This window comes from Pipistrellus kuhlii, unplaced genomic scaffold, assembly GCF_014108245.1.
Source record: "Pipistrellus kuhlii isolate mPipKuh1 unplaced genomic scaffold, mPipKuh1.p scaffold_m20_p_2, whole genome shotgun sequence".
NCBI lineage: Eukaryota > Metazoa > Chordata > Mammalia > Chiroptera > Vespertilionidae > Pipistrellus > Pipistrellus kuhlii.
The window spans coordinates 143,942,019-144,230,376 of NW_023425515.1; the positions used below are offsets into that span (position 1 = coordinate 143,942,019).

The window sequence follows — 288,358 nt, forward strand, 5'->3', positions numbered from 1 at the left end:
GACCTTAAAAGTTAAGTAGGATTTCAATAGGCAGACATAAAAACAGATATCCCAAACCATAGATGCAGGTAATAAAGAATGGATTCTAGAAAGAAATAGAAATAACAAATAGTATGTGTGGCTAGAATGGCAAGTATTATGGGAGCCATATGGTGGAATATCAGAAAAGTAGTGTATTCAGAGCAGGCCACACAGATTAAGGAGTTTTCCCTTCTCTTTGTAGGGACAGTCACTGAAGATTTTGAGGCAGTGAGTACATAGGATCCATTTGTGTTTCAGGAAGATGACTATTGGCAGTAAAAGTTCAGTCCAACAAATATGTATGGAGTGCTTGGGCAGGAGGATATTAAGATGACAAAGACATCTTACTCTTAGAGAGCTTGATCTAGTGTAATGAAAAAATGGATTGCAAAAGGATGGGATTGGCTGCAGAGAGACCAATTAATAGGCTTCTGTAATGGTCTCATTGAGAGATTGTAAAAATTTACAAAAATTTACAATAGGACAGAAGCAAGGGAAATGGAAAATATGGGGCAGAATCAAGAGACATTTCAGAGAAGTATAAACAGGTGAGTGGAAGTTTGCAGGTAAAGGAGATGTCTCAAAAAACTCTCCAAAGTTTCTTTGTTACCAGAAGGAAAGGCAGGCTTAGGGATGGGAGGGAGGGCAGACAGTTCTTGTTTGGATCTACTCAGTTTGAAGTACCAGTGTGATATCAATGAAGAGAGATACAAAAGGAATTTAGAAAGGCAAGTCTGAGAGATAGAAAGAATTAGAACTAGAATTATTGTTTGAAAGATGTTTTCAGGGAAGGTAGCTGAAATTGTCAGTGGTTGAGATCTCTTGTTGGAAAACTACAGAAGAGTATAGAGTTAAAAGAAAAGAGAGAAAAATGTGTCACAAATGAGTTTGGGGAGGATGATGATATAAGTAAGAGGAGTCTTAGGATATTGAAAGAAAACTTGAGAAAGAGAGTGTTAATAATGAGGGTTCGTTACCAATGTCGAATGCTCTTGTAGAGGTCAGGTAGAATGAACGTTAAGGAAAACTCATAGATTTTTTAAATTAGAAAGCTATCAGCCCCCCCTGGAGACCAGTTTTAGTAGAGGAGGGGGCTCAGTAGTTTCATTAGATTGAAGTGGAATGAGGAGTTAACTGTGAGATGAAGCAACAGGGAAATAGATTTCTTTTCACCTATTTAATCCATAAATATTTATTGAGCATTTGCCTCTCATTTGTGAAGTGAGGACGAGAGGAGAGATGGGATAGTTATTTAAAAGGAAATCAGGTTTTTAATGGGAAGGCCTCTAGCTAAGGGAAAAGAGACAGCGCAGAGGGAGAAACCAAGACTAAAGGATGGGAAGAAATAATAAAGCCAAGATACCAACAGGTAGGTGGAGATGAGATGAGCTCATAAGCACAGGTGGAGAGATTTATTTTGGCCTAGGTTAGGGTGTTCAGGTGGGTGGGGAAAAGGATGAGGTTAACCAGAAGCTCCAAGTTCAGAGCTCTCGATTTCAATCTGTAGTAGCAATTGCTTTCTTTGTGGCCTGTTATTGTTTGCAATAATGTTTGTGAAATGGCATATAATAGTATTATTCTTTGGGGGTGGATCAGCACATTTTCCAGGTGAATGGAGCTTTCCAGACACGAGTTGAAATATTACTGGGGGTGCAGTGTTGTTAGGACTCCACCTGGTCATTTAACTGTCTCACAAACTGCAGCTGGGTATAATTTCCAGCTGCTCAATCACACAGCGACTGGGTCGCCCAATCAATCATTTGCTGGCTGTGTAGATCATAACGGTGGTTCTCTGGAAATGAAAAATATGGGGCAGAATCAAGAGACATTTCAGAGAAGTATCAACAGAACGTTGGAGCCCATTGGTGATCAGGTGAAATAACAGCAGTGTGAGCTTCTGAACCTGTAATGATATAAATAACGTCAACATCTTTGAGAGCTTAAGGAATGATTTCTTTTTATTCATAAACAAGTGAGATGTTTGGAGCATAACATGGTCTTGCAGAGGAGGAGCTTCCCGTTGCTCATACTTGGAGCAAGGGAGACTATTTCTCCCAGTATGGCTGTAGACAGGTTTGCAGGGGATTTGCTGAGAGCGGGATAAAAGAAGCTGGGTTTATTGTGAAGTATATTTGATTCAGTTTGCCTTGAAACTGCTTTTGCTGCTAAGGTGTTGTTTAATAAATAATCATTTAGGGAGTGTCACCAAGCAGCATGACAAATGAGCTCCTGAGTGAGTTTAGAGCAATTGAAGAGAGAGAATTGACAAGAAAACGTAACTTCGATTTAATATATTACAAAAATTGCTCACTAAATTGAATGGTCAAGGAATTCTGCTTTCATTATTGACAAGGGGATTAACATTCACATTACCTAAATGACAACTCTCTATACATAGGCAAGGATCAGATAAAAGCAGACATGCTCTAGAAATTCTACATTGTAAAATAATTTCCCCAAAAAAGAAATGGAATTTGAAAGGGTCATTCCTTTTTTACTATTAAGAAATAAACAAGCTAAGCTTTTGAGCATTTACTTGAAATATAGGTTTTCATCTGAAGTGCTGACCCATTTATCGCCTGCCCTTCATATGGCCATTTTTATTGTTTAGTTTTTGCTACATCATCAAAAATTTTATGTACTTCTCATTGGATATGAATTAATAATGCTTTACCTGCAACACAAAAAACTATTACAGTGATAAAAAGACAATGAGTGTATTTCAATTCTCCAATAAAAACAAAAATCCACTCTTACACCTCCCCATTAAACTATTAAATGCTGAAAAATCCACACCTTTCTGCAGAGGATCTATTAAATAAGTTAATTAAACCTTGACATTCTAAAGCAATTCTGAAAAGTTCTAATTAATTTTTAAACATTATTGAAATAATGACTTGGTACCTCACATTCTTTTAAAATATTGTAACCCAATCAATCCCACAACACAGTATGCCACAGTAGGCTGTCTGCTTTTCTGATGGGTAGAAACACAGTTCATTGATCTGGATAGTAATCACCATAGCTTGGGGGCAAAAAAAGGAAAAAACAAAAAACAAACCATTGAGGTTTTATAGAAATGGTCAGAATTTTTAATAGCTTTATTGATTTTCCAAATGTTTGCTTTGTTTCTTCCTTGATAGTATGTTAAGGCACAGAAATCTATGTATTCAATTGCAATATTATTTAAGTCAATGTTTACCTAAGGTTGTTGGATCGACTCTTTTCACTGGAGATATTTTCCAATTCAATAAAATAGGTTTGAATTTTCCCCATGGAATTCTTCAATTATGCCCCCACCCTCCCTTGTCTTGACTGTATAGTGTAGACCAAACCACTTCTTAATTATGGGTAAGGATTCTTTTAATTTCTATGTTGTTGTTTCTGGTGTTGGCATAAGTTCTAGGTGTTTGAATGGAGTTCTGTGCTTGAATAAGAGTTACAAGAGAAGTGGTGGGGAATAGTAGAAAGGGAGCTGAATCTGGCTGCAGCTTGGAGACCTGAACTCAAGACCAGGGAACTTCCTAAAATGTGTAGCTGCCCTTGAAACATCTTGCTTCCTTACCACCTGTTTGAGATTTCCTAGTGTGCATGTTATAAAAGCAGATCCAAGGGCTTCATTCCAACCAACTGAATCAAATTCTCTAGGGATGGTGTCCGCAAATTTGTATTTTCAACAAGATTAGGACTTGATATTTAAAAATTTGGGAACCTGACCTATGAGATAAAGTTTAAGTTTCTTGGCACACACAGCAAAGATAACCTTCCCTAAAGTGTTGTCTCTCATCTCTTGCCATTCTCAGACACTAGCAGTTATCAGTAGGGAAATGCATGCATTTCTCTCCACATCATGCTATTTCAGGATCCTCTGTCTTTGTAGGTGACTTTCTCCAGAATTGCTCATCTGAAAGTTTTTATGAATTCCTTATATTAGGGAGTTCTGTAAAAACAGTAAGCTCCATGAGAGCTGTAACATGTGTAATTTTACCCTTGTATCCTTAGTGATTAGCACAGTGCCAGCACACAGGAGGTGCCCAGTAAATACATAGAATGCTTAGACATCACAATCCTCCTTTGCCTAAGAAAGATGTAATCATCTTCTGCTGTTTCTTTTGACATGGTTTTAACATGAAGTTAGCTCATGACAGTCAGCATCCTCTAATGAGAACCATGTCCTAAAATAAAACAAAACATTCTTGGTATTTTTTAGAAGTGATTATTTTTGAAATATTAGAAAAGGTTATTGCCTGGCCAGTGTGTCTCAGTGGTTGAGCGTTGACCTAGGAAACAGAAGGTTGCAATTCGATTCCCAGTGGGGAACATGCATGGATTCCAAGCTCGACCCCAGTGGAAGGCATGTGGGAGATGGCAAATTGATGATTCTCTCTCATCATTGACGTTTCTGTTTCTCTCTCCTTCTTCTTCTGAGATCTATCTATCTATCTAACTATCTATCTATCTATCTATCATCTATATATCTATAATAATAGAAGAATATGCAAATTGGTCAGGACGCCCTCACACAACAACCAAATAGCAGACTGCATGGGGCAACCAGGTCAGAAAGGGGGGCAGTGAGAGGCAACCAAATGAATAGCAGGCTGCATGGGGCGACCAGGCTGGCGGGGGGGGGGGGGGGGGGGAGTTGAGGGCAACCAGGCAGTTGGGGGGGAAGTTGGAGATGACTAGGCCAGTGGATGGGACAGTGAGGGGTGACCAGGCCAGCAGTGGAAGCAGTTGGGGGTGACCAGGCTGGCAGGCAGAGGGTTGATAAAGCTGGCGGGGGGGGGGGGGGGGGGGGCAGTTAGGAGCCAGTGGTCCCAGATTGTGAGAGGGATGTCCGACTGCCAGTTTAGGCCTGATCTCCAAGGGGTCCCAGATTGGAGAGGCTGCAGGCTGGGGTGAGGGGACTCCCCCCATGCATGTGTGTGTGTGTGTGTGTGTGTGTGTATATATATATATATATATATATATATATATATATATATATTTTTTTTTTTTTTTTTTTTTTTTTTTTTTTTTTTTTTTTTTTTCAAAAAGAAATGGTTATTGCTGAAATTGGCAGTGAATATAATAGTCATCAAACCCCGGGTTTACTATCAATATCTCTAAGGATGGGGCCCAGATGGCATCTTCTTCCAAAGCGATGGAGACGATTCTGTAACCAGGGTTGGACTACTACTTATTCTGCATGTAAAATAATGTCTTTAGTAACCATCTACTAAATATGTGTTCTGTAAACTATTTGGTATTGTGAGGAGACCAGGAAAACTAAGTCTTACCTCTGGTACTAACAAAATTTGTGCTCGAGGCCAATTATTTATTACTCCTGGACCTTAATTTTGTTATCTTTAAAAAGTGAAATGTTGGATAGATAACCTCTCAGATTCTTGACAGTTTGCATACTCTTATTATTGTAAACCAAAGTGAAATTAGATGCTGGAATGGCAGAGTTGCCTATGGAACTCGTGTCAGCTGTCATTATTTTTTCCTAAATAAATCATTCAAATTGGTGCTTGCACTGGGAACGCCTGTCAGGTTTAGTTTATTATGCTAAATAGTACCTTCTTAGATAAGCTAATTTAACTACCAAAGTCACATGGATTAGCAGCTTCCACAAAAAGAACATCTGACCAGAGCACATTTTACACTCTAAAGCTTAATTTGGGTTAGCAAACATTTCCTGAGTTCCAACTGGTATATCATGCATTTTGCTAAAGTCTGGGATATAGAGATAAATTCGATACAGTTCCTGTCCTTGAGTTGCTAACAAAGATAATGCAGAAATAGGGAGGATATAAACATGGTGATTGCCCATAATGGAAAGTGATGACTTTAATTTTATTATTTTTACTGGAGGTCACTACATTTCCAGGTTTTTCCTCCAGCTTTAGCCAGATCTTATTGTATGTAATTCAGGCTTAAGAATCTGAAGGATAGAGACTACACAGGTCAGTTTGAGTTTCAACAAAGATTAGACATTGAGAAAATGGCTGTGACTTAATAAAAAAGAATAGAAAAGAAAGGTTTGGTAAAACATTTATTTCATTGCATCCTGCAGTTGGAAGTCACAGGGATATAGGACATCTATCAGTGTCAGTGAGCAGGATGCAAGATTGGAAGTAATAGCTTTCTAATTATGCATTGACATGGTTTATGCAGGAAGGAAAATAATCTGGGTTTTCTAGATTCACTGAAAACATGCTAAGATACTCCTCTGCACTAGGTCCAGCTCAAGTCCAATCTTCAAATTTCAGAGAAGAGTATGAGCTTAACTAGTTGGAAAATTTAAAAATCTAGCCACTGTTTAGGTGAGCCACTGATCTGAACACCTTGGCATTCCAACAGAGTTATAGGAAGTGTGGAGACTTGCTCTCCTTAACTTGGAAAATCTTTCATGGCTAATTTTTACACACTTCCAGACACAATGCAACCAGTGCTTTTGGGGTGGGTGTCGGGGCAAAAAGACCGAATTTGAGATGCAAATGAGATGACACAAATAATAATAGCAGTTAACATTTGTCGTGTGCATGCTGTATGGGAGACACTGAGCTAAGCACTTGGCATTCATCGTTTTATTGAATTGTGACAGTAATTGCTATTATAATTTGACAGAGAAGAAACCCAAGGTGCAAAGATGGCCAATAAATTGCCCAATTTCAAATAGCTAGTAAGTGGTGAGTTTAGGAATCAATCATATAAGATAGGACCCTCTTATAAACCTAAGCTTGCTTAAACAAAAGAAAGGATATAGGGCTCTCTGATGTAATCCATCGAGAAGAATGAGATTGAACCTTTGGAAGGGATTCACTGTCCCTGTCTCTGGTCCTTATTTCTTCTTTCTGTATGTCTGCTTTGTTCACTTCTGTTCTTCAACTATTCTTGGGCCCTTGCCTTAGAACCAACAGCATAACAGCAGGGTAGTGGTTAAACTCCTGAATGGGAGTCAGACATGACCTTTGCAATAACTTAGCAAATGGCCTTGAACAGGTCACTGAGTCTGTGCTTCACAGTAAGTAGTTCCTGTAGTTGACTGTGTCTGTCTTAATGTAAAGCAAGCATGAATCTCAGATAATTGCTTCCATAATTAAACAGCATTCATTATTTCCTCCCACACATACAGTTATTTTCTAAATTACATGTCAGGACGACCTTCCAAGTTTATCTTCCAGCCAATCTATGCTGCCCTGATTCTTCCTGGAAATGGATTGAATAAATACATTCACCTGAATGTGTAAAGATTTGATGATTTATGCATTGCTTATCTCAGTTTCCCCCCCCCCCCCCCTTATCTAAAGAGACAAATTGAGAGTTATTCCCCAAATATCTTCAGGATGAAATTTCAGACCCCGAAGGAAAGACTGAGACAAGACAGATATTTGAAGACATTATTGACCCCAGTGTTCTTCAAAGTATTCTTTACTGGAATTATCCCACTCTAGGTCATCCTGAGGATGTCTTTCACTTGGATAGAGAAGACTGTATTTATTTGAAATATCCAGATAATTGCCTGGCTTCCTGCATTACTCAGGATAGTCAAGATTATCTGTATAGCAGTCATGCCCCAAAATGCAGGTAGCTTGAAATAACAAAGGCTTATCTTTTGCCCATTAAACATATTCATCTTGGCAGCAGACAGGCTCTGCTCACTAATTACTCTAGACCTCCAGGCTCCACCACACCCAGCATTCCTATTTGCCATAATCTAGAGAATCTCTTACTGCCATTCACAGTCTCTACTTCATGCAACTCCATCAGTGGCCAGAGATAGAAACATGGTCCCATCCAACCACACAGGATGGAGGGAATAAATGCCACAAGCTAGAAGGAATGAGGATTTTTTAAAAATACTTTAAAAATGTGTTTTTACTGATTTTTTTTGAGAAAGAGAGAGAGAGAGAGAGAGTGAGAGAGAGATAGGTTGCCTCCCATATGTACCCCAGTTGGGGACTCAGCCTGCAACCTGAGCATGTGCACTGATCAGGAATCAAACTGGTGACCTTTTGGTGCAAGGGATGATGTTCAATCAACTGAACCACATGGGCAGGGTAAGAATTTTGTTTAATTACTAGTACAAATGACTATTCTGCATTCTAACAGCTTTCCTGTATAGGCAGAATTCCAGAATATAATAAAAAGCAGACATTTCAATGATATTTACTACAAGTCAGGTACCATTTTAATAATTTTATGTCCATCTCAGTTAATCCTTACAACCCCTTTGTTATTCCCGTTTGGAGGATGAGAAAACTGAGGCATAAGGAACTTGAGCATAATGTGTCCCACTGCAGCATAGGATTTGACCTTGTTCATGCTCTTGACCATAAAACCATGTCCTATATCTGGATTATTTATAAGTAATGTGGTTTCTTTGAGACATGGTTAATTAATAACACATTTGCTATGGAAATTCTGAGCTTAAAGACATATCGGAGGTGTAAAATCTAAGTTGCTGGTATTTTGTTAAGTCTACATTGCAGTCCTGAGAACACTTATTATAGGAGACATATTTGGTATGCTTTAGAGTTTCAGTGTGTGACTGGTATCCTGACGGCAAGCTCTCGTTTAGACAGATTTGTTTAGGAGAAGTAAATGATAGCTTATTTATAGAGATCAACATGCAATCTTACTTGAAAATACATTTGCCTAAAAATTAATGAAGGTAACATGTAGGGCCATTAACTTTTAATGACAAGACTAAAGAGGATGAAACATAGCTGAGGGAATCGAGCTGTGTGCAGAAGGGCCCACCAACAACCTCGCAAGCCTGGTGCGTCTGTCCAGCCTGAGGGGTGACAAGCCTGAGGACCTGGCACTGGTTGACTTAAGCAGGAAATGGATTTAAGTGGAATCGGTGTAGCTGGCAGAGCAGGCGGGGATGCTGGAGAACCGGCCTTGGGAAAGAGGCAGAATGAAGTGGAGCTGGGCTCCTGGAAACACAGCCAGTATCACAGCCCAGTCCTGTGAGGGCAGTGCTGCCTCAGTGCCGACTGCTGAGGGCTGCATCTTGTCCTGCTGGATAAGTGCCCCTGCTCTACCTGGAAACTGCATCCCTCTCTCATCAGAGCCACCGTAACGGGTTCTCCTCCATCCCTGCCACATTGTGCCAACAGCTCCACATTCAAAGTCCCAAGTGGTGTTGGCTGTTGGGCCAGGCCTAGGCCAGGTGCTTTGCTCTAGTTGCCAGAGTTTGCTTTGAAGTTGTGTAGTGGGTGGTCCTCTTCCTTCTTCAAATGTGGGGCATTCTCCAAACATAGAAAGGGAGCTCAGATGCTAGGCAGCCAGCTGGAAAAAAAGAAGGAAAAAATTTAAAAAAAATGTCCACTATAACTGTTTGGGATTGACTTTTATTTTTCTTTTCTTTCTTTTTAATTTGTATTTGTCATAACCTTTTAAAGCAGAATGTGATGAGAGCACTGCACTTCTATTCACAAAACTTGCTCTGAGTTACTTTCAAACGGCTTTACAACATGCCTAGGTAGCTTACATTTCTGCTATGCTACGCAATCTTTTTTTTTCTTTTCTTTTTTTTTGAGACAAACCCTATGGACAGTTACTACCATCGTGTTGGTCAACTTAGCATACTAACTTCTAGAGACTATACATGCATTTGATAATTACAGGGGTTGTTAGGCTTAAAAAGTAGATCTTAGGGGATGAAGGTTGTTTTAACCACGCATCTCAGAACACTTTAGCAACAAAGATTTGTTTTACTTAGGAATCTGCTTGAGAGATAAACACTTCAGACCACAAAGCTAACAAACATAGGCTACAGGTATCTTACAACAAAGGTAACCCCATTCTGTTAAAACAGGCCAACATGGAACGAGGAAAGAAAAACGAGCCTGGCTTCAGTGCCTGAAGTATCACAGTCTCATACATGTAGAGGGGGAAAGGAACCCGATCTTTCCTTTAAGTAGTTGCCATGCCATACATATTTTTAAATTGTTAACAAAAATTAAGGAAAAAGGCCTTGAAAATATATTATCCAATGAGTTTGATTATTTGCAGTAACTTTTAATATGATTAATCAGGATCATTTATCTTTGTTCCCTCGTCCATTTTGTTTTCTTTCTTAGAGATTTGCATGTAGAAGACTTTTAAGTTGTTCATTTTTTCATTTAATTAAAAAATAATTTCTGATTTCTTGTAACATGTGAAGCCTTTTCTAGGCACTGAGTTATGAAAACACAGACTGAGACCTTGCCTCACTATTGCTCAGGCTGAATTGGGGAGGGGAAAGGAAGTGGTGTGCAAAGTAAGGATGGAGAGAGATTTCTTGGCTGCAAGAGGAAGAAAGGCTGCAAAAGAAAAGGGCATGGGAGCTGAAAATTAGACATGCAGAGTTGGACAGAAATTTCATATGGGGAGAAGGAAGAAAAGAAAAGAGATTGTTTGATTGATTGCCATAGAGATAATATAAGAATGATAAATCAGTCCTAGATCATGGATGCCTTTAAATTATTGACTGAAGTTTGAGTTTTAGTTTATCGGTACTAGGGAGCTATTGAGGGTTTTTGAGCAGAGTGAGTGACAAAAATTCAACTGCAACTTAAAAGTCAATTTAGTAATCCTATCTAATAAAGAGGGAATATGCAAATATGTTGTGATCACAAATATGGTGGCACCCACAGCCAATAAGGAGGGAATATGCTAATTGACTGCCATGCCCTCAAAGATGGCAGCACCCACAGCCATAAGATGGTGGCACTCAGTCCCCTTAGCCCCGCTGGGGCGGCAAGCACATGGTATAGCTGGACCCACACCCAGGTGGGTCTGGCCATTCCCTGTGCCTGCCTTTGGAGTCCCCCAGTCCCTTCAGCCCCCTAGCTGCCCAGGGCTGGCCAGAGGTACAGACAAGCTTCAGATGGCAGTTTTCCAGCCACCCAGGGCTGGCCTGAGGTGCAGGCAAACCTTGGATGTCAGCTTCCCAGCTGCCCAGGGCCAGCTCAAGGCACAGGCAAGCCTCGTATGTCAGCTACATAGCTGCCCAAGGCCGGCCCGAGGCTCAGGTAACCAGGGCCAGCCAAGGCTTGTGCTGCTGGCAGTGGCAAAAGCAGAGATGTGATGGGGATGTTGCCTTCCCCTGAGGGCTCCTGGACTGTGAGGGGGGCAGGCCAGGCTGAGGGACCCTTCCTCCAGTGCATGAATTTTCATGCACCAGGCCTCTAGTAATACATAAAATGGATAGATACAAAAGGAAATCAGAATCAGATAAAATATTTGAGAAATCATATAACCCAGGACTGCCAGTGGTCTTGTTCCAGCATCTAGAAGGGTTCAGAAATCTGGAGAAGGTGCTGTGCATAAATTAAATAAGAGTCCAGAGACAAAACATAATTTTAAAAGGCATCATGGGGAGTCAGAGAAAACTTAGCTAAAGGAACTAAGTTCTCCTTATCTCAGGACACCTTGCTTTTTATTGACACAATTTTTCCTAAGGTAAGGTGGAGATATACACATCAAAGAGTAGGGTTTTATACACAATCCCTTGTCAGATTGGAAGAATTGTCTTTGGCTGTTCAGGTGTTTGGCCAATAGGAGGCAATAACTTGTAGATTAAGATGCCCTTAGCTGTCTGGCAGCAAGCAATCTTTTAATGTATCCTTTCCAGGTTTGAGGAAATGTCCTCAGCCATATCCAGATGATTCAGCCCTGCTGACAGTCTGGAATTGGCAGCTGGCACAGGACAAAGACAGTAAGGCCCTAAAAGAAATTAGTAACATTGAGAATAGAAAAAACAATGGGTATGAAAAATATTAAATCTATTGTCTTTAAGGAAGTGATTTTTTTGTGATCCAAAATGAAAGAGTTTCCTAATAAGAGCCCAATATAGGTAGATTTTGAGAGAACCTAGCAAGCTGGACCAGCCCTTTTCTGAACAACACTTTAGGACATTCTTACCACCTTTCTGGACCTTGCTATCCTGGTCCAGATGACCTTGCAAGGATCTTTTTCATTAGTTCTTCTGAAGTAAGATTGTTTTGTTTTTTTCTTCCCCCCTTCAAAACATTATTATAACAGATAGTAATAAATGCTACCATATTTGAATGCCTATCATGCACCAAACATTTTTTATGTCTATTTCCAGTTTTCACCACAAACTTGACAGGCAAGGATCGATATTACTTCAAGTATGAAGAACCTGGGGATTAGAGAAATAGTAGGCAAACTAACATTCAAACTTATCTTTTCACCAGTAGCCAAAGATATTTACCCTGTTCTTTAAGCTGCTTTACAATGAACTTCAACAAGATCAACAAAAAATAAGTAAAATAAAAAATTAAGTAAATATATGAGAAAATCATAAGGTAAAAATATAAGGGAAATGAAAGCAAAGTTGGTCCACACATGGATGACTTTCACAGTCATCTAAATTAACTAAATCCTGATATCGTTCAGCTTACATCCTAAAGCTTATCAGAAAAAACCCACCTTGTTCCTCAACTCCTAAATGTAAGTGTGTCCACGCCACCTGAACCTCTCACTTCTGTATTGTTCTATCCCTGAGCATTTCTTCTTTCTGCTGAGGTGTGTCAGTAGGAAGTTAAATGTATCCCTGGCCAATAAAACCAGTAAAATCCCTCAGACACCATCCCTGCCTGCTAACGGTCATAGGCCATTTCTCAGACTAATAAAACTCACCTCAGGGAAACAGAAAAACACTGTGAGGGAAGGCTGGCTGGTCTCATAGTCCTGCCCTGAGCCCTGTCCCAGAGTGCTTTCCTCTGCTAGTTTTATCCGAGCAGCTGCTGATGTTCCTCCACATTGTAGAACAATAAAGAATTGAGGTCTGAGACTGAGAAGGGCCAGATGCGGGGCCTGTTCAGATCATTCAGAATATAGCACTGCTTTTGCTGGTGGAATCCATGGTCTTTCCTCTCCAGGAGAATGGTTAGGACACACTTATGTAATACCTTAATCATTAAAGAAAGAAAAAAAAATAAAAATAAATAAAACAAGTTTATTTTTTAAAATTAAATCTTTATTGTTAAAAGTATTATTCCCCTTCCTTCCCCATTAACTCCTTCTAGCCTGCCCTCCTCCCACTCCACCCTGTTGTCTGTGCCCAAAGAACATATATGCATACAAGTTCTTTCATTGCTCTCTTCTACCCATCTGCCCACCCCTGCCTTCTCTCTAAAATTTTTCATTAAGTTGGCCTTAACGGTGGACAGCCTTTGGGTTCCCGAGAAGGTAATAATCTGTGCAGCCTGTCTCTCCCCTAGGCCTCAGCCCCTTGATTGCTAACGGTGTTCCTTCTGTGATACTTCTGCCAAGCTCACATACTTCAGGTCTCCACCGCTCTATGCCATCTGCCACTTTCACACAACTAGCTGTGCCCCTGTTTTCTGATTTTAATTGTTCCAGTTTACAAAGTTCTTGACTATGTATGTCTTTTACTTATTCAATCAACCAACCACCAAATGCTTTAACCATGCTCCTCACAAGGTGTCTAGCACAGTGCTGGGCACATGCAGGGAAACTCCACAGAGCACAGCAGCTTCTTCCCTCCCACCAAACTTTAAATTCCGTTTTTCAATTACAGCTTATGTCCAGTATTACTTTGTATCATTTCAGGTGTATAACAATTGGGGTTAGATATTTATATAATTTACAAAGTGACTCCTATGATATTTCCAGTACCCACCTGGCCTCATATGTAATTATTACAGTACTAGAGGCCCAGTACACTGATTCATGCACCGGTGGGGTCCCTTGACCTGGCCTGGAGGGATCGGGCCAAAACTGGCCGTTTGATATCCCCCAAGGGGTCCTGGAGTGCAAGAGGGCACTCTGTAAAGTTGCTATCGCTCGCCAGCTCCTGCATTGAACATCTGCCCCCTGTGGTCAGTGTACATCATAGCTACCAGCCGGTTGGCCAGTCTACTGGTTGCTTAGCCTTTTATATATATATAGATTACTGACTAGATTTCCTATGCTCTTCTGTATGTCTCCAGGACTACCGTATTTTCTGGCGTATAAGACGACCCCCTAATTTTTACAGTTAAAACATAGGTTTAGGCCTATATTCGCTGTATAAGACTACCCCCCACTTCAAAGAAAAGACTTACTTTGCTGTCAAGATCTGCAGGTAATTTTTGTGCAATTTTGGTCTTTTGCCCCTGATTTTCGGTTGACTTTTTTCGTTTCAAAAGTCATCTTATATGCCGGAAAATACAGTATTTTGCATCCCCCCCCCCCCCCCCCGTGGCTTTCCTCTTACTTTCTATCTGGTTAGTACATTTAGTTTTACTATTCTTGTTTGACCTTTTGGACAAGTAGTGCTTAAAGAGCTACAATGTAATAAAGACAAAAGTTTTAACCTGGGAAGGAAGCTGGAAAAAGAAAAAATAATGACCAGCATTAGTATTTGTAATGTCTTCTACCGCCCAACATTTCCTATTGTTGAGAATTGTACTTAGTATTTTGGGGTTGCTTATATTATAAAATGAATCACTTGTGTTTCATTATGTTTTTGTTGTTTGCTGAGTTGAGGGTTCCTAAATTCTTCACTTTGCATCTCTTTTCCAAGAAAGAAACTATATTGAGATACTACAGCTTAAAAATCACATTCCCTACAGTTTGATACAGAGAATGAAATGAAACAAAAATCATTTTTTTGGCTTCTTAATATTTCTTCCTTCATCTTAGGTGTACAAAACCAAAGCAAACTCCACAAAACCAGAAACCTTTTTTTCTACTGACTTGCCATTTTCACTATCAATAGAACTCCGATTCTTATTATTGCAAAGGACTTTGCTATTAAAGAGTATGATAATGTATCAAATATTTAAAACCACATTAGTGGAAAACTTCAAATACACAGAAGAAGGACTCTGTTAATCTATTCATGTAGAGCTGTAGATAGAGAGTTGTCAGTGCTATACAGTCAGTGTTATATAATAATGGTTAGAAGCAAAACAAGCCTCTGCACAGCAAAATAGGCAGCAAACTAAATTACCCAGAGCTTTAAGCAATGAGATGTGTTAAAAAGCCCGTCTGTATCCTGAGAGGTGGTCCTTGATATTTGGAATGCCTAATTACTTCCAGAAATAGGAAGAGAGTGGCTCATACCAAAGGCAAGTTCCACAGTCTCTAAGGACATATGGGCATCCCACAAAGCAACACCTTTTCTCACCACTTGATTGTGTCTTTGCTGCTTATACCCTGAGAAACAAACCCTGGGAAACTAATGGTGTTTTAAATGGAAAACAGAAGTACATTAGAATTGGTTAATGGGATCTTGGCCAAAGTTCAACTTAGCATGCATGCAAGTGTATCTGTGTGTGCTCAGCAAGCCCTCTCCCCAGCTTTCTAATGGTGTCACTCAGTACTATAAATTTACTTTGACAGCTTGTAAACAGATAAGTGTGTCCTGGGAGTAGGGAGTGGGGAGCCAAGCCAGTAGCAGTTTCCAAAATTGGCAGGGCAAATAGAGCCAGGCACATATCAACAGCAAACATTGAACTTGCCTGCTTCTCCATCCTTTAAGGGAATGTTAGCAACATAGCAAAACGTGATGCAAATGTGTCATTCTTAAATTCTTAACTCATAGACTCTAGTTAGGATTTAGGATTAGAAAGAATTTATTAAAAATACACATTTTAAGAGAAATGACCAAGGGCTAAGCAAAAGTTTAAAGATATAAGCTTCCTGCCCTCGTCTGATTGGCTCAGTGGATAGAGTCAGTCCATGGACTGAAGAGTCCCCAGTTGGATTCTAAGTCAAGGGCATGTACCTTCGTTGCAGGCTAGATTCCTGGCCCCTACAGAGTTGGGTTGTATGTGGGAGGCAACCTAATGATGTGTCTCCCTCATATCATTGTTTCTCTCTGTGTGTCTCTCTGCCTAACTTCTACTCTCTCTCTCTCTCTCAAAAAAAGAAAAAAAAAAAAAAAAAAAAAAAAAAAGAAAGGAAAAAAAAATGTCCTTGGGTGAAGATTAACAAAAAGAATATATATATTAACTTCCTTGGTCTGTGTTAGGTCAGTATTTCTGTTGCCAACAGCTGAGTTGGTAGAAGATTCATATAACAAGCAGACAACCACCTAAGTTAATTCTACAAGCCATAGGAAATTGCAGTAGAAGATGCTTGCATTTCATTGCTTGCTGAAAGAGTGTGACCTGACTAAGCAGTTTACTAAGCATTGTATATATGAAATTGCTGTGTGCATGAGAAACTGTGTAGGTATATTCATTCCACAGAGAGTACTGTGGTTTTCTGCTTTCATTTAGGCTGCCAGAATAATATAGCCTACCCCAGAGAATGCTTTTTTCCAGCCCTTTCCAAAAGATGCATTTGGGGAAAGAATCAGGCTTTAATGTCAATGAAACAAGTAGCTGGAACCTTGAGAGTTTTTGGAATAGAGAAAATGGAATGGAAGTTTTACTTAAAAAAAATTAGTCCATAACGTAGCAGAAATGTAAGAGGGCCAGTTTCTGTTAAGTTCCAGTTTATAGCAGAAAGCAGCTGAGGGAATGGTAAGAGCACTAGACCCAGAGTCAAAATGTAGGACCAAGATCGAGTTTGTCCATTAATCATTGAGCTTTGTGAAGAGATTCAAATAACACTTGCCAGCAAATAGATTAAGTAAGTCTTCCCTTATCCGTGCAAGATGTTATACAATTGCCAAGGATTCTCATAGCTTAGCATATAAAACTTGTTCCACACTCGATAGCCCTATTTTCAACTTTCCTATTTCTGTGACATCCACATTTCTGTTGTGTGTGGTATCCATTGCTTTGGTATGCTCATGGTTTGCCTGAACTAAATAAATTAGAATTTACTTTCTAAGTTTTTATCTGCACAAATGTTTTTGAGGTGAAACAAAGTGGCCTCGTTTTTCCTAAAGGCCTACTCTGCGCTGTGCACAGCCGGCGGAGCACATGGAGGGACTCTCCGGCCCTCAGGGAGCTGAGCCTAGCCAAGGGTTCAGATGCACCATAACTAACCCTGATACGCAGAATAGTTCTCAGAGGAACACCCAAACTTGGAAGCATCATCTCAGAGTAGTTTCTCTCCAGAAAGGGCATTCACCTTTCCACGCATGCTATTCAAGTTTCATATCAGATCACTTTGGGAGAGAATCCTGGTCCCTTTTTTATTAGAAAAAATAAAAAAATATGTATACACATACACACATACATATATATGTATATACACACACTATATATACATACATATACATATATATATGTATATATATATATATGTGTGTGTGTGTGTGTGTGTGTGTGTGTATATATATATATATATATATATATATATATATATATATATATAAATAAATAATTTCAGGGAGGAAGGGAGAGGGAGAGAGAGAGAGAGAGATAGAACCATCAATGATAAGAGAGAATCATTGATCGGGTGCCTCATGCACCCCACCAGGTAACCTGGTGGTAACCTGGGCATGTGCCCTGACCAAAATGGAACCTCAACCTCCTGGTTCATAGATTCTTGCTCAATCCCTGAGCCACATCAACAAGGCCCTGGTTCTTTCTTAAAGCACACACATACACACACACACACACACACACACACACACACACACCCCACACCAAATTCTCTTTCACCAAATATTTCTTGTGTTTAGTAATTTTGTTGAATGCTTAAGGGGGTCACAGAGTATGACCACATTGTACAATCACAGTTTTCTCTTCAAATTCCTCTCCTTATCACATGGGTAGCAGTTTTATGGCAATGCTTGATATATCCTCCATACTGCCTGTGGCTCACAAAAGAGCTTTTTCTGCTACTCATAGATACACAAATCTGGGTTTGACTGATTTTTCAATACAGGTTCCTGAATTTCTTAGGCTCTGAGTGGAGTCAGTAGGTTTTCAGATTATTGTGGTGACACAATTCTCCTCACCTAATCAAAGGAAATACTTCTTAGTTTATATCGATACATCAAACATTTTTTTCTCAACAGTTATACCCTGATAATTGTTTAAACTAGTTTATGAAGGAATGTGCAAAATACAAGCATACTCAAGGCTAACTTTCTATTCTCACGCTTTGTTTTCATCTATCACTATCAAGTGGAAGATTTTGTAGCCAATGGGTAATTACTCCCAAAATACCAAGGTCTTAGAATTTGACTTTTGCCTGTAATGAATCATAGTTGATAAGCACTATAGAACAAATTTATGCATTCCACAAAAGTGAAAATAGCAAACATTTTATCATCCAAGAAATGGTCTTGTTAGAATTTAATATAGCTTTTCCATTTCAGAGGGAGCATTGTATTATTATATTACTCACAGGACTATATTCAGATATAGTAGGTTTCACTCCAAATTTTTGCTCTTTCAAAACACAATTATTTACCATAAAATCACATAAAAAATGGGAACTATATGCTGTTAGTATAAAAATAGGCATATTACAAAATATATAGGTATATTACAAAATCATTTTCTGTCATTTAAATTAGCATAGCCAGAATGTGATAAGAACAGTGACCCCTCTGGTACTTAAAGCAGCCACTGTCATCTTTAAGGCGCCCTATTTGGCCAAAGGACTACAAACTTGAGGAGGAAGTAAAGAGGTTGCTTCTTTATAGAGATGGATACAGACTGGTCAGAGACGTCAATGTAGGCCATTAGCTACATTGCAAACAAGGAATGGATGACAGACTAGTTGATCTTCTTATTTTAATTTTTCTTTCATCAGGAAGGGATTGCCCAGGGTGCACTGCGCTGCAGCATGCTGTGGTTTATTTTGCTGACTGCACGAAGAAAAGGTTTCAGAACTGTACTCGATGGTGCCCTCGTGGTCTGAGATATTTACTGAGGCTTTCTTCTTCTTTTATTAAGATCACAAGTTTGCACATAGCTCTTAAAGGGCCACTTAATGGTGATTCATTTTGTATATGTCATCAGCTCATTATTACATTGCTAAGGGGGATGAAAACATAATTAGATAAAGGGAATTGTAGGTGGAAAAAAGCTTTTGTTATGTAAATTTTGTCTATAACTCATAAAATCTTATAGAAGTAGAAAAGCATTTGGTAAAATAAAAACTCTCAGCAAAGTGGGAATAGAGGGATTATACCTCAACATAATAAAGGCCATATATAACAAACCCACAGTCAATATCATAATGGACAAAAACATTTTCCTTAAGATTGGGACAAAACAGAGATGCAACATTCACCAATCTTATTCAACACTAGAGGCCAGAGGCACAAAATTCATGCAAGAGTAGGCCTTCCTTCCCCTGGCTGCCAGCACCAGCTTCCCTCTGGCACCCAGGACCCGGGCTTCCCTCCGATTGCTGGCAGGCACCTGGGACCTGGGCTTCCCTCACAGCCCTGGCTTCATCCAGAAGATTATCTGGATGGATGTCCGGAAGAATGTCCAATCTAATTAGCACATTATGCTTTTATTATTATAGATAATTCTAGAAGACCTAGTCACAGCAATCAGACAACAAAAAGAAATAAAATACATCCAAATTGGAAAGGAAGAAGTAACACTGTCATTATTTGCAGAGGATAAGGACATGATACTGTAAATAGAGCATCCTAAAGATTCCACTAAAAATACTAGAATTGATAAATGAATTCAGTGAAGTATTAAGATGCAAAATAAATATCCAGAAATCAGTTGCAGTTTTTACACCAATAATGAACAATTCCAAAGGGAAACTAAGAAAAATGGTTTTATTTAAAATTGCATCAAAAATAAAATACCTAGTAATAAATTTAACCAAGGATCTAAAAGACATGTACTTGGACAATTCTATTTGTCTTCATTCCTTTGTGCATATTCAACATTTTATCTGGTATCACTTTCCTTGTGTCTAAAGACCTTCCTTTAACATACAAATTTTTTGTAATGATTTGGGGGAAAAATGTATTTTCACTTTTGAAAGATTTTTTTTCTGGATATAGAATTTATTCTAACAGTACTTTCTCTTTACTTCAGCACTTAAAGCTGTCATTCATTGTCAGATCTCTGATAAAAAGTCTACTGTCATTCTTTCTTATCTTTCTTCCTTTGCACATATATTGTCTTTCTCTGGTTGCTTTTAAGTATTATTTTCTATTTTGCTATTTTTCATGTATTTCATTATAATGATCTCTGGTGTGATTTTTAAAAAATGTTTATTTCACTCATAGTTCATTGATAATCTTGGCTCTGTGGGTTTGTAGTTTTCATTAAATATAGGGAAATTTCACCCATTATTTCAAGTGTTTTTCAAATCCTTCTCCCCCTTTGGAACTCTACATGTGTATCAGACCACTTGATGTTAAGATATCCTTTGGTAGTCTGTCCATAAAATGTAGGTATCTCTGCTCTTTCAAACTCTGATCTCTTATTTCTGATACCCAGTGGACTCTGTTTAGGTTTCCTTCTCTGAGCTGTGGCCTGGACAGTACTTTCATATGGTCACTGGGAACAATTGGAGGGCTCACCTGGTTTGTCTCTCTTCCTACAAAGATCACAATCTTATGCTCTGAAAACTGTTATATATTTGTTAGCTATGATAAATAAATTTCCATAGCAGTTAATCCTTCATGGGCAGAAGCAGAAGTCTTCCCTCCCCCAATTTTATTTTTAATTTTAAAAGTACTATTAAAATAAATTCTATATCCAGAATTTTAATTCATAAAATTCTTTTAAATAACTGATCTTTATGAAATATAAATTAGAATATATCCTTTCCCTGGCTTTGAGGTCCTGCATGATCAGGACCTTTTCCTCCCCCTGTTCTCTACACACAACCAGACTCCTCTTTGAAGAACACACATTTTCTCCTGCCTGGAACTCTTCAGTGGCTCCCCACTGATGTTATAGTAGATAAAGTCCTAACTTACAAGGCCCCACAAAAGCCTTCTACCTATTATTCCTGCCTTCTCTCTTACCACTTTTTCTTTTGCTCATTTTCTTCTTTCCAATTATGCTAGACTTTTTCCAGGTCTGAAAGTGTACATTCTCTCTTCTTCCTGGTAGGCTTTATATGAGTGTTCCCTCTGATTTGAATACTCATCCTCCTCAGCTTTAACCTATTTAATTCCTGCCTGTCTTTCATCACAACACACGCTTTCCTTGACTCTTGAGGAGAGTCCGGTTTCCTTGTTTTATACTTTTATAGCACCTAATACCTCTTCTTTATGGCACCTCAACACAATTGTAACTTAATAATTTATTGTAAATTAGTTGGTCATCTCATTCTCTTACTAGAATGTAAGTTTTGTGAGAGCAAGGCTGTGTCTATCTCATTCCTTGTTAGTGCTGATGCTAGGACAGTTTTCTGAATAAAGTGGGTACTTAGTAAATGTTTTTGGAATGAAATATTTTTGAAAGGATTACTGGTGCAGTCTTGCTTTCACAGAGAGGAATAGGCAATACAAAACAAAACATGGAAGTTGGTATAACTAAATTCAAACTGGATCTTGAACAAGGCAGAAGTAATTGAGAGTGTGATTTAGAAATGATAATAGTGGGGATCAAGAACAGTTAGGTGAAGTTTGACATTTTGAGCACAGGATGTTTTTGACAGCTCTGTAAGTTTTGGTTAAAAGCCAGGAGGTTGAGGGAGTAATGAGTCAAGATGTAGCCATGTAAGAAAAGAAGCTGATAGAATCAGGGTTTCCTTCTGATTGCTGGGCTCCACTATCCATATTTAAAAGTGGTAGCTTGACCTTGACACAAAAGAGATGCTAATATAACAGATAGGGGAAGAAAAGTAAGACTGGTCACACATGGTAGAAAGCTAAAGGAAATATAATTTTCAGTTCATGTAGGGTACCTGGTGCTCTGTTTTCCCCTACATATATGGATTCTTGGCATGGGAACAGAGTATTCTCAAAATCAACATGCTTCCTTGCTAGTAGAAATAGGATTTCTAAAAAAAAATTTTGCCTAAACTACTTCATGGCCCCTATTTGGTTCATTGCACTTGGGACCTTCTTCCTGTTCAACTCTCTAAAGATGCTTAAAGTAATGAAATAGAATGAGTTTGGAATGTTGAGTACCATTTCTTTAATGAACCAAATTCTTAATCTTCATGGACTTGGGTAAAACTCTGGTATTGACTATGTTTCTGACATTAAAAAATGGGCTACACCATTATGCCAATGCTTCAATTTGAATCAAATTGAATCCCCTGAATTGCTAACTTCCATACTATGTATTTCAAACATCTCACTTACTGATGTCTTATAATGGTGGCAACCCTATGTACTGGTATTGCCTGAAAAGATAAGGTAAAATTCTTATTATTACTGGACTACAAACTGTTCAAGGACAGAACAGGGTCTTGCTATTTCACTGTGGCTCTAATGCTTCACTATTAGTAAGAGCAAGTGCCCAAGAAATATTTTTTGAATAAATAAAAACAATACAAATAAATTTTAATTTAAAATAGTACATAAATGTAACAGGCACCATTTCTGCCATCTCTCTCCTCTGGAACACTATGCAGGAATTTGCAAAATCAATGGTGTCAGTTTTGCACCAACTATTGAGGATATTTTTTAAGTCTGTGATTCTATATGCAGCTGTTAGATTCTGTCTTCTATTTGATTTTCACATTTTCTTCTCTCACCTACCCCACCACTCATCGTTATGAGGCTGCACCTTCCCTCATTCAAAGGACTGTGCTGATCTGGACAAAGGAGATGAATCCTAGGGGCATTAGACTTATGTAGGATGACATTGCTTGAGATAATATCACATAGGTCTTCTTCATTCAATGAACCCTTGATCTTTTCGGAGGGGCACAGAGAGTGGCTTTTTTTTGTTCTGTCTCCTCTTGTTTACCATCCATCACCTGGATACAACAATTTATGCAAAAAAATTGTGCTTTATATTTCTCTCCTTTGAGACATCTTTTAAAATGTAGTTAATACAAATATGGATTTATTACACAATTTCATTCTAAAATGTATAGTATATTATAGTAATTCACACTACAGCATTAAAGACATCTGTTAAGAGAGGATTTAAAGTGGGACACATTGTATCTGTCTGAATATGTGGAACAAGGATGAGATGATTGAGGAAAGCATAGAAAGGGAGAAACAGGTAAAAAACAGGGAGTTTGCCGAAACCGGTTTGGCTCAGTGGATAGAGTGTCAGCCTGAGGTCCGAAAGGTCCCAGGTTCGATTCTGGTCAAGGGCATGTACCTTGGTTGTGGGCACATCCCCAGTAGGAGGTGTGCAAGAGGCAGCTGATTGATGATTCTCTCTCATTGATATTTCTAACTCTCTATCCGTCTCTCTTCCTCTCTGTAAAAAATCAATAAAATATATTTAAAACAAAACAAAAAACAAACAGGGAGTTCAAGAATTCTGGGTTAGAAGAGGATAGAGGGAATATAAATGGTGATAAAAGAAGACTGGGTTGGTGAACACATAATACAATATACAGATGATGTATTACAGACTTGTACACCTGAAAGCTATATAATATTATTAGCCAGTGTCAGCCCAATAAATGTAATGAAATAAATAAATGCATTAAATTTTTTTTTAAAAAGAATTATGGAAAAAGTATATAAAATATGTATGCATATATTTATGTGGAGGAGGATGTTCATCATAATGGCAAAAGCATTTAGACAATCAACTGGGTAAACATTGAATCATCCTTGAGCCAAAGCTGCTTAAAGGAGTGTTGGGAGATTCCTGCTACAAATAAATATCAATGATCATCTATTGTGGTTTTGGAAGGATACCATTGAGTATATTTTGAGGTGTACACATTTCTTTATAATTACAGCTATTTCATGAAATGTCAGTATCAATGATTTAAAAAACAATCTCTGCTTTATCAATCACTTCTTATTTTCATTCACCTATTTTCTTTTTTTTCTTGTGGCAGTATCTTTTGGCGCTCCTGTGTTTTCTAAGGAAGGGCATTAGCATTCACTGAGTATCTGTCATATGACAGACACTGTGGTGAGCATTCCAGTACCTTTGGTTTACTCTGTACAGCAGCCTGTGACAGAGCTCCCTCCCACGTAACAGTTGATGAAACAGACGCAGTGTACTTTCCTGGGTCACAGAGGGATGAGGGGCAGTGCCTGGCCATGTCTCTCTGACTCCATCATGGCTGTATAGGAAGCAGAATTTTATTTAATCTGTCTGAAATGTATTTTTTTTTTCAGGCCATGAGTATTTAAGCCTATATTTACTAAAAGTATTTTCTAATTATTAAAATATAGTGTTCAACTTTCTCTTCCTTGTAGCCTTTGATTTCATAGACTTTGGTCATCTTTACCATCATCTTTTTTCTCTGAGTGAAGTGTTTTAGGTGTGGACCACATTTTCTGGTCCTTTCTCTGGGCCTTCTCTAATTCTGCCATCTGCTTTTTCTTAAAATTTTGTCTTCTAGAACTGCTGAGAGAGAGAAAGAGAGATGATATAGATAGAGATAGAGATAGAGATAGAGATAGAGATAGAGATAGAGATAGAGAGATAGAGAGATAGAGAGATAGAGAGATAGAGAGATATAGAGATATATCCAGTGGCCAGAACAACTGGTGTCTGGTATATATATATATATATATATATATATATATATATATATATATATATATATATATATAGAGAGAGAGAGAGAGAGAGAGAGAGAGAGAGAGAGAGAGAGAGAGAGAGAGATATTAGAGGCCCGGTGCATGAAAATCATGCATGGGGAGGGGGGTCCCTCAGCCTGGCCTGCACCCTCTCCAATTCAGAATCTCTCTCACAATCCAGAACTACTGGCTCCTAACCGCTCATCTGCCTGCCTGCCTGATGCCCCTAACTGCTCCCCTGCTAGCCTGATCCCCCTAACTGCTCCCTCCTGCTGGCATGATCCCCCTAATTGCTCTCCCCTCCTTGCCTGATTGCCCTCCCTGCCTATTTGCTTTCCCTTCCTGGCCTGATTCCCCTAACTTCCTCTATGGCATCCCTTCCTCTCCATGCCCTTCAGACTCCTCAGCACAGGCGTGCTGAGAGCTCTCCACCATGGCCCTGTCCCCCGTCTTGATTGGCTGTTACATGATGGTGACCTAGCCAATTTGCATATTCATCTATTATTAGTACAGATAATATTTAGTCTGGGAAACAGAAAACTATACCTAGACCCTGCTTTATTTATTTTAAAAGATATATATTTCATTGATTTTTTACAGAGAGAAAGGGATAGGGAGAGATCGTTAGAAACATAAATGAGAGAGAAACATTGATCAGCTGCCTCCTGCACACTCCCCCACTGGGTATGTGCTTGCAACCAAGGTATATGCCCTTGACCAGGATCAAACCTGGGACCCTCCAGTCTGCAGGTCGATACTTTATCCACTGAGCCAAACTGGCTAGGGCCTTCTTTATTTCTTTGCTTTGTTTTGTTAAACAATAAAAATATAAAATCTTGGTGAAATACTTTCACCACACTGGGTTTCCATATTCCCATCTGTAAAATGCTGATAGTGACACTTTCAGTGTGTAGTGGTTGTGAGGACTGAACTATGTCTGTGAAGCAACTGTATTACAATGAGTATCCAATTCTCTTCTCTTTCATTTACTAGGTCTAGGATCACTGATCTGCATCCTATTGCGTCTGAGGGAGTTGGGCTTACAGGTGGAGTTTATTACTATATATAACTGGGGGAGCAGGGACTGGGGAAGGCCAGACTAGGGCGCTTTAGATGTACTGACACACTCTTATTGTACGAGCTAGCATTTGATTAGAGTGGCGCACTGGTGAGCTTTTTGTAAAACCACTATGACATATGATTGAAAAAAAAAAAAAATATATATATATATATATATATATATATATATATATATATATATATATATATATATTATTGATTTTTGACAGAGAGGAAGGAAGAGGGATAGAGAGCCAAACCGGTTTCGGCTCATCTCTGATGTTTCTTTCTCATTTCCTGTCTGCAATCAATAAAAAATTTTTAAAAAGAAGAGAATGGATTATTGTGACTATGGTAAAAGCTGTTGTGCATATTAAATGAGGTAGTATAATTGAAACATGGCACTTACTACATAATAAGTATTCAAAAATTATTTGCTATTTTAACGATGATGGTTATTTCCCTCGAGTGAACAGTTTACAAATGTTCACTTTCCCTAGAATCTCTATCCTAGCTCTGACTCGGTGATCTACTGTTGTTGGATGGATAAGAAGCATTGATGCTGATACCAGTGTTTTAATTTCTGCCCATCAGGTTGATAGTTGGATTTTTTTATTTTCAACAGCTTTTATTAACAGGTGGACAAGTCTGATAAAGTATGCTCATAGAAAGTATTAATATCTTTGTTTCACATATGTATGGAGTTATTTGAACCTTAAATCCTTAGGGTGCTAGCATTATGGATCTTGCTGCCCTTCCCCCCCCCAAAAAAAAATAACCATAAAAATAATATCTTACAAACTTAATAGGCTATTTTGATAACTGTCTTGTGGGGGCTTCTGTTCAAGCAGAACACATGTAATGTGGTTAAAGCGTGGCTGCTGAATTCGAATTACATCTCTTTTCTGTAATCTACACTTGCTATTCTACATGTAATTAAAGGTATTTAATACATATAAAGTTTTTGATGACTAATGTGCCTTGTGAAGTTTGTAAAGCAACATAAGCTGAAAGTAAGCAAAGTGCTTCATTTCTTGTTGCTGAACATCTCGTGTCTTTTGCATATTGTCTGAGTTGTACAGGACCTGGAACAGTTACGGCTTTATTCCCCCAGACCCAAACCTCTTATTCCAGCACCTTCATGTAGTTCTTTTAAATTCTTTCAAGTAAATGCTCAGTATCAGTGACTTTGGGTGTTAAGAATCAGTTCAGCCAGTCCAACTGACCTTACGTTGTTCTGTGGTAAAGCCCAAGGACTAGGATTTCTAGGATGGGGAGAGTCACCAACTCCTGCAAATAAAGATGTTTGCTTTGTGCTTTTTCCTAGAAGAAACATCAGACTCTCACTTAAGGACCAAGAAAACTGGTAAGTCATAGTCTGAGTGTTAAGTGCTATAAGCTGTCTAAGAAACTTCATGACAGTCTATTAAAATTACATGATAACACAATAAACAGATGCTATTTTATAGAATTGCACACCTGAAACCTATATATTTTTACTAACCAATGTCACTCTAATAAATTCAATTTTAGAAGTCTAGGAACACCTCAATATTTGGTTAGTAAAGACTAATTGCTGTTGAAGACTTTGGGTCCTTCTTTTAAGTGTGAAATTTTCCATCTGCTCTCAAGTGGCTTAATTTTTCCTCTCTTAAGAGTCCTCTAGGAGAAATACCACATAGCTACTGATGCCTTATTACCTCAGTTCACTCCAAACATCTTGTTTTCTTCCCATCCTTTTCTCTCAGCTTGTGAATTTGACACATGTTTCCTCCTCTTCTGCACCATCTTCAACAGTTCAAGTCTGAATGTTGAATTGCCCCCAGGATGTATTTTCTCTTTCTCTACTCTTCTTGGTAATTTCATCTGGTTCCATAGTTTTAAACACTATAAACATGCTTGTTAACTCCTAAGTTTATGTCTCTGGCCCTGATTGCTTTAGACTTCTTTATTTAATTCACTTCCCACCAAATCTGCTCTTGTCTTCCTATCATCCTTCTCATTTCTAATAAAAGCTCTATTCTCACCATCTCTAGTTCATCACTATTCAAGCCACTCTTCTTTCTCATTTAGATAACCTACAGTAGCCACCTCACTGGCTTTTGTGCTTTAGCTATTGCCCTAAACATGATAAGCTTTCTTTAATGTAAGTCCATTCTCTACAGAAGAGTCTGTTTATAACAATTTCTATCCCAAAATCAAGTAATGAGCAAAACAAACAAACATACAAACCACTATTTAAATGTTCAAAGCACAAATACTGACAATTTAATGGTATGTTTTTTCTATAATCACACTTTATTTAATGTACTAATTTAATCAGGTTTAGTTAATTTAGTACATAAATGTTAGATCCATCACAAAAGCAAATATATTAACCTAATGGCCAGAGTGTTATTTTTGGATGTTGACTGTGTTAATCTTACTCTTTTGACCCCCACATTTTGATTCTTTCACTTTGACCCAATTTAAACCTGAGGATATTATGATAGTTTCTAAACACCAATATTTAAATTGGATTTGTACTAACATCAATATATTTGAGTCAGCATAGTGTTCTTTTGGGGGAGGGGATAGTAAATTCTACTAACTTGATTCTTTAATTTTTGTATAAAAGTGTTAAACTATTTATAGTTTTATCTTTTTTATCCTATTAAATTTATTTTACTCAGACTATAACATTTTCTGTGTCAATTTTAAAATAAAGATTTGATTCATTGATTATGTTTTGTCTACAACAAGGGTCATCAACTTCATTGAATATTTTTGTGGTCATTATTTCTCTCCAACTCAGTGTTTCCATGTAAATTTTTGCTAGACAATATAATTGTTTTACCAAGTTTTGGTCAATAAATTTTTACCATGAGAATTTTTAGCTAGTGTCGATTCTGGTTTCTGTTAATTATTTCTCTGAAAGCTTAATTTCTTCCAAGGTTAATTTTTGCAGTTTTCAGGGTTACTAACAATATGTGACTCTTCAGCCTTTTTTTTTATTATTGAAAAATAAAACAAAACTTCATATCTATCATTGTTAGTTTTATTTTATCATAATAATTTCTATCCAATATAATTTTACTTTGGGTCAAATTGTATTTTGTTCCAAAATAAAATTAGAAATGTCCTCAGTGTCAAACTTCCAGAGTTAAAATATTCTGCTCTAGTTTTAATTGCTCCTCTTATTTTTTTCTTTGTCGTGACTTATTTTTTTCTTTGTTGTGATGTCATTGTTAGCTAGAGCTGTAACAGTGGAAATTTATTGCTAAAACAAGTTTGACTCCAAACAGAAATTCCTGAAACTCTAGAAACATCTTTAGGCAGAAAAAATGTAAATTTAAAGGGTAAAAAGCAATTTTTTTCTTCTTCAGGCAAAACATTCTATATAGTATAATACACAAATCGACCAAACAGCAGAATGACCATTGCTGTGATGCACACTGACACCATGGGGCAGACGCTCAATGCAGGAGTCACCTCCTGGTGGTCAGTACTCTTCCACAGGGAAAGTGCCACTCAGCCAGAAGCCCTAAGCTGGGCTCATGGCTGGTGAATGCAGCGGCAGTGGTGGCAGCCTCTCCCACCTCTGTGGCAGCACTAAGGATTTCCAGCTGCTGGGAGTGGGCCTAAGCTATCAGTTGGATATCCCCTGAGGGCTCCTGGGCTGCAGGAGGACATAGGCTGGGCTGAGGGACACACGCCAAGTGCATGAATTTTGTGCACCGGGCCTCTAGAGTTCTGATTCCCTAGGAAAGATCTCTTCCTTTACCTTGGAGCTTTTCAACTTTTACCTTGCCAACTTCCCTGACAATCCAAGTTGGCTTCCTCTCTCTTTCAAGCATTGACTACAATCAGCTATTCCACAGTGCTAATTAAGACACCCTTATTTTGTTTTTTGATAGCCTGGTTTAAGTGACCAACATGTGTATATCTTTCAGTATTGATTCTTGAAGTGGTTTGGACTTTGTCTGCCTACTCTTTAAAATTATTCAAAAACAGGTAAAGTTGGCTCTTCTGAAATGGAGTTCTTTTTATTTCCCATTTAATTTTATTTATTTTTATTTTTGAGAAACAATAAGGCTAAATGTTATGTACTATAAAAAGGTTCCTAGGTCTTTAGATGTGTTGCTATGACAACTACAACAACAATAACAAATAGTTATTTATATAACACCTACTATGTGTTGCTAATTGCTTTATATATGCTAATTCATTTAACCTACCCAACAACTCTTTTAAGTTTATTCTATTTTCCCATGTTATAAATGAGGAAACTGACGCATAAAGTAGTTAACTAATTTGTACAGGTATAATAAAGATGTGACATAAATTGCATAATGTTTCCTTTTTTTACATATATTTTTATTGATTTCAGAGAGGATGAGAGATGAGAAAGAGTGGGGAGAGAGAGAGAGAGAGAGAGAGAGAGAGAGAGAGAGAGAGAGAGAGAGAGAGAGAGAGAGAAACATCCATGAGGAGAGAGAATCATTGATCAGCTGCTGGGGATCAAGCCAGCAACTCAGGTATGCACCCTTGACTGGAATCAAACCTGGGACCCTTCAGTCCGTAGGCCAACACTCATATCTACTAAGCCACGCTGGCTAGGGCATGTTTTCTATTTTTAAAAATACTTTATATTTTGTTTTTAATTAAAAGCAAACATTTGATTCCCCACCTTAGGAAATGGGGTGAACCTATAATTTCTCATTACATAGCTTTGCTACCTGTAGAGAATGAAGTTTGCTTGATGGCTACCAAATCCAATAAGAAAACTGAAGTGATTTTTCCATATCAGAGTGAGACCACATCCCCAGTCACTTTTCTTTCCTAATAGACTTCTTAGTTTAGGTCTTCCCTTTGCCACCTGAAAGCTCTTCACATAACCAATAAAACTGATCATATTATTGTTTGTTGGGACAACTTGCATTCAGTTGAGAGTTATTAAATGCTACGTTTTCTATTACTACTTAAACAGGAAAATTACATTTTCTCTCCCATTCTCACTTTTCTCTATCTTTGAAGCATTGATTCCTCTCACAGTGGGCCTACTTCATTCCCACTCTGATTCCACATCCAAGTTTCTCTCTTGGGTGGCACTCAGCTTCTTGTTTAATCCCTGCAGGAAACCCAGAGACACCTTTGAATTTTGGTTGACTGTTCTGAGTACAACCTGTATATAATAATCTTGCTAGGGTTGCTCTGGTTTCTGCTTCAGATATTGTTACTTCCATCCCATGTCTATCTGAGACCTACTCAGAAGTTCCCTGGTGGTTCTCCTCTCTCTCTACTTTGGATCAGAGATGCATCCTGTAGTCTCTGTCCCTCAATCTTTGGCAGTTATAGGTATTTTTATTCAACAAGCGTTTATGCAGGACCTATCATATGCTAGCTGTTTAGAGCCTGAAGGAACCATGGGAGTTGTCTTCAATTACTTCATTTTATACTTTAAGCTCCAGAGGGTTAAAGGATTTTCCCACATCACTCTGTTAGTGCTAGGCCAGGATTAGACCTAGATCTTAGAATCTGTGTTCCACTGACATCATGTTTTTTTTGAACTTTTAATATGAGGCTTTTGGTTGTACCTAGACATTCATAATATTCTTAAATTTCCCTTAAGAGCTTTCAAATGTTAACCCCTAGCTTTTGTAACCAGAGAATAAGGATGCCTTGTGCAAAATGGACCCAGTTCCCTGCCTTACTAGTATGTTTCCAATCAGAGATTCATGGTATGTGTTTGCATGTTAACCAGTCCCCATTCACTTGTTTCTTCATACTTCTGTGGCTATATATTTACATTTTATCTCAGTTTGGTTTGCTTGTAGGGTAAGTGAGAGCAGGAACACTTAGTCTATTTAAATTGCGTGAAAGAGGTCATCTGTAGGCAAATATTCTCTCACACACCCTTAGCCCTTTTCACATTAGGAAACCATGCTTATGAATATTCTGATCAATATGCTACCTGGGCCCCGAGTCAGTTCCAGCAGCAGGAGAGATAAAAGTGAGTTAGAACTGAGTGACTTTGTTTTAAGTAAAATAAACTTCAATAAACAAATCTTTAAAGTGATATTTTTTTTCTAAAACAGTTATTTCAGATGTGGATATGTTATGTTTTGGCCGATGAATACCGAAATTCTTTCTTCCTAGAACTAACGGAAAACCTATAATGTTAATTTTTGGAGTTTGAATTCTTTGCTAGGTTACCAGGCCTGGCCTTAAGACAGAGTGTGAATCATTGAGAGACATAATTTTTCTATTCTTTGAAGAAAACTCTTCATGTGGTTAGAATCACCCTTAGTAGAAAAAAGCTAAACTATTCAATTTTATTTTTAAACATAGGTAAATAGTATCTTAGTAGCTCAGAGCCCACTGAGGATAGAGGACTGTTTACATGGGATAGTGACTGGATCATGAGGATATGAACTGGAAGCAGTAACATGGCCAAGCAATACAAAAAATTCAACAAAAAAAATCTGGTAATTAGTTAACCTGGTTCACCTTTATTATTTATTCTCCTGGTGAAGTTTTACTTTACTTTTTTAAACAAACTGAGCTAAGTTCTTTAGTTATCAAAAAGGAAAGCTATTTGTTTTGTTTTTTATATTGATAAAACCACAGAACTACATTTAATTGCAAATGTGAAAAAAATAATGAATAAATTCTGATTTTTATTTTAAATAATAATTTAATTATGTGCCAAAATTATTAGTATGAAATTAAAAATAAAACTCTACTCTGACACTGATTTAAATTGTTTTAAAAAATGAGATAATATACCTTCAGAATGGAAAGTTCTGTTATGGAAGATTCTTTCTATGAATCACTGTGATCATCACAGTTTTCTTTTTAAATTTAAATTCTTTATTGTTTAAATTATTAACTAAGTCTTCTTTTCCCCCCACCGACCTCTTCCTGGCCACCCCCAGTCATCACAGTTTTAACCACTGCATTCAAAAGAACTATTCCACATTTGTTTTTTTCCTTCTATCTCAGGAACTCCTAAAAGTTGTAATTGTCCTTAAAACCAAAAATACAAATATTCTTTTAGAATATTTCTTATATAATACTTAGCAGATTATTTGTTTTATATCAAAGTAATCAGAAGGAATGAATGAATCATTTTTGCTTTCTTTGGGTATCTTCTATAAAAACATAAGAATAAGAGATATAAGCCTGCAAGGAAAATTTTTATTGGACTATAGTTTAATATTATTGACAAATTTTAATGTGTATTTTTAACTGCTTAGTGTGTTTATGTTTTCTGTGTTTTAGGAGAACTTGTGGTAGAGTGTGTAAACATGCAGAATATTCTCATAGTTGTATACGTCTCAGGAAGCAGAATTTCCTTTGACAATAAGAGACACTCGAATACGTCTTCAGGAGACCATTGTTTTATTTTAAGCATTCAAAATACCAATTTGTTCTGAATTTGTGGTTCTATGTGTGTGTGTGTGTGTGTGTGTGTGTGTATGTATGCACATGTATGTGCAGAGGGATAACCAAAATCGATTTTATTGTTATAATATCAGGGTACCCACTTAAAGTAGTCTTTGCAAACACATCTTTCAGAAAACCTGAGTTGATGCCCACCTAAGTCAGAACCCATTAGGATCTATAGAACAAATAATTACCCAAGTCAGCGATTGTGAAAGGACCTTGTCCTAATTGGTCAGGTAGTCTTATTAACTGTGATACTTAGCAGGGGTTATTTGTTTCTTGATTGATTACTCTGTCAAATAATTCTGGTCTAAGCAAAATTTCTTTATAATATTGGTGTTTTACTTCAATTCTTGCCTTAGAGTTGTGATACCAGTCTCAGTAAATATTGACCCCCAAAATTGTTAGTTATTTGTTAAACTTTTATAAACTTAGCTAAATGCTCTCTTGCAAAAAATACAAACCAATGTATTCATTAAGCATAGGAAACATAATGTAGAAACGCAATACCAAAGCTTGGCTTTTCATATAATATTTAAACTGAGTCTTCAGTATATGTAAATATGCTAAGTTGGTAAATTTCAGTCTATAGTTATTTTAATAATATCCTCCTCTCTGGGTTCTTACTTTCATTTAGATTTTAATCTGATATTTCTTCACCAGTTTGTAAGATTTTTAGTGCTTTTAAGAAGATTTTAGTTTAGTTGTTTTTGAGAGAGAGAGAGAGAAAGAGAGAGAGAGAGAGAGAGAGAGAGAGAGAGAGAGAGAGAGAGAGAGAGAGAGGAGAGAGTTGAATTTCTCATACTTTTAGAATTGGTACTAACCAGTAGACTTTTACTTACAGATTTATCTTCACAGTTTCATATTATTACCATTATGGGAGATTATGAGTCAAATCCTTTACTTGAGTGCTAGATTTCCCTTCCCTAGTCTTTCATTCACTCCTTTATACCTATGCAGAATGTATAAGAAACAAGTCCAAAGTTTCCCTTTGACAATGAACTTATAGTATGTTCAGTCTCTTTGTGAAATATCCATTTTGAGAGGAGAAAAATGTTATGAGCATTTCTCTCTCACATATGCTAGCTTCATAAAATTTACGAGCTGTTTTGTCCTTTGCTTGGTCCAAGGAGACAGGACTGGAAAGGCATCCTTTCCAAGTGATTATCTTGTTCTATAACAAGAGCCCGCTCATTCCCTACCTCCCACCCTGGCCCTAAGAAAGAGGAAAGATTCAATTTCTCTCTTGTTTTCTCTCTCTGTGAGTTGAGATCACAGGTGGTGGAGGTTGTATGCATCACTGCTGTCTGTTATTCCCGTTTCCCATTTTAAGCATCGAGTCTGAACTGTTGGTGAAAGACACTACATGTAATACAGATTCTAATAGCATATTCCTCTTGTAGCCTTTATTTATTGGATCATGATGCCTTGATAGAAATTATGCACTAAAAATGTTTTCTTTCTTACCCTTCAGACCCAGGAATAGGAATTTTATTTCTGTTATTATTATCCTTCATCTTCTTGTGTTGTGGCAAAAGTCAGAGTTGATAAGCAGTTTAATTTTTTCTCATCAATAACCTGAGGGCAACACTAGGAAGTTAGAAGAGATATTATCACCAGCTACCAAACTGCTTTATGGACTTGTGATAAATTGACAAAGTCTTGGTATTTTTCTTAAGTTCAATGGAAAGCCTTTTATTCATCTATAACTTTAAAGATAATTTGCTCCTTATTTATAAAAGTCAATTTTTTAAATTTATATAATAACTTTCTAATCTATTCCCCCCAACATTTAAACATTTATTTTACTATTGCCTGAAGATTGCAGATGGAAAAGCAAGATGAAGTCACTTATTTTTATATCTGGGGTGTGGAGGTGGAATGCTCTTCATTTCCTATCTCTGGCTGTAAAGTTGTACTTACATTTTTTAGGAGGTGAGGAAATGAAATGCACAACCTATGAGACTGGAAGAAAATAAGGAGTCTCTTCAATGTAATTAGAATATGCCATGGGTCTTTAGAAAGAAGTATTAGAAAACCCACACTGATAACTTTCAAACGCAATTCGCGTTCTTGTTTGCTTCCAGAATCGCTTTTTAAACCAATATTGATTCAGAATTTAATTTATTCTGAGTAGATGTGTGATTATCTAATAATTCATGGCTTTTCTATAGCACAAATTCACTGCTTTGTCGCAGTCGTCAAGAAAAATCATTTTTTAAGAAGTGCATTTCCAATGCCCCCTAAACATGCATCTTTCAACACTGCCTATAAAATCAGTCTATTAAGAAGCACCCTGAGTGCTTTATGTATGTTTTCTTTTGCCTGCTCAGTGGAAGTGAAGGTTGCTTCTTCTGGGCTATTACTTCTAAGGTTGACATTCTAACTAAATGTTAATGATTTGTGTTCCTATAGGGTGAATCGTTTCAAATAATGATGTAAACTATTTAGAAACCAACCCTGTGATTAGAAAAATCATTCTTAAAGCAGGAGATTTGACATCCTTGATGTAGCACAGAGTGATTTATTGTCCCATTCGACTAAGAAGTTGCTGAAACTGGGAGAAAAACATCCATCCTAAGGTCGTGATGCGCCTGTATTGTTTGGTCGAATCAGTGCTGAAGGAGTCTCATTTGCATTTTCATTAATCTTGTCATGTCTGATGTGGGGTCATGTTTCTGCCGGAGATGACTTTCTGGAACGCACATCATTTTCTGCATGAGGGATTGCTGTCATTAGTGATGAAGCTGGGTCCATGCCCTTTCCTTCACCCACACGGAATGGATTCCTCTGCAATGCTTCTGGAATTGCCTCATCCTCTCTACAGCCTCAGCCAGGCTCCAACCTTCTGTGTCTGAAATAAGACAGCAATCTTCCTGTTGGTTCCTTGACTTTAACTCTTCTATTTCCTCTGCATCAAGCAGAAACAGACTCATGGCAATTGTGGCACTTCCTTACAGTGAGAGGCTACAAGCCAGGACAGATAGTTAAATAGCCAAACAGTTTACAGCCATCTGGTAAATTGCAAAATCCTATCATCTGTAACCAGGGAGACTTAAGAGTAAATTGTTTACACTTCTCTTCAACCAGAGGGTGAATAGCTTAAGTCTCCTTACTCAGAGACAGATAGTAGAAATCTAATTAATACCATTTGCAAACTACACCCAATGACAGATGAAGTTAAGGGAATAAATCTTATTTTGGCACATTAGCATAAAGCTGTGAATATTTTATTGAGCTTCTCCCCTAAGACCTCCTTAAACACCCAGCCTTTAAAACCCCTCTAGAGGAAGTTCTCAGGGCCAGCTCTCCCCCCAGGGAACACACCTGCACTTTTCCCTTTCCCTGCTTTCCCCACAGGTATCTCCAAAATTCTGAGGGACCCCATGAGACTAGCAACCAGGCAGAAATAGGCAGCAGCTGCTTGTCCTGGGCTAACCCTCTAGACTAGGGGTGTCGAACTCAATCAGAGAAGGGGCCAAAATCTAAAATCCAGCCTAAATTGCGGGCCGAATGGTTTACTGAACAGTCATAAACTGTCATTGTGATGGAAACGCAGCGGAGTGCAGTGATGACAGCGCGATGCGGGCCACATTGCAAGGCCTGGTGGGACGGATTTGGCCCGTGGGCCTTGTGTTTGACACATGTGCTCTAGACCTGTAAAAGCCCTCTTTTCTCTTACTTTTTAGTGAGCCAAAGCAGCCCAGCCTCAGCTCATTTCCCCACCTGGTGCCTCTCCTCTTTCTTCTTCTATCCTAGGCCCTTCCTTGTTTCATTGTCCACAGCTTTAATAAACATCTTCTAAAAATCACCTGGACTTGTGTTGTGAAATCTTTCCTGCACAAAGTCAAGAGCCCACACGCCACCAGCCTGCCCTAGGCAGACCCACTCAGGGCCAGAGTCCCCTTTCCAATAACAGGAAGACTTGAGGGGCTTTGTGAATCCTCTTCTCCCTCCCAGTGATGTTCTTCATCCCACCAACTGTTCTCGGGTGTCCTCCCCTAGCTTTTTTGCTGTGGTTGAGCATGTGCTTGTGTCCAACTTCCTAGGTGACACATTCTTTCCTTTAAGCATCTTCAAAATTCCTCTCCTTCAGAAGTTATTCCATAAATGTCACACCCAGCTTAGTCATTGAAACCTTCTAGAATTATTGCTGTCACTTATATCCTATGTAGTATTTCAACTAAAGTTGGGTTGCAATGATTCTACACTGATCTACTTTATTTATGAGCATAATTTACATATACTTTATTTCCCATGGTCATTCTGAAGGCAGTAATTAAGTTCTTTCTTTTTTCATTTTTATTTTTTGCTACTAAGGGGGAGGAAGAAATGTTCTTCTACCCTTTTAGTTATTTTAGCTGGTCCAATAGTTAAATCTACCTGAGACAGATTAACAGAAAAAACACACACAAATTTAATTACATATTTACATATGCATGTAGGAGAGAGACCAAGACTTCACATACATGAAAAGTTTAGGGGCAGAAAGTTAAAATGAGGTATATATGTCATTCTGAGCTAAGAAGGAGGTAAGGCCCTTTGGAGCTTCAGAGGGGAGGAAAATCTTTGGAGAATAATAAGAAGATCGGGGAAACAGGGTAGTTTGCCCTGCCACAGTGATAGCTCAAAAAGTTGATCTCTGATAATCTATTATGTGTAAGGCCTCTTATTTAGATTCTTCTAGGTATTTGGGGAGGGCTGAACATGTTTTTCTTGAGCCCAAAGGGTCTCTGTTGATTTGAGCTCAAAATAATCCACACATATTTTGGGGTGATTTATTCTGAATCCCTACGTTAGTATCTATCATTTTGTAGGTGATAAAATGGAATTTCAGAGAGATAAAAAGTAATTTCCCCTAGGTCAGTGTTTCCCAAAGTGTTGTATGCATACTCCCAGGGGTACAGGAAGAGTTTGGTGGGGGTACACGTTTCACCGGAGTTTGGTGGGGATATGTACTGCACCATGCTTAGCTGTGCCTAATTCTGCATTCCCATGAGTACGAGGGGTACTCAGCGTTACGAAAATTATAGAAGGGATACACATATATCAAAAGTTTGGGAAACACTGCCCTAGGTCATAGAGCCTTTAGGTGGCAGGACTGACATTTGTTACAGTGTAATTTAATACCCAATTTTAATTTACCAGTGTGGGTTTCTGTCTCCCGTACTTTCTTTGTTCATTCTTACTGATCTGGACACTACAAATAGATGCTGAATGTTGGTGGTAGGAAGAGTAATTTTTAATGTCATTGCAATTCTAGTAGTTTATTCATTTGCCTTGAATCCCAGTTGAAATGTACCTAAAATTATTGACTGTTAATTGTCAAATAGATCTTCTATTTGTATTTTTATAGCCTAAATTTAAAAAAAAATAGGAATTCAAAATTATATTGACATTCTTTTTAAATTTACTCTATAAACATTTATTGAGTACCTGTTATGTATATACCAGGCACCAAAGTAGGTAATGACAATTGAATAACCAAGATCTAGTTTCTGCCCTAAAGGAGCTATTAATTCAGTAGAAGAGATAGTCATGTGTATAAGCTTCCTCTTACTGCTATAATGAATTACCACAAATATAGTGACTGAAAATCACAAACATTTATTATCTTATGATTTTGGAGGTCAGAAGTTCAAAAATATGTCTCAGTGGGCTAAAATCCAGAATCAGTGGTGCTGCGTTCTTTTGATGAATGAAGCTCTAGGGGAGGAGAATTCATTTTCTTACTTTTCCAGCCTTTAGGGGGAGCCACAACTTCTTGGCTCATGACCCACTTCCATCTTCAAAGCCCAGCATTGGCCAGAAGAGTTTTTCTCACATTGTGCTATTCTAACCTTGTTTCCATGGTCACAGCTTCTTCTTTGACTATTCTGTCTTTCTCTTCTCCATTTAAGGACTCTTGTGATTACATGGGGCTCACCCAGATAATCCAGGGTAATCTCCTCATCTCATGGCTCTCAATTTAATTATATCTGCAAAGTCTCTTTTGCAATGTAAAGAAAACTCTTCACAAATTTGGGGAACTAGCATGTGGATATCTTCCTACCACAGCAGGTAGTGCAGTATTCTAAGTGCAACAGGGCAATAATAGAAGTAGCTACCGTATGTCTCTGAGATCAATGGAATTAGCTACTTTGGGATGGATTACATGAAAGTTCTCAACATTGGTCTCTAGTCAAGTGGGCTCCATCTGCTGGCCAGTAGAATATCTTGGTCCTTATTCCTTCCTCAAGGATGGGTGAGGAATATCTAAGAACTGTAGGCTTCCTTTAGCCATTGCCAAAGGATGGGAAAATCATATTATTCAAAGGCCACTATGAAAAACACCTGATTTTGGAGGGAAAACCGCAGTACAGAACTGTTAGAAGTGAGGGATGGCAGGAGATGAGGCTGGTGACATAGCATGAAAGGCCATGGGTTCTGGGTTGAGAAGAAACATTACCCTGTAAGAAATGGCAGAGAGCATGGCTTTTTATCCCTGCTACAAGTAAGTGGTCACTTAAACCCTTTCCTTGGATAAAGTGGCAGGTCCATTTTATGTCCATTTCTAGACATAAAATCATAAACACATTTGAAAAATAAAGTAAAACACGTATTTAATTATTCACAATTCTCCAGTGACTGTTGTTGAACATTAAAGCAAGGCTTAGTTCTATGTCTCATCAAATTTCCATGCTTGTTGGAAAGTTACCAGACTTGCTAGCTCTAAGTCCTAAAATAATTGTCTGCCTCACCTCAATTCTCCTTTTGCTCTCCAAGTCACATTAGATTCTCTAAAGGAGAATATATTAAAAGAATAAAATGAAATGTTTCAGATTTCTGCTTTTTATGATAAAAAATCAATGGTAGTTATATTGTCATTTTCTTTGAGAAGCAGATTACTTTCAAAGAAAAGTGTCTTTCAGGCTCGACTGGCTGCTTTATCTTGACATTTGCATTCAGCAGTCAGGTGAAATCTGTAGCCATGAGTTGAATTAATTACCTAGACTATTTTCCTTAGTCTTTATAAATTATTTCTAGTAAGAATAATTACACTATATGAGTTCAATACAAAATGTCACTTACAATAACAAATGTGTAACTGTCTATCATGAATGATTTTAGTGATTCTATTGTCATAATTTTGGTGATCAAGAGTCATGTGATATAAGAGGGAAGGGGGGATAAAAGGTGGTGGTGGGGGGAAAGAGATCAACCAAAGAACTTGTATGCATTTATGCATAATCCATGGACACAGATAAGAAGTTGGTGGGTAACAAGGGTGGTTTGAAGAGATAAATGGGGGTGGGGAAGGGGACATATATAATACTTTCAACAATAAAGATATTTTTTTAAGTAAAAGAAAAATGGAGCTAAGAAGAGAAAAAAAAAATAAGTCACATGAACATAAGAAGCTTTACTATGATTACCTAATTTTAATTATCTTTCTTTTTCTTCAAATAAGAAATATGAATTATATTCAGCTAGCTGTGCTATATGACAGTGAAGCATTGTGGCTTTTTTCATTTAGCTGGCCCCTCAGTCTATTTATTCTAGAGAAGCAATTAGAGCCCATGGGGGCGTCTGAAAAAGCAATGCCCTGTATTGATTTGGGGGAAATAAAATTTGCATAACAATACAAATTCTACTAGCACATGGGGCAGGCTGAAGTCATCACATCCCAGCTGTCATTACTATATGGAGTCAGCTGGATCTTACCACTGCATTGTGGTTTTAGTTTATTTTCAACTGAACTATAAAGGCAGCAGGGGATTTACAGTCAGAAGGTGTCAGCTGTCAGACAGATTTGACAATAGCGCTTCACTTACAATGCAATCTGCTTTTTCACTTGGTGAGCTGCAAATCACACCAAAATTGAAAGCCACCCCAGATACTTTTAAACCAGTGTAGTTTATCTTTAATGGGAAAAGCGAATAAATCACAGGACCAGTAAAAGTTTCTGATCCCTTTCAACCTACCTCCGCTCCCCACTCATCTGTGGAATTTCTCTAAGATCACTACTAGGAAAGAGGAATTTACTGCCCAGTGGCTCAACAAAGGCTTTGGGGTCAGATCGCCTGCCTTCCAATTCCACATCACCTCTGCTTAACTGAGTGGGCTAGGGCAAATTTCCTGACCCTTCTGTGCCTCAACTTCCTCATCTATAAACTGGAATGATAATAATTATACACATCACAGAATTATTGGGAGCATTACATGCCATAATAAATAAGTATATATCACTGCTATTGTTTGCATAATCCAAGTGGGGGTAGTGGTGGTGGTGAAATTCACCTTTTTCCATGTGGAATTGTGCAAAAGGGCATATCTGTGTAGAAAGCACTTACTGCTACAAGAATGCATTCACTTAATAATCATTTTTTGGGGGGGAGGCCGACATTTAATCTTCCTTGTTTCTTGAAAATTTTTGGCTTTTTTGAATGTCACTTTTCTCTTTCTCTTTCTATAACTGTTTCATTTTACCTCTTGCCCTTAATTGTGCTATTTCCTAAAGCTCATACACATCATGAAAACCTGCTTTCCTCTCATTTCATCAGGTTTGCTCTGTTATGTACAGCCAGAATTAAGGACTATGTATGAACTAAGATAGAGGTTAAAAATGAAATTCAGAATAAATCAAGTAGCCTAGTGCTCTCTAAGTCTGTGCATGAGAATTATCTGATGGAACTTTAAAAAAATACACATTTACAGATGCACCTCAGACCTACAGAAGTGTAGTATTTGGTATGGAGGTGGTGGAAACTTGCATTCCCCACCCCCTCAAATAAGTTCTGAGATATTTTAGTGTTCAGCTGGTTTGGGGAACTGACACCTGGGCCAGCAAGAATACCCGCACTATGTTCCACACAGAGTGAAGAGCACCCGGCCAGAAGGGTGGTAAAAGTGAAGCCCGAGCTCAGTGTCAGCCAGGAGCTGAGACATGACACCTATCAGTTATGAGCCCCTCTGTGCCCCATGGCACCCTCTGTGCCCCATGGCACCCTCTACCTATCTCTATCATGGCAGCCACATAGTGCTGAAAGTATAGTCTAGTCTCTAGTGTATATATGTTAGTCAATTACGAGCTTTGTGAAAGCAGACTTAGGCTCAAGAATTCTCCTTGAATCCCCACCACCTGTTTATTGCAAGAATATAATAAATGTTGTTCAAATGAATTGTTGAAACCTAAATTGAGCTAGGGTGAGTATATTTGTAGGACTCTTCAGCTGCCCGTAACTGATGTGAACTATATAGCAAAATAAGTAAGTAAATAAATAAACAAATAAATAAATAGGACTTCAGTGAAAGGATATAATTGTCTCATGAAACTGAAGCCTGGGCCTCAGATAGGCACTGCAACAGGAAGCTAAGGTCCACCAGGACTTCCATCTCTGCATCTGTTTGCTTCAGTGATTTCTGAAAGCCAGATTTTTCTGCTTTTCTGACCTTCAAGCTTTATGTTTTGCAGTTCCAATCTCCCGCTGACTAACTCACTGTCTGTTCTAATTCTAAATTCCTGGGATAAAGGGATACAGTGGCCAGGAATGTGTGGCCTCGCTTGAGTCTCCTGTCCAAACCGGACCCAGTCACAGACTGCCAGGGCACAGGCAAGTGGGAGGAACTTGGCTGCTGGTTTAGAGAGGAGGCCAGTTCCCAGAGAAAGGGGGATTAGACACCCTGAAACGTATTTGTTGCTTGGAGGCAGAGTCTGGCAAGCAGTCAGAAAAAAAGAGAAGCTGATAATGTGTCAGAGAACTTGACACTGAAGTACATATGGACTGTCTCAAACAGGAAACATTTGACACACTTCCCCCTGGAGTAGGAACCAATGTTGGCTTCATAGGGTGCGACAACAGCACCTGTTGTGTTGCAGTGAGATTGGCTGGTGTGGGTCCCAGATGGATCATTTATTAACTGTGTTGCTGTGGACATGTTTCTTAACCTCGTCATGCCTTGTTTTCGCATATGCAACAACAGGCTAATAGTTTCCAATATACCTATCTAATATTATTGTGTCAAGTGAACAAAATAATGCATAAAAGCATTTAGCACCATGTTTAGCAGTTAATGCTAAAAACATGTTAAACATTATTGTTATTATAACATTACTCTACATACCTGACCTTCTTTATAGAGATCATCACTTTTTCATGATATAAACTCATCGACTTTCAAATATTTACCTCAAGACTTGACCCAAGGGTTCAGTTTCTTAACTGCAGTTGAATGCTGGACTTTTCAATTGGATGTCACTTCAAATTTAAAAAGAGAAAAATCTTGTTCCTACTTCTAAGAATCTGGAAACAACAATCAGAAAGAATATATGTACCCATATCTTCATAGCAGCGCTATTTACAATAGCTAAGATCTGGAAATAGCTCAAATACCCACCAGTAGATGAGTGGATAAAAAAGCTGTGGTACATTTACACCATGGAATACTATGCAGCTGTAGAGAAAGAAGAATATCTTACCTTTTGAGACAGCATGGAGGGACCTGGGGATTATCATACTGAGTGAAATAAGTCATTCAGAGAAAGAGAAGCATCACATGATTGCACTCCTATGTGGAATCAAATAAACTGATGAACAAAACAGAAACAGAGACATAGAAGCATGGATCAGATTGATAAATCTCAGAGGAAAGGTGGTGGATGAGGTGTGGGAAGATATTAACTGAATAACTTATATGCATATATGCATAATCCATGGACACTGACACTAGAATGGTGAAGTCCTGGGGTTGAGGGAGGAGGTGGGCGCAGCAGGCAGGGGTGGGGAGTCAATGGGGAAAATAGGGAGAACATCTATAATATTTTCAATGAGAAAGATAAATTAAATTTTTTTTAATTTAAATAGAAAAATCAAGATATGCTCTTTTTCTTATAACAACCTTATAATTTCTTCCACCCATTATTGTTCCCAATTTTTGTAATAGAATCAACCTTTCCTTAAACCAAGGAAATGGACCAGAAGTGGTTGAGAATCACAATTTCTAGGTCTTTGGTCCCTTCATTTGGAGCAATCTTTAACTCTGTCTTTTATTTTATTAAGTTAAATTGAGGTGACACTGATTAAGATGGTCATATAGGTTTCAGGTGTAGTTTAAACCTCACATCTTAACATTCATCATGTTCTGTTTATCTTTTCATGTAATTATATGATTAATAATGAACATTGGGGGGTTAAGTACCAGTCATTGTTTTAAGCACTTTTACAGTTATTAATTCATTTAATCTTCCTAACATCTTTATGACATAGGTACTGTTGTAAACCCTATTTACAAATACAGAAACTTAAATTCAGAAGTGTAAGGACCTGCCTGGGTCACTCTGACAGTACATGACAGAACAGCCTGACTCCTGTGCCATTATTCCTGATCTCTAAGCCACTTGGCCACTCTGTGATGAACCTTGAATCTCGCATTCTATTACTTCCACCACCACTGTGCAGTGGCTCACCTTACTTGTCCTCTGTTATTGCAGTAGACTCCTTGTTGGTCTCCTTGACTTTGCACTTTATAATACAACTTGCATGCTGCTGCTTGATTGCTCTTCCTTAAGCACTGCTTTACCATGCCATTCCCCTGTTCAAATCCTACTATGGCTCCTCTGGCCTAAGATGTATAAAGCAATTTCCATCCATGGTTTTAGGCTTTCTGTCTGACCCCACACTATCTATTCAGCATTACCTTCCTCTCTTCCCATGTCCCCTCCCCCACACAATTCTATTATTTGGTGTTCCATTCAGGCTGATCATTCCACCATCCCCAGGAACGTGATATTCATTCCTAACTCTGGGACTTCCTTCATCTCTCCGGGGCTTTACCTGTCTCAAAATATTGTGGCTCTAGCAGCCCTTTCTGCCTAACCTGAACTGAATGTGACCTTCCTTTCATAGAACTCTCTTAACACATTTTATATACCCCTCTTATCATATCTTACTTGTATTAGAGTGATTTGTGGACTTTTCCTCTATCTCTGCTCAACAGTTTGTTAGCTTGCAGAAACTATGTCTCACCAAACCTTATATCTCCTGCAGTGCCTCCTTTATTGCAGAGCGCATAACAGGTGATCAATAAATAGTTACTGAATTTAACAGAGGTCTGGTTTCACCCTCCCAGAATGTTTCTCCTTTCCCTTTTGTTTCATTCCAGTCACACACACACACACACACACACACACACACACACACACTCACACTCACACACACGCACTCATTTCCAGAATGAAACCCTCTTCACACCTTAAGTCCTTGCTGAAACTTACTTTCTTAGAATTCTTATAACACTTAAGGTCAATACCACATAATTTAGTATTTTATTAATTATTTTATATGGTATAGTCATGTTCATGTATTATATAACATAGAACCTAATATATAAATGTTCTAAAAAAATATCCGTTGACTGAATCATTATGTGAATCTTGCTCCACCAGTTGTGAGGTCTCCAAGATAAGGGCCATGCCTAAAGTTCAGTGTGCCCTCAGAGTTCTCAGAGTACACTAAGTGCTTTATGAATATTTGCTGAATGCAATTGGATTGGATATCTCTTATTCTTTCCCTCCTGTTGTTTGACCATCAGCCTGTGATTACATTGAAGAGGCCTCTGAGTCCTCAGCCTAATTTCCCCATAAAGTATAGGCAAAGTTTGGGCGGGGGTTTGAAGTCTTTCTTCAGTCCCATTTTGAAATTCTATCCTTAATTCAATACCAGGCTTTCACACAGGGACAAAGTCTTAGAGGAGGGGGTGGTAGTGCTTAGGTTGGGGTACCGGTTGCAAATTGTGCACCTTTGGCCAAAAATTATAGAAGTTATTACTGGGTCTGCCCACACAGTCCATGGGGAGGGGAAAAAAGCCATTCTCTGTGTTCCTTGTAGTATTTAAGGATGATTAAGTCATGATGCAACAATGAATGGCTAGAGCATAGTCCCAGATGGCATGAAATCTAGTAGCAGATATATATATATATAAAACAATGAAAATGGCTTCTTATGTATTATAATAATATTTGTATTTGCCATACAGCCAACCTGGCAGGGAAAACAGTGACTAATATTCCAGTTTCTTGAAGCAAAGCCTAATCTACCGAAAGGACTGGGATAGGCAGACACCTTAAAAGTACTCAGCAATACTTGGCCATGGCAGGTGGTAAGACAATTCTTCAGACTGGAAGGGCTTCAGAACTACTTGGAATGTACTCTATAATGTTGCTATTCAGAAAAGTGAGAGAGTGTGTGTACCGAATATATTATAGTCCTTAGCAACTCTTTTTTAGACTTGCTCCTAGCTGGGAAGAAAAGATTGACAGTTGTAACCAAGGCATAACTCAAATCTCATTAGACAGAATGAATTCAATACCACACTGAGCAGTAGACTAGCCAAGATATAGATTTTTAAATCATATTTTATATGTATATATTTCCCATTTCATTGGCTTATATGCTTAAAAGGTATTTGTTTTAAATGCAGGTGATACAAGAACATTTGATCCAGATTTCAAGGGACCTATTGCAAAGAGGTAAGCAATTCTTTTCCTAGAAGTACTTAAAAAATTTTTTTTTTAACAAACACAGAAAAGCTTGTTTTTTAGTGGTATTTTTCAGTCAGTGGAGAATTATTTCTACTCTAAGGGGAAATTTTAGGCTACAGGTCATCTTATTTATCCAGGATAAATCTTTCCATGAGTCATGAATATCCTCTCTTGTGTGGCAGATGAGCCGCCTTAAGTTATTAGAGTGAAGAGTTTGTAATTCTCAAAAAGAGAAGTAAAAAATGCTTTATAAGATTTAACCACTTTGTGGAGAAGCAAGCACACTCGGGTAGTTGTTTTATGCACTTGTTTACTCTGTGATTCACAACTGCAGTGCAGAGTTGCTATGCCAACTTCTTGCATGCCAGGTATGTGTGCTTCTCAGTTTCCAAAAGCAGAGAGCTTTCTTAGAGACAGCCATTCACCAATGCAGCATGCATGCTTTAGGATATTTTAAAATCCTCTGGGGAAATATATACTTGTCTCAACTGGTGATTCTCCCCTAAGGTTGTGTGGCATTTAAAAATTATCTAATAACTCACAGGCCTCATATTTTTATTTGTTATCCTCTATTCTCAGGCTTCTTGCTAATCAAATAGGGGGGAGGGGTCGCAGGGTAGAATAGCTAAAAATAAGGGGAATTATGCTGTTGGTAGCTGGTTCGTGCTTGGCTTTGACATTGATTTCTGGCAGTTGTATGCCATAATAAACCGTGATGAGGAATAATGATCAGCTGCTTATTTGCACTTGCCAACCATCACCATGTACATAGCATTTACTGTTATGTCACTGTACTATCTCAGCTTTAAACAAATGGTTACTCAATGTATTCTAATGCTCTAAAAACCCAGCTCATTTGTTTTGAGTCATTCATTTAAAGGTGCTCCTCTGCCTTCTTTTGAATAAGTATGTTCACATTCCTCTCACATTCTCATCACGGTAACACCATGAGTACATCTTGTTGTCTGGTGTACAAATAGCCTCATTCAATAAGGAAGCTACTATTTGGTACTTGCATTCATTTTACAATAACTGATTAGTGAGAATTTTATCTAGTGTATTGGTCTCAAGGGGCTTCTAGGGATAACCCAGATTCTTCAACAGTAATAATGACAGCAATAATAATACTAGGAGGATGAGGAGAGAGAAGGAGAAGAAATGAGCTGCCACATTTGGGCAGATGGCATACAGATCACAGGTGCCTTTTCGAGCTGTCGAGAAGGAAGCAGAGCTAGGCCTGGCTGGCTTCATGTGTGGGCAAGGAGGTGAGAGCTCTCTGTATTTCGTTATTTAGAATTTAATGAGGGAACCAGGTAGTCCAGGCACAGTCACAGCAACTGTGATAATCACTGTGAGGAAAGTAATTTATTTTTACCTACGGCTTTTAGTGCTGCTAGGTGAAATGGTCAGCATGTGGCTATACCTCCCTTACTCTTCAATCCACGAACAGGAAAGTATTGCTTAACTACAGGAAGTCACAGTGACCTTTGAGGCTGCAGGGTTCTATAGTGCCCTTTCTGAGAAAATAATTGGGAGTGTTTAAGAAGCAAATGAGAAACTCCAGTTTCTTCATAGTGGCAAGGCCAGCTTTAATAACACCTTCTGTTTGCATAATGTCACTTTCCTTCCAAGAGAGCTAAGTCTTATCGGATATTCTGGCAGACCCTGACAGCGCTCCCTGCCTGCCATCACCATGTTCTATACACCTCTCTCAGTTCACAAAGACATTGTTTTGTGCGTTATGACCACCCATCTGCAGTTGTTTCCAAATAGGTGAAAGAATGATGGTTGTGCCACCAGAGAGATGAACTAATTTTCTCATTTTCCCTCATACACTAAAAAGTGGGAACATGGAAGCTATTGCCCCAAGATGTTGACCCAAAAGAGTGATTTTGACAGTTGACCGTGTTTTCCCTGCCCCTTTTGGAAAGCTGTTACCCAGAGCCCATGCTTTATCTCCTATTCTCAGCAGGTTGGTTGATGTTGGATTGAGGTAGTGAGGTTTGTGATTGTTTAAGGGAGTATTCAGCAGTACTACCAGTATTCTTGGCAGTACATTAGAGGGCAAAATGAATGCACCTGGAAACCAAGATGTAAATCGCTTTTATAAGATGCTATATGAGAAGTTCCTGCTGTTACTTGAAAGTCAGAAAAAATTCCATTTAGTGGAGAATTAGTATCCCTTCTTCTATCAGATAAGAACTTTGTAATCCCTTTTATTTCTGCATTTATATAGACTTGTAGAATACCCATGAATACATTTAATTTCAATGCCAGCAACTGCATTCGCCTTTGAGTCAAGAATTTCTTCTCAGGATTTTAGATTTCTATTTCTTTTTTAATAATTCTATTGTATCCAGGTGTTTCAAGTCATTTCATTTAAGATCCTTCCTGGAAAGAGGCAGCATGTGGGTAGAAAGGTAAAGAGAACTGAGAGCCTTTCAATGTTCCATAATTGCCTCCCCCGCTTCCTTATATACAACATAGACTGAGGTCATATGATCATACTAATCAAATTGGTAGGTTTCATAAGGCTTAAAGTATCTATTATTATAGAAGGTGGGAAACCTGTCTAAAATGTAATAAGATGCATTAATTTTTACCTGGAGCTTTGGGGGAGGTGGTAAATTCACTACCATGAAGAGGTTTAAGGAGAGAGTGAAGAGGCATTCATTGGGGATGTTGTAGAGGAGATACATTCCTACGAGGAGTTGGACTAAATGACCACTGAGTCCTTTTCCATCTTGAATTTCTATCATTCTGTGAACATACATACTATTAATCCAGAATATATACATTTTGCATTTCCTGTATACAGAACATTATTCTAGTTTTAGAGAGTCTTAAGGGAAACTAAAAATTGGCCAATGTTCTGATGGAGCATAATGATTTTTAGACAACTGTTAGATACCTAAATTAATGGAACCAGAGTATTTTGAGGTAACTGGAATTGGGTGGTAATACCCAGGGTATTTCACATAATAGGAGGGTCTTCAACAATTTTTAGAAGTAGGATCATGTTGTCAAAGGAGGCATTTTTTATGTGATGGCTTAAAGACAGGACAACCATATACCAAGCAAAGCAAGTTTGCTTAACTAGATTTGAAAACAGAGGTTAGATATAACATCTATTTCAAAGTAGAGGGGTCTGGGCATGTGTATGAAATATTGGAGATGAGATATTGGCAGGATTTTGTTTCAGTTATAATAGAGAAGGGACAAAGTAGAGGAGTAGGCAGATTCTATATCATGTTTATTCATTCATTCATAACTCTTATCTGTTAGGGACTTGGACATACAGAAATGAGTAAAATACAGACTGTGTTCTCAATAAACTTAAGATTTAAACCGCAGACTTGACTGAAAAAAAAGAAAATAAAAGAATGACTTTCTAAATAGAGCTGCAACCATAATTTAGGACAGTAAAATGAATCATTATTCCTCATTGGAAGGATCAAGAAATATTTCTTGAAGGTGTTATTTGAGCTGGACCTTGGAGGAGGAGAGTGATTTTGACAGAGAATGAGAAAGGGAATCACACTTTCTGAGGCATGTGTTCCAGATCAGGTGCTCCAGAGGCTGAGATGGAGTTTGGGGTGCACGCTCTTTATGAGGAATCAACATCTGTGAGAAGGGGAAGGAAGTGGGATTCCACAGAGGAAGATGTCAGTCTGTCACCAGACCCCATAAAGCCTCAGCCCATGCTGCAGGCAGCCCTGGGGTGCTTACTGCCTCGCCCAGGGGTCTGGAGTAACTGCAGGGGCCACACCTTTAGGAACCCCAGCTCAATCCATCCAGCCCTGGGGCCTGGAGGTGGAGTCTGCGGTGGGTGGCTGGAGGCTGTCTGTGGCCACACTCCACAGCAGGCAGAAGGCCTTCCTCAGAGGGGAACCTGATGTGCATCTGTGTGTGAATCACAGCATGTGAGTGCCTGGCGTGCCTTCCTGCCTCGGAGGGGCTGGAGCAGAGACCTTTGGGAGTGAAGCTGAGCAGATCATTTGAGATTCTGGTTTGACAGGCATGATAAGCATGTGGGACTTATTTTCCCCCCTGTGGTGATTTGTTAAGGGAATTAAGTGAGGCTAATGATCATTTGCTTCAGGAGAGAACTCCAGGCAGTGAACCTGGGGCACAGAGCCTCTTAGCAGTACTAGTTGCCTAATGGTGGGGTAGGGGGAGGGAAGAAGCTGGACTATATTGTGTCCTATTTTGTTTGGATCTCTAATTCTTGGCTAAAGGCGTCCTTGACAGTTCATTCAGCACAGATATCTGACCCTTCACCTTTGCTGTGATTCCAGCTACAGTGTTTCTAAGGGACCCATATCTTCTCTTTTTGGAGAAGCTAATCCTTATCCTCATTACCCTATGCCTGTATCAGAAAGACAGCTGTGCCAGAGGAATATACATATTACCATATGCTCTTCAAATACTGCTGTGCTCTGGCAGTTTTGCTACTTAAAGGGTTTATTGTTTAATTGCTCTCAGTCAATACTTAGGTATAGTTTAAATGTGAATTTTTTTTCGGTGGGGGAATGGGAAGAGAGATTCCCCCCCCCCCCCTCTTCCCATTCCCCAGAAATAGTTTGTGTCCAGGTAGAATAGAAGACCAGTGAGCGGGCACAGCTGGGAGGCCAGCAGGAGGGAGGCCTCCCCAGGCCCCGCCTGGCCTGGCTGACATGCGCCATGAGCTTGCAGGGACTCACCTGTGAAGTGCAACTACTGGCTTCCTGCTGCCCCTTCCCAAGCCTGGCTACCTGTGCTTGGGGGCGTGGCTTCAGCCTCCTTGGCCAATCACACGACGTCAGCTCTGGCTTCCAGCTTCTGGCTTCCTGCCCACCCCTTGGTATACTACCTGTGCTTGGGGATGTGACTTCGGGTCCCCTCCCCCCCCTCCCCCCTCACAATATCGCCAAAGCACAGCCAGAGAGTGGCAGGACACAGCCACCAGCACTGGCTGGGCATTGATTTGGCCGTGTGACTGACATCCATGTGCAGTTACACTGCATGTGTACAAATGTAGGGAAGCAGGGCAGCCTGCTCCTGCCTCCTGCTTTACCTTCTAGGCTAACAGAGGCCTGCTGATCTCCATGTACCTCCTCCCTTCTGGAATCAGAATCTCTTGGGGATGAATGATTCCAGCGATGACCCCAACACACCCTTGGTGTCACTGTCACAGACATTCCCAGTCATTATAGCCCGTTCCTCAGCCCGCAGTGCCCTGCTCCAACCACAGCCACTCCTCATCTGCCACCCCTGAGGACCATCTTATGTTATCCTATCTCAAATGTGAGATCTCAAATAGCTTATCAATAGCTCCCTTGCCCTACCTTTCTTCCTCTAAAAACTTTGCATTTTAAAAATATATATTTGGTTGGTTTTAGAGAAGGAAATAGAGATAGAAACATCAATGATGATAGAGAATCATTGATTGGCTGCCTCCTGTGCATTCCAAACTGGGGATCGAAACCTTCCCTGGCCCCTTCCCATATCCCTCCCCCTTCCAGCAGACCCCCAGTGACAGTGCATCACTGAGGGGAGGAAGGGGGCAGGGAACCATGGGGTGGCAGGGCACCAAGAGCAGCATCTGCCTCTGGCATCTGTTTCTTCTGCATCTGGCCCAGCCACCATCACCTCCTCTTCCGACCTCACCAGGGCCTTTGGACTCTGATCAGCCTGCCCTGATTGGCCCTGATTACCTGCCAGGCCTAGGGACCCCACTTGTGCACGAATTTTGTGCAGCGAGCCTCTAGTCTATATAATAAAATCCCAGTGGTTGTAACATTGTAACAACTGGTCACCAGGAGGAGAATTGATGGGTCCTGTGGTGCCAGTGGGACTTGACACCGGGTCCTGCAGCATGCTGGGTCTGGGTCTTGTGTGATTTCCCACGCTAGGCCTCTAGTATTGAATAACTGCCTTGCTATTGAGTAGAAATAGTTTTGGCCTTCTTAATGAGGAACCTGGTGTTTATTCTCAATATGTCTAATTAACTTTTGTTGCCCGATATGTCAAACTGTGAGAAGTCCTTTGGCCACAGTCTAATGGTGTGAGACTTAAGTTTTAATTTTCCTGAAAATCAGAAGCCAGTATGACACATGTTGAATGGTTTTTGCACCCCTGGGAATGTTTAGAGAGAAATAAAATTATGTTGTTTCCTAGTTGGAACATATATAGTAAGGGTTTTGTTTGAAGGAATCTATTCATTTATTTGATTCAGTAGTACATTAGGTAAATGGTAAAAAAAAAGTTTGGAAAAGGCATAGAGTCCCTAATACTACAGAATCCTGCCTCCAAGATAGCATGCATTATCAATGCCTTATGTATCTTTTTAAGTAAATATATGCACTTAAAAGTATATAGTTACATTATGGAATTTTAAACTTGAGACCTTTGTAGTTAAAAAAGTCTATATATTATACTTCTGTATATATATATTCATATACTTATACTAGAGGCCCAGTGCTCAAATTTGTGCACGGGTGGGCTCCAGTTGGTCTGCCCCGATGGAAGTTCATTGGGCCGGGCTGGTGGGAGTGGGAGGCCATGGGTGGTTGGCCAGGGGGCCCTGCCCTTGATCAGGGTGTTGGAGGCCTATTGGGGGTGGGGCTGGCCAGAGGGAAGGGCTGATCAGGGACCAGATCATGCTAGTTGGCTACTACAGTGAGTGTCATAGCCACCAGTCGTTCTGGTCATTCTAGTCATTCCACCTTTCTCGTAGCTGGGCTTTTTCGATATCTGTATACCATTTCTTTATATAAATAAAACCATACAATCATAATATTCTACACTTTTAAAAATCTAACAGTGTTCCTAGGAAATTAATTTATTATTTTATAGAGAGCAATCATAAGAGTTTGAAGAGTGGCCTTGAAGAAATTATATTAGACTTGTAAAATTTTATTATTATTTATACAATTTGGAGAAATCATGTCCTCAGAATGCTTCTTTGTCTTCTACTCACATATAAAGGTCAAGTCAACATGTCCATTTTCTTTTAGCTGTAGCTACCCTTTGGCAGAATCAATTGCTCTCTCATCTGTGTTTTCTACCTTATACATACCCCATTTATAATCCTTATCATATTGAGGATTTTTTGCTTTTTTGTTTATTTCTTTTCATCCATGAACAGTTTGTGAGCTCCTTAAAACTTTTATTCTCTGGATTCTTATTCCCTAAAACAGAATTTGATATATAATAGGTGCTCATTACACATTTGCCTGCTTTTTTTTTTTTTTTTTTTTTTTTTTTAAAGTGTGAGTTCTTTAACCTTCACTGTTTATAGAATCCATATTTTTTCCTTGTGGTTGTTATCCCTTGGTATTTGACTTGAAATACTTATCTCTCTAATGATAACTTCTTTTAACCATGCAGAAAGAAAATAATTATGGGTGAAAAATAAAACAAATAAGCCACCTGGAAATATTTATACAGTGCAATTTTTATAAACTGTTATGATAAAAAGAAATGATCCTTTCCATTCTGTTACAAATTGCTGAGGAAAGGCTGGTATGGTGAGAAAGTCCACACCTCCAACTTGGAACAACTGCCTGAGATGCATTTGCATGTACACTTCTTGAATCTACTCCATGATGTATGTGTGCATTTGTGCAATGCTCACAAAGATTCTTCATCTCATTACTTAGAAAATCTTCATGTTTGTCTTAGTCAAGCAAAGCCTGCTTTAATAGCATCCTGGATTTTGTTGCTGTGCTATAAAACTATAATGCTATATTTTCATTTATCTGTGTTCTGCTCCTTTATATCATCCTCTTTTGCATGCAATATTTAATAGAACTTTTTTAGTGTAAATGCAAATAGTTGAAAGAATTATTTTTATTTGTTCACATTATGGAGCTCGCATGTATGCTTTAACCATTCTTTTCCAGAGCATGAGCATTTTTCTTCACTTTGCTTTGAAGACCATTTAAGACTCATCTTTAAATTGCCTCATTATGTCTTTCAGAAATACAGTTCTCATATAACAACTAATCAGGAAATTCAAAGTATTTGAAGTATGTTAGGGAAAACAGATGTTTGCTATTTAAAGCAATGCAGATTGTTATTTCTTTTTCTAGTCACAAGATGTACGTATCCACTGAATAAATGTATTGTCTTTAAGTGTGCATCCTTCTGTGTCACAGTGGTGGGAAGTCTTCACTGCTTCAGTTAGAATGAAACTGTTCTGCTAATGTTCTGCTTCACTATTTCACACAGTAGGAAAGCTTGGCTTAGGAAAACATAAGTAAATTTCACTCTTCTTAGCCTCATGTGAAAAATAGACAATGGAAATAGCAGTTTTCAGCTGTTATTTCTTTTGAAATATTAGCATGCTGAATGAAGTCAATAGCCTTTTTTATTAACCCAAAATAAGCTTAGCATATTTTGTAGAAAGACTAAACTTTATTAAAATATTAAGGAACTGATCCCTGACTGGCATGGCTCAGCGGTTAGAGTGTAGGCCTGTGCACCGAAGGATCATGGATTTGATTTCTGGTCAAGGGCACATACATGGGTTACAGGTTTATTTCCTGACCCTAGGTCAGGGCGCATGCAGGAGGCAACTAGTCAATGTCTCTCTCTCATATCATATTTCTCTCTCTCTCTCTCTCTGTCTCTCTCTGAATCTCCCTCTTTTCCACTTTCTCTAAAAAAGCAATGGAAAAAGTATCCTCAGGTGAAGATTAACTTAAATAAATAAATAAATAAATAAATAAATAAATAAAGCAAGCAACCAAACTGTGAGCCAAATCTTAGGGAGTAGGAATAATTATCTAGGCATATCTAATTACCCCTTGAATTTAACCACAGAATTGAAAATATCTAGTATCATGTAGAGTTTTTATTGAAACAGAATCATCATAATTATCCATTTGCTTTGAAAAGAACATTAGAGTTTATTTGGTTCAGCGTTCTCTTCTGGGGCAGGAAACAGAGGCCTGGAGAAGTGGGAATGGCTTCAGCAAGATTACCTGATGATTTTGTGACAAAGATGGGGTTTGAATCCAGGTCTCTAGTTATGAGTCTAGTGCTCTTTCTTCTGTATTCCTCTGGAAACATTTTTTCACTAAATCTGTAAATAGCAGCATTTTGGTTGTTTTTCTTTTTGGTGAGTGGGTAAGCAAGCTGATGGTGAGAGGAAAGCCATGTCTAAGCAATGGATGGAGGAAGAGGAAAAGGAGTTGAGGCTGGCTGGCAATGTGGAGGAACTTTTGGAGAAGAATGTTCATTGGGGGAAATCTTCTTGTGTTTCTTGCATAAGTTGTATAGTGTGTGTCCACTTCTCTGCCTCCCCGCAAACATCTATTCATCAGCACTATTGTTGATTCAGATCCATTTTGATGGATGTGACTAAAATGCTAGGATAATCTCTGGGTAGATGGGGTCAAGAGCCCAGACTGTCACTTGAAGGACTGTCACACATATCTATACTTATAACAGAGTAATAGGCAAATTGGTCAGGATGCCATCACAGTAATGACTGATCAGCATGCTGCATGTGCAGCAGGCGCAGGTGGGTGGGGACTTTCAGGGTCGGGGTCGGGAGTGGGGCCGCAGCAGAGAGGCCTCTCCACACAGGGGCATGAGGGGGTCTGCAGGTGCACGGAGAGGCGGCCGCCTGAGGGGCGGCTCCTGGGCGAGCACCACAGCTTAGGTGAAGTGGCTGGTCAGGAGGCGAGTGGCCCAAGGAGCACAGAGTGGCACCAAGGCAGGGTGCACTGGAGGGGGCTCGGGCTGGAACAGCCGGCCAGTGAGTGAAGATCTGCCTCACTCACAGAGAGTGAGGTTCTGTAGTGGCCCCAAGACGCAGGTTGGCCTGGCAGGGAACGAGGGGCGATGACTGCTGGTGTGGAAGGACACCCGGGCTGAGGGGTGTGGACCCGCAGCCTCCAGGTGTGGGTTGAAGGGTGGCACTACCTCAGTGGAGGGGCACCGCACCGCTGGTACCTGACTGTGGTGGTTCGGCGAAGCTCCCAGTGCTCACCAGGCCTCACCCTGGCAGCCCTTGCCCCCCGTGGGTGGCAAAGGCCACTTTCCGCTCCACGGTGAGACCAGTAACCAGCCAGGCACCTGCGCACTTGAGAGGCAGTGACTCCTGCTCCCGCCTCAGCCCCAAAGCAAGCCCGACCTGCCCAGCCCTCAGTTCCCGCCCCGCCCCGCCCCACGGGTGGCCTGTGACTGAGCAGTGCATGGGAAGCCTACCACCTGCTCCTGAAAATGGGGGGCAGTGAAGAATGGGGGTGGGGTGGGGGAGAGGAAAGGATGTGGAGTGTTCACAATGAAGAGGTGCTTGAGAAAGAGGCTGGGAAGCCTGATGGGGAGGTTTGTTCTGTTTGCCCCGAGGCTGCCCCTGAGGAAGGGTGGAGAGCTCAGCTGTGAGGGCTCCCTGTGCGCTGAGTCAAGTTCCCCAGCCAACTGGAATTAGCCTCAGTGTCCTGGTCTGCAAAATGGATTAAATTTGTCCCAGTTCCTTCACTGAGCTTTGATGGCCAATTGAGATATTATAATATAAAACCTGAAACCAATACAAAATAATATTGAATGTAAATAAATGAAAATAGGAGTGAAATTTTTATAAGTTTCAAAGTTTAAATAAAGACTGTAAAAGGAAGGAAGGGAGAGAATAAAATTAGTATTTTTCATTTTTACCACTTTCGTTTTACTGGTAGCCGGACATCCCTCGAGGGGTCCCAGATTGGAGAGGGTGCAGACCTGGTGGAGGGACACCTCCCTCCCTCCCTCCCCCATGCACGAATTTCATGCACCAGGCCACTAATTTATTTATATTATTAGAGGCCTGGTGCATGAAATTCCAGCAGTTGGACATTTCTCTCACAATCTGGGTCCACTGGCTCCTAACTACCCTGTTTCCCCGAAAATAAGACAGTGTCTTATATTAATTTTTTCTACCAAAGTTGCGCTAGGTCTTATTTTCAGGGGATGTCTTATCTTTCCATGTGCTAGGTCTTATTTTCAGAGGATGTCTTATTTTCGGGGAAACACGGTATTCACCTGCCTGCCTGCCTGATCACCCCTAACTGTCCCCCCTGATCACCACCAACTGCCTCTGCCTACTGGTCTCATCGCCCCTAACCTCCCCTCCTGCTGGTCTGATCACCTACAGCTGCCCCCCCTTCTGGCCTGGTCACCTCCAATTGACCCCCTTCATCAGCCTGGTCACCTCTAACTGTCCCACCCCACAAGCTTGGTTGCCTTTACTGCTGCCCCTGCTGGCCTGATAGTCCCAACTGTCTCCCCCCGCCTCACTCCCCACCCGCCCTGCTGACCTGGTCACCGCTAACTGCCCCCACCCCTGCTGGCCTGGTTGCCCCCAACTACCCACCCCCCCGCCACCGACCTGGTTGCTCCCAACTGCCCCCCCCCCTTATTGGCCTGGTTGCCCCTCACTGCTCCCCCTACCCCTCAACTGTCCCCCCCTGCCGGCCTTGTTGCCTCCAACTCTCTCCACCTGCCTGGTCACCCCTCACTGTTCCCCCTTGCTAGCCTGGTCGCCCCACATGGCCTGCTGTTCAGTCATTTGTCCCTCACTATCCCCTCTGCTGGCCTGGTCACCCCACAAAGCCTGCTGTTCAGTCATTTGGTTGTCCCTCACTAACCCTCCTGCTGGCCTTGTCACCCCTACAGCCTGCTGTTCGGTTGTTATTGTGAGGGCATCCTGACCAATTTGCCTATTACCCTGTTATTAGTAATGGTTTGACTAAGGCACATGTGTCAAAACACAAGGCCCGCGGGCCAAATCCGTCCCGCCAGGCCTTGCAATGTGGCCCGCACCGCGCTGTCATCACTGCACTCCGCTGCATTTCCATCACAATGACAGTTTATGACTGTTCAGTAAACCATTTGGCCCTTGATTTAGGCTGGATTTTAGATTTTGGCCCCTTCTCTGATTGAGTTCGACACCCCTAGACTAAGGTCTTCTTTCTATACTATGAGCTTTACCAGAGTGAGCCATGGGTCCGTTTTGTTCACCATTGTATCTTTAATGCCAAGTGCATTGTCTGGCACATTAAGTTTGTTGAAATCTGTTAGGATTCAAATATAAGGTGACTATGTCTTTGCAAAGGGTATGTACAGACACTTGATCCTTAGGACAGTTTAATCTCAGAACAACTCTACAAAATGTTTATTTCTAACTATCATTTACAGATTTGGAGCTTAGACTTGATGACAGAAAGTCACTATCAAAGGTCACACCACTCATTAATGGCAAAGGTGGTATTATGAAAGGGTGGCAGGGCTCTGATTCAAAATCAGAGCCTCTCTGAATATCCTTGGTCTTCAAAGCCTCATAGATAAGGCCCTGATTAAAACAGGATATGCAGTCTTCTTCATTGGGAGTTAAAAATTACTGTTGGTCTTCCAAGAGACTGAAAAAAACTGAAACTCGATCTAACAGAGTTTCTCCGTTATCCAGTTGGGAGAATCTTTCCTCAGCCACAGCTACAATTCACTTTAGAGGGACTCTCATGGCCTCAACATATTATGTATGTTGAAGCAATTAATCAGACTAAGAAGATGGCTCTAAAACCATATTTACTGCAAAATACCCCAAATTTCTATTTATCCCTGGTGCTGAATACTTCTGGAGGACCATGAATTTCTCCTAGTTACTGAGTGCTGTCTCAATTACTAGTACTTTACTTAGAAAAATTAAATACTATTTGGGGAAGATTCACCAGCAAGTAACAGTTAATTAGGATTGTTCTAGAGACTAGACAAGACGTGATTCAACAAGAGAAGGGTCAAGTGATACAGATTTGTTACTCTTGGCTGTATGAGATATTGGATATTATTATAAGCAACTTTTAAGTTTGTTTTTTAAAGTGTTACAGCAAGCAGTTATGCTGTGGAGATAACAAATGGGAAACCTGGACTAAATTTCCTTTGGAAGCATCAATGGACTCAAAAAGTGAATCTCAGACAACTTAAAAGTAAAAGTGATGTCTGTACAACCAGACTAAGTAACTAAGAAACACAGTGATAACAAAGACATGGATATTCAAAGATAAAACATTTTTTGTAACAGTTAAAAGGGAAATGTCATTAATACCAAGTTAATATATCATTTATATGTATATAATGTATGGTTTTACAAATATATGTGTAAATAAACCTGTAAGTCAAATAGTAAAAGTGGATCTTTGATTATTTTATATTATTTTATCCACTTTATTATATTTTGATTGACCCCAACTTCCCTTTTTTAATCTTATTGGGAAGATACAAAATTGTTTTACATTTGGAACTGTTAGGCATAGAGTATTGCTTATAGTGTGTTCCACTTAAGATAATCCAATTATCAAGTTAGAATCTGTAGGAAGATAGGATTTGTTAGTTCTCAAAAAGATGAAATGGAAAAAAGTAAGCTTGTTAAGAATAGAGCATCTATTGACTAGAGACAAAATGCCAATAAATAAAAGCAAATGATCTTTCTCCATTAAAATTGAGATACCTGTAATTTTTTAGAGAGTTCTGAGAAATAAGTGCCTTCTCTGATGTCATAAAGTTAAAAATAATCATTTTATTATTATAATGTAATACTAAATTCTAATTTGCATTTTATTCTACATATTTATGATAAATATACATATATGTTGCCTTACTATAGCAATTGAACAAAGATAAATAAGCATACCTGCTTCAAATCCTGGCCTGATTTTCTGAAACCAGTTCATTCATCACTAGCTTATTTGTGCTGCCCCAACCTTATACCAGCAGGCTCTTAAGGGATTTGGGAATTGAATCTTTGAGTGCCTTTGAAAAGCTTGCCTAGTAATTGGACAGAAAGAGACCCTTAAGCACAAGGTCACCTAACCAAAACCATTAATAGGTCATATACTTCTCTAATGTTAAAGCAGTGAGGAAGATACACAAATAATTATCCATAGTATTGATGAGTATTAATACCTCATTCAAAATACTGCACCCATTAGGGAATGGTGGCCACTATTAATATTCAGCCCTTTGGGCTACAGCTTAAAGGTAAACTTAAATCCATAGGCTTCTAGAATGGATTAGACATCCCTCGATTTACCAGGGGACAAAAAAGTGTATATCTTCCTCCTCCCCTCCCCTCCCCCCATTTAGTCTTCTGGAGCACAAAATGTAGGGGTTTTTTTTTCCATACAAATTAATGTTATGTTGTATTATCTCTAAAGACTTATCACATAATATTGATATTTGCTACAGGGCAAATGAATTACAAAATAATGCTTTTAAAATATAATTTCTAGGTTTTGCATGGAGAATTCCCTTGTCTCTTATTGTTATTTTTCTTTCTATGAATTCCTTCGATTGCTCTTATAGATTTTTTTCCTAGTCACATATAGCTTGGTAGCATTCTCAATTACGTTTTTAAAGATCTATTTCTCTTTGCTGCTGGTGGTAGGAAGGTTTTACTGAATGTAAGTATAAACTTTTATATACACTCTATTCTGCTTGAGACTTAGATGCCATACATTTTTTAGTTTCTGCATATTTGAATGACAAATAATTAATTTCCTTTTTCTGTTTATAAGTATGTATACCTCTTCTTTAGGCTAGAAGAGTCTAAAACCTTTGCGAAGGATCAGAGAAAAAATGGTGCAGAGGAGAGGCCTGGGGAAGCAGAGGATATTAGGTTTTCCAACTCAGATGCAAAAGCCTCACCTTTAATAAATTTACTAGGAATATGACATGAGAGAGTTTTAAAATATTTTCTTTGCATTTGAGTAATTAATTTTATCATTTGTCTCATTTTTTTATATATATTTTATTGATTTTTTACAGAGAGGAAGGGAGAGATATAGAGAGCTAGAAATGTTGATGAGAGAGAAACATCGACCAGCTGCCTCTTGCACATCCCCCACTGGGGATGTGCCCACAGCCCAGGTACATGCCCTTGACCGGAATCAAACCTGGGACCTTTCAGTCTGCAGACCTACGCTCTACCACTGAGCCAAACTGGTTTCGGCCATTTGTCTCATTTTTTAAAGTCATTTTTTTCTTCTTCTAGGATACATTATTTTACCTGTTATATTTTAGAAGCCTTCTATTATATGTAATCTTTTTACCTTCTATTCCCTGTAATCCATGCTAATGTGAAAAAACTAGGATTTGCATAATCCAAGGCAGGCTGAACTGAACTCATTGTCAGAGTTAAGCACACACACTTTCCTTTGTCTCTCCTAGCCTGAAGGAGGAGAGCAGGGAGGTAGGAATACACTTGTACCGTGTTTCGCCGAAAATAAGACATCCTCCAAAAATAAGACCTACTTACACGTTTCCTTCTGAGTGAAATATAAGGCATCCCCCGAAAATAAGGCCCCACTAGGCTAAACATGAGAGATTTGGTCCACTAATTCTGAAAGAAATGGAGTCACAAGAAATTCACCAGGAAATTCAGGAATTGGATTGTTATGATGATGTTCCAGAAGATGATGACATGATTGTCATTGAATAAATGAGTAAATTCTTGATACTGTAGGATTGACAGTTTGCTGGTTTGTGTTGACAACTACCGTATTACCGTACCATATACAGGTAATAAATTTCCTTTATTTTCATTTAACAATAAATGTGTACCATATTCTTCTTCATGGAAAAATAAGACATCCCTGAAAATAAGACCTAGCGCATCTTTGGGAGCAAAAATTAATATAAGACACTGTCTTATTTTCGAGGAAACAGGGTAGGTTTATCTACAGAATAAAATTCAGGGAAGGAAGTGTAGATCCTGGGTCTTGGGCCTAAGATCCTTTTCTTAACTGTTTTAGAGGAATTGGTAATGATTTAAATATATCTCTAATAAAAATATTTTAATAAAGCTGAGAATTTTCTTCACATTATTGTATTACCTATGAGAAGGAGTTGATTGAGAGGTATTATTGAGACCCACACCACAAATAAAATCAAACAGAAAGCTTCATGACAGTTTCCCGTAATCTAGCAGTCTGAGGTTATGTATATACATTTTTCTATCATCTGAGTTGATATGGCATCATATAGGAAAAAATGCTATTTCCTGTCTGTAATTCATATTCAGAGAGTATCTATTTGCCCAGGGGTTAGGGGTAGGAAGGGAAAGGAAAAATTACATTTCTCTTTTATACAAATATTAACATATCCCAAGGCAGACAGAAGTCTCTACAGAATCATAATGGGGCTAAATAAAAATCAACACAATGTACTGTTTACCAGCCTAGCACCTAAATGTCAGCTTGGCTAGATTTTTGTGGCAGCCTTCTTATTCGATAGTCTTAGTGTTTCTTTTGTCAACTAAGCACACATTCTCTAAGGATTTGCAGATTTGCATATCCAGAAAGGCCTTAAAATATGATATGGGAAGATGTGAGTCGGGGAGTGAGATTTGGACTGGATATTTGGAATGAAGAATGCTAGATTAAGTTTGAATACTGGCACTGAAGAATAGAAAGCAGGTTTTTGCCCTTCACTTTACTGTAGTGCTTGCCTCTCCATAAGACAGCTGCCAAGAATACCAAGGAGACAATGCACCAGGGGAGCCACACACTGATGCTGTCCAAAGGCTTTGGACCAAAAATGAAGCGTAGAGCAGAGTATTCAAGACCTAGCCAAGGGAAAGCCAGAGGACGGTGTGAGTTAACCTGGCATTGTTTTGTCTCTTCCAAGGTTTCATTAATCCTGATATTCAAGGACATGAAGCCTCATGTCACCATATAAAACCCATATATGCATGTCATAGAACTCCATTTAAAAAAATATATATATATATATATATATATATTTTATTGATTTTTTTACAGAAAGGAAGAGAGAGGGGACAGAGAGTTAGAAACATTGATGAGAGAGAATCATTGATCAGCTGCCTCTTGAACACCCCCTACTGGGGATGTGCCAGCAACCAAGGTACATGCCCTTGACTAGAATCAAACCTGGGACCTTTCAGTCGGCAGGCCGACACTGTATCCTCTGAGCCAAACCAGTTTCGGCAGAACTCCATTTTAATATGACATATTTACTTATGCTTTAGATAAAATCAGTCAGATTATCTTGCTTACAATGAAATGTATACTTACAAAATTAAAAGCTTAAACATGTATTTTTACTTGTAAACTATATGGCAGGTCTAAGTGGCCTCTTTCAATTGCATTTTTATTTTTTGAGCTTTTGTTTATTTATTTATTTTTAATTGTTTAAAGTATTGCATATAGTAGTCACATTCAATTGTAATTTTAGAAAGAGGTTTTAATACATGCAGAAAAGACAGCATATCCAAATTGGAATAGGCTCTATTCTGGTACCACATTTTGAGAAATGCTATGTACCTGATGTTGTGAACTGAATGTCTGTGTCCCTCAAAATGAGTATGTGAAGCCCTCCCCGCCCCCCGCAGTGGTATTTGGAGTTGGGCCCTTTCAGGTAATTAGGTTCTGAGGAGGTCATGAGGGCAGGGTTCTCATGAGGGGATGAGTGCCCTTATAAAAAGAGACCAGTGAGCTGGCTCTCTCTCCTCTCATTATTTTGGATACAGCGAGAAGGCAGCTATCTGCTTGTCAGAAGAGAGCTTTCCCCAGAACCAGACAATGCTGGCACCAGGATCTCAGACTCCCGAGCCCCCAGTACCGTGAGAAATGAAGATCGATTGTGTCAGCCACCCCATCTGTGGCATTTTGTTGTAACAGCCGAGTTGATTAAGACACTTGAGAGCTCACTCTACCCACCAGAATAGTGTTTTTCAACGATGTGTATATCCCCCTTGTTTAAAAACCCTGTTTTGAATTGTGTGTGAAGGGGATCTTATGACAGCCAGAAAAACATGAATTGGGAATAAGCAACTAAACTCAACTAGGGAATTTGCTATGTACAAATTTTCATCTAATCTGATCAATTTTAGCAACCAATTATGTATAGGCACCAGAGCACTAAGTTTCTGGTATTAATGCCCACTTATTTTTCACTAATATGTGAGAAAGCTGACTGGGAAGGGTCTCAGTTCTCCTTCTGGATTAAGTCCTTTCTAAGGCTAAATCTTGCTGTGGTCCTGGTCTTTCCTGGGTGGGCCATGGATCTGCTTTTGTCCTATGCATCCTGTCTGCACCGGCATCGGTTCAAGCTGAGTAGCCTCCTTCTTATCAGAGATAATTGGAAAAAATTGGAGCATCACAGTCTCTCAGTCTAAAAATCATATTTTAAAATGTAACATTCTAAGTTCTGAGAATACCTAATATTCTAGACATATGAAAAGTCCAGACTTAATCTCTCTATTCCTATTGCTCTTGCTATTTTCTTTGCTGAATCACTAATTCTTCAACTTTGTAAAATGCTGGAGGTGCCACTTCTTTCAACATAAGTAAGCTCTGCAAAAAATGTCTGCTATACATTGTCTCCTGTACATTCTGCAATGCCTGTGACTGTCCTCCATGCATTTTTAAGGAGGGGTTTTATTGGTGGGTAGAAAACAATTTTGGTTTTAGTGTTAGCAGAAACAATTTTAAGATTTACCTTATGTCTGTTGCCCATGTCTGCTTGTCGCCTCCTGGGGTTTTTCTGGTTGAACCTTATACAACTACTTTGATAAGTGTTATATACACCTAACAGGGTTATAGACACATAACAGGGCTCACTGTGCTGATGTACTCTGGTAGTGTATACTCATTTACTTCATAGCCACATTAAAGCTATCTGGTAAGAATAAATACATTATCCAGTAAGAAGCAGAAACAGGAAGCTGATATAAAAAGAGGAAAGAGGCATTCTATAATATATTAAATCAGAATATTTCTCCTCCCATTTTTAACAACAACAACAGCAAAAAGACTAGCTCCTTTGTTTTTAAAGTTCAGAAGGAAGTCCTCTCATTCACTCATTCATTCATTCAACAAATATTAATTAATTATTAAGTAGACATTATACTAGAAGTAAAGATTTAAAGATAATTAAGTCCCAGGTCCTTCCTTCAGGTTTCTCATATTCTGTGGCAGAGACAGGTTGGTACAAATGATGAAAACACAGTGCTGTGGCAGGGGTATGATTAAGCAGTAAGGGTACAGAGGAGGGACCTATTTTTTAGTCTCCTGAGGCCAATGCCTGCCTCATGGAGGAGGTCACATTTCAGCTGGTATTGATATTCTGACTGATAGCAAGGGTGAAAAAGCACTCAAGGTGGACAGAAAAGCATTATTAGTTGAGCCATATGATATTGCCATTTCTTAATGTCAGAAAAGGTTAAATATGACAATTTTTTATGGTTTGACCGAATGCAAAGCCATCAAGATTTGAGAGAGCATAGGTTATTTGTAAGAGTGGATAGAAGATAGAAAGTAATTTCGAGCAGCTTAGTAAGGGCCAGACTAAGAGGTTTGGATTCTATTTTGTAAGTAATTGAGAATCGTAAGAGTTTTAACCAATAGACTTATATGTCGAATTACGTATTTTATAAAGTGCGGACAATGTGTCAAAGAGAGCAAGCGGCTGCTTAGAGGCCGTGGGATCAGTCCAGATAAGAGATTGATGAGGCGTCAAGCTAGTCAATGGCAGTGAGGTTGGTGAGAAAGGAAGAGAACATTGTAGGATGGAGAATTAGTAAGAGTGTCAATCAACTAGACACAAGGATGAGTGAGAGTTAGGAATGACAGCATTTTTAGGTTGGGTAAGAGAGTGGGTGATATATATACACACACACACAAGGAAAAGAGGGTAAAAAAATTTTTGGACTTCCGGGAGCAATTGATAGTGAGTTGAATTTTGGACATTTGAATTTAAAAATAAGGGGCACTCTAGCTGATTTTGCTCAGTGGATAGTATCGGCCTGTGGACTGAAGGGTCCCAGGTTTGATTCCGGCCAAGGGCACATGCCTGGGTTATGGGCACCATCCCCAGTGGCGGGTGTGCAAGAAGCAGCCAATCAATGATTCTCTCTCATCATCGATGTTTCTATCTCTCTGTCCCTTTCCCTTCCTCTCTAAAATAAAAAATATATATATTAAAAAAAATAAAAATCAGGGGCTGGCATTCAAGAGAAATGTTAGGGCTGTTCATGGCTACAGTTGTGAAAAACCATGATAGAGATGTGATTACCTTGGATTAGCAGGTAGAGTTGGAAATAAGGTGAGTCAGGAGAGAACCCTGAGATTATGCCAACATTAAGATGCAGACAGATAACAGTCCATAGAAAAGACTGAGAAGGAGCAGAAGAAATGAAAGGAGTGGACATATGACTGAATTGTTCTGGAAGAATAAATAAAAACTTCAAGGATGGAGTGGTCAGTAATTATGGTTTCCTGGGAAATTCATGTTTGAGGGTGTATTGAAAGTATTTTTTTTAATGTTCTGTCTAGTAAAATGAAAACCGATATTAAATTTATCACTGTGAGGTTTCAGACCTCAGATGTGAGAAGTACGATTTTTTAAACTACAAACTCTTTCCAGCCCTAATGTTTTCTTAGTTAAGCTTTTGTATGTGGAAGTATATTTAATAGTGGTAAAAATATATATATAATTCAGGCTATACCAAAGTTCCAGTTTTCTGCCTCTCCTTGTGCTTTTCTAAACACACATTCAGAGACACACACTTCTGACTCACCCTTTAGGTTGAGGAGTTGCCTGTGCTTCACAGATGTTGCCCAATTCATCTTTTACCCCACAACTCCGAGTTTGGGATAGAAACAATAACTTTGTGTTATAAACTAAAGGCGAAGAGGTGTTAAGAAATTTACCAGATATTAACTGTGGGTAGAACCTAAATCCCCAGACTATCAATATGATTCTCAAGGCAATCTTTAATCCCAAGGAAAAATCTCGGATTGAGAAGAGACTACATTTTGAGTATCTTCACCTCTGTTTGCAGCGTGATGAGGCAGATAAGAATGAGTAAAAGCTGAAATTTAACTAGTTAAAATTAAAGCGATTCTTCGGAAAAAACTCTTAGTAAACACAAACTGAGATGAAGCAATCATATTCATTTTCTATCTAAAGTTAAGATCAAATTTAATGGATCAAAATTCTGAAAAGCCACTGTTGAGCTCAACAGAAATGATAATCAAGAGTCCGGATGCTTCTTAGTTATTTGAAGGCTGGGAAGAGAGTCCTAGAAGTCCCAGTTGCCTTTCCAAATACTTGTTTTAATTAAATTAAAGTAAATTCAAGTCCTTTGGGGCCCAGCACATTTCATTTTGACCCTTCTTAAGCCTTTAAGCAGTATCTCAGCTATCGTCATTGCTGCTGTTGCAACCCCAAAGTCAAGTAAATCCAAAGACAAGCTGCTGTCCCCCACATTTTGGCACATTTACCCAATAACTAAAGAGGAAGTAAAGGTCAAAATATGCAAACCTTCCAGCTTGTAAGTAATAAACTGCTCCTGCACTCACACAGGTTTTGCACCAGAGTATGAGAGATGATACTGGCATGCTTCCTCTTACCCAGCATTAGTTAGTATAAGACTGCAGGTAATCCTAATTGGGACCCTTTGGCAACAGACTAGCGGACATGAAGTTTCGGTAGATTCTTCCAGTATATTATTAATAGGAGACACAGACAGAAAGAGACACATGCTTCTGGTGAGTGGCTTTTTGGTAGCTGACAAATAATAGTTTTATTAGAAAGAAATTAAATGTTTTAAGGGAGGAAACAGTAAAGACAAAGATCGGATGTCCTTGGACTTTGCTCTAGTGTACAGCCTTTATTATTTGACTGTTAGAATCATTTAAACTATAAACGAGAAATAGAGAAATTAAGTTAATTTAATAACCATTATGCACCTTATTATCTCCTTTCACAAACTTATGAAATACTCCTTTCATCATTGAGTGTGTGTATTTGCTTTTAGATTTTCTTCAAACCCCAACCGATTTCAATAAGCATTCTTATAGATGGTCTATATTTATTTTCTTTTCCTTATAACTATTAATAGTTGCTTCCTGATGATTTTTCTCAATCTTGTTTCTCCGATTTCTTCTCTTTTGCTGTTTTCCTTCTCAACCTCACCATAATACTTCTGATCTTCATCAGGAGCCCTATTTTTCCCTCTCAGGTTTTCCTCCCTTAAATCTCTTCTCAGCTTATTTCTCTCTCAGTTTTGTCTTGCTTTCCTTTGTCACTTTTCTCTTCCCCTCTGTGTCCTTTACCCTGTCTTTGCCCACTTTTATGCAGCTGACAAGAGCTAGAAACAACACAATTCAATAACTTGTCACACATATGGTTAATAGTGGACAGTCTGCATCTGGGAAGGTTCAAGGCGAGCTCTCTTTTGATATGCCTCTTGAGGATTAATAACAACAGTGGAGCAACCCTTCATGTCTATTACAGAAAAGACAGATGTCAGCTAACCACACACATAGCAGAAAACTGGAAAATAAGATCTTTGATCTCCAAATGCTCCTAGAAAATATATTTGTTGTCAAGTTGATGTAATAAAAAGAAAGTGGAACAGAGTGCTTTGAAGACTGTAGGAGAGAGAAATCTAAGATTTGGTGCTCAGATTATATGAGTGTCCCCTTTCCTGTCTCTTTAAAACCATTAAGGAGAAATTCATTCACATCCATTCCAGCCCACGATGTATCTTAGTAGGTTGTATAATACGTTCTCCGTGCTGTGACATTTGTCTTCCCAATATCCTGGCCATCCAGGGAAATGCTGGTGACGATGCTGGAGCAGAACTGGCCCTGGTTTCATTCTCTTCTGTTTGCCACCATTCTGGTTCAGCCCTCATTTCCCTCATTCTCATCCCTCTGCGCTCACCACACACTTTATTCCAATTTGTTCTCCATCCTTATGCCAAATAAATTTAGCTAAAGTGCTGCTTTTGATATATGACTCCTCTATTCAAGAATTTTTTCATGGAAAATGAGCTGACATCGTAGTCAGGAGGTACCTAATTTGTAAAAATGATGTTTTGGTAATAGCTTTTGTATCAACTTTACAGAGTTGTTGTAATGATCCAAATAAGATGATAATATATGTTAACATGAGTTATAAGCTATCCAGCCCTTAAAGTATAAAATCCTATAACTGTGGATCCCCTGATAGGCAAGTCCAAACTGAGAACTGCTCAGTCATTCCATTATACCAGGTCTGCTGTCTCCCTTTCACCTCTATCTTTTGATCACACTGACTATCTGTCAGTTCCCAGGTCAATCCTGGTCTCGTCTGCTCCTGAACCTTTGCATTTGTTGGGTTTTGTGTTGTTGTTTTACCTGCAACTGAACTTTCTCCATTTCTCTATTTTTTCTTTCTCCTGCTTTATCAAGGCATAATTGGCACATAACATTATAGATGTTTAAGGAGAACATGTTAATTTGATACATACACATATATTGTAGTATTAGTTAATCATTTAGCTGCCATTTCTTATTGGTGGTGGGAACATTTAAGATCTAGTCTCTTAGCAACTTTGAAGTATATAGTACAGTATTGTTGATGATAATCACTATGCTGTGTATTAGAACTCTAGCACCTATTCACATTCTAACTGAAAATTTGTACTCTTGGGCCAATATCTCTCCATTATTCCCCCCACCCCCTTGGGAAATCATCATTCTATTCCATTTCCACAAATTTGGCTTTTTAGATTCCACATGTAAATGACATCATATAGTATTTGTCTTTCTCTATCTGACTTATTTTTCTTAGCACAATGTTCTCAAGGTCTAATCATGTTATTGTAAATGGCAGGATTTCCTTCTTTCTGATGGCTGAATTATATTCATACACATATATACATATATGCACATATATACACACATATATACATATATATTCCATCTTTTTCAATTTATTCATTGACAGATCCTTAGGTTGTTTTCATATCTTGGCTATTGTGAATAATGCTGCAAAGAACATGGGATGCAGATCCTGTTTCATTTTATATATATATATATATATATATATATACCCAAAAGTTGGATATATATACCCCAAAGTAGGTTTGCTGAGTCATATGGTAGTTCTATTTTTAATATGATGCATTTGAATCAAAACAGTAGGATACTTTCCACCTCTTTAGAGAGCCCTTCTCTATGTACACTGTCCTTATGATTCTCTTTCATAGTATTATATCTGTTTCCTTCCTAGAACTTGAAACATAATCTGTCATTGTTACATTTGTTGATCATTACTTATTTATTTTCTATTTGCCACACTAAATTGTAACCTCCATGAGAGTAGGCATATTATCTATGTGGTTCACCATTGTATTTATAGATTGTATCACAGGCAGAAAATGGGTACAATTAATAAAAGAGTAATATGCGAATTGACCAAATGGTGGAATGACCAGAAAGAACAACCGCTTGATCGGTTGCTGTGAGGCACACTGACCACCTCCTGGTCCCTCCCCGTGGCCGGCAGGCTCTGATGCCCTGATGGCGAACAGGGAACTGGGAGTGAGTAGTGAAAGGGGGAGGTGCTGGCTGCCAGCAGCTGGGAAAGATGGCCCTGATCGCAGGCCAGGCCTAGGGACCATACCCGTGCATGAATTTCATGTGCTGGGCCTCTCGTTATGTAAATAAAATAATTTCTTCTCTTTTGTTGAATTTATGGGGGTGACACTGCTTAACAAAATTATATAGGTGCACAATTCTACAGCATATCACCTATATACTGTAGTGTGTGTTCACTACCCCAAATCAAGTCTCCTTTCATCTCTCTTTATCCCTCCTCCCACCCCCATACCATTCTCTACCTTCTCCCAGTCTGCCCCCATGCCCGGAAATCACCACACTGTTAAAAAAAAAAAAAAAAAAAAAAAAAAAAGAATTAGTTGGGTTTTCTTTTGGTTCCAACAATGCTAATTTGACTGCTTTATAATTTTTGCCCAGTAAAGAATTTTAGCCAACTTCTTCCCCATTAACTATATTTAATTTTTCCCCTTTGCTTTTGTACTTCCTTTTGCTTAGAATGGAACTCTCTTCTCTGCCAATCTTCCTCATAATTCAAAACTTTAACAATCTCTTATAATTAAAGTCTCACTACTCTAACTCATACTGAGCTTTTTCCACTCTATCTAAACACCTATTTTTACCTCTACATTTTAAATTGTTATTATTTTAATATTAACCTTTTAGGTGCATTTTTCTTTTTTAATTATAAAATTAGAATATTTGAGGGTTAGAATTATATTCTTTTTCTGCTTTATGTTCCTTCCCCCAACAGAAATTGCTACAGAGGTTTTGTGAAATCATTAGGAGGAGAAATTTATATCTGGATAAGCCTTGGAAAATATGGGTTCTTCATGAACTTACACCTCAGAATGGCAGCAAAGGGCATAGTGGTGAGAACTGAGACTCATTATGCATATTGCATTGTAGTGCTTGGTTATAAAAATAAAAAACTGAGGCCATTCTTGGATAAAATTAAGTATAAGATTGCCTAATGACTCCCAGACTTACTATTAAGATGCTATTTTGAGTATCATATGTTGAAATGAAAGAGACATACTGGCACAGTTTGTGATACTGTTTATGTCTAATGATTTTTAAAAAAATTATATTAACTTAAGAAAGATTTGTATTACAATATTCCACTTAGGACAACTGCAATTGTATATATTTACAAATACTAGATTTAAATTTTAAACTCCATTTTTACTGAATAAGAATGTCAAGAATTACTTAGTTGATTGACTATGAATATAAAATTATTCCCGTATAAGGTTTAACAACTTGCTTCTTTACTGTTGTTGATATTAGCTCTGGGATATGTTTCTCTGGGAAATTAATCTCCTTTGCTTTGAATTCTCTGAGAAGATACAATATTCTGTTTTCCTATTTCAATCTTATAAAATGTTTAATATTTAATAGTAATAGTTGAAGAAGAAACACTTATTCTTTGCCATAATCCATTTGGGTTGACTAGAAATTACTAGAATAGGAAAATCTTATTATTTCTCATGATAGCTTAAATAAATCTTACTAATAGCTGCAGTGTATTCCATAATTTGTCTCCCTGAACATATATTTCAAGCCATCTTCTCTATTGTCTGCTCTATTGTACAAGCTCAAAAGCCACACCCTCAATTTTCCTAATCCCCTCCAGGCAGGGTGGTCATGAGTCAGGAAGGACCTAGTACTTTTCTAACTAAAAAGACAAAGCTTTATTAAGAAATTTAGGCCTTGACTACAGCAGTCAACTGGTGACATGAGGTGCAAGCATGAGGATGAATATCTACGAGCTGAGGATGAGAGAGAGGGGCAGGAAGATGAAATGAATCCCTAAAAGCACCACTGATTAACGCACCACATTAGCTCAGGACCACCAGCAGCCAGGCTTCCTGTTGTATGAAACAAGTAAATTCCTTGAAATTTAAGCCACTGTATCTGGTATAAATTTTATAGTATTTTCAGCTCAACACATTCTTTACTGATACAATTAAGTTCAAATTTAAACTGGATTATGCAGAGACTGTACTTAATAAGTTCTAGTCAATAAACATTTCAGTGAACAATTTAAGAACAGTGGACAGCATTTTCATACATTTTTGAAAATGTATACAATTTATTATTGTCTAATGTTCAGGTAACACTTTCACTCATTCAATTGATGTGTTGAATGTTTATGCTTCTTTGCTATGGGCAAGTCATGAAAACTCAGCACCTTACTATACCATTCTTATTAATTTTCTTTCTAAAGTTGACAAACACCTCTCACTTCATAGTAAAAATTTACCAATAGCGTACCAATAGATATGATACTGCATAAGCCAAATATACCAATATGCATTTATTTTTTCTCTGAAAATTGAAATAATTGCAAAACAAATAAGTGAAAAAATGTTTATGATGGCAAAACCTTATTTCTACACATATGATTTTAATCATTAATGAACAGCATTCAATCTTTTAATTTAGATATGGATCTATAATCTCAATAAGGGATTTTACTTGGAATATATCCTTAATGACTTTATATTCATCTAGTCTGTAGCTTAATTTCTATTAAATTAAGTTTATTTCTTTCCCTACTGTATATATTTTAATGGTTAATAGTTGACATTATTTCTCAAGTTATTTCAAAGAGATGCCAAATCCATACTCAAATGACTTTCTGTAAAATTAATTATTGTTGTCTAGGTAATACATGAGTTTGGTATACAATTGAAAAGTTACAAAAGGATAGTGAAAAGTAGGTCTCTCTTCTCCAAACACACAGCTCCCCTTCTTGAGGGAACTACTATATCCAGTTCCTACTATTCCCAGTTCTTATCCCAAAACATTTTAAATATACTGTTTCCTCTATTGGACACTTAAATAATTATAAGTGTGAACATATTTTACAATTGGGGTGCTAAACTAACTTCCAAAACTAATTTTTTCTCTCATGTTCTGAAAGCACAAGGATGATTATCAGGCATCCTGTTAAATATTAGTATGGAGACAATGCATATTCTAAGCAAAATCTAAGTTCTAAGATCAAAAGTGAATAAATATTATTTTAAGGAAAATAACAGGTGCTTTTACTATTCAAATTTGATAAATATACACAAATGAAATAAAAGAGACCTAACATCAAATCATAGATACTAGATTAATAAAAGTTTAAAGCCATCTCTGTTTTCATTTTATGCAATGCTCAAACAAGAATTAAGGATCTTTGTCTTACTAAATTGGTGAGATTATATTTATTATTGGTAGATGAAGATGAGCTTTGTAAGGTGTTTTAATATAGCATTTATTAATAGATGTTTTTGATCCCTCTTCCACTAAAGAGTGTTTGAGTAGTAAGGAAGAGTAATCAGAAAACAATCTCTTACACCCTTACATACTTTTAGTAACTTTTTGTTTAAAGATTACCAAAAAATATGTTTATAATTTTAATCAATTATGATTTTTTAAAAATAAAAAAGCAGAGCATAAACTCTTTTTAAAGATATATTTTCTTTTTAAATGATAGTTGACATACAATATTATATTGGTTTCAGCTGTAAAACATAGTGACTAGACATTTACATTGGTTACAAAGTGATTATCTTAATAAGCCTATTACTCATCTGACACCAGACATAGTTATTACAATACTAGAGGCCCAGAGCATGAAATTCATACATGGGTAGGGTCCTAGGCCTGGCCTATGACAAATTGTAATTTTATCATTTTATTATGCATGCATTTGATTACTAAAGACATTAATCCTTTATTATATGATTATTAGGAGACATGAGTATTTTTAATAGCTAAATCTCAATAGCCATCTCAGGTATAACATCCTATCTAATAAAGAGGGAATATGCTAATCGACCCTCACATTGTCGCAAAAGATGGTGACACCAACAGCCACAAGATGGCAGTGCCCAGTCTTCTCAAGCCCTGCTGGGGCAGCAGGCACACACCTGCCTTCAGAGTCTGCCAGTCTCCTCAGCCCCCCAGCCGACCAGGGCCAGCCAGAGGCACAGCAAGCCTTGGATGGTAGCTACCTATCTGCCCAGGGCTGCCTGAGGCTCAGGTAACAGGGCTGGCCAAGGCTTGTGCTGCAGGCAGTGGCAACAGCAGAGGTGTGATGGGGGTATCACCTTCCCCTGATGGTCAGGTTTCCTCCCACCCCTGAGGGCTCTCCAACTGGGAGAGGGGGCAGGCTGGGCTGAAGGACCCCCTCCTCCAGTGCATGACTTTTCATGTACCAGGCCTCAAGTTTTTTAGAATTTAATTATTTCAACAAATATTTTCCTCTTTAATGAATAAATGAATTTTATTTTTTCCATCACCATTTATATCCCCTCTATTCTTTTCCACCTCTACCCACCCCTCTCCACCCACTAAAACCACCACACTGTTGCTTACTCTGTTTTCTTTATATATATAAATATAAAGAAAACAGAGTAAGCAACAACAGAGTAAGCAACAGTGTGGTGGTTTTAGTGGGTGGAGAGGGGTGGGTAGAGGTAAAAAAATATATATATTTTGATTTCAGAGAGGAAAGGAAAGGGAGAGAGAGAGGAAGATCAATGATAAGAGAATCAATGATTGGCTGCCTCTGGCACACTCCACCAGGGATCCAGCCCACAATCCAGGCATGTGCCCTGACCAGGAATGGAACCCTCACCTCCTGGTATGCTCAACTGCTGAGTCTCACCCGTTGGGCTCTACTCTGTGTTTTTATTTAGAAGGAATTCTAATTTATTCTTAGAAGGTCATAGAGCATTCTAAGTTGATATAGTTAATAACTTTGGACTGATGTCCCAATGCTGTTCTGAGCTGGCTGTCCTAGCACCGCTCCTGTGGCCCATGATGCCAGGTGTAATTTGCATAATAACTATGATTCAGCTCTCACTTCACTAGCAATATGCAGAGCAGTTTCCACCCACTGAGAGATTCTTGAATATATGCAAGTTTTACAAAGATGATGAATAACATAGTATGACCAGGTTGTTTGACCTGTTCCCACTTTAAACAAAAGAGACATTTATATGTGCATTACATAAACTTCCCTGTCTTACACACACAAAAAAAGGCTTTGTTTCCCCTTTACAAATACAAAATATAAATCACAACTACAACATTCTCACAGCAATGGAAACTCAAATGAAAACAGGTTAGAAGAAAGGATAAGCCATAGAGGATAGAGTAGCTTTTAAAATCCCACTATTTAGAAACACTTAATAAAGCAGATGCAATATTCAAATATCATTGCACATGATCTAATCAATTTGAATAACATTATCAATATACCATTATTTTTTAGGGAATGGAGTTATTTGGTATATTGTATTTTTCAGCAACAGTTTAAAATATGCTACAAGTTAATAATTGAACAAAACTAAACATTTGTCTCAGTGATTGAATACCAGAATTATCTTCTAAGGTAGATATAACCTTGAAGTCATCCTTAAAAAAATTTTAAGAGACTTGAAAAACTTGGATTTAGATTGAACACTGGGAAATACAAGGTCTTGTAATAAAGCCCTCATTTGTTCTTTCCTATTAAATTTCTGATTCTGGTTACAATTAAATTCTTCAAGATAATCTTTAGCCTCTTATTAAACTTGTAGAAATGGCCAGTGCAACTTGCTTACTTCTAAAACCTCAGCTCTCACAGACACAAAAGTGATACATGGCATAATGTAAACCTGTGGGAACAGAACAACAATATGTCTGAGAAGAGGAAGAGAAGCTGGAATCAACAGCAAAGGAAACAGTTAGCCCTTCTAATGCTAGCTCTTAGAGAATGCTCCTCTCACAAAATTGCCAGATTCTCTGCTCACAGTGAAGCATGGAGGAATAGTACTATAACATTTTTAACTTATATAGAAATTTACCCTCAAATAGCCCAAATGCTTGGAGTCTGCTGATTAATTAGCATCAACTCAAATGATTTATCTAACTCAAGGCATACTCTGTAGTTTGCCAAGCATGTTTTGGTGAAGATTGGAAGATGGCCCCACAGTGCACTGTCCTCTAAGAAAGCCTTTGGGAAGTGAAGCAGTCATTCCATTCGCTGGAACAAAACTTTTAAAAAAATATTTCTTAATTGATTTTGGAGAGGAAGAGTGAGGGAGAGGGAGATAGAAATATCAGTGATGATAGAGAATCATTGATTGGCTGCCTCCTGAGAAAGGGAGAGGGAGAGAGAAATATCAATGAGGAGAGAGAATCGTTGATGGGCTGCCTCCTGCACAACCCACACTGGAGATTGAGCTCAAAACCTGGGCATGTGCCCTGACCAGGAATCGAACTGTGACCTCCTGGTTCACAGGTCAATGTTCAAGCACTGAGCCACGCCAGCCTGGGTGCTGGAACAGACTTTTGCCATAAGAATCTGAGAGGTAAGAGGTGAATAAATGGCATTGTGCAGGTGCCAGCAGAACCACAGAGGAGCCTAGTTTCTAGACTGGATTACACATGCAGCTGTATTGTGGACCCAGGTGACACCAAGAACCTTCCAATAAAAGGACATCATTTGACTGGAATCACTAGCAGTGGACAGTATCTAATCGGACTATTAGGCAAGAATGGATGATCTGTCAGAGGATAATGACTTCCATTCTCGCTCTAATGCTCGGTATTAATGACCTTTCAGGGTGGTTGATACCATTGGAATTTCATCTGCCAAAAAGAAAGAAAGCTGGTAGTAAATGGATCCATTTCTGAATGAAGGCAAAAAGGTGTCCCTGAAAAGGACAAAGAAGTACAGTTATTGGAGAATAAGAACTAATGTGGAACTGAAACTTGCACTTCACAGATAAAACTCTTTCATTATCTCTGAATGGAGTCTAATGCTCCCTCCCTCTCTTCCTTCCTACTTCCCTTCCTCCCTCTCTCTCTCTCTTTCTCTCTCTCTCTCTCTCTCTCTCTCTCTCTCTCTCTCTCTCTCTCTCTCTCTCTCTCTCTCTCGATTTTACTCAAGACAGTAATGTCCAGATGGCATGCTTACGCTTCACCAAAAAATTACACTCATAGACAAAACATTCATCATATAGGTCCCATGTCCCCCCAAAATCTGAAATTTGAAACACAGCACTGAATTTTAGCAGAGTCTGTTTATGATACATTAGCCGAACAGTTGGAGGTGTGTCTTCCTAATCATTCATGGGACATAGATTGCTCATGTCTGCAGCATGTGCTGAATGCAGCCATAGAGGACTACGTGGTCTAGGTTAGAGGTCAGCAAACTTTTTCTATAAAGCCCAGGTAATAAACATTTTAGGCTTTGTGACCATATGGTTTGTATTGCAACTTTTCAAAACAGCTGTTGTAGCACAAAAGAAGTAGCCACACACAATATATACATGAATGAGTGTGGCTATTTTCCAAAAAATCTTATTTATGGACACTGAAATTTGAATTTTATATAATTAAAATATATTCTTCTTTTGTTTTCTTAAAATGTAAAATTCATTTTTAGCTCTCAAGCTGTACAAAAGCAGGCAGCAGGCCAGATAGGCTGGAGTGTGCCACCCACTGGTCCAGGGTATAATAGATTAAAGATAATTGCCTTAAATATGTACAAGTACAATTTCTATAAGTTTGCATAGATGAGAGAGATCTCTTTTAGTTGGAAACTTCATGAGGGAGTTGTCATTACAATTAGTTTGAAGGGTGGAATCATAAATTTTTCATTTTAAAATTTGTCTTACATTTACATTCACTTATTTGATATTCACACTAAGCTTATTCTTTGCAAAATTTAAATTCTTGTGACATATAACATTGAATAGATTATTATATTTTGCATGCTGTGTGTATTTTTTGTTATTATATTATATTATATTATATTATATTATATTACAATTATTATATTACCATGCTGTGGTAAGAAATACTTAACATGAGACCTACCCTCTTAACAAAATTTTAAGCACTCAATACAGTATTTTTATAGACATAATGTTGTATTGCAGATATCTAGAACTTACTGGTCTGGCTTGTATAATTGAAACTTATACACATTGAATAGTAGCTCCCATTTGCTCCTCTCTACCATATGGAGAATGGGATTTTAGTAGATAGGGTAAACACCCACACCGGGACACTTTTGAGAGTCAAAGGGCTCATTATTAATGGTTACATCAGGACAATAGTGTAAACCCTGGATGTTCCATAGAAACTTAGACATATGGTTATTCCAGAGTAAGAGTCTAAAGGGGCCATGAATAGAGAACCCTGAGTGTGATCAGGGAAAATTCATGAATAAAAAATCCAAGTAGGTTGAAATACATTCAGAAGAATAGAGATGAAGCAAGGAAGATAGTCTGGGACTTGCGGTAGGATTTAATTTCTAGGTTCTTAAACATAAAGCTAAGACACTTGTTAATTTTTCAATAGTGGCAGAGAGGCACTGTAGTTTTTAAACAATTAAGTGATATCATCATAAATCAGTGCTATCCGTAATGTGCAGAATGCTATGTTTTAGGCAGAGATTCCATGCTAGAGCCCAATTAGGAGATCATGGCAATAGTCTGAAGAGAAGATAAGAAGATCTGGACTGAGCCCACATAGTAAGAATAGAAAGAAAGACACATCAGAGAGAAGGAGCCAGGAGTACTTGTCAATTGAATATGAAAGAGAACCTAATAAAAAGGGAAAGTCAAAGGAAGCTACCAAGATTTTATGTTGAGGTGACTGTTGGCATTCTATATTTGTGAGTTAGAGTGAGGTGAGGAAGGGAGGTGTGCAAATCTATATATATAAAAGCCAAACGATTGAAAGGCGGAATGACCGGAATGACTCGTGGCTATAATGTGCACCACGGCAGCCAACCAGTCTGATCAGTGGTAGGGCTGGCCAGCCAACCACCCATGGCCCCTACCCCTTGAAAATCCCTCCCCTGATTATCCCTACACACACCCCCAACCCCAATCACTGAAGTGTGACCTTTAGAGATTCTAAGTAAACTCTCTCCAGACTTCATAGACCAGGAACCTGAATGACAAATGATCAGGAGGAAAGCTGCTCACGGTCTAGACTAGGGGTGTCGAACTCAATCAGAGAAGGGGCCAAAATCTAAAATCCAGCCTAAATCGCGGGCCGAATGGTTTACTGAACAGTCATAAACTGTCATTGTGATGGAAACGCAGCGGAGTGCAGTGATGACAGCGCAGTGCGGGCCACATTGCAAGGCCTGGCGGGACGGATTTGGCCCGCGGGCCTTTTGTTTGACTCTAGACCATCAGTCAGGTGTCCAGGAGAGGTGCCCAGCACAACCACAATCTTCCTGCATTCTCTCTCCACTGCTTTACTACTAAAGAGGGCAGCCATACCACACCACAGCCTCTCTTTAGAGGGTTTGTCAGCAGGGAACTAAACCGCACTACCTGTCTAGGGAGAGGCTTAGAAACAGAAGCTGTAAGTGTCCCTGACCCTAAAGCTCCTTTGAAGCTTCAACTCATCCAAAAGCCAACAGCAAACGTGTATACACCCGCAAAGATCTTTGACACTAATAACTCCCCCAGGCCTGCCCCACCCACCTCCAGTCATCCCCCCTTCCCAATTGTGGGCAGGCCGGCTGGACCCCATCCATGCATGAATTCGTGCCCTGGGGCTCTAGTGAATATATAATTGGGGTCCTATTCTTTTTTTTTTTTTTTTTTTTTAACTTTTGGAACCTGATCACTTATCACTACTCTTTTTTTTTTTTTTTTTAATATATTTTATTGTACAGAGAGGAAGAGAGAGGGATAGAGAGTTAGAAACACCAATGAGAGAGAATCATCGACCAGCCGCTTCTTGCACACTCCCACCGGGGATGTGCCCGCAACCACAGTACATGCCCTTGACCTGAATTGAACCTGGGACCTTTCAGTCTGCAGGCTGAGGCTCTATCCACTGAGCCAAACCGGTCTCGGCGGGGTCCTATTCTTATTGTAGTTTGGAAAAATACATATAAAATAGTAATGGTACTTCTGTAGTTTAACTTTGAAAATACTTTGATGTCAGGATAGCTTTAATCTGAATAAAGTTTTAATAACTTCCTGATAAATTTGAGAGTGAGTAGCTTTTTTATTTTTTTTTTTTTTTTTTTTTTTTTTTTTTTTTTTTTTAATTCGGCTTTGATTCAGAGGGAAGGAGAGGAAGAGGTTTGGGGGCATATATTTCTCTACAACTTATTCTTTCTGGGACCTATTAGGATGCAACCCACTTTTAGCTTGGAACAATGGTTCTTAGTTCTTGCTATTAAAGTAAAAATGAATCTACCTGAGAAAATGGCACAGCCTTTAGCCAGAATATGATTCAGAAAGATTTTCAACCAGGTGCTGGTATCACTCAAGTTGCCTCAATACCTGTCTTGAGAAACTTAAAATTTTAACCAAATTAAATCCTTGGTTTTTAAAAATAATTCATTTATTGCAGAGCATATAGGGTTGTTACAGATGCCATGAAATCAAAAGAAAGGAACAGTGATAAGATGCTACCAATTGTAAAAACTTGAATTAAACTTCTGCTATGTTCCTGATTCACAAATGTGCCTAAACTATACTTTATATTTTGTTTAAATTTAATTTTCTAAGTAGTATTTTTTTTCCTGGAAGGAATATGTCTATAAAAAGGGAGAGAAACAGATGAATTAATAGAGAAAATGGCATGCAATTGTCATTATCTGAAAACACACACACACACACACACACACACACCTATTTTTAAATGGAAATTTAAAAAATAAAAAAGGGAATCAAATTATAAGAGGAACAAATTAAAAAATACAAATGTCTCTATAGAAAAACTTTCCTGCTTTTTGAGACTCTTGAATTTTTTAATTTATAATTTTACTGTGTTCTACATTTTGGGGTCTGGTCTGCTATTTTTCTAAAGCATTGTACCAGAAAAGAAAAGCAGACTTGAATATATTATCCTCCCTGGTCCCAGAATAGAATCTCAAACACCTGAAGGTGTGAATTATTGAGAGATGCTATTTCACCGTTGTGAGACTGCGGCGAGGAACGATTGTATGGGCACCCAGTGCCTGGTGCTGTAGTGCATCCTGGGCACCAAAAAGAAATAGAAATGTAGTGTAAAACCCCATATTGATCCATTCCTTTAACTGATGCCCATTCCTTAGTGCCAGTAGCTGGGGAGTGTGGTTTTTACTTTTCAAAAATTTCCTTCAGAGCTCTGCTTCTTCCTTGTGTTCTATCTTTTGAAGTTGGCAGTTTATTTTATTTACCTCCCTAGTATACTAGTATATGCTTATTTCTCCACATGCTTAATTCATAACATTACACATATATAACATTTTACTACTGCGTAACACTAGTTCATTATAAGTATGCACTACAGTATATCTATACTAATAAAAGGGTAATATGCTAATTAGACCGAATTGACTGGATGTCTTCTGGACATCAGACTTCCTTTGGGACAAAGCCACAGTAGCAGGGGCCAAGGTAGTGGCAGTTAGGGGCGAGATCAGGCCAGCGCAGGGGAGCAGTTAGGGGCAATCAGGCTGGCAGGCAGAGGTGGTTAGGGGTGATCAGGTAGGTAGGCATAGTGGTTAGGGACAATCAGGCAGGCAGGCAGGCACGCAGGCAGGCAGGCAAGTGGTTAGGAGCCAGCGGGGATTGCATGAGGGATGTCTGACTTTGGGATTAGGCCTAAACCGGCAGTCAGACATCCCCTGAGAGTTCCCTGATTGGAGAGGGTGCAGGCCCGGCTGAGGGCCCCGTTCCACCATGCACAAATTTCATGTACCGGGCCTCTAGCATTAGATATAATGTAAATATATAGATATCAAATATAGCTATATATCCTGGCTGGTGCTTCTGATCTCCTCCTTTCCTCCCTCTTCCTGTAGTTAAGATTACACACAAAGGCTTTGACAACTTGACCACTTCTAATTAAAGCATTGCAGTGTTCCAGTTTTCTCTCCTTTAGTCCCTCACCTGGAGGCATTTCTTATTAAGTGTCTGTGCTATTTTACAACTACTCTGACAGAATGAGAACCTGATCTTGAGTAGGATGTGTCAGAATGCATTTGATCAATGAGAGATACTCTTCTCATCCCTGTGCAGATATTTGCTTCCTTTTCTTTTTATTAAATTTATTGGGGTGACACTACTTAACAAAATTATAAAAGTTTCAGGTGTACAAGTCTACAACACATCATTGGTAGACTATAGTGTGTGTTCACCACCCCAAGTCAAGTCTCTGTTCATCACCATTTATCCTCCCCCCTCCTCTTCCACCTCTCACCACCTCCCTTCCCCTGACCATTACCTGTGTTGTCTGTGTCCATGATTTTTTTCTCTTTTGCTTCGTCCCTTCACCAACCCTTCTTTCTAGACCCATCCAACAGCTGTCAGGCTGCTGTATATCTATGAGTCTGTCTCTAGTTTGCTTGTTAGTTCATTTTGTTCATTAGATTCCACATATGAGTGAAATCATATGGTACTTGTGTTTCTCAGATTGGCTTATTTCATTTAGCCTAATGCTCTCCAGATCCATCCATGCTGTCCCAAAGGGTAAAATTTCATTTTTTTAATGGCAGAGTAATATTCTATTGTGTAGTAGTAATCCACAGCTTTTTTATTCACTCCTCTACTTAGACTGCTTCCAAATCTTGGCTTATGAAAATAACAGATTTTTACTTTCACCAGTTGTTAACTAAAGAAAACCAGAACTCTGTTTTCTTCTCTTTTTATTACTAATCTTACTAGAGGCCCAGTGCATGAAATTCTTGCATGGGGGGGGGGGGGTGTTCCTCAGCCCAGCCTGCACCCTCTCCAATCTGGGACCTCTCACAATCCAGGATTGCTAATTCCCAACTGCTCACCTTCCTGCCTTCCTGATTGCCCCTAACCATTTCTTCCTGCCAACCTGATCACCCCCTAACCACTCTCCTGCCAACCTGATTGATGTCTAACTGCTCCCCTGACAGCCTGTTTGCCCCCAACTTCCCTCCTCTGCTGGCTTGGTCACCCCTAACTGCCCTCCCCTGCAGGGTTGATTGCCCCCAACTGCCCTCCCTTGCAGGCCTGGTCCCTCCCAACTGCCCTCCGCTATTGGCCATCTTGTGGTGACCATCTTGTGTCCACATGGGGGCAGGATCTTTGACCACATGGGGGCAGCCATCTTGTATATTGGAGTGATGGTTAATCTGCCTATTACTCTTTTACTAGGTGGGATAGAGGCCTGGTGCATTGGTGGGAGCCAACCGGTTTGCCCTGAAGGGTGTTCTGGATCAGGGTAGGGGTTCCCTTGGGGCATGGGGTGGCCTGAGTGAGGGGCCTGTGGTGGTTTGCAGGCTGGCCATGCCTCCCAGCTACCTAAGCTAAGGCCCTGGTATCTGGGATATATTTATCTCCTACAATTGAAACTTTGTAGCCTGGAGTGGAGGCCTAGGCAGGTGGAATGCTTGGCTTTCTGCTTCCAGGGAAAACCTTAGACTGCTCTCTCCAGGTCTGTGGCTGCAACCATTTTTCTTGGGATTTTACCTTCTATAATTAAAACTTTGTACCCTTAAGCGTAGGCCTGGGCTGGCCAGGGTGTGCGGAAAGCTTGGCTTCTTCCATTGCCGGGGAAAGTCAAGCCTCCCTCCTGCTCTCTCCATTGCCACAGGCATGTTGGTTGGGTTTATTTGCATAATTGCTCCTGATTGGCTGGTGGGCACAGATGGTGGGCGTGGCTTGTGGTGTTGCAGAGTGTTGGTTAATTTGCATATTAATCTTTTATTAGATAGGATAATCTTAAAATCCAAATGTATTTTAAAATCTAAAATCCTTGGGTTGGATTCAAACAAATGATAGTTTGTGTCATGGGTAACTTTTTCTATTGCAAGGTAGGAGGGATGTGTGTGGAATTTTAGATATATCTAATTTGAATCTTTAAAGAAAACTGTAATCATATTAACATAAAGGCTAAATAAAAAAAGTTTGGCTTTAGAGATCCAGATATTTGCCTGCCTCTGTAGCTACCTCTCTCTTCAACCTTAGGTAAGTCAACTCACATTACTACCACAAACAACCTGATGGTATTCTTACAAAATTTACAATGAAAGCAGTAAATGAATACAGGAATTTATCAATTTAAGGTATTACTGTATATATTACTGCATAATTATTATTCATTATTATTACTGATAACACTTCTACAAACAGTGTATAATTTTCATCTGCCTATGCTAAATGATTAGAGCATTCCATTTGCCCTGAAGATTAATTTTTCCCTATGAAAATTCTCACGGGCAACTTTTAATCCTATCAAATAGGTTGATTTTATTCTTTGCTAATAGATTTTTCATTAAGTTTCAAATAGAGAATGGTTGTATTATTTCTCACTTTCAAGATACAGTTTTTACCTTCTAGACCACTCAGAAGCTGAATAAGCTATAATATTGGGAATAGGAAAAACTTTAGTTGAAAACCTTGACTATCCCTGCTAGATGTTGACTTGATTTGTGATCCCTAGCAAATCACTGCATCTATGAGCCAAATTTTCTCTAAACCTAATTTGATGATATCTAGCCTATAAGATTAGCTTGTTTTGATCATTAGAAAGTTACAACTCTACTTTTCTTAGAAAGTTTATGTAGTTAGTCCTTTATTTAATTAATAGTACCCTTAAAATGTGTATGTAGAAAGAAAATAAATAAAGGGAGGAATGGAAATAGTTGGGAAATATATATATATATATATATATATATATATATATATATGCCATGTGTTGGGGAGGCAAGAAGATAAAAATTCATAAAATTAAATAGTGAAAATTCAATTTCAAATAAAAAACATTATTACTCAATGTTGGCATACTCTCATTCCTAAAAACATTTTACAAATAAAAACCAAGAAAGAATAAATACTAAGAATTCTGGGGGTGTTTCTTTCATCATGGAATTATGAACCCTTTTTTTCTTTAATTGCAGAAACACTTGTGATCCACCTTTCAGAATTATTGGATGTCAAATGGCATATCATTATATTTTGTACAGTAAATAAGAAGTCATCTTGGACCCCTTTTAATTCTAATTTCTTTTTTGTCTTTAGGGGTTGTACAGATGTTCTGTGCTGCATGGTCTTCATACTGTTCATTATTGGATACATTTTTTTAGGACTTATAGGTGAGTAAATACAAGTATAGAAGATATTAAACATTTGTTAATGGAATAATTAAGTCAGTATCACACTTTTAACATTAATCAACTTTTTCCTGAAGTATCTTATTATTGATTGTTGTCTTTTCACCAGGATTCACTAGGTAGCAGATGCAATGAAAAATAAACATAAAGTAGGTTATTACAAGGAAAACCCAAATTAGTTAAGTAAATCTTATATAATAAAAGTGTAGTATGCAAATTGTCCCCTCTACTGGAAGTTGTCTGGGAGTTTGACCAGGGGGCGGGGCTGGCAAGGGGGGAGGGAGGGAGGCCCTGGCCAGTGGCAGCAGCCAATAGAGGCCCTACCAGTGTATTAACTTTGTGTACTGGTACAATTATAAAGAAGGAGGTTTGTAAAGCTTATGGTTTCTTTTTAATCATTTTTACTTTTGAAATTCTATTAAGCAGCTAATTATGTTCATGTTGCTATTTACTAATAAGAACTAGAGCCTAGATACTTTAGGTAATATATAAACATTTTTATAAGAAAATTAAAAAGAAGGGGTAATTTTTAAGGATTTTTAAAATATAAGGGAATATGCATAAGTTATATGCTAATACTACCACATTTTATACATGGAACTTGAGCATCAATGAATTTTGGTAAGCATAGGGGTCCTGCAAGCAATCCCCCATGGATATGGATAAAAGACTGTGTATTATGATAATAGTAATAAAAAGGGGAGTTTGAAATGTAAAAAGAAATTGATAAATATATTTAATGTAATTTCAGTCTTCTTTCTTGGAGGATTATTTTGTGATATGATGAAATAAATCTAAAGTCCATGTAGTGGAATAAAACAGAAAAAAAGAAAAAAAAACAATTTTATCTGATAATACGTAACATGTAAAAAGTCTTATTATTTTTGCCTACCAGAAATAGATATCTACTTTTTATTGTTAGGTTAATTTTTTTTTATGAAAATGAAAATAAAGAGGAAAAATACAGAGATTCTTTATTTGGATTTTTAAAACACTACCAAAGAGACTGGTATGAATATTTTCTATAAAAAGGTTTTGCAATTGCCTGTGAATTTATCACATTTCCCCCCAGAGACTCTAAGTCCTGTCCTTTATATGTTGACCTAGAAAACTTTAACATATTATTAATAGGATGGGAGCTATAAAAGTCAGATAACAGCTTCTAGTATCAATAACTAGTGCCTGGACTTAATGTGGGATGTATTAGCAGAGAGAAGGCTGGGCCTGCCTAGGGAACAATGGAGACATTTTTGAGAAAATGTTATTGGAAAATTATTGGAAAATGTCTTCCAATAAGAGACATTTTTGAGAAAAGCAATTTAAAGTAATTTCCAAAAGATCACCTCAGTAATACCATGCAAAAACTACTTAAATTTGGAGAATTCAAAAGTAAGGCAGGAAGATAAGGAAAGAAAGAAGACTAAAGGAGCATATATCACAAAACTAATATACTCTAAGCCTTTGGAAGATTTCCTTGATATTTCTTTAACTATTTTAAAGTATAAACATCAATGTAATCATAGCACAATACACCATCCATAAATTAAATGTTATAATAAAATTGTTTTTTTTTATTATATAACTAAAGGAATGTAGCTTCTCTAACTTTGGGACACATCTTGCTTGAGTAATTATTTTCTTTTTACTTTTTGTCATAGAATTGAAATTTGTTGCATAAGAGAAGATTTGAAGTCAAGCAGATGTAGGGTTTCCTCCATTTGTTTGGTAGAATTGGGCTAGTATCTTAACCTCAGTTTTCTTACATAAAGAAACACCATCTACTTTGCAGCGCTATTGTGAGAAGTAAATTAAATAATAATCAGCTACACCAATAATGCTACATAATATAACTAGATAGTAGTTCGTTTGTGGTTTTGAATTTTATAAATTGCTTTAAAATGTAATTTATGATTTCTATACTAGGGGCCTGGTGCATGAAGATTTGTGCACAGAGGGCGGGGAGAGGGCGGTCCCTCAGCCTGACCTGCACCCTCTCCAATCTGGGAGCCCTCGGGGGAGCCCTTTCCAATCGGGAGTTTCTGTCTTTGCAATTATATAAGCAAATTGTCTGAGATCCCAATCCAGTTTGGTTTGTTGCTCACAGAATAATAGAGGCTTTTTTTTTTTCTTTGCTTCATTGGTAGAGATTTCCTGGAAGTTTAGGATATCTTCCCTTTAATTTTTCCGAGACACTCTGATTTTACTATGTCTCTCACCTTTGCTTTCCCTCCATCTCCCACTGCAACAGTAACTTGCTCCAACCTCACTTTGCTCTGGTGTCTAGGAGATCAGTCTGCCACTATAACTATGATTCCCAGCATTCCTGGTGCTCCCTGTGCTCTGGGCTTCCGCTTCCAGTCCTGGGGCTGCCACTAGAACTACTATTCCCAGAATTCCTGTGCTCCCCACACTCTTGGTTTTCCCTTCCTGCTCTGTCTCTATCTCATGGCCTCTTGGTCTGCCAAGTCCTCCAAGCCACCAGCTCTTCCTCTCTGCTCTCCATCAGGCTGCTTGGGGATCTAAAATCCCCATGCAGCTCCACTCTCCACCAGCTCTCCCACTCTACTCTCTGCCCTGTACCTCTGTTTGTAAATTAACCCACCATTTTTGTCTGGTTAATTTGCATACTCACTCCTAATTGGCTGGTGAGCATAGCGGAGTTAAGTTCAATTTACATGTTTCTCTTTTATTATATAGGATAGCAACCCATACTTTTGGTTATTATAGTTTGAATGCATATGGGAACTTCATAAGGGTCTTATACTGTGCCCAGAATATTTTTATTAGGAGGCCTTATGGCTCTCCTCCATATCTCAGAGATACTCTGTTTTAATCCACAGAGAAATTTCATCCTTACCTGGATCTGGGAAAGGCACTGCTACTCTCAGTCCTGTGGAGACAGGAGAGGGAAGCACTGAGAGTGCTACCATTATTACCTCTGGAGTGAGATAAGGAATTCTCTTTTTTTCTTTAAGAACTCCATATCAGTTTGTAAATGCCTTAATCCACATAAAATTAGAGGATAAATGTTCCTCATGCAAAACTGAATTTAGTGATTCTCCCAAATTAATCCTGAGGCCACTGATCAAAATGAATGGCTCACCAAACTTACTAAATATATATATGCTAACTTTACCTGAACTATAATAGCTTTACTAGTTTGTTTCTAAGATAAATTTAACTCTTTGGTTATATCTAAGGTTGGGCTGAAAGAAGAATGAAGGAAAACAATTGGTAGAGTTACCAGGTGTATGAAGAATTTTTTCACATAAAGGAACATGTACCTTTTCCTGAGGAAAGATGATGCTAAGGCAGTATAGTAGTTTGTATAGTATAGTATTAGTTTGGCATCTTTAGCCATTTTGTTAGATCAGGACTTTTTTTAGGCCTGTCTTTCATCTATGTTTTGCTATGAGAGAGCTGTGTTTCTCACAAATTCTGCTGCAGAAAAACTGATTTTTGCCCTTATGTGGAATATGGCCAGCTAGCATGCAACAAAGGCACTTGACATTTGACTGATGAAAAGCAGAACTTCTATTCAAGTGGGGAAGTGGAGTGAGAGTAGAAGGTAATCAAATCTCCTTGAAAGATCAAACTAACATTTATGATAATAGCCCTCTTTTGTCCTACTTCACTGATGGTTGCTATTCAATTATTTGCTAACTAGAAAAAAGAATAGTAATATTTCTTATGCAAATTGTTCCTATAAAATTGTGCAATAGCAGCACAATTTTAACAGTCAATAATTTTTTTTTCCTTTTCAAATGGATTTCCAATTGAATGAGTTATTTCCTTGTTGCATTGAATTAGGAGGCACTTGGAGTTAGGGTCTAAAGATTTTTTTAAAAATTTTTCCTAGGAATATTTATTGCTATTGAGACAATAGGAAGTCAACAACAACAACAAAATAATAATTAATGCAAACTAGATTAGAACTCTGTCATCATGCTGTGAGCAGCCAAAGCCACATAGAGAAGCCACGTGTAGGGGTCTTGGTCAGCAGGCTCACTGAGCTCCCAGGGATAATTACCATCAGTCCCATAGGGCTTGTGGATGATTGAAGCCCCAGTCAATGTCTGGCTGCATGAGAGACCCCAGGGGCCCGGCTGAGGCTTCCCCAAATGTACAACTCCTCATATCATGAGCAAAAGAAAATTGTTGTGTTAAGCCCGTAGATTGAGTATGTTGGGTGCAGCAACAATAGATAAACAGAGCAACATTCAGTACCTGCTTAACAAGACCTAAAACATGGGTATGGTTTTGAGACCAGGTTCAGAGGCCAAATGGATTGTGAGGAGACTGTCATGAGAGTTTAAAGGAAAGTGAGAAAAATACGACTGGAAACAAAGGGGAAGGGAACCTTATTATAATACTGGTGAAATACTTGGCACACTGTTGCCAATAGCAATATGGGAAATAGGAAATGTGCCCAAAGGATTCAGTGATCTATCTAAATAGATCATCCTTAGGAGAGGAACCAACCCTCATCTATACCTAGATCTGACTTAGGTGAGGTGATGAGATCCAGACCTTGAGCCTAGCTGGCTCCACTGAGCTCCCAGGCATAATTACTTTTATTGGAACAATTTTTAAATTGTTCCAATCAAATTTATGAAAAATATATTATATTTATAGGGAATGAGAACTAGCGTTAAATGTCCTTCTGCTTTCTTTTCAAGTATATAATTGTTTTAAAATTAAAATACTTATTTACACTTCTTTTTGGTTTAGAAGTCTTCATTTTAAAAAGCAAGCAGTTTGTTTTGACTTTTTTTGGACATATTTCTTTGTGTTGAGTGATATTTTTACTGTTGTGTTTTGCTGAATACATGAGTTCCGGAGGATGGTTTCAAGTGGAATATTGCTAGCATGAGAGTGACTGATTTGTGCTCAAGGACACGACCCCAAACTCGCCATTGGGTGGAAGAGGCCACCTGTGAAATGATAAGCAACATTTTTCTTATCCAGGCCACCGGATACAGGGCTGCTTCCAAAAATGCTCCCACAGCAACAGTGTCATCAGCACAGATTTCCAAATTCGGTATCATGTGTCCTATTATCTGCTTCATTGCATTTGTAAATTGCTTGTGTTAAAAAGCCATAAGCACAATTTGGCCGGCCTGTTCCTCACATATTAAAACAGTTAAAATGTACCTTTAAGGGATACAAAATAATGATTTGAAAACCAACATTCCCGACAAACAAGTGGTTTGGGAATGCCTTAGCTGCCCCAAACAGATTTGCAGTTAATTTTTAAGTGTCAGTGCAAGCAGTTGGCCTACTCCCATTTTCTCCTCGAAGAGGCCTCTTTAATTGCTGCCACTTCTGACTCAACCCCAGAGCACAACAGGAATATGCTTTGCAAAGGTTTGAAAATGAGAGATGATTCCAGATAATTATACTTGTCCCTGGTACTTGAGTAACATACATTTCCTTAGTACGAGTGAAAGGACAGTTTGCCTGAATGAAGTTTTTACCCATCTCTCACCAATCTTTTCTTATCTGTGATGAATTACCCAAATAGGAGTGTTTTACAAATAAATTCTCTCTTCTCTCTCCTCTCTTCTCCTCTCTTCTCTTTTCCCCCAGTTCTCCTTCTCTCCCACACATATATCCTCTTCACTTAAAGTGGTCTTTTAAAGTTATTCTTAAAACTTAAAAAGTTAAGGGGATAAGATGATCAGTCCTGATTGGTACTAACTGCTGTGTAACTTTGTCACTTGGCTTATTATCCATAACCAGGCAGTTTCATTCTAGAGGCTGTACTCATACCACCATGCAGTCCTGCCTTGCATTTGCTAAAGAAGATAAATAGGGATTCTTTAAATAATGAATCACTGAGAGGGAGGGGGCTGACCAGAAACCCATGATATGCTGTGGTTCTGGTCAGCCACAGCAGATCATGTGCTAATGCTTTTTTCTTCCTTCCATCCCAATTTCACACAGAGTTGAGTTGGCTTAAAACAGCGAGTGTTAAAAAAACAGCACTAATGAAATAAGTGAAAAGCAGGTTCCTCTCTCTCTCTCTCTCTCTCTCTCTCTCTCTCTCTCTCTCTCTCTCTCTCTCTCTCTCTCTCTCTCTCTCTCTCTCTCTTTTAAGAGAAAGGGAGAGAGAAACATCCAAGTAGGAGCATAACATGAATCAGCTGCCTCCCGCATGCCCCCTACTGGGATTGAACCCATAACCCTGGTATGTGTACTGACTGGGAATCGAACTGCCAACCTTTGGGTGCATGGGAGGATGCCCAACAACTGAGTCACACCAGCCAAGGCAAAAGCAGGTGTTCTTTTGCAAGCAAAAATCACAAATCATCTGATTGCTGCAGTTTGTATGTATCATTGTTTACATTCAGTGATTGCTTGCAAGATTAGCTTCTATTATGTACCCACTAAAGAGAGAAACACATTCTTTATGATAATCCACAACTATTAATACATGTTTGGTTTTTCCTCAGTTAGTGCTTATATTATAGATTAAATAAAATTATGTCTCATAGTATCTCCTCTGGGCTTTTTCTGGCCCGGAAGGTCACAAAGAATTTCATGTATCTTTTGAAAAGGGTGTGTTTACTATAGTAGATATTACTAATGAATATTATGTGTAACATTTTCAAATATAAGAAATTACATCCTTTTTGAATGATGAGAGCTCTTCCTTCAAGCAAGGGTTGTTGCCACTTCTGGAGCTACCATACAATTAAGCAAATAAATACTGAGATGTGTGACACTGAGATGACCTTGAGTTTTTCAAGGATAATTTGAATAGGAAAAGGACCTACCTGAACAAAACCTTTTTTTGTTGATTGCAGGGCTGGCACTGACAGCAACATTATGCTAAAACAATCTTCCTGTTTTCTATAATGTTCCATTATAGAAAATAACCTAAGATCCTGCCTCTCTGTGCACCAGCCTGTGTTTGCACCATACTGGTTTCCTATCTGTCCCAGCACCCATCACCCCCCACCCCTTCCGTGTGTCCTTCGCACGGAAGCTTCTTTGTGCCTCAATTCATTTTCCTGCATTACTTCTTCAGGGACATCAACCCTGACCTCCTTCACTTGGTCATTTGCCTCTAAGAATCCTTCTTTTTGTACCATGTACTGCACCTTATAGTGCTTGTCCGAATTGTAATTTCACATTGGTTGGTGCAATTAATTCATTAAGACTAATTTCCCCTAAAAGACTGTAGGCTCTGGGAGATCAAAGACTTTTATATACCCAGCATCTAGCATGATCCTGGCATATAGTAGGCACTCAAACAATACTAGTACTTGTTGAATGAATGAAGAAAAGAATGAACACATTTCTGTCCTTATTTGCAATTACTTCTTAACTTCTAAAAAAAAAAAGCTCTACATCCACAGGCAGCAAAATCTCAGACATATGCCAAAAGAACTTCTTCACTGATACTACCCCTAGGGCAATGGAAGCTAAAGAGAAAATAAACAAATGGGACTACATCAAAATAAAAAGCTTTTTTACAGCAAAAGAAACCATCAACAAAACAACAAGAAAGCCCACAGTGTGGGAGAACATATTTGCAAATGATACCACTGATAAAGGTTTAATCTCCAACATCTACAAACAGCTTATACAACTAAATAAAAGGAAGATAAATAATCCAATTAAAAAATGAGCAATGGACCTAAATAGAACATTTTCAAAAGAAGACAGAAGGAAGGCCAAAAGGCACATGAAAACATGCTCAAAGTCACTAATTGTCCGAGAGATGCAAATCAAAACAACAATGTGGTACCATCTCACACCTGTCAGAATGGCCAACATCAACAAATTAACAAATGACAAGTGTTGGCGAGGTTGCGGAGAAAAAGGAACCCTCGTGCACTGCTGGTGGGAATGCAGACTGGTGCAACCACTGTGGAGAACAGTGTGGAGTTTCCTCAAAAAACTGAAAATGGAACTCCCATTTGACCCAGTAATCCCACTTCTAGGAATATATCCCAAGAAACTAGAAACACCAATCAGAAAGGATATATGCACCCCTATGTTCATAGCAGCACAATCTACAATAGCCAGAATTTGGAAACAGCCTAAGTGTCTGTCAGCAGATGATTGGATCCAAAAACCATGGTACATCTACACAATGGAATACTATGCTGCCATAAAAAAGAAGGAATTCTCATCATTTGCAGCAACCTGGATGGAATTGGAGAACATCATGCTGAGTGAAAAAGCCAATCAATGAAAGAGAAACACCACATGACCTCACTCATTTGTGGATAATAAAGAGCATTATAAACTGATGAACCAAAAGATAGATATAGAGACAGTATATCAACAAGTAGACTGTCAAATTACAGCGGGGAGGGGAGGAAGATCTGGGGGAGATAAAAGATCAACCGAAGGACTTTTATACATGCATATAAGTACAACCAATGGACACAAAACTCTGGGGAGGGAGGGGATGTGTAGGAGGGAGGGAGGGGGGCAAAAAAAATCAATAAAATATATTATAAATAAATAAATAAATAAGTAAATATAAATAAATAAAAAAAATTAAATAAAAAATTAAAAAAAGCTCTATCTTGTAATGTGAATAAAAACTTTGAACAGGTTGTTAATAGTTGTAGACTAATATCTAACTAGAATAGCTGGAAAAAGAAGCACCAGGTGTACCAGTTAATAATGCGGATTTTGTAATCATAGGAAACACAATAGTTTCAAGAGAAACATCAAAAGTGCTTTATTCAAAGTAATGTCCACCACTAGCTACACATTTCCCCCATCTTTAGGTAATTTGTGGATACTGTCCCAATAGAACTTTTTTTTTATTTTGAGGCAAACCATTCAGAGACCCAATTTTTCACTTCTTCGTATGTTTTGAAGTGCTGCTCAGAAAATGCGTGTGCCATTGATTGGAACAAGTGGTAATCTGAAGGAGCAAGGTCTGTGAATACAGCGGGGGAGTTAATACTTCCCAGGCAAGATCTTTTAATGTGTCCTTATCTGGTTTTGAAGTGTGTGATAGTACATTATCATGAAGCAAAATTACTTTGTCATGTCTTCTGGCACATTCTGATCATTTTATGATCAAAGTATGGTTCAAATTGATTATTTGTTTTTGGTATTTATCAGTATTAATGGTTTCACCTGATTTTAGAAGCTCATAATACACCACACCTTCCTGATCACACCAAACGCAGAACAGTGTCTTCTTTCCGAAGCTATTTGTTTTTGCTGTCTCCTATGGTAGTAAATTCTGACAAAGGAGAATCTGAAACTTTATTATGTCTTATTTTTTTTGTTTGTGTGCTTTTAATAAAGTCCTGTATGTCTTGCTGAATATATCTAATGTGGTACCCTTGAAAAGGCTGGTCACTTGTTCAGAATCTAGGCTGGTATTTTTCATTACCTTCTCCCCATCTCACTCTAGCCCTCTTTACCTTGTTCTGTCCCGTGACAAACTGGCACAGTCTTTATAAGGATCACACCAACAGGTCCTCCTGCCCTGTGGCTTCTAGTTTGGTTTGTTCGGTGAGGGGTACCAACTATAGACTGACAAGCAGGAGAGTGAGTTTGTGGAATTTATTGCTCTGGCTCTCTTGCTGGGATGTCTTTCTACCTCCAACCCCTGTCAGTCGACTCTTTGGCTTCTCTCTGGATACAGGTAACTCCTTCCTCCCTGGGCCTGAAAATGGCACCCTACTGTTGCCAGCCTCTGCACTAACTCTTCTTTGTTTCTCAAAATTCTACCCATCTTGCTATAAATATTTCTTTATGAAACTCTCTTTAATTATTCTGAGTGAGTACAGCATGTGTGTCCTGCTATGACCCTGTTGTATTCTGAAAAATAGCAACCCCACCTTGCAAGGCATTGCTTCCTAAGGAGTGCATTAATCAGATCTTCATATGGGATCCTACTCTTCCATGCCTGGCTGCTTCGGGGTGATTGGGTTCAGCATGACCCTCTATTGCTGACAATGTGACACATAAGCAATGACAGAGGCCAGGTCAGCTTATGTGAGTAAAAGTTCATGTTACCAAAACTCAACATAACCTTCATTCCTGTTGTCATGATTACTTTTCACAAAATCATTGAACAAGGTCTTTTCCATCTGATTAGTAAAGGATACCTCTACAGAAGAATATTTACTAAGCAGTCACATAGACATGAATATTTTTATATTCTGTGTTCCTTTTGAGGTTGGTTATTTATCAACCTCCCTTGCCATTCATTGTCTAATATTTTTATTTTCCAGTCTATGATATTTTGGCCAAACAATTGGCCTCTGTCTCTGAATAGATAAGTGATTCAGATCATTTCTTCTCTCAGTAAAATTAGGTAACTAGAAAAATATCCCCAGAGCTGTGCCAACAGATTTTCCCTAAACACCTATAAGTCTGGTTTAATTTTATTCTTCCCCAGTCAACTGATCATAGTGACCTTTCCATGCACCATAGGTATGTGATAAAGCAGTGCCTCAGGAGTTAAATACACTATATTGTGAGCAATCTTCGAATGAAATTTTCATGTGCCTTTATGACCTTCACAATCATTGAATGCATATACCACTTCAACTCCCCAATACTGTCGTGCCGCTGGGCATGGCCAACTTTAGGATAACATCTGGTTCGTCCTTGGCTTCTTATGTCATTGAGTGATCATTCAGGGTCCAGGAGCTACTTCCCAAAATAATTTATTTGATGAAAGAACATGAATTTTCTCCAAAACCCTAGGGACCTCCTAGGCATTTACCACAGACTCCCATAGAGCATTCTGATCTCTAATAGAGATTTAAAGCACTATTGAGTCCATTCTGCCATATAGAGCTAGTGGCAGAACTGCTCGTGCAGTTTTATCTGAAAAGCATTTCTCTGGGTCATACTCAAATCTGGGAGGCAATAAGTGTTGTGCTTCTTTCTTAATAGCAGCAGATGCAAGGTACAGAACATACCATTTACTTTGGAGGAGATATCACAACTAGGGTCCTCAGGTCTTCATTGGAAGACAACTGTATTTTCAAGAGATATATTTTTCATCCATGGCATACATGTTTTTCTAAGGTATCAGGGTTACATGCTGTTTAATACCCTCCAGATCTTATCTGCATCAATGTGAAGAATCTCTGTGGTATCCTAAGTACTGGTATATTATCAAAGTTTACAGACTAAATTGTGGCGATGAACTAGAAGTCATATAAAGTAATGAGGATGAAGTACTCTTCCTGCCAGGGGAAAGCAAGTGCCCCTGGTATTTTCTATTTATTGAGAATGGCAAAGCTTTATCTGCTTGATAAACTGCTGCATCCAAGGCGGCAGAGGCTGCTTTTAGAGTATTTGTTTTAGTAGAGAGACTATAACTTAAAAAGCGTCTAAAATTAACGTCATGGATTGGTTGAGTTTAAGAGAATGAGATGTCATTCTTCAGAAGCTATCTTCCCTCTGTGCTGACCAATCAGCATGATAATAGTTCCCTTAGGGAGAATGTGTTAATTATGAAACAATTATACTAAATATGAATGCTGTTCTCTATATCCTGAGTTTTTATGTGTTACCACAGGAAAGGCCTAGTAAATGAATAACTCAATGAATAGGAAGATGATGATAATTCAGTATGAGTGATGAGGAGGTTGACCATATTCTAGACTGGCACTTAAGATAACACTCTGATGTTAACTTTCTTTTAAGAATTAAAGTAAGTAGATATCAGATACTGTATAACTGGTTGGGACCTAAGGAATAATTTAAATGCTATGACACTGTTAATCACCTTATTGTGGAGGAAATATTCTAGAGCAGATCTGTCCAGGAGAAACATAATGTGCATCAGGTGTTAGTTGAATTTTCTAGTTGCTCTATGTAAGGAAATGCTTTAAATATAAAATTAATGTAAATAATGTATTTTATTAACTACAACTAGATATTATTTAAAATGTAATCCATACAAATGATTGGTATTTACATTCATTTTTTGTTCACACACTTTAAAATCTGATGTGCACTTTGCAGTTATAGCAGGTCTCAGGTCAGATGAGCTACACATCAGTGCTCTGTAGACGCAGGTGGCTAGTAGCTACCTTATTGGACAGCAAAATTCTAGAAGTAAATAGAGAAATTCCAAGAAAAGGAGTACAATGTGAGAGGTCTCTTAGTTTAACATAAAAAGCCCCTTAGTTTATTAATGGACACAATAACTGTTGCTGCACATCTCTTTTTTCCTTTTTTTTTTTCTGTCATATTCTTCCAGCAGAGGTGGGTGAGATATACGCTTGGCAGAGCAGATAAAGGAAACAAAATACCCTTGACTGAGGTGATTTGGTTGCACTGGCCCTTGCAGCTTCAAAAGCAGACCATCTGCAGCATGACTTCTGTGCCAGAGGCTGCATGGAGAGGTGTAGCAGCCATATTACACACAGCCACCTGCCACACTTCCAAACCACAAAACCAACAAAGAGCATTCCTCCCCTGACACTTCTCTCTTTGCCTGAGGCATCATATCCTTCCCAACCACTCCCCCTCCCCAGTCAAGTACAAAGCACTTTTCAAATGACAGAGGCTCCAAAAGTACCTGTGTCATCTCCTTTCCTACCATCTGTGCCCAACTGACTGCTGACCCTCACATGGCTGATCTCCTTGTTGTCCCGCTGTGAACAAGCTTATTCCTCGTCCATCCTTTAGCAGCAGCATTACAGATACTAGAGTCTAGAGATGCAGCAACAGTCATTGTGTCCATTAGTAAACTAAGGGGCTTTTTACATTAAACTAAGAGACCTCTCACATTTTACTCCTTTTCTTGGAATTTCTCTATTCATGGAACTTCTAGAATTGTGGTTAAAGCGTGGGCCCGGGAGAGCAACACTCCTAACTTCAAGCCCGGTTTATGCCTCTTGAAAGCTGTGTAATCTTGAGAAGCAAATAAAACTCAACTACAGTTGCCTATAAAATTAGTTATCTATTGCCGAAACCGGTTTGGCTCAGTGGATAGAGTATTGGCCTGAGGATTGAAGGGTCCCAGGTTCAATTCCAGTCAAGGGCATGTACCTTGGTTGTGAGGCACATCCGGGGGGGCGGGGAGGGAGGGTGTGTGGTGCAAGAGGCAGCTGATCTATGATTCTCTCTCATCAATGTTTCTAACTCTCTATCCCTCTCTCTTTCTCTCTGTAAAAAGTCAATAAAATATATTTTAAAAAATTAGTTATCTACTTCATAGGATTATTGTGAGTGTTACAGAATGACTGTGAGACTCAACTGAGACAATGGGTGCAGTGCATTTAGCCTCTATCTGGCACGTGGTGAGCAATTAGCTAATTGGAAACTCATATTTTTAGACAATTGTCCTCAACCTAACATTCTTCCCTGCTCCTGGCACCTGTCTAAATCTTAGTCATTTTTCAGTATTTCTCAGGTTCCACTTCTCTAAGCCTTTTACAAACTTGATTTTTTCTTTTTAATGTGTTTCTTGAGAACTTTGACATAAACAATGCTGGGATTAACCTCTAGTATAGGATATATACCTGTCATGTCAAATTCTTTGATTGATGATGAAAAGAAGGAAAGTAATATATATGTAGTAGATGCTGCCAACGCCCCATTCTTTCTCCCCTTGGCCCTTCTGAGTTGGCTAGCAGCTCTGGCAGACAGTTTTACCATGCTCACTGGTTCCTCGGAAGGTCCCCGTCAGCGCTGCCCAAAACAGTATCCCACTCGTTAGGGTGCCCTTTGCTGCTTTGCTTCCTTCTCTGGATCACTTTCCTCACTGCAACTAAGCTTCCTGGAATCACTTCTCAAGTTAACTATTTGCATCAAGGTCCTCATCTCAATGTTTGCTTTTGTTGAAACTCAGATAAGACAGGAACTAACATGACCGACTTCACACTCTATGTCAGGCATTCGGCTTTCACCATCTTTCATATTCTTCACATTCTACCCATTTTATAGTTACAAATTAGAAAACCAAGACTCAAAACAGTTAAGTGGCTTGTTCAGGGTCATAAGTATATTAAGCAGCATACCTAGCTAATCCAAATGCTTCTTTAGTTGCCTGTCTCTAAACTAATAATTGTATGGAAAAGAAATAAAACATTTCTTTCTTTCTTTTTTAAAAATATATTTTATTGATTTTTTACAGAGAGGAAGAGAGAGGGATAGAGAGTCAGAAACATTGATGAGAGAGAATCACTGATCAGCTGCCTCTTGCACACCCCCTACCAGGGATGTGCCCGCAACCAAGGTACATGCCCTTGACCGGAGTCGAACCCGGGACCTTTCAGTCTGTAGGCCGACGCTCTATCCACTGAGCCAAACCAGTCTCATCAAGGAATAAAACATTTCAAGATAAAGTTAAACATATTATAGAAAATAAATTCAGGTAAAAATTAGATCTCTTTCTTTGATTTAGACAAAGTGTGACCAACTAAGATTTAGTACTAAATTTAATGAAGTCATGTCTGGAGACATAGATGTTGAGGCCTTAGATGTCATTTAAATGCCTTATTTATAGTCCACTTTCTTTATTCTGGGAAATAAAAGTGGGAAGATATGGCAGTGAAGTGATGCCCAAATGAGTCAGGTTTTATAAGAAGCTATTAAAAGATGAAACTGATTTGACCTCTAGAACATTTGAGAAAGAATTAGACAAAGGGGACTTCCCTGGGTATTTAAAGACTGAAAGGAAAGGCTTAGATAGATGTGAAAAATTGAGAAACATTTCTCTACCATATTAAAATTCTCATTCAGAATTGATTTCTTTAATCTTTCTAAGTCACATTGTCCATGTATATCAGGCTTATTGAATTATAACATGAACTGTCAAACCCAATGAATGTGGGTAAGGAGATAGCTGGGCAAATGTTAAGGGAAGCAAAGGACAAAAAAAATATGCTTTCCATATAGAGACAAGTAATAGCTAACCAATGCATTTCCTAGGGTTTTAGAATCTTTATTAGACAAATTAGAGAAGTTAGAAACAATCAGAATTAGGGAGTATTACCCAATTTAGTTAATGTGTGTTATTTTCTGTGATTCTCTAGTCTAGCCACCAAGTCAAGTTTGTACTTTTTGGGAAATCATAGTGATGAGTTTGTATGAGGTAGAGCCAGGGTCCTCAGAGAAAATAGAACTGAGTCTTCAGTTTTCATAAAGTTTGAGAATACTTTATATTTATAGTAAGCCTTGAGATTATCAGACAAAATATACAGTAAATCTTTGTTATGTACTGGAGGCCCAGTGCACGAATTTGTGCATAGGAGGGGGGGTGTCCCTCAGCCTGGCCTGCACCCTCTTGCAATCCAGGACCACTGGCTTCTAACTGCTCACTTGCCTGCCTGATTGCTCCTAACCACTGTGCCTGCCTGCCTAATTACCCCTAACCACTCTGCCTGCTTGATTACCCCTAACCACTCTGTCTGCCTGATCACCCTAACCAATCTGCCTGCTTGCCTGATGCCCCTTACTGTTTGCCTGCCTGCCTGATCTCCTCTAACTACTCTGTCTGCCTGATTGCCTTAATCACTCCACCTGCCTGCCTGATCATCCCTAACTGCCTCTGCCTTGGCCCCACGCCACCGCAGGTTCATCCGGAAGGATGATGTCCGGAGGGTCATTTGGCCGTCTGGTCTAATTAGCATATTATGCTTTTATTTTTATACATTGCCTATAGTTGCTACTGTTTGTCTTTTTAATGTCACATGGAATCATAAAACAACTAATAAATTTAAATTGGGCATTATAGTTTCCTTCCTTTAAATTTTTAAGTGTTTTCATTTATGCACAACCCAAAAGAATGACATCACATTATTTACTATAAATTTATTAGCTCTGCTATGAAGTCATTTAGTTTTGAGCCCTAGGGGAAAAACAATGACTTCAAGCTTTTGTAGTGTGCCTCTAATTTACATTTTAATAAATGTCATTTTCTAAGTGCATTACCTCATGTTTTGGCTTCAACCCAGAGGAATACTGAGAGAATAAGAGAAATGTGCTTTCTGACTGATTCATCCATATTTTATTTTACTTTTCATTAAGAAATTACTCTTTGCAGGAAATCAATAATCTTTTCTGACTGAGGGCAGAGGTCAGAGTGGTGCAGTGGTGCATTCTAATTTCTCACATACACTGCTTTCAGCCAGCTGTTGCTGATAGAGTGCTTGTCCTTTCTCGTTCTTGCAGCCTGGGTACATGGCGACCCCAGAAGAGTGGCTTACCCTACAGACAGCAAGGGCCACTTTTGTGGCCAGAAGGGCACCCCCAATGAGTGAGTATGGTCACCTTTGCTTTGTCTGATTTGACTGTTTAAGCTAGAACCTGGAAACCACATTTTCATTCATCTTATTGGACTTCTTAACAAGATTGAAATTCAAAAACAAGGCTTTCCCTCCACCTTTTCCTGAAACAGTTTATAAGCATTTGGAGAGTTTCATACTATATGACATAAGACAAGATATCACTGTTATATAGCATGTTGTTAGATTTCATGAAGATATTGCTTAATGAAAATATAATGGTAATGGATGAATTGGACCAGTGATTTCATCAGAAGCCATATTTTAAAGCGCCTCATGAAATGGCTTTTGGAAGGCTGAGTTCTGAGTAGCTATTAAAAAGCTAGACATTATAAAGCTGTTGTTAGATTTGTGTTTGCTGTAAATAAATCACTTCCCCTTTCAAAGGCCCTCCCATCCCCCCAGGAAGTCCTCCATGTGTGGTAGACTTTTCAAGGCAACATGGCTGCAGACAATGACCTTGAGTAGCTGAAACAAACAAGAACCAACGTTCCATCAAATTCCTTTTCGGTGTTAACTGAAACAGAAAACATTTTGTTTATTTTTTTACTTTAAGAAAGCAAAACAAAAACATAAATTTCACACTTTAAGAAAGTTTTGCCTTCTTTTCCACTAGTAATTGGAGTTGTTACTAAATCTGTTTTTTTTTTTTTTTAATAACCAATTTAGTTTCTATAAAAGTTGGTACTGAATGGTAAAAGCCGAAGCAACAATAGTCCCCTCTCCCCATGCTACGACCAAGAGCAAACAAGGCTCAGAATGCTTTGGTGTGTTGCCCACCTATAACTGTGGAGCTTATTGTTTGAGATACACAGATCTAAAAATAGATTCAGGAAGGTGTTTAAAAAATTCATAGAGTAGAATTTTTATAGGCAATCAAGAGAAACCAAAATTGGGGAGGAAACCCACAATCATGTCAGGTTGAGTTTATAGAGGACAAATTGACTCCAATAAAAGGTCTTTGTTGCCTATTAGAGACAATTAGACTAAACTCTGTTCTAGGGTGGTAATTCTTATTTTAACCTTAGCAACTATTGTAAAAACATCCTAGGCAATGACAACATGTGCTTCACTCTATGAAGGACAAATAGAGCACCAGATGGTAAAAATAATAAAAATCTCTAAGTCTCTAGTACTGTAAAATGGGAAATTTTTAAAGGTCCCCTGTAGCAATAAAATTACTTGCCCATATACATGTGATTTTATTTCTGGGATCTCAATTCTATTTCATTGGTCTGTGTGTCTTTCTGTCTACCAGTACCATACTGTTTTGATTATTGTAGCTCTGTAGTATAATTTGAAGTCAGGTGGTGTGATACCTGCAGTTTTTCTCTGGATTTCTTTTGCCATTCAGGGTCTTTTGTAGTTCCGTACAAATCTGGTGATTATTTTTTGTTCTATTTTTTTAAGAAACGACATTGGTTAAGGCCTGGGGCAGAGTGGGGGCTGGATGGAGAGGGTAACAGGAGGGGGAAATGGGCACCATCTATAATCCTGTTAACAATAAAAAAATATACAGGTGTCCCCAAAAATGTATCCACACTTTAGCAGCTGATAGCTCAATTTTGAAAATAAAATGTATTTTAATATACACTGCCTTTAGAATTATTCAAAATGTATCTATATTTTTTGGGGGGACACCCTATATAAAAAAGACCTCATCACAATGAAAAATTCTAACTATGTGAAGTGGTGTTAACTAAACTTATAGTAATTATTTATACATATATATATAATCATTATGTTATACATCTTAAACTAATACAATGTTTATGTGTCAATTACATCTCAATAAGACTGGAAAAATTAAAATAGGAACTAGACAATAAAAAAAGAAATCATAAATTTCAACCTAGCATGTTTGGAGCAGTGTGCTACTTTAAGAATAATGTCTAATGCTGGCAAACCCACCTGAACCATTACACTCACCCCCATTGTCTTTTCTCTGTTTAGGTTCTGGCACAAGACCTTGATATATTGTCTTGAGTACTTAATCACTACCTGAATTATCCTGATTATAAATTTGTTGACTTCTTTATCTCCCCCTACCAGAACCAACATTTTCTTTTAGGTCAGGGACTTCCTCTGTCTTTTTTACTGTTTGTATCCTCAGCCTCTGCAACATTGGCATTGTAATAGGTACTCATTAAATTAATTATCAAATGAATGAGAATAAAGGGGTAGCACAGATAAGAGGGTAATTTGTTCCCAAAGTCTGTGTAAAAATCTTACCAAATTCTCATAACAAGAGTGCTAAGTGGACATCGTCATTATTTTTCTCATTTAGAAAATTAGGAAACTGAAATTCAGAAAGGTTAAAGTACTTATTCAGGTTCAACTGACTACTAAATGGCAAAAAATAGCACATTCTAATCCCAAATCCTATGCTCTTTAGGCTGCATATTGATAGAGTTGCAGTGACATTGGTTTCCCATGTTACATGTTTAATCTAGTCCTAAAGATCTTGAACATAAACTGGCAAAAAAAAAAAAAAAGTCATTAAATTTAAAAAACACACAAATAAATGAGAGAATGTTTGCATTTCATTTTGAAATGCATTTGTCAGGATGTGTAAGCGATTTAGGTTCCCCCAACAACTTAGTACAGAAAATACTTGTTAGACTATTTGTACTTGTTAGTGTCATGATGTACTTAAGGCAGGCCCTTAGTTCTCAACTCTCAAAGACATTCCTTGTAACTGAGCTTAAACTCCATGTTTAGAGATAGTGTGATAGTATTTAGGATGTGGAGTTTGGCCATTTTTGTTTTGTTTATCCATGCCTATCCAAAGGAGAAACACTGGGTGTTTTCTAAAATGACAAAATAGATAAAAGAGAACACTCAAGAGAGCATGGAGAGCTTTGTTGATGTGATGTTTTTTCTGCCTTTTGGATTTCAGAGAAGTTATTCATGATACTTGGGTATGTTCCTTTTTCTTTGAATTTCCACTAAAAAGTGAGAACTCATGCCACCTTGTGGCTACTACAAAAATTTCAGCTTAGGAAGAGCCTTCACTGGTTTGGCTCAAATGATAGAGCTTAGACCTGCAGACTGAAGGGTCCTGGGTTTGATTCTCGTTAAGGGCACATGCCCAAGTTGCGGCTCGATCCCCAGTAGGGGGCTTACAGAAGGCAGCTGATCAATGGTTCTCATTGAGACAGGTTAATGTTTCTATCTCTCCTCTCCCTTCCTCCCTGAAATAATAATTTAAGAAAAAGGTTGTGTTAAAACAACTTTGAACATATTCTGAAGCAGTCCAATTACCCAACTTGAGGTCTTCAGATAGGAAAACAGGAAAGATGAGGAGGACAAAGGTCTTCCATATAAGTTTTGTATCATTTTAGCATCTAAGTGAAGCGACATTTCCATGCTTACTAAAGAAAGAAGAATCGGGTCTCTCATATAAATTTGCTTTACTACTGTGTCAGTTTTCCAGAGAGGCCTCTGTCCTATGGGGCCAGGGTGAAGGGGGTAAGGGAGAAGGAATGACAGAAGTGCTGGCTGCCAGATTTCAGGAACTAGAGGGATGCTAACAGCTTGTCAGACGTCGGCTCTCAAAATGCCACAGTATGAAAGTTTGTAGGCTGGGGTGCCAAATCCCACAGAAGCCCTTTTTATTCCCAGAAGGTTAATTCAACAAAAGGGGCCTCTATTTTGGCCTGTTTACTTACTTTTTTATTTTTTGGTCTGGATGTTAGAATTCTAAGCGCACGTGTATGGGAGAAGCATAGAAGTGCTGATTTGCATTATAAATTTGTATATAAACTTTCAATTAATCTCATTTTTGGACACATTTCTCTTGACTCTGAGTCCAACATATCTCATGATTTCTAACAGGCAAAATAATGTCCCACCCTTTTTGTAACCTCTCTGGTTCATCCATCACTCAACACACTCTCATATGCTTTTCATCTTCCCCAAATTGTTGAACTCTCCTGGATAATTGTGAACAGAGCCATCCTCCACATCCTTAGCTGGAATGGTGACGGGTTTTTTGTTTTTGTTTTTTTTTTCATGTTTTTACTTTTATGCTTTTATTTTCATGAGTTTTGGGAAAGAAGAAAGATGGGCTTAAGTGGATAGAGGATCGTTTTATTAAATGAGTAGTTTGCAGTTGCTTCTATTTTGCTGTTTCTTCTTTTACTAAAATATATTTTTTATTTATTTCAGAGAGAAAGGGAGAGGGGGAGAGAGAGAGGAGAAAGATCAATGATGAGAGAGAATCATTGATTGGTTGCCTCCTACACACCCCACACTGTGTATAGAGCCCGCAACTTGGGCATGTGTTCGACAGGGAATTGAACCATGACCTCCAGGTTCTTAGGTCGATGCTCAACCACTGAGCAACAGTCAGGCATTTTTGCTGTTTCTTGGTCGAAATATAATTCAAGTTAAATACTGAGTGGTTTCCTTAGTCACTCCTGCAGAATTGCTCAGCTACAACCATCACCATCTATTTTGTACCTAAGGAATCAGAAGTTCACTGGCATTAAAGGCTACCAGTTGCGCTATAAGAGAACAAGTGCAAATTGGTACTAAAAAAGTAAGGATTTTAAGATAAAAAAACAAAACAAAAAAAAAACTTATTGTGGAATTTGTCTCTTGCATTCTATTACATTTGATAATTAAAAAAATGGGCTGAGTGCTAGGCTAAATGTTTGCAAGATAGAAGAATAAAGATGAATAAACCTTTCCCTGGAGGACAACACAATCCAGAGAATAGCTTGAGCTTATGTTGCATTTTGTAGGTTATAAATCAATTTTACCTATGGGGGCTCTCGACACTTACTGATTTACCACTCACAGTTTTAACTACTCCTGAGAGACTCCAATGATCCATGACATGCATTAATATATTCATTTGCTTAGGTGCAAATTGGAGACACATGCACCATGAGGCTGTGTGGATGATACAGCTGCTCGGTGGTGAAAGAGCCAAGCTGACTTTGTGGAATCCTGAAGCAGCCTCGAGTGTGTTGTGCATGAATTTATAACCAGGTCTTGAGCCATCTAAACTCCATGGGATTATGAATAAGAAATGTGTTTATTTTCCCCCATCATTGCATTTAACAATGTCCTTTCACATCTCACTTCTCACTCTGGTATCTCAGGTGGATTCTGTTGCTTTCCAATCATACTCTGTTGTTAAAAAGTTCCATGTGGTCTAATGTAAAACACAAATCTCAGACCTTCTACTCCTCTAGCTCAGGTTTTAACTCTGCAAGGGAACTTAAAGTTGAAGAAAGGGCCTGGTCTACTCTTTCCTTTCTTTTCCCTCTCTTCTGGTTCTAGCTCTTTCTCTGTGTTGTGAGGGGTGGAAGGAGAAGGAGCATTTTTGGACCCTGTCCTAGTCCCATATGGTGTTGCTTACTGCTACTAAAATACAACTAACTAGCCATCACTCATTCTCTTTGAGGTGAGCGCCCAATGTCTGGCTCTCTCATGGTGTCCAAATGGATATTCTCTGGGGAAGTCCTCTCTGAATGGTTCTTTGATTTAAGAAATCAGCGTAGCTTGCCCTCCTCCCAACCCCTGCATTCTCCCATAACAGGTTACTTCCACACTTCGCTTTTCCTGCCCCAGTGACTTTTTTCAGCTCTCTATGGTCTCTTTGGGTCTAATTTCTTACTGCTAAAATGGGCACCAAGGGCTGCCTTGTAAGTCTGCAACGTAAGTGGTGTTCAATTGGAAAATGAGATGCTCCTCTGTCCTTCTTACAGGTACCTTGGTCTCTATGAGAGAGTCTCTCAGAGCCCTCTCTAATTTGGCACTGGGGAGAAACAATAGCCCTTTCAATGGGGAGAGGATGAAAAATCCTCTTAAGTGTGATCACTGTATCCTGCCAACTCCACTGTCTGCAATCCACCTCCCCCGCACCATGTTTTGCGTATGTAGATAGGAGCAGGAAGGGGGTGGAGCGCTTTCTTTGTCCTGAGATTTGGATCCTAGTTGTAATTCTGAGTAAGTAATAGAAGTATTATTCAACAGCTTGTTATATATTTTACATTACGTATGTAGTCACATTAATTAACTGGGACTTGACAAGGTGCTGGGAACATTCTCAAATGTTTAGGGCTTCTCTCGAGGTGTGGTTTATATACCACCTTGATCTGAATCTACTGGGGAGCATAGGGGAAACAGATCTGAATTTCTGGGATGCAGAGATTTGGGTTTTCAAGGTTTGAGAAGGAGTCAGGAATCATGATTTTCAACAAATATTCCAAGTTTTACTGACCCATAGTCAAGTTGGACAAGCTCTTGTCCTGAGTTCACTACACATTATTTTGTGTCCTGCCAACACTACTGTGAATTAGATAAGGCTGGTGTTATTCCACTATGCTGCTGAGAAAATTGAGATTCAAAAGAGAACCATGGTGCTCTGGCCAGTGTGGCTCAGTTGGTTGAGCATGGTCTCATGGTCTAAGAAGGTCACTGGTTCTATTCCTAGTCAGGGCCCATACCCATGTTGCAGGCTCAATCCCCAATAGGGAGCTTGCTTGCAGGAGGCAGTGAATTGGTGTTTCTCTTTCTCTCTCTCCATCTCCCTTCCCCTCTCTTTAAAATAAAATAATAAAACATATTAGAGAGAGAGAGAGAGAGAGAGAGAGAGAGAGAGAGAGAGAGAGAGAGAGAACGAACCATGGCTTGCCAAACAGCAGAATAATGCTTCACTCAGTGCTAGTGATAATAACTATCAACCTGTCCTATCACTCTGCCACTGACCATAATTTTTAACACAAAGGAAATATTACTCTCTCTATATATATTTTTTTCAGATTACCAAATAATACATATTTATTTTAGGAGATCAAAAAAAGTATAAAAATTAACAAAACAAATATAATTTCACAACTTAGACATAATTTGTTTCTGTATATCATGTTATACCTATTTTTTCAAAATTAAAATAAAGTCATATCATAATACTCTTTAGTAACATGATTTATAAAATTAATATATTGTGAAATTCTCCATCCATGAAATATTTTCTTCAACATTATTTATGGTGACAATGTAGTCTTCCATTTTATGGAGGAAGAAATTTTTATCTAAACAATCCCCTATTGATAGGTGATTTGATTATTTCAACTTTTTACTATTGCCAAATGTTGCTTTAAATGCTAGGAAGTTTTGAAGGAACTTGATGATTGTATTGCAGCTATCTAGAGAAAATTAAGTCAAATTTTAAAGTCATATTAAATTAAAAGTTACAGAGTCTGAAGTGATATGGAACTTCATAGTGATATGGAACTTCCATAGTAACTAGAAAGATTATTTTATGTTGTTTTTTTAAATTTATAATTATTGTTTAAAGTAATTCAGATGATGTTTTCTTTTAACAGGAACAAGAGCATTTTGTTTTATTTTAACCTGTTAAGCTGTACCAGTCCCTCTGTGATGATAAACCTACAGTGCCCTACTACACAGGTAAGGGGGAAAAGAAAAGAAAAGTCTAGTTGGTATTGTAAGCAATTTTGACTATTCTTGAATGAAAGAATTTATAAATTCCATTTGAGTTTTCTGTGTGTGTCATGATGAATGTATGGAAAGTGGGAAGACATGAATATGACCTTATGTTTGTTCATATGCAATTAAAATGAAGCAAGAATTAATCACTTTAGTATTGCCAAAGAACCTTGGTGATTGTCTTGTCCAACCACTATTTTTTAAAATATATTTCTATTTATTTTAAAGAGAGAGAGAGAGAGAGAGAGAGAGAGAGAGAGAGAGAGAGAGAGAGAAACATAAATGATAAATGGTGAGAATGATAAATGGTGAGAATCATTAAATCATTGATCGGCTGCCTCCTGCACACCCCACTCTGGGGATGGAGCCCACAACCCAGGCATGTGCCCTGACTGGGAATTGAACCATTACCTCCTGTTTCATAGGTTGATGCTCAACTACTGAGCCACACCAGTCAGGCCACTTATTTTTACAAATGAACAAACTTCAGCCAAGAGAATTGGAGGTATTTTTCTCCAGATTAGTATTACAAAGAGAAAGCTAGGTGTTGTAAATAATAAACATCAGTTTTTCATTGACTTAATGAAGTCAAGTTTCTTTTTTGCCATGGAACAGAATGAGGCTTAGTGGCCAATAGGGATTCTTCTCTAGGCTTCTTTCATCTGATGGCTCTACCAGTCCTTAAGTCCTCAGCATCTGCATCCAGCTGCCAGAAGGAAACAGAGAGGATGAATAAAGCACCCCTGCTCTTAAATGCCTTGGACCAGAAGTGTCACACAATGCAGTTCTACTCAGTTGCCTTCGACCCATTAGTTTTATATGTTCACATCTAGATTCAAGAAGAAAGGATTCAATCAAGGTAGTTGCGTGTCGAACAGCCTTCTCTGTACCATGGAACAAGAGCCACAAATTTCAATAGGCAGTTAGTCATTTCTTCATATTCCAGTCATCTGTCTTCCAGAACATCCATCTTCCCAAGGGAGACCATCAAGAGTCCCATAAAGCACCGTCTTTAACCCAAAGTCCAGGATCTATGGGTGATGCAGGTCTCAACACTTAATTCACAATGAGGTTGGGACTAAGAAAATTAGAGTACAAACTCTCATCTGAAAGGAAGGAATGATAAATACACTGGTGCATGGCAGTAGGGAAGAGTCCTTTATTTGACCTGAATTGTGTTCTTTGAGAGGAGCTCCCTAATCCACTGCATCCAATTATCCCTTGCTGGACCACCTGGAAGGTTATTTCCTGTTCATTAGCCTCCAGACCGCACCATTGCCCAGCACTGGAAACATGCTCTCTTGAGGACCTATAGCTTTGAAGCTCTCTTTCTATTGTGCAAGTTTTAGTACCTCAAACATTATTTTAACTGTCAAAGGCCTTTTTAGGTTGGTTCGTGAATTCTTTGGCAGTTACAACTACTTCAAGAACATAGTAGCTACTGATTTTCATCTTTTTGACTCCGTGTGCCAGTAAACCACACCCAGAGAGACATCTTTCCTTGAATTTGTTTGTTGATTTGCTTTCTTTCTTTCTTCCTCATCTCTGTTAAAGACTTTTGATATCTTTTTTCCTCCTGAAACTAAAACCATCTTGGTATATTGACATCTTAGTTCTGTGACCACCTCTACCACAGACCTTATTTTGCATTAGAGCCCACTGCCAAGGTTAAATCCTTGATCTTGTCAGTACCAATAATAACCACCCTTTGTCATACTACTTCAAACATCCCATGGTCTGACCATGTCAGTCTCTCACATTTTAATGATTCTTCTACCTCACCAGGACCTTCTAACCACTGATTTTCACCCCTTCAAAGTGTCCTTCAGTTCCCTTATGCTTTCATCTCCCTCTTTACTTGACTTACAGTCCATGGTCCCTCTTTAAAATCACTCCCTTATGGAAACCCTCAATTTCTTTGTCCCCTTCACCTCATTGTTCTTCCCTGACAAAACCTCATTTCAGGCTAAATGCAGCTCACACCAACATCCTTTAAATTCAGGATGACTAACCTCAAGTGGGCCCTCATTGCTATGCCACAACCGCACTGTAGGCCCCTGTTCATTTGCTAGCCTAAGGTGGTAGAAACACTTTCACACCTTCTCCTCTCACCTCAAACCTCCAAGATCTCCTTCTCAATATCCATGGCAGCCTCTGACTTTGCCTCCTATTTCACTGAGAAAGTATAAACATTCAGAAGACAACTTTTAAAAGCCCCACACTGACATCCATTTATGCCTTTAATCTTGTCTCATATGCTCAAACACACCACTCTAGAAATTTCCTATTTATTTCTTTTTATTGCCATTTTTCTTCTCTACTAAATCATCATGATCAGTATGCAAACATGATGTTATTTCTTCTATCTTGAAAAATTATCTCTTTGATATCACATCCTTCTCCAGCAGCGTCTCTGTATCTTTGTACCTTTTTTTCTTTGTTTGTTTAAACTCATCAGTAGAATATGCCTAAATCCTCTTTATTCTCATTCAGGCTTTTACTGCTACTCCAAATGATAACATTTACCTTCATATTATTAAACCAGTGGTTAATTCTCAATCTATATTTACTTGATCTAACAGCATTGTTTAATCAATTCCTCTTCCTTAAAATGCTTACTTAGTTCATTTGGCTTCTAGTGTACATTTTCTAATATTTCCTCCCAACGCTCTGGTTATCCCTATCAGTCTCTTTTGCTGGTTTCTGTTCATCTTTCCAAGATCTTCTAAGCTTTGGAGTGCTCTCCTCCACCAAACTCATCCTCTGTGAAATCTACATTTACTTATTTGGTGGTCTCACATAGTCTTGTGTTTTCTCACCCACTATATGTTGTCTTCCCTAATTTATATCTCTACGTAAGTGTGCTGCCTTAACTATGGATCTTTATATCCAGCCATGTGCAAAACTCAATTTCTAATTTTTTTATCCTACAATTGTTTCTCAATATCAATAATCTTTCATATTTCAAGTAAGGACATCTCTGAACACCATGAAATGGAATACTTACTTTTTTTATTCCTTTTTCTCTCACACTCATGTTTGAGCTGCCAGCTAATTCCTCTGGTCTCCATTGAAAATATACCCTGGACCAAACTACTTTTTCTTTTTCTTAAGGATTTCATAATTTTTTCCCCTGCTTTATATTTGGGGAACTTTTCCCCCTGTAATCTTTTTTTATTATTAAATTATTATCTTTGTACATATACCATTGCCCACCTCCTCCCAGACATGTCCTCCCTCCCCAGAGTTTTGTGTCCATTGGTTGTACTTATACGCATGTATATAAGTCCTTCAGTTGATCTATTATCTCCCCCAGATCTCCCTACCCTCCCCATTGCAATTTGACAGTCTGCTTGTTGCTTTACTGTCTCTATATCTATCTTTTGGTTCTTCAGTTTATAATGTTCTTTATCATCCATAAATAAGTGAGGACATGTGGTGTTTCTCTTTCATTGACTGGCTTGTTTCACTCAGGATGATGTTCTCCATTTCCATCCAGGTTGCTGCAAATGATGAGAATTTCTTCTTTTTTATGGCAGCATAATATTTCATTGTGTAGATGTACCATGGTTTTTGGATCCAATCATCTGCTGATGGGCACCTAGCTTTTGTAAATTGTGCTGCTATGAACATAGGGGTGCATATATCCTTTCTGATTGGTGTTTCTAGCTTCTTGGGATATATTCCTAGGAGTGGGATTACTGGGTCAAATGGGAGTTCCATTTTCAGTTTTTTGAGGAAGCTTCATACTGTTCTCCACAGTGGTTGCACAGTCTACATTCCCACCAGCAATGCATGAGGGTTCCTTTTTCTCCGCAACCTCGCCAACACTTGTCATTTGTTGATTTGCTGATGTTGGCCATTCTGACAGGTGTGAGATGGTACCACATTGTTGTTTTGATGTGCATCTCTCGGATAACTAGTGACTTTGAGCATGTTTTCATGTGCCTCTTGGCCTTCCTTCTGTCTTTTTTTGAGAAGATTCTATTTAGATCCATTGCCCATTTTTTAATTGGGTCATTTATCTTCCTTTTATTAAGTTGTATAAGCTGTCTGTAGATGTTGGAGATTAAACCTTTATCAGTGATAACATTTGCAAATATGTTCTCCCATACAGTGGGCTTTCTTGTTGTTTTGTTGATGGTTTCTTTTGCTGTAAAATAGCTTTTTATTTTGATATAGTCCCATTTGTTTATTTCCTCTTTAGCTTCCATTGCCCTAGGGGCAGTATCAGTGAAAAAGTTCTTTTGGCATATGTCTGAGATTTTGCTGCCTATAGATGCCTCTAGTATTTTTATGGTTTCCCATCTAATGTTTAAGTCCTGTATCCATTTTGAGTTTATTTTTGTGTATGGTGTAAGTTGGTGATCTAGTTTCATTCTTTTGCATGTATCTGTCCAATTTTCCCAACACCATTTATTAAAGAGACTGTTTTTTTTTTTTAATTCTTTTTTTTAAAATATATTTTATTAATTTTGTACAGAGAGGAAGGGAGAGAGATAGAGAGTTAGAAACATCGATGAGAGAGAGTCATCAATCAGCTGCCTCTTGCACACCCCCTACTGGTGATATGCCTGCAACCGAATTACATGCCCTTGACCGGAATCGAACCCAGGACCCTTCAGTCCCCAAGCCGACGCTCTATCCATTGAGCCAAACCGATCTCGGCTAAAGAGACTGTCTTGACTCCATTGTATGTTCATGCCTCCTTTGTCAAATATTAACTGAGCATAGTGATTTGGGTTGATATCTGGGTTCTCAATTCTATTCCATTGATCTATATGTCTGTTCTTGTGCCAGTACCAGGCTGTTTTCAGAACAGTGGCTTTGTAATACAGCTTGAAATATGGTATTGAGATCCCTCCTACTTTACTCTTCTTTCTCAGGATTGCTGTGGCTATTCGGGGTCTTTTGTAGTTCCAATTGAACTTTTGAAGAGTTTTCTCTAGGGCAGTGAAATAAGCCTTTGGTATTTTAATGGGGAGTGCATTGAACCTATAGATTGCTTTGGGAAGTATGGACATTTTGATGATGTTGATTCTACCAATCCATGAACATGGTATTTTCTTCCATCTGTTTACATCTTCCTCTATCTCTTTTTTCAGTGTCGTGTAGTTTTTCGTGTATAGGTCTTTTACCTCCTTAGTTAAGTTTATTCCTAGGTATCTTAATTTTTTTGGTGCGATGGTAAATGGGATTGCCTTTTTAGTCTCTGTTTCTGCAAGTTCACTATTTGTGTATAGAAATGCCATAGATTTCTTGGCATTAATTTTGTATCCTGCTACATTGCCAAATTCATTTATTAAGTCTATTAGTTTTTTGATGGAGTCTTTTGGGTTTTTATGTACAATATCATGTCATCTGCAAATAAGGATAACTTTACTTCTTCTTTTCCAATTTGGATGCCTTTTATTTCCTCTTGTCTAATTGCAGTGACTAGTACTTCCAGTACTAAGTCAAACAGGAGTGGTGAGAGTGGACATCCCTGTCTTGTTCCTGTTCTTAGAGGGAATGGTTTTATTTTATTTATTTATTTATTTATTTATTTATTTATTTGAGTTTATTTTATTTTTTTATTTTTTATTAAATTATTATCTGTGTACATATTTTAAAATGAGGGAATGGTTTTAGTTTTTGCCCATTGAGTATGATGTTGGCTTTGGGTTTATCATATATATCTTTTATTATGTTGTATGATCTTTGTACTCCCACCTTGTTGAGAGTTTTTATCAGGAAAGGTTGTTGGATTTTATCAAATGCTTTTTCTGCATCAATTGATATGCCTATATGATTTTTATCTTTCAATTTGTTTATGTGATGTATCACATTTATTGATTTGCAGAAATTGTATCATCCTTGCATTCCCGGAATAAATCCTACTTGGTCATGGTGTATGATCTTTCTGATGTTCTGCTGGAGCCAATTTGCTAGAATTTTTTTTTTTTTAATAAGTTTTTATTGTTCATATTATTACAAATGTTCCTTCCCCCCCCCCCACCATTGCTTTCCTCCACCAGGTTCCCACCCCGCCCTCTGCCCTTTCCCCTCTCCCCATTGTCCTCATCCATAGGTGCACAGTTTATGTTCAGTCTCTTCCCACGCCCCCCTCTCCCCTTTACCCCAAGAATCGTCAGTTCACTCCCCTTCCATACCTCTGATTCTATTATATTCAACAGTTAATATTGTTCATCAGATTTTTTTAATTTCCTTGGTTTTTAGATTCACTTGTTGATAGTTATGTATTTGTTGTTCATAATTTTTATCTTTGTTTACTTTCTCTTCTGAAAGAACCCCCTTCAGCAATTCATATAATTCTGGTTTGGTGGTGATGAACTCCTTTAGCTTTTTTTTATTAGTGAAGCTCTTTATCTGGCCTTCGATTCTGAGTGATAGCTTTGCTGGGTAGATTATTTTTGGCTGTAGGTTCTTGCTATTCATCACCTTGAATATTTCTTGCCATTCCCTTCTGGCCTGCATGGTTTCTGTTGAGAAGTCAGCTGACAATCGTATAGGTGCTCCTTTGTAGGTTACTACCTTCTTTGCTCTTGCTTCTTTTAATATTCTCTCTTTGTCTTTTGCTCTTGGAATTTTAATAATGATGTGTCTCGGTGTGGTCCTCTTTGGATTCCTTTTGTTTGGAGTTCTGTGCGCTTCCTGGACTTGTAAGTCTAATTCTTTCACCAGGTAGGGGAAGTTTTCTGTCACTATTTCTTTCAGTATGTTTTTGATATCTTGCTCTCTCTCATCTTCTGGGACCCCCATAATTCTGATGTTGGTTCGCTTGAAGTTGTCCCAGAGGTTTCTTACATTATCTTCAATTTTCTGGATTCTCTTGCCTTCTAGCTTCTGTGGAGGAGTGTCTTCTGGCTCTTTATGTTCCAAATCTTTGACTTGATTCTTGCAATCTTCCCTTCTGTTTTTAGGACTCAGTAAAATATTTTTTATTTCAGACAATGTATTCTTTATTTCTTGTTGATCCCTTATCATTTCTTGTTGACTCCTTATTAATTCTAGTTGATCTCTTTTCATATCCTCATAGGCCTTATCCATCTTTTCTAGGAAATTCTTGAAAAACCTTATAAGCGTAGATTTGAACTCTATATCCAGACGCTTTTTGTCCTCCATTTCTTTTGTTTGTGATCTATTTTGTTGTCGCATTTCGCAGTTACAGATGGGACGGGGTTTCAGGGTGGAGCCTGCAGCTTTGGCTTCTGTCAGCCCCGCCCTATGCGGGTCCTTCAGTGCTCGCTGCCGGCGCCTCTGAGAGAAAGGTGCCCTCGATTTTTGCCTGCTGCCAAACAGTCTATGCTCTCCCCTAATGAGCCCGGTATTGGGGTTCAGTTCAGTTGGAAGTGGAGTTGGAGGTGGCGTTCAGAGCAGTCTGGAGCCCAGGTCTCCTTCCCGTCAGGGCAATCCTGCGGCACAGCCGACCGTCCCTTCTCTGCGCGCCGTGTGCGCGCCTCCGGGACCTCCTTTCGCCTCTCCCCCGGGTTCCGCCTTACAGCCCGGCTCCCTATGGCTGAGCCTGAGTCCTCGGGGTCTGGCCCAGAACCGGGTTCAGAGCAGTTGGGGGCCCAGCACAGTCGGAGCTTTTCTCTCCTTTCCGCTCGGGAACGCCCGCCAGGCACTCGGCCTCCCTCCTCTCTGGCTCCGTCCTCTCCGCGCCGCGTCTCCGTACCTTGGCTTTTCCAGCTCCTCCTCGCCTCCTTCTGGTTTTCTCCTTGCTTCTCGCTGTAGAATTTCCAGTCAGTCAACCTTCCTGTAGTTCTGGGCAATGTCCGTTTTATATTTTAGTTGTATTTTATTGGAATTGTTGTGTGCGGCTGCGGCTAGGTGTTCACCTGGGCGCAGCCATCTTGGATCCTCCAATTTGCTAGAATTTTGTTGAGGGTTTGGCATCTAAGTTCATGAGGGATATTGGCCTGTAATTCTCTTTCATTGAGTTGTCTTTATCTGGTTTTGGTGTTAGTATGATGCTGGCTTCATAGAAGGATTTTGGAAGTGTTCCTTCCTCTTGAATTTTTTGGAATAGTCTGAGGAGGATAGGTTTTAGTTCTTCCTTGAATGTTTGGTAAAACTCTCCTGTGAAGCCATCTGGCCCTGGGCTTTTGTTTGCTGGAAGCTTTTTGATGACTGTTTCAATTTCTTCCCAAGTCACTGGTCTATTGAGGTTTTTAGATTCTTCCTGATTGAGTTTTGGAAGGTTGTATTTTTCTAGGAATCTGTCCATTTTCTCCAGGTTGTCCAGTTTGTTGGAATAGAGTTGTTCATAGTATTTTGTTACAATCCTTTGTATTTCGGCGGGGTCTGTTGTTATTTCACCTCTTTCGTTTCTGATTTTGTTTATTTGGGGGATTTCATAAATTTTTATGGTTCTAGATAATTTCAGTGACCTCCTGGCTGGTCTCTCTACCTCTGTCCTTGCCCCCCAAGCCCTAACCCTTTGCAGTATTTTTTTTTTCTACCCAGCAGCCAGTGGGATCCTTTTAAATATGTCACATTATGTCTTTCTTTTGCTCACCCCCAGCACCACAACCTCCCAAGTTACTCAGATTAAAAGCCAAAATTCTAACAATGGCCTACAAGACCCTTTACTGACTGCCTGGCTTTTCGACCACACAGGCTGTACTTACTCTCCCTCTGATCCCTGATTTTGAATCATGCTGGCCATCTGTTGTCTGCAAAAGATACAGGAAAGCTCCTGCCTCAGCGCCTTAGATTTGCTGCTCTCCCTGCCTACAGTACTTTGTTTTCAGGCGTCTATAGCTTGACCACTAGTCTTTTTCAAATCTTTCTTCAGACATTACCTTTTTAGTGAGACCTTCCTTGACTACCTATTTAAAATGGGAATCCCACCAAGCTAACTTTCATCCTTCAGCCTCCTTTCTTTCTTTTTTTTCATAGCATTTATCACTGTCCTTAAACAAACAATTTTACTTATGTATTGTTATCTATATCTCCCTATTAGAAGGTAAACTTCTTGGGAGCAATAATTTTTATCTGTTTTGTTCATTATTATATCCCCAATGCCTAGAATAGACATAGAGTAGTGATCAGTAAATCTTTATTGAATGAATGAATGAATGAATGAATGAGGAATAGCTTCCTACTCCCAGTCTAGGCATTTTTCTGTTATAATGTAAAAATTTATCATTCCCATGATGAAAAACAAAATAAATCCTTATACATTATGCTTGCTTGTGGTTTTGTAAATTATTAACTATATTATTATTTCTTCCTAGTTAATGTAGTGGTTTAACCTTCAATATAACTTTCTCTTTCACTCACCAAACTGTAATTTGTATTAGAATGTTAAAACCTAAATGATTTGAAATTGTACTAAATTAACTGATGAAGAACTACTACAGTCATAGTGCCCCTTTGTGGTTACTGAAAGAATCAGAACTGAGAATATAATTTATCTGCCAATAATTCAGACTTACTTTTAGTCTGCCAGGCAATAGTTTATCTATTGATCCAGGCCGTACTTTTATGTATTTTGTTGTTTGTTAACTGTCAGTATGGTCTAGACATGTTTCAAATACATTTGAAGGACAGAGTGTGATCAATTATGATGCTCAGCTTCAATGTGACCTTCATTTTTGGCTACTTACATGTTGATTGCTACTAATCAGAACAAACTGGTCTGTTAGAAGGAGAGAGTAAAGAACAGTTGCTATATTGTTTTCTAACAGCTCATTTTGTGTCTGGGATAAAATTTGATGTGCTTCTCTTTACCAAACCACTTTTATACCACTTAATTACTCTCTTTTATGGGTTGCTTACACAGGACTTTTATCTATGTAAAAGTATAAATTGTATGTGTATCTATTTATAAATATACAAACCATCATTGTCCCAACTCAGGAATTCTTACCATCATTTAAAGGCTGAGAAAGCATTAGTACCTTCAGTATTCACCTTTATAAATCCATTTAAATGTACCCACTAGAGGACTAGTTTAGTTCTCTTTCAAAGTCATTTAATAAATTATCAAAGTAAAAATTTCTGTTAGGTGGCTCCTACTATGTTAATGATTTATTCAGCTTAGCTGTAATCAAAGTGAGCTTTTGACATTTGCATTAATACAAATGTTGCCTTCTTCCAAGAAAAAAAAGTGAGCATATTAGATGTTGTGAATGTCCCTAAATGGTTCTTCAACTTTTGTAGAGATAGTTGTGAAACTTCTGATAATCCCTCTAGAGGTATGAGTATGTATGTGATTGTGTGTGTGTGTGTGCTCATGTGTGTATGAAACACTAAGAAAGAGAAAATACATATGGAGATGGGTTTTCAAAACTTCTAGAAAGAATTAGACTGCTGCTACTATAAAACAATATCAACTGTTTGAGATTTTAGGTGTTAATTTAGTTATCCACCTATTACCTTATCTTTGGGGCCAACACATGTCCTTGTGGGCAGAAACATGGCCCAAAGCTGAGAAGATGTGAGCTCAGCAGCAGTGTTTCCTCCTAACTGCCAATGAAGGTGAACTAGCATCTGGCAAGTAAGAATAGTTAGCAAAGTGTACAATCGGGAGGTGGGGCAAGTCACAAGGAGCAACTGAAGGTGAAGGAGAGAATGTGCAGGAAGAATTGACTTCACCTCTCATGACTTAATATGATTTCTTTCTTTCTTTTTCACAAGGAAAAACAAAACCATTGGAGTGCTTTTTTTTATTTTTATTTTTTGTAATGCTAGTTTCTCTCTGTGGAGTTACTAATTGGATTTCAGTCATACCACCGCGGCTCTGCAGACTAGCAGAGGGATCTGGTTTGGCATTAATAGGGCCCCAAAGTTTATTAACGTGAAATAATTGCATCGGTGACCTCTCTGCCTACATGTGACTTGTGTTGCTAAAAGACTATAATAACAATTGATTTCCACAAATAGCCCTCATTTTGTTAGTTTCTAATGGTAACAAAACCCCAATTATGTTTTGAGAATTGTTGATAATTCAATGGCACTGATAGTTATTAGTAGCATAAGTTATCAATGTTTGGAGCATTTTAATCATCATTTTATTCAAATATAAGAAAAGAAGCAAGTTTCTAACCCTAAAAATATATACACTACATAGGAAAAATTGACAAAATCTGAATAAAGCTAATGTATTGTAACATAATCAATTTTCTGGTGGTGATATTCTACTATAGTTATGCAAATTATTGCCATTGGGCAAAACTGGCTGAAAAGTATGTGGACTCTGTTGTTTCTCAGAGTTGCATGTAGATCTATAATTATCTGAAAATCAGAAGTTAAAAATAAGTGCATCATTGACAGCATCTTATCATTTTAACAGAACACAACATCGAAGGGCAAGGGATAGAGATTAACAATCAGTATATGAAATTTCATTTTTTACAATATGATTAGAAAGTTGATTTAGTTTCTTATATGGAAAATGGTGCTTGCTCTTAATCATGTTGAGTACTTTAGAAGTCTAACCTTATAGATGTATCCTTGGTTTGTTCTGCTTAATTCAGTTCCCACCATTGTGTTCCTTTTCTACCTAGATCTGTGTCTCCAAGTGCCCAGAAAAATTTTTAACCTATTTGGAAATGCAATTTCCATTCGAAAGAGACAAACACTCTTGGGACTATTATAGCCAGTTCTGCAAGTCCCCTATTTTTCGCCCTGCACAGGTATGTATGTTCAAGTATATAAATTTAGAAAATAATTTAACTTTTATTTCAATATCTAGTGAAGCTTGAGCATTTGTAACTGAATGAGCTCCCAAATATAGGAAATGATTACTAAAGGTACCATTCCATTAAAACATGTGCTCACATGCAAGTATATACAGAAAAACACACATATCATTTATAGCATATTTTGTAGGTTTGGGGGGTTATGCAAGACGTAAGTCTGGAAAGTTAGCTTCAGTTTTTCCCTGACACCAATAAATTTTCTACTTGGATGGAAGTTTTTGCTGTCAAGAGCTAAGACTTAATGTCATTGGCAGTCACTATTTTATTAATGCATTGATGAAGCTCCCTGTTTAATTAATAACATGTAAAATTTTACTTCCAACCCTCACTTATAATTATTCATTTTTTAAAAATCCCCAAACCCTACCTAGGCTTATGAATTATTGATATAAAAGAACTTGAAAGCTTAATTAGTATTAAGGACTTCCAAATTAGAGAAGATGTTGTTCTTTCTAGGAGAAAATTTAAGGGTTAGAGACTCAGTAAGTAACTCACACCTATTTTCTTTAAAAAAAATATTTTTATTGATTTCAGAGAGGAAGGGAAAGGGAGAGAGATATAGAAACATCAATGATGAGGAGAATCATTGATCACCTGCCTGCCTCCTGCACATCCCCTCCTGAGGATCAAGCCCATAACCCAGGCATGTGCCCTGACCAGGAATTGCACCTTGACTTTCTGGTTCATAGGTCAACGCTCAACCACTGAGCAACACTGGCTGGGTTCTTTTTTTATTTTATTTGTTTAAAGAGTTACATACTTTCAAAGGTGTGCTTTGATTTCAGAGGGTCTGGTTTTATTTTTGTTGATTCAATTGAATTTCAGTTAGAGCGTTTAAGAGCATTTGTTAACCAATTATGTGGGTATGATAATCTCACTAATACTTTTATTAGGGGAGTAATTTGGAATAATGAGATTATTATGCAACTGTACTTTTAATGGACAAGGGTTCTATATTGAGAGTAAAAGATGTCATCACATAGCCTTTGAAATGTTAACATACTCTTTTTTCCATTTTAGACTCTCTCACAAATAGTAATGGATGGTGATTGTCCAGCAGCAATTTTTCCAAGCAAACCTTGTAAGTGGTTATTATTTTACCTTAGAAATATAGAATCTATGAAGAAGTTGCTTAATTTAACTCCCTTATTTCACAATGGAAGAAATTGAGGTCAATAATATTACCAAGACTGGTCCAAGACCCCAGAGTTAATTAGGAAGGAAGCCAAAGCTAATGCTTATTCTCCTGACACTAGCCAAGGCTATTTCCACTGGAGTTGTGTGAGTTTGGGGTTTTGATGCATAAACATCCACATATAAAAAAATTGAAAATTAATTTTTGAAAGCCCAATCAGACTGATTATTTGGTACTTTATGAACACACATAAGCACACACAGAAACAGACATTTACTGAATACTGACCCCTGAATTCAACCAAAATGTTTGTTCAGAAATTGCTTGGGGAGTGATGGACAGACGTATACTTTTCTTTATAATTTGAAATTTGAAATATTTATATGTCTCCTGAATAAATCAACACTTCATATCTTTAAAATTTATAAACTTTATTTAACTCTGTTTAGAAGAAAATGAAATAATCAATAATTTTCCTTTCTTACGGATATAATTCTAATTATAGAGAAAAATCTTTACATAAAGATGTTCATCATAATGTTATCCAAAAGGACCTCCTAAAAAAACACAAAGACATACTCTAATGCCTAAGAGCAAGAGAAAGCTCAAATAATTGGTGAAATGTTTACTAAATGAAATATTTTAGTTTTACAAGTATTATGTAAAATTATAATGTTAAATGAAATATAAGTTTCTATATGCATTAGAATGAAAAACATATATAAATTAAAATAAAGAAAAAATTGGAAAGGAATATGCCATTATATTAAATGGTTGTTTTGGAGGTGGCAAAACACTGGGCATTTTCTCCATTTTTAAAAAATATATATATATTTTATTGATTTTTTACAGAGAGGAAGGGAGAGGGATAGAGAGTTAGAAACATCTATGAGACAGAAACATTGACTAGCTGTCTCTTGCATACCTGCCACTGGGGATGTGCCCACAACCAAGGTACATGCCCTTGACCAGAATCGAACCTGGGACCCTTCAGTCCGCAAGCTGATGCTCTATCCACTGAGCCAAACCGGTTTTGGCTCCATTTTTCTTTTTACAATGAATATATGTTTCTTTTAATATGAAAAAAAGTCAATTCATCAGGGTTGAGTAGAAAGTCAGGTAAAAATTGAAGTAGCTACCACCAAACACAATGTCTTGTAGGCTCCCATCACTCTTTGTTTGGTCATTAAAGACTCAAGCAAAGATATAAATTTTCCAAGCAATTGCATTTTACCAGGAAGCAAGTCACATTTTCCAAAAAATATTTCATTTAACCTAGGCAGCAAGTGTCTATTGCAAAGAATAGTACAAACTTTTTATGCAAAAAGATGAAGATATAATAGTATAAAAGTATGAGATATAGTTCCTGCTCTTACAGGTACAGTTTGGTTAAATCTCACAATATAAAATGTACAATGGTGATACATAAATGAATAAGACATAGTCCCTGCCTGTCTAGTGATGGGGACATTAAGGTAAACATTGCAATCAATGTGTATTTCCCTGGTATGGGAGTAAGCATAGTTACTTAATAGAATAGTATACAGCTAATAAAATTCACTCATTAAAGTAGGGGTGTCGAACTCAATCAGAGAAGGGGCCAAAATCTAAAATCCAGCCTAAATCGCGGGCCGAATGGTTTACTGAACAGTCATGAACTGTCATTGTGATGGAAACGCAGCGGAGTGCAGTGATGACAGCGCTGTGCGAGCCACATTGCAAGGCCTGGCGGGACGGATTTGGCCCGCGGGCCTTGTGTTTGACACATGTGCATTAAAGAGTTTATAAAAGGAAATGAATAATATGAAAAAGAAAAAACACAAGTAATGTATAATTATAATGAGAAAAAACAAAAGCCCACAGTCTTGTAGGAGAAAGACTGAAAGGGAAGTTAACAAAAGATATAATTCACTGTGGGTGAATTAATAAATTATGCATAGTTTGGTATCTTCATATTTTCTCTATTTTCCAAATATGCACTGAGCATATTTAGTAATTGAAACTAACAGACTGAATGAGTAGTTGCCTAGAAATAATATTTAGAACAGACCTGGGGGACTCTGTAGGGAGACACAGCTGTATTTAAGGAGTGGAAAGGGAAAAGTGCACAGAAGGATGCAGGAGGGAATCCAAACATAATAAGGCAAAGAAGTGACTTTGGAAAGGCAGGGGTGGCCTTCCATGTCAAAGACTCTGGAAAGCTAACTCATTCAACAGCAAATATTTACTGAGTTACACCATGTACCAAGCACTGGGCTAGGTCATAGGTTCAAGCAGGATGAAGACTAAAAAATGTTTGGAGGTTTTGGGAATTAGGAAGTCTTTGGGATCACTGGAAGACAAGTTCCATGGAGTTGTGGGCAGAAGTGTGATTGGGTTAAGAGGGAATGGAAGCAGCTGGTAGAGACTGTTATGTCAGTTGTGCCAGGGAGTGGGAAGGGGAAAGACAGAGAGGCTAAGGAAGGAGGAGCCAGCCATATAATATTCTAAGAGCTCCAGAAGGTGGAGGAGGGTAGACAAGAGATCACTTGAGCCAGGAATGTCAGGAGAGCCTTTATAAGGACATATTTCTTCCTTTTCTGTATCAACTGCTTTGATATGTTTAAGTCTAAACTTTATATGAACCCATGCAAACCTGTGATGCTTGGTTGGGGAGCTTCCCAGATGAAATCTGAAACCAGCTCCCATGCACAGATGGTAGAGAAGTAAAATCAAGTTTCATAAGTAAAGGATCTGAGGGGAGGAGAAGAGATAAACCAAGGAACTTATATACTTAACATACATAGCCCATGAGCACGGGCAATGGCGTAGCGAAGTCCTGGGTGTGTGTGTGGGGTGTGTGGGGAGAGCCTGAGAAGAGGGTAAAAGTGGGGAGAACTGGAGATATCTGTAATACTATCAACAATAAAATATATATTTTAAAAAGTAACCAAGGGACCTTACTTAGTAGGCTTGTCTTGGGCGGCCTCCAGACGAGTAGTTTTCTGTACCCACCTGCCAAATATTAGAGGCCTTAAGCGGGGTGTGTGTGTGTGTGTGTGTGTGTGTGTGTGTGTGTGTGTGTGTGTGTCAGTCACTTACCCAATCCAGATACTCTCATCACCATATTCTGTCTCAAAGCTTCTAACTTGGAAAACATCCCAAGCACAGGGGAGGAAGTGGGAGCCTCCAGTTGCCCAGGTCCAGCTAGTGGTCAAACCAGAGATCACATCTTTTTTGACCTTCCCACATGACCCTGACCATGACTGGCTCTTACAGTCACATGGTCTCTGCCTTTGCACTGTGCCCTGAGAAATCAACAGGAGGGATTCCCTAGCGTGGAGGTGGCTTGTTTGGTGGCTATCTGGCTACTTTGGAGGCAGACACCATGGCAGCAATATAGGCACAAGCAAGGGGAAAACAAGGATATCCAAAACCAGGGACAAATTATTTATTTGTTTATTTATTTATCTATCTATTTATTTATTACCAAGAGGATCATGATCTGAACAATGGATTTACTAAGTCCCCTAGGTTGGGGGTAAGATCACTCAGGACAGTTACTTGTATCCTCATGTGATTTAATAAAGATGGTATATTAGTACACTCATCAGGTATGAGCATGCAACATATAAAATGTTATGTATTTATATATGTTATATTTTTTATATATTTGGCAGGTGAGTACAAAAAATCTACTCACCTTGCAGCTGCTCAAAACAAGTGTCATAAGTTTCCTTGCCAACTAAACATGCCACCTACAGTCTGGAGTGTTCTGACTTTTTTTCATTCTCTCCTTGCCCTCCACATCTGGGGGCTCCTTTTGGATTTACACCCAGGAATCTCCAGCCAGGCTTATGAGCCAACATGCTTCTTATAAGAAAAAATATGAAAATTATTCATTTTTAAATTTATTTTCTCACTTCATTTAAAATTGGGATTTAAACATATTTTTAGCAATAAAGATTGTAAAGGGGCAAGGATTCTAGTTAATCAAAATAATCATATAGGAGGTAGAACAATGAATTAATAACTCTTCTCAGAAACTGTGCTAGTGGTCAAACCAGAGATCACTTTTGGATTGAGTAATTTTTGTTAGCTTCAGTGTTTCTATTTCCAGACTCTAAAAAAAAAAAACCATGTAAATGAGAAAGGTAGAAAATTTTTGAAGCTTTACAAATCCTATCTAATAAAGAGGGAATATGCCAATTGACCATCACTCCATCACAAAGACGGCTGCATCCACAGCTGAGGCCAAGTTCCCATAGGAGACTTAACAAGCAACCAGCAGGGACCTGAGCTATGCCCTCCCCGATCTGGGGCTTGACAGGGGACCTCAGGCTGTGCCCCCTACCCAGTGGGGCCTGACGAGGGTCCTCAAGGTGCACCCCCAGTGCTGGGTTGAGGGAACTCAGGCTGCGCCGCCACCCAGTGGGGCTTGACAGGGACCTGAGACAGTGGGACCTGAGGCTGTGTGCCCCCAACCTAGTGGGGCTTGATGGGATACCTCAGGCCATGCCCCCAACCCAGCGGGGCTTGATGAGGGATGTCAGGCTGTGTCCCCTACCTGGCGGGCTTGATGGAGGACCTCAAGGCACACCCCCCCAGTCCTGGCGCCGGGCTGGGGACCTGAGGCTACGCCCCTTGCCTGGCAGGGCTTGACAAGGTTGGAACTGGCTGGATCGGGATCTATCTCAATGTGGGGTGATCCGGCTGGGTCTGAGTCTTACAATTTTGAGGTGCATGTGGGTGGGCAGGAACTTGACTCTGGGTCCTATGGTGAACCCCAGACTCTGACAGAAGGGAGGTTTTCATATACATTTTACTAATTTTATTTCATCTCTGACACTTCTATTATAGAGAAAGGGCAAATAGCAATATTAAATTATTTCCTCTAATTAATTCCCTTTTAATGTGCACAAATTTTGTGCAGTGGATCACTAGTTAAAATATAATTGTCTTAGTAATACTGAAAGTTTGAGTAATACTGAAAATTTATTTTCCAAGCAATTATTCACTAATCTAATTTTCAAGGTTTCATTCAAGGAGTATCTAAGTTGGTGTGTGTGGTTCTTTTCTTTTCTTTTTATTTTTTTAAATAATAAAACTAAACTCATCCAATATTAGAAGTAAATGTAGCCTTTTAAAATCTACACGAGAGCTACAGTATCAGAGTTCCTCTTTTAAAACATGTGCTGTATATCTTACTTGATGAATGTACCATGTATAAAATAATTAAGTTTAGAATTTATCTTCAGATTGTCATTATATTTGCTTTCCATGTGTCTTATAACAAGCAGGCAATTTTCTGACCATAAAATAATGAGTAATTATAATTGCTTAGTAGCAATTATACATTGTCTTGCAAGAACTTGGTTATAAATAACAGAAAGCTTAACAAAGGGAGGAAGTAGAAAAGTGATTACCATAATTTTCATTTATTAATATTTTTACAGTTCTCCGGAGGTGTTTCCCTGACTTCTCTACTGAAAATGGCATTTTAACAGTAGGAAATAAGACCACATTCGAAGATGGAAAAGGGCATACAAGAAATGCTGTAGAACTCAAGGCAGCTGCAAAGTATGCTTGTTTCTATTTCCATTTTCAGTTTTGATGCTCCCCATTTTTGTACCCAAAACTAAAGCTTCCATTAGTTTATCACAGGAAGAATTATGTATTATGAAATATACATGTCACTGTGGATTGGAAAGCTTGGTCTGTGCTCATTAAGAAAAGCATCTAAAGGAGAAACCAGAAGAATTAGAAAGAACAATTATGATTTTTAAAATGGGTAAATCTTTCATTAGCAACAGGTATAGAAATAAGACATCAGAAAATGTACTGAAAAATAATCATATAACTTGCTTTTTGAATGGACATAATTTTAGAAAACCTATGTTTTTAAAGCACCATTTAAATAAATATGACTGAAATAATAAAGCTACCCAATGTTTTTATGGGATAGGGCCTTAAGAAAGGTGAGACAGCCTCCCAATGCTGTTTCAGTACTAACTACAATGTTAGTATGTCTACATAATAACTACAATGAACTGAGTTTTCTGTTTTCATTGGTTGCACACATCACAGTACTCCACATTGGAAAATATAATTCCCTGGTTGCACACACACATGAGTTCACAAACATACACACACAGAGCATCATTGCATTGCTTAGTTGTTGAATGAAAATAAAGGTATTCTAAAATTTAATTTCTTTCTTAAAAGACTTTTAGCATTCCTAATAGAATAGTACAGTATCTACACGTCGAGAATATAATAGCAACATGGACAAATTTTGCAAATAGAAAGCTATGTGGAATAATACAAGTACAATTCCATTAATAAAAAAAATTCAAAAACAAGTGCCAGCAAATTAAATTACCCTGTGATGCATATATAAGTGGTAAAACTAAAAAGAAAACTAGGAAATTATTATCACAAAAATCAGGATTGTGGTTATTTTAGGCAGGGTGGGGAACCTTTTTTCTGCCAAGGGCCATTTGGATTTTTATAACACCATTTGCAGGCCATACAAAATTAATAACTTAAAACTTAGCCTGCTATGTTTGGTCAAACATTGATTAACTCACCCCTAGTGCCTTGGCAGGACCAGACCAAATGATTTTGTGGGACTTACATAGCCCATGGCCCTGACGTCCCCGTCCCCTCAACCCCCACTTTAGGGAAAGGGGGAAGGTATTGTGATTGGGGTACAATGGAAAAGGGATGACATAATTGTAGTTACTTACATGTGTTCATTTGATCATTCATCAAACTGGATATTAATGATTTGCGCACTTTTCTGTATGTGCCCATTGTTACAGAGCTCTCAGAGTTTTAGAAAGGTGAATTAAAGATGATGATTATTCTTGACTCTATGGATCTTGTAAGTTAAAAGCTGATCTTTACATTTAAATTTTTTCACATAGTGAGGCTTCTGCAATATTTAGGGCATGTCACATATGCTGGGAAAGTATATAGTCACCATATTTGAAAGCCTTAATGACTCTCTGTGTATAGATACAGCCGTCTTTGTAGGTTTACCAAAGAGACATCTCATGAACTGTTGTGTCTAGGAGTCACTACTGATAAATGGTTTCTAAAAATATGCTCTGAACAGCAGCTTGCAAAATTTCTTTTATCATGACAAGAACATTGATTTTCCCCCCTTTTTTGAATTCAGAAATATCAATAAAGCCCTCAATGCAAAGGCAATTGGAATGAAAGTGTTTGAAGACTATGCAATGAGTTGGTATTGGATTCTCATGTAAGTAAAAACATAGATGTTTTCCCCCCGCCCGATTCTGATTTTATCTTGGTAATACGCTTTTTTTTTTCTCTTCAAATTCCCAATATATTCATGAATTCAAGGTTGACTCAGACCTCAGTTCCTGCCATTTTGTTTTTTCCTATAGAATAAAACTGGGACAAAGATATTTGGAAATATTTCCAGTATTGAGAGGAAATTATAAGGGTATAGATTTTAATTATATTCATTAGAATACATGGAGGCAGCATCTAATACGTTGGCTTCTCATCACCTGTTATGGTGGATGCAGTGCTATTTCTCTGGCCTATTTTGTCACTTGTCCTTCCTTGACTTCCAAGGAATCATTCTTATTCTTTAATACATTCCTTCCACATAATGTTTGTTATTATCATCCACAAAGGTCTCTGTACTTATGAGGAGCTGAAAAAATATGAAGAGATGAGGAAATTCAAAATTTTCAGACATAAGATTTGCAGTCCTGAAAATGCAATCCCACTGTGGAGTGGTATATGTGTTTGATATAGCTAAGGACATTGTGTCAACTTCTGGCTGTTCTGTCACCTTCTTGTGTCTTAAAAGCATCTATGGTTGCCTACTGATCAAAGAATAAAGCGAAAACTTCTTTAGATACTGACAAGGCCATTTGCAACCTAGTCTAACTTAGTCTCCCAGGTTCATCTCCACCCAGGTTTTTTGATTAACCTTATATTCTAAACACATTAAATAGCCTTCCTAGACTGCCAAACTCACATGTTTTTGTGCATTCTGTTCTCTTTCCTAGCATTATCTTTCTTTATGCCCTAGGCAACTTTAAATCATTACTTTAAATCAGCTTTTATGTCATTTATGAAGTCTTATTTGACTCCCACAGATATAATTAGTTACAGCCTTCTCTGTGTTCTTTATACCTAGTGTGTGTGTGTGCGTGTGTGTGTGTGTGTTTACATACCTAAATACACATACACATGTATACCTATCTTATATATAGTGCCTATCTACCATTTTGTGTTTTATTTACTTGGCTCTTTTCCTCTGATAAACTGTGAACTGTTTACCATAGTAATTATGACATCGTTGTTTTCCTAATTCCTATTATAGTTTTTGGAACATAGAAGGTGCATTGAAAATGTCAATTCAAGCAACATTTATATAAATACTAAAGGAACAACATAGATATATTTAACTATAAGGTGCTTACTAAAGTCAAACTGTATTGTGTATAAAAAACTAGTGAGTAATTTTAAATCTGTAAAACTAATTTTCTGAGATTTTACTCATTTCAATGCTTTGTGTTAAATAATTGCAGTAATTATTGTCAGAGCGTATTACAATTTCAGGATATATCTCTATAGCAGAGGTTATAGTCTATACTTGATAGTATTAAACTGCTTCATCTGTCATCAGGTTCAGTTACCACTAGATTATGTTCATATTTCTTCTTTCACTCTCGTCTGAAAGGTATACACTCTGATAGATTCTCTTTCCCACATCACTCCCAGCATACACACTGGAAGCCTCTTTGCTACCCCGGCCCCATTCATACATTAGAGCATAAACACCTCCCTTTAGTTTCAGCTCTTTTGCTCTCATCTGTTTAATGACTATCAAGCCAAAGAGTGATACGCTGTGACTTAGTTTATTCACTTATAATTTTTATACAGGAATTTAAAATACACAGCATAAACCTTTATGAATATTTCCCTTGGACTATGCCATAGAATAATCTCTCAATTGAATAGAAGCATTAAAGGATCTGTGATTTTTAAAAGGAAATTTAGACCATAGTGAAAATGACTACAAAATCATGAGTTCAGGATCTGTGTGGGGCAGTTAGTTTTACTGTCTTTCTGTCCTAAGTCTCTTTCTGACTACTAGACAGTTATATTGCATAAGGTTTCCATAGGGTTTCCAGGTAGATAGGACAGCACAGTGGATAGGTGTGAATAAAAAACAACAAAAAACATAGCAACTGTGGGAGATAGGCCAAATTGTAGGTTGGAGGAATTGTGTTTTTTTCATGAACAATGATTGATACCAAGCTTCAGTTTACCTACCAGGCACAGGAAGATGAGTCATGTATAAATTCCCGATGGTCCCACTCTTTCATACAAAGTCCTAACAGAAACCATTGTTTGTGCTTTTAAATGTTACAAATGTTTCTATAGCTAGGTAAAATGAAATGATCTGAGAATTATTTTGAGTAGAAAAAAAAAAGCATTTTCTGGCTATATTCATTATGCCATGTTCAGCACACTTGACCCTGTGTTTGTGTTATGTTTCTTCCGTTAGTGGCCTGACAATCGCCATGCTCCTAAGTTGGCTATTTCTACTACTCCTGAGGTTCATAGCTGGATTCCTCTTCTGGATCTTTGTATTGGGTGTGCTTGGAATTATAGGTTATGGTAGGTATCACCCCTCTTAAGATCACCAAATATCAGAATTACCTTTTTCTTTTCAGTTGCCATCATCAATTTCCAAGAAGCATTTTCTTGCAGTGAATTTCATTATCCTTTGCTTCCCCCCAAAAGTGTTAAATTGAGAAATATTACTTGTTTGCATATATTTTATCCATAACTTTTTTTTCTTTTTTTTTAAATTCTTTATTGTTTAAAGTATTACATATAGTATTACACATGTCTCCTTTTTGCCCATTGACCTATCCCTGGCCATTCCCACCCCCTAGCACATTCCCTCACCCTCCTAGTATCTGTGTCCATATGCTCATATGCATGCATAAAAGTCCATTGGTTGATCTCTTAACACCCCACACACACAGCCTTCCCTCTGAAGTTTGATAGTCTATTTGATGCTTCTCTGTTTCTGGATCTATTTTTGTTCATCAGTTTATATTGTTCATTATATTCCACAAATGAGTGAGATCATGTGATATTTTCTTTCTCCAACTGCCTTATTTCACTTAGCAAAATGCTTTCCGTGTCTATCCATTATGTTGCAAATGCTAAGAGTTCCATCTTTTTTACAGCAGCGTAGTATTCCATTGTGTAGATGTGCCACTGATTTCTAATCCACTCATCTGCTGATGGGCACTTAGGCTGTTGCCAAATCTTAGCTATGGTGAATTGTGCTGCTATGAACATAGAGGTTCATATGTTCTTTCTGACTTCTTGGGATCTATTCCTAGAAGTAGGATTACTGGGTCAAATGGGAGTTTCATTTTTAATTTTTTGAGAAAACTCCGTATTGTTTTCCATAGTGGCTGCACCAGTCTGCATTCCCACCAGCAGTGCACAAGGGTTCCTTTTTCTCCACATCCTCACCAGCATTCTTCTTTATCTTGAAAAGAAAAGTATTTTTAACATGTTCTACTCTATCACTAGCAGCCTTTGGTGTCACATCTCATGGATATTAAGAAGGAAATGAAAAGATCCCTCTTAGGTTAATGAAAAACATTTCAGACAACTTATTTTATTCCTTTAATTTTTCTATTTGATCAAACGCCACATCTACATAGTTACAGAAGTGTGATCTATTTTTCCCTTTCAATTTAGTACCTTTAATCCAGGCACTGTCACACACTTTAATAATTGGCCAGCATGCAATCATGAGGCACCACTCTCTAGAGGCAGGTATTCTGAATTACACTTATTAGGTGGAGAGTTAACTTTACGTCAAGGTTGAAATTGAACCATTGACTTGATCCCTCCAAAAACCATACAAAAATGTGACACTAAAAAAATAAATCAAAGTCTCTCCCAAGGAATAGTATGACAATCATGACAGCTTTCTTTCAGTCCTATAATAAATGCATGGGCCAATATATGAATGTTTGGGAGGTTTCTATTCAAAAGAACGATTTTTCCTACACCATTTGGATTGAAAAGCAGTGTATGGTAGCAGACACCAAAATAACAATTTCCTATTTCTGTCACTCAAAGAAGAAGAGTTTTACATTTATCATTATAAGGAAGCAGTTGAACTTTAGGACCCAGCAATTCCACTTCTGGATATTTATCTGAAGAAACCAAAAACACTAATTTGAAAAAATATATGCATCCCTATGTTCATTAAACATTATTTACAATGATATGAAAGCAACCTAAATGCCTATTAATAGATGATTGGATAAATCAGATGTGATACATGTATATAATGGGATATTACTTGGCCATGAAAAAGAATGAAATTTTACTATTTGTGACAACATGGATGAATCTAGAGGGTATTACACTAGTTGAAATAAATCAGACAAAGAAAGACAAATGCCATATAATTTCACTTATATGTGGAATCTAAAGAAAAAAATAAGCAAACAAACAAAACAGAAACAGACCCATAGTTATGGCAAACCAATGGTTGCCAGAGAGGTAGGAAGTTTGGGAGCTTTGTGAAAAAAAGGTGAAGAGTTAAGATGTACAAATTGGAAGTTACATCATAGTCATAGGGATATAAAGCACAACTCAGGGAATATAGTAAATAATATTATAATAACTATGTATGTTAGCCACTGGGTACTAGACTTACCAGGGGGATCACTTTGTAATTTTATAAAAGTCTAACCACTATGCTATACACTGGAAACTATCCTAATATATAAAGAGCCAGGATCCATAATGTCCAAAATGATTGAACGGACAACCTAATGCCAGGCTGTGTGCGCAGCAGGCTCAGGTGGGCGGGGACTGCCGACTGGGCTGAACTGCTGACCTCTCAGTCCCTCCCTTCTGTCGCTGCCAAGGCAGGTGCGATGCAATAGGTCGGGGACCCCTGCCATCGCCCCACAATCAACCCATAGAGGGAGGCCCAGGCTATGCACCCAGCAGCGGTGGGCAGGGCCTTCCTCTGTGGGGTGATCAGTCTCCGGGCTTTCAGACAGCAAGAGGGTATAGGCCAGGCTGAAGGCCCCCCCTCGAGTGTATGAATTTCATGTACCAGGCCTCTAGGATAAAATAATATTGAATGGTAACTGTAATTGAAAAAGAATAATGCTGTAGAATCCCCAGGTTCAGTAGGTAGCCTGAGTTCTAATCCCAGATCCATAATGTATACCTGGGGAACTCTGGAAAAGTTTCTTAATGATTATAAGACCCATTTTCTTTATAATATCATTGCAATGATATCTCCATTTCACAAGATTGTGAGGATTAAATGAGATAATGAGTACAAAGCTCTCAGAACAGTGCCTGGAACACAGTAAACACTTTTTGGATTGGGTTATGTTACCATCCTTCTCTTTAATCTCAGTGAGTTTCTAATCATTTGAGTTTCTTTAGGTGTTCCCCATCTGCTCCTGCTGTGCAGCTGCCCATGAACAAGTGGGTCAGTCTGATGGAAGACCTGCTGTCCCTTCATCAGAAACTCCCCAGAAAGCCTTTTGTTTAAAAGCCCTTTTTTTGTGTGTGTTTCTGCTTGGAGCTCAAAGTAACCTCTGCTCTTTGCCAACATAGAGTCTGGGCTTGTGATTCAATCACCCTTTTATTATCATCAGGAAGCGAAGGCCACTAAAGTTTGCTATTGATTTCACTGACTTAACAAGCAAGAAAAATCTGAAATTGGCTAGAGTCCAAGTTTGGCAAAGGGAGAAAAGTTCGACAAAAGGGAGAAAGATGGTTGATATATAAAAAGTGCAGGTAAAACAACCGATTTTAGCTCTCTATTGACTCCCTAGGTAGTGATAACCCAGCAATTAATGGTGTGGCAAGTAAGCTTGAAGCTATTCATTGAGTGGAGAAATGTCCAACTAGATTTGGAAGTGTAAGTAAGACAGTAGGTAACTGACATCTATTACTCTCTTAGAAAATCAACTAGCAATATATCATGGGAAACCAACCATTTCCTACTGACAGCACCCTATTTACTAGGGCGGAGAACAATGTGGATGTGTCATACTGACCAGAGAAAATGCCAGGCTATTTGTGGGCAAGTGCCCATGAATACCAGAGGAACAATTCTCATTGGCCAGAACAAATTAAGAGTTACACAGGAGAGGCCATGTAACAACATAATTACAAGTATTGATTTGGAGATTGAAAAAAGGCACAATTCCAGATTCATTACATGTTAACTATGTGATCCTCTGCAAATACATAGTCTCTCTAATTTTTAGTTTTTGCATCTTTATAATAGGAATATGTATTAAATAAAATAGTATATATATATTAGTGTATCTGCTAGGCAGTTTTCTAAGTACTATATATATATATAGTACTTAGAAAACTGCCTAGCAGATAGCAACTATTCAATAAATAATATTAGTTGTTGTTACTATGCATGGATATTATTGAGGAAGGAGGATTAAAACCCAGGGGTCATACCGACAAGAGAGAGAGAGAGAGAGAGAGAGAGAGAGAGAGAGAGAGAGAGAGAGAGAGAGAAGCAATAAAACTATAGAAAAAGAAATGGGAAAACACTGCTGAGTCTCACATCCACCATTATGAAGGAACTAAATAGTCTAAAGGATTCTCTTGCTATGAAATAATGGCATAAATATCATATTATATTGGTTTATATAGTGTACTAGGGGCCCAGTGCATGAAATTCATGCTCAGGTAGGGTCCCTGGGCCTGGCTGGCAATCAGGGCAGATCTGTGGAGTGACCGGCAGGGCAATCAGGGGACCCCTGCTGGCACCCGATTTTTGCCAACCTGGGGCCTGTGGGCTGTGGGCTGGGGGCAGCTCCTGCGTGGAGCATCTTCCCCCTGGTGATCAATGTGCATCATAGCAACAGGTCATTCCACTGTTCAGTTGATTTCTATAATAGGCTATTATTATATAGGATTATTTTGATGAGCTTATAGGAAATAAAAGAAATCCCCCTAAAAAAAATAAAATTAACCCATGAGCTAAAAAAGTGGGGAATTGAGCAGGAAGCACATGTGAAGTGCTGGGTACCACATATGATTGCTACAATAAGGACTGAGACCACAGCCAGCAGCAGAGTAGTAGATTAGACCTAAGACTCCTTGAGAAAGTCTGGGGTTCTGGAAAACTAAGTGAACACAGTTTTTCAGTACCCTTTGTCTTCCAACAGAAATAAACACAGTTCCCCTCTAGATGAATGCATCTTCATTTAGATTGCCATGTTTCCACAGATTAAGATGAACAATGTATGAGTCACAATCAAAGATTACCAAAATGCAAGACCTCATTTCTTGAGGTCTGCAAGAAATCAGATATGAGAATTAGTAGATATAAAATATGAAATAACCATGTATAAAATGTTTAAAATTAAGAATAGAATATTTTAAAATAAGTTATAAAACATGTTCCAGTATATATGGAGGTGAACTTTTCAAAATAATTGTTAGATTAAAATTAAAGTGATAAATTAAATAGCAAATTAAAGAATTAATGAATGGAAATTACCTAAAATAGAGCACAATGTGGCACAGAGACAAAATATGATCATGTGGCTAAGAGGGGTAGGCAATAGTTTGAGTAGGCCCTAACATATGTTTGTCATATTTGAAAGTTATTGGATAAATTTTCTAGAACTGATGACTGATGAAACATGAATTCATCAATATAGGAAGCTCTAATCGAAAGAATATATGACTAGATATGGAAAGAGACATCAATATCTAGTCATACATTTTATTATTTTTTAAAACGTTTTTATTGACTTTTAGAGAGAGAGGAAGGGAGAAGGATAAGAAGATAGAAGCATTGATGAGAAAGGAATATTGTCAATCAGCTGCCTCCTGTACACCTACTGAGGATTGAGCCCACAACCTGTGCACTTGTCCTGACCAGGAATCAAACCAGTGATCTCTTGGTTCCTGAACTGACCCTCAAGTGCTGAACCACACCAACTGGGCTGGGATTACATTGTTTTGTTTGTTCATTCAATAAATGTCAATTGAGCAGTTACAGTGCACTGGCACTATTCTAAGCTTTGGAGATAGAACAGTAAACAGACAAAAGTTCTTGCTAGCCTGATGCTTACAGCTTATGTGAATTATCTACTAGAAAGTAATATTTGCTATGGTAAAAGAAAAGGTAGAACAGGTAAAGGGGGATTGAAAGTATCCTGATAGGACAAAGAGTAAAATTTGGAATATTAGTAGGGTAGACTTTTTGAAAAGAGATCTGGAAAAACACTTGAAGGAGGCAATGGAATTAGCCATTGGAGATAAGGGACAAGTTCCAAATAGTGAGTATAGCTAGAGCAAGGCCCTAAGGTAGGAGTGTGTTAAAGAAATGGCTAGAAGACTAGTGTGGATGGGTGTTCTGAGTAAAAGGGAGAAAAGTAGGAGATGAAGTCATAGACTTTTTGGATGGCCATAGACTTATAGATTATTGTGAGATTTTGCCTTTTACTTTGAGTGAAGTAGGGAGGCATTGTAGGATTTTGAGCAGAGGGGTGATGTGTAGTGATGATCACTCTAGTCCCTGAGTTGAGAAAAGGCAGGAATGAGGCAAGAAAAGAAGTAACAAGACCAGTGAGGAGCTCCTGTAGTAATCCATGTGTCAAATTAGGGAAACTCAGGCCACATTTTCAATGTAGAACCAACTGAATGTCCGTATGTATTTAATGCAGCTCATGAGAGAAAGCAGGGAGTCAAGAATTAAATTTTAAAAAAGATTAATTCACTAAAAAATATATACCAATTCTAAACATGTATACATCTAATAAAGTAGGTTTAAAATTCACAGAATTACAAAAGTCAATAAATAAACCAATCCTATATAATAAATGGGTGACATGCAAATTGATTATCACTCCAACACACAAGTTGGCTGCCCCCATGTGGTCAAAGATGGCCATAAGATGGCCACCACAAGATGGCCAGCAGGGGAGAGTAGTTGGGAGCAACTACTGGAGGGGAGAGCAGTTGGGGGCAACCAGGCTGGCAAAGAAGGACAGTTAGGAGTGACCAGGCCAACAGGGGAGGGCAGTTAGGGATGAGTAGGCCAGCAGGAGAGGGCAGTTGGAGGTGACCAAGCCTATAGGGGAGGACAGTTAGGGGTGACCAGGCTGGCAGGTGAGGGCAATTAGGGGTGACGAGGCTGGCAAGGGAGGGAGGGAAGTTAGGGGTGATCAGGCCTGGAGGGGAGGGCAATTTTGGGTGACTAGGCCAGCAGGAGAGGGCAGTTAGGGGTGACCAGGCTGGCAGGGGAGGACAGTTAGGGGTGACCAGGCCAACAAGGGAGGGAAGTTAGGGGCAATTGGTCTGGCAGGAGAGCAGTTAAGCATGGATCAGGTTGGCAGGGGAGTGGTTAGGGCCAATCAGGCAGGCAGACAGGTGAGTGGTTAGGAGCCAACAGTCCTGGATTGTGAGAGGGATGTCTGACTGCCCGTTTAGGCTCAATCAGACATCCCTCAAGGAGTCCCAGATTGGAGAGGGTGCAGGCTGGGCTGAGGTACATACCCCCTTGTGCATGAATTTCATGCACCGGGCCTCTAGTAAATAATAAATTCATATGAGATATAAATCTCCCTTTGGGGGGACATTTCAACACATCTTCCTATTAAAATAGGAGTATCATAAGCACAAAATTTAGAATAATTGCTCTTTGTCACGAAGAGGCAAGAAGATGATAGGATGATGACATTGTGTAGAATAAAAAAATTTAATTTGCATATATGAGCAAAATTGAGATTATAAAATTATAAACTAGGTGATACATTCATATGTGTTAATTTTACTTTCTGCCTTGAAAACTACTTTTGTATTACATGTAATATTGTATGTGTCAAGTATTCTATTAAGTTTTTTTAAAAAGGAAATTTAAAAATATTCTTAAAAAGCAAGGCCTGAAACAGATTTGTCATATCTCTTTGAAAAACAAATGTCTCTTCTAGTCTAGTCTTCTCTCTCTCTCTCTCTCTCTCTCTCTCTCTCTCTCTCTCTCTCCCTCTCTCCTTTACTTTATATCTGCAAAACAAAGCAAAACCTTTTTGTTTATAGTTAGGGGGTTTAAAAAACTGTGGGGTTTTTTATTATTATTATTGCTGGGATATTTCCAATGGACCTAATTCATACCCACTAGTCATTAAAATTAGTGGACCTCTTAACTCTATTGTCTTTTTACTACAACTTTATCTAGATCATTTAAGAAGTCATTATAGAGTTTAAAATATAGAGTTTGGGAGAAAATGCAATTAGTCCCTGTTTTCCTTGCCTAGACCACAAACTTTGATAAGAATATGCTTTAGATGTTCCACCAAGACATGATTTCACTATCGAAAAATTCTGAAAAGGGCTTTTTTTTTTTTTTTTTGCAATTTGAATGACCTTTCAAATTTGCTTTTTAAGTTGATTATATATTCATGTGCTTCAAAGTTCAAAAAGTATGAAGTTTATAGTGTGAAAATTTTCCTTTTCATTCTATTTTATGGTCACTAAATCTCTCTTCCTGCAAGCAAAACATATGATATTTCTGTGTATCCTTCCAAAGAGACTTTGTGTGTGTACAAGGGAAAAAAAGTATATATATCTTATTATACAAATTACAGCAAACATTTTGTCATTTTGTACCTTGCTCTTTTCACCTAACAAAAGATCATAAAAATTATTTAATATCACTAGACTTTCACCTCTTTATAAGGGAATATAGCATCCCACTGTACAAGTATACCATAACTTATTTAACCAGTCCCTACTGATGGACATTAAGGTTGTTTCTAGTCAAAAGGACATTTAGAGCCAAATGTTGCCACACTCATCCAAACAAACACTGAAAACTCTGATATTGAATAAAGTAGCATATTTAGATTATTAGAACAACATAAAATATTTACTATTAAGTATGAATCTTGCCTTTGTAGAAATAACCATGCTGATTAAATACATGTAGATGTGTTATAAGTGTATAACATATTTCAGAAAATAACATTTTATATTAGTCTCTTTTTCTTTCTTTTTCAAGGAATATGGCACTGTTACCAACAGTACAAGAATATCCAGGAAAGCCCAAATTCTCACTTAACTATATATGATCTCGGGATTCAGACGGATATAAGCATGTACTTACGACTGAAACAAACATGGTTCGCATTTAGTGAGTGATTTTTAAAAGTGATTTTGTTAAAATTGTAATAATGAGAAAGCATATTTTTGTCTAAAGGAAAGCTTGGGTTGGTGTAACCTATTGAATACACTTATTAATATCATTAAAGTAAATGTGTTTATAATTCTACTAGCTACAGTAAATGGAAAAGTCATTGAGTGGAATTCATAATATAGTCTAAGAAAATATTATTTGACAATGATTTCAAGTTTTTGCCTTTAACTTAAAATGCTTTGGATGTGGATGTTTATAGCCATTAACCTGATATCCAAGAAAGGTATTTTAAAAGAAAACAAATGCTTGATTTTTCAAACTTGTTTAAAAAAAAAGAAAAAGGGGATAAAAAAATGTTTATAACATCAACTTTAAACTATTAATTATAGAAATTGGAGTAATAAGTAACTAAAAATAAATTTATATTTTGAACTATTTATTCAGATTATCAAATTTATTAAGGGTCATATTAACAAAAACTTAAAGCAAGATGATTTCAGAAATGGCTTTAAACCTAGAATGGTTTTATTATAATATTCTTTGCAACACAGACATTCATGTGCTTTCATCAAAAAGGTTTAAAATTCTCTAATTACATGTTGCTTTAGAAGAAAACTCATCTTTATATTGTTCAAGTTTGAGAGCCAGGCAAGAAATTGCCAAGGAGGCCTGGTAAAGGGCCCAGAGACTCAGAGGGGTCAGTATCTTGATGGGGCTTCCTGACTCCAAGTCTGGGTCTCATCCCATGAATCTGAAAACTTGATTTTGCCATGTCACCTTAAAGCCCTTAGGCTTTTGTATAGGCTCACATAGTTTCCAGAGTGCCATTTTGTTTGTTTATACTTATAGGTTTACACTATTTTTGCACACTCTCCCTGACTGTCTCGGATACTTCTTTCCTGGGGTCAAAGCATAGGGGGACCAAGATTGCTAATGAGTTTTTTTCACAGAGGGCCTCAAATAGCTTTGAGAGCTGTTTCCTTCAGGCCCATGCCAAGTTTGATGACCTAGCCCTGCTGCACAGAACCCCCTACCAGATTCCTTTGTCTCCCCAATGGAGTTGTCCTCTTTTCCTTAGTCTTGGTCTTATATATTTACTTATTTTTATTGGTTTCAGAAAGAAAGGGAGAGAGAGATAGAAACAGCAATGATGAGAGAGAATCAATGATTGGCTGCCTGCTGCACACCCACATTGGGGATTGAGCCTGCAACCCAGGCATGTACCCTGACCAGGAATCAAACCATATACCCTGGTTTATAAGTCGATGCTCAATCACTGAGCCACACGCGATGAGCTGTTCTCTTTTCCTTGGACAGTGTTGGATCAGAACACCAAACTCTTGCTCTTTGGCTTCCCATTGCTGGCTCTTATCAGACTAATTCTCTTCATATAACAAACCCATTTCCCTCCAACTGTTGGAGAAGAGTTGTTTCACTTATAGTCATTTTTTAACTATAAAAATCAGACATCTTAGAACTTACATTCCCATCTAATCACTTTCCCTGAATTTGAAGTGATTATATATATCCTTAGCAATCTACTTACTGTTATCTATCATTTCTAAAGATGACAAATCTCATCTATTATGTATTGAAACCTCTAGTCTTACCCTCACATGAATCTTAGTTACGTGTTCTATGGTCCTCCCACTGCTGTCCCTTAAGGACCTTCAACACAAACGTAATTGACTTTATCAGAATCTGCTATTGGAAAATTGAGAGATGTACTTTGAGGAAAATACAGAGCTTGCTTTTATTTTCAAGTCTAGAAGTGCTAAGTTTTCCTCAAATGAGCCTCAACTTTCACAATCCAATTCTCAGACATTAATTGGACAAAATTCTAGGTGCCAGCGACAAGTGCATACATTTGATTACATGAATTGACATAAATGCTGTTATACAAACAATAATATAATTTTTATTAATCTTGGATTGTTTTAGGAGACAGTTGATTTTCATTTCTACTATCAATTATCCTAGTGTCCTCCCTCCTCTGTGAAGTTATAATTATACCAGCTTCTCTATAAGGTCTCAAAAAGTTGTGTTTATATTGTTTTTTCTCATTCAAATACAAGGAAGGTATGTATTATATAAATTCAAAAGACAGTTATAATAAATTTCTCTAATATAACCATTTTTGAACAAGTAATTTTATAAAGGCAGAGCTTAATATGCAATGTTCTTATCAGTGAAATTTAGAATATAAAGCAATTCTGATATATCTTATATTCTTAAGTTTGTCTTAAAGAAGATAATGATTTTAGTTTATTATGGCTATATTCAACAATTCTGGGCTCATTTTTCTTTTTTAAGAGTATCAAATGTGCATGAACACATCAATACAATTTAACTAAAAAAGCTATAGTAGCAAAATGATACATTATTGAAATATTCCCACTTACTTGGAAATACTAAATGATATGTGATGTAACATCAGAATGTATAAGAGTAGGGTAAAATAATGAGTGCCCTGTCAGTGAAAAGGTGTTCATGCATCAGCAGAATAACTGTCTATGAAATGTGTTATGGAATAGATTCTTTCACAGGTGGAAATTTTAATTTACTTTTCATTAAGTTTCTTTTGAAATTTTAGATTTCTATTAGCAGTGACATATTTTCTTAATTTTAAAATCATACCTTTTCACTTTTTAACATCTCTGAAGTCAGAATGCATTTTATAATTAATAAATAGATCTATAATGATGGATTTCTTTACTTTTCCTAAAAAGATATTACTAAATTATAGGTATGTTTTAGAATTGAGGAAGTAGAGTAATTAGGACTATTTGGCTTCAAGTAAAAAGAAAGTAATTCAAGATAGCTGAAAAGAAAAGAAAATTGGAACAAGCAAGGGCCAAGGTAGAGGTATTTTTATAGGAATGTACAAGTATCTTGCCAAACTAAAAATTAAAACAGAAGTATGACTTCAAGTATACCTAGTTCCAGGAAACAAAAGTCAAAAAGAACCCAAGATTTCTTCTCCCTCCTCTCTCTATGTCTCTACATGTACACTTTATTCTTTCTTTGCACATTTATTTACTTCACATGAAAATAGTTTTGATGTAGTTCATTAAGTTTGCTTAACTCTTAGTTCAAGAAGTTTATAAATTTTAACTCAAAACTGACCTAGAATACCTTAGTTCTAATTTTGAGACTCTTATTATATGGGCTGTGTTTAAAACTTGATACCATCAGTGGTGGTCATGTGGTGTCACAGAATAAAAATGTGGGCAGCCACAAGCCTGCTATGTAAATCCGCAAGGTCAACTAATTAAGAGGCATTGTGCCCTAGCCGGTTTGGCTCAGTGGATAGAGTCTTGGCCAGAGGACTGAAAAGTCTTGGGTTCGATTCTGGGCAAGGGCACATACTATACTTTGGTTGCAGGCTTGATCCTGGGTGCAATGGAGGCACACGCAGGAGGCAACCAATTGATGTGTCTCTCACATGGATGTTTCCCTCTCACTGTTTCTCCCCCTCCCTTCCACACTCAATGGGGCGGGGGGCAGGGGAGATTAAGGGGGGAGATATCCTCAGGTGAGGATTAGCAACAAGAAAAAGAGGTATTGTGAGCAGGGCAGACAAAAAGTTTCTTTTGTAATGATCTCTTACTCAGTGAAGCTGAAAGTGAAACATTTCAAGTTGCCTAAGGCTGCCTTTCATGCCTGTTTTCCCATTTCTACAAATTACATGACATGTTTCCATACATAAAGCCTGTCCATTTGAGTTGTTCAAACTTCAGCTAAAGGTTTTCATCTAGATTTCTTAGCATTTCTTGTGGGTTTTGAAAGTGGATTTCTAAGATTGTCTGAAACTATGAATGTCTGAATTGGCTGAAATAACCATGAAACCCAGTTCTAACTTCTGCAGAGGAAGTTTGTTTTTTTAGGATTGATGTGTGCTGCACACTAATTTCTTTTTCTGTTTAAAGTGGTAATCCTCAGCATCCTCGAAGTGCTTATCATCCTCCTGCTGATCTTCCTTAGGGACAGGATCCGAATCTCCATCGCCCTCCTGAAGGAAGGGAGCAAGTAAGACGCCCATGGGAAAACTCCCCTAAAGTGTATCTGTCAGCCCAGGCAGGAGCTGCCTATGGTATAGCTGCCCCAGACTAATCTCCCTTTAAGAAGACTTGTTAAAGAAATCTATTTTCCCTTTAAGATGGCTTGTTTGAGTTCAGACAGCCAGTTATTAGAAAGGCCATGCTAACATGCCCTTCAATATTCCTAAGACCTCAATTATCATGGGGTAAAGTAAGGTTAAAACCTGTCTAGTCTATATATTAGCACTTTTTAAAAAACACCAAATATATGGTAGGAGAATAACATATGTGAAACTAGGTAATAAAGTGCTATATAACAGTTAGTTATATTGCATGTTGTGTTATTCCCATACTGAGTCAAATGTTAATATTAATGGCTGAAATCATTTGCAGAACCTTAAACCACCATAATTCTAGAAAGTCAATTACATCTATTACCATTGACATATGAATGACAAAATTTGCCAATAGGAAAAATAATTGATCCTAGCAGTACTAGACTATACATTTTGTTTCTACAGCTCTTAATTTAGAAAAACTTTATATCCAGAGCCATTCTTATTTTTTAAATGCTATAAAATAAACACTAAGTTTTTCATAAATTCATGCTGGGAGATAATAACACCTACAGTTTCTAAACTATTCCAAAAGGTGGCTTGAGAATAGTACTTTAAACTTGTGAATGATGCATGGAAGAAACAAAGAAAGCCCCCAGACCGTACTCTCTATTTAGGATGATGGAAACTACGTTGTTAATGACCCAGGACCAAATTATCAAACTTGCAGTTTGATAAATTAAACTCTCTCTCCTTCCCACAATAACTGAAGCCCTATCATTAGTCACTGAGAACTACTGATTTTCTGGATTTTTAAGATAATGTGATATTGTGCAATGCACTGTTACTTGCCCCCCCTATTACACTTCTTAATGTGTATATGAGTGTGTGTGTGTGTGTGTGTGTGTGTGTGTGTGTGTGTGTGTTAAGAGGCTAATACAACTGTGACAGGTTGATAATTTGTTCAAGGAAAAAAAAGTTAGAATACATGTGTATGAGTATACAATAAACAGGAAGAAGTATGCTCAATATTAGTGTCTGAAGAAAGGAAACTACAGTATAGCTCAACCAGTGATGTGGAGAAGGTAATAAATTCAAAAGGAATTTAAGATGTTTCAGTTCATTAGCCGTGGAAATAGTTCCACCAGAGTTCTCAGTGGCTGTATCAAACACTGTTGGACATAATCCAATGTCATATGCTGCAAAGATTGCTCGAAAGTAGTTAGGGACAGGGCAACTAGTGAGTGACCATTATGTCTAGTGAGGAAATGTCAAAAGTATGATTATCCTGAAGAATAAAAGGATGAGTTACTTTGAAGGAGTACTGCCTTAAAAGGTGGCCATTTCTTCTCCAGAAGGCAGTGGATGTGAAAGGCAGTTAAGGAAGAATTTTCTAATATGTGGGTAAGAAATAGAATAAGCTGTGTCACATACAAATAATTTGCTATAAGTGTGGTCACCAGGGGCTTATAACCATATTTTGAAATAGTACAAAAAAAGATTCCCGAATTAAGGAGTGATTCACACATTTGATGAGATGACTGTCAAAGTCCTCTTCAATTTTAAAAGTCTAAGAATCTAATCAAAAGGAAAAAATGTTATGATTATAATGTATCAAAGCTTTATGATAAATAAACAAAGAAGAGAAAGTTTGGGGAAATTTGATCAGGATTCAAACATAGCATTGAAATAATGTCTGTAAGTTACAATCAATCAGTCTATCAATCAATAAAAGTTTAAAACCAACTAAGAATATGCCAGCATGATCAGCCAATGAGAGTTACTGGTTATGATCACTGTTCTTAGAATTAATCCAGTCTTAAGTTTTATTTCTAGTTCTAACAAATAAAATTTTATTAGAGAAATTATAACACTGGATCATTTTGAATTTCAACTATTTGTTTTATTTCAGAGCCATTGGATATGTCCCTACTACATTAATTTATCCAGTTTTAACTTTCTTTTTGCTCTCAATCTGTATTTGCTACTGGGCAGTGATAGCAGTGTATCCTTTGGTAGTTTACCAAGTTGAACCTCAGGTCACCCACTATTCAGGAACCAGGAGTTCAGTAGTTTTCATCCTGGGAACATTAGGAACATCCTAAAAAAATAACTGATTTTTTTTTTCTGCCAATCTCTAAAAAAGATGTCAGACTCCCAATTGCATTTCCCCTTTTTTAGGTCAGACAGTAGATTTTGTTTGAGTTTGTCTTTATATATGGTACTTCTCTTTGGTGATAAGCTTAAAAAGCTTTTGCATATTTTAATGTTTTTAAGAGGCACCTTAGTGGAGCTGATCCATGTTATATTACCCTGGGTCTTAATTATTAAAATGTTAGATGTTACTTGAAGTTAATCTCTCAAAAGATTTTTAAGTTACTTGCATTATTTTCATGTCTATTTATTTTCAATTTACCAGCAAATAATTTATCCTTAATAGAGTTTATTCAGTTACTTGGCTACATCAGGGACACCCATATACAAAGTCATAACCCCAAATGGGCAATGTAAATATGACAATAGAACCTGTGACCCAGAGGTAAGTAAAAGAAACTCTCTTCTTTAACTTTCATACAGAACACTACTGCATTTCACCTAGCACTTGTAGGAGCTATCCTGAAATAGAGACCCTGTATAGTGAGAGGGGTCACTGTGGAGAAGGGGAGAATGGGTCAGGAGTTAGCAGAACACTGAAAATGGGGGAGAGGGGAGACAGACTAGAAGGAAAGTTCTATTATTTCCTGATCTCATGATCTCATTTGTCTTATCATATACCCAAGAAGCAGGTATTGTCAACAACCTCGCTAATAAATGTGAAACTAAAGGGGGTAAAGAGGGATGAACATAGGATGGAAAACGAGAGATACTTTTCAGAGCTCATTGAAGGATTCTAATAAAGTGATGTGATTGAAAATAGAAATAACAGCAGAAGCTCATGGAAAAAGAACAGCTGGGGGTAGGGGTGAGGGGTACACAAAACGAAATGCAGGGTGGGTGTTATCTTGCAATAGTATTTAACATTCTATTGTCCATGTTGTTGTTTTTTCTGAGTGCAGATTTTTAACACAAGTGAAATATCCAGAGCTTGCCCTCGTGCTCAGTGTAACTTTGCTTTCTATGGTGGAAACGGCCTGTACTATCGATACATCTCTACCTTCCAGATATTCAATTTATTTGTTTTTCTCTGGCTGATAAACTTTGTCATTGCATTGGGTCAGTGTACCCTTGCAGGTACCTTTGCTTCTTATTACTGGGCCTTCAGAAAACCTAATGACATCCCACCGTATCCACTTTTTACTGCGTTTGGACGAGCCATACGGTGAGCCCCAGGTCTATTTTCCAAGTTATGTTTAATGTGCTTATAACTCAATCTTGTGCTTATCATTCAAGTGGTAAGGTACAAGTGAGCTCAAAAGTATGATTCAAGATTCATGGATGTTCATTGGCTCTGTCTGGTTTTATAGCCACAACTTTATACTCCCTGCCCAGGCCACTACTCCTGTTCTTCTAAAAACAATAGGTTACTAGAGATTAGAGGTAGCGGAGGAAACCATATTAAAGATTAAGGATTAACTCTGCTCTGTCTCTCCATTGCTCAGATCAAACACCCTACATATATTATGCTGACAGGCTATCGGTATCATTTTTGTAGATAAAGGGCAAATATATAGGTATATTTTAAAACTAAACCTTCACCAATCTGAATAGGAGAGTGTAAGAAGCTCTTTCCTATCAGTTCCCTGCACATCCCTTTTTCCTATAGAAATTGTTTACTATTAACATCCTTTAGTGAATAGTAAAGGTATCCTAACTTTTACTCTCATTTTGTCTTTGCCCAGATATCACACAGGATCTCTAGCATTTGGTTCCTTACTTCTTGCATTAATTCAGATATTTAGGATATTCCTACAATATTTGGATAAATGTATTAAAGGTAAGATACCAGAATTCATCTTTTCTCAGACTTTCTGACTTCTATGAAGAGCACAGATTGGGCAGGTGGTTGCAGGAAACATGATGACTGTCACTAGGGTACTAAGGATGAAGGTGGTTAGATTGGGGATATATTTGGAAGGAAAAGCCAACAGGACTTACTGAAGTGTTGGATATGGGAGGGGATGGGGGATAGGAGCAGTAGTGAAGGAAAGGGAGAAAAAGCATGTGATGCTATTTCTAAGATGTCAAAACCAGAAAAAGCAAATTTCAAAGAGATTAAAAATTGTGTTTGTGACATGCTAATATTGAGAAGCATGCTGGAATTGTCAGGCAGTTTCAAGTCTAGAGCTTAGGACAGGTTGGGCTTAAAATATAAATATGGAGTCATTGGCATAAATCTTCATACATAATACATATAGCAGCTTATAAACATACAATCTGTTTAGAATGCACTTTGAAAAATTATTAACTGCCTAAACAATCTTGAAACAGAACAACAAATTTGGAACATTTTACATTTCCTGATTTTAAAACTTAATACAAAGCTACAGTCATCAAAACAGTGTGGCACTGACATAAGGACAGACATATGGATGTGGACTAGAATAGAGAGTCCCAAAATAAATCCTCACATATAAGCTCATTCAATGTGGAAAGGACAGTTTTTCTCAACTACTGTTACTAGTAAAACTGGGTATCTATATGCAAAAGAATTAATTTGGACCCTTACCTTACATCATATAAAAATATTTCAATCCCGGTCGGTATGGCTCAGGGGCTGAGCATCAACCCATGAAGAGGTCACTGCTGGATTCCTGGTCAGGGCATATGCCCAGGTTGTGGGCTCAATCCCCAGTGGGAGAATGCAGGAGGCTGATTGATGTTTACGTTTCGTTGATGTTCCTATCTCTGTCCCTCTCACTTACTCTCTCTAAAATCAATAAAAACATATATTTTAAAATATATTTAAAAATTGATCATAAAAGCTAAAAGTATAAGGTGGAGGCAAAGTCTAAGGAGGACATCTGTAATAAAATCAATGATTTAAAAGTGATTAAAAACTCTTATTAATAGATAAAAGAAATCTTCATGACATTGGATTTGGTGATTTTCATATATAGACAACAAAAGAAAAAACAAATTAGACTTCATCAAAATAATAAAGAAAGCATAGAGGCACTTTCAAAAGAGTGGACAATCCTCAAAATGGGAGAAAATATTTGCAAATCATATTCTTAGATAAGCCACCAATATTTACAATGTCTAAAGAACTTCTACAACTCAACAATATACCCAATTCAACATGGGCAAAGAATTTTTTAATTATATAAAAATTTCTGAGCTTAGTTGATATATAATTGACCTATAAAATTGTAATATGTTTAAAGTGTACCACATGATGATTTGGTATACATATACATTGTAAAAAAAAATTCCCACATTCAATGTAATAAACACATCCACTACTTCACCTCACATATTTACCTTCTCTATTCTTTTTTGATAAAAACATTTAAGTTCTATTTTCTTAGCAAATTTTGTTTACCACGTTATTCATTAGATCCTATAACCTTTATCCATCTTATTAAAGAGAGTTTGCACCCTTTTACCACCCTCTCCCTATGTCCTCCACCACTTAACCTGTAGAACCACCATTCTTTTCTGTTTGTATGAACTCAACGTTATGTTTGATTGCACTTGTAAGTGATACCATGCATATTTGTCTTTTTCTATCTGGTTTATTTTACTTAGCATAATGCTCTCCATGTCCATGTCTGTTGTTACTAAAGCTGGATTTGCTTCTTTTTTTTAAGGCTGAAAAATATTCCACTGTGTACCATATTTCCTTTATCCACTGATGCATCAAATGATATGTTTCAATATATTAGATATTGTAATAATGCTACAGAGAATATGGGAGCACAGACACCTCTTTGAGATAGTGACTTCATTTCCTTCAGATATATACATAGAAGTGGAATTGCTAGGTCATGTAGTCATTCTATTTTTAATTTCTAGAGGAACTCCATACTATTTTCCATAGTGGACACACCAATTTACATTCCACCAACAGTGTACAGTGTACCCTTTCCTCCAAGTCCTCACCAACACTTATTTTTTGTCCTTTTGACAGTAGACATACTAACAGGTGTGTGGTGGATATCTCAGTGTGGTTTTGATTTTCATTTTCCACATGATTAGTAATGTTGATTACCTTTCCTTTTACCTATTGGTCTAATGTTGACTACTTTTCCTTTTCCTTTTACCTATTCTTCTTTGGAAATATGTCTATTCAGGTCTTTTGCCCATTTTCTTAAATTGGGTTATTTGGGGATTTTTTGCTATTGAGTTCTTTATATATTTTATACATTAACCCCTTATCATATATGTAGTTTCCAATTTTTCCACCATTCCATAGGTTGCCATTTCATTTTATTGATGGTTTTCTTTGCTGTGCATAACTTTTTAATTGGATGTATTCCCATTTGTTTATTTTTGCTTTTGTTGACTTTGCTTTTGGTGTCACATTCAAAACATCATTGCCAATACCAATGTCAAAGAACTTAGCCCTATGTTTTCTAGGAGTTTATGTTTCAGAATTACTTTCAATTTTTTAATCCATTTTGAAGTGATTATTATGTGTGGTGTAAGATAACGGTCCAATTTTATTCTTTTGTGTGTATATTTCTACTTTTCCTAACACCATTTATTGAAGATGCCATCATTTCTGCATTGTATGTTCTTCGCTCCTTTGTCAAAAATTAATTGACCATATATGCATGAATTTATTTCTGCTCTCTCTGTTCCATTCATTTATGGATTAATTTTTGTATCACTACCACACTGTTTTGATTACTATTGTTTGAAATCAATAAGTATAATGTCTTCAGCTCGTTCTTCTTTTTCAATTACTTTGACTATTTGAACTCTTCTGTAGTTTCATACAAATTTTAGATTTCTTTTCTATTTATGTAGACAATACTATTGGAATTTTGATAGGGATTGCATTGAACTTGTGGATTGCTTTGAGTACTATAAACATTTTAACAATGCTAATTATTCTAATTCATGAACATGGAATATTTGTTATTGTGCCTTCTTCAATTTCTTTCACTAATAGTTTACAGTTTTTGATGCACAGGTCTTTTGCCTCCTTGTTTAAATTTCTTCTACATATTTATTGTTTCTGGTGAAATTGTCAAGGAAATTGTTTTTTTAATTTCTCTTTCTAATAGTTGTTAATGTATGGAAATGCAGCTGATCTTTATATATTGATTTTGTTTTCTGAAACTTTACTGAATTTGTTTATGTTCTAATAGCTTTTTGTTGGAGACAGTAGGCTTTTAAAAAATATATATATAATGTCATGTGACCTGCAAATAAAGGCAAGTTTACTTCTTTTTTTCTGATTTACATGCTGTTTGTTTGTTTGTTTTACTTGCCTAATTGTTCTGGCTATGTCTTCCAGTACTCTGTTGAATATAAGGGGAGAGAGTAGGTATCTCTGTCTTATTCCTAATCTTAGAGGAAAAGCTTTCAGCTTTTCACCTTTGAGTATGATGTTAGATGTGAGCTTGTCATATATAGCTTTGATTATGTTGAGCCCTACTATAACCAGTTAGTTTGTTAATATTTTGTCAAAGAATTGTGCATTTATATTTGTCAGGGATATTTGCCTGCAATTTTCTTTTCTCGTGTCCTTATCTGGCTTTGGTATCAGTATAATGCTGGCCTCACAAAATGAGTTTGGCAATGTTCCCTGTACTTCTATTTTTTTGGAAGAGTTTGAGAAGGGTTGCTGTTAATTCTTCTTTAAAAGTTTGGTAAGATTCATGAGTGAAGCCGTCTAATTCTTTTCTTTGTTGGGAGGTTTTTGATTTCTGATTCAAATTAAAATTTTTATTTCATTATGATTCAGTCTTGGTAGGTTTCATGTTTCTAGAAAGTTGTGTTTTCTAGGTATTCTAATTTGTTGATGTATAATTATTCATAGACTCATAATTTTTTTTATATTTCTGTGGTATTAGTTGTAATGTCTCCACTTTAATTTCTGTATTTGTCTTTTCTTTTCTTAATTAGTGTAGCTAAAGGTTTGTCAATTTTGTTTATCTTTTCAAAAAAACAGCTGTTTCCTTCACTGATCTTTTACATTGTCTTTTTATTTTCTATTTCATTTATTTATACTTTGGTCTTGATTACTTCCTTTCTTCTACTAACTATGTGCTTAATTTGTTCTTCTTTTTCTGGTTTCTAGAAGTATAAAGTTAGATTGTTTGAGATCAGACTTTTCTTTAACACAGGTATTTATTGCTATGAACTTCCCTCTAAAATTACTTTGATGTATTCCATCTACTTGATGTGTTGTATTTTCATCTTCATTTGTCTCAAGATACTCTTTGATTTTTTTTTAATCTATTGATTGTTCAGTAGCATGTTGTGTAATCTCCACACATTGGTGAATATTCCTTTTTTTTTTTCTTGTTTCATACCACTGTGGTCAGAAAAGATAGGTTATAGGATTTTAGTCCTTTTATATTTATTAAGACCTGTTTTGTGGATTAACATTATCTATTCTGGAGAATATTTTATGTGTGCTTGAGGAGAATGTATTGTATATTCAGCTGCGGTAGGATCAAATGTAATGTAAATGTCTATTAGATTCTTTAAGTGTAACATGTAATTTAAGTCTAAAGTTTTATTTTTGATTTTCTGTCTGGATTGCTCTATCCATTATTGAAAGTGGAGTATTGAAATCCCTTACTATCTTTATATTACTGTTTATTTCTCCCTTCATAACAGTTTATGTTTGCTTTTGTATTTAGGGTGCAGGCTTGATCTCCAGTAGTGGGTGTGCAGGAGGTAGCCAATCAATTATTCCCTCTCATTATTGATGTTTCTATCTTTCTCTCCCTTCCTCTCTGAAATACACACACACACACACACACACACACACACACACACACACACACAGTCAGTTTCTGGAGATTTATCTTGTTATTGTTGTTTGTTTGAAATGTATTTCCTTGTTTCTTTATTTTTTCTTGACTCTGTTTTGGTTAATGTGCATTGAATGAAAAAGTCACCTCTCCCCTTATGTCAGACTGGTCTCATATAGGAGATGAATGCTATCAATTAGCCTACCTCAAGCTTCTGGTTCTCTTAAAACTGTAATTGTCCTACCCACCATAGTTATTCTTGGTGGCTCCCAAGACCTGTAGGTGTCTCAAAGGGGAAGATCATTGGCAAAACCTAGATGCAGGCTGACTAGAAACCAGATGCTCAGAGAGCAGCTGGGACAGTATGCAGTTTAGCATCTTTAAATGAGAAACTGAGAGGTGGGTGTTTTTGCCTGCTCCCTCTGCACAGAGACAGGGCGTATAGCCATGGTGGTGGTTGTGGGGAGGGTGCTCTTGCACCATTTAAAAACTGCTTCTTTGTTTGCTATAGTCCTAAGAGTCATGAATTCAAGACCTGCTGGCTAAAATGGCCAGAACTGGGAACCAGCCCTCGGGCAGCAACCTTAAATACTATGGCACTAGGCATGTGTACAAGCAACTTTCCAAAGAGATGTTGGTGACCAAGTGTTATAAATGCAGTGAGATAGAGAAAGAAGGTGGTGGAAGTGCCTACCAGCTTCCACAGGCTCCATAGAGGATCGTTGTTTGCTCCTAGATGCATGCAAATTAGAAAGCCAGAATTTTGGGTTACAGGTTATAAAATATGTAGTCAGATCCCGTGTCTTTGCCTGAACTCTGTGTGCTATGCCCTGAGAGGATAGCTACAGTGAGTACTAGCATATATACCTGTTAAAAACTGCCTCTTTGTTCCTATGGGACTTGTCTGTTGGCTGTTTTGAAGACCTGCCACATGGGTGGGAGCCTCAAAAGTTGGAATCCTAGATGTGCTGTCCAAACACTTCACTCCTCAGGAGAAGCTGAGAATTGGATATATTATCCCAAGTGTATGGTATTGTGCAGAGAGTGGAGTCTATAGGGTGGTATGCTTCAGCCTTTCCTACCCATTTTAGCGTGGGGGTTTTCTTGGTTATCTGATGTCTGTGTCGTTGAGCTAGTCTTTGGATTTCCCTCAGAGGAGATTACTCCATGTAGCTGTACACTCAGTGCATCCATGGAAGGAGGGAAGTTCCTTGGTCTCACACAAAGAATTGGCACATATCAATACATTGTTCCAAACAAGATTATTCAAGTGGTTAATAAGCACATGAAAGGAGGCTCAATATTAATCATTTTTAAAATGCAAGTCAAAACCATAATGAGGTACCACTTCACATCCATTAGAATGGCTACTGTTAAAAAATGGAATATAACAAGTGTTTGTAGGATGAGGATAAATTAGAAATGTAGATTGCTGGTGGAAATGTAAAATGGTGTAACCACCACAGAAAACTGTGTGGCAATTCCTCAAAAATAAAAAAATAGGATTTCTAGCTGATGAGCAACTCCACTTCTAGATATATACACTCAGAAGAATTGAAAGCAGTGGCTCTCAATGAAATAATTTATTTTATTACTCAAAGAGTTTAGTTGCAAATCATTAATAGATACTTGAACAGCAATGATCACAGCAGTAGCATTATTCACAATGACCAATAGGTAGAAACAACCCAATTTCATCAATAGATAAAGGATAAAGAAAATGTAATGTACACATACAATGGAATGTTATCCATCTCAAAAAAAAAAAAGAATGAAATGATGAACCTTAAGAAACTTTATGTCAAGTGATATGTGGTATAGAAGAAGCAAATTCATACAGATACAAAGTACAGTAGAGGTAACCAGGACTGGGAGAAGGGGAGAGAGAGGAGTTATTTTTAATGGATATAGAGTTTGATATGATGACAAGTTCTGGAAATGGATAGTGATGGTAGCACAACATTGTGATTGTACTTAATGCTATTGGATTGTACATTTAAAAATAGCTAAAATGGTAAGTTTGTATATATTTTAGAGCAACTTAAAAAATGTAAAGCCATTGAAAAATTTTTAATTTATTTTATTACTCAGAGAGTTTAGTTGCAAATCATTAATAGATGTAAATATCTCCTCATAGATAACCAGAACAACATTGCCAAATTTCTACATCAATGCCTGAAATGCTGTTTTTGGTGCTTGGAAAAAGTGGTAAAGTTTTTGAACAGAAATGCCTATGTTATGGTAAGTAGATTATTTTTTATTTACTAAACTTCTTTGTAAACCCAAACCCCATGTCTACATTTCCATCTCTAAAGCACTTTTAGATCATGCAGTTGAATTTATCACATCCTATCCAATAAAAGAGTAATATGCAAATTGACTGTTCACTCCAACACACAAGATAGCCACCCCCATGTGGTCAAAGATGGCTGCCTTCATGTGGACACAAGATGGCCACCACAAGATGGCCAGCAAGGGAGGGCTGTTGGGAGGGACCACCAGGCCTGCAAGGGAGGGCAGTTGGGGGCAATTAGGTCTGCAGAGGAGGGCAGTTAGGAGTGACCAGGCTGGCAAAGGAAGGCAGTTGGGGGTGACTGGGCCTGCAGGGAAAGTGGTTGGGAGGAACCCAGGCCTGCAGGGGAGGGCAATTAGGGGGGACCAAGCATGTAGGGGAGGGCAGTTCTGGGGACTAGGCCAGCAAGGGAGGGCAGTTAGGGAGGTACACCCCTCCCCCATGTAGGAATTTTGTGTACCGGGTCTCTAGTCTACATATATAAAAGCCTAAGTGACTGAAAGACCAAAAGATGCCCACTGACCACCAGGAGGAAGATATTCAATGCAGGAACTGCCCCCTGGTGGTAAGTGCACTCCCTCAACCAACCTCCTGTTCTGGCCAACCTTCCATGGTCCCTCCCCCTGTCTGGCCCTGATCAGCCCCAATCGAGACTGGGAGATACAGCCCCTATTAGCCCTGATCACCTGCCAGACTGAGGCATCCCAGCCATGCACAAATTCATGCACTGAGCCTCTAGTGTGGATATATGAATTTGTGAACCAGCCGCTTAAGTGATTCAAGGCTATGTTTTCCTAGTTGAGATAGAAATTAGCTGCACTTCATTATCACTTTCAAAATCTTTTTGAAGAGGGAAAACAGTTATCTTAGAAATTTTAAAATGTGCTAGAATAAAAGTGATTTTGTGTGTCTTTGATATAGTTTATCGAGAAGAAAGCTTGGTCTATGTTTTACTCTGAGAAGAAAAGATCTTTCTAATTTGTGTTTTATATATTTTAAAGGAAGGGTCTATTCCTTTTCTGTGTGAATCTTATGTTGTGACATGTGGCAATACCTAACTAAATTTGTTTCTTATTTCCTAAGGAATATGGAGGCTTCTGAAGAAATTTTTAAATATAGGAAATCCAAAAATAAAATTCTTTTAAAATTTAGCAACTACAGTCTAATGACACTTGCTTATTATCACAGGGATACAGGGTTTGCAGCAATGTCTCAAATAGTTATGAAGATTTAAGTAGTCATTAATATTCTTCCAGTGGGAATGTTGTATTGAGGCTTCTTGTTGTAAGTAAAGTGTATTGAAAGGCACTGAGATTCTGAGAGTAATTTTTGTTGTTAATCTTTATCGAAGGATATTTTTCCATTGATTTTTAGGGAGAGTGGAAGGGAAGGGGAGAGACACAGAGAGAGAAACATCAGTGTGTGGAAGATACATTGATTGATTGCCTCCTGCACACCACAACCAGGGCCACGGATTAAGCCTGCAACCAAAGTATGTGCCCTTGACCGGAATTGAACCTGGGACCCTTCAGTCCAGGGGCCAATATTCTATCCACTGAACCAAACCAGTAAGGGCTCTGAGAGTAATTTTTAGTATGATCTCTGACACATTTAACCCATTTAGCAATAAACCCCAGCCAAATGCTTCAAAGACATAAACTGTTCCCTGAGATTTGAGAAAAGATTTGAGAAACTATTTGAAGTTGTCCAATCTCCATAGGGTTTAATGGGATATATAGCATCTGAAGCAGACCTTATTGTCAACAACACGGAGAGTTGTGCAGAGCTGAGGACACATAGTTCCCATGCCTCCCACAAATCCAAATGTTGGAAAGTGAAATGAGAGTACATGGCTGAATGGGTGACAGATAATTGATTTGTTTTCCTGTTATTGGATTGTCCCTTGGTCTTGTCAGGATTACTGACTCCAGAATAATAACTGTCTTCCTCAGATTGCAATATATGGCAAGAACTTCTGCAGGTCTGCAAGAGATGCTTTCGAGCTGCTGATAAGAAATATTTTAAAGTAAGTAATCAGGTTGAACATTGTAATCAATTTGCTGAACCTTGAGCAGTACATACTTCACATGTTGTTATTAAAGTGTTGGCAGTCATCTTAAACATTAATATTGTCTTTTAATTCAATAGAGTTAAATGTTCTTTGTCACATCAGTCATTTATTTTTATATCTTAGAATTATTTCTGCCATCACTCACTGATGTCTTTACACCCACTAGCATTTATTTAGTTTTATTCCTTCTTTTTAAGAAATCCCTCACATGGACATTATCATCATGTCTCTGAACATTTCTCTCTCCCAAAATTGATAGTCTGAGTGAAAAAAATCAGAGAATCAAAGCAGCATCCTTTGGGTTCAGGATGTCTAGGCCATGAGTTAGGTAGGGAGGCTGACACCACCAATAGCATCCTACAGCCTTATCATGTCATCTTCTGTTTACTTCATTAAGAATGAGTCGGGAATTCATCCCAAAACTTTAATTCTTACATTTAACAAATGCCAAAGTTACAGCAAATATGCATCAAAATGAACTAATGAATTATTTATTCTCATAAATTTCAACTAATGCATGTAAACACACACACACACACAAAAACAAACAAACAAAAAGAACACACACAAACAACCCACTTTGTTTTTTTCTGATTCTTAGAGTTGCAGTTATGGATAAAGTTACAGACTTTGTACTTGTCCTGGGGAAAATACTAGTTACTGGGAGTATAGGTAAGTAATAATAATAAAAAGTTTATTAGGTGCTTAGAGAAACTACTACAAAAAGCTATATTCCTTTGCAAATGCATAATATACATGTTTTGCCTTTTCATTGTAGGTGTCCTGGGCTTTTTACTCTTCACACAGAGAGTCTCAATAATTATAGAAGGACCAACATCTTTAAATTACTACTGGGTACCTTTGCTGGTAAGAGCTGGTGTCTTAGTCCAGATGCTGTAACAAAATACCATAGACTGGGTGGCTTAAACAACAGGAACTTATTTTTCACACATACTGAAGGCAGAGAAGTCCAAAGTCAAGATGCCCACAGGCTAGGTTCCTGATGATGGCCTCTCTTCCTGGTTTGCAAAGGGACACCTCCTTGCTTCATTTTAACAAGGTAGAGAGAGAGAATCTCTCTCCTGCCTCCTCTTATAAGGGCACTAATCTTATTCATGAGGGCTCCACCCTTACAACCGAATTGCCTCTCAAATGCTCCACCTCCAAATACCATCACATTGGAGATAGGTTTCAACATACGAATTTTGAGGAAACACAATTTATATTCATAGTATAAATTTATCAGAGAGAGAAAAAAAAGTACAAAAAGGAATAAGAGAGGTAATGATAACTAACATTATCAGGCTTACTTTGTGCCAAGCCTGCTTCAAAAGTTGGGTTCCTTGGAAACAAACTGAGACAGAGGATTGCACAGGAGAGATCTATTAGGAAGTGTTCTCCTGAGATACACTTTTAAGGAAGTGAGGAGGGCAGTCCTGGCAAAGGAAAGAGCCAATCCAAGTTGCAGTTATAGCTGAGGCCTTCAGCACAATTATAGGAATTTGTGACAAAGAGACTGAGCTTTTATATGCTGCCTGAGGCAGCTGTTGCCCAAAGGTTGCCCCTGGGTGGGGCTGTAGCTTTGGCTGAGGCAGTTCTCTGCAAGGAGGGCAATTTGTACCAATGAAGCAGCTTACATTCCCCCAAACTGGGGGGTAGATATGCAGCTGGAGGGGACCTGGGTGGAGTCCTCTGGCATCTATTATAATATATTAACTCACTCAATTTATGTGTCATAAATACTATTATTCACATTCCCCCCTCTCCCACCAACACTTTCATAGAGGAGGACAGACAGGTTAAGTAACGTGGTAAAGAAACACCTGAGCTGTGCTTCAAGCCTGAGCAGTGTGTGCTCTTAACTCCTATGCTTTACTGCCTCCGTGCCCAGAATCATAAATATGGGATCTATTTGGTAGGCATCGGGGATAATGGTAAGAAAATTGGCAGGTGATCTAGTACATTTTATTTAAATCCCAGTACATAGCACTCAAAAACATTATAATTGAATATTTTCTGGTCTCTATATTGAAATCTTCCTCAACACAGACCACTTCCAAGCTCTCTCAAGGTGACTTTCATTAAAGCTGCATTATTGTTCTTCTAGACGAGTTAATGACATCACCATTCTCTCCTTTATTCATTTACAGACAATCATTGCTGGATCTTACCTAGTTGCACACGGGTTCTTCAGTGTCTATGCAATGTGTATTGATACAATTTTCATCTGCTTCTGTAAGTTTTCAGAATATGTGTTTCCCCCCTTTAGTGGATAGCCAAGAGATGAGGTTAAGATCCATGCCCAGAGCTGGCTTGTAGGTTTGCTATGACCTGGCTGCAATCCCAAATCTATTTATTTGGAAAGAGACATTGTTGAGTGGATGCTCTTGAAACCTTAATGGCTGAGAGAATGGAATTTGCAAAGCACAGAAGAATCAGCTACTGAAATGAACCACAGGCTTCATTGCATGGTGTTAGCATGAAATGGTTGTTTTATTTCCTAATGTTTTAAAATTTATCATAATGATTGTATTCTGTGGTGCTTTATTAACAGAACTGAAGACATGACTGGGCTCTGGAAACTCTTTGAGGAGAGCCTTTATTGATTCTGATAAAGCCAAGCTGATAATGGTTTCAAAGACACATGGGGACCAGTTCCCATTAGGCCACACAGTGACAAATGGGGAGGATTCATAGAGGAGCATGTCCAGGAAATGGCTAGATCAGTTCTGATGCTTAGAGTTAAAATACGCGCTTCTTTAGAGCTTTCATCACTGACTTGTTGAGTGTGCCTCTGTGTGACATGTGTAAGATGCATACACGAAATGGATATGGTTTCCATTAGTATTTCATCTTAAAAGTCCTGGAAAACCTACAGCCCATCAGGAGCTTGATCTGCCACTCACCTTCAACCTAGAGCAGTGGTCGGCAAACTTATTAGTCAACAGAGCCAAATATCAACAGTACAATTGAAATTTCTTTTGAGAGCCAAATTTTTTAAACTTAAACTTCTCCTAACACCACTTCTTCAAAATAGTTTCACCCAAGATGTGGTAGTTTGTGAAAAGCCACAGGGGCCAAAGAACTGCATGTGGCTCACGAGCCACAGTTTGCCGACCACAGACCCAGAGCAAGGAGGGTCAGTCGTTGAGAGCAGAACTTGTTAGACCTGCAGGTAGACTCTGTGAGAGATTATTTCTCTGGCACATTGCTCTTAAGAAAAGTAGAGAAAACATTCTATAACAGGGAACTACTGAGTGATCCACTCCCCTTGTGTAAAATTAAATTTGTTATAAATATAACCCATAAGTATCAACTTCACGCTGGGGTCAGGAGAGAAGATTAACAACCTCAGGGAGAAATGGTCAAAGGAAATCTATAAAATAGTTTGAGCTTGTTTTTGTTTTGATTTTCTTTCTGAACATTTAAAAATCAATTTTCAGTAACCAAACAAAGAAGTCAGGGGGACTTTCTATTATCTCTTCCTCTGGCAGAAAATGGAACTGGAATGTTTAATATTTTCATAGTATCCCAGTGGTTTGTTAGGAAAAACCATCTGAACAAATCTCATACCTGAGATGGAGTGAGAAGCATGGGGTAAGGTAGTGCCTAAGACAGAGCAGAGAATTCTCAAATGTTCCAAGATCTCTGCTTTAATCTCAGACACTAAACATGGGGACAATTCTGGGGGCTCTCACTGGGATAGTCTCTGTTCTTGTAACTAAAAATGTTTCTCAAAATATATCTCAGGAAATATCTAGAACCTCCTCCTTTCCAGTCTTTGGAAACTTTAACAAATCTTATGCATTTTAATTTTTACGGTAGATTTTAAATTTAAGCAGTGAGAAGTGTTTTCTACCCTTTTCTATTAATAATTGCTAACTTCTTGAAAATCAAGTATACTTTTAGCTTTGTTCAATATGTGGTGTGTTGAACATGAATTGTTTCCTTTCAGGGACTCTCACGCTTGATAATAAAGAACAAGGGGAGCAAGTTGTATTTCCCTTTCCCTTCCCAGCTGTTACCATGGGCAACATCTTACTTTGGCAAACATTCTTCTCACATGATACTCTAAGCCAAATTATGACTGTGTAGAGCTGTACCTTTTATTTTTTATATATCTTTTTATACCTAATATCTTGACTGCCGGTAAAACTGGTGTTATAAAAAAGGTGAACCATTTGCAAACACTTCATTTACAGAAACATGACATCTTTTTTTTTTTTTTTTTTTTAACATTACAGGGCACTGAGAATTTTGATCCCAGGGTGGGAAAAAAGAATAGTTATAGATGATTATTAAAATGATTCATACCAGGCTTCCTACCAATACCTCAAGGGTGATGACAGCAACATATGATATGTGATATATAGTACAGAAATATGATTAAGAAAGAAAGAACAAAAATGTTTGGTGTCTCTCATGTTTCCTCAGATTTTCATATGGTGTGTGAGGAAAATCACTGTGAGGTTTAATGCAGAAATGTACTAAACAAGCAATCCACCATTCCTAAAAGACTCTGATGGAAAATAATTTAGACTTATTCCACAAATTATGATCATATGGTTTTGTATACTATTACTTATCCTTTATGTTATAATAAATAAAGGCTATAAATAACAAATCTTTTATAATGTGTTAGTCAAAACCTAGAATCAAATTGCATTTATACATTTATTGATCAATACTATCTGCTGTGAATTGTATGTACCTGCAGAAAACCTAATTCTCAGTATCATTCAGGTACTTCCCCCCAACCACCAAACAGTGAACACCCCATCTCTTTATTGTAAGCCTAGGCAAAGCAGCAAGGTAAATGCATGTATTACAGAAGTTAGAAAACACTAGTAATTGCTTTTAAATGTAACCTGAGACAGGCTGCAAGGATTTAGGACATGGTGCCTTACGGAAGTGTCAGAGGTTGGGTCCTCACCTCATCCTGATTGCCCAAGAGCTTTTTTATTTTTAAAATATATTTTTATTGATTTCAGAGAGGAAGGGAGAGGGAGAGAGAGAGAGAGAAACATCAATGAGAGAGAATCATTGATCGGCTGCCTCTTGCAGGCCCCCTACTTGGGATCAAGCTGGCAACCGGGGCATGTGGCCTCCTGGTTCTTAGGACCACACTGAGCCACTGTGACTGGGCGCCTGAGAGCCTTCAATTTTAGGAGGATCGTTTTACATTTCAGGGTCTCAGTTTTTTCAGTTATAGCATTAGGGTCTGGACAAACATTTAAAGTAGCTTGGAACTTTGGTATTCAATTATTGTTCTACATTTATCACAGGCTAAATGTTCTACATTTATCACAATACACATTTTATTCAGCTTTATCTCAGAGGATGTGTCAGTTAAGCTTTCTAAAAGAAGCAACCACAGAATTTAAAGATAATGCTTTTAAAGGGCATGAAAGATTTTGTTTACTTTGAAACCAAACCTCCGTGGGAGTGGGTGGGGCTTAGGAAAACTCCTTGCTTCCCGGCTGATGCTTCTTACTGTATTTTGTCCAGCACTTCAACGGAACTGCCCTCTTTTGCCTTGTATTTGACTTTCTAACGCTGATTTCTCTGATTTTTCCCTGTTCCACTCTCCAATTTATAAAAATGCGTATAATTGTTCCGCCGCTGCTTGCTGCTTTTGCCCGCTTTGGCTGCTGCATATCCAGGTGAAGATCTGGAAAGAAATGATGGATCTACAGAAAGGCCCTACTTCATAGCCCCCACCCTGCACGGCATTCTGAACAAGAGGCACCTCGTCCCCCAGAAGCAGAAAGAGTAGAAAAGCTCCAAACAGTGCCGCTCACTTTTAAGCAGTTTTGGAAATCCGGTCATTTGTAACTAGAAAGTGATGCTATTGAGTCATGTACAACTTCTGTGCTGGCTTCTAAAAAGCCAGAACTGGCACCACCTGAGGTGCTGGGCCTGGGGTCACGGTAGCCTCTGTGAACCAGGAGACGTTGTGGACTGACTGAGGTCCCTGCGGAAGGGCAGTAAATGGCATACTTTGTTCTTTGTACGTCTATTGCCGAATGTGTTTTCAAAGCTTTTATAACTCGGTGTGCTGTTTCTCATTGCAGCACTTTAATAGCCTTTCTTGTGATACGTGTATGTATATTTGTAAAGGATATTCAGGCAACTCTTGAAAGTGCTATAAATGTATAATGGATTAGCCATAAAAAGATTGATTTATAGTTAACCAGCATATGGTACTAAACTTGTAAATATGGTGCTATGGTCATATTTGTACTGTTCGAGCTAGTGGGCAAGTCTCTAAGCTGTGATGAAACTTGTATTGATGGTTCCCTAGGAAGCATATTTCATTGGGTGATTCAAGTTCATAATAAACTCGTAGATGTTAATGTTATACAGGTTCAATAGAGAACGTTACTAAGTAAAAACTACTGTGGGACCTGCACAGCCCGCTTTGTCTTAGTGATACTGCATTTATAGTGAAGTTGAATCTCGATTCTGGAATGTTCATTTTTAATGAACCTCAGGCTGCCATAAAAATATTCTAAACAAAACTGAAATGGCCACATAACTTACTGTCTTTTGTTTCAATCTAAAGAGAGACAAATTCCCATTTTCTGATTCCTACCATATAAGAAATTAGTATGGATTTGTTTCAGAAAAAGTGATTATATCTTTTTGTGATTATACCTGTTTTTCTAGATTAAAGAGATTGGCTTTGTTCTACAAAAGGTTTGATTTTTAGCCCAACTTTCAGTGAGGAAAGAGAAAAGTCATTTCGGATTTTTCCCTAAGGAAATATGCTATTAGTCCTCCAGAGCTCCCTCATCTGGCACCTTTATAAGAGGACCTACTGTGGGTTAGAAAAGCTGTCCCTTGAGGCCTGAGGAAGAAAGTTACTGTCATACCCCACCTCTGCTGGCAGGCCAGCTTCTGGCAGCCCTGCCTGGGTCTTTTGCATGGCAGAACAAAGCATGAATCAGACATCCATGCACTTTGCTTACCCATCCTGTGTGCAAGTGCATATGATACAACCAACAGTGTAAAAACATACCCCCAAAGGAGCATTGAATCAAGTTGTATCCTTCTGGCTTTTACACTAAGCTTCTGTAGAAGGATTGTTTATGCATTGACAGAAAAGAACACGTTGATCTAACATTTTTATCTGGTTATGATCCATGTATCCAAGAGAGCCAGAATTGTATCATTTTGTTACAGACTAATATAAATACTAATTTATGAAATGATCCTAAAATGTGGAAACCTATACTTAGACCGACTTCATGGCAGTAACAGCAAGAAGCCAATGAATAGGAAAGATATACAAAATATTGGCCTTTGCAATAGCTTAGTTGTGATGATTGTAGTCAAAAGTGTCACTTGGCTTCACAGCTCGATAAGGGGCTTTCTTCACACTCATTCTTCTTGAAGTGTAATTCAGAGAAGAGTGACAAGCTGTCTTCCTCGATGGTTATTATTATTTTATTATTCAAAAATACGTCTAGTAACATAGTTACCTCTGTCTTAAATGTTGAAAATTATAAGGATTAAGTCCACTTCAGGAGTAGTCAAAAAGTTCACAATGATGAAATAAGACAATTTTTCATTTTTGTATGTATCAGAATCACTGACTACTTGTTATAAATATAGACACTTGTGCCTCACTCCAAGAGATTCTGATATATTGTGCTTGGGTGTGGGGCATCTTGTGATTATTATGAAGTTTTCTAGTTGATTCTGATGCACATAAAAGTTTGAAAATCACTTGAATAAAATATAAATCAATGTATGAGAAGCTAGTTGCCTATTTTCTCCTTATACTAATGGTTGTTCTAAGAGTTAGAATATTGAGAGGCAAATGGGATTAATTTGGAGACTTCTAAAAATGGTAGATTTTTCTATAGTTTAGGATCACAGTGTCAGATGGGCCCCTTGTATTATATGTTTAACATTATATTAGGCCAGAAAGTTGTCTAGAGTAAAAGTTTTTACTGAACTATATGGAGTTACATTCTAAACTTGGGCACAAAAATCACAAAAAAGGGAATCCCATTTGATTGAATATTTCTAAATAATTTATTTAAAACTTATGTTTTAGCCATATTATAGGCTTAATAGTTGTCAGAAAAAAAATATTCTCCATTAGTAACTTCTTTGTGTAATTTAAATATATTAGGGTAAAAATGAGCATTGTTTTTGAGGAAAAAATTAGAAGTCACTTTTTTTTCAAAGAAAACTAATTGAAAAACAGCAATATTTTTCAGAATTTGCAATTTAAGGATTGGAACTATTCTAAAATTTATCAATCTTATTTCTTTAAAATTATACTACCTGAATTGTTTCTGGCCAAACAAAATAAATTTTTGAAAAAAGTGTGGTCATTTGGAAATCACATTGAGAACATAGTACTTTCTAGGAATTTGAAGGTGAATTTAGATATTACTGGTGAATCCTTTAGTTTGCCATCCAATAGAAGGTAAACATGATTTCCTGTCATGCAGCTGTGAGGCATAGACTATTGACAGAACCTCACCTGGCACACAGAATGAGATAATATCTTACCGACATAATAACAAGGGCTGATTGTTTTCTCATAGTTATGTTTACAATAATGTTGATGCCAAACTATGCTGTTTAAACACACACACACACACACACACACACACACACACACACACCACCACCACCACCACCACCACCACCACCACCACCACCACCACCACCACCAATACATTTTTTATTTTTGAACTGTGGTTACGCAAGAATACAGCAGATGGCGCTGTGACTTCTCTTACAGTTTTGCTTTGATATTTACTCTGTGCCGTTCTTCCTCCTAGTGGAAGATTTAGAAAGAAACGATGGTTCTGCTGGAAAACCCTATTACATGAATCGCTCTCTGATGAAGATTATGAAGGTGAAAAGTACACAAACTTCGACGCAGTAGAGGTGCAGGCTGGTCATCTGCAGCGGTGTGTACCCTCTTCCTCATCCGCTGTGTCTGACCCACGAGAGCTCTGTGTTTGGAACCCTGTGTTCACGACCTTGTTGGCTCTTATATGCATGTTTTATACCAAAGCTTATACTGTGATATGTGAAGCCATCAGAAGTCGCAAGGGAATTGTTAAAAACATGGAACATTTTTATACTGAGACCTTTTGTTTTGTAGTTCATTTTTAAAAAGAGTGGCTTGGGTGTTTTCGAAAATACTAGTGACTGTGTTCATGTTCTTTGAAATATTAGATTGAAAAATGATACATGGTTTAAACCGAGAGCTCCTAATGTATATATTTTTAAAATCACAACTAAAAGACTTAAGCAGGGGAAATTGGTAAACAAAGCAAAATAGCAAATTTTAAAGTTTTCCCCACTCCTGCTTGGCAGTAAATGGGTAAAGGACTGCCCAGCTCCAGATTTCGCTCAAAGTGTAGCATGTTTCCTATTAAACAAATTGCCAACCATCCAGCCTTCATGACTTGGTCCTCTCTGACAAAGTGCCTTACCGGCTGTTTAATATTACCCAGCTTTTGTGGGCAAGTTTACAAACATTGTTTTACAAACAAAACAAAACACCTGCAATGTTTGGTGATTACAACAAGTCTTCTTGCATTTGTTTTCCTCTTAGCTCACTGGTTGGAAACCATTTGTCATTTCAGTGTGTTTAATATCCTCGCTCTGCAGAGTGCATTGTAGCATAAACAAAGCCCTCTGCGCCTAGTGGACATTCATGAATGTGTACTACACGCAAGAAAAAAATCTGAAAGGACACTTGCTGTGTTTCTTTTTTTTACTAAAAGTGAGAAGTTTAAAAATGTAACCTTTTTTATAGTAGATCTTTGAAAATACAGTAGGTATGACAATGTTTTACACAAACTAAAAAGGGAAACTTGGAAAAATTATAAAGGAAAACTTTACCCCATGAAAGGGTGCTCACAGATGTCATGTATTAAATAGCTCCTTTTTAAATGATTGTTTATTACTGTCAAGGAGTGCTCTATGTATGTAATTTAATTTTTAAACTTTTGATATGAAATAATCAGTTTGCTTATAATATATTCACTTTTATTGTGCTAATGTAAATAGGAGTGTAATTTCTAATTCAATTTTAAATGACTTTCCTAGTACTCTTAACTTGAAAGAAAATGAATGCTGTTTGTTATATATAGAAAGAATCCATAAAGCATTCACTGTATAAGGGATGTCAGTCTCACATGATAATTTGTGAAAGTTTTGAGAATCAACAGTAAGTTACTATCAATTTATCTATGATCACAGGTGTTTAAATGTGACTTCAGATAATCTTTTATGCCAAAAACAAACTCACATGAGCACATGATGATCTGAGCTCTGTAATCAATGGGTTTCTGCTATGCAGAAATATTAGGACCATGTTGTCTCAATATCTTTGATAATGAAAATATTTAATGAAATTTGTTGTTACTCATTGTTTGAAATATATTTGTTTTTTTCTTCTAATAAAGATTTAGATAAGAAAAAACTGCCTGCCTTCTTTTTCTTTTAAGCTAGAAAAGACAAAAAGCTTTAGTTTTCAAAACCCACTATACTAAGACAGGAAATATATATTTTTTTAATATCTAGATTTATTGTTTTTAAAAACTCCATTTTTCTCTAGCTGTGCATCGATTGCCAAATCAAATAACTGAAAAATGATAATTTATATAAAATAAATAAATCAAAGCTAAATGAGTATGTGATGGATTTTTTTTTTTAATCCAGTGGCCGAAATTAGCTAGTTGGTGTTTGTTTTAATTTACCACATGTTTACTCAGGCCCTCATGGTCTTTCCAATATTCATAAGAAGTAAATCTCATAATTTTAAAGACAGGGGTCGATTTCAGGAACCTAAAAACTGTGAACACTAATTAATGATAGTTTTCCAAGGTAAGATTAAATGTCCCAATCATTGGTTAATCTTAAACTAAAATTTTTCTTAGGTCCAGCCATATCTTAATAAATGTATGAGTCTATTTTAAAATTGAATTATATATTAAATATTCCAAGTAAATTTTCTTTAAAATTTAATAGATTTTTAAAAACAAAAACATAAAACAATGTTCATGCTATTTCCAGTGTTCTTTTAAAGTGTCCTAACTTAAATAAGATGCTAGCTAACATAGCTAATGATTCCTTTCTACTAAATAAAAATATAGTTTGGTGTTCAGAAGAAATTCAAGTTCTGCTTTAGATCTTAATAACTCTTAGCTTTAGATCATAAAGCCACTGACTATACTTGTTAATAAATTGTTTGAAATTGGGCTCTGATTTGATTTTCTGTGTTCCCAGAAAGCTTAAAAAGAGTTTGTGAATCCACACAGTGGAATCACACTATGAAAGGTTCTGTGGGACCAGCAGGCATAACCTGTTTAAGCTCACATTGGAAAACAGGCTCTGCGCAACAATTCCTTATTTTCCTTTTACTACAGAGCTGACCAGCACTCATTCCAATGTATGTTCTTTCACTTTTACAAGTGGTACCTCAGGAAATTGCTCTTGGACTCTAACCAGGCATAGTAATTATCTCCAGTATTATCTGGTTCTGGACTGGGGAACATGCTTTATGAATCAGTCTTTGTTGGCATAAGATATGGGACAAAACTGAACTAAAATCATTATTGCAGACCATGGTATATGGAATGGTATCCTGACATCCCCTCCTCCCTCCCCCAGTTTCTTGCAAGTTATCCTGTGGTGTTTGCAAAGATTTTTAAAAATACAACTCCATGATTATAAGAATAAAATTCAATAAAAAGAACTATTTGACCAATATAGCAGGAATAAATTACTTTTCCAAAGATACTTTCCATATACCATGTTTTTAGTCTTAGGGCTTAAGTGGGTATTAAAGATCTCTCTCAGGGACTAGCTGAGTTCCTTCTGGTCCTCAGTGAATCTGTCATCACCCAGGAAACAATGCCAACACCCATGAAAAACAATGTGAAACCATCTATACTAATAAATGCCTAAGTGGTGTCATGCCCTTGCACATGACATCATCACAAGATGGCTGCCACAAGATGGGCATACACATAGGAGGTGGGCTTGGCCACCACTCCATGCAGTGACGCCTGTGGGTCCAGGTGTCTCTGCCACCTCATATGGAGGAGGTAAGTCTCGGCAGAGGAGGCAGGTTGCGGCAAGGGAGGGCAGTTGTGGGTGATCAGGCTGGCAGGCAGAAATGGTTAGGGGCAATCAGGTAGGCAGGCAGGTGAGTGGTTAGGAACCAGCAGTCCCGGATTGTGAGAGGGATGTCTGACTGCTGTTTTAGGTTTGATCCCACAGTGTCTAAACCAGCAGTCAGACATCCACTGAGGGGTCCCAAATTGGAGAGGATGCAGGCCAAGTTGAAGGACACCCCCTGAGCATTAATTTCATGCACCAGGGCTCTAGCCCTATATAATAAAAGTGTAATATTATGTGTCCAACCAATCAGTCAACCGTTCAGTCCACTGCTCGACCAGTCACTATGATGCACACTGACCACCTGGGGATAGATGCTCCAACCAGTAGGTTAGCTTGCTGCTGAGGTCCAGCCAATCGGTACTGGGTGCGAGGGCCAGACATGCCCTGGAGCCCTCCCACAGTCCTTCCCTGGCCAGCCAGTCTCAATGGGCTTCAGTCGGGGCCGGCAGACCAACTTTCCATGATCCCTCCTTGGCCAGCTGGCCCAGTGAGCCCCAATCACGGCCGGCCAACATCCCATGCTCCCTCCCAAGCTGGCTGGCCCCCATTGACCCCGATCAGGACTGGGTGAAATGGCCCAAATCAGCCCTAATCACTGGCCAAGGGGAGGGAACCTACCAGTGCATGAATTCATGCACTAGGTCTCTAGTTCATTTATGAAAACTCAGTACCACCTTATGCAAGGCTTGGACATAGGGATGATGTAACAGTCATGGACCTTATTAAAATTTATCAGGACATATTGAACCTTCCTCTCCTCCATTTATGACTTTCCAATTGTTTGGAATGAAATAATATGCAATCTGGCTTTATTTTCTCTAATGGTTTCTAAGCATGGGGCAATGTGACACATTTCAAAGCAATCAATTCAAGCTTACTATTAGATAATATTTAAAGCCACTAGGGTTTTTTTGTTCGTTTGTTTGTTTTTAAGCCTTGGGTCTTTGTTCCAGTTCTTTATAGATACTGTACAATTGAGAATAGCTTAAGTAAGTGGAGAAAACTATATTCTGCCTTTCTACGGCTGGCCCCCAAACATGGGCATCTTCGTATTTTGGGCTTTAGCTGTTAAAAAGCAGTATGTTAACAAGGCGGGGGGGGGCAAAACTTATCAAACAAGATGTTTCCAATTTGCATATCAATTTAAGTGAGTCTGGACTTGATTCGTTGGGAGATTAACTTTGAAATCTCCACATTCTTCCAGCCAGATGGATGGATGTTGCTACATGTGTGTCTGCAGGGCACAGAAAGGAGAAAACAAAGGTAAGATATTGGGAAAGCAGTGGAGCCCAAGAGCAGAACAGAAAAAAAAGCTAAGAGTCTATTTTTTAAAGTCTTTAGCGAGATCCAAGAAGTCAACATTACAGAAATTAGGATGCCTTCTAAAAGCACTTTATTAATCTATAGAAAAAGAAACCCAAGAGCAGATGAGAAGCCAGAAATTAAACAAAAGTATCTTTCCTTTTTTTTGGTAAACAGCATTGAAGCAGACCACGTTACAATAAAATTAATCACATAGATGTATTTAGCCCAAACAAACAAAAAAGAATGGTGCCCCAACATGATTTATGATTAAGGAATTTAAAAACATCTGCCTTTTTTTTCTCATTCCTTTTGCATGAAAGCCAAAACTTTGCTGTCATGATGAGCTGGTGTATTTCTCTCTTTTTCCTCTCAACTCTAAGACAGATTGGACTCCCTTTCAAACTCTCTCACTTCCTCTACTCCAATTCAGTCTCTTCCTTTATCTCATTTTCCCTTGCCTATAAGAAACTGATGCTCTAATAAGATCTTTGTTTGTTTTTATTTTATTTTTATTGAATTTATCGGGGTGATATTGGTTAATAAAATTAGATAAATTTCAGGTGTACAGTTCTGTAATACATCATCTGTATATTGTATTATGTGTTCACCACCGCAAACCAAGTCCATCACCATTTATTCCCCCTTTACATTCTTCTACCTCCTCCTATTCCCATTTTCCCTCTGGTAATCACCATACTGTTGCCTTTAGCTATGAGTTTTGGGATTTTTTTGCTTAATCCCTTCACCTTTTTTACCCACCTCCCCAGTGCTCTTCTCCTCTGACAGCTGTCAGTCTGTTCTCTATATCTATGAGTCTGTCTGTATTTTGTTTGTTAGTTTATTTTATTCATTAAATTTCACATATAAGTGAAATCATATGGCAGTGGTCTTTCTTCACTTAGCATAATACTCTCCAGGTCCATCTATGCTGTCCCAAAAGGTAAGATTTCCTTCTATTTTTACGACCGAGTAGTAGTCCATGTGTAAATATACCACTGCTTTCTATACACCCATCTACTAATGGGCACTTGGGATGCCTCCAACTCTTGGCTACTATAAATAACACGCAATGAAAGTAAGGGTTCTGATTTCTGGATATTTATTTTGTATCCTGCTACTTTACTAAATTCATTTATTAATTCTAGTACTTTTTTGGTGGAATCTTTAGGGATCTCTATATACAGTATTATTCTCACGTGTTCTATGGAGATCTTTGGAAGGAAATGAAAATGGTAAAGAAAAAGGAAGAAAGAAAATTACTTCAACTAGCAGCCTGGCTTGTACTGTCAAGTGGCAGTTGTGGGTATGAGTTCTGAGCAACACTAGGGGATCAGCAAAGACGAATGACAGAGCCCAGCAGTGAAGACTAGTTGCTACTGAGATGGTCTTTAGAAGCAGAACAATCAGCTTCAATTCCAAATCACCTTGTTACTGAGTGACCTGGGGAAGGTGTTCAATTGCTCAGAGGTCTCTTAGCTGAAAATGGCAACTAACCCTCTCCTTACAGGTGAACTTAAAAAAAAATTATATGCTCCTTGCACAACTTGTCCTTGTTGCTTTGCATACATTAATTTTGGGCATGTTAATTGCTCTGGAACTGGTTTTCCCAAGTGTGGGCCATTATATAATAGTCATTCTCAAATGGAACTCAATGGGACTTGAAAACAGAAAGTAAACCACAAGCAGGGAGCACCCTGGATGGGTCTCCATCATCTCAGAGTCCTGCGCCTGCGGTGTGTGGGCTGCCTGGGTGCAGATGTGCAAATGTGTGTCTGTAGGTGCCGTGTGTCCAGCACACAGGAGGGTACATGAGTACCCTCCCATCTATTGCTACTCCCCCAGAAACACTAAATACAGTCCTTTATCTCTTTGTAAGAGGGTTAATTAGATACAAAAATTCCATTAATATTAAAAACAGAAATAAGAGCTGATCTCAAATGTTCTGCTGTATATTCCCATACCACTGGGCACCCTCACTGGGTCTACAGCATGGTGACTGGAGGGAAGAGCTGTACGAAGGCAATCTTCAAAGGAAGATTCACAACTGAGGCCGTGCAAGCTATTTGGCTGTCACTTGTTCCCCAGCCAGTTTTTTTTTTTAGCTGAATTCACACTGAAGTGTGCCATGTGTGTTCCATTCGAGCTCCAGAGAGTTGTAATTCCTGCCAGTACCACCCAGTCAGCCCCCAGAGAAGCAGCTGCTTGACCCAAGCTGTGCTTATATCCATGCAGAACTGCTCCAAGAATTTTTCCCACCTGGGACTGACCACTTGATGATCAGCTGCCTAAGGGATGTCCTAGCCCACAAAGCCCCAGAGTACTGGCAATGATACAGGGCCCAGGAAGAAAATGCATGTGAATAGAGCCTGCCATCAGACCTCTCAGATTTGAAAAAATTCAACCTGATAGTTACTAAAGTCTTTCTTAATGAGAGGCGATGTAGGAGATTTGAAGGGCATTAAATTGCCCCTGGCCTATGCTTTCCTTTCAGGGCAGTCATTACAAGCTTTCAGTTACTTATTGAAAGCCCCTGCTAAGTGTGAGCCCCATGAGGGAGCAGACTCTGTAATTCTCCAATCTGTCTGGGCCTGTTGTATAGGAGGTGCTCATTAATGCTTTGACCAGTGCAGTGAATAAGATAGGGGAAGACAGGGTTTACATTGTCTTTGGAAGGATATTTTTAAAATGTATTTTATCGATTTTTTACAGAGAGGGAGAGAGAGGGAGAGTTAGAAACATCGATGAAAGAAAAATATCAATCAGCTGCCTCCTGCACACCCCCTACTGGGGATGTGCCCACAACCTACGTACATGCCCTTGACTGGAATCAAACCTGGGACCCTTGCGTCTGCAGGCTGACGCTCTATCCATTGAGCCAAACCAGTTAGGGCATCTATGGAAGGATATTGAAGGTAAACATAAGATATGGAAGAAAGAAAGATATAAAGAATTGGAAATTCTAAAAGGGACGGGGAGTGGCAGAAAAGTGAGTCCCATATTTTAAACATTGGTTTCTGCTAGCAGGCAAGGAGTAACTATAGCTGGGAAGACGATTTGCAGCTTAAAAACAGTAAGTCCTCACAGTCTTCAATAGGTTCTGCAAGTTTAAGTGCCATATAACAAAGCCAATTTCACCATAGGTTAGTTGGTGTAAACAAGAGTTAAGTTCCTACAGCAGCTCATCAATGTGATAATGAAACTGCACTGAAGGACATGACTTTTTTCAATGACCTGCTATGTAGCATAACAAGCATTTGAAGCAGGAAGACACTGGGAGCCCCCGAGGGGATACATCTCAGAGGCAGTGACCCAGGAAGCTTGAAGACTGGGGAAGCCTCTTGGGATGGAGGCCACAAGGACTGAGCACTGAGATTCAGAGGGAAGAAGAGTCAGTCACCCAAAAGGTGGAACAGTGATATCCTTTTCATCTAAGGGTAAAGACTTGTTTCCTATTGCTCCTCACTTACCACCAGCTGGCACGGCCCTCTGCTTTTGGCCACCAGGACAAGTCTTCCCTGGAGCAAGAGCTTAGGGATGTGGTGCATCATCCACACACTTGCTCTTGATGAGTCACTTCATCTCTCTGCAACTTAGACTTCTTAGTCTCTTCGATTTGGGATAATGTCATCAAGAATTAATGTGATAAAATCTCTAAACACATGGCACCTGACAAGAAGAAGATCCACAGAGATGATAGATAGATAGATAGATAGATAGATAGATAGATGATAGATAGATACTTAGTAGATAAAGTTTATCGAGTTACATGGTTTTTTTCTTCCCACTTAGCCACTGTGTCTCTATCATCTATCTACCTCTGTATCTATATCATTTTTTCCTTCTACTTAGGTGCATAGCCCTAGTCTCAGAAGACTGATGTTTGAGGCCTCGCTCTCTAAGGAAGCTAATGTGTGATCATGGGTCTTAATTCACTCACTGAGGAAAACATGAGGGGATGAACTTGTCTCTCTCTAAACTACCTTCCAGCCCTAACATTCTCTCAGTTGTCAGATTATAAGGAGGAATGTTTGGGAATCACGCATTTAGGCCAATGTAATTCCTCAGGAGAGGCAGAAGTCATGAACGAACTAGCCTTCACTTGGCATCATTAAGACGCTTGAGGACCACTAATCTTCCTCCTCACAGGCAACTGCTCTGTCCATGAGACTTCACCCTCAGGAGAATCGCTCAGGGATGAATAAAGGGGATTAGGTTCATGAGAGAAACTCCCTGTTTTTCTTTGAGTTACTGCAAAGGGTGTGTGTCAGTCTCAGGCGGAGACACTGGAGTGAATGATGAAAGAACAGGTGGTGGCCATAAATGCTGGAAAGGGAGGCTATCAAATGCAGAGGCGGAATTATGTTGAAAGCATATTTCTAGACAAGTCCTCATGGTTTTTTCTTAATAATATGCTATCTCCAGAGCCATAGGCTTTCTGAAGATAACAATTATGTCACGGACCAGACTCACTGCTCCTCCTGCCCAGAATCTTCAGGCAGGGGCCCCAGGGCCTCATAGTGGAAGCCCCAACAGTAGTCCTCACTGTCCCTCCCACCAGATGGCAAGAACATTTAAGATACTGGTCTGGCCTGGCCTTGCCAATGTTGCTCAGTGGTTGGGCATCAACCTATGAACCAGAAGGTCAGGGTTTGATTCCCAGTGGGAGGCATGCAGGAGGCAGATGATTGGTGATTCTCATCATTAATGTTTCTCTCTCTCCCTCTCCTTCCTCTCTGAAATCAATAAAATAAATTTGTAAAGAAACTGGCCTTATTTTTTGGGTCCTGACACAGCCCTCAGCATAGGATTTTCACTGGGGCAGTACTCAGAAATACAGGGTAATTGAATGAAAAGTGGGAGACATGATCCCTAAATCCTAATCACCTTCCATAGTGGCTGCAGAAAGCTATCCAAACCTTTTGTGAATTTGTTTCCTATTTTCAGCCTGTATGACGGTGGGCAATAAGCGATGGAGTGCGTCTGCTCATTTGCTCTGATCAGTTTTTTCCTGCTCTGAAGCATCCCCTCAAAGGGTTCTGTGTCTGGTGGGAAAGGTGGCAGATGCATGACTATATAAAATAATAAAGCAGAACGTTAATCATCATGAAGAAAGTAAACAAAGCGCCATGGACATTTAAAGGAGATGATGCATTTCAGGGAAACAAAAATGCTGTGTGGACTGAGCGGTGCTTGCTTCGGGTCTTTAAGGAGTTACAAGATTTTGAATAGCAGGAATAACAAGGGGAAGATGGCATCTCAGGCCAGCAAGGCACGGAGGCAGAAAGTGAAAAACGCATCCCCGAAGCAACTAGTTAGTTTACATGTAGGCTAGTTAGGTAAATTAGATTAAATGTAGGGTAGGGATTGTCAGAGTGGAGGCAGAAACACAGGCTGAGGTTTTATTGTGAAGAGATTTTGTTTACTATTGAATTAGGTAAGCCATAATATTTTAGCAGGGAAGAACAAGATCAAAGCTTAGCAACACTAACCTGAAAATTGGATTAGAACAAAACACATCTGGATCTGGGGCTCTCGGGGCCAGCAACGTGCCTCGCTCCCGAGAGTGTAGTGGGGGACCTGCAGTTGTGTCACCGCCGTGGTTCCTTGTTAGAAACATGGAGCTTCAGGCTGTCGCAGACCCGCAGCATCAGAATCCGCAGGTGAACAGGATCCCCAGGTGGCCCACGCACATATCAACATGTAAGGAGCAGGAGTCCAAGGAGCACCTACAATAGCCTGAGCTCAGGGCCAAGGATGAGAGGGACAAAGGGGAAGATGGATGTGGAGATGCAATGAAGATGAGGGGCATCTGGGGACCAGGAGAAGGGTGGGGTCATTCTCAGGCACCTCAGGGGGAAAGGGTGTGAGGTGCGTGGAGGACAGGAAAGAAGAGCACCTGCTTTCTCTTGGAGAGGTGGAGGGGCCTGCAGGGAGTGCCCAGGCATAGATGTCCAGGAGGGACTGGAGAAGTGTGTCAGGTCACAAGCAACATCCTCCCACACGTAGATATCTTCAGCAACTAAGATGTTCAAAGGAAAAGTGTAAAAAACACCAAAAATGTTGCAATCAAAAAAGAACATATCGTAAGTCAAAGAAAGAAGAGATGTGAACCTAGTCCAGTCCCTCTCCTGTGATGGGAACAGTCATGTGCTCAGGAAAGGAAAGTGACTTTGACAGGTGACTTAAAGAAATCACGGAATGCCAGGCGATCTGACAGCCAGGCCGGGATTGATTCCACCTCATTGTTATTCTGATGATAAGGGTCTAGGGAACTAGCAATCCTGGAATTGGGTTCAAGGAAGATATGGCTAAGAATCTCAAAAGAATCAATGGAGGTCTTAATAAACGGCTCAGCAAGGAAACTCCAGGAATTTTATAAATAAGCCTCTGAGTTCACAGATCTTGGTCAGGTTTCAGGGTTATTTTAGAATACACTTGGTATTTACATAAGGAGGCAGACCAACTCTAATCTGGAATGTTTCTTTTCTTTTTCTTTTCATTTTTTAAAAAATATATTTTGTTGATTTTAAACAGAGAGGAATTGAGAGGGATAGAGAGTTAGAAACGTCAATGAGAGAGAAACATTGACCAGCTGCTTCTTGCACACTCCCCACTGGGGATGTGCCCACAACCAAGGTACATGCCCTTGACCAGAATCGAACCCAGGACCTTTCAGTCCTCAGGCTGACGAAGCTCTATCCACTGAGCCAAACCGGTTTCGGCTGGAGTGTTTCTTGTATGACAACTATACTAACTAGCATTTATATGGTACTATGTGCAAGGCAGTGTTTAAAATGCTTTATAGATAGCACCACTTAATACAACAACTCTATTTCTCCCTTATTTTGCAGATGGTGAAAATGAGACACAAATACAAAAATGAATTCCCTCCTCCCCCACTCCACTAGTAAGTGGTAGGTAGGATTCAAACATGCAGCAATTTTTAAATTTTTGTCTTGGAATATGGGCTATGCATTTTTTTTCCCTTTTCATGTAAAACTACATTTTCTTTGAGAATCAGGTCTAGCCCTGCACAACTGGTGGGCTAACAGAAGTGCTTGGCTGGGGCTTACGCATTAGTCTCGACCCTCTTGGGCTAATCCTTGTGCAGTTTGTTGATCTAACTCTGGCTTCTATCCAGCGATGTTAATCCACTTCCATATCCTTTTTAACGCTTCTCAGTTCCATTATCTTTAGGTCATTTCTAATGAGCATCTTAATGTGTTTGCCTCTCAATCAGTTTCAGTAACAAGGGACAAGAAAGGACACTGCTTCTATTATTTTTCAAAGAATGAAGCCATCTTATCTGGGTTTCCCTGGTGAAGCTTTGGGGTTGCAATATTCGTTCTGTGGAGTTACATTGCCCTCCACAGATAGAGCTCAGGGTCACTGGCTGGGGCTGCCACCCGCTCTGCTTCCCAGGGAAGTTGCTTCCAGCATGCCACCTGCACCTTCTCCTCAGCTTCACCGGGGAAAACGTGCTCCGACTGTGCTTCCCTTGGAAGCTGCTGGCACAGCTCCTCTGAACTAAATCCTCCCAGCTGGAGAGAGCCTGGAGGGCGGGGTGCAGAGGCAGAGGCTGTCTTCTGGGGACCTCCATTAATGGCTTGTTGGGTTGCCTTGATTTTCCACACGCCTGACCAAGTCAATTTCCTGTCTTGGATCTCTTTCCTTCTTGTCAAATCCCAAGTTTTCTGCTCTTCATTCTTGGCCTGGCTTTGTGGGTAATTGGCTTTAATTTTTCTGCTTGAAATGTACCTAGTGTTTGCCTTCTGGAAAGGAGTCCAGGGCAGTGTCAGGGGGAAGGGCTCAGAGTTTATTTTCTTCGAATGATAAAATTGAAAGTCCTTTCCCCCCCTCTCCTCACTCTTACCTATTTTCGTTGAAAAAATATATATATAATTATTTTTTTATTTACATACAATAAAATCAACCTTTTAAATGTATGATTCTGTGAATTTTAACAATTATATACAGTCATGGAATCGTAATAATCAGTTCTTTTCTTTTTTTAACTCTAACTCTATGAACAAAATATGAAGTAAACATGTTAATACTCATGCAACATAATGGAACTATTATTAGCACAAGACTTGGTGGCTTCTTTTCCCCAAAGAGGATTATGTTATTCATTAAGACATTTTCAACCTAGCAACGTTTTGTTTATCTCTAAGAGGAACTTCTAGTTCTTGAATATAAAGATATAAATGAATAAGACCAGCATGTTCACGCTCTACTACAATTGATTCTACCAAGTGTACTTTTACATTTTTTTTCCTCCCTTCAGATGAGGATAAATGATGTTTTGATGGTTTGTTTTAAAGAATCTTGATTTTATTTCTTCATTTGAGCAGCTATTTATTTAGGACAAGATAAATAAATGATACTGGTTGATAAATGATATTTACGTCTCACAGCATAGAAATAGCATGATGAAAACAAAATAAGCAGAGGGACCCAAATGCGGTCAAGGCGGACTATCGCTTCAAATCACCATTTTCAGATTTGGGGGAAAGTGATCACCACGTGAGAATGTGGCTGAGGGGAACAATCTGTCTGCAGCTTTGTATTTAAAACCAAAACTACAGGGAGGAAATAAACGTGATTAATGAAGAATAATTTGTATGATTCTACATGTCAAAACAAAACAAAAGCCCAAAGAGTCCATTTAGATAATGATGACATTTAAAGTTCCTGCAAGAAAAGACTCTTTTTTCAGATTTCTTTATTGAGGAGTCTTTGTATACTTCAGTTTCTCTCTCTGGCCTGTCGGGCTTCAGGAACCAGCAGAAAGGAAGTGTTCCCTGAAAGCTTCTGATTCCCTCAGGAGGAGCCAGACATTCTCTCAGGTGTGTGCAGCTCAAACATCTCCAAGATCACGGACTGACGTGTGTCACAAACATCTACTGATTAGCCAAGCTTCCTCATTGGGCTGTGAACTTCTTGAGGAAGGACCATGTTTTACTCATTCTTGTTTTGATAAAGGCCTAGCAAAGAACCCACCCCTTTGTAAGTGAAAAATGAAGAATGACTACTACTGAGCGGTTGATTAAATAGTCACTATTCATACTCATTCAGTTAATGGGCATAGCAAGATGCTGGGAGTACAATGATTAACACAATTGTTTTGATCTTTGCCTTCATAGAACTTATATAATATGGTGAGGGAGAAACACAACGATATATATCATCAATTTCGAAGAAGATATATTATTTTTCTTGATCTATAAAATACATTTTAAATCAAGTCATTAATATATTTTTTCCATTATTTTTATGACACTAGTAACATTTGATATTGCTCTGATGTGATTTTAGTTCCAGCAAAGGACTACTAAATAATTAGAAATATGTTTTTATTTCTTGAGTTTTCTTATTTCAGTTAATATGTTGCAATATAAATATAAATATTTAGGTATATATACAGACATAATACTAGTGGCCTGGTGCACGGAATTCATGCACATTAAAAGGGAATTAATTAGAGGAAATATTTTAATATTGCTATTTGCTCTTTCTCTATAATAGAAGTGTCAGAGATGAAAGAAAATTAGTAAAATGTATATGAAAATCTCCCTCCTGTCAGAGTCTGGGGCACACCTCGGGACCTAGAGTCAAGTCTTCACCCACCCGCGTGCACCTCAAAATCATGCAAGACCTAGACCTGGCCGGCCCCACCCCCATCAAGCCCCTCAGGGCAGGGAGCATGACCTCAGGTCCCCTGACCCCAGCACCAGGATAGGGGTTATGGCCTCAGGTCTCCCTGCCCAGGTGCAAGGTTGCTAGGGCATGAAGGCATGAGGGTGTGGCCATTTGCATATTAGCTCTTTATTATATAGGATTAGTGGAAGATGGGAAAAAGAACAAATGAATTCAAGTTAATGATTCCTGACTTTGATTTTCCAGGAAGCAACTCCATGTCCTTAAATGTTAACATCTTTCTCTTCTCAGCATACAGAGCTCCAAAAGGATATTGTGAGGCCTAGATAATAAATGCAAAAACTAATAATACAATAATGTTGCAAAAATTAGGTTATTCAATCCAAGCAAAGAAGTATTTACTGTGTACCTCTTGGGTTAGGCAAACTGGTCCAATTAACCTAAATTAAAAATTGAGTCCAGCCAGTGTTGCTCGGTGGTTGGAGCAGTGTCATGTGCATTGTAGGGTATTGGATTGGTTTCTCAGTCAAGGGCATGAACCTGGGTTGCAGATTTGATCCCAGCCTCAGTGGGGTACATGGGGGAAGCAACCAATTGTTGTGTCTTTCTCACATCGATGTTTCTCTGTCTCTTTCCTCCTCCCTCCCACCTTTCATTTCTCTATAAAAATCAACGGAAAGAGTATTTTCTGGTGAGGATTAACAAAAGAAAATAAAACAAAAAATTTGGGGAAGAAGAGCTACTTTGTAGAGAGAGAATAATTTGATTTTAGTTTTTTCTATTTGCTATTACTTGTTTAACTGAAATTTATTTGTAGAAGGAAGTGGGGAGAGAGGAAGTCCAAATGGCAGTTTTTCATTTTAATTCTTCTTTGGGTTTTTGGAGGGCAATTTTGAGATACCTCTTGACATTATCCACAGTGTCCACAGATGAAGGGACTGCCCAATTAGAATTAGGAATCCCTACTACAGATACACTCAGGAAATTATGATTTATTCTTTAAGACTTTAATAAACTTTCATTTTGAGAGTGCCTCATATAAAAATAGTCTCAGTACTGACATTATAAGTAACAATGGGTAAATGGGGATCTCTGGACAGATCCTTCAGCGGAGATGGTAGGCTGCTTGGGGCAGTGCTTAGTAACAGAGGGAGTGGAAAAAAACAATCATGGATTACCAAAAAGACTTTAGCTTGTATTTTGTTCCAATCTGGAATTTGGCACTAAATTAAATCTGCATGAATGTTTTTGAGAAACTAAAACGACTGTACCAACTTGATACCATTTACAAATTCCAGTGAAATTTAAAAATGTCTGGAAGGTTAGGGGACAATGGCCTTGACAATGAAAACTTGCCTTTTGACACCCAATCCATAACTACTTTGTGCACAGGAGCCACATGTGCCATTTGTGCTGAAATCAGGAAAATGGGCAACTAGTCCCTTTCTCTTCACCTTAAGACTTGAATTATATTCATGATGATGTTTGGCTGATCTAGTAACTTGTATTCAAATCATCCACATTTTCGTGGTAAACTTTCTCTTTAGAAAATGGTTTGATTAAATACAAGAGAATAAGAGAAAAGAAAGCATTGTAATTTTCTGTTTACTCACTGGTGTTGTGTTTCTCCTTCATCCCAAAAAAATAAGCAGTCTGCTTCTGTTTTGATAACACCATTTATCTGTCAGATGGTGCAGGCAGGAGCCAGCTGTTTCCCATAAAGATATCTTGGAAAATAGCAATGGTGCTGTCTACAATGGTAGATGCTATCTGATACCATTTCTAGGGGGTAGTTCCTGTTGAAATGTTGTAGAAGGGTTTTTCTAAAGAACAGGCCAAAATGTCAAGAACGGTTAGCACTGATACATGCCAAAGTCAATGCAAAATAAGTAGAGAGGAATATAAAATCCTCTTTGAAGGAGGAAAAAAAAAAAAGGTTAAAAGCAAACAATGTCCACAGAGTGTGTTGAGAAGGGGAGTGGTAAAACTGTCTGGTAGTGGGACTGAAAGTTGAAGGCTGTGGCCACAGTCACTAGTACCCAATCTTAGCAGATGTTTTTGTAATGGAGGTTAGTAATCCAAGCTTGATGATTGAGGGAGGAGAGAGCCATGCTCAGAAGTCCTCACGTGCTCAGAGGTAGGTCATTTTACAATTGAAGAACATTAAGTACGCTCCTTACAGTAACCAAAAAGAACAGAGTCTCCACAGATGGAGTGCTGGACACAGTCTTGAGCTCCATATGAATGAGAGGCAAGACTCAGGGCAGCAGTGGCAGAGGAGGGAACCCAGGGGAGATGTAATTGTGAAGCCGTGGTGCATAGAAATGAGCGTGACCACAGTTCATGGGAGAGAAAATAAGCTTCTGCAAAATGTTTCAAGAACTGTCATATAGAAAGTCTTGATCTGCCAAAACCAGTTTGGCTCAGTGGTAGAGCATCGGTCTGCGGACTGAAAGGTCCCAGGTTCGATTCCGGTCAGGGGCATGTACGTTGGTTGCAGGCACATCCCCGGTAGGGGGTGTGCAAGAGGCAGCTGGTCGATGTTTCTCTCTCATCGACATTTCTGGCTCTCTATCTTTCTCCCTTCCTCTCTGTAAAAAAATAAATAAAATATATATTAAAAAAAAATAAAGAAAGTCTTGATCTGTGAATTCCTGAAGGATGGACTAGAATCCATAGGAATAAGTCACAGAATATATAATCCTATCTAATAGAAGAGTAATATGCAAATTGACCATCACTCCAACAGACAAGATGGCTGCCCCCATGTGGACACAAGATAGCCACCACAAGATGGCCAGCAGGGGAGGGCAGTTGGGGGCAACCCGGCCTGCAGGGGAGGGCAGTTAGGGGTGACCAGGCCAGCAGAAGAGGGCTGTTAGGGGCAATCAGGCTGGCATGGAAGCAGTTAGGTGTTGATCAGGCTGGTAGGGGAGTGGTTAGGGGCTTATCAGGCTGGCAGGCAGGCAGGCGGTTAGGAGCCAGCAGTCCTGGATTGTGAGAGGGATGTCTGACTGTCCAGTTAGGCCCAAACCCACCAGGCAGTCGGATATCCCTCGAGGGGTTCCAGATTGGAGAAGGGCAGGCTGGGTTGAGGGACATACCCTCCCCCCACCCCCACCCCCCTGCACGGATTTTGTGGCCTATGCCTAAGTGACTGGATGACTGGACAACCAGATGACTGGCTGGTAACTATGATATGCACTGACCACCAGGGGGCAGATGCTCAATGTGGGGTCTGCCCCCTTGTGGTCAGTGCACTCCCCCAGCGTGAGCACCGCTCAGCTGATAGATGGTTGCCAGACTCCTGCCCAGAATAGCCTCTCCTGCAGACACTCTCTCTCTGCGCCTGAGCGGGGTGGCAGGCACAGCGGGGCCAGGATGAATGGGAGCAGTGCAGTGCCCAGCCCGGGCTCGGGCTCCTCCCCGGCCACTTTCCTCTTCAAGCACTGTTTCGTGTTGTGCAGCATCAATGCAGACAGCAGTCTGGAGCCCGACGAGCTGAGGTTAGGCCAGACTGCGGAGGCACAGAGGTCCACTGATCCCCGCAGGCCAGGCCCAGGGACCCCACAGAGCCTCTAGTTCATAATATTAAAAACAAACAAACAAAAAACAGAGTGTGTGGCTATAAACATAAACGAAAGTTGACTTTCATTTCACATGGTGTCTTTAAATCTGTTCTTTGATAATAGTTTTACTGTACCCTGAATAAAAATCTGGACAAGCCCATGACTTTTCTGCTTTGTTTTACGTAAAAGAAAGTTCTGTAGCTACTTAAAGCAATAAACAAAGAAAGAAAATAAAAATTCCAGGGAATATGAAAGGGGCATGGCCCTTCTGGAATTGGGGCTTCTCTTCCCCCAATTGGGGATTCTCTTCCCCCAAACAGAGGTTTCTGACACTTCCAGGTAGAAGCAAAGGAATGGGGGAGAGAGAAGGGACAGGAAAGGCAGTACTGGGCTGCTTTGCCACGTGGTCATATGACCACATTTCCTTTCATCTGGGTGATTGCAATCTAGTCAGACAGTTCCTCCTTTTCCCTCTGCCCCTAGGAATCTTCCTCCAGCTTCTCTTTGGCTGAGGCTTGTGTGCCTTATGGGCACCCATAAAACAAGATTTAAAACAAAAAAAAAAACAAAAACAAAAAACACCCCAGTGTGGCTTGCTTTTTACACACACACAATCTGAAAGAGCAGGTCCTTTGCAATGCAGTGTTCCTCCTGTGCACCACTCGCAAAGCAGTGGGCCAAGCCTCTCTCTCTTCTTCCTCCCTGGGCTCCCCATGTCTGCCAACCAGAGGAAGCAGGTGGCCAGGTCTCCAAGAGAACCCACTGAAGTCACTTTCCCTTGAATTGAGATCATGGTAGGGAAGGAACTTGCTAATCCCCTTCTCCTCCCCCACCCCCAAGATCTTTTCCAACCTCCAAACACTCCGCCCCTTTATACCTTATCTGCTGTAGACAAGTCTTCAGCCAATTTCTTAGCCATCGCAGTCTGTCTCACAATTTATTTTGGGATTTGGCATTTATTGCGAACAGAAACCGAAATAGGAAGAGTTTCATGTGAACACCGTATTACCCAAGAGAGGACTTTTTCAGATGAATAGGACACTATTTCAAATAAATGGGATGCTATTTATCATGCTCAGTTGGGGACTGGAGTCAGTTAGCTGTTTCCAAACTTGACTTTGACCTTGTTTTGCAATGTTGTGATCGTGCCTTGGGGGCGGTTGGTGGAGACAGGAGGGATGTCCCAAATGGTGCTCTGGCTCCTACACCTTGGCCTCAAACGGAGTTACATAAGATTTCATTGAAATAGGGTCATGCTGCTAAGTTAAAGGCTTACTTAGAACAAGGGTCGTAGGGCACCAGTAAAAATGACTTGTTTGATGACCATCCATTCATTTGCCTACTCTAAGCAAGAGACTAGTCTCGGCAGGTTCACCCTGATCCTAGGAGTTCAGAGCTGCTATTACAGCTCATCAGCAGCTTTCGATTCCAATTACAGTGAAAAAATAAATAAATAAAAGCTTTTATTGGGTTAGCCACTTTCTCACTTGAGGAACTTGGGTGAGTTACTGAAATTTTTTATATCTCCATTTTCTCATCTGTTAAATACTTACCTGGTAGTATTGCTTTGAATCGTGTAAGTCTAGTGCCTACCATGATGTCACAATCATTGCTGGTACTCATGCACTGTAGCACTTTATCATGCCCTACCTTGAGTTAGGGAGGGGGTGGGGTGATTTCTTATGAGGAGATATCATTTGTCCTGAAGCAGGAAGTAGGGTAGATATTGAGACAGAGATTTTAAAGCTAGAGTGCAGACCTAGGGGAAGGGGTGGTGCATAGAAATGAGCATGACCACAATGGCTGTGGTGTACATGTATATGTGTGTGCATAGGTGTAAAACAGAGAAGCTGCAGAACCAGCCTATACACAATTGAGAACTTGAGCTTATGAAAGTAGAGAGCTGAGTACACCAGGGTGGAGATCTGAAGAGAGTCATTCTCTTTTCCTCTATACCGGGAGGACCCCAGCTCCAGCAGCCAGGAGCAGGGGCCTGATGCCATCACTCTTCTTCTGAGGACAGGACTGTCAGACTGCTTGGTGGGATTCATGATCAAGTCATTAGGTTGCCAATGTTTCAGTAAAACCAGGAGGCACAGCAGCCAAAAGAATGGTCATCTTCAACAGACAAGAAGCGTTCCCTCTTTTAGGGCCATGCTAATAAAGAACTTCTGGACAGAGGAAGTGTAATTGAGATCCTAGAAGCTAGCAAGATAGGAAGCAATTAAAAACTTGTGGTTAGGATGAGGTCTCAAAGTTATTTCACTAGAATGTTTAAAAGATCAGGTCCTTTGTCCTTTTTATATTACCTGAGTTGGCAACATAAGCTGATTTTTTGTTTACTCCTTAGTTTTTTTGAGACAGGAGAGCATGACAATTAAGAATATATATTTGACCGAACTGGTTTGGCTCAGTGGATAGAGCATTGGCCTGCGGACTGAAAGGTCCCAGGTTCGATTCTGGTCAAGGGCATGTACCTTGGTTGCGGGCACATCCCCATTGGGGGTGTGCAAGAGGCAGCTGATTGATGATTCTCTCTCATTGATGTTTCTAACTCTCTATCCCACTATCTTCCTCTCTGTAAAAAATCAATAAAATCTATTTGTTTTAAAAAAAGAATATATATTTGGTTAGTCCAGTGTGGCTCAGTTGGTTGAACATCACCCCCACACCAAGGAGTCTCCAGTCCCATTCCCTATTATGGCACATACCCAGGTTGCAAGTTCAGTCCCCAGTAAGGGTCATGCACGAGGCAGCTGGTCAATGTTTCTCTCTCATCGTTGTTTCTCTCTCTCTCTCTCCCTGTCCCTCTCCCTTCTTCTTTCTCTAAAAGCAATAAACACACACACACACACACACACACACACACACACACACACACGTATATGTATATGTATATTTTATTTTATTTATTTAATTTTTTAAAAAGAATATACATATGTTCTGGAGCTAAACTGTCAAACTTAAATCTTGGCTCTGCCACTTACAAGTTTTGTGACCTGCACTCAGTTCCCTCAAATATGAAATAGGAATGGTAATAACTAACTCATGGGATGTGAGAAGGATTAAAGAAAGTCGACAGATGTAAGCGCTTGACACAGTGGCTGCCACATAATAAGTATTCACTAAATGTCAGGCAGTCCCATTGTCATGGTTGTGTCCCTAGAGAAACAGGGGCTCCCAAAAGGTTCCCAGAAAAGGCTGAGCACTGTCATGATAGGTCTTAATGAAGGAGTTCCTTCTTTAAAAGACAGAGACTGAGCTGAACAGACCCAGAAGGCCAGGAGTCAGAGTTTGAGATGCAGGTTCCCAGCTGAAGTTATTTTAAGGTACAAGCAGGTAGTGTCATGGAGACTTGGGAGCACTCCGTGGTGCCATAGAGACGCCGCTGGCAAGCAAGTCCTTTGGCAGAGCCCAGGGTGTTCTTGGGAGATTTGGGCGAGGGGCCCAAACTGGATTATTTTTGTTTTCATTTCTAAGGAGAAGTTGGAAGGGAGGGAAACTTGGATCCAGAGAGTGAAATGAGGGTATTGGATGAGATGATCTCTAAAGATTGTTCCAGCATTTTTCCCAGCACGTAGTCTCTGAGCATGACTCAAAGAAGAGAGATTTTAAAATATTTAAGGCAGGGGGATTCAAGCAGATGCCCAGGAAAATATGTCCAACCAAATTCCTGCTGAGCCTAAGAATACCCTGGCAAGGGAAATGGTGTGTTTCATACCCCAAGTTATGGAAAATAAGATGAGGTTGGGGCAGAGGGGAGGGATCTTATACTAGCAGAGATAAGCTTCTCTATACAGCCAGTCTCTCCTCATTTTACCATGTTTTGTCAGGAAGCTTTAAAAGGATTTGGATGGACAAGTTCAATGGTGATAACAATCAAATGATCCCTAATCCATTGAAATCTCCTGTGTGAGCAATGGTTATTAGGTGTGGACTGTCAAAGGTAAAATAATTTATGAATTATATTTTCAAGTGTGACTGAAGGTCTCAGGAGAATGTAATGGCCCCACATGTCTCTACAAAGCAGTCCAATAGCTGTGCCATGCAGTCTTTGTATGTTACATGGTCATAAAATTAGATGGTAAAAACTCTACTCAATGGATAAGGATATAATAATGGAATTAAAGTGTTGTTACCAGAGAGAAATTCTTGTGCTCTAAGAGCTGAAAGATGGGGAAGTTTTGCAAAGTCCTAGGATGAGACAAGCAGCAGCTGTACAAATCTCTTCATCATTGTTCAACCAAAACATCCTTGAAGTATCTGGTGCAGGATCTCTACATAAACACTAATCATTCTGCCAAGATGCTGGTTCAACCTTCAATCAAGGAGCTGAAGCCACTTGATTTGGCCCTTCAGCAAAGCCTCAGGCTCACTAGCTCCTTCTCTCTTAGCCAGTCAGTCTCTAAGATGGTCTTTGTCACCCTGCTTATCATTCTTTCTTGGGAGGAAAGAAGAAGGGAGGGGAAATCTGATAAGAATTCAATGAAAATCTGACTTGAGACTGCAGTCTTTCCCCAGAGCTGTCTTCCAGCTCACACCAAGCTTCACCATCTTAAAAGCAAGGTACAACTTAAAAAGCAAAGCAAAGCAATAATGTATGGCTCTTGTCTGGTCAATTTTTTATTTATTTATTTATTTATTTATTTATTTATTTATTTATTGAGGCATAGAGGTCATGTCTGTTAACACTGACACCTTTATCTCCTTGGGAAAGGGATTCTCATACAGCAATGACCTCGGACAGCACAACCATATATTGGGTCCTTATCATTTTGAAAGCAGTGGTCACATCCAGGCAGGTTAGAATACCAGGTGGAGGAAATAGATCTCCCTCCAAAAGAAATAAAATAAAATAAATTGGCCCCTTCTCTTGATGACTCAAATTTCCTACCTAAAAATTAAAAACCTAGGCTCATACCAGTGTCTCTGTGACTAGCCAAAACGTCTGAATATTTGAAGATAAGTGGGTGTGGGTACCAAGCACCCTCATCCAGAAGGTTGACTCACATTTTGGCAACTCTGTGGCGCCAAATAGCATCTTGGTCAAAGATTTTCATGGAATTAAATAAAAAAAAACAGCAAAAGGAATTTGTGGTATAAACAAAATAGACCCAAATGTTTGTTGTAATGCTTTGAGTCCTCGGGGACAGTTTAGCGCTGAGTGTGCCTTGGTTGGTTTGCTCCCAGGCCACCTGTCTCACTGTCTCTCAGCCTTCACTGTAAAACACATAATGTTAAAAAATAAAATGTTGTTTCAAGTTCAAGCTTACTAGGAAGGTTTTTGGGCCACCCTGAACCTCCATGGTATGTTCTACAAAGTGGGAATAACTTAACTAGTGGTATTATTGTGATCAGCAAACATAAGGTACTTTAAGCCCCCGGCTAACAGAAGACCCTGATAAATGAACAGTAGCTTAATGAGGGCAAACACTACTGAATTAGTGCTTGCAGAGGGGAAATCATTCATCATGAAACTACTGTTAAATTTTCCGCCTACTGTACCAGAAGTGTCACTTCTGACCATTTGCTACAGAATCCCTCTATCCCTCCTGGTACTTATAAGAGACAGATTTCTAGTCCCCGTCCCAGATATGGCAAATCAGGATCTCTGGGAATAGCAATTCCTAACATCTCCCCAGTCTCCAGATGACTCTTGAGTATCCTAAAGTTATAGACTCTGTGTTAAAACATATTACTTTTTTAAGTCATTGGTTTGTGAAGAAATAGATAGGTCACACATTTCACTGATTTTAAAGCACTCATTGCAGTTTCTGAGCTCTGAGGCCCACATAAAATTAGACGGTCTGGCCAGTTTGGGGAAGTTTAAAAAGCCAGTCCAGATAGTTCACAGATTGCAAGAGGCAGGGGCTAGGTCAGGTGTCGGCAACCTACAGCTCCAGAGCCGCATGCGGCTCTTTTGAAGCTTTACCGCAGCTCCGACAACTTGCAAGCCTGTGTGAAAACGAAGGTAATGTCTTACAGCCCTAATGTGCTGACACTGTGCACTGAGGTTCAGGAGCAAAAATCCCATTAACCAGGTAAATTAAATATTTTAATTAGCTAATAATTTGCAAAAATATATTTTACATTGTTAAGTGAAAAAGTCCTTTTTTTTCTTCAGATTGACAGCTAACTGCACAATCCGGTATATAGCATTAAGGTAAGAAACAATATATGCAGTGTTATATTTGTTTTAAATGTTGCAGTGGTTTTGCGGCTCCCAGGTTTTTTTTCCTTCAGAAACGGGTCCAAGTGGCTCTTTATGTCTTAAAGGTTGCAGACCCCTGGGCTAGGTGGAGGGAGTCTAAGGGTAAGGGGAAACGGGGGACACCTGTAATCTGTCAACAAAAAATAAAAAATAATAAAATGAAATACAAATATAATTCACAGGGAAGCTATCTTCTTAGTTTTCCTTGACTTGTTGGCCAACTAATTCTATACTATTATTTAGGCACGATGGACAGCACTTACCCAATTCCCTGGCCTATTAAGCATCATTTCACATTATCTGCTCATTTGGCTTAATACAATTCCAACTACTATAGAAGATTCCTGGTCTAAAATCTACCTATTCTAAGACTCAGTAGTCCAAAATAAACTCTTGACCCAGAAGCATGGAAGTCTTAAACTTACCATTGAACAAAGCAAAAACTATTCTGCTGGCATAAGACCTGCGCTAGTATGGATTCATGTTATTACAAAGGTGAGACCTGAACAGCAAACACTGGCCACTTCCTTGGCCATGGAGTAGTATAGCCCTGGGGTATCTGCTGAAAATGCAAACAATGGAGTTGCCAGGGCTGTCCAGCTACCAGTGTTCATTTCGCAGTGAAACCAGGAAAGCACTGTGAAGCCTGAAAAATAAGTGAGCCAATTTCACTGCCAAAGACCGAGAGCTCCCCCTCAGTATTAGCGGAGCCTTTATTAAATGGAACCCACAGCTGAGAACTTGGACAGGTGCCACGAGAGGCAATCAAGATCAATCAGGCTCAGAGGAATAAATTCTTGGGGACTGGCCTCCTTTAGACCGGAGCAGGAGAGCTGTGGGCTGGGAGGGGTGGCCGTGCAGGGGAGATTAACGGTGCGTGGAGATGGCTGCGCGATAGCTGAGAGTATAAATGCTTCTGCTAAGAACATCAAAAGGAACAGCTTGGACTGAACTTCAGCAGAAATCAGGCTGGACGTGGAAGCTCTGGTTGTGAGGGAGAGTGTGACTGACTCTGTTAGGGTTTTAGGGAATACTCCAACGCTGCTTTCTCCGTTCAGACCACCTGCTCCCCCTTCTACCTCCTCCTCGCCTCACTCCTTCTCACTCCAGTAGCTACCACTTCTTGATTTAGGGCCAATAGTATTCCGGATCCTGGACTAACTGCTTTGTATTTCCCATCTCATTTAACCCTCATGTAACCTTGAATGTAGGGCTGTACTCACTTAGAAGAGAAAACAGGCTCCATGAGAGTAAACAACTTCCTGAGGTAACACAGAGAGTGGCAAGCTCAATGTGCCTTGTTCTAGATCTCTAAGGACTATTTTATCTCATCCACTCTCCTGTAGACCAGGAGGCCAATGAGGTTGGAAGCATGTGAGCGAGTAAGTGAATGAGTGGGGGTGAAGGCAGAAGATGAGGTCAAAAGTAATGAGGTTGTGGTAGCCACCTGATGGTAAGTGCCCTTCAAGGCCATGAAGGGTGTTGGATTTTCTTCTGAATGTGAAGGGAAGCTACTGGGGAGTTTTGAGCAGAGAAGATTAGATTTTAGAGGTGGGGGGGATTAGAGTTTTTATTTTTTTATTTTATTTTTATTGATTTCAGAGAGAGGAAGGGAAAGAGAAACATCAATTTGTTGTTCCATTTATTTATGCATTCATTGGTTGATTCTTGCATGTGCCTTGATCAGGGATCAAAACCACAACCTTGGCATATTGGGACAATGTTCTAACTAACTGAGCTACTGGGCCAAGGCTATCCTACATTTTAAATGGAGCTATGTGAGCATAACCATTATGGCTTGTCTCAGGTTCGGTTCTTACAAGTGTATTTCTTGGATCACATGATCTCACACATCTAGAGGAAATAATGAACAACATAAACCGATGAACAGAAACAGACCCAGAGAAAAAGAAGCAGTGATCAGACTGTCAAACCTCAGAGGGAAAGTAGGGGAGGGAGGGGGTAAGGGAGAGAGATCAACCAAAGGACTAGTGTGCATGCCTATAAGCCTAACCATGGCCATGGGCAATAGGGAGGTGGGGGCATATGTGGGGAGGGGAATTGGGGGATGAGGACAGTTATGTGATACCATAATCAATCAATTAAATAAATAAATAAATAAATAAATAAATAAATAAATAAATAAATAAATGGAGCTGTGTGACTGTATTTTAGGAGTGAAGGGGTAGAAGCCAGAAAAACAATTGTGGACCAGGTAGCTATTTTAATAGTCCACATGAGAGAGGGTGGCTTGCACACAATGTTAGTGGTAAAGATGTAGGGAAGTAGGTGTATTCTCAAGACATTTCAAGGGTAAAACAAACAGCAGGTAATTAATTGGTAAGTGAGATGCCCTAGATCACATAGGTAGTAAGGCTGGACTAGGCTGGGGTTGGAACAAGGCTCTAATTATCTGCCACCAAACCCTGTCATCGTTTCTTAAGTACAAGGAGCCATGGCAACAGATTACTGGGAAAGGGATATCTTGAACCTGAGGCCAAAGTATAGAAAGTCTGCAGCGTGTAAAACTTATGACTGAGTTGTTTGTACGTGTGTGTGCATGTGTGTATCCTGTATGACCGTGGCCTCTTCTCTTTTCATGCAAAAAAAAGAGAAGAGTTGACAGCAGATAATTCAGAACACAGCTAAAAAGAAAACAGAGAAAACAATTGCCAACTACCCCCATGCAAACATTTTGGCCCACTTGGAATACTAATGGAACGAGGCGAGCTGACAGGCTGGAACAGCTACCATGGACATGGTGAAAGGTAGACTTTATGTTTTCAGCTTTATTAGGGAGACGGTGGGAGGAGCCACTCAACAGAAAAGTAAAGACTCTGTGGCCACATTTTCACAGCAAAAGCCAAGTGGAAGATTGAGCAATTACCCAGTCACTGCAGGCTGGGGAGCCAGCCAATTTGGGTAACTCAGATAACAACATGTGCCTTGGCTGCTTCTCTTGCCTGAATTACTCGATAATGGCCCAACTGTCTGTTTTTCTTAGTTGAAGAGAACAAGAAACAGGTCCATCAGAGTCGGAGACCTTCCACGGCCATAGTGTAGTCCAGACTGAGGAGCCAGCAGGGGAAAGCCTGCCCCAGGGGTCTGAGTTCAAGCTGGCAAGATGTAGCCACCCTTGGTCAGAGCCTGCTTGGTCAATGCCCTCTGGTCAATGCCCTCTGCTGTATTCTAGCCACCCTCAGTTGGACGGCCCTTATTCTGATGTCTGTCTCAAAGTCTAGTCTTGAGACAAACTTGAGAATTAATAATTATAATAAAATGAGGGAAGCAGGGAGATATCCACTGAGGAAATCATGGAAACACAGAGGCTGCAACTGAGCCACATAGGGATAGGGTGAGAAGTAGGAGATAGGTAGGGAAAACTTCCTGGAGGAGATGGTACCTGAGCTGGGTCCTAGGAGATGAATAGTAATTAGCTAGGATCATGGTTGGCAAATTGAGGCTCACAAGTCACATGCAGCTCTTTGGGCTCTTGAGTGTGGCTCTTCCACAAAATATCATGGGCTGGGCGAGTCTATTTTGAAGAAGTGGCATTAGAAGAAGTTTAACAAATTTGGCTCTCAAAAGAAATTTCAATCGTTGTACTGTTGATATTTGGCTCTGTTGACTGAGTTTGCCGACCACTGAGCTAGGAGAAGGGAGACAAAGAAGGGAGGAGGAAGGCTACGTGAAAACCAGCAGCATTTTTCACTCTGGTGGTAAGAGTTAGTTTTCCAAAGAATAATAATTAATATTAATAGATAATACTCAGGATGTATGATATGCCAGGCACCTTACTAAGCCCTTAATAGGCATTATTGTATTGCATCTTCACAGTAACCACTTGAGAATGGTGCTATTATTATCCTATTTTGTGTCTGAGAAAGCTGAGGCACAGGATAGTTCAATAGTTTGTGCACAGTCACCCTGGTGGAGTGTGGCAAATCAGGACTTCAGACTATATGACTTCAAAGCCTTTGCAATGTTTCTCCTTGTCTTGGTTTTGTCTGTGACGTGGCTTTTGTGGCCCTGGGTGTGGCCACACAGTGTCCACACATGCCCATGACGGATAGAACCAAGTTATGCTTCACAGAGGCCAGAAGTCTCCAGCAGGCAAATGACACAGAGAGAGGCAGCAACTCCGCCTTTGGCCTGCCTGCTCCCGAACCAACTCACCAGCACCCGACTCTGCCCTTTTTGGTGCCTGGCACCTTGTCTCCAGTCCTATGTGAGCTCAGAGAGCTCGGAACATGCCTCAGAGCCCACGAATTCCCTGAAGACTCGGGCTGCATCCACTTCACCACTGTTGCTCTTTTTCTGCCCTGAGTACAAGCCTGTCAGAGGGTGGGATCCATGTCTTCGTTAGCATGTTCCTTCTCCCTTCTATTACTGATCTTCTGCAATTTCCAGGCCTTGTGAGGACCTAGCTTTACCCCCCAGGACTCCTGAGACATGCTTTAACCATTGTCGTGAACTACGCCAGGCCATGTTTCAAAAAATGAACGATAAACTAGGAGCACTGCCCATGGTCTTGCTTGGAGGAGTTTCAACCAAAGACGAAATCCTGTGGTTCAGAACCATACTGGCAAAGTAACAGACTTATTGTAGTGCATCGGAAAGAAATGAGCTAATAGCTTGTATTGGTTCTCCAGAGACTTTACCCCGGTTCTGGGAAGTAAATATTTTGAAACTGAATTTATAACAACAGTTTCCTTTTTTCAAATATAGTAGCATAATTCCTTTGGATTAAAAAAAAAAAGAAGATAAAAAAGAAGAGAAAGAAAAGAAATGCTTTTGCAAACATACAAATCACATTTGCAAACTAACATATAGATATTGTCTACACCCAAATTACAGAAGATGACATTTCCAAAAACTCTTTAAAAGAAGGGAGTAGAGAGACAGCAAATATGTTTTCTTTTTATTTATTTATTTATTTGTTATTTTGAGGTTGGGATAAGAAAAAACTTCATTTGAGAACATGGAACTCTTTACCAGCATAGATGCTTTAACCTCTGACTTTATTTAAAGAAATGGACAGAGAACTGTATCCAGGGTAGTGCTTCTGGTGCTCAACAGCTCAGCCTTGGTTTGCTTGATCTCCTACCACTCTCCTTCTAAATTAGTAGATTATGTTTTACCTTGTATTTTCCTTCCATCATCTCTCTGTAGCTTCATTAAAAAAAAATATTCCTTTTAATGTTAAGAACGTTGGCATTTAGAAAGACTCAGTGTCCTTGTTATATAGTTTATTGGTGTCAGAGAATGTGCTAAAATCCAGGTGTCCTGAATCTAAATAAAATGCCACAGGTATATAAAAGATATTTTTAGAGGAAGAAAGGATGGAATAAATATTTTTATAATCTAAGGCACATGTGTCAAACACAAGGCCCGCGGGCCAAATCCGTCCCGCCAGGCCTTGCAATGTGGCCCGTACCGCGCTGTCATCACTGCACTCCGCTGCGTTTCCATCACAATGACAGTTTATGACTGTTCAGTAAACCATTCGGCCCGCGATTTAGGCTGGATTTTAGATTTTGGCCCCTTCTCTGATTGAGTTCGAAACCCCTAATCTAAGGAGAGCTCTTTTGGAATTTTGAAGTTATGCTCAAGCATGAGCATTATCCTGTCAAACTTATTCAATCAACAGTGTTTACCATATTATATTGTAGAATAAAATGGAAAGCAAGCTGGTCTCAGGACTCACAATCTATTATTTCCATTTTTAATGTATTAATTTGAGTGAGATGGAGAGAAACATCAATTTGTTGTTCCACTTATTTGTGAATTCGTTGGTTGCTTCTTGTATGTGTCCTGATCAGAGATAGAATCTGAAATCTTGGTGCATTGGAATGATGTTCTAATCAACTGAGCTACCCAACCAGGGCCTTTTATTTCTTTTTTTCTTTTAAATATATTTTTATTTTTGAGAGGAAGGAATAGGGAGAAAGAGATAGAAACATCAATGATGAGAGAATCATTGATCACTGCCTCCTACATGCCCCCTACTGAGGATCAAGCCAGCAACCTGGGCATGTGCCCTTGATTAGAATCAAACCTGGAACCCTTCAGTCTGCAAACCAAGGCTCTATCCTCTGAGGAAGATCAACCAGGGCATCTTCTTTTATTTCTTAACAGCCTTTTTTTCTTTCTGTGATATCCCCCTACCTAAGCTCTGCTCTCAGTCCCTACCAAGTACAGATTCTTGGTAAGTACTGTACATGTTGACACAATTTAGAAAGGAAAGGTATTTCCTACATCCCCCGAGTCTATGGAAATCTCTTTTTTAGAATTGCTTATAAAACCCAAGCAATTGGGAAACACTTATAAATCTTGTGTAGATCTCCTGAGATGTACACATATTTATAAAAAGTAATCTGATGCTCTGGAAAACTCTTTTATATGAAAACCAAAGGCCTAATTTTGTTAATCAGAGTTTCTTAAATTTCAGTCCACCCAAATGTTGAGTGGGGACATGATAACATCTAGAAAAGTGTTTGAAATGGGTGAAAGGCCATATAAATAAAGGTTCCAGTATAATCATCAACAAAGTTAATAAAATATGATGGTATCAAGATTGCTGGGCCCAGAAGTACAATAAAATATCTGATATTAAGCGAATGAGGCCTCAGTGAACAAATCCTAAAGAATGCGCACTGAGCCATATATGCAAAATAACTGCAGGAAGAAAGATGGCAAAGTGGTGGCTTGTGCTTCTTTACAAACCCTCTAAAGTAGGGGTGTCGAACTCAATCAGAGAAGGGGCCAAAATCTAAAATCCAGCCTAAATCGCGGGCCGAATGGTTTACTGAACAGTCATAAACTGTCATTGTGATGGAAACGCAGCGGAGTGCAGTGATGACAGCGCGGTACGGGCCACATTGCAAGGCCTGGCGGGACGGATTTGGCCCGCGGGCCTTGTGTTTGACACATGTGCTCTAAAGAAACTAGTTCTCTTAAATGCAAATTAAAATCTCATGTCAAGTAATTAATGAAATATCAGGGATTAAAAGTTATCTTTTTGCCCTAGTCAGTTTTGCTCAATGGATATAGCATTGGCCTGCAGACCCAAAGGGTCCCAGGTTGGAATCTGGCCAAGGGCATGTACCTTGGTTGCAGGTTCGTCCCTGGCCCAGGCCCTGGTCAAGGTGCATGCAGGAGACAACCAATGGATGTGTTTCTCTCACATCGATATTTCTCTCTGTCTTTCCCTCTCTCTTCCATTCTCCCTAAAAATCAATAGGAAAATATCCTCAGGTTAAGATTAACAAAAATAATAATTTTTTTAAATAATGGTTAACATGGTAAATTAAATAAAAAGAAGACTTTTTAAAAAAACACATATTATCTTTTTTAGCCATCAAATTGGAAAAACAATTAAGATATTACTAATTTCTTTGGTAAGCAGGATAGACAAGTGCTCTGGGAAACACCTCAAACACCACAGGTAGAGATGTACGTTAGTGTAGCATTCTGGGGGCAATTAATGACTTTCAGGATTCTTAAAACTATGCATGCACATAGTTTTAAGAATTTATATGTGGGAAATAGAATGTGAATGAAAAAGTAGCTATGAAGATGCTCACCATGGTATTACTTAAAATAAAAAGTGCTTAAAGTACGGGAATTAAGAAGTTAAGAATGTGGTATCTGAAATCACTGAGCTAAGATATTCAAATTCTGGCTTTGTTGCTTCTTACTGAGATACTGTACATATTACTTTTTAATTTCCATGTTTGTAAAATAATGTTGATCATAATAGAACCTGTTTCATGAGGTAGCTGTGAATATTTAACAAATACATCTAAGGCACTTAAAGAGGGCATATTAAAAGTACTCACAATGTTAGATTATGTTTATTATAATAAAAATAAAAATAACCAATATTATAATAAATTGTTTCATCCCAGCAATGTAGTGCTATATAGCAATTAAAATGTTGTAGCTGAATATTTAACTTGAAAAAAATGTTTCTCATATTAAAAGGGAAATACAGATTATAAAATAGTATTTACTGTTAATGAATTCAAACAGATGTAGTGTATATGAACTTGTTTTGAATTCAAATCTATTTCTCTTTCCAAAAATTTAATTGTAGTTCAAAAGAGCAAAAAATCAAATAGTGTTCATTTCAATTCTTTTATCTGCTGGGGTGGGGGTCATTGAGAATTTTCCCTGAGCTAATTAATATACTTCTGGTACTTAGTGAATTGCAATTCAAATGACTCCTGTTCTAAATAATAAAATAGAAGTATTTCTTGAACTAGCAGGTGAAGTCCCCTATACCCTAACAAAGTCCCAAGATCCCCTCTAGTCTCATAATGCCACTAGAGTAATTACATACATCATTTACAAGTCAAGAAATACTACTGCTATCAGCTTTCAAATGCCTGTAACAATTTTTAAAAGCATGAACTATGATTCTAACAAGGTTTATTATGAGATTTTCAAAACAGATGTACTTATCAAAAAGTAATGTGGACTCTGAAGAATGATATTTGCATAACATAAAATTACTGCTAAATGTTAATGCTACCTACTAACAAGAATCACTTACAAGTACTGACTTAGTGTAACTTCAGTTTCAATCTCTGAATTGGTGATTCAATTGGTTTGCATAGCAAAAAAGTTATTTTTACCATCTTTCAGCTCAGGAATCTCTGATTGCCTAAGAGACAGCTACTTGTCGCTGAAACCGGTTTAGCTCAGTGGATAGAGCGTCAGCTTGTGGACTGAAGGGTTCCGGGTTCGGGTTCAATTCTGGTCAAGGGCATGTATTTTGGTTGTGGGCACATCCACAGTGGGGGGCGTGCAGGAGGCAGCTGATCAATGACTCTCTCATGACTCTCTCTGATTGATGTTTCTAACTATCCTTCTCCCTTCCTCTCTGTAAAAAATCAATATATTGAAAGAGAGAGAGAGAGAGAGAGAGAGAGAGAGAGAGAGAGAGGGACTTGTTACCCAGGTCTTTGCTAGTTCAACAAAAGTCTACTTCCAATCCTCACAAAAGGTGCTTGAGCACCCCCAGTTTTAAGCAAATAAATACCATTGCCTGCATGCTTACTAGTACATTGAGCATTACTAATATGAACATACTTCAATTCTATCCTAATTTAAAGTTATAAAATTAGGACCTGTGACTGCCACCAACAGGAATGAAAACACAACCATATGTTTGCAACACATATAATTTTGTAGTACTTTCATTTCTATCTCATTATTAATATTAATGACTTTAGATGCAGGATAAAAAAAATTTCATACATTTTGACAGTTTTGAACCTCTTTGTTATAAAAGATTTACCTCAACTTTGGGCATTCATCTTTGGGAGTAAAAAGGGTAGTGATGTGGTTTGTAAAAACTCTCTGAACAGTCAGAGGATGGTGAGCACAGGAAAAAAAAAAAAAAGACAAAAGAGAGAGGAACTAACATTTGCAATCAAGCGCCTCTGGAGCTAAATGATGCCAATCAGATGCAGCTGGGAAATGCTCTGAGCCGTTCACAGTGCAGAGCTTGGCTGGACTACAAGCGCTTTCCTGGACATCTGGTAAAGGTAAAGCTGACCTCACCACTTCGTGCCTGGGACAGGTAGACCAAAACCCAAGGAGATTAGCGTCAATTTCACAAGATTAGATACAGTGACTGTTGACTATGCTCTTTGTTTTTGGCCAAATGGATTCTAACTGGTGTAGCAGTTTAAAACAAAACAAAGCACCTTTTTCCCTGTTTTCTCCCTTAATGAAATGTAGGTTTGTTGCTTCTGGGTTGAGGCAGATAGTAAGTTACCTCCACAGCATCACTTTCTGGTTGCATTTATGATTACCAGAATAGAATTACAAATACTCCATTATTACTTCCAGTCCTCAACCAGATGTAAATCTGCTAAGTTAAATAAAGACTTAAAAACTTAGGATACTTAAGATTTTTTTTTTCTCATTACCTTTTTATTTGTCCTGATTGGTATATGAAAGAGAAGAAGTGGGTACTGATTAAGTTCCTTAAATCCAAAAATGGGTGAGAGCAGCACTACTGACTTTTGTAGTTCCCAGACAAGCGTCCACTGCTACCTAGGATAAAGTCCTGAGGTTCAGGTTTCAGCTCAGAACCATAACCCCGAGAGTGTTCACAGGAAGAAAAAGTAGAGTTTCTGCCCGAGAAACATTGCTCAGGAGCTCCAAAGACTTCTAGGACTCCTTTACCAGCCCTGAAGACACACATTCTTAGGGCGCATTTCTCATTTCTGACTTGGAATACCCCAGAAGACTAGTTTCAAAAAGCGCTCTGCCTTTTCTTTCACATTAATTTTATTAGCGAGTCCAAAAGAGACCATCTGCCAAATTAGATGTTTTCATGTGTTCTTTTGTTGAGTAAGTGTAATCATCAACAAATAAGTTGCCTATTAAAATGTACTCACAACGCAGCTCAAAACAAAGTGAACTGTTAAAATAAAAGTTGTTATATCTGAAAGACATTAGGGGTCAACCTACTGTGGAACACACACACAAAAAAGGACAAATTGGTTGGAACTTTCACAATAATGGAAAATGTTTAATAAACTTAGAATGGTGGGCTTATTAAACCATAGTGTTATTTACAGCTGTAATTCATCAACCACAAACACAAGAACGTGTCTGCGTGGCATGCTACAACAGAAGCTTTATTCAGTTCATTCCGAAAATGGTGGCAAAGTAACTTTCAGTTGCAAATTCACAGATACAAGCCTCAAAGTATAAAGTTGTATGTACCAAAAAAAAATAATAATAATACAGGTAATATTATAACAATAACTTACAGATACAAACTAATGATAAACTACAATTTCACAAAGGATTGTAAACATTTTGCACACTTGTCGTCCTTTCTTTTAGGCAAAGTGCTCTTTTGATGACAAATAAATTAACAGATACATACTAGAGCGAACTATTTCCAGACAATACAAAAAAAAGTTTTTATTTGTTTTCTTCTTGTAAACATAAGTTTTACAAAAAAAATATGAAAAAAAATCAATAAAAGTGTCTTGCAGGCCAACTGTAGATACATACCTGGGCAGCAAAGTGATGTTGGAAATGCTTTAGGTGTTAAATAAACAATTAACATTAATATTTTCAATGGTATTTTATACACAATAAATGACCAGCTTATATCCTTAATCATTTCTATCCCTGAAAAAGAAATTAGGTATGACTTATTGGCAGTTGTGTCATTGAATGGGGTAACAAGGGCTGGAGTCCAAGAGTTGTTGGTGAATGAGCTACAAAATAGAAAGAAATTTGCGGATCAGTTTTGTAGGGTGAATAAAACTGATTTAAAACAAACAAAAACAAGCCAAGGCAATGTGCTTTCATTACTCATCACAGCTGAGGGCACCAAGCTACACTCGTTCCACTGACCTCAGCGGAAGCATTAACTTATTCAGCATCATGAGCATATTATTAAATGAGAATCTAGGATGGGTTTACCCCCAAGTCTTTTTTGGGAAACAAGTTTTTGCCACTTTAATGTCCTCCATCCATACCCCATTCACTGCACTTTACCCTTCAGCTAGAAAGACTCATGAGCTTTGTTTGCAGAGTTGTTGCCAGATTTCATATTGAAGTTGTCTGTATATAGGATGACTCCCTCCTCACCAAATCCTCATTTATGAATGTCTAACTGCCTCTTCCCTAAACATACATCAAAATACACTTGACTCAGTCAACACAAGTCTTTCAAATCAAAACACCCCATTATGATGCTAGTATACATAAATGATTACAATGATATAGGCTCTGGATTTTTATTTAACTGAAACTTAAAATGAAGTTTCCACTCTCAGCAAGGGCTGCACTGCTTCAAACACAACCTCCCTCTGAGAGCAACTAGGAAAGCTAGATAATATTTTTTTTTAATGTGTATTAAGGCATATGGAAGAGACCAAGGCAGTCAACTCCAGAAGAGGAGAGAAATGTAATGAGGCTACTTTTCCTCAAGTTAGTGATAATTTGAAAACACATGTCTGAGAAGTTTAGCAGAGTATTCAGGAGTTAGACTTAGGCTGGATGGTGAAAAACAAATATGAAAGATCAGGGTCCACTGAAGAGAAGCCCTAGTTAAAAACAGCAGAAACAAAATAAAACCAAACACAGGTTTTGTTGGGGATTTCAACGAACTAAACCCAACTTGTAGCAACCCAGAAATACACCATCCCTTCTGAGGACTGATGCCTGAATGGATTAAGTTGCTCTTCCCTTCCCCTAGCCTACCTTCCTGCCAAAAGCAATACTAAATACTCTCTGGTAGAAGATATTACCCAGAGCCTAAAATTATTTCTAGTTTTTCATACCCAACATCTGAAGTGCAATAAAATAAAATAAAAAAATAACAAGACATGGCTTGGCTGAAAACAAAGAGGAAAAAAACAAAAGTAATAGAACAGAAACACAAAAATCCAGATATTGGAATTATCAGACATGGACATTATTATAACTAAAATTAATGTTACAATAATTTTGTTATGAAACAAAGTGACAAAACAGATTTCAGCATAGAAGTTGAAACTGTATAAGATAATGAAACAGAAATTCTAAAACTGGAGTTACAAGAACTAAATTAAGAACTCAGTGGATGCATTTTATATAAAAGGTAGAGTGTGAATTAATGAACTGGAAAAATAGGAGGAAATAACCAGATTGAAGCATGGAAGATCAAAAGGCTGAAAATTATGAAATTTTTTTCATAAGGGCTAAAACAATATTTGAAGAGACAAAAGCTGAGACTTTTTCATAATGAAATACTCAAATGACATATTCAAGTAGTATATCTAGGCACATGTTAATAAAACTGAAAACCCAACAGAGAGAAAAATGCTGAAGAAAAGACATTTAATTTCAAAGGAACATTAATAAGACCAACAGCTGACTTCATACATGATAACAGTAAGTACCAAGTTAATTAACCATCCATATTCTACACAAGAGAGAATGGAAGCCAGAAAACAATGTTATCATGTCATCATTGTGCTGAAGAAAAAATATCTGCCAAGATAGATTTCTACCTACAGAGGAAATACCCGTTATAACTGCATTAAAACAAATACTTAGGAATAAACCTAAAAAAAGATGTGTAAGATTACTAAACAGTAAAGTCTACAATATAATAGAGTATTTGAAGATGACCTAAATAAATTGACAGACTAAGTTCATGATCTGAAAGATAATATTACCAAAATGGTAGTTTCCTAGGATGGATTGTTTCAAAATATCAATTTTTTTCCTTTTTTTGGGGGGGGGGGGGAGGGAAGGGTAGTGAAGAAATCGACAAGCTGGAAAAACTTGTGGAAATGCAAAGGGTCAAGAATATGCAACACAAACTTGAATAACAATGAAATAGGAAGACTTGTTCAATTGCATATCAAGAATTATAAGCCTACCATAAGTGAAATAATTAGGTACTAATATAAAAATAAGTACACCAATAAAACTGACACATACATTATATGGACACATACTTAATTTCTACCAAACATGCTGCTATAAAGCAGCTGGGAAATTAGTATTTTTCATCAATATAGCAATAAGCTTTGCTCCTAATCTCACACCACATACAAAATTCAATTCCAGATGGACTGAGAATCTAAATGTCAAAATAAAGTTTCTAGAAGTCAACGTTGGTGGAATATCATTATCTTTGAGTAAGCACAAGTTCTTGAACAAGTCACAAAAAAAAACACGGCCCATGAAGGAAAAAATTGATGAAATGAACTGCATTAATACTAGGAACTGTGCTCAACCGAACATACCTCAATAGAGTAGAAAAAGGCAAGTCACTCAACAGGAAGAGGTATTTGCAACACATATAATCCTTAAAAAAACTTTGTATGCACAATATAGCAAGAATGAAAACAAATCAAGATAAAAATACAAGCTAATAGATCAATAGGCAGATGATATAAATAGGCTCTTCACAGGAAAAGATATATAGATGCCCAAGGGAAAGAAAGTGTTCAATCTGACCAGTCACTGAGGAAAAACAAGTTAAAATAATGAGATAGCACTACACAACCACCAAATAGGCTAAGAGTAAGAAGTCACACCATAGCAAGTGTTAGTGAGGATGTGGAGTACCTTGAACTCTCATATGCTGCTGGCCCAAGTGTCAACTGCTCCAACCACTATGGGAACTGTTATGCAGAATTAACTAAATTGGAATATATGTATAGCTATGACCCTATGTTCCACTCCCAGGTACATACCAAATACAAGTATGAATTAGCGTGTACCAAAAGGCATGTATAATAAACTCCATAGCAGCATATTTATAAAAGCCCAAACTGGAAACAGCACAAATATCTATCAGCCATAGAGTGGATAAACTGTCATATAGTCCTACAGTAGAATTCTATATAACCATGAAAACAAACAAATCACTGGTTCTGTAACAACACAGATGAGACTCATAACCAATGCAAATGAAAGAAGGATGACACACAAGAATACATTCTGTATGGTTCAATTTATACAAAGATCACAAAGAGGCAAAACTAAAACATGATTTTAGAAGTCAATGTTACTTTAGGAGGGTACATAAGAGAGGATTTGGGGTGTTAATCGTGCACTACTACATCTGGGTAGTATTTACATGGATATGCTCATTTTTTTTTTAATTTATCAAGTTGTGTACTTACTATGTGTGCACTTTCCTGTATCCCAATAAAAAGTTTCTTTAATAAACTAAGTAAACTCCAATCTAAAACTTTGACTGTGAATACTTTCTCTGACCATATGAAAATAAATTATTTAAATATTTATCAGGCGAAAAAACAAACAAAAATGTTTCCTAAGTAGAAATCAAGCACTAAGACTCCTTATCCATATTTGTACATTAGCTGAAAAGTGAGTGTTAAATTTGTCCCTTAAAATATAGTCACAGAAATAAGAATGTTTGGGTAATTTTGCTCTCTACTACACCCCTCCCCGCAACACACACAATATTGTTCAGCTCCTACTGAGGTAATATTTCAAGCTGTGAATCCCATCAATAATCTAATATTAGAAGTTGTCAGATATCGACCACTTGGGAGACGGCTGTTAAATGTTTGGATACCTACCATCCATATAACTATGCAGCGCGGTTAACATCGTCCCGTCCTGGGGCACGTAGGCAGAATAAGCCATTTCTTCTAACATGGGCGGAGACAGCCTGGGGGGTGGGACGGATGTGACTGGGGCAGAGGAGGAGTGGTTGGGACTGACATGTTTCTTGTGGCGCGCTCTACAATTCTGAAACCACACCTGAGGAGAAAAGCAATGCACCTCTGTCACATCAGCTTCTGAGAACATCACAACTCCGTTTAGAAAGGGATGCCACCTCAGTGACTCTCCCATACAAGCACGGCATAAAGCACAATACGTGTTAGAAAGTTCTGCAGGCAAGAGAGAAATGTTTTTGTGCAAATATCAATGGTCATTTTCTTCATTCCATAAACTATTTGATGATTTACTTAAAAGCCAATTCTATACTAAACTAGTGCTTTCCAAAATAAAAAGAGGCATGGGACCCAAATAATTCCAAACGAAGTTTTCTTGGTTTTACTACTGGCACTTGGGACAGAAAAGAAAAAACAGAAAAGGCTATTTAAATAGAACTTAAAAAATAAAATAAAAACACCACACAAAACCCAACAATAACACTCCTAAATGTATTTTTAGACACCTGCTGGACTTATTTCAAATCTTTTTTCAAATGCCTAAAATCCCTACTGAGAACTTAAAGCTTTCTACAAACCCCTTGATTCAGTGATGCCAGGCACATTTTAACCTGCTGGCTTCAATTTCTCCTAGTGAATACAATATAGGCTATCTCCTAAGAAGCATTTTAAGGTCGGGCTTACAATAAGAAAAAAAAACACAAAACTAGTAATGCTTAAGTAGAATAAAATACAAACAAATCCACTGGTGAAACAATTCACAAAATGTAAGGAGCTAACCATCCTCTTGTCACTCTTTCCCAGAAATAAAGAAAGCAAATCCAGTGCAAGCATCCAGGTGAGTAAGATTAGATTGTCCCGAATGCTTCCAGCAATAAACTGCCTATATCTGAACTCCCTGCCATTAAATAAAATTTAGACTATAGAGTGTTAGTCTATTAAAATATCATAGCATTTATGTGCCATCACACCAAAGATTTTGTCATGAGGAGAAAGAAAGTGAAAGGGGGGGAAAAAATTAAGGAAACTAAGATAAGAAAATTTGGGATTTGGGACAAAGGCTGGAGGAAAAGTCAGGGGTATATATCTCTGCCCAGGGCTGGCAAAAGGAAATAGGGGCTAAGTAACATGGAAAATAAGGAAGCTGGAAAAAGATTTATATGGAAAAGTTGGCTTGCCCAACTGCTGTGGTTCAGTGGTTAGGCATTGACCTATGAGCCAGGAGATCATGGTTTGATTCCTGGTCAGGGCATATGCCCAGGTTGTGGGCTCAATCTCCAATGAGGGACATGCAGGAGGCAGCTAATGAATGATTCTTTCTCATCACTGATGTTTCTATCTTCCTCTCCGTCTCCCTTCCTCTCTGAAGTAAATAAAAAAAATACATTTTTTAAAAAGAATAGTGTCTTTAAAAAAAGAAGTTGGCCTATTTCTAAGACACAAAAATTTCTTGGGACTCAAAAATAGAGGGCTGGTAAAGTATAAACTCAAAGGCTTAACGCTAAAGAAATAAAAATGAATGACATAATGGATGGTGGCTGAAAGGGAGTACCCAAGGAATGTTTCAAGAATGAGACTTAGATGTGTGTTGAAGAAAAGGAGTAGAAGTCACAGCCTTCTCCTCCATCTACTGGAATGTTAAACCCTTAGATACCTATACAGAGACCACCTCCAAAGTCTCCACTCACAGTTCTCTCCACAGGCTCTGAAACAATGGGTGCCACTGCAGTCATCACCCAGTCATGAAGACACACTCACACATTCTCCACCATGTAAACGAGAACTGCTGCCATCTCCTTTTCCTGGACAGCACCCGGAAGACATGCACCCAGAGGGCCACGTGGAACCTAATATACATGGCACTGTGGTTCCCTGAGTTTCTTCAAAGTATCTTACGTCTCCAATAGACTGAATATTGGATGGAATCTACTCAGCTGTTTAAAAAAACAAACAAACAAAAAAAACCCACCAGGCTTTGGAAATAGATACGAAGAAGGCATGACATAAAAAACAAAATAGCTACCTTAATGCTGAATCAAATACCTCTTTGGAAAGATCATCAACAGGTAATAAGCAGAGAGAGGTATGTAAACTCGAAGTGTCATGTAATTTGCACAGCACAATATAGCTGAAACCAGACTTCAGAAAATAACTTCTGACATGAGTGCTACCAGCATCAGAATTCAAATACAAGTCCTTCTGACACTTCACACTGACTTAAAAGTTACTCCTTCTGCTTTGCAAACCTCTAACAAGAGTTACATTTTCTTCTGAGCTATTGCTTTAATAGTTTTTTAATTCTTTATTGTAAACTACATAAGCTAGAAGTAGGTCATGTAGACATTCTGCAAAAGAAGAGTAATGCATAAAATTAATCTCTTTGGAAGCTCAAAGAGCCAAATATAAAAATAATGTATGAAAAATGTGGAATTTTAAATTATTTGGAAAGCATGTCATGATACTGATTTTAAGAAAGCTGAGTAATCATTTAGGAGAGAAAAAAAATAGAAAAATCCCTTCCTCATATGTAACCAAATCAATTCCAGATAAATTAAAGTATAGGTGTGAATAACTGAAACAACAATGTTTAAGGAAACAAAAGCCAATATTGGTATCTCTCTCAGTGGAGAAACATAAAAATGGCCAAAACTATAAAAAAAGATGGAGAGGTTTCAATACATAAAAATATAAAAAATTCTATATGGTGGGAAAATGAAAAAAAATTGATGATTAGATGGTAAGCACACAATATAATACATAGATGACATAGTGTAGAATTGTATACCTGAAATCTACATAATTTTGTTAACCAATTTCACCCCAATAAATTCAATAAAAAAAACATTTATGAACTATGAAAGTTTAACATGATAAATATAACTCAGTAAAAGTAAAATGGGGAGAAAAAGAAACAATCCAATAGAAAAGTGGGCTAAAATAACAACTTTTAAAATTACAAAATGTTAAAATTTATTGATAATGAAAAAATACAAGTAAAGACAATGAGATTTTCTGACTATCAAATTGGGAAGGACAGCAATAAGGATTCACATAGTTGGGGAAGAGCAACTTTCATAAGTAACTACTGGCAGAATAAATTGGTATGGACTTTCTGGAACTGATTTTTATGCTATCAGTTAAAGGCCCTAAACATGTTTTATCTTTTGACTCAATAATCCCATTTCTATAAATGTATCCTATCAAAACTATTGAACAAATATGTGAAGTATGTATACAATATTGTTCGCTGAAGCATTCAAATGATAAGTAAAAAATTGGAAGTAAACTAAATTATTCTATGCTCAATATTTGCAGCAATAAAAAAGATGTGGTTCTTAGTATGAAAAGATAGTTCTAGTAAACATACTGGAAGAAATAGAACAGTTTTATTATTTTTCTAAAAGTACACAACTCATAATTCACCTATCTGAAATGGTATGTGAACAGTGATTATACTAAGATACAGAGTTCAAAATAAAATCATCCATCTTTATTCTATGATCTTAGTACAATGATAATCTGATCTGTTACTCATGTCTCTCCAAGTAGACTTTAGCTAGTAAAGGTGAGATTGTTTCTATGTGTCAGACCCACTGTTTCTATCTAATCTTTGCATACAACCTAGTTTGCATATTAGAATCAAGCCTAGTCATTAACTCTTTTCCTTAACTTTTTAAAAGTGTGCCCAGTGCTAGGAAATAGGCTGAGCAAACAGATCATGATTACTATGTGAGATCACAGTAATTAATTCTTCAAAAATACTGTGAAGAACTATATGTTTAAATCACACACACACATGTATATCCTATATAATAAAAGCATAGTATGTAAATTTTCCTCTCCACCAGGAGTTCGACCAGGGAGTGGGGCCAGGAGGGGAAAGGAAGGGAGGCCTGGTTGGTGGCAGGCAGCCAGAGGAAGGGAGAGAGTAGCCAGTCAGCCTCTGCCAGACACTAGGGACCCTACCAGTGCACGGATTTTGTGCACTGGGCCTTTAGCAAACAAATAATATACCATGAGGCAAAAGTAGGTTTACAGTTGTGAATATAGGAAACAGTTTAATCTTGTATTATTACTTATTCATTATTGTATTATTTTCCATAAGAACAATTGTTAACCTATTTTTACATAATCCATATGTATATATTTGTATATTAGTACTCCTTCCTTTACTATCTTGTAAAAAAAATATTTAAATTCAATCCTCACATATTTTTTCCTTTTTTATTGAATTTATTGGGTAACACTAGTTAACAAAATTATACAGGTTTCAGAAGCCCAATTCTCCAACACATCTTCTATACACTGCATTGTGTGTTCACCACCCTGTCAAGTCTCCTTCCATCACCATTTTTCCCCTCATACCCTTCCCCAAACCCCACTCTCTCCCTAATTCTCACATATTAAAATTCACTATCCAATAATACATACTTGCTCATACTACTGGTTAATTTAATACCTAAAAATTATATGAGAGTTATCTGTCTGAGGTATTTATTTCTTCAAATAATTAGAAAGGGACTTAGAAAACCCTCCATTTTACTTTGCTTTCAACTTCAAAATAACTGAAAACATAGTAGTCATGAATCTGACAGCTGCTGCAGAATATATTGTGTCTGAAGGACCTCGACAAAGAAAGCTTCCCTTCCAGCCACAGGAAATCACTACCTCCAAGGGTAATCCATGCCTCTTGTATAGACTCTCCTATTGAGAAAGTTCTACATCATGAGTGAAATCTACTTTTTCCTGCATTCCCTTGCAGAGACCTGCTTCTGCTTGCGTTATTTTCGCAAACGTTTTGAACTTTGAAATGTTATTTAAAAGTACTTTCCATTTCCCTGATCTCTCTTTCAGAACTTGGCACAGTTGATCACCTCCATCTTGAACCCACCTCACTCCTTTGGCCTCCATGATGTTTCTACTCATTTATTCTGGCTGTTACTATCTTCCATTCAAACAGCACCTCTTGCCCTGCTCTCTTTCTAAAATCCATTCTTCACTTTTTACTGTCTATAATCCTTTCCAAAGGGTCTTTACCCAGTCTCATAGCATTAGGTCATTATGCTCGAGTTCTGTTCATCCTCAAAAAATACCTGTTTACTTGCCCAGGGGAATTCATCTCCCTCCGTATTACCAAACTAGCTTTCTTTTGACCTGAATATTCCTGTTAATAGCTCCATTCCCAGGAATATTTTGACTTCAAATCTATGAGTCACTTTTGACTTGTCTCTGCTTCCCCATTCCAGTGTCTGGTCCTTTTCTTGCGTCTCCAGCATCCAGCATTGCCATCAGTGGACAGTCAATAAAACGTGTCTCGATGAATGCTAGGCTACCTCACCCATTATTTTCTTTTAAAAAAAAAATTACTCCTTTCCTGGCTATCCCAACTAATCTGCTTACTTTTATCCCCCCTCTCCCAACTCTAATTCATCCCATGTGCTGTCAACACCTTTTCTTCCTAAAACCACATATCATGGCTTTCTCCTGAGAAGAAAAGAACTCTGCATTTACATACCTCTCCAAGGTCGGCTCCACCAATTTCTTCTCCCACAATTTGCAAACATAAATCTTACATTCTGACAAGTTCAGTCTAGCTCATCCTTCCCTAACTTTGTTCACATCACTACCTCTACCTGGATCTTCAACAAAGGCCATCAACACCCTCTACACATGTACACACTCACTCACATACACAATCATAGAAAAGTACGGGGGGCGGGGGGAAACCAAACACACTGACCTTAGAACAAGATCTAGCTTGGAACATCCATTGTCTTTTTTAGCTTGAGGATCTCAGGGTTGCTATGAGCAATGTTTGAAGCAACTTGTACAAGGAGTCACTTAACAAATGAAAGCCCAGCCCAAGCAGGCTAATTATCAATTTTTTTTGTTTTGTTTTGTTTTGTTTGTTTGTTTGTTTTAAATGATTTAGAGTGTGAAGTGACCTAACAGGAGAAACTAATGCTTTGGCAAGTCTTCACAAAGCAATGCACACTCACAAAGACCTAGAATAGAAATGTTAGTATCTCTTGATGAATGTTTAAAACAATCACCTGTATCACACGTCTGCTCAAGCCTGTCCTTTCTGCTAGTTTCTGGAGGGTCTGTGCATCTGGGTTGTTGTCCTGAGCAAACTGTGCCTGCATCACCTAGAAGATATGTAAGTGGTAAGTAGCTAAAAAGAATCAATTTTTGGCATCTTGATGATAGGAGAGAAGACATGCACAAGGAAATACTTATATTGTATTACTCGAAAGTCAATATGGGGATGTATGTATAAATGAAAAGAGTGCACATTTTGTAAATTTACACATAAGTTGCTATGTTAAGATCTTTAAAAATAATTAATTTCAACATAAAAACTTCTCAACTATGCTTTAAAAATAAGCTCACCTTTTCTTTCTTTCCATACTTATAACCCACAAGCATAAGTAGTGTTAAATCTATTTACTTTTTTTTCTGTTCTGTTAAAAAGTGTTAGCAATGGGGGAGGGGGGAGGGGGGCCGTGGAGAAAAAGGAGACATTTGTACTACTATTTCTAATACTTTAAACAATAAAATTTAAAAAACATAATAATAAAAAAAAGTGTTTGCATTAGAGCCCTGGCCAGATAGATGGCTGAGTTGGTTGGAGCATCATCACATACGCCGAAAAGGTTGGGGGTTTGATTCTTTATCAGAGCACATGGCTAGGTCATGGGTTCAATCCCTGGTTGGGGCATGTATAGGAGGCAACCAAATGATATCTCTCTCTCTCTAAAAATCAATAAACAGCCAAAATCGGTTTGGCTCAATGGATAGAGCGTCGGCATGCGGACTGAAAGGTCCCAGGTTTGATTCCAGTCAAGGGCATGTACCTTGGTTGCGGGCACATCCCCAGGGGGTGTGCAAGAGGCAGCTGATCCATGATTCTCTCTCATCGATGTTTCTAACTCTCTATTCCTCTCTCTTCCTCCCTGTAAAAAAAAAAATCAATAAAATATATTTTAAAAAAAAGAATGAACCATCCCTGTGTAAAAAAAAATAAAAAATAATAAATAATAAAAATCAATAAACATATCCTCTGGTGAGGATTTTTTTTTTTTTTTTTTTTTTTTTTTTTTTTTTAGTGTTAGCATTATAAAACTTTTAAAAATACAAAAATCATATACAATTATCTCTAACCTCTACTGAACTAAATAGGTTCAAGGCCCCTACTACAGCACAACAAATGTATTCCACTTAATTGCAACCATTTCATCATTAATTGTTTTAAGCACTTGCTTTAAGCAAAGAAATATCTGGAATCTTAAAAAGAGATACCCATCAACACTGAATAAGAATTCCTCAGGATCTACACATCTATACATTGAAAAAGTCCCCAGTTATTCTGATGTGACTCTTTGGCTTGGAACCACTGTGCTAACTGCTGTGAGATAGCAGTACATGAAAACATGCTCCTGGTCTCAACTTCCCAGGGTAGAGATTCAGACATGCTCAACACCACAAGGTTAAGAGAAAGGTGTGGAAAGCATTTGGAATCTTGCTTCCTGGCATATGTTATCACAGTTTGACTCAAATAAAATCTTCTACAAGTCCAGAGAGAGAGAAAGAGAGATAGAGTTCTGTGGAGCAGGGGAGTAGCAGAATAAAAGCGTAAATTAAGAGCTTTCAGATTTTTTTCAGAAAAGATTAACCATGGGAATCAAGTGGGACGTTTGTATTTTATTAGTCAAAATTTAATCAATCCAGGGAAGTATTATCCTATATAATAAAAGGCTAATATGCAAATCAACCAAAATGACCGGTTGCTATGAGGTGCACTGAATACCAAGGGGCATACGCTCAATGCAGGAGCTGCCCCCTGGTGGTCAATGTGCTCCCATAGGAGGAGTGCCGCTCAGCCAGAAGCTGGGCTCATGGGTGGTGAGCACAGCAGCGGTGGCAGGAGCCTCTCCTGCTTCTGCAGCAGTTGGACATTCTCTGAGGTCTCCAGGACTGCGAGTGGGCTCAGGCTAGGCTGAGGGGACTCCCTACCCCTGCCCAGTGCATGAATTCCATGCACCAGGCCACTAGTAAAATATAAATAATTATAGCCTGACCAGTGTGGCTCAGTGGTTGAGTGTCAACCTATGAATAAGGAGGTCACCGTTGGATTCCTGGAAAAGGTGCATTCCTGGGTGGTGGGCTTGATCCCTAGTAGAGGGTGTGCAGCAGGCATCCAATCAATGATTCTCTCTCATCATTGATGTTATATTAGAAAGAAAATAGGGAGTCTGGCATGCAACATGATTGTGCATGTCCATGGGCATGGGATGAGGGTGGGTGACCAACACAACTAAAGACTTTAAGCTCTGCTGGTCTGGACACCATTGCAGCAGGCCATATGAATTATAGTCTCCACTATGACCCTCATATAATATTATCTTTTGCCAGTGCCCATTTCAAAGGATAGCTAAATAAGTCATTGGAAGATTTAGTTTTTCCTAGCAGAAAATGAGTTTTCTGGGAGCAAAGGGAAGGTCTTATTCTTCACATTCCCCTTCCTGTCAATAGTGTTTGTGCTTGTGTTTGTGACAGAATGAGCCTTGACAATGGGAGGAAAATCTGAAGATAGTGTGGTTCACCAATGTTGTTCTCAGAAACCTTATGAGGTTTACAAATTATATAATTTTTTTTCAGTTAAGTTCTCTCTGATTAGTGACTCTTCTAGAATAAGGTTTTCCTGGCTTCCTATCCAACTCTGTCCACACATTCACTGTAAACAGTACCTATATTTTTGGTTTTAAAATGGGTAGAATCAGACTAAAAGTTCCTAATTTCACCCAGTTCACTTCATTCTTTTTTTTCTACTTCAAATGTGTTATTTCATATGCAAATACAGTTGTGATTATAGGAGGCTGAGTGTGCAAATCTCAAAGAGAAAAATGAATGAGCAAATTAATTATCTTGGTTTTTTTTTAATTTTGAAGGAGAAAAGCATTTGATTTCAAAGCCACTATTGATCATTTATAGAACAAAAACTGCATGCTTTTCACAAATGCATTTCAAATTCACAAGTTTAATCACAGAACCAAATTACATTAAATAAAGCAATTTCTCATCAAGGAATAAAGCAAAACTTAAATCAACACTGATGGTTTAGGATTGGATTACACTAAAGGAAAAGTAAGATGTACTTATCAGCGTTTGGCCTCAGAAAAAAACACACACGACTCTTTGAATTTGAACTTAGTTTTATTATTCTCCAGTCACTCATGATGCCCAAACACACCCTACTTTTAACATGGTCAAGAAATAAGCCTGTAGAGACACTCATCATGTGAAAGCCAGAAATTCTACCAGAAATGTCAGGATTCTGCAAAGTAGCAGCAAACCAACTGGACCTGATAGTAGATTAAAGTAGGTGCTAACCTTGGCACACTTAGCATTAATGATCATTGAGCAAGGGCATCTGACTACAATAGGCAAACCATAATAGTGACTGAAACTTCTTAAATATCATTCCTACAAAAAAATTTTTCAAATATTTTGTATTTTATTTTGTGAGTATGAAGTGACTTTTTCTTCCCATACATTTCTAAAGAATTTTGGAAAATTTTCTTGTTTATTCCTCCCTTTTTAATTCTACTCTGTTTAACTCTACTACTTCATGTATGATCTTGATCTACTGATCACCTATCATACTTTCTTATTTTACTGAAAGGTAGAACAAATTGACAATGAGGGTACATCACCTGATTTATTAGAGGTTCTAACAAAATATAATAACTCAAATTTTTGAAAATCTATAGCTATTTCAGATTCCTAAATTATTAAGAACCACTTGAGGACAGAATGAAGCCAGATTTTTTTTTCAGTCATCCCTGGCATAGGTAAATACTAGTAAAGATTGAATAAATGAGAGCATGCTTTGAAAGCATATCATTTCTGCTTTCATTTTTTAAAACTGATGATTCTGATACAAATTTTTAAAAACATGATTCACAGTACATTTTGAATACCTTCATCTGAGGATGTTTATTGATGTTTATATATGGAGAGGAGGGGTGGGGGTGGAAAGAGAGAAAATCATGGATGTGAGAGAGAAGTATTGATGGTTTGCCTCTTATATGTGCCCTGACTGGGAATCGAACCTGTGAACTTTTTGGTGTACGGGATGTTGCTCCAACCAACTGAGCTACTTGACCAGGGCCACAGCACATTTTCATATGATAATGCATGGTTAAATAGTTTGTGTACATTTGCAAGTAAAACTATAAGGGTATCTACAAGATTCAGAATCGCACGCCTCTGTTCTAGCTGCTGTTACCATTACATGGAGTTTTGTTAGGCACAGACTCATAGTCTCCTCGGAGACCAAGCAAAATGAAAAGACCAGAGGTTTGGGGAGCAGGGTCCATATCTTTTCTCTGCCATTCCCTTGGCAATCTGCCCTGAGGAAAGTTCCTGAACCTCTTGGATGAGGCTATCTACATCAAGGGCTTGGAAGAATTAAGGGAGAAAATGCCTGTCATAGGACTTGGAGCACAAAGTTCTCCACAAATATCATTCCTTTTTTATTTAATCAACATTTATCTTCCTATATGATATTACCTAAATTGGTTTCAAAATTTCACAATTGTAATCTTATAATAAATTTTATATGATATTAGAGTTAGCAGTCTTATAATTAAAACTATAGCCAGCCTTTACGGGAAAGGCTAACTTTAAAAACAGTATATTTTTACTAGAGATTCCATTTTTCTCACATACTTTTTAGCTACTGGGTATTCTGCTGCCAGGTCACCCACAGCTGCTCATGTCTCCTAAGTTAGAGCTTTTGGTGATCTTCATTGCAATCCAACGAGGCATCCAGTAAAAGCAAGGTTTGAGCAGATATATTTCTTTCATTTGTCTAATCTTCACTTATTACTTATTAACCATGTGTTCTGTGCCTAAGTTAAGAAGCCCAAAACAATCTGAAATCTTTTCAGAATGGCTTTAGATTTTAATGCTAGATTGGTTTCCAATATCATTAAGTTGTTTTGCAATATCTGTGCCAAAGCAAAGTTTCTTTTTTAAGCATTCTCAAAATAAAAATTATCTTCTTGAAACACTTACATTCATCTTAAATACTGGAAAGCCTTAAAATATTACATGTGACTTTTCAAAAATTACCTTCACTTCTTTGTTAACATTATATAAATATCATTTAAAGTTTGAGCTAAGATGGATACAATGTATAAAACACCCAGCAATACATAGTAGGTGCTCAATAAATGCTACTTTGCCTTAACATAAAATACTTCAGCCACATTAATCTTTTAGAAAACATAATTTTTTATCTTAAAAAAAATGCCAGAAAGAATCATTATATGTGTAGACTTAAATATAAAGTAAGGAGTAATTATTTAATAGTTTCCTTGACAATTCTCATAAACCAAATCTATGACAATTATACTTAGGGCAACTAAGCTGAAAATAATCCCTCCCTTTTCAGGGGACATAATCAACCTACTCAGAAAATGTATAATCTTGTCCCTTAAAAGACTCATTGCGGTTTGTTAAAAAAATGAACATGTCAGTATTCCATAGACTCACACACATATTGTATGACTCTTTCTGTTGAATCCCCAAATATTTTGTTTGCTATTGCAATTATACGTAGTAATGTGAGTGCCTGGGTTAAACTAATTTTATCAGGAAGTTAAGACAAACATTTTGCTTCCACTTTGATGTCAATGTCGACAGAACCCAGAAAAACAAAGCTTGAACAAACATTGATAAATATTTTAGGGCCAAATGTGTATTTCATACACTCACCAAGGTTTTTTTTTCCACACAAAGTATAAGCTAACCTTTTTGAAAACATAAACATGATTTTAGACAGCATAAAGTTCTGTTTTGGGGCGGTAGGGAGGGGCTTCAAAAATCATAAATTCATTGTCACGTCTACCTGGAGCTGATCTGCGGTAAAGCTGGTCCGAGCCCTTTTTGCTGGTTTTGGATGATTAACATCTTGCTCTGTGAGGAGGGCACCTTCCACGCTAATCCCGTTACCTACATTTAAAAAACACACAGCACTTGTTGGTAACTCAGATGAGCTCAGCAGTCATGCAACAATAGGTTTCTTACATCTATTGGCTTGGAGTAAAACTATACATCTTCTAGACTGCCAAAGCCTTTGCATTGTTTTTAAACACACCTAGAAATAGACTGTTCAAATAGGAATCCATATGTAGTCTTGGACATTTAGTCACAAGTGCAAAACGTTCGAAATACACATCTACAGTTCATCCTTAGGAAGGCAAAGACAGGAAAAGGACTAGTTACAAAAAGCAAATCGGAATCTAAACTCAAGTCCTTAGACTGAGACTACGGCACAATGCTGATACACATGGCATGGCTTTCCCTGCAAATAAACAGACGGAGACCGCCACTAACAGCAAAGTGCTTAATGAGTTTTACCACAATTACACTGCACAAACTAATGCATTAAAAGGGTCTGGGGGGAAATTGTTTTTATTCCTGTATTCACTGTTCCAAAAGACTCAAAAGTATTTTAAGTATATATTTACCATTTTCCACTTCTCTTTTTAAATTATCCAGCATGCAGTCGTAATGCACTCTGCACAGGACTTTCTCTTCCACCAAAGCGAACTCCTCTCCCGTGGAAAGTTGCCTTTTGCAAGAAAAGCAGGCAAAGCACGCCAAGTGATAGACATTGCCCTTGGCCCTCCGGACCCAGTCAGTAGAATGGATGTGCCTCCCACAACGAGAGCAGCGAGTTCCATACCTTCTACACAAATAGAAGGGTAGAAGGTGAAGATTTTAATGCTCGGCGACATATATTCATCAGTTTGAGATGAAACTAATGCGTTACATTACTCTTTGGATTAAGCTAAGTACTTAAATCTTTTGAAAATAAAACAGGAATTGATTATTTTTCTGAGTCAGTATGGCAAGCAATCAAGATGAGATACGGTCATCATTCAAACCTATTTACAAAACAGAAAATTCTCATTATTGCTTTAAAGGAAGATTGGACTTTTTTTCTTTTAAAATAAATGAAATATAAGTTTCAATATCTCTCTTGTAACAAATATTAGTGCATTTTAAGACCCAAGATACCACACACAAACACACACACACTCTCCAGATTGAAACCTAAAATTGCAAAAGCACACCACTGAAGATAAAAATATTGATCTCTTAAAACCAAGTTGAGATCATTAGAAAATACTTTAAATGTCATTTTTTAAGTTAAAACATTTTAATATTTGAAATTTATATTACAAAAGAATGAGGAAAATAGTAATTGTTCACCATGGGAAAATGAAAGGAAGGAAAACTCAGAAAATATTTCCTTTGGTGAATAAACTATTGCATTGCTAATCACAGAGAGATGGGAAATATTATCTGAAACTTCCAGAGACACATCTGAACATTAAATGCAGATTAATCTTAACAAAATGCCGGATGTAAATATTTCTTTTTTTCTTAGTCCAGTGACTCTTTGCCATGTCTCCTTTCACTGTCGTAGTCATGGCTTGGCATACCCACGTCCGAGATAAGTATATATGTCTGTGTCTATTTGTTAATATATCTTTAAAGGTATTGCCATTTAAAAAATTAACCTGAAAAGCTGAATCCTAAAAGCACATTTCAGAATATAAAATACCAAGCATAAAAACATCCCGAAGAATTAGACCTTCACTAAGCCTCTGAAACCAAATCTCTCAAAAGACTTTAGATTACCATAAAACATTAAGATTAGCATATCCTAAATGAAAGACGAGGCAAATTGCTACAATTTTTTGAGAAAATGGAAAGCATATCTGATGAAAAATATATATTTTTGGTAATTATAAAATTCTGTGCCTTTATAAAATAAAGGACTCCGGATTTCATGAAGTGCTTTAAATTACCTAGCAATTTATTCAAATCAATTACTAAACTCTCTGAAATCAGTTTTTGAAATTGGCTATAAACAACATAATTTGTATTACAAACTTTATTATACAGTATTAACTTCCCAAATTCACAATGAACATTCATTTGGAAATGCAAATTTTAAAATATGGTAATTTTTTAAAGTCATGCTTAAGAATTTCTAGACATCTATCCATTAAGAATTAATTTATATCCTGGAAGAAACTGTCCATTTAAATAATTACAAAGAGATGACTCAGAGAAAATGTTGCATTTAATAACTCAGGCAAATATAATCTCACAAAATAAAAGTCAAAGAACAGACAAAAGAAACAGGATTTTTAGGCAGAATATTTAGATTTGGTACATTTCTGATACTGGAACAGTCAATTTTGATTAATTTGGTTTATCACAGTCTCCAAACTGCTGACATTTTATAGGTGTATAACTAGGAATCATCCTATAGTAAACAGGTCAAAGCTTCAACAAAACCTGGGTTACCCCACAACCCCCATAATTATTTCATATTACCATTCTCCCAAACCAAGGGCTTTCTCACAATACGTCATCTTATATTGATATTTCATACTTTATATCTGTGCACAGCAAAGAAGTTCTTAATACCTAAGAATTTCATTTACCAAAGTGGGAATAATTATTGATATCTAAAAGTCATTTTTGTATACTGAAGTCCTAAAGCATCAAAACACACTTATTTATTTGTTGTAATACAAATAATACCTCAAAGATATAAAGCATTCTCATTTTGAAATCTATTACATAAGAAAAACTGGGCTTCAATAAATAAAACTGGACAAGAAAGTCTATTTACAAAATTCTCTTTGCATAATAATTCCTTAGATATCTATTTACAAAAAAAAAAAAATCACAGAGTACCTGAAATAATCAAGTTTGCAGAAAATGTCCTTGTCTTTAATATAACAGCTGGTGTGCCTTCCTAAGGAGGTTCTGCAGACACTGCAGGAGAGACACCGAACATGCCAGCACAGGTCATTCACCTGTGAAGGAAAAAGGGGCAGGATGAGACCTCATTCTAATACTTACAAGGATAGTCTTAGTTTTGTGTGTTAGGCAATTTAAAAAGCTGGTCCTTCATGTTTTGATGCAGACTCTGAATGTTTCCATTGAAAAGGTATAATTTACACTAATATGTGTGCAGATATATTCCCTTAGACCTAATCAGAAAATCAAAATAACATGTCTACATTTTGTTTAAAAAGTGGTGTTTTTTAAAAAATTTCTTTAAAGGCTTCAGGTGTTTTTTTGTTTTTGTTTTTTAAAAAAAATGGAACTTCCATGAACACAGGGAAAGTTCCTGAACACTTTAAAGTCCTGCATACTGGTTTATTTTTTCTTTTATCAAGTTCTTCCATGAAACTTGTTAGCCACAAAAAACAAACAAACAAAAAACAAACAAACAAACAAACAAACAAAAACTAAACCACATACTTTCTCAATCTACTTTTTGGCCAAAGTATGCATCAGTTAAAATTCGAGAGAAAGACAGAGAAAGACTTAAGATAAATACTTACCCTTACAAAGAAGTCAGGGAATCCATTTTGCTTACAAGAGAGAAATGCTAAGGTAGATTTGAATGTTGATATAGCAGAAGCCCTGGCTCCCGTTTAACATTAAATAAGAGACTCCAGGAGTAAATTATTGCAAACCCTACTTAATGATTTGACTACTGGAGAAAAAAATAAATCTAATTATAAGTGGTTTTAAAAAGGCACCCAAGCATTGTTTGCCATTTATACTTCAAGAAATGAGGCATAAAATGGTGATTTAATAAATCACAGCCCTTTATATTTTCTAAGTAGGAAGATGAAATATTTATCAGTTCAGGGAACAAATCATAATTACCCCTCACCTTAAACTGTTGCCATCACTCTATAAGCACAACTTTAACCTTGGAGAATACACGTGTATTGGATTGAACTTGCCTTAATGCACTCTCCTAAAATTTGTTCTTGTTAAATGAACACAATAACTAGGTTTATGCTTAATTAAATTTAATGTAAAAGAACAGCAGTGATGCAAAAACAAAAGTTACACTCTACAAATGGGTCTAATGATTAAAATAGGAATTAGGTAATTTGAGAAACTATGAAATAGACCTTTTGCTACACTATTTCATAATAAAGATGACCTGTCCAAATTCTATCAGAATAGCACCATTGTTCATGAAAGATAAAAGGTACTTTAAAGCTGGGGAAAAAAAGTTTCACTGGCTTTTAGTTATGTGTCTCTTTCCAAAGCATTAATGAGAGTATCATTTGGGTGAAATTTTTAACATCTTAAGTTTTAGTTTTGTTATAAAAGATGTATATGTTCACTATACAAGAAAACATGGAAAATAGGAAAAAAAAAAACAATAAAAAATATTAACAATGGTGAATACTGCCCTGGAAATAAAGATATTTTTTCTTCTATTTTTTTCCTAAAAGGAGACCAATTAAATTAAAAATTAGAGGTATGAATTCCTTTCATATTCCACTGTTTGTGGCCTTCTTCTGCATTTTTATCTTATCCAACCTTTAAAAACAAACAAACAAACACAAAACAAAGGTAGATTCAGGCTTTAGGGCAGAGTTATGACAACCCTCCAATTCCCTAATGCTAGACCCAGTGCCTGATTTTCCACCTTCCTCAAAGTTTACTTAAAAAAACAAAACAAAACAAAAAAACAACCAAACCAGTAACAACCAAACAACCCTTTTCATCTTCCCTTTCCCCACACCAGAGGAAAGTAAGGTAAAGAGAGAAAATTATAATGACTATAAACCTTCCCTGAAGGCTGGTATTGATTCAATCGGTACCTGTACACCTATGTAAGACCAAGCCAGAAAACCCACCCAAACAACAAGGCACTGAAGTATGAGTTGAGGCAATAAGTACATCTACTTCCTCTTGTACTTTTTTGTGCTAACGCCATTTTATTTGCCTCATGATATAGTGTTTTTCTATATTAAACAATTTACATCCTCAAATACTCTACTTCATCCCATAATAATTTTTAACCAGTGATTTTAATTCAAATATGTCTGGATAAGGACTCAAAGTGGGGAGGGGGGGGGAAGAATTCAGAATTCAGAGTTTTTATATAATCATAAAATATTAAACTTTTGTTAGAGCTAATATACTAATATGTATAAGAAGGTAGAATAAGACTGTACATATAAGACTTCATTGGGAGGACTCCAGTCCTATTACAAAGGAAAGCTTAGGTAACCTAGATATTTCATGCGATGCAAATATATAATAATATATAAACATATTTTAACTTATACAAGATGAAAACTAGAAACTACTTCAGAGGGGAAGAATCACTTTGTAATAGGTTTTTCTTGGATCCTCTCTACTATGAAATGTTAAAGTCTTTATAGATCCCTTTAGAAACATTCGGAAACATTATACTAATTATTGAGAGGGCTCATTGAAAATCAACTCCCTTTTAACATGCTTTTTAAATACCCAAAAAGGCCCCATGTCTAGAAACATTGAAAGGGGGGATCTTAAGGATACAGATTTAAGAGAAAGCCACGTTAATTTTTCAGCTGTGAGAATTAACCACTGATAAAAAACGAACTCAGTCATTTTTCAATGTTTTCACCAAACTTCTTTTGGTGCTTTATCTGGGTTGTATCTATAGGGTATCATTCCCACTTTACAGGTGAAGCAGTTCTGATTGAGGTAGAAATTTAAAGAACCCCACTAACTTGCTCTTTGCACTCATACTCTTGATAATTAATATTATTGTTTGAAAAGCTGGGGGTGGGAGTTTGGTGGAGACAGAATGGAAAGTGAACTGGTTTGCTACTAATTCAGTGTAGGAGAGATCATTAGTTTAAAGAGTGGTTTTAAAGAGCGATTGAAGTTGAAAACCCATAGCATTAAGACTAAGACGCATGGGACCAGGATCCTGCAGGCAGTGACATGAATAGCGGCAGTGACATGAGTAGCTGTGCCTGCCAGAATTTATGCTCCAAAACTCGCCCACAGTATTTTAAGAGAGGTAAAACAAATTAAAACAGACAGTCTGCTCTCAAACCACTTGAAGCACTTCATCCCAGGCTGCTTCTTTTTCTTCCTAACTTGGTGTCCATTTCCATTTCTTCCCCTAAACACTGGAGATAACATTTTTTAAAGCATTGGGTGGCCCTTAAGTATAAAAATCTTAATGACAGGAGTGAGGTACTGAAATGGTTTCAGGTACCAGTAAATAAACAGAAAACTAGATGTAAAGAAAAATCTGTCCAGAAAAGAACCTTTAGGACAATTTACAATGGTTCTCACCAAAGTAGACACTACAAAGTGGAAGCAGCCAAGGTATCCTGACCTACAACTCTTGAGAAGCAGGCCTGTGGGGGGATGTTACCCGGTGAGGAACCTACAGAACCAGGGCTAGTTATAAACCACCAGGCAGGACCCAGTTTCAGAAAAGGGTTTCTTCATTTCTGTTCCTCTACAAGTTTGTTGGCACATAAACTTGAACGGTGGTATTGGCACTTTAGACCAATAAGGTCACCCAGGAGCTCATTTGCAACAATGTGGGAGATTGTAAGACTTCTTCCCCAGCTCTTTCCCACCTCAGGAGTTGCCCTGCGTTGGTCTGTTTTGCTTTGAAACTCCAGGGAGAAGGTGAGTGGGAAAGAAGGAAGGAACCAACGTCTCCCCTTTCCCAGGTTCCCGGGGAGCCCGCTCCGGGCCTGCGGCTCCGCCCTACCTTGAGAAGGTACTTGTCCACGATCTCCAGGCCGCAGCTGTTGCACACACACTTGCCGGGGGGACAGACGGAGCCCGAGGCCATGGACCGGGGCGAGGACGACGGGGACAGCGGGGCCGAGGAGGAGCACGAGTCCTCGTCCCCCGCTCCCTCGGGGCTCACCTGCAGGAAGCCAGCCGCGAGGCGCGGTCGCAGGCGGTTCTGGACCCCTCCTCCTCCTCTCCTCATCCCGCGGATCCCTGGGGCTCCCCTCCCCCCGCCTTCCCCCTCCCCACTCCCCCCCTTTCTTCAGCAGCCCCTTCCCACCCCCACTTTCTGCCCAGTTCCTAAGGTCTCACTTCTCTGCCCTCACCCCCAGTCCAGAGTCCAAGCTCCAGCCACCACCCACTGGGGCTGGGACCCCTGACCCTAAGGACCCAGGGAGCCCCGCAACCCTGCCCAGCTAGCCACGCCGGCTCAGCTTTCCACCCCGCCCCGCCCCGGACCCTCCCTCCACCCGCTCCCCGTGAGCCAAGCCCCCCCCCCCCCCCAAAAAAAAAAACCCTCACCCCTGGAAGGAGCGCGGGACCAAGGCGCTTCCCCCTGGGCCGCCCCACCACCACAGCCAGGTCTGCGGGCACCTGCGCCTCCCCACTCACCAGTCCCTCTTCCCCGGCGCCTTTGCGAGTCCTCCCGGCCGCCAGGGCTGCAGTCCGCCCGAACTCTTCCGACATGAGCCCCCGGCACTGCGGGGCGGGAGCGGGGAGAAACGAGAGGAGGAGAAGTTCAGAGCCCGCGCACTCGGCGCGGAGCCGCAGCTGCCCGGCGCGCGGGGCAGCTAATAAAGGCCCAGCGCGGGCCGTGCGCACCGGCGGCCCCGGCCCCGGCCCCGCGGGCGGCGGCGGCGCGGCCCCCCGAGGGCTCCGGGCGCAGGCTCCCCAGTTCTCCCCGGGGCACGCCGGCTCCCCGCCCGCCCCCCTGCCGGGGGTACCCAGCTAACAGCAATCCGTCCCCCCCGCACAAAGCACTTTTCTTTCCAGATGTCAATCAGGTGGCGGGGCTGGGACCGCCGGGCTGCACGGGGTGCGCGGAGGGAAGAGGCAGGGTGGGGGAGAAAGAAAGGAGGACGGAGGAGGGGATGGGGGAAGAAACTTGATTTCTTTAATAACCTCAATTAAAAGAGCAAGACATTTTTTTAAGGGGGCTTTTTTGAATTGGATAGCCGGAAAGGTGAAGAGGTTTAATAGGATACTTGAAAGCTAATTACAGCGGGATGTAAGAAGCCTGGTGCTCGTTCCGATGACAATTTGAATGGAAACGCTTCAGATTCAACCGGGCCAGCCGCTCTTTCCGTAAACTTGCGGCAATTAGAGCCGCGAGTGATTTACACTCGTTTCTTTCAGGTGTAAATTGCCACTTATGGCTCAGTAAGTCAACATTTGAGCTACTGAGGGATTATTTTTAACCGGCGCAGAAAGCGCGTATCGAATAATGGAAAATATCCAGCTGAATTTAATTTGTGCTATTAAAAAAAAAAAATTCAACCAACCGAGGTCAAAATGTTTTAAAGTCACAACGCTCACTACTACTCCAATGTTTCCAAGCGTTTGCTAGAGTTTTTGTTCTGAAACGAAAACGCAGCCTTTGGGGCACTTGCTGCCTTCTTTATTCGAAAACTCCAGTGTTCTGCAGGGCGGGGTGGTGGAGTGCGGGGTCCAGCGGCCCGCACCTGGGTATTTCGGACTCTTCGCCTCCCTCCCTCCCTCCCTCCCTCCGGAGGCCCCCGGCGAGACACTGTGGCCTGAGCACCTCGGCCCCCGTCCGCGCCCCGCGGTCGCTCCCACGCGGGACCCAGCAGCCGCCCGAGGCCGCGTCCTCGCAGCCCAAAGGCGGTTTAGACAGAAAAGCCCCGTGTCCGCCGGGCGCTCCCCGCCAGCGTCCCGCAGCACAGAGAAGTCGGCGGTGTCCGGTGAGGGTCCCCACAAGATTTTCGAATTTGAATTGGGAGACACCGTGGGTCCCGCTCCAGAGGTCCCCCCACGTCCTATAGTGAGACTCGCGTACTCTGGGATTTGCTTCTTTTAGGAATTTTAAGTAGAATAGCACTCCTGGGCGCCTTGGGGTCCCGGAGGCCTTCCGGAGCCGCGTACCTTTCTGTGTTCGCCCTGGGCCTGCCTCCCAGCGAGGGTTGCCTCGCAGCCGGGGCCGCGCCCTTCGGGCCCCGTGAGCATCTCCGAGCGGAGGGGCGCCTCTGTGTGGTCCCACCCGACAGCAGCCCCCGGACCTCCCCATTCTCTCTTCCCCCGACCTCGGCAAAGAAAACAAAAATAACAACAACAACAACAACAAACCCACGACTCACGTCGGTACCCGAGCGCGCCTTAGACTCGAGGCTGCTTCCTCTCCCAAATTACAGTCTCCAAGTCCATGCTGCAGGTTAAGTGAGCTTGTGGGGAGGGGAGGCAGTGATTACCGACTAAAGCTACTACGTAACCAAAAAAAAAAAAAAAAAAAAATTGTCAGGTCTGAAGATGAGGCCGTCACAGGTAATTTCTGAGCCTCGTCTAGAAGCCCCCGCAGCTTGCGTTTCCAGGAAACCGCGACTCAGTGCGACGTCGGGCCCGGCGGCGTCGCCCCGCTCACCTTCTTGGGAGGAACCGCCAGCTCTGGCACGTCCTTCTCTTCCAGTTTGCACACAAACATCGGATCGCTTTTCCAATACATGGCCCTGCGAGGGCTGCTTCTCTCCCACCGACTCCGGAGGGTCAGAAGCTGCCCGCGCCCGCCGATCGCCTCCGCCCCCGCCCCAAGGCGCTCATAAAAGCGGGCACCCGGGCACCCCGGCACCCCGAAGAGGGAGAAGCTATGAGCTCGTCTTCCTCCGCCAAGGCCGTCCTGGCCCTAGCCGTGCCCAAGTAGACAGACTCCTCTTAAGATGTTTTTTCTCCCCAACTTCGCTGAGGTCTGTCCTCCAGGAAAAGGAAAGAGGGGGAAAGTTTGTTTTTCAGAGGGTGGAACCTTGCATAAAGGGAGGGAAGGGGGTATGTGGGGGGGAGGAGGGGGGGGAGAAAATCTTTTCCTGGAGGAAGAGCCTCACCTCCCGCAGGAAAACCCGCCTTCTCTACATGTTAAGATCTTTATCAGGACAAGCCAACTTAGTCCAGATTCAGAATTAAAGGGGGGGAAAAATCATTGAGAATGGCCCTGTTAACTTTTTTGACTTAGAAAAAAAATCTGCTCTCTGCTTTTGCCTTGGCTTTTTAATTCTCGCTTCCCAACCAAAACTTAAACAAAGATTCGGGTTACAGCTCTTTCTGCACCACGCCGAGGGGGAAGCGGGTCTGGGAGACGGGAGGTTTCAGTCCTTCTCCTGAAACCCGCACCCCTCGGGTCTCGCCCCAAACCTCAGCAGCTCCCCTGGCAGCCGAGGGCTGATGGATCTATCCGGGAGGAGCTCCCTTTGCGGAAAGTTTTCTCACTGAGATAAAGAAGGAACATTTGAGCAGCACAAAGGCGTACGCGTTGCCACAAGATTTGAGATCGAGGCGATGAGGAAAGCAAAAGTATGTTGCTCACAGCCTTGCGCTCTCCTCCAGTCCTAGACAACGTGTAAGCCCTCTAAGCGGCCAGATTCAGCCTCAGAGTTTGGCTGCGGGTTTGCGAAAAGAGGGGGTGGTCTTCAGAATACCTGAATTTTTATTAGGATTTGGAGGGTGTGTCTGTTTAAATAGCTTCTTTCGGGTGTAAATTCTTACTTTGTTACTTCTCTTAGGAAGGGGAATTTGGTAAGAAACTTTGAAGCAATACTTTTGATTCCGCCCTCCCCCTTTAAGAAACAAAACAAAGTAAACTTCTGAACCATAAGTAATAAAAGAATACTTGGAGTCTGTTTTCTAAAGGCCTTTAACAAAAGTATGTGATGTCGCTTCAGTTAGACGGATAACATTCTTATCTCCTTTCCGGGTCTAATAGTCTGGGACCCAGCAAAGACTGCAAACCTCCTTTTTCCTAAGTTAAATTTTTCTCCCATAAAAACCGAGGGTCCCTAAAGCGTTTTCCTATCACCACTGTTATTTTATTTATTTATTTATTTATTGCTCAGCTCTCCCGCGTTAATATTAGCCGCCCCCTCACCCCCACCCCACCCCACGGGTCCTCTCTGGAAAATCTTGCCTAAATTTTCCGGGGAGGAGGAGGGGGACGCTGTGCTTAACTTAACCTGTGCCCTCATACAGAACTGAAAGCTTGAGATGGACCGACTTCTCAAAGAGCTAACTTGTGCGTGGGGACCAGAGAGACTTGTGTTTTTCATCAAGTGCAAAACTGAATATCTTTTTTAAAAATCCACATCGTGCATGTCCATAAGACAGCATCGGTCGGGAGAGGACTCTTCGGAAAGGAGAGTTGAGTTGTGCAGAAAGTCGGCTTTGTCAGGCCGGGTATGGAGCGGGACTGAAAGTGGAATTAAAAATAAAGACCCAGCGCGAGGAGACATGGTTGCCTTTTTTTTATTGGTGGGGGTCTGCCAAATGAATCTGGGGTGCTGTTTGGCTACTTTCGGGGAGAAGGAACCGCGGGCCAGTTGGAGATTCGGAGCGCGCTGGAGCCTTGTGGGGAAGTGGGGCGGGGGCGCGGGCGTGGATGCGGTCTTTCCACCCACCCTCGCCTAATCAGGCGGCTCTCAATCAGGGTTTCAAAATACTAATCTGGGCCTAAGAGCTCCTATCAGTGCATAAGTGGAGGAAATTATTCATTTTTAGAGGCTTCTGGGCTTGGGAAGGAAGAATGGTCCTCAGACATAAAAAAAAAAGAAGACCTAAAAGCTGGTCAGGCGGCCGCCTTAGTCCCCGTGTCCCGCTGGACGGGGACCTCTCAACCGGGTAACTGCGCGCATCCTTCCGTAGGCCTCCGGCGGGTGAGTCTGTTTATGCTTCCCGGGCGGGCGCTGTGCAAGCCTTAGGTGCGGGTCTGGGGAGGAGGGGTGTGCAGGTCTTTGCTTTGAATGTCCAGGCTGAGCGTCCCTCGGGTTCTGGGCCCAGCGACCTCTGGGCCACTTGACAGGGCGAGCACAGAGATGGGTTTCTCCTGCCCCGCGGCCCGGCTCTCTGTCCTTTCTCTTCCCCACACTCCTCCTCCGCTGGCTGGGACCAAGGAAAAATCCCGCTGCTGTTCTCCAGAGCCTCTCTTCCTAGTTCGGCATGTGCGCTAAAAGTCAGAAGGATTCTTTCTGTCTACGCAGGGAGGGTTTTCAGCTCAAACAACAACGGAGAACAAATGTGGTAGAATGAGGGCAGACCAAAAAAACATCATCTTACGTGTCTAAAGGGATGAGAGGAATCTACCTGTGTGTGGCGGGTTTTACACACTAACTGGAAATTTCTAGATGTCTGCCTCTCCTTTAAGTGAGAATCGAAAAACGCAAGTCACACCAGGCGGGACAGCCAACACCTTTGGAAGCCAGAATTAAGAAAGCCACAGAGGCTTAGGTGTGCCTCCTGTCCTGGACTGCGAGGCTCCCAGACCGGTGGGAGGCACTGGGTGTGTCTCCCCTAAAGCCCGAAGGGGTCCGGAAGGGGCCTAGGTTCCACAGAGCCAAGGCCTTGATTGGAGGGCTGGGGCTGGGGCTGGAGAGCAGGAACCCCGCCCTGATCCCTACAGCTTCCACTCACCTCGGAGAGCCACCTAATTGGGCCTCGAGAGCAGCTGCGAAATTTGTAATCGCCTAATAAGCCTTCCACCTCGGTAGTTCTTATCAAAAGGCACAAAACTGATGTTTTCACACGAGGCTGGCACCACGGGAGCCGTTTATAAACACCCTTCATCAGTGGAACGAAATTAAGCTTGCATTGACAGAGGTCTCTGCAACTAGATATTTAAAAGCAATAGATCCGAATTAGCAAATTATTACTTTACCTACGGAAAGTCCCCACCAACTTGACTATTGAACCTTTTGCCTCTGAGCTCCTGGCGGTGAGTAACCACAGGTTTTAGGGAACTGAACCTGGAGTTTTCTAGGTACTCCAGCCGCCTCCGGAAATGCTCCCCGTCCTCCCAGCAGCACTGGAGGATGCGCTTGGAGATCGGACGCTTGCCGACCTGGGCCTGTACAAAGACCTGGTCACGGGAGAGATGTGTCCAGGGTCTCCTGGCCAGCAGGCGCAGGGCCAGCGCCAGCCTTTGGGGTCCTTCGCTGTCCTGAGTGGACGGCTCTCATTAACACCCCCTTCCCCCCCCCCCCCCCCCCAGGTATCCGAGCCTGGGGCCAGGCAGGGGACCTTAGGAGGATGGAGTTGGGGGAGACCTCTGTGCTGGTAAGAAGGAGCAGCGTCTGGCTGATTCTTGTGGTGCCTTCACTACCCATAAAGTAAAAAACAAAAACAAACAAAAAAAAACTCTAAACCCAGTAAGCTCTGAAACTGCCGTGGTCACACTATCTACAGGGTTGGGAAAGGGGATTCTTGGATCTTTGCCCACCCTGTCTAACCATTATTAATATTGACGGGAAAGTGACTCAAGGAGATAGCTTCCAAAGTTTTTTTTCCCCCCCCACAAACTTTCGCAACTCAGCAGCCGCATCACCCCTCTGTGGTCCAGGAGCTGGAACTTCGCTCACCTCGGGATGTACAGGTCCCAGGTTCTTTCTCAGACCCTGTCACCCACCCAGTTTCCAGGGAAACGGATGCGCTGCACAGACAAAGGTAAAGGTGGCCTAGGGTTCCTTCTGGACCCACTGTCTCCCTCCCAATGCGCACCCAGGCCTAGATGGGACTGGCTTCCCAGCGAGGCCAGTGTGCGGGGCACGGGACAGCGGGAACGCACTGGCTCCCAGACCCCGAAGACCTGGGCTTGGATATCTGCTCTACCCCGCCCTCCAGACGTTTGTTTTGCTAACTGCAGTCAGATGCGCCACTGTGGCCAGTTGTCTCCAGCGGTTCCAGAAACCCAACAACAGAAAGCCAAGTTCTGCCCTGGAGAAGGTTTGCAAGTTTGCACTGGACTCCTTGTTACTTTTCAGTCTTAGCGCTCCCGGCCCGTCCTCTCCCCACCGCCCCCCCCCCTTCTCCGCCCCCTTCCCTTTCCATCCCAGAGCCAGAGTACAGTCGCCTGGCCCTTTGAGGAAGGAGAGAGCAAAGGGTTTCTCGCCAAAGGAGAATTAGGAGCCCTGTGGGGGCTCCATAGCCAGAAATGAGGCGAGGGGCAGTCTGTGACGCTCTTGGGCCAAATGCTACTGCGCAAAGCGCTCAAGTCCATTGCACCACTTACTCATTGTGACATTTGCAAGCGGACAACCTTGCCTTAAGCACGCTTGCGGTTTGAAGCTGCTGGTTTTATAGCATTTTATCTTTCAGAGTGAGCACGGAGACAGAACCAGGGGAAACCTGATTCGGACCGTTTTCTACAGATCTCAACCCACACCACTCTGTAAAAGCCAAACTACTGGGTGGAGCGTGGAGGCTACAACCAAAAGGCTGAAAACAAAACCCCAACAGCTCTTTAACCTTCTCTCCTGCACGGACAAGTTTTCCTCCGTCCTAGGCGTTAGGGGTGGGTTTAGTCTGGACCTCACTAATCTATAATAGAAAGAGCAGCCTGTTAACCCAAACCCTGCGGGCTTCCCCTCCTTCAGTCCCCTATTCCACAAGAACCCATTAGAGTGGAGTAAAATCCAGCCAGGGAAGCAAGAAAGCCACGCTTGATGTGAATACAAAAACAGGGGCGCCAGACCCTGTTCCTCCTTGGAGTGGGGAGGGTGGTGTGGCATGGAGCTAGCTGTGTGGGCCCCCCATTTGCAGGCTTCAGTCCGGTTTTGGTAAGGGAACATCAGGCTCAGGTTGGCAGCCAGTGTGAGTGCTGAGTGCGCCCACAGAAGCCCAAGTTGTCCTGCCCACAACTTCGGTGTCCACCGTTTCTCCCCCCGCAGCAGTACCACATCCAATTGTTGATTATCCGATAAAAGGATGCTTTTTGTCTGCAGAATGATCTTGAGACATAACTTTGTAAAAGTCAAGTAACTTTGGCACTGAGTGCTGGTCCGGAGAGGCCAAGGTTGCAGTTGGATTTCAGGTTAGGGCACACACACACACACACACACACACACACACAAGAGGAATCAACCAAGGAATGCATAAATAAGTGGGACAACAAATTCATGTTTCTCTCTTTCCATCTCTCTGCCTGCCTCTCTCTAAAATCAATCGATAAAAACAGTGTAACTTCTTATCTGGATTTGTGCTACAGGAGCCTAGTTCTGGTTCTGGTGGCAGCATTTCCTTTCCTTTCTTCCCCCTTTCTGCTCTTCCATCCCCCCCCCCCCCACATCCCCTTCCCTGTTTGCCTTCTTTCCTTCAGGGAAGCTCAGGGTCAAAGGTGTTATTACAGTAAGAGGACAGGATTTGAAATTAGTCAAATCTGTTGTGGGTTTTCAAGCAATTTACTAGTATTTAACAACTCAACACTTTAGATTTCATCCGTAAAATGGAGCTAATCGCACTAATGATGTTGAAATGAAATGTGTTCACACATCCGTATAGTAGGTCTCCATGAAGATAATCTCCTTCAGCTCCTCCTGTACTCTCCATTGTTGTCCTAGAGAGGCCAGGATCCCCGGAAGAAGACAACAGGCTGGCACTCCTCAGCACCGACCTTGAGGTTCCAGTTGGCCATTTCTAAAGCACACAGGCTCTCAGACCTGCAGCTGGGAGGGAGCCACGTCTCCCCTGGCATCTGAGCGCAAGCACCCAGGATGAGCAATTGTCTCTCTCTCCCCTTTCGTCACTGGTTTATTTGGGAGTAAATCTGGCACATTTTAATGTTTGGTCCCCTGACTTCTGTCAGTTTGTGCATCTGAATATGTGAAAGTGGCAGTAATCATAGCTGTTTGCTTATTACTTGTCAAACATCCTCCTGGCGCTGACGTGCATAACCCTGCTTCAGTAACCTCCCTAAGACCCTGTTACCAGGCTGGGTCGGAATATGACTCTTTATTTCAAAGGTCCGCCTTTTAACCATGCGGTGGGTTCAGGAACAGACACTTTCGATTAATAGATTCCTTTACCTCAACTCAAGACCGTTCTTTGCATAGCCCCATTGACCTGGTCCAGCTGCCAGCCTCTTGCCCATGTAGGCTTCAGTCCCAGCTGTAGGCATCTGCTCTCCAAGGGAAAGAGCACCCTCTTCCCACCTCTGCTCTGGCTGTTCCTGTTCGGACTTCAAAGCATATAGAATGGTTTGGCCTGTCAAATAAAACAGCCACAAAGAAGGAAAAGAAGGCAAGCCTTTAAACCAGTGATAAAATCTCTCTCCTTTTCTTTTCAAATTACAGAGTCCATTGACCAGTCGTCGTCGTCGTCGTCGTCGGAGGAGGAGGAGGAGGAGGAGGAGAGTGAATCATAGCCTGGATGGAACAAGTGGCCACTGCTCTCCCTACCTCTTTGGGTGGAAAGGTCTGCACTCATTCCTGGAACTTCCCTTTTTGGCTTTGACAGAGTTTGGGACACTGCCTGGAGACAAGGTGCCCGGCTGGAGTTGCGCACAGGTTATCTCCCTGCCCCTCTATCAATACTACAGAAAATCCTTAGAATAGTTTATCCGAGGCAACCAAGTGAGTAAAGTCAACCCCAACAGATCTTCCCGCAGCTGCAGTCTATGAACACCCTGCTGTTCTGACTCCCTGCAACCTGGTTCAGTGCCTGGCATCCTGCTAGAGGAGAGCTTTTTGAGTGGAAGAATGTGCTTTCAAGGTTGTGTGCCTTTCTGTGATAGTCCTAGCTCCCTACTTTTGTACATTGGCACCTTCTTGCCAGGAACCCAGTCTTTTAATCCCTAGAAGAGCATGCCAAGAAAGGGCATAGAGATCGTGACAATTGAAATTGTAGAAATTCCCCGGGCTCCCCTTTTCATCTAGGGCAAGGGATTTGTAACCTCTAGTGGATCCTCAGGTGCAATGGTTCATTCCCCTCAGCAGGATTCTGCAAACCACAGTGTTTGCAATTTAATTGGGAAAGCCACTCTGGGTGTCCGAGAGACCTCAGTTATAAAGGGGGAGGTTTTCAGGAATTGGAGAAGGAAGGTGTTGGACCCCAGTAGTCTGGGTAAGTGACTGCACACGTGGAAATACTGTGTTTATTGTCTAGACATACATAAGTTGACAAGTTTAAGCCTGCCCCAGGGCAAGAAGGGGGGACAGTCAGGATGGGAGCCGAGGTCACAGGGAGCCAGATGTTGCTGTTTTCGGGCCTCACTGGCCTGAAAAGGGGATTCATCACTATTCAGTCTGTAAAACGGCAGAAGAATAGGGAGGAGACTCACAGGTCCTAGATCAAGTCTTGAGCCTGACAGATCCTCACTTTTTGCCAGGTCATAATTTTGTGTCCTGGGTGCCTGGGTGGATCTACACAGACCCAGACCATCACAAGCAGAAACATATCTCAACCAGAACAGTAGCTGTGAGACTCTGTGAGTAGGGTCCAAGAAAAAAGCTGGAAGGGGTCTCCCAGCCTGAGATGGCTTTTCCACACCTGTGGTGTAGAATTTACTCAGACACTTAAGGGAGAAAGTGTTAGGCTTTATCTTGAAGACTTGGGTCTCTTGGCAGATGCACTGGGAAGGGTTGCAAACTCAGCCACAGCTGCTGCAGGCATGCAAAGGAGGCAAAATAGTTTTAAAGGGTGTTTAATACCACCCATTTCCTTCTAATAGTCATTCCTTCCCCTGAGGTGACTCAGGGTTTTTTTTTTAAATGTGCCTTCATATTGCATCATCTTTCAGAAATGACACCTTGACTGGGCTCAGCGCTTTATAGTTTGCATTTTTTATTGTTTCAAAGTCACCAGGGACTCCAGGCACCAGTCTCTTGTGAAGCCTTAAATACATACAATGCCTTTTCAAGGTTGCTTCCTCCCTATTCTTCCAGATACTTCTACCCTGCTTCGATCATTAATTTTAGTGGTATTGTGGGGGAAACCTCTCACATTAAAAACTACTTGGATCAGTCCTTGTAAAGTTTTCTTTTTTTAAAAAAATGTTTTTATTGCTTTTAGAGAGAGAAGGGAGAGAAACATCAGTGAGAGAGAAGCATCCATTGGCTGCCTCCCACAGGCCACTATTGGGGATCCAGCGTGCAACCACAACTTGGGCACTTGCCATGACCATGGATGTGCCCTGTCCAGGAATCCAACCCTAGACCTCCATGGAACCATACTCAACCAACTGAGCCACACCAGCTGGGCTGTAAAGTTGTCTTTTAAAGGTAGGTGTGTGGCGGGGGAAAAAGTTGGTAAATGGAGGAGTCATAATTCCTGATTCTTTACATTACCCCTCCCCCAAAAGAATGTGTACCTATATGTAGCTACCCTTTGATAAGAAATACCATTTGTTGTTTGGCATCGCCCAGATTACAAATGTCCTCACCTATATTCCGCACAGTCACCTATGAGCTCAATTATTATTCTATCCGATTCACAGACAAGACCTAGGTTCTCACATCATAGCAGCGACGGAGTAGATGCAAACCCATTCCAAGATCCTATATGAAAGGCTATTTTTGTGAGCCCTGCTGCAGGGTATGTTTCTCCCTGCCCTCCTCTTCCCGCTGAAAGTCCCAGAAGTGAGAATACTCTCTAGAGCTCAGGGAGGGGGCGGGAGAGGTGGGGGGAAGGCCAGAGAGACCTGACCGCTCGCTGTTGGTTAAGGCGGGGTCACGGAGCCGCAGGGAGGATGGGCTGGAGGGATGGGAAGCTGCCTGGGAGGGAGGTAGATCGCGTGCTGGGCGAACACTTTCTCATCTCCCGCTGGTTATAAATATTGTTGCATTTCCTTGGTAACCCCAGGCCCTGGGCGGAGGCGGGCAGGCCGCCTCCTGTGGGGGCTGAGACCCTTCCCCGCTGGGCGGCCTGGGAGCGCTCAGAGGGCGCCGGCTCTGGGGGGTCGGGGCGGTTTCAGGCCGGTTCTCAGCCCCGTGGGTGCAGGTCTCGCCCGCGGCGGCCCAGGGAAAGGCCCGGCGGGCAGGGTGCGTGTGGGCACCAAGTGGGAGACAAAGGCGAACTCCCGGGAACGTGCTGAGGTTCAAAACCAGGCGGGAGACCCCGTGTGAACCCCTACATCCCTGATCCAAACTCGGGGGAAGGCGGGAGGAGGGTGGCCAGAGCTCCCCGCGCCCCCAATACCTCCCCCAGCCAGGCTCTGAGTCAGGCTGTGCCCAGGTGGGTTTGACCAGCGTCCGTGGGCAATGCGAGGGAGAAGGCTGGGGTTTCAAATTCGAAATATATGGCTTCTGGAGTCAGAATCTACTTCTAGAGCTTAAAAGGTTACTGTCCCTGGAAAGTGCGTGCCTGGAGACCCAAGGCCCACGCCCTTCTTCCCCACAGACATAGGTGGGTAATTCTGGCTCAACTGTTCCTAGGTTCCCGCGCGCACAGCCACACACCCACGCCAACCACAGACAAGGCCACGGCCAGGCCTGACCCGGCGGGGCTGTTGGTGAGGTGGACAGGCCAGGGGGCCAGGGCAGGGAGTGAAGGCTGCGGGTGCTGGAGACTGGCAGGCCCCTTCCTGTGCGCAGTGTCTGCCGGGCAGGCCAGTCCCGCAGGGCTAGGAGCTAAGGCATCTGGCCCCACTGCCACCCAGAGCTGGGTTACAGCCTCTGAGCTCGATTGCAGCCTCCGCAAAGGCCGCTGCTCCTGGAATCCCTGTTTCTGAATTTGGCCTTAGTTTCTGTGCCAGCCATAGTCCTTGGGCCCTAGGTTAACACTGTTGTGCAGTGCTTGGGCAAATCCTTGTAAAGGGCCAGGCACTTGCATTCAGCTCTTCTAAAAGTGTGTGTGTGTGTGTGTGTGTGTGTGTGTGTGTGACAGAGAGAAAGAGAGAGAGAGAGAGAGAGAGAGAGAGAGAGAGAGAGAGAGAGAGGATTTTTCCATTTTTCCGAGCTATTGAATGAGAATATTTTCAGTTTCAAATGATGCATAAATGTTTAAATCGAGAACTTATTTTCCTGTTATATGATTAGTTCTTTTTAACGTGCATAATATTATATTCTTAATTCTGGCCTTATAAAATTTTAAGAACAATGTGTACATGAAAGCCAAAAGGAAAATATTTGGATGCCAACCTTGATTTGGAAAAATATCAGTAGCATTTCTTATTTGTTTCTTTTTCTTTCTTTCTCCCCCCCCCCCCCCCTGCAATTGGTAAGGGCATCATTTTTAACGTATATCCCAAATTTATTGTTTCTGTTTGGTACTTTGGTCATTTGTAGCACATATGCTTCTGATATTGTTCCTGTGTTAAGCACACACTATTGAGTTAGCAAGATTTTACACCATCTGTTTGAGAACATCCTTACCAGTGCTATTTGATGCCCAGTTGAACTTTAGCCAAACTTTTTCATTTTATAATGTTCTCTCAGTACTGAGCATATATAATACACTTTAATGAAATTATGCTTTTATAGTTGCTGACAGACATCAGAAACACATTTGCTCAGGTCAAGCAGATTAACTTAAATGTTGAATAGAAGGGACATTATTAAAATAGTAAATATATTAAAAGAAAAAAAAGGAAAAATATTTGGAAACAAAACAATTAAATTAAAATCAAATAATTGCTCAAATAAACAACTGTTACCAACAGACCTTCCCTGCCACGCCCCCCCCCCCCCCCCCCCCCACACACACACACACACATACACAAGAAGTTGAATGTGGCTATTGGGAGCTAATGTATAGTTCTGATGATTTATGTATTTCTTCATTATATATATTAAATTTAGAAATTTATATTTTTGACATTATTCCCAAGGGTGTAAAAACTTTTATAAAAATAATAAAGTAGAATAACATTGTAATGTGGCTGTAGCAAATATATTTTTAATGTAACACATACAGATGAACTTAATCATGAGCCTAATGAAGGTTTTTTTTTTGTTTTTTTAATCTTGTGGCCACTCAGAAAGGTTTTCCACTATATTATCAAAAGCAGGCAATGTTTCCTACTTCTGAGCTCTTTAGAAACAGAGCTGTTTAGAACAATTAAAAAAAATCAAGTATCTATATTTGATGTCTAAGTATATATAAATTTAATAGTGGCATGACTATAGATTGGAATTGGTTTGAAAAGTGAGTACTGGCTCTATGTTTTCAAATATATTTTCTAGAACACAACTCTCCTGTTGATCTATTTTATTTATATCCAATGTATGTACCCTAGTGTAAAGCATTCAAATAATAATTTTGCATAATATTTTAGTTATAAGTTCAGAAATATAAAACTTGACACTTGGGTTAATAACATTCTGAAATTCATTCCTGAAAATTAATATTCTTCAATTGACAAAAAAGTTTCCTTTGAATGAGTTCTGCCAAAAGCAGGTTGTCACATTCTTTCAGCTTTTCCACGGACAGGCAGACTGCTTTTATTGCAGATGCTGTGACTAAAGCTGTGCTTCCAGTTAGATAGCTACTTAGGGGTGTATAGTCTCTTTCTCTTTGGGAAAACAAATCTTTGTTTTGGTGTTAATTTCTAAATAAAACATATCCATGGTAATGTGGGTAACTGATTATTTACTCAAGACAGTTGGAATTCAGTACCTTGTTACTGTGAGATAAATCTGGTTATAGAAAGGGAGCCAGACTCATAACATTTCTGCCTGCATATACCTCTAAAATATTATTTATCAAGATTTACATTTTCCTCAAACTGTTCACTTAGATGTGCTGAAATGTAACCTATAAATTTATCTTTTAATAGCTAATGTTATAAGAAGCCAAACTTGATGAATCTTCACATGTCTGGTTCCAATTAATCTGCTTAGACTATTTGGTGGATAAAATAACAAACCTGATTTAGTCAATCTGGAGTTCTGCACCAATTTTCAATGTGCTTCTTTAAGGCCTAATGCCTTTTCCTACACATGTCTAGTTCATAGTTATACTCATGTAAAATCTGGGATTAGAAGAATACTTAACTAGATGCATTTTCTTAAAAAAGAAAACAAGTTTGCAGTTATGTCAGTCTAAAAGGGAGAATGTCTCAAAATGAGCGTCAATAATCGCTGATAGAAGACTATGTACGTCTTTGTGAGTTCAATTCATCAAGCACCTACACTGTTCCAGGTGCTGAGGATACAAAAATGAAAAAGACATGGGTGGTCTTTGCTCTCAGAAAATTCCCAATTCCTGGCAAAAATACAACCAGCTCATCCCTGCAACTCTATAATGATTTGGTTCTACTCCTTGGGCTTTGAATTGGTAAAGTACCAGGTGAATTCACCACAATGCTTTCTATATGTTTAAAAAAATTTAAAAGCTGTCATTTCTGTGGAACAAAAGTGAACTACCCCAGAAGGTAATATGACTTTTTCAGTTGTTGGGAGGGGACAGCATTAACATGCTGTCTTTGAAATATCTCCTCAATTATGTTGAGTCTTGAATCAGAATTGCTCCCTCGGTCTGTTGTAGAATCTGTTGAAAAAGTAGTGGTGAGGTACTGTAATAGAGCTGGGATTTTTTTTTTAACGTTTATTTAATTCTAAAATCTGAAACCAATGTTTTCCTCTTGCCTTCTACTTCTCTCCTAATTTTATACTTTTCTGACCGAAAACTTTTCTAGGTGATTGGAAAAGAGGAGGATTCTACAAAGGCTATCATTTAAGACAATGGATAACTGAAGTCAGTTATCTGCTATTTCCCAACATATTATTTGCTAGCTTTGGGAATTAATCATCCCCAAATGACACAGCTGAGTTTATTTTTCATACAAACAAATTGAGTATTGTTTAGCAGACTCTTTTTAAAAAATTGAATGTTTTTGTTTATGGAAAGTTTTGTTGGGAATTTAGAGTGAAAAAAAATGTAGATGTAAAATTTCTTTAGCACTATCCAGAATTATGACCAAGTTAAATTTAATTACTATTTCTAATACTTTTAGAGGTTAAAGTATAGTTTTCTTCTTTTATATACATTGATGAAAATTATCAGGAGAGAAAGGAGCAATCATTTGATTGGATTAATTGAATGCCTTTATACCCTGGAGGAAACATTGCATTTTAATTTATTTTGTTTAATCATGGTTTTGGGAGTAAGTCTGTATTATTTTTTCCTTTAGAGGATATTGCATCTCGTTTTGCCTCACCATAATCACAGATCAGTTTATGTGCAATTGATTTCTACTGGCTGTTGTCACATATTTCATTTTTTATATTCCCCATGTTCCTTAACCCCTTGCTTTGTAGCAACGCAGAATGTTGAAGTGAAAGCTTTTACAGTTAGAGTCTACTGACCTGCATTTCAGTTTCAGCCCCTTTGGTTTTTACCTGCATGATGATCTTGAGGAAATCACATACATTTCTGAGGACCCAGTTTCTCCATTTTTTGGGGGGGTGGGGTGGGGTGGGGAAGATAAGGGTCATCAGATTAAGTTATAATTAAAAAAAATATATGCCCTAGCTGGTTTGGCTCAGTGGCTGGAGCGCCAGCCTGGGTACTGAAGGTCCCAGATTCAATTCTAGTCAAGGGTGTATGCCCAGGTTGCAGGCTTAATCCTCAGTAGGGGGGAGGGGGGGAGGTGCAGGAGGCAGCTGATCAATGATTCTCTCTCTCATCATTGATGTTTCTATCTCTCTCTCCATTCCTTTCTGAAATCAATAAAAGTATATTATAAATAATAAAATAAAATAATTTTTTTCTAGCATTTATTGGTAAATCACTGTTTACAGAGTTTCAAGAGTTTTTCTCAAACCAGTTTTGAAATCTTAGTTATGATAGTCCTTCAGAAGGAAATTTTTCTTCAGGCTGTATCCCTGTTTAAGATTACCTCCATGTCATAGTTCATTGACTGAAGTCAAGTTGAGGATTAACTCTGGTGTCTATCCAGCAGAGCAGTTCCTCCTCCAAAGCTAGAGAAGATTATCTTAAAAGAAGTTAACTCTGACTCCAGCCCAAGGTATGAATCCCAGTCTAACAGAATGGGGAATTCCCAAATAGGCTTCCTGATTCTTCCACTTCAACCTTCAAAGCCAAGCTCAAATGCTGCCTTGTTCTTGAGCATTTTCATTCAAGCTGGAGGTTAGGTTGTATCATAGGCACAGCTGAATGTGATCCTCCTAATGCTATAGCTCTAGCATCTTATTTTCAGTAATTCAGTCTGAGAGTTTGGTGTTACATAAGCCACACTAATGATGCAGATGAGGCAGTGCTAGAAACTAGTAACATGATCTAATAGGTCATTTGTTAATAAGCTCAACATATGCTATTTTATTATAAGAAGACTTATCACCCATCATGAGTATGACTATTTTTTCTTCCTGGTAGTCATAAGGAATTTGGGCTGGAATGGTCATTCTCTCTATTTAGGTCTCCTTATTACGTATCTGCAGGCCAGTGACCAGTCAAGGATGAAGACTGTGGGCATGGCAGAGGTGAAAGGATACTATAGGCTTCATCTGATGTGTGATGATATTTTACTTTCCCAAAAGATGTCTTTTTAAAAAATTATCCAACATATTTCCTGATATTAATTATGGTGGTAAAAACATTGGAATGGATTTTTTTTTAATTTTTTTTTTAGGTGATTGACATCTCAATAGCAGCTGGGCAGAACAGAAATGTTGTCATCATGTATGGCTGGGATCTGAAACCCATTTGACAATGGCAGGAATTACTTCCATTCTCTGCAAGGTACAGATTATTTTCATATCTATATATGTATGTATATATTTCAACTCATATACAATCATGTATGAATTCAACTAATTATCAGTGTCCATTGCCAAAAATTTAATAGGCAAGAGTGATAAATATTGCAGTTGTCTTGTCAATATCTATTCTATTTCTTACACCATACTTTGATTAGGATTGATCCTAACTGTCACTCCAGGAGTGGCAAACTAATGGTTGTAAATCCATCCTCACTCTGATTGATTAAGGGATGGTGACAGGCCCTTAAGTTCCATGGAGATAGAGGATCTGTTTTGTCCATGGCTGTGTTTCCAGAACCAATAATAGTATCTGATGTACAGTAAGTAACCAATAAATATTAATTGAAAGAATGAATGAGGGAAGATTGTCTGATCAAAATGATTCTTGGGAGTTTTTTATTCTCAAAATGTTGGGGAGTCCCTATTTTCTCTAGTTATAACCTAGGAAGCCTGTAGCAAATGTATCCAGCTTGTGGCCATGAAGGAAATGCCCAAGGAAGATACCTGAAAATGGAGCAGTGTGGAGAGAAAAGCTGAGAAAATTATGGAGAAACAGAGCCTCTGTGTTAACCTGTACCTCTACATTACCTGAATGGTTTAAACCAGTGTTTCTCAACCTTTCTAATGTCGCGAGCATCTCATACAGTTCCTCATGTGGTGGTGACCCCCAACCATAAAATTATTTCGTTGCTACTTCATAAGTATAATTTTGCTGCTGTTAATGAATCATAATGTAAATATCTGTGTTTTCCGATGGTCTTAGGCAATCCAGCTAGTGGTTCTCAAGCTGTGGGTTACAACCTACAGATTAAGAACCGCTGCTATAGAGCCTAAGGCCATCAAAAAACACAGATATTTACATTAAGATTCATTAACAGTAGCAAAATTATAGTTATGAAGTAGCAACGGAAATAATTTTATGGTTGGGGTTCACCACCACATGAGGAACTGTATTGAAGGGTCAGGGCATTAGAAAGGTTGAGAACCAATGGTTTAAACTCTATGTTAACCTGTACCTCTACATTTCCCCAATGGTTATAAACTATCTTGAAGTAGATGGCCACCCCCATGTGGACACAAGATGGCTGCCACAAGATGGCTGGCAGGGGAGGGCAGTTGTGGGTGATCAGGCCAGCAAGGGAGGGCAGTTGGGAAGAACCAGGCCTGCAGGAGAGGGCAGTTGCGGGGGACCAGGCCTGCAGAAGAGGGCAGTTGGGCAGATGCAGGACAGCAGAGGTGGGCAGCTAGACAGACCCAGGCCAGCAGGGGAGGGCAGTTGTAGGGGACCAGGCCTGCAAGGGAGAGCAGTTGGGAGGGACCAGGCCTGCAGGGGAGGGCAGTTGAGGGCAACCAGGCTGGCAGGAAAAGGAGTTGTCAAGAACCAGGCCTGCATGGGAGGGCTGTTGGGGGTGACCAGACAGGCAGGGGAGGGCAGTTATGGGCTATCGGGCTGGCAGGAGAGTGGTTAGAGGCCATCAGGCTGGCAGTCAGGTAAGCAGTTGGGAGCCAGTAGTCCTGGATTGTGAGAGGGATGTCCGACTGCCTGGTGGGATTGGGCCTAAACGGGCAGTCAGACATCCCTTGAGGGGTCCTAGATTGGAGATGGTGCAGGCTGGGCTGAGGGACACCCTCCCCACCCCATGCACAAATTTCATGCACTATGCCTCTAGTAAAATATAAGAGAGTGATAGACATGTGACATACCTTAGTTATGCACATTCAAATTAATTTGGTTTTGAAAATTCAAGTGTTAAGACACTTATGAAGAATGCTGGCTTGAGATCTCTGCATTATGTCTTTTTTTTTTTTTTTTTTTTTTTTTTTTTTTTTAAATCTGAGCTTGGCCCATCTGGTGTAGCTCAGTGATTGAATTTGACCTATGAACCAGGAGGTCACAGTTTGATTCTTGGTCAGAGGACATGTCTGGTTTGTGTGCTTGATCCCCAGTAGGGATCATGCAGGCAGCATCTGTTCAATGATTCTCAAATTGATATTTCTATCTCACTTCCTCTCCCTTCTGCTCTGAAATCAATAAAAATATATTTAAACAAAGACTCTGAGCTTAAACTTAAAAGACTCAGCTCTGCTAGTTGCTGGCCTTGTGACCGTTCTGTGTTTTTTTAAATATAGAAAACGAAGATAATAACTTCTTTGATTGGCTCGGAGTGTCATTGTAATGATCCAATGAGATAATGTGTCAGGGTTGTTTTTAAAACATAAAGCAATAAACAAATCATAGGTATCGGATGAATTTCTAAAGCATAAATTGTAGGAAACATTCTAAAAGCAAGTAAACAAAAATTTAAACAAACAAACAAACCAACAGCCACAGTGATACGGCTCATTAGCACTTAGGGACCATAATGAGGAAGTCTCCTAGGGTCTCTGTTGTAATTCACATCTAAATTCAACTGGCTTGACTTTGGCATATAGTGCTTAACCTAGGGATTTAGAACTGCTTGGGACTTTCTAAGGAGTTTATAACATGAGATCTAAAAAGATGTCCTAAGAGAAAACATTGGGAAGTCTCATTGGGATGGGGAATGGGACAGATAGTGCTTAAACGAGGTTACATACCTACAGATACTAATTACATTTCTCCCCATTAATGTGTCCTGAGTGTTGGTCTTCCCTTGCAGCCACGCCCTTGGGTGGGAAAAAGCTGTGGTACTAAGGCTCTTCTTCCCCCAAGAGGAAGAGTTAGTAGACAGAACTGTTTTTTAAAAACATGTAGAGTATAGATACCCTAAGTGATGAGCAGAGCCGCAATGGACTCTGTCTTCTGGCCTGTGGCTATTCACTCAATAGATATTCATTGAGCACCTGCTATGTGCCAAGAGCTGTGACAGGCTGTGGGGACACAGCCCTTCCTGATCCCTTGATTCTTCCAGGCAGGCAGCTGACATAGACATTACATAACTTACTCTACAAATATAATTTTCCCATAAATGGGAATAGATATTAGTATAAAACATTTATGAACTAGTTATCTAATAGAGAATAATATAACTTCCACCTCTCTCTATAAACTAATTTTCTTACATCCTTCAAAAATTTTTTAAAACACTTCATTGTTTCTTTTCTTGAAGGTTACTAAGTCTGATTGTTTAGGGATATCAAATTTAATTCAACCCTGAAAGCAGGCATAGTGAATTCTTCAAAAATCTCCAAATAAATAAAGCAGATTATTAAAAGCACATGAATTATGAAAAAAAAAACCAACACCTAAGTTAGTGATAATTTAACTATGAACATTCTAGAGAACCATTTAATTGAAATAAATCTCAGTGAGTTTTTAAAGGTAAGAAGTCCATTAACACATACTGTTTCTTATTTATTCTTATTCTTATTTATCTCATTCATAGTAAGAGTTCAATAAATATTTGTTGCACAAATAAATAAATTCATGGTCAGATCCTAAAGGATGTGGAAATAATTGGGGGAAAATGAGATTTTTACTTTCCTCCTACAACCTATACCTAATCGAGCTGATGGTTGTAGTTTCAATTTAAGAAACAGCAATATTAAAAACCTTATAGTCCATAGGGCAGGAAGAACTTAAAAACACACACACATCAAAGGCAAATAAGCACTATAATACTTAGAAGTTACTGGCTTCAGAGTCAGTTGTAAATCACAGAATGCTTAACCTTAAGTACTTATTAGGTATCTCACTTTCAACACAAACATGCTGTTTACAAAAACATTTTGCAAAGAGGTTTCCAAATAACCTGTTAATAATTTCTAGTTACTAGCGAATCTGGTAGTTTAGATCAGAGGAAAAAAATAATAAACTGGCTTGCTTATCATGATGTACCTGAAGTTTCCATCTTTAGGAAATTATTTTGTACTTCTGAAGTAACAATCAAATCATCAGGTTACAATTTTTTACTTTACAAAATATTAATTGCAACTTAGTCATTAATTCAGAGTCTGATAAAGAATTTAGACTTTGTTTTTTGCTAAACTTTAAACAGTGTCCTAAGTGCTCTTGAGATTTACTTTGGGACATTGCCTTTTCTCTCTGTGTTGCGTTATTGTTCATTTGTTTTGCTTATATTTTTCAATTTGTGAGTTTACATGGGGCAAATACTCCTCATAGATTACTTTTTTTTGTGATTCTTGAGAAATAAAGAATAAATTAAAATGAATTTTGATTGTTAATAAATGTTGATGTACTAGTAAAGAAAAAAATTATGGAAATTTGTATTAAAGTAAAGCATAGTAATCTTGTTTTTGTTAATGTCCCTTGAAATGTACATTGTACATCTGCCCTAACTAGAATCAAGAGGAAATTAAAACTTCAACTTGAGAGCTTTTGAAAATGATGAAATCCAGGGGTAAGTATATGTCGCTGAATCTTGTCAGCCAGGCATTTAGAATAGTAAGTCATGCTTGATCTCTGCTGGTTGAAACTTTCTATTTTATATTCCATTTATCTAGAACACATGTGTCAAACACAAGGCCCGCGGGCCAAATCCGTCCCGCCAGGCCTTGCAATGTGGCCCGCACCGCGCTGTCATCACTGCACTCCGCTGCGTTTCCATCACAATGACAGTTTATGACTGTTCAGTAAACCATTCGGCCCGCGATTTAGGCTGGATTTTAGATTTTGGCCCCTTCTCTGATTGAGTTCGACACCCCTAATCTAGACCATTCTCTCATTATATTTGGAAGGTTGTATTTTTTAAAACTTTACAATAAATGTCTTTCTTCAGGTGTTTGCCTCTCCCGGCTTAGACTCTGGTTTTGAAAGATTTTTTAACCTCAGACAAATGACAATGTGGTGATTACCAAAGTGAGAAGGGATTGGGGATAAAAGGAGACTTGGCTTGGGATGGTAAACACAAAGGCAAAATACAGAGGATGTATTATAGAATTATATACCTGAAACCCATATAATTATATTAACCAATATCACTCCCAATAAATTCAATTCAAAGTAAGCTTTTAGTGGTGAGGTTAAGCGGGACAGTCTGTAGCTCTCTGGCATGGGTGGGTTCTAGAGCACACAAATTAGAGTGGTGGAACTTTCCTGGACTTACGGTAGACGACACTTTTTCTTTTTGACTCAGTTTCTTTTCACAACTTGTTCCCATAAAGACTTACCAATTGGTAACCTCCTAAGCTTTCTGATGGTCGACAGTTACCTTTGGCAATAGGTAACTGACCAAAGGCATTTGTATTGCGGTAGTAATTCTAGAGACTTTCCAGAATATGGGTGGTTTTTAAAGAAAGCTGTTATATAGTACATGCAATTTTATACATATTGATTGCTAATCCTTTTAGGTTAGATAACTTTAAGTACAGGGAAAGGCTTCACTACAAATATAGCAATTTACAAGTCAATACTATATTTGATGCATTTAAAATGTTCACAATGAACTAGTTCATACCTTTTAGGTTGAATGAAAATGCAATGGGTAAAGTGTCATCATTTGTCTTTCAGCCAATGCTACTGTTAGATTTATCCAGGATATAGTTTAATTGGCATTTTGTTGCTGAAATGGCATTCTAGGCATCTAGGGGAAACGGGAAATAAAAATGAAAGTATGCTAAATATTCAAGTATAACTTATTTTTAGCTATCTTATTATTTATTGTATCTATTGCTATATGTGGCTTATTTTTTTGTTTTAAGAGAACACTAAACCAAAAGTCTCAGCAAGATTTAAATTGTAAGAAAATTTTTATAATTTATTTATGATTTTATAAATTAAATTATTATAAATTAAAATATTTATAACTTTTATAATTATAAAATATTTATAATTTATATTTAAGGCATTTATTTCTTGCTCTTCTCCTTGGAAAACAATAAAATGTTTAAAATAATACTGTTGATAAAACATATTGTTTAATTATCAAAGAGAAATGCTAAATAGAGATTTATGAATGACTAAAGTACTAGTGAGAATAACCAACATTTCATTTGAATTACACAAATAGAGTTGATATTTAGTCCATTCAGAAAAAGTTTCAAAAACAACTGCATTATAGAAAATATGTTTTTAGAAGGTTGGTCAGTAATATCTTGACTTTATTATCCATTATTGTATAAAGTAATTAATCAAAATTAGAATATAAACAAGGAGGATCTTACTAGAATCTTAGTTCTAAGTACAATTTTATTCTATATTTTTTATAAAGAATTTGGAAAGTGAGTCTTTTTTTCAAGGTAAAATAGCAAAGGGTTTCAGTATTTTTTGTTTTACTAACATTGATTCTCCATGTTAAGCTGTTAATATTGTTAAGGGAAATACAGTATTAGGGCAGCAAAAATTAACTTCTGTTATTGAATTACCAAAGTAAAACATTTTCTGGGAATAATACTAGTAATATTAAAATACCACTTTAAAATTGTGATATATTTCTTTAGGTATTTTCAATATAGACTTGAAATTATTATTAAAATGAAAATTTAAAAACTACAAAGATTTTGTAGAAATTTTGAGTTTATTTTCCTCCTAATAAACCACATATTAAAAGTCTTTGTTTTAAGGAAATAGTGCTCTTAAATTTAAGCTTTTCTTAAAGAAAAATTAAAATAAAAATAGCACTAGTTTATATTTTAAACACTATTAGAATATGCAATTCTATTCCTCATAACCAATATACTTACATAATCATAATTAAGTTGATTATGATGCTTTAAATATGGGAGAATTATAAATATAGTTCACATTATTGATCTGCTGTTACTTATATTTGTGTCTAGTTAACAGAATATTATAATACATATTCATTAATTATAATTATAGGTTATTATAAATATCTTGGCATTAAAATTTAGAGTTACAATTTAGGCATTAATTTTATATGAATTTCTTTGTTTGACCACAAATAAGAAATGAATCTGCTCCAAAATGTTCAAAGCCAATGTCAAGGCAAAGAAACACACACAAAAAACCCTACCAATAAAAAAAAGTACCCTACCAAAAAGTTGACAAAGGCATTTTGAAATAATTGATGTGTTCAATCAAACTACAAAGACATTGCAATGAAGAGCTTAGCTTATTTTGTTTTCTTTTGCATTTCATAAGGTATGCCAGAAATAGATATATTTTTATATTTTATAATTTGAGATAATGAGGTATGTTTAGACAAAGTAACAGTGTATTCAGAGTTGGAACCTTTACTTTTTATTTTCTTAGCTGCATTCCATCTGTTTTGTCAAAGGCATGGTTCCAGCAGTTTCATGATGTCCAAATCATTAGACAGAAAGCTCTTGTATGCATGTGACTAGAGGTAGATTTTTTAAAGTTTGAATTAAAGAACAAAAGAACAGGAATAATCGTGAGGTACTTAGATGATGCAGAAATGCTTGAAGAGAAAGTTGTGCACAGATCTCTGCTTCAAATAATTGTGTGTTTTTTAAGTATAATTTTGAGCCAGAATATTTATTATTTGTGAACTATTTCATCTGATTAAAGGTAATAGTAAATATGATGACCTTATGGCTTCATTTTTTTTAGGATTGTTAACATTTTTCCTTCTAATAAATATAAATATGTAGTGCTGTGTTAAGCAAACCCCTCCACCCCCATGAGGGTAGATCAGAAAAATGTTTTGGAGCTAATTTATTCTATTTTTTTTTATAACTATAAATATAGCAGACTGGCTTATATTTTAAATGATTGAAGACTGTTTCTACACTTCGTTAGATTCCATGGAAAAAGTGTAGGTTCCTAAAATACATATTGTTCTTATAATTGTTAATGAGAAGAAATGGCTCTGCTTTTAGCCAGTAGAATGTTAGTATATGAGCACATTAATGAGAGAACAACATGGAAATTTATCAGTCCTTTATGAAGAAATTAAGAAGAGCCATATCTTGAAGCTAGATTATGGGTGCTGACCTTTTACCATTCCTTTACCTCTAATTTATTACTATTAGAGACTATCTGAATTAGCTTTAATTGGCATCATATTTTTTTCAACCAGAAAAAAAGATATCAATTATTTTGAATTCCTTTTTTGGGAAAATAATTTGAATTGTTTTGACAAAGTTTTACCTAATGCAGTCTGATGTGTATGCTTGTTTAAACTTCAAGAGTAAAACATTTGTGGGTAGTGGTGCTGCTTATGAAGAAATTCTTATTATTCATTGGCTTCTAAAATAAGTGATTCAAACTCTGTTTCCAAGTATTTTTAAATGTATTTTTTCACTCAAAATTTGCTATATTCATAAAAGCAAAAGAATAAGAGGGCATGAATAATAATTTAATTAGCTCTCTATAATTTTTAAAATATATAATATAATTAAATAAAAGTATTTTTAAAATCTATGGAATTAGAAAGACAAACTGCCATTGAGAATTTGTTTAATTATGATAAGTGCCTACATTGGCCTAATATCCATATTTATGATTAAAATAGTCACTATCTTTTATAATCTTAAATGAACTGATTAGTATTTTTGTGAAATTTATTCCATACTACTAATGTAATAAGTGGAAGGATTTTGCAAAATTTGTTTTGTTTTCTCTCCACTTAAGCAAAGCCATTATATGACACTGTTTGCTTATTTTACTCTTGCATATTTAAGGATGCCATATATGTTACACACTGAGTGACCAGGTTATTATGATCTCTGAACACATAATAATCTGGCCACTCAGTATAGACTGACCACAGAGTTGGGATTTTAAAATAAGGGTTTCCATGCATTGTGGGTAGGTAGAAAGAAGCAGAGGACTTACTAGCCAGAGGCTGGGGGCCATTATCTCCTGGTCCCTTGACCTATTAAGATTTGCAAGCTTTCCCTTATACTTAAGTACACTGAGTGGCCAGATTATTATCTGTTCAGAGATCACAATAATCTGGCCACTCAGTGTACATTGTTTCTTGTGTTCTGGAAATACTTTCATGCTCAAAAGAAACCCCAACAGGAGTGTCTGGATCTGGTAGTATCTTCGTACATTCTCAAGCTTTTCTATGTGGAAAAAATCATGTAAATTACCGTTATCATTTTATAACTATTTCTTGTTTTTAGAGAAATATCTACTTTCAGAAAAGCCTTATTAATTTAACTCTGCTGATTTAGAGTTGAAGTTCATGTAAATGGAAGTTAGCCTTCCTTAAGTGAGAGTACTCATGAATCATTTACACAATATTATTTTAGTAATATTTAAATACTTCAGGAACTTTTTGATGTACCATTTATATATAAACTATATGTTAAATAAAATTTGTCTTATGTATTGTTTAAACAAATTTTCTAATAGAATGAAATGAATTTGCAGTGTGATAAAGAAATGTCAAGTTTTTCTGTAAAGAGCTCATATAACTCAATAAGAAAAATACAAAATCCCTAAATGGGCAAAAAGCATGACTATTTTATTTAAAAAAGGAACTACAAAGGTTAAGATACAAGAAAAAAAATGTCAACCTCTGTAATATCTGAAAAAAATACAAATAAAAGGCTAATGAGATTACACATACTCAAATCAGGTTAGCAAACCTTAAAAGATATGTAATACTGGTGAGGACAAAGGTTGTCTAGTCAGCATTTAACAATATGTAGCAAGAAAGCTTTATAAAATGTTTATATTCCAGCATTTCCCATTTTTGTAATCTGTGCAAAGGAAATAATATAGATTTCTCACTAAGATTTTTAATCAGAAATGTTTAGCACAGCCTTTTGTAAACCAAGAAAAATTATAAAATAATTCACATTCTTAGGAATATAATTAAGTAAATTATGCTTCACTTAAGTGATGGAACTTAATGCAGTCATGAATAATAAGTTTAATTGAAAATGCTTCTGATAGGTTAGATAAGAAAAACTGGATACAAAAGATATATACAGAATAACTTCAAATATGTTAAAATGAAAGGAAAAGACTGGAAGGAAGTGTGATAGAATGTGGTTGCACAAGGAAGAAAGTTATAGCATTTCTTCCTATTGCTTTTTAATTTAACCAAAGAGCATTATCTTATTTTTTTAAATTAGAAAGAAGAGACCTTACAAAATATCCATACCTTTTGCCTTAGTTATCTCATGTCTAGAAATCTATCTTGAGGAAATAATCCTCAATTTTATGCAAAAAAAAAACTATAACCTTTTTTTGCTTCTTAAAAAATATTTTTATTGATTTCAGAGAGGGAGAGAAAGAAACATCAATAGTGAGAGAGAATATTGGTTGGCTGCCTCCTACACACTTCACACTGGGAATTAAGCCTGTAACCCAGGCATGTGGTCTGACCAGGAATCGAACCGTGAGCTTTTGATTCATAAGTCAATGCTTAATCACTTAGCCACACTGGCTAGGCTCTTTTTTGTTGCTTTTAATAGCAAGCTATTTGAAGCAAGTATCCCAAATAGGTAAATTATTAAATATATTTATAGAATTGAATATTTTATAGTTATTGAAGTTATTTTTCAGAAGAGATATTCAAATGAAAAAATTTTATGATATATCATAAGTAAAAAAGTATGATCTTAACTATGTGCAAAATAATACTGAAGAGAAAACAGTAATTAAAATATGTCAAATGGTGGTTTATTTTTTTCTTCTTTAAATAATTTTGCATTTCCCAAAAATTTTCAACATGTATCCCCAATTACTTTTACAATCAGGAAAACAAGCAGCAGTTGAATTTTTAGTAAGCAAATTTTAAAAAAAATCTCTGCCCTACCTGTGTGGCTCAATAGGTATAGCATAGGACTATGTACCAGGAGGTCACCAATTGAATTCCAGGTCAAGGCACATGTTTGGGTTTTGGGCTTGACTCCCAGTAGGGGGCGCGCAAAAGGCAGCTACTTGATGTTTTTCTCTCATCCCTGTTTCTCTCTCTCTCTCTTTCTCTCCATCTCTCCCTCTCCCTCTCCCTCTCCCTCCTCTCTGAAATTAAAAAAGAAAAACTATATCCGGTATGAAATTTGTTAGCCTTAAAATAATTACTTAAATAATAACATATATTACTTATAGCTTCATTAATAATTTAAAAGTAATAAGAGCTTTTACATTTCAAATCAGCCTTTTGCCAGTGGGGAGAACTTTTTTCTCTTAACCTAAATTAGGGAGGTTTTCTTACAGAAGCATGTAATTTCTTTAGTAACAAATAACCACTGGTGGTTTATTAGAATGTTGACACCTGTTTAAAAATATATTCAAAGAAAAGCAGAAAACTAAATAAAGAAGGCTAGCAAATGTTCTTGACAGTATGGTTTCATGCTTCTCAATAAAGCAAAGTTTCAGATTATCATGGATAACTTTTAAAATAGTCATAACTATCATACATGAACCTGATTTTGCAGAAAAGTGCAGCCTCAGGGTGGACTGTGTAGTTGGTGACTGTTTCACTGTGATAGGAAAACACATGGAGATGCTAATGCTGGTACTTACAATTCTGTCAAAATGAGTGAGAAAAAAGGTGTAGCAAAGCTTATTTTTAAATAATGCAGGATAGTGTAGTAAATAGAAAGATAGACCAATCTGACTATCTACCTATGGGTTGTAACTAGCTACAGAGTCTGAAAAATTTAGATGTTTTTAAACAAAGAACACTCATATTACATGCTGGGGATGGCTGGTAAGATTAACCTTTCACAGTCGGTTCACCTACCTGTGGCTAGAATCATCGGAAGTATAATCTTGGAATGTCAAACACATTCCATTAGAGCTAAAGCGCTTATGCTTTCTAAAACAGGTAATTTAAAAGGGAACATTGAACAAAAGTAGACAATGAAATAATTTAAAACATTAAAAAAATCCATTTCAAATAAAAATATATAGTACCAAAAATATATATACCATGAAAAGCATAAGACACCTACTCACATATGACAACTTAATTTGAAAGTACTTGGATTAAATGTTCCTACACACACACACACACACACACACACACACACACACACATATACATATGTGTGTGTGTGTGTGTGTGTGTGTATATATATATATATATATATATATATATATATATATATATATAGCAAAGTGTCCCCTCAGGAGTTCTACTGACTGGGAGTTTGATCGCTTGCTATGACATGACATGCACTGACCACCAGGGAGTGGCGTTGAACTAAGGGAGGCCCCGGCTGACAGATGGCAGCTGCTAGGGACCCTACAGAGGCATGCATTTTGTGCACTGGACCTCTAGTTTACCTATGAATAAATGAATGCTATAACATGTTCATAGAAAAAATGTATTCACGTAAAATTATTTCAGCTAATCACAAGCCACATATTACTATTCCTATATCATCTCAGAACACACAATAAGATTTAAACTATCCCAAACTTACCAAAATCAACTTTATTTCTTTTTAAAAAAAGCTTTTTTTTTTTCCCAAAGGCACTTAATTTCTGATTGTGGGGAACCAAGTACTTAAAAAATTCATAAATATCTAATGGGGGATCATGTAGAAGACATCTGTTGTTACATATCACAACAATTTCCCCCCTCAAATTTAGTTGCCAAAAAAAAAAAATATCCTGAATCAATTTTAAAAATCCCATCTACAACCCCCTCTCCTCCCCACAACCTCCAAAAGCATAAAACAAAACAAAACAAAAATCCACTTTGTTCATATGCTCTTTCCCTTGAGGTCTTAATCGGTTTAGTCTGTAGGATTTCCTTTTTGGGTGACATTATCAGAAGAAATTACCCTGTACCATTCCCTATGGCCAATGAGGTTTGACAGGCTTTCCTTCTCTCTCATCTGCATCGAGCAATTCCCCGAGGCAGGAAGGTGTCATTTAGATGTGACCCTTTGAAGTTACTTTTACTTCCATCTCCAGCTCACTGAAATTTTACTTTGTAGGGTCATCAACCTTAAACTCTCAGCACCCGTGGACAATGCTGCTTCAGTCATTATAACCGTTTACTGTAGTTCTCTGCTCGGGAGGAAAAGTCAGGCTGGCTATAGAATTTTGCCTGGAATCCGTTCAGTGTGAGCTTTGGGTGGCCTTTGCCCAAGCAGTGGCTCTGGGCCAGGGCGGAAGACAGGGAGAAGCTGGGAGGAAAGCTGCCCATTGGAAAGGTCCAAGGGAATTTATCTCAGTCATGCAATTGTAATTTTTTGCTTTGTTTTGTTTTTCTGAGGAACAGAGCATTCATTGCAAATGCATAGTTTAAAACACATTGTATTCAATAATGACAAAAAGAATGATGCTCTAGCCAGTTTCTTAACAGATTTAAAAAGCTTCCATTATTTTGCTTTTGTTCTTTTTTTTATATTACCCCCCCCCAAAAAAAAAAACAAAACAAAAAAAAAAACAAGATAGTTAAATTCTCTTGATACTAGTACACTGGGCAAAGTTTCAAAAGAGGGAAAGTTTGCCGCTTCAGGAAAAAATGCTCATCCCCCACATTGTACCCCACTCCTCCAGATGGATACAGAGAATTGCAGATAAGGGATTTAATGCTTCTGTCTTTAGCATAGTCCGTGACTTTTCCCTCATGAGTACAGCATTAAGGAAATGGTAATCTCAATAAACCCTGAAACTCGTTTTGACTTTTTCCTAGAAAAAAAAAAAAAAAACTTCCAGAAGTCAGTCTCACAGACAAATAGGACTTTCTGGGAGGGGAGGGGGAGATAAGGAGAGAGTGAATATTGCATAGTAATTTATTCATTTTTTTCTTTCACTGATAAAAAGGATAAACTTTACAGTTTCAATTTATACACCCTTTTCTTTTTCTTTTTTGTTTTGTTTTAATGTCAGTATTTCCCCTGCATGCCTTCCTGCTGTAGGAAATAGGTATATTCACCTCACAATCACCTTTACCTTGTCTGGGTTGCAGTTTCAAGGAAAAATAACCATAGTAATTCTGGGTATTTATAATGTTTATTTTTTCTTCTCTTAGGAGACTTAAGAATCTACCTTTCTCAGTCCCCAATTATAATGATCAGATTTTAAAATCTTACTTTATCTCACATGCTACATAACTTTGTTCTGCAAAGCAGTAGGAAAACCACTTCCTCAGTATATGTGGTACGATGTTGGGGGGAATGCTTTTGGTATAGTCGATGGTTATACAAAACTACACATGGTCTATCAAATTAGAACTGAAGATTGGTAAAATGATTCATAAAAGAATGTTTCAAAAGTTATAAATTAATTAATGCATACTTTGCCCTCCACTTTGCCAAAACCTTTTATAAGTAAGGCTTTATGGTTCCTCTTACAAAGCCTCGGTTACAATGGGGAAACTTACTAACAAGTCAGACAACACCGTGGCAGACAGGGCTCTTAGAAAGCCCCAAGAAATGCACTTACACTTCTCAGGCGGTGCTCTAGGTCTCTTAGCACATAACTGAATGAACCCTAAGATTTAGGAGGAGGATGTTTTGGACTGATTCCTAACAAAGGGAGGAGAATTGGAAGAGAGGATGCGGCATCAGCATTGCCAGGCCAGAGACAGCAGTCCTAGAAGCAACACTTGTCTCATGGAGTGCTCTGTAGTTTTTACCTGTGTGCAATCTCAAGTTGATCTGATCCCCAAAATAATTCTCCTTACATAGGCCATCATCATTAAATAGCCATTATCAAACGTCCACTTTTCTAGGTATGAAAACTAAGGCCCCTGCTTAGTGACATTCTAAATTTGCCTTGTTAGTAACGGGCAAAGAATTTAAAGCCTACATCTGATTGTAAGAATACACTACACCAAAATTTAATGAGTATGCTTACATTGAGAATTATAGAGAAACTAGAGGCATGGTGCATGACATGTGTGCACTCGGGAGGCGGGGGGGTTGTCTCTCAGCCAGGCTTGCATGCTTGAGGGATGTCCGACTGCCATGGGAGCGGGCCTAAGCCATCAGTCGGACATACTTAGCACTGCCGCAGAGGTAGGAGAGGCTCCTGCCACTGCCATCGCACTTATCAGCCGTGAGCTGGCTTCTGGAGCACTAACCACCAGGGGGCAGCTCCTGCATTGAGCATCTGCTCTCTGGTGGTCAGTGTGCATCATAGTGAGCGGTTGCTCCGCTGTTAGGTTAATATGCATATTAGCCTTTTATTGTATAAGATTTGGATTCTTGAGATTTGCCCAGGGCTGAATCTGTATAAGCACCATTAAGCCCGAGAATAAATCAGGTCTGCAAAGTGGAGGGCAAAGTATGTAATGTTTTAAACCTTACAAATTAATTTATAACTTTTTAAACATTCTTTTATGAATCACTTTACCAATCTTCAGTTCTAATTTGATAGACCTTGTGCAGTTTTCCTATATGCATAACTATCGAATATACCATAAGCATTCCCCCCAACATCGTACCACATATACTGAGGAAGTGGTTTTCCTACTGCTTTGCAGAACAAGTTATGTAGCATGTGAGATAAAGTAAGATTTTAAAATCTGATAATTACAATTGGGAACTGAGAAAGGTAGATTCTTAAGTCTCCTAAGAGATGAAAAATTACACATTATAAATACCCAGAATTACTAAGGTTATTTTCTCTGTGATTCAAATGGGTAGATTTGTTTTTATTATGGATTCAACTATAGACTAAATTTTTGTTTCTGTTTATATTTCAATTCATTAGATCCTAGAAAAATTATTGTAGACATATTCTCAAAAACCTATCCATAAACCCAAAATAAAGTGTTAATAAGTAAGACTGTTTTTGAATATCATATACTAATACTGTATGGTTAGAAATATTAAAACTTTAAACAAGTTTTAAAAGGATATAGTCAAACATTTTAATGGTGAGATTGTACAATTTTTTTTTCTTTGAGGAGTTTAGTTTCTAATTATTTAGTAAAAATTATCATGCATAATATTTTATTTTTATTTATTTATTTATTTATTTTTATTTTTTTAAATATGTTTTTTATTAAATTATTATTTTTGTACATATACCCTTGCCCCCCCCTTTCACACATACCCTCCCTCCTCAGAGTTTTGTGTCCATTGGTTGTACTTATATGCATGTATACAAGTCCTTCGGTTGATCTCTTATCTCCCCCATGCATAATATTTTAAAATAATTTTTTATTAAAGACAAACTATGAGGAAAATAATTTTAAAACTACAAATTTATTATGCTATCATTTGTTTAATAACTTTTTTCCTAGTCACTAACATAATTTTAATGGCCTGTCATAACTTATCTTCTATTTTCCTATTTTGAAAATGAATGGGACTCTTCATTAATGCTTTACCATCTCTAGGAGAACCAGAGGATTTCCACACAAAAAAATAGGGATCTCACTGTGATTCTGAATCATCCCAGTAATTTTATTGGGCCTCAAAGTGTTCTGAGCTTGGAGGAAACACTCTATGTAAGACCTGCAGATTCATCTGGTAGTGATTTGTCACTTACCATGTTTTGGGCTTGCAGCCAAGTCAGCTGTTGCCAAGAGCAGGCAGACAGGGAAGAAAAACTATTATCAAGAAAAATCTTGGAAATATACTGAATGAAGCAAACTGAGACAAACTCAAACAAAATTTAGGATGTAACGGACTCCCAGAAATAAAAGGGGCTGGAAAAGCAAGAGGACTCAGTCCCTCTAGTCTAGTTTTCTCACCTCCCCTTACTCTCCCCACCCCGTGCCCTAGTACATATCAAATACTAGTCTTTACATTTATTTATTTAATTAATTGGACAAATAGGAGTAGATTTCCTCTAACATTTTTAGTCAAATTGATTCTATGACCTGGAAATATGCCCTTGCAGTTACTCCTTCCTTCACCAAGTTTTAGGAGTTTTAAATGTAATTTATAGTAGATTTATTATCTCTTGAACACATTATTCCTCTGACTCACTCATTAAAATAATGTAAATCTATAATATAAAAAGTTTAAGAAAGAGACATAAATCTAATAAAACATTGTGAACTCAGGATTTCAAGAGATAAATAAAGATAGAAGGATAATGTGTAGATAAATTCCTGGAATGTACAACTGAAAAATATTTGTAACAGGCTTGAAATTAAGGTTCAAAATCTTTTAAAAAAATCTTTTTGGACCTCACCAAACCTCATCACTTCTTTTGGTACTTTTTAAAGTAATTGTAATGACCACTAATATTTACTGGGTATTTTAAGTTGATACTTTATACTAAAAATATGAAGATAGAATTTATGCATTCAACCAATAAATTTTAATTGAACTCTTTTGTCTTATAGGAGTTATTATAAAACATACAATACTAATAATGACCAAGAAATAGAAAACATTAAGATAACTTGTGTGTGTGTGTGTGTGTGTGTGTGTGTGTGTGTGTTTTGTTTGTTTGTTTGTAATCTGAAATGTAGAAAACTTTCAGGACGACAGAGACAATTTATATAGGTCCCAGTAAAATAATTTAGAATGTCAGATTGATCTATATGTTTAAAATAGTTGTTTGTATCAAATGGGTTACTTTTTGAGAGAATACCATATGATTTCACTTATATGTGGAATCTAAAGAACAATATAAACTAACAAACAAAACTGAAATAGAATCATAGATACAGAGAACAGACTAATAGTTGCCAGAGAGGAGGGGTTTGAGGGACTGGGTGAAAAAGGTGAAGGGATTAAGAAGTACAAATAGACAGTTACAGAATAGTCATGGGGATATAAAGTACAGCATAGGGAATACAGTCAATAATACTTTAATAACTAGGTATGTTGCCAAGTGCGTACTTAGAAATATTGGGGGAACACTTTGTAAAGTATATGATTATCTAGCCACTTTGCTATACACCTGAAATTAATACAAAATAATATTGAATGTAAACTGTAATTAAAAAAATGAAACTGAAAAAAGATACTTGTTTAATTAAATTAAGAAGGCATTGCTTAGCACAAGTGGAAAGAGATTTGGCATCAGGCTGGAATCCCAACTCTACCACTTATAACCTAGATGACCTTGGGCAAGTCATGTAAATGGTTTCCTCACATGTAAGGTGGCAGGAGTTATAATAATAATATGTTTCTCATAGAATTCTTGTTGGTAATATACTTATAGTGATAAATAAGACATATAGCACTTCCATAAATAGTGTCTATCATTATTATAATATTTCTAATGATTACTCTATTCTAAGCCTTTCAATTCCTAATATTTCATAATAAAAATGGTATAAACTCCTTATGCTCCATTTCTGAAGTAAAGTTCTTCTAGGATTGTTTCTTGATCATATTATGCCGACTTCAGTGATCTTGAGAAGGGTTGGAGCATGGTGTGGGGTAAGTATAGAGACTTAAAGCTGGAGGTTGTTGAGCTCAAGTTTACCATGCTGGCTTTCTGAGACACTTATCCTACTGAAACCAAATTTATAACTCAGGATTTCTGCTTCTGGGCCACAGGAAAGGCAAAAGTGTTAATGGCCCAGTGCTAGGGAAAGAACAGAGAAAATGGCAGCTCAAGAACCCCCCTGCTCTTCCAAGATTTAGTATTATTACAATATATTCACTACAACCTGTGTGGCCAGCATATTTTTGGTTTCCAAAGCCATCTTCATGGATTCATTAGTCCTATTATTTAAGAAAAAAAGAATTTGCTAAATTTTATTGTTATCTTTATAATCTTTATATCAACAGAATGTTTTACAAAGTTATGTGGCAATCTTTTAAGACTCATTGGACTCCTCTGGTTATTGCGTTTTTAATGTTCATTAAAGTAAACATTTATCTTTTTATTGCTTGGCAATCCTCATGGTGCCTAAGTTAGGGTCTTGCATTGGAAGTTTTTAAATAAAAGTTAACTGATTAAAAATTTCTTATTTCCCCTGAAGACTTGTCCTTTTTATGATGTTTCTTTTTTCTTTCTTTCTTTCTTTCTTTTTTTTTCTTTCTTCCTTTTGGAGTAATATAACAATATGTATTACTTGAAAGTTAGGATTTCTACCCTAACCACTGTGCTTGTAACCACCATAAATATTGCAGATAAAATGAAGCATGTAAAATAGTGATTGAATTGAAGGTCTCTATTTTTAGAAGTTCTTAAGTTAGGCATCACATATACCTATTAAACATGAAATTGTTATAAAAACAATAATTAAATATGTTTCCATTAACCCAATGTATTCATCAACCAAAATAACTCTATGTTCCTAGATGAGATAGTTGAGATTATATTTATTCTCCTGAAAACCAGATTTAGCAGTGACTCTCTTCCAATATATTAATTTTATGTAATATTTATTAATTTAGAAACAGTTATCAAAAATTTAAAATTATTGTTTTATTAAAAATAGAAGAATGTATTTTTATTTTAGAATATTGGAGAATAAGGGAACTCTGTGTGGTAATTTATTAAAAATGACACCAGTGAACCATGCCTACATGAATTCAAAGTCCTGTGTAGTCTTCTCTCAATGAACCTGGGCTGGCTCTATGATTCCTTTGTTTTAATAGAATTTGATGAAAATGGGGTTGTGTAAGTTTTGGGTCGAGGCCTTCAGGAGCCTTGCAACGTTTTCTTGCTACTCTGAGACATCATTAGTTTATTTGAGAATGAGAGGTCTTATGGAAAGAGAGGCCCTGTTGCAGAAAGACTACCCAGAGAAATTCAGCCAGATCTCAGCCATTACAGTCGTATCAGCCTAGGCCCTTGACTTGTGGATGAATCATCTTGGATCCTTCAGCTCCTGTCAAGCTGCAAGCTGACTGCAGATGTGTGAGGCCAGTTAACACCATATGGAGCAGACATTAGCATACCAACTCTACCCAGTCCATATTGCAGAATTGTTAGCAAATAAATGGTTGTGTTGTTTTAAGCACTAAACGTGGGGGTGGTTTGTTATGCGGCAATAATTAACCATTGTATATAAGGAAATTATGTATTATTTTACCACTTTGACATAAACAAACATTTTAGAGTCATTCATATTGGATAGAGAGTTTGTTCATTGTATTATGAACATTTTCTCATGCACTTAATCTTCAAAATATTTAGATTTTGTAAGAAAAAAAGGTAAATATAAAAGTAAAATCAACAACCAAAATAAAAAACACCATAAGCTAGACTTTTACAAGTGAGCAATATATGTTTTCTATATTAGTAATAGCATAAATATATGTGAGATATAGGCTATGCTGTGTATTAGTTATAAATTGCTATAAGACAAACCTCCCCCCAAAACTTAGTGGCTTAAAATAACAATAAACATTTATCTCTCAAATATTTTCCCAGACAAGAATTCAAGGGGCCTGGTTTGGGGGTTCTGGTTCTGGCTCTGTCATGAGGTTGTGATCAATATGTCAGCTAGTCTGCAGTTTATTTGAAGCTTTTATTTACTTCCCAGGTGACTTATACAAGAGTTCTAGCTGTCAGTAGGAGGCCTCAGTTCTTTCCCACCTGGACCTCTCCACAGGGCTAGTTGAGTGTTTTGAGGACATGGTGGCTGGCTTCCCCCATGAGTGATTCAAGACCCTAAGGTGGACGCTGCAATGCCTTCTATGACCTAACCTCAGAAGTTCCATGCTATTACTTCTACAATATCAGGTTAGTTGCCCAGGTCAGCCCTATTCAGTGATATACTAGTAAATCACCATTGCTGAAATATAGAACAATAGGAATGACCTATTATGAAACTATGAAATCTGACAGAATATTGAACCAAAATGGCCATAAAATGAAAATAGTTTTATTGAAATATAATCTTAGAACTTGAGACATAAGGGTTGTGCGACTGTAGAAAACAAGATTTATATGTTCTTTTAGGAAGAAATATTTCAATGCTTCACTAACTAAAAATTACACATGGTGAAGAATAGGTTGGTGATAAATGAAGAAATTAAACTAAGTTTACTTCAATATTATTTCAATATTTTACTGAAATGATAAAAAATTTATTTTTACTTTTAAAAAATCTTCTTGAAGATTAATTCATGTAGAAACTTGGCCTGAAAAACAAATTGAAACCATTTTAAGAAGCTTTAACACAGAATTAGTACATATAGTATTAATTTATGCAAAGTGGAGTTAAGATATTTTCTGATAAGATGATATAGGTTTTTAATGTAGTCAATCTGAAAAATGCAAGTAATTTTTCTTTTGTTGATTTATTCACAAAACCAATCCTAGCATATTAAAATATACCAATCCTAGTATATTAAAACTGGAAGATACTATGGTGATCAATGAGATAGTCTTCCATGCAATGCAATAATTCTTTCTGTAGTTTTTTTGATAGATGGTCAAATTTTTACTTTGATATCTTCATTGTTGGCAATTCTAGTTTAAATGTATATTTTTTTCAGGTTGAGTGAAAATGTAACATATTGTAAATCCATCTATTTCTGCCTTTAGAGTAGCAAATAATCCACTTCTGCTTTTGTTTTTTTTAATTATTAATTTTTTACAGAGAGGAAGAGAGAGAGATAGAGAGCCAGAAACATGGATGAGAGAGAAACATTGACCAGCCGCCTCCTGCACATCCCCTACCGGGGATGTGCCTGCAGCCAAAGTACATGCCCTTGACCAGAATCGAACCCGGGACCTTTCAGTCCGCAGACCGAATCTCTACCACTGAGCCAAACCAGTTTCGACCACTTCTGCTTTTGGATGACAGTCCTCAAATATCTACCTCCATCTTGCTTCCTATATGTCATATATACCAAGATCCAGGCTTTTTACAGATAATATTCATTAACACTGTGCTATTGTAAAAAGTGTCAAAATATAACTAGGAAATATAGATATACTTTGATATGCTAGAATTTGAGTTTAATACTTTACTACAGTATAAACTCTATGAAGGCAGGGCCTATATATTTTCACTCACCTAGAAAATTGCCTCGCACACAATATTTGTTTAATAAATGAATAAATGAACATGGTTCAAGTCAATGTGTGTCTTTTTGCTAGAACCTGGAATTTTTTTTCTTAAAACTTCAAGATTACAGTACCAGTGGAAAATAATATTTTGTATTTTTAAAAGTTTATCCCATTTAAAAATATTTTGTCAACAAATTAGTAAAACATCTTTATGCCATTGGATAAATTCTGTCTTTTACTGTACTAGCACAAGTCTAATGTCCTAAAGGCATTTTCTAAAACCACAAAAAGAAAAATTATATTACTTCCAATGGGAAAGGAAAGTAGAACAAGAACAGTTCTGTGAACTGAACTAAGACCACATGACAATGATAATTTTTTATATTTATTCTTATAAAAGTCAACAATAGGATTTTGTAATTCCTTTTGAAAACACACACACACACACACACACACACACACACACACACACACTTCTTTCTTCCATTTGGGAATCATTAGATTTAGGTCTGGTTAGGACTCCTTATTGCATTGTGTACTCATTTTCAGCAATTTACTGAAGATGTTTGTTGTAAGTATAGATTTCGCCTCATTTTATTAAGCTTGTAGTAACTGACAGAATCAATGTCAAGGTAAGAGATTTACTTTGCATCAAAGCTATTTATTGAGATTAGCTGGGTTGATTTCAACTTTAATATCATCCTTCAGTAGAATCTACATATTTGCTCAAGTTGTTCAAGAATTACTGTTAAAGCTGCCAAAACACTTGCATCAGAGAACCCCAACTCAGTTACTCAGTTGCAAGACAACGAATCAAGGCACAGTCAGTACATTGGAGCAAAGTGAGGAGCCTCTGAAACTTGGAAATAAGACCATTTTGTATATGTAAGGCAAGTAAGACTCATAAAGTTTTACTTGAGATTAGCCATCTGTAGAAAATGTTAATGTGTGCCTGAGGTTGTCCATGGTTTAGATGAAATATCATTCCAAACATTATTTGCTCAGATTCCTTTTTTTACAAAACTACTTTACAAGTCAACCTTCCAGATATTTTTATTTTGAAGCTCTATTTCCCTGAAGAATAGACAGATCTGTGTCCATGGTCACTGGAAAACACACTCTACATTGTTAATGAATGTAATACTCCATTCCTGAATCAATCCCTGGCCTAGGTCAGTATTCAGGACCCTGTTCTACTCTGGGTGCATTGAGAACAATGAATAATGATCTCTCGGGGTGTAAAGATATAGGTATTCTATTATTAGCTCCTTTTAAATCTGTGTGGACAGCTAACATCTCTCCTTTTATTTTATCCCTAATCTCTCACCTAACTTTATTCTAGACCTTTTAAGCATTACACTGTAGTTGTCGATACAATGAGTAGATTTAACCACCACTACTATCTGATAAAATTGTAATTGAACACCATTTTGGCAGTAGCAAAGTACCAATTGGTTCAGCTCATTAAAGTTTTCTGAGATGTGAGCTGAACTTGACAACCAACAAAGGATGGCTTGTCAGATGAGTACTTACCTAATATTTTGGCATCACTGGCTCAGAAATAACTGTAATACAGAAGTTGAGCCTAATATCTGTAAAGAAAATATTTCACAATTGTAAAAATTTATCTTGTTCAGAATCTGTATAAGAGATTCACCAGACTATTCACACATAAAACATGTTCTTTAAGCATTGTAATTGAATTAGGATTCAGATTTTGAATGAAAATCTCTTTTAAGTAAGGAATTTTTGCTGATTCAAGAGAATTTCTAAAATGACTATCCTATAAAATAAAAGCCCAGCAACCAAATGGCAGAATGACCAGAACAACCAGTTGACCAGTCACTATGATGTGCACTTACCACCTGGGGGCAGGCGCTCAATGCAGGAACTTCCTCCTGATGGTCAGTGCACTACCACAGTGGGAGCATGCATAAGCAGCTGCTCCCGCTGTGAACCCCGGGCTGATGGGCAGGAACCCGGCTGTGATCATTGCCTCCTCACCCCAGGCTCCTCCTTCTTGCTCCCCCCTCCCCTGGATGCCTGCCTGTAGGTCACTCAGCGCCACGCTGTGCTCACAGAACTGACCCCACAGGCTGGGAGGCAGTAGGCCACCATAGGACTGAGGCCTACTCTGCCACCACCTCCCAGTGCTATTATCCCTGGGCTTGGCCCCAATCAAATCCCTTGTAGAGGCGAGTGCTCCAGCTCCACGGAAGATGCCGGATCAGGGAGCAGCTGCTCAGAGGGCAGGTCCACAACCGCTTGGCTGACCTGGATGAGCAGCAGCGCTCCCACAGAGGGCCAATCTCTGCAGGCCATGCCCCACAGGTGCACAAATCCTGTACACTGGGCCTCTAGTAATCTATATAGCCACAAAGACTAAGAATATAAATATTTATTTAGATAATAGAGTAGGCAGAAACATGGCACCTCTAAACATAGATTCACTTCATTATCCTCAAATCCTTAAATATTACCTTATATGGAAAAATATGTGATTAAGTTAAGGATATTGAGAGGACACGCTTATTTTGAATTAGCCAGTAGGCCTAAATGCAATCACATACTCTCAAAGAGGCAGAGGGAGATTATAAACAAGCAGAAGAGAAGATACTGAAGACAAGGTGCTATGAAGGCAGACCAGAGAGATGGTAGCCATAACCAAAATGCCAAACACCCCCGAAGCTGAAAGAGGTAAAAAATGGATTCTTGCCAAAACCGGTTTGGCTCAGTGGATAGAGCATCAGTCTGTGGACTGAAGGGTCCCAGGTTTGATTCCGGTCAAGGGCATGTACATTGGTTGTGAGCATATCCCCAGTAGGGCGTGTGCAGGAGGCAACTGGTCAATATTTTTCTCTCATCGACGTTTTTAGCTCCCTAACCCTCTCCCTTCCTCTCTATGGAAAATCAATAAAATATATATATATATTTAAAAATGAATTCTTCCCAATTCTCCAATGATAGTGTGGCACCCTGACACCTTAATTTTGGACTTCTGGCCTCTGGGTCTCTGAGAGAATAAATTTCTGTTATTTTAAGCCATCACGTTTGTGGTAATTTGTTGCAGCAGCCATAGGAAATTAACACAATAAGTAAAGGTTTACCGAGGTTTTGTTTTGCTCCCCAACTTACAAATCACACTCCTTTCTGTATTGGATTACAGGTAGAACTTATACAGTTGTATCTTTGATGAGGTGTATTGTCTCATAAAGTTATCTGAAATGTTCTTTAAAAAAATATTAAGAATCTTATATACTCTTGGAGTTTAAAACATTTGGCCAGACTGGTAAGTGTCAGGATGATAAAAATTAGGTGTTAGATTAATTTACCTCAATACAATTTGTGTTTATCATGATTATTTTTGGATAGAGGAATAAAAACACAAAGACAAAAAAGGATTCTCTTTTTCATTTCACTTGGACTTTCCAGATCCAACAGTGCACATTGTAAAAACAAAGAAAGGTGCCCTTATCTCAGATTCTTTTTTATTTTTATTTTTTTTATTGATTATAGTCTCATATAATTGTCCTTATTCCTCCATTCCCATCCCAAACCCCTCCCTAGATATGCCCTTCTTCCCCCCCCTACCCCCCCCCCACCCCCGTTGTCCATGGCCACTGGCTAGGCCCATATGTATGCACACAAGTCCTTTGGTTGATCTCTTCCTCTTACCCCCATCCTCCCTTACTTTCCCTCTGAGGTTTGAGAGTCTGATTGCTGGTTCTCTTTCTCTGGGTCTGTTTGTGTTGTTCATTATTTCCTCTAGATGTGTGAGATTATGTGATCCAAGAAATACCCTTTGCTTGAGTTTTGCACTTATTATTTCTTTACATAGAGAATTCTTTCTTTCCTTTAGCTTCCTTCATTCCCCAAATAAGTATTAAGTTGCTGTCATGTATTCAAAATGACAAAGACGCAGCAGTCCAAGAGGCAGGTATGGTCTTTGTCTCTAGGATAAGCACTAGCCCACTGGTGCCTTTGCACAAATCAGGAAAAGGTGCCACCTCTCAGCAGTCACAGCCTGGTTGTCCAGGGTTTGTCCAGCTGAATAAAGGTAGACTTTAGCCCCACTTGATCTCTTGGTTGGCTAATTTTGTGCACAATCTGCACAGCTATAGCCAGCAAACATACTTTGTCTCAAGAAGATTATTATGTAGCCAGGGCAGATATCTTCTTGGTTAGTACCTCCAGCACTCTACTCTACTTTGAAAAGGGACAAAAAATAAACAAACAAAACAAAACCCCAAACCCCACAAAAAAAACCCATCAGTTTCTGGATTACTGAATAGAGCAGGCTCCAATCCCAAATAATGTTGCATACTCCAGAGAAGGGTGAAATAAGAAGGTGAATATTGATACTTTCCACAACTGCATGCCTTCTCCCATAGAACCTTATGCATTTCTCTCAACAGGTTTTCATGCACCTAATTCTGTCCCACAGGTCAGAGAATTTGTTCTATTCTGTTTTTTTCCAGATAGTGAAATGCTAACAATCAGTCCTCTATGCACTGTGTAAGAAACCAACTACTGAGATGCCTAAGAGGAGTTTATGGGCTCTAAGCTGCTAAAATTTGTGGAAGGTGCTAATAGGCTGTAAGAAACTATTTGGAAAGATAACATATTGAATGAAAGAAACATTACAAGAACACATGTAGGCATAGCTACAACCTAGATGTGTGTGTGGAGGAAATGCCTCTCTTTGGGGACTACTCAGAATTACCACATGACAAAGATGGAGATTGTTGGTGAATTCTCAGTATACTTTAGCTTCTTTACACCAGCAACAAAGATACATATAGATAAATTATTCCTATCTCTTTTCAAAGTAAAGGTATATTTGTGTTGTTTCAAAAAAGAAATCATCCTGTAGGAAACTGGAAAAGATTGTGGGATTTAGGGTGTGTGTGAGAGGATTAGATATGTTTTGCTTTAAAAAAGATAATGGGAGAATCAAGTTTTCTCATTTTTCCCTATCATAGCATAGGGATTTAGGGACAGAAAACCTGATAAGTGTTTTTTGTTTTTTTTCCTTAAGTCAGGAAAAGAAGCCTGAATCAGTAGTCTAGCTTGCCAAATGGATTCTGACTTATAAGAAAGATTTGTATTTTAGGGGTTGGGGTTGAGTGGGAGTGGAGGAAAGGATGTGAAGGGGGGAAAAGCAACCAAGGAAAAGCTGCAAATAGTTATGAGGGAGCCAAAAAAGAGAGGCAGAGCCAAGACCGGGAAGATTTATTCCATTCTAAAATAAGGATCTCCACTGCTTAGTTAAGCTGAGAAAATGGTTTATGTTAAAATCGCCTGTATGTGGGCTAGCTCACTATAAACTTTCCGTTCAGATGACTGACCAACTCATTCAGTTATAATCATATTGGTCAAAATAGACATGGTTCTTTCTTTGAGTCATAGCTATTCAGATAGATTGTTATTACAGTTTGTGAGAAATGACTATGATATAAAATTGCACTGGAACAGAAGGTGAGATAGCTTAAAAGTAGCCTTATTTTTCACTTAAAAAATCTACTGTGAATAGAAAAACCCCCTATTAAGAGTCATTTTTCTTTTCTTTAAGTTCCATAGCTGTGCTGAATATGAAAGGCAGAGTTTATCTTCTTATATTCTGTCCTCACAGTTTAGATAAGAAAGGCCACAAGGTTAAATGTCTCTCGTTTTACAGCTACACTAGCTCCAGTTGTGGGCTTGAAACTTGGCTGTGGAAACTCGAGTGGGCTCCACTCCAAGCAAAACTGGCTTTTTGTATTTCCAGGTCCAGGAAAATGAGTTTGCAAAGCAGACCCAATCTCCTGACTGTAATGGACAGCACATAGATCTGAAAAGATACAGATGGAACCAAATGCAGATGTGGTTGACAAACGGGTCTTCGTGGCAGAGCACAGCTGCACGGGGCAGTGGTGGCCACAGCAGCGCATTTGCTGAACGGGACAGTCAGTACCACTAGAAGAAGTGGCATCCCTCTTTGTTCACGTCTCAGGAAGGCCTGGTTCACACTGAGGTTCTGTTGGTCAGCCTGCATTCCTGACTTCTGAATGCTGAGTCAAAGTCTCCCTCCCAGCTCACCGCATGGCCACCCACACAACCAGAAAGATGTGGTAATTGACAAAAGAGGAAGTGGTATGGAGCAGGAAAAGCACTTTGCTGCACCAGATTGCTCTTTTCTGTGGCAAATTGCTGAAACATGCCAAACTATAGGAAACAGTGCTCAGACACTAGCCCAGGCAGAGTTTAGCATCTACTGGGAGGCAGTACACTGTAGTGATGAAGAGTCCTGCAGTCATAGGTCCTGGACTTGTTTTCCAGCCCTTACAGAGCTACATGGGATTTGGGGTAAGTTAGCCAACTTCCTTCTGTGCCTTCGTTCCTTTATTATTACAACGGCGATGATAATAACCATACCCATATAATAGGGTTGTTGCCAGAATTAAGTGACTGAATATCAGTGAAGCACTTAGAATAGTGCCTGGCTTACAGTAATCACTAATAAATGTTAGTTATTTGTAACTTCAGTTCTAATTCTTTTAAAATTTACTGGGAGTATTGCCATCAAGATACTATTTAAAAGGACACAAGAGTGACACCTGGAATTATTTGCTCTGGAGAGTTTGCTTATGCCTTACATTTCCTACTAGATAGATCATTCAAGAATTCAGAGTGAAATAAAATTAAGGGGGGATTGTCATAGGTCATGACCTGGAGAAAGGCCCCTGTTAGATATAACTGACTGTAATAAAGGGCAAAGGCTGCGGCATTCGCTATAGTTCTCCTGGTCAGGAGCTAGTTTTGTCTCAGAATCTGCTCAAAATGGAGTTTTCAGGAGCGGACTCCGTTGGTCAGCCTAGCTGCGGTGCTTGATCTGGCTGCAGGGACACCAAACCAGAGTAGGGAGCCCAAATGACAACGGGAAGGCAGTATTAAAGAACTGTTGCTTGAAAGAAAGGTTGGACTTTGTTTATTTTTGTAAGAAAGTGCCAAGATGAATGACTGGAAATTTCATGAAACCAGCTTGGGCTCCATATGAGGAGAAAGTTCTCAATCACAATTGTTTTCAAATAGCAAGGGCTGTCCTATCAGGTTCTCATATGAAAAAATGGTCAGGGCAGAAGCTAGCCCTTCACCCATCAGAGCTGTACCTGTACATTCATTGTAGTGGGACTAATAATCATCCAACCACATTGTTATGTGAATTAAGTGAGATAGTGTGGTATGGCAGTTAGCATGATGCCTGGCACATTGTAAATATTTGAGGAATGGTAATTGTTGATACCACTACAATCACTACTGTCTCCACCGCTATTATTGCTATCGTTATTATGATTAATGGGGGCTTTACATGTAGCTAAGAGGCTGGACTATGTGATCTCTCCAGTTTCTATGATTGTTAGCTTATGCTTTTTATGGTCTCTTTCACTCAGGAAGTTGAAAAGACTTAGAAATGGGAGACATCTTACATTGTAGGATGTGGTGTAGCTCTTCATGTGTTTATTATGCTAGCTCCTTTGACTATTCTATTATTTATTATTCTGTACTTTATTTAGAATGGTTTAACCTGTGTATAGTTCAGCTGTATTCTTTGTTAGTATAGTAATTATAGACTTCTGTTTATAAAGATGAAAAAGAGATGGGGATAAAGAAATGAAAAAGAGTTTCAAGTTTAAATACCAAGATCTTTTATTTCTCAGCTGGTAAACAGGTTGGATGAGAATTATTTTAGAAAGAGTGGCACCTTGTTTATTTTCTTGTGAAGGAAAGTTTGAGAATTTTAATACTTGTTTGTGACTCTTTTTCTTGAGAAAAGAAATTGAGTTAGGAATAAAACTGAGTAAGAAATTAAAAAAAAATCAACATATTTTTCTCCAAAAAACCCCCAGAAAAAAAACAAAACAAAAACAGAACTTGCAGAAGCAAGATAAGAACAAAACATCTACATACAGGATATGTCTAAATGATGGGGAAAAGTGGAAGCTATTATTTCTCCTATTATAAATATATGCTCTTGGCATAAAGTATTTATATGACTAGAGACACATTTAATTGTAATCACCCTGATCATTTATTGACAGTAAGGTCAGGCTGCACAGGACACATTAAAATTTTCAGCTTTATCAACATCTATGAGATAATAGGGACAACAAAAAGGAGCACAGATAATTACGTTACAAAGAATGCAGAATCATAAATGGTTTTTACTCTATAATCCCTGCTCGCTTCGCAGATGATAAATGGAAGCCCTGTTGGAGTTTGGCTTCATTTCTATTTGTTCTTCCATGTGTGCAGTTTACTTAGGCTCCCTTCTCCTTGAAGGGTTTTTCACCCTTGCCTGTAGGCCTGCAGAGGCAATCAAGGCTGAACAATAGGTGCCTTCTTATTTCAAGTGGGCAATTTGCATTTCTGAGGAGCTCCTGACTGGATTGAACACATTTCACCTCCACTTCTGCCGCTCAGGGGGACTGTTCTTTCTAGACATTTACGTCTTCTTTTAGCATCGTGGGTTGTTGCTCAGCTTTCACGCTCCTGAGAAACATAAGGCACCTGAATTTGCACAAAGTCATTGTTTTTATTTCCTCTTAGATGCAGTTTTCATAAATTAAGAACTGTGGAGACGGGAAGTATAGATATTTTCAGCTTGTCTGCTTGGTTGGGAAGAGAAAGCAAGATATTGGAAAAGATACAGAAATGTAGGATCAAAATATATTTTCTTTTTCGTAGAGGGGAGGAGACATTAATACGCTTATTTAGTGAAGGAGCAGAGACAGTAGAGATGGGATAGGAGATGCAGGTCAAGGAAGAGGTGCAAGTTACTGTCCTGCTTACAATTCTCCAGTCTCTTTGGATTGACAAAGTCCTTCAGTCTTGACTGTTCTTCACCTCTCTAGCATTTTCTTTAATCATCCTCCACATAAAAAGGGAACGACAGAAGGGTAGAGCGAATTAAGGGACATTTCCGGGGGACATTGGGAGAACGGAAAAAAGCAAGGGAAGAAGCAATAGAAGAGGAAGCAGGAGAAGAAGGGAGGAGGGAGAGGGGGGAGGGGGAGGGTGGTAGGCGTGGCGAGGCTGGGGAGGGATGGTGGGGAGGAGGGAGAGATGGAGGGGGAGGCGGTGACGGTGGAGCGTGGGAGGGAGGGGGGAGGGAGGGCTGGAGGTGGAGGGGGGAGGGGGCGGGAAGCGAAGGATAGAAGGAAGCCGGAAGGCCAGGAAGGAAGGACAGGCAGGAAGCAGGAAGGCAGGAAGAAAGTCGAAGAAGCGTGAGACGCCGAAAAAGTAAGCAAGATAGACACGACCCGCGCAAGCTGCCATGACCGAGACCCTCTGACTACTCCTCCCCTCCCCTCACCCTACTCCTCACTCTCCTCCTCCTCCTCCTCCTCCTCCTCCTCCTCCTCCTCCTCCTCCTCTTCCTCTTCCTCCTCCTTCTTCTTGCAAGGCCACATTTAAGTTAACCTGAAAGCCTTGTTTAGATGATCCCTTTCTCTAGGAAATATTTTCTGACGTCCCTCTTCTTAGCTGAAATTAGTCACTTCAACTTGAACACCTTTAACATTATTTGTAGACTTTTATACTATTAATCACCTTATATTAAAACTTCCTATTTTTTATTTTTAAAATATTTTACTGATTGTTTACAGAGGAAGAGAGAGGATAGAGAGTTAGAAACACTGATGAGAGAGAAACATCGATCAGCTGCTTCCTGTATGCCCCCTACTGGGGATGTGCCTGCAACCAAGCTACATGCACTTGACTGGAATCATACCTGGGACCTTTCAGTCCGCAGGTTGACACTATCCTCTGAGCCGAACTGGTTTCGGCAAAATTTCCTTTTTATTTGTCTTTCCCCCTACAGGTGGCCATTAATTCCTTGAGGCCAGGGAGTGTGATTTGATAGGTAAGTGCTCATTAAGTGTTTACGAAACAAGGCAAAGAGTGCCACACCTGGGTATAATTGTACTTACATGAACTTTGCTTTCTTTCAAAAACTGTTGTTTGAACATCTCTTTGTTTTCCAATTTTCCCCTAAAATAACTGCTGCTTTCTTGCCTATTGAGAAGAGCTGCTGGGGTCCAGAGAGTGAGTACTCATATTGCCACTTGTTCCAAGGCTAAGGCAGGCACCATCAATTAATTATTGGGATTTGTCACACAACCTGGACACCACCTCTGCATGGTGGCTGCTACTAATGGATCAGAATGACACTTGTGACTAAACCTACTTGCTCTTCTTTTACTTCTCACAGAGTCTTCTTTTTCTTAAATCTTTCCTAGATGTGGTGGAAAAACCTCCCTTCTTCTCTAAAACTGTGTTCTCTGCTTTTTTAGGAATTCACCTGGCCATCTTCATGGGTGTATGATCTTCAAGCAATGAAACTCGGGTGGATTTTCATTTTATTTAGTAATTTATGGTTCTATTTATTCAGTAATTTAGTATAATTCTTTTACTCCTTATATATAAACATAGTATTAGCCCACTATTCAGAGGGAGGGGGCTGGGAATCCTTACCCTTTTTAGAACAATTATTGCAGGGGAGACGTTGAAGGGGATGAAGGCAATATTGTACCTCCATAAAAAGATCACATTGTACTTACATAGGAAAAATGTAAAGGAGTGAGGAACTCATTAATGACCATTACCTTTTTGTTGATCTCTTGTTCTCCATTCCTCACTCCACACTGTATATTTCTGTCTAATGGAAATTTATTAGTACTTACTTGTGCCAAGTACTTACTGTATTAGTACTCACCCAGTAAAAATGCAGAGACAAACAGCCCCCAAGGAGTTCACAGTCTTATCAGGGAAGGCATTAAGAACTAATGCAGAAGGATGCGCTGGATGATAGTTGAAACCATGCTGATATAACTTGGTCTGATTTGCCCCATATGCCCAGATGTGTTTCTAGAATTCGTGACATTTCATTTTAATGATCAAAGTTGCTTAGAATCTTTGTTCTTAATCTTGATTTGTGTTTGTATATAGGACAATGCCCTTAAATCGGAAATTGTATGTGAGTAAGACCTGTTATGGATTAAAAGTTTCAAAAAATATTATAAAGAGGGTATATACTTATTTTCTGAGTCAACATCAGAAGTTAGAATTCAGTAAGATTTAAGACTCTATCAGTTTAGAAAATATTACTAATTCTTTTTAAAGACCATCAGGGGGAAAAAATCAAAATAAAGACCATCAGATTTTGTTGAGTCTATAGAATTGCTTTGTTATAAGAGGCAAAAGACAAACTTTATTTAGAAAATTAAACACACAAAAAAGACATCTCCCCACCCTGTTTACTCTTGACTCAAATTGTAGCACAGGCATTAAAGAAAGCCTTGCTAAACGGATTGTGTTCTCTAGTGAACATTAACATTAGCACCCACATGAATATTATAAAAATGAGGAACAGAATGTACACAATAAACCTTAGGAAGATTCTGATGCAGATAAGGCCAAATGTTTCATTTTTGTTATTTAATGTAATGCTGTTACAACTTACTTGCAACATTATTCTCCTCACGGAGGGCCCCCTAATTATTTCATCATGCAGCAGGAAATCCTGGTAGGTCATATATAAACAGCCTGAGGCAGGAACCTCTTCATCTGATAGAGTAGGACATCTGACATCTGTGCAGCCCGCTGCTCACCCGCCACAATTAACCAGGAAGCGCAGACATTAACTAATGCAAAGGCAACTGGGAGTTTAGGATACAGTCGAGTAGCAAAGGTCTTTCCTAATCCAATAAATTCCTAAAAAGATGAAAACGAGACAGCAAATAGGTGACAATTTTCGGAGGAACTGAACCTTTGTGGCCTTTTTTCCTGTTTTCCAAGAAGCAGCAAGCCATCTTTCTCATCTCCCCTCCCTTTCGACTTCTCATGTATGCATAATTTCCCGTGACTTTGAATGGGACTCAAGTGCACTTAGAGGCTGCTGGGGTTAGCTCTTGGTATTGTTTATGCTTACTGCTTGAGTGGGGGGTGGGAGTCCATTTCTGGGCTTCACAAAGTAAATGAAGTTGAGCAGGGAACTACGGACCGTGTTCAGGGATGGAGCCAGCACCTGCTTGATAGGCTAATTGTACCAGGCATTTATTGCTTATTATTCTGCTTGGAGGCAAATGCTAAGGACAGTGGAAGATTTGCACTGCCAGGAATGTCACTGTATTTTCTGATAAGAAAACATAGTTTTTATATTTTATTTCAGTGTTTTTCTTAAACAATATTTAACTGAGTACATACTATGTGTTTGTACAGGAAGCTTGACCCCTGGCTGGATAAGGTCATCTGTACTCAGGACTGAAGAAGACCATCTCTGCCCATGAACTTGGTCTCTTGAAGAAGACGACCACAGGAAGTAAATAACATGCAATTGTGGTGTCTTATAAGTGGACTAAGAATTGATAAGGAGGACGCAACTAAAGTAACAGCATTAGATTAAATAACAAGAAGTTAGTTGATAATTAAGGGGAGAGTCAGGCAAGAGAGCATCTTGAGTAGTAGGTTTTTCAGGTTCACAAAGGGAAGAGTGTGTTAGAGTAACAGAATAAGGCACTGAGATATTGAAGAGCCAGGGATGTTTGAGGGAGCGAAGGGAGGATTAATACTGTGGGCACACAGGATGTGTGGAGGGCAGTGGAAGGAGATGGGACTGGGAAAGTAGTCCCTGGATTTTGGGGCCATGCTAAGGAATTATTGTACTGGCAGTGATTAGCTTGGTTTTCTTTGAAAGTTAATGGAAAATCATTGCTGGAACTCAATACTTTTGGAAGATTGTTCTGTCCGAAGTGTGTGGGATAAATTGGAGAGGAAGAAAAGATTTGAGGCAGGAAGCCAGTGAGGAAGCTGTTTCAGTAGGGACCTCCCCCCACCCTCCCCATGTTCATTTGTTGATTTCTTCAACAAATAATGCCTAAAAAGGTAAAAGATACCTTTGAATTTGATGTCTTGGTATTTTAAATGATACTGGGATGGCTTCAGGATTAATTTCTTTATCCTCTCTTCTCCTCAAACCCATCCTCTTTTTTCTATTTCTGAGCCATCTGACACCAGAAATCGCTGTAATCACACTCCTTTGAGGATAAAGCTCTTGGCCAATATTTCAATTATTTCAATGCTACCCAAGGTCATTTTTTGAAGTCCATGGCTTGTTTGTAGTGATACAGAGGAAATTTGTTCTAAATAATCACTCCTGGGTTTATACGACACGAAGAAGCAAGGGTTGGGAAATATGTATGGTCAGTTAGGATTCGACCTTTTAAAAAACTAGGCTGCAGGAATCCAGTAAGGAGAAGTCTGTGGAATTCAGAACAATCATACTGTATTAATTATTATTATTCATCTTATATTGCTGCAAGTGTACACAATGTTATATAAATGGTTGACAGGTTGGCGAGAGAATAATATCCCAGTCCTGGAGTGCTTATAATTTATGTAAACATGCTCTTTTATTTTGTTTTTCTAAGCCATATCTCTGAATTGTGATTCTGCTTATTTTGCTCATAGTCATATTTCATCTCTGGTTCTCGTATAAACTACAAAAAATGAGTTGTTTTAGGAATAACACATGTTATTTCAAAGTAACAGTTCTCCTCCATAGTACTAGAATCGTCACAATGGGAATTCTAAGTACAGAGCCATTCCCTCGTTGGGGTCCTCATGTGTATGTGAAATGAGAAAAAGGGAGTATGTAGGTTTAAGGCCCTTTGGAGATAAACGGGGCTAGCAGAGTGTAGGTTTATTATGAGCTTTTCTTAGTAGAGCATTAAACTTCTTTGCCTCTAGTTAACCAAAGGACTTATATGCATATGGACAAGACAATAATGCCGTGAAGGCCTGGGGTGAGGCAGGAGTCGGTGGATGGGGGCATTTGTAATACTCTCAACAATAAAAATAAACTGAAAAAAGATTCTTTGTCTCTGAAAGTATTTTTGCTGCTAAGAACAGAGAAAGCCATGTAGAGACGATTTGTAGCAACATTTATTACTCTCCTAAATTCCTTCCAAGTTCTGCCTCCTTATCACACTGTGAGTTCAGCAGGTTCATTGGTCCCCACCAGTATGCATTCATGCTATATTACTGCTGTATTTCACCTTGCCCACAAAAATCTTTAAGCTGGCTTAGTTTAGAAGCAGAGTGATAGACTTATATAGCCTCACAGGTTTTTGTGAAATAGCAAAAAACATCCCACAGCCTGCAAATTCAACAGTAATCTAGTAAGAGAGAAACTTCTGTTTTTATTACAACTACACATATTGTTTCATTGCCTTTTATTTTGCTATTTCAAAGTATTTGGAAGACACAGTTCAGACTTTGACACAATCTGTGTTACTCTCTGAAAAGCTTTTTCTTAAAGTCAGGAACAAAATGTGTGACCAAATTTGGAACCTCTAATTTGAAGGTCCTGCAAAATACGATCGATAATCATATCTATTTTCTGAGATGAAATATGAAACTCAGAAAAGTTTATTTTAATTCTCTTAATATTAATTCGGTTCTTAATTGTGAGGCATTATACTGGGCACTATTGATACCATGACAACAAATATCTTCCCTAAACTGATAGTTGTGCATAATATAAACTGAAAGTCATAGTAATTTATAGAAGTGTTTTGATAGAAGTACAGAATAAACCATGAAAGTTATTTTAAGGTTTCGAATTCATACTTGATGATCAGGAAGATCTTCCCAGAGAAATGATGTGCTCTAAAAAAACGAGTGTGAGTTAGATAAAAATGAGTTGGGAGTTTGGAGAGGATTCCGGGTACAGGAACAAGAAGCGTTTAGAGGCAAGTGAAATCCTGGTAGGCAACCAGTGTGGTGTGAGTTTAGATTGCAAAGATATGGATGAGGGGGAGGGAGAACTAAACAATAGCCAAACTATTCAGCATCAGTAAGCCCAGATAATATGTTGGGACCATGTGCTAAAACAAGGTTCAAAACTTGGCTTCCATGCCTTACAGGGCATCATAGATGAGCTTCTTGGGGCTTGTGGAAATCTGTGCATAACCAGATTCTCAGAGGGCTCCAACAACCCATTCTCCCTTTGAAGAACAAATCCCTTTCTTGATGTCTATCTCCCTGCAACATACAATAACTATTTGTGAAATGTTACCAATTAAGCCTTGGTAACTTTATTTATTCATTCACACATTCACATTCTCAACAAATACCAACTAATTTTTTTTTTAATAACAAGAGGTACAGTAATGAATAAAAGAAGACAGACTTCTAAAGGGGAAGGACAGAAAATAAATGAGCAAAACATATATAAATGAAATTCATAATAAACAACACTATAAGGAAACCAAAATAAAGAACTCTGGTAGAGAGGAAGGTCTGCTGAGAAGGTGACATGAGCTAAAATTTAAGTTGGCAAGAAACTAGAACTGCTAGTGCTACGGCCTTGAGCCAGAATTGATTTGATGTTGCCGAAAAGAAAGTCAGTGCAGCTGCAGTATATATACTGAATGGCCAGATTATTATGATCTCTGAATGCATAATAATCTGGCCATTCAGTGTATATCCTATGTAATAAAAGGCTAATATGCAAATTGTCCCCTTGAGCAGGAGTTCGACCAGCAGGCAGGCCGACCAGCCGCTCATGACCCCTCCCCCTAGCCAGGCTGGTTGGACCCCACCCATGCATAAATTCATGCATCAGGCCTCTAATACACACACACACACACACACAGAGTGGCCAGATGATTATGCAATCAGAGATCATAATAATCTGGCCACTCAGTGTATAGTTGGTGGGAGAATACAGAGTAGGATGTGACAGTGGAGAGCTGGGCCAGGAATCAGGTCGTGTAGGTCAGGGTCAGGAAGCTGAATTTTATTCTGTGTCATGGGAAATCATTGAAAAATTCGGTGGTAGCATTATATGATCTGATTTATGTTAAAGAAAATATACTTGTATGGCAGAAATAGGAAGACTGGTTAGAAATCTGTTACAGGAGTTTAGGTAAGAGATAATTTTGTCTTGAACTGGCGTGATAATCATGGAAAGGGAGATTATTATATAAATTTGTGATGTATATTGGGGTAATACGCCACTGCCAATGTGGTAGGCATGGAAAAAGGCTAACTGCACTGGATAGGATTCTGTAATACAAATACTGCTAAAAGGAAAATATTAAAGGTATTGAAGTAACAAAACTTATTCTGGGATCTGTCTGACACACAAAATCAAGTTGGGCTATGCTTAACCCTGTCCTTTGTCGCCTTGTGGGCCAACTGACAATGTACCTCCTCTGGGTGAGTTTTCATATCTAAAACATGGAATTAATAAAATGTGAAAGCTCCCAGCACACCTGGTACCAAGTAAGTTTGTTCAGATTTAAAAAGAACAGTTATTAACTTCAGCAATAACCAAATGATTTTTGAGAATAGGTAGCTAAGTGGGAAAATAAGAGAATCTAGAGGAAAAATATTTTTACCAAAAGCTAAACTGCTACTTTCGTATCATAGCTCTCCATCTTGAAAATTTTGCTTATAGGATAAGATGACCAGATGTCCCGCTTTTGGCGGGACAGTCCCGATTTTTAACAATTTGTCCCACATTCCGCGGCGTTTTAAAACAGTCCTGGACGTCTAGTCACCTTATTTTAGGACCCCCAATAAGCATGGTTTTAAGGGTTCCTTTTGTTTCTGGATTCAAAACTGCACTCGACAAGCTAGGCAGTGAGGAGATTTCCAATGCTATGTAAACAATGTAGTCTGGCTTTTGAAAATTCATTCTGCATATATTATATGCATTGATATTCAAATATTTTCATGAACGTCCTAGCAAGCTTATAGTGATTATGACCTCTTCAGTCACCTCAGTTGGCCGAGCCCCTCTCCAAGAGTGGGCAAGGGGAAGGGAAGGGGGGGGGGAAAAAGGGGGATGAGGAGGAGAGGGGAGGAGGAGGCGGAGGAGGAGACGGTGGGGGGAGGAGGCGGAGGAGCGACGGGGAAGCAGAAGAAGAAGACGAAGAAGAAGCTAGGACGGCGATACGAAAGCTGAGAGGAGGAGAGAAGGCGAGAGGCGTGTAGCGGAAGGATGAGGAGTGAGGAGGGAAGGAAGGAGACGACGGGACGAGGAAAGATAGACGACGATCAGAGCATAAAGACGATCCGGAGAGGAGACACGACTAATCCGTTTCCTGCATCCTCTTCATTCCTCCTCCTCCTCCTCCTCCTCCTCCTCCCCCTCCTCCTCCTCCTCCTCCTCCTCCTCCTCCTTCTTCTTCTTCTTCTTCTTCTTCTTTTTCACTTCCTTCCCCCTTTTCCATTTGCTGTGAAAGCTCTGCCGTTAAAGGCAATTCTAGGGAGCAGGCTAAAGGTGGAAGTGTAAAACAGAATTTGAAAAAGCTTTAATGAGAGACCTACTTTGTGAAAACTAAGGACTTGCATTGTGTATGTTTTTCTTAAAACATTATTTGAAGTCTCTTTAGCTCAAATAGTTAAGTGTTAATAGTTAGTTAAGCATGGCTTAGTTAATTCATGTCATTTATGGAAAGGAGGATTCTTTGTCCTATGCCATCCTGGTATAAAATCAAAGAAATACCACATGGCTTTGCTATTTCCTTGGTATAGAAACAAGGCTCTTGAGTTGGGTGGGAGATGGCTTGAGTGGGTAGTGTGGGGAGAAGGCTCTTGTTGGTATACATTAACTTTCCCACTTCAAGAGTCTGGTGTGCTCAGCCTGACCCCAGAATCCTGTGAATAGTCTTAAAGCTACGTGGCCAAAGCTGATCTGGAAGGAACCTGCTAAAAATAAGCCAACATTTCAAAAATCTTAAAAGAAAACAAATGCTTTTAGGTTGTGCCTATGAATATTATATAACTGGTATTTGGATTAACTGGGCAGTGCCCCTGTGGATAAAATATTTTGAATCTGAATTTTGATTATTCTCCAGATGGATGCTCAAATATCTCTTCTTCATCCATGTGGATATATTGTATACACATATTTTTAAAAGATGCCTGAACCTTCTATACTGCTGGAATATTTCTTTGAATAGCAGTGCAGGAAATCTTCCTGTAAAGGAAAATATTGCAGTAAACAAAGTTTGCCCTAAAGGAGAGGTCTTCCCTGATCTTTTGACACATCCCCTTTCATTCTTTTACCCTGTAGTGTGATAAAAGATAACATAAAAAAAGTAAAATTATGTCCGGCCAGTGTGGTTCAGTGGTTGAGTATTGACACATGAACCAAGAAGTTGCAGGTTTCATTTTCTGTAGGGGCACATGCTTGGGTTATGGGCTTAGTCCCCAGCAGGGGGCATGAAGGAGGCAGCCAATTGATGCTTCTCTCTCATCAATGCTTCTATCTCTCTATCCCTCTCCCTTCCTCTCTCTCAAAATTAAAAGAAAAAAGTAAAAACATTTTTTAAAAAAAGTAAATTTATGACTCTTATTTAGATACAAAAATGAACATGTGGTAAAGATTTTATTTAAGTCATTTAGTTAGGCAACCAGGCACATGTTATAACTGGTAAAAAAAGAGAATCTGTAAAACAGCTGGATTTATAGATCAGGAGTATTGAAACAAACATGCAAATGAAGGCCAAACTGATTTTTCCAGAGTTAAAGAGAAAATCTATTAAATCTCTATCTTGCAAGTTGTATTTTGTACCTTTATTAATTACTTACATTTTATACAGTAGTAAAATAGCTCAAAGACAACAAAAAACTAAAATTATATAACCTGAAGTGGTTTCTTCTAGACAATGCTTAGTTTTCTGTTGAAGATAAAAAATTTTGCATAGTTTTCTGTTGAAGATCAAAATGTCTTTTACATTTTTTCTTTCATTTTGTCTACAAATTTTTTATGTTAATCCTGACCGGAAGATATTTTTTCTATTGAGTTTTAGAGAGAGTGGAAGAGATGGAGGAAAAGGGGGGGGGGGGGATGAGAGAGAGTGAGTGAGAGAGAGAGAGAGAGAGAGAGAGAGAGAGAGAGAGAGAGAAATATATTATTAAGGGATCAAACCTGCAACCCAGGTATGTGTCCTTGACCAGAAATAGAACCATTGACTCTTCAGTGTGCTGGTCAAATCTCTAATCACTGAGCACATGAGCCAGGGCTACAATTTTTAAAGTAGTATAGAGCAGAGAAAGTATCAAGTAAGTATACAAGTATCATCTTGAGTGCTATCTTTGACCTATTGCCAGTGGCTGCCTGGAGCATTCTGTTGAGTTTTTAGGTTCAACAGGGAAGAGTGCCCTATAGATGAGCCATGTCTGCCAAGGGCAATGGAGTGGCACCTGTGGCATGTATTTGCGACTCTGCTATTGAAGAATGTCATCTGTAAACTAATTTACCCCAAAATATGATACACTCATAGTGTTACTTCTCCCAGAGCATTTACATTTAAAAGGAAGCAAGGCACTATGGAAGAAAATATTTAATCCCCCTCTTTTCCTTTACATATATGAAATTGCATATGTTGGAAAGGTTCAAGTGGTAAAAGACTCAAGAATTACACAATTAAGCAGTAAAAAGTTTAAGTCTCTCACTTCTACTTACTGGTGCCCCTGTTTCTCTTAACAAAGAAACTGCTAGTGAGCACTTTCTGGTGTATCCTTCAAGAGATATTACATATAAATCTTGAACACAAAGCCCATCATTGTAGAAATTATTTGCTTTATTATTTCCAGTCTCGGTATAGATTTTAACTTTTCTCTGTCTGCTTAACTAGTGTTCCCATGCTGATTTAACTGTAAATAATAAAAATGATCCCATCACTGTTTATAAAGTCTCCAACTGTTCAGTGGAGTCCTTATGTATGAGGCCGTGAAAGAGAAATTTCTTGTGTGCCTTTATTTTTTTTTAATGTATTGTTTTGAATTGTAAAATATTGTAAGCAAGTTGAAATCCAGGAAAATAACATAATAGATATCCATGTATTCCCCACATATTATAGATTGATAAATTTTAGCAGATTCCTCTTAAAAATAAATTAACATAATTGAAATACTTAAAGTTCCACTCTCCCAGTGCTTTCTTTTCTCTCTTACATCAATGGAATTTACATTTGTGTTCTGAGATTGGGATTTATCATCTCTTTGTATATTTTTTGCTACATATGTACATATTCAGAATGTTGATATGTGTTTACTATTTTACATTAACCTGTTCTATGTGTCCTTTTGAAACTTTATTTATTAATATTATTTTTTGAAACTTATCCATAGTGGTACACTAGAAACACTAAAATTATTTTAATTGCTATATAGTGTTAAAAGTTAAATTGATGAATATTAAAAATCTTAAGAGTTTATTGGAGCAAAAACTGATTTGAATCCATCAGTGCCAAACCAGAGTGGTTTAGGAACAATCCATCAACAGTAGCTAGGGGCCAGACTTTTATAGAGAACAGACAGAATCAAAGCAAAGGAATGATTTGATTGGTTATCGCTTAAGAGGTTGCCTCATTAGGGAAAGCCTAGTTGGTTGTTTGTAATTGTTTTTAGATTTTTATTTCTTAATCTTGAGGCATTTCAGGCTTAGATTTTGGACTGCTTCTGTTGGATGCTTAGATTGGAGGCCAGTCTAATGGTCTCCTTGCTTAATTAACTTAACAATAGTACTCCATTGTATGAGATCAGGCAATCAGTAAGATTTGGTAGCCCCCATTTTTGACCTTTTGGGAACCCTGAACTGCTACATAAGAACTCCAGCTGCCCCGTTGGAGAGGTCACATGGAAAGGAAGAGGCCCTGAATCTATATGGAGAAAAACTGAGGAACTGAGATGATTGTGAGAACATGGCCCCAGACTAATGATGTCACTTGAGTCATTCTACCTACTCCCCAGCTGTTTGCAGGATACAAAACCAATGAGCAAAAAATCCATTGCATTCCTATATACTAAAAATGAAATTTCAGAAAAAGATATGGAAAGAACAATTCCTTTTGCAAAAATTGCCACAAAAAGAATAAAGTACGTAGGTATAAACTTAACAAAGGATATGAAGGTCCCATGCACTGAAAACTACAAAGCATTACTAAAAGAGATTAAAAAAGACACACACAAAAAATGGAAAGATATTCCATGATCATGGATTGGAAGAATGTAGTTAAACTGTTCATTTTACCCCAAACAATATACAGAATCAATGTAATCCCCATCACAATGCCAATGGCAATTTTAAAAGAAATAGGATAAAAAAAATCATTATACTTGTATGGAATCACAAAGGGCCCTGAATAACCAAAGCAATTCTGAGAGGAAAAAAACAAACAAACATAACTGGAGGTATCATTTTTCTGAGTTCACAGTACACTTCAAAGTGACAATAATCAAAACAGCATGGCATGGAATTGGCAGAAAGACACACAGACCAATGGAACAAAATTGAGAGACCAGAAATATACTCATATGTATATGGGCAAATAATTTTTAACAAAGGAACCAAGAACATACAATGTAGAAAGAAGGCCTCTTAAATAAATGGTGCTGGGAAAATTAAAAAGCCATATGCAAAAGAATGAAACCCAGGAACATCTTTTAAATGTTGGTGTGTGTGGAGTTCCGTATTATCCATCTGTTTCATTCATGGATCAAATATAACACAGTTTTGGTAATTGCTAAGTTTGTATCTTTAGATAAGATTTCTCTCCTGCATATATATATATATATATATATATATATATACACACACACACATATAGGAGAGAAATTATACTATATATTATATATTATACTATATATATAGTGTATATATATATATATATATATATATATATATACACTAACCATTTTCATTCAGAAGCCCTAAATATACCTCAAATCAACATATTAAAACTCAACTCCCACTCTGCCTCAACTTCCACCTATTACTCTTTTGGTATTTTCCATCTCAGTCCATATCATCACTCACTAGTCCAAATTAGAAACCTGGGTATCAATCTTACTCTATGTGGCAGATAAGGCGATATACTAGTAATTGCTACTCTTTTATAGACGGAGATACTCAAAGGATTAAGTGATTTGCCCATGATCAGACAGCAAATTGTGTACAGAGCTCTGGGTTTCCTCTAGTCTTCTAGTCCAACTGAGCTCCTTCAATCACAGGATTCTGCTTCTTAGAGTATACAGGCCACTTTGGCTGGCCAGAAGAGAGAAAATATATTTAGACACTCTAAATGGAACAATTATTAATAATTTGGATTTATACTCTCCATACTAAGGTAAAGGAGTTCAGAGATGAGGAACTAAGCATTCTGGTTCTTGGAATTGAAGAACATGACTTGAATCTTCAGGGGGGGTGAAGGGGGAGTAGTTTTTCACCCCAGCACTCAGTGGTAACAAAGAATTTCACAGAAGCATCCCTGCTGTCCTTTTCTTTCCCTTCCATTACCACTTCCTTCCAGGATTAGCAAAAATCCCTTCCTCTTCTTCCCTTTACTTTTTAAAGCAAAGTGCAGGGGTTCACAGGATACCTTAGCCTTGACCTAATTCCAGTGCTCATATTAATTACTCTGTTTTATGTTGAATTTTAAAATGTACAGAGTTCTTTCACATACATTATGTCTTTTGATTTTCAAACCACTCTGTTTGGTAAGTAGACCAGTCCTTGTTTATCCTTATTTCAGGAATGAAGAAATCGAGGTCCAGAGAGATTGAAAGAATTGAAAGAATGTAGTTATGGTAAATGGCTGTACATGGTAGTTTCAGGATTTAAGCCTACCAGTTTTTCTGTCCCTTTCCACTAACAAAACTGAGACAAAAGATCTATTTTCCAATACCCACAAATTGGAAAATAGATGCTGAGGTGATTTTTGTAGTTAGCAGCAGCACTGAAACCTTTCAGGACAACTTGGATCTGTATTCAGAGCTATCTTCAAATCATGTTTCCTAGCACAGTTTGTTTACCTTGTCTGGTATGGAGCAATCTGGTATTGTTGTGTTCAGCACTTCTCTTAGGAAAGGTAAAGCGGATAAATTGTTCTCATGACAGGTCCAGGTTTTTGGATGGATCCAGAAGTTGTTTCATGAATCTGTCAGGTGCTCTCAGTGATTGAGATTTTGGCTGGAAATGCTTTTGGCAGGCCACTCAATTGCAACTCTCTTACTTTTCCTCCCTTTGCTTGTTTTTGTCAAGTGAAGACCTAACTTACACAGGTCTGACTATTTGTTAAAGAGGGCCAAGAAAGAAAACAAAGAGTGGCGTCTATTCACACTTTCAGAGGGGAGCCACACCCTAGTCACTGTTTAAATAAATCATTATGACAGTTGCATTTCTTTGTTGTATTATTTTTATAATAGATTTATTAAGATACTGAGGCTCAATGCATTAAATTCGTGAACTGGGAGAGCAGGGGGATCGGGGGACCTCAGCATAGCCTGCACCCTCTCACAATCCGGGACCCCTCTGGGTATGTTGGAGTGCTGGTTTTGGCCCGGTCCCTGCAGGCCAGGCCAAAGGACTCTACAGGTGCACAAATTCATGCACAGGGCCTCTAGTATGCATATAAAATTTTTGGTTAAACTCTTCCTGCCCTTCTTTCTCCCCCCTTTCCCTCTGAGATTCATCAGTCTTTCTATATTTCCATGCCTATGCATTGAACATCTGCCCCTCTGGTGGTCAGTGCACATCATAGCTACTGGTTGAAATGGTTGAATGGTTGCTTAGGCTTTTATACATATAGACTAGAGTTCCAGGACACAAACTTATGCACCTGTAGGACCAGGCCAAAACCTGCTCTCTAACATCCTCTGAGAGGTCCCGGATTGTGAGAAGGCACAGGCCAGGCCGAGGTGCATGATCAGGGCTGGGGAGTGATTCGTGGGGTTGGCCAGCCAGAGGGAGACTGTGGGAGGGCTCCAGGACATGTCTGGCCTGTCTCGCTCAGTCCCAATTGGCCTATACAAGCATGTACCCAGCAGCAAGCTAATCTACTGTTTGAAGTGTCTGCCCCTTGGTGGTCAGTGCACATTATAGTGACTAGCCAACTAGTTGACTGTCTGCCCCCTGGTGGTCAGTACATGTCATAGGGAGCATTTGAGAGGCCTTAGCATATTATGCTTTGATTGGTTGAATGGATGACTGGACGACCAGACACTAAGCATATTAGGCTTTTATTATATAGGATAATTTTATTAAGATATAATTCACATAGTATAAAATTCACCCTCATAATGTGTACCATTGAGT

At 38.6% G+C, this 288,358-nt stretch overlaps 2 protein-coding genes and 1 long non-coding RNA gene across 4 annotated transcripts; 2 read left to right on the top strand and 1 right to left on the bottom strand.

The window, feature by feature from the left end:
- The first annotated feature begins 26,914 nt into the window (after positions 1 to 26,914).
- Positions 26,915 to 167,650, top strand: SLC44A5 (solute carrier family 44 member 5). The gene is made up of 22 exons (XM_045583818.1): positions 26,915 to 26,978; positions 46,499 to 46,547; positions 85,939 to 86,012; positions 102,159 to 102,243; positions 109,615 to 109,699; positions 121,255 to 121,383; positions 122,470 to 122,530; positions 128,020 to 128,143; positions 129,747 to 129,830; positions 132,123 to 132,235; positions 140,664 to 140,795; positions 144,728 to 144,827; positions 146,807 to 146,899; positions 147,346 to 147,433; positions 147,951 to 148,213; positions 148,734 to 148,828; positions 155,905 to 156,008; positions 158,013 to 158,086; positions 158,733 to 158,803; positions 158,910 to 158,998; positions 160,282 to 160,366; positions 166,936 to 167,650. Exons 1-22 carry the CDS (start codon positions 26,915 to 26,917, stop codon positions 167,040 to 167,042), a joined length of 2,169 nt encoding a protein of 722 aa, XP_045439774.1. The 3' UTR covers positions 167,043 to 167,650.
- Positions 167,651 to 201,669: 34,019 nt separating this feature from the next.
- On the bottom strand, positions 201,670 to 227,836 carry LHX8 (LIM homeobox 8). Of its 2 annotated transcripts, none has more exons than XM_045584461.1 (9): positions 227,489 to 227,836; positions 225,505 to 225,591; positions 224,867 to 225,028; positions 221,017 to 221,138; positions 218,766 to 218,986; positions 218,144 to 218,247; positions 212,280 to 212,375; positions 206,128 to 206,311; positions 201,670 to 202,293 (listed from the first exon to the last, which is right to left on the bottom strand). In XM_045584461.1, the coding sequence occupies exons 1-9, from the start codon at positions 227,567 to 227,569 to the stop codon at positions 202,217 to 202,219; spliced, it is 1,134 nt and encodes a 377-aa protein (XP_045440417.1). In that variant the 5' UTR covers positions 227,570 to 227,836; the 3' UTR covers positions 201,670 to 202,216. The 2 variants fall into 2 exon arrangements, with proteins under 2 accessions (XP_045440417.1, XP_036303683.1); XM_036447790.2 differs by lacking the exon at positions 227,489 to 227,836 and adding an exon at positions 227,208 to 227,440.
- A 36,247-nt stretch (positions 227,837 to 264,083) lies between these two features.
- LOC123652794 lies at positions 264,084 to 275,826 on the top strand. Its single transcript, XR_006742286.1, has 3 exons — positions 264,084 to 264,094; positions 274,017 to 274,024; positions 275,762 to 275,826. It is a non-coding gene; the product is annotated as an uncharacterized LOC123652794 (long non-coding RNA).
- The last annotated feature ends 12,532 nt before the right edge of the window (positions 275,827 to 288,358 follow it).

What these genes read in the sequence shown, in the direction of transcription:
- SLC44A5 (XM_045583818.1), top strand. Translation starts at nt 26,915, where the DNA reads ATGTTTGCTTTGTGCTTTTTCCTAGAAGAAACATCAGACTCTCACTTA. An exon ending in GCTTGGAATTATAGGTTATG is followed by an intron (nt 132,236 to 140,663) that starts GTAGGTATCACC and finishes TTCTTTTTCAAG; the next exon opens with GAATATGGCACTGTTACCAA. An exon ending in TTTGGATAAATGTATTAAAG is followed by an intron (nt 148,829 to 155,904) that starts GTAAGATACCAG and finishes ATCTCCTCATAG; the next exon opens with ATAACCAGAACAACATTGCC.
- LHX8 (XM_045584461.1), bottom strand. Translation starts at nt 227,569, where the DNA reads ATGTATTGGAAAAGCGATCCGATGTTTGTGTGCAAACTGGAAGAGAAG. An exon ending in GCGCCGGGGAAGAGGGACTG is followed by an intron (nt 225,029 to 225,504) that starts GTGAGTGGGGAG and finishes GGCTTCCTGCAG; the next exon opens with GTGAGCCCCGAGGGAGCGGG. An exon ending in TTACCGCAGATCAGCTCCAG is followed by an intron (nt 212,376 to 218,143) that starts GTAGACGTGACA and finishes CATATCTTCTAG; the next exon opens with GTGATGCAGGCACAGTTTGC.